Genomic DNA, 288358 nt, shown 5'->3' on the forward strand with positions numbered 1-288358 from the left:
GTAGGCCTACCACTGACTCGAGGAGCATGAAGGTTAGTGGCAGCGCGCTGCGATGTTTATCTTTCCACTTTATCATTGCACATGACCGATGTCATATTTCAAGTTCATTGTCGATTCTTCATGCAATTTTACCTTGGGTGTATTTTAAGGGGTGGCGTATATCGGCTCAAAAGATCTTGATTTAAAAGCTTGTACCTATGTAAAACTATTCCTAATGCACGGTAGGAGCCTTCCATCGTCCCACGTAATATATGAATGGGTGGGGTCGACGTCTGCTCACTAGACAAGGGAGTAAGACAGGCCATGGATCTGGCCTCCCATTCAACTTAAGGAAGCGCTACAGTTCTCACACGTACTTTTACGTAGCAGTTTTATATTAGCACTCTTTTGGATGATTCGGTTAATATTTCTACGGAAAAATTCTAAATCTTCAATATCGATAGTGTTGAAGGCTGTGTGGGTGGTTATGTAAAGGTTTATTTCTCGCTTTGTATAACATTCTTATTCAAAATAAAGAATGGTATTTTACTAATAGTTTCTGTATTATGAAGCATTCTGTTTTAAACGTATATGTTGTCTCTACAGGTATTCATAACTTGTCCGTTTATTGCTGTCTAATTACCCAGAGGACCAACAAATACTACTACCAAATTGTACATAGTGTTGAATCAAACCCTTCTTTTCAGTATTTAAATTTTCAACGTTTCGGCCCAATGTGGCAGTGGGCTCGTCAGTTGGATTGCCACATCTTTCCAATACGCTAGCGGCTAGTGTGCCATTGGGATGCTACTACTACTACTACTACTACTACAAGTTTTCATATCGTCCCTGAAGGGCCTCTTAGACAGTAGCGCCGTCTCTCAGACCATAGAGATCTGATTTGGTGAAGGAGATATTCGGAGAAAGTGAGGAGGTTGGTGGTCGTGGCATGTAGTAGTAACTAATGAAAACCATTCTCAAGAGACAGCCGGCGGTGGAGACCAACCCTTCTCCGTCTTCCGAATGCAAAGCTGTAAAGTCATGGGCGGGCCGTGGCAACCGGTAAGCCGAAGTTCACTCTACTCGGGTGGTCAGTCGGAATGCAGAGCTGTAGAGCCGCGGTAGAGCCGTGCCCACTAGTAAGCCGAAGTTCACTCTACTCGGTTGGTCAGTCGAAATGCAGAGCTGTAGAGCTGCGGTAGAGCCGTGCCCACTAGTAAGCCGAAGTTCACTCTACTCGGTTGGTCAGTCGGAATGCAGAGCTGCAGAGCCACGGTGGAGCCGTGGCCACCGGTAAGCCGAAGTTCACTCTGCTCGGTTGGTCGGTCGGAATGCAGAGCTGTAGAGCCACGGTGGAGCCGTGGCCACCGGTAAGCCGAAGTTCACTCTGCTCGGTTGGTCGGTCGGAATGCAGAGCTGTATACTCACGATAAAGCTGTGGCCACCGGTAAACCGAAGCTCACTCTGCTCGGTTGGTCGGTCGGAATGCAGAGCTCTATACTCATGGTAGAGCTGTGGCTACCGGTAAGCCGAAGCTCACTCTGCTCGGTTTGTCGGTCGGAATGCAGAGCTGTAGAGCCACGGTAGAGCCGTGCCCGCCGGTAAGCTGAAGTTCACTCTACTCGGTTGGCCAGTCGGAATGCAGAACTGTAGAGCCACGATAGAGCCGTGGCCACCGGTAAGCCGAAGCTCACTCTGCTCGGTTGGTCGGTCGGAATGCAGAGCTTTAGAGCCACGGTAGAGCCATGGCCACCGGTACGGCCGAAGCCGACTCTGCATCCACCGACCCCTTGAGACAGGGACACCACTGCAAGGACAAAGCAGTGACGGTGCACTAGGGGAGGTATGTACCTCCACTTGAATAAATGCCTGCCTTTGGCTTTAATATAAAAATTCCCAGAAGGCCATAATTTAATTTCATCAATTGCAAATGTTAAAAACATTCAAGCTCTAGACCTTCCGAAAATATTGATGATATTAAAGACTCTAATATAGTACACAATATTTCAGTCGCAGGAAAAGGAACACGTGATGAGTGAACATGTATTTTAACAGATAAGCAAAAGTTTGGAAGCAATCAAAGTTAAATTTGATAAATTTATGTTACCATGGAAACTTAAGGGATATTTCAAGTTCTGCATTAGCTATTCATTAGTCTTTAACCACATATCCTTTCAAGGGTCACACTATATTTTGTAATTTCAAAATCGATGGTTTATGAGTCATATTCCATCATACAGTATTTTTGTGTGTGTTCAGTGTCACGGAATTAGTTTCTGGCAACGAGTCCTAGGCAGCTCCCTGCCGCATAAGACACCGGAAACAAGAGCAAATAACTACCACAATACTAATTGTCGGAAAGCAAGAGAACTCTCCAATTACTACGCACATGTTACCACGCACTGTTAAGGGTACAAAGGTAGAGAATTAAGTTCTTTAGAATGGTGTCTACACGGCCTAGTTTAATAGACGTGACATATTTTGTATTATTGTCGCATGGAAAGGGCCAATTTTGAGGAATTTTGCGAAGACTTCGTTCAACGTTCTCAGAAGAGAAACACGGCAGCGACTGGTCTAATAATTATCAGATTATTAAATATTATCAGTATTAATTAATCTTGGCTGAAAGGTCAACTTATTAGCCTTCGGTTGAGAGGGCCGATGGTTCGATCCCTGGACGCGTCGGGGATTTTAACTGCGTTCGGTTAATTCATCTGGCTTGGGGAATGGGTGTTTGTGTTCGTCTTAATATACTTCTCTGCATTTACATCCAAAACGCCACACTCCCGGCCATAATAGAAACCGGCAATAGTGAATACATCTCTCCACACAGGATCGGCGCCAGGAAGGCCAACCTACCAAAAATATGGGAAAATTCACTCAAATGCTGAACCCAATATATTGGAAAATAGGCCAAGAAGAAAAAGAAGGAGAAGACATTGACAACTACATGTAAACCTAAGAAAAGAAGTATTAATAAAATTCATCTTTAATCAAATGGCCTTTGATGAGCGAGTTTCTTTTTTTTTTACATTTGAAAATTGGTGATATGTAGGTCATATTGTATTTTATACTTTTATTCAAGGCCAAGACTTTGTTTGTGGAAGCGAATTCGATACATATGGCTTAGAATCGGAAGGTCATCAGTGCTGTGCTGTGTGGAAATCACTGGACATAGCTGAGTCTAACTCAATGTACCCTGTTCTCCTAAGGTTCAACATTCAACACATCTTCTAAATGGCTTACCTATAATTAATTATCGCTACAGCGTAAACTGTAGTAATGATCTAGTCGCGAAAGTTAGGGCGCGTTGACGAAGAACAGTTTAGAGGGCTGTAAATTAATAAACTAGCTGCTTGTTTATCCTCAAGTACACATTAAGCCCAGCCGACAAATCCCATAATTCGTATTTAATGGAACACTTTTCTCTCGAACATAAATTAAAGCGTCCCGAAACTTCTGACAGTTTTATTACCACACCTCTTAGTTCCTCTCCTTGTTTTGTTCTGTCCTCGTAAGGCAATCGGATGGAAAGCGAGAGTGATATATATCACAGCACGCTTGATCAATGGAGCGTTCGCAACGAACAACATGTAACGAACTCATAAGAGTGTTGCTTGCGACTACCATATATAATTTATGTTACCGATTTCTTTAATTTTATCAATGCAGTGCTTCATACGATGCCACTAGAGACCTAGTTCAATTAATATAATTTATTAAAGTAATTCAATTCCCATTATATTAATGAACCATTCTTAACATCAACCACATTCAGAGTAGCCAATCCACTTATTACAAGTATGCGTAACTATCTTTCAACGTATACGAGTAGACTATATATTTTCTCCTCCTGATATGAGTCAGACACATTGTGCAAGGATAGAGTATCTACCTCTTTCTAGAGGCCCCGGGTGTGATTCCTTGCACGTCCCAGAATAATAATTTCGGAACGAGGCCTTTAACGGGGTTCAATCAGTGTCACTAGACAGGCAAGAAACTCAAGCAGTACGATTCAGAATGATGTCATGCTGATTAATATCAGGTAACACATTTAGTGTTTACCCGACAAAATTCATTAAGCTCAGCCGTAGACGTCCAAAAGAGATCCGGTTTACACTGCCTGCCATCTGGTAGGCCTAGAGTAAAATAGCACGTCGAAATTGACGAGCAGACAGCCAGATGGCGTCAAATTACAATGTGTGCACACGGTAGCTGAGGCCATACAACGTTCAATAAATTTTCAATTTCTTTGAAATCATTTAGGAAAAGGCTAGGAAAACAACAGATAGGGAATCTGCCACCTGGGCGACTGCCCTAAATGCAGATCAGTATTGATTGATTGATTGATTGATTGATTGATTGATTGATTGATTGATTGATTGATTGATTGATTATACTGGCGGAAAAACTATCCAAAACACCATGACATAAGAAATGTAGAATACGGAAATTTTAGCAATATATTTGTCGAGTTAACCTATTTAATTATTTAAAGGTACCAGACTACATGCCTTTGCTGGCAAGATGTAGTGTTTACAGTGCACTAAGTCTTCTGGTATGGGCTATATCAAATTTGTTACTTTCATTGACCTGTCTCAGTCTCATCTTTGGCTTTGACAATATGAAAGTGACTGAGGTATGAGTGATGCTAGTAATACCATTCCTTATGCAGCCAGTCCCTGTTATGAATGGTGTGAAAATATCGCTCATAGGGTCGGTTGTTGCATGCATTTCAGTGGGCTTGGCACACTGATATGTCATAGCAAGGGCTGGCTCGGTGAGGAAAGCAACGGGAAACTACCTCACTCCTCATTTCCCTAATACGCCTCTTCAGTGACGCCTAGGCCATTTATGACAGCTGTTGGCGGTGTTGCAGAGGATCAAACCAGCCTTCGGGCTGAATACCCAACATACATACAAGCCTACAGGTTAATATCAGCGCGAGAAAAGTCATCGCAAATGTACCATGCTGATCCATTAATAACCGGTGTAACCGCCTGATTGTTGAATGCAGGCATGCATACGTGCATGCATTGTGTCGTACAGCTTGTGAGATGGAGTTCCATGCCTCTTGCACTTCATCGGTCAAAACAGGGACGGTTAATGCTGGTTGTGGATGATGATAGAGTTGTCGTCCAATGATGTCCCATACGTGCTCGATTGGGGACAGATCTGGGGATCGAGCAGGCCAAGGCAACATATCGACACTCTGTAGAGCACGTTGGGTTACAACAGCGGCATGGGGGCGTGCATTATCCTGTAGGGAAACACTCCCGGAAATGCTGTTCATAAATAGCAGCACAACAGGTGGAATCACCAGATGGACGTACACATCTGTAGTCAGAGTGCGTAGATAACCACGAGAGTGCTCCTGCTGCCATAGGAAATTGCTCCCCAGACCAGAACTCCCGTTGTAGAACGCAGGCACTCACCTGGCCTCCTCTTAACCAACACACGGTCATCACTGGCACGAAGGCAGAACCGGCTTTCATCGGAAAACACAACGGACCTCCACTTGACACCACTGAAGTCGCAGACGGCGGTAGTTTGGGATAAGTGGAATGCACGCCGCTGGGTGTCTGGCTAGGAGCTCTCCTTCAAGTAATCAATTTCGAACAGTTCGTTGCGTCTCTGTGATGCTAACTGGCGCACGAATTGCTGCTGCAGACGCAGTCCGCTGCGCCAGAGCCATACGCCTAATACGGCGATCCTCCCTGTCGGTGGTGCCACGGGGACGTCCAGAGCCCGGTCTTCTTGCGAGCGTACCTTCTCGTGACCACTGCTGCCAGCACGCATGTACAGTGGAGACATTCCTGCCAAGTCGTTCTGCAATAGCGCGCAAGGAAAATCCACCTTCATGTAGCCGTATTATACGGCCACGTTCAACCGCATTGAGCTGTTGATACTGGCCTCTTCGTCATCGTAAAGGCATTCTTGACCTACTCACAGTCACTCCGTCCAGTCTCACAGGTAACTAACCTTCCCGCACAGTATTTAAAGCAAACCAGATGTGCATCGTCAAGTGCTGCTACTAACGCATGCTAATACGATTTGCGCGATATTTGAATCAACGTCATCTTTCAGATGTATACACACGCCCACAAACTTATGTTAATCTAGCACATCCCCTTCTTGGTGTATGGATATTTTTCCGCCAGTGTATTTAATACCAGTGGGCAGTAGTCGTCTTGAAAAACCAAGTCTCTTTGTAAGTTACATGCGACACAGAGTTTGTTTTTATGTAGATTACTTTTCTTCTGATATAAAGGTGCGACGCATATTGTTAAGATCACTGCGCTTTTTCTGTGTACTCGTAGTAAAAATCCTAGCATGAAAGCGGTTATGCAATCTACAGGAACATGCGACATTTATAAGTCATATAGTATTGCCATATTATTTGTCATTGCTAAACTTCGTAACAGAATATACTCTACGTACTTACAGCGCCAACTACCGATGTAAAATGATAAGATCACTTCGTAATGCCTTATAAATAAGCTTTTTTTCGCAACTATCTGAAACACATGGTCATGAATACACCTTCGCGAATAGACCATTACTATCCCTTACACGGTAGCGAAAATTAATGATAGGTAAACCATTTAGAAGAAATTATATATTTCTTCAGTTCCTTGACCTTATAATACAGCTTCCCTCCTTCGTATTGCACCCGCCCCTCCCTAGCCAAAGGTCCTTAGATCATGCCCCTGTCGGGTTCAATATAGAGTCCTACAAAGTTTTTAATAGGGTTAAGGTCTGGAGAAATGGCTGGCCACTCCATTGCATTAACACCTTTGCGCAGAAACCATTTCTTGATGAACTGGGCACGATGGACTGGAACTTTGTCTTGGCACATTTTCTTGCTATTTCCCGGGAAGGTAATTAATATAATATATTGAACCCATGACCTTTTGGCCCAAGAGTTCAATATAATTTTTTTTTTTTTGCTAGGGGCTTTACGTCGCACCGACACAGATAGGTCTTATGGCGACGATGGGATAGGAAAGGACAAGGAGTTGGAAGGAAGCGGCCGTGGCCTTAATTAAGGTGCAGCCCCAGCATTTGCCTGGTGTGACAATGGGAAACCACGGAAAACCATTTTCAGGGCTGCCGATAGTGGGATTCGAACCTACTATCTCCCGGATGCAAGCTCACAGCCGCCCGTCTCTACGCGCACGGCCAACTCGCCCGGTGTTCAATATAATACTTAAAAGGAAACACACTTTAGAAGTAGATATTGACCTTACTTCGGGTTACGAAAATATTCAACAAATAACCTCTACCAAAACGATGGTATTACAGTTAGATAATAATTTAACATGGACGGGACATATTAGTGAAATATGTAAGAAAATTAATAGAACTCTTTCATTTTAAAACAAATTTCTAACTACATAAACACTGAGCTTCAAAATACAATATTCGATGGTTTAATATAGGCCTATTCTAATTTATCGTATGGTATTGAAATATGGGGAGGTGCAACATATGGTCACATGGACAGGTTATTCAAATTCCAGAAAAGGGTAGTTCATATGTGGAGTAGGCTTGCATTCAACCAAAAATGATATTTGACACATTATTGGTTTGTACGTATTTAAATTTATCTTACTGGCAAGAAATAATACATATAAGATGGTAACAATCCGTGGTGTAGTAGTTAGCGTGATTAGCTGCCACCCGCGGAAGCCCGGATTCGATTCCCGGCTCTGCCACGAAATTTGAAAAGTGGTACGAGGGCTGGAATGGGGTCCACTCATCCTCGGGAGTCAACTGAGTAGAGGGGGTTCGATTCCCTCCTTAGCCATTCTCGAAGTGATTTTCCGTGATTTCCCACTTCTCCTCCACACAAATGCTGGGATGGTACCTAACTTAAGGCCACGGACGCTTCCTTCCTTCCTTTCTTCCTTCCTTCCTTCCTTCCTTCTTCCTAGTCTACCCCTTCCAATCTTCCCATCCCTCCACATGACCCCAGTTCAGTATAGCACCTGGGCGAGGTACTGGTCCTCCTCCCCATTTTTATCCCCCGACCCCAAGACTCATGCTACTGGACACTGCCATTGAGGCGGTAGAGGTGGGATCCCTCGCTTAGTTAAATCAACCCTGGAGGGTGAGAAGATGGTAACAAACTGTAACATGCATAATTATGAAACCAGAGGTCAACACAACTATTTTAGAGTAGGGATAAATAAACAATATGCTGAGCAGGATATTTTTAAAAAGGGACTAATATTTTACAATAAGCTCTCAAGGATATAAAATCGTTTTCAGGCTCTATATTAGAAAACTGTTAGAAAACTACTTAGCTAAGAAAGTATTGCAGGCCTACTATTTAGGTAAATTTTGACTAATTTCAAAATTATCATGTATGGAGGATTATGTTATACAAGTTTAAACATCTCACGAGGCGAGTTGGCCGTGCGCTTAGAGTCGCGCAGCTGCGAGCTTGCATCCGGGAGATAGTGGGTTCGAACCCCACTGTCGGCAGACCTGAAGTTGGCTTTCCGTGGTTTCCCATTTTCACACCACGCAAATGGTAGGACTGTGGCTTAATTAAGGCCACGGGCGTTTCCTTCCCACTCCTAGCCCTTTCTTATTTCATCGTCGCCATAAGGTCTATCAGTGTCGGTGCGACGTAAAGCCAATTGTAAAAAAAAGTTTAAACATCTGACATATATGTCTAATTTTGTGAATCCAATGCAGGTAACGGAAATGAAGTATTTATTGAATTTTGAATTGAACAGGGTTGCATAAATTATTAGTTTTGTATATATTGGTGAATTTTGACTAATTTCAAAAATATAATGTAGTCTACGTAATTTTACGTTATGTAAACAGAAATAGTATTCCTAAGAAGGATAATAGTCTACGTAATTTTACGTTATGTAAACAGAAATAGTATTCCTAAGAAGGATAATAGTCTACGTAATTTTACGTTATGTAAACAGAAATAGTATTCCTAAGAAGGGTAAGCCTCCATGTCTAAGATGGCAGTGCACTGGCCTCTCATCACTAGATACCGTGGTTCAAACTCCAGTCACTCCATCTGAGATTTGTACTGGACAAAGCGGAGGCGGAACAGCTTTTTTCCAGGCACTCCGGTTTTCCCTGTCATCTTTCATTCCAGCAACACTCTCTACTATCATTTCATTTCATCCGTCAGTCATGAATCATTGCCCCAGAGGAGTGAGAAAGGCTTCGGCAGCCGGCACAGTTCCTATCCTCGCCAGTAGATGGGGCTTCATTAATTCCATTCCTGACCCGGTTGAAACTGGAAATAGGATGTGGATTTTCATTCCTAAGAAGGAAAGGGGTGATCTTATCAATTTAGAACAGCAGTTGGCACGAATATGAATATTGTGTTTGTCAATAAAAGTAATGTGTCAAAGCTATATGTAAATGGCATGTATTGCGTTTACATTGCATGTTCCGGTTGCATGCTAAGTTTGTTTACTACGCATTACACCACAAAAACATACAGCAGTGGTCGTATCAATATGCAACTGAACTCCAAAATGTAACATGCAACAAAAGGTGTGAAATAATTTATATTAATTAGAAGAAAATCAAAAGTGAGGGATTCTTAAATGTAATCCGCTACAAAATGAAGTGAATGAAATTAACGTAAATGGAACGCAAATCATACGTAGAAAAAGACTGTGATTAGATACGTAGATTTACTGAAGGTTATGTTGGTATTACAGGTCGTCGTCTTCGTCTAGTACTCTTTCCCACACCCTGGTGTTTTGTGTTGTGTGTGTATTTGAAGAGGTATGTATTGAAACAAACACGAACACCTCGACCCCGAGCTAAAGGAAATAACCGGACAACAACTCTCCGACCCGATCCGATTCGGAATTGAACTCGGGCGGGCAATCTGAGATGTGGGCCGCAACGCAGACCATTCACTCAAGAAGCTCGACTTCCATCGATGAGCCATTATATTACGACCACCTAATACCCATCAGCGAGGCATCGATTCAACGAGGTGGTGAATGGTATGCTGGAGTACCTGGTACCACAAGTTGCAGGTCATCCAGTTGGCGTACACTGCTGAGCAATGGTAATGTAACATGAACGTCGTTCCCAAGTCGAATCACTTATGTTGAACGGAGTTCATATCGGGGTTATTTGGGGGCCACAGCATTAAAGCAAATTCACTATCATGTCTCTCGAACCACTTTTTCACAACTCTGGAAGTGTGGTATGGCGCATTGTCTTGCTGTCTTTAAAATTATGCAATGGATTTGTTATAACAACTTGAATAGCGCTTTATGGCAGTGTAAAAATGTAGAAATACCAAGATTTGCTTGTAAACCCACGATATAAATATTTTGTTTTAGTATTCTTCCATGGATAACTACAACATCGTAAGGTTTTTGACTTACCAACGGCAGACCAAAATTGTAAATGAAGATACGACTCACCTGAAAAAGAAAAGGAAACAGGGATAAGAATTTTAAACACAAATTGAATAGTCTATAAAATAAACTTCAATTTATGTGCGAATAAAAAGTAGAAAATAGGTAACATAATAAAATCCACAAGCATTTGAAAAGAACAAGTCTGTCAACATTCGTTTGTGAGTGAAATAACTGGAATGAATGTATGCAACATAATTACATTAACGAATAACTGCATAAAAATAAATAAATAAATAAATAAATAAATAAATAAATAAATAAATAAATAAATAAATAAATAAATAAATAAATAAATAAATAAATAAATAAGTGGCCAATAATCTATAACGTCCCCTTGAACTACTAACGATCTTGATAGGCACTAAGGTGCCAGAATGTTGTCCCACAGTAGATTTTCAACGTCCTGGAAGCCAGCCAACGACAGAGTTGTCGCATTTAAACACCATAAAATTTTCTCTTCTTCTCCGCTTTCTGATCGATTCACTTCATTGATGACGTCCTGGTTGTGGAGCTCCTGCTACTGCAGTTCCTCCAGGGTTAGCGGAACGGAGTTGCACTTTGTTGTTGTCACCTCATCTGTTGCGTCCAGCTGTTCTTAGACCTCCCTCTTCTTCGTACCCAGGGCCCTTTTGGATACATAGCTTTCGTTCTCTTCATTCACCTTCTCGAACAATGGCATCCACTCACGCCGAATCTTCTCCACGACTGTCTCCTTCACGTTTAACGGTTTTTTGATGAACCGATTTCGGATGAGATCTTTCTTCGAAACTCTTGCTGATATTATCAGCATCTTCGTCTTCGAACCGCTGCATAGTGTGCAATTCTCCCGATCAAACTGGACAAAATCATTTTTCGACTTCTTGGCTTGGACCGAAATGTGTATGACTTATGTTCTTGACTGTAGGTACAAGGAATGTTGGGATGAATGGCTTTTAAGTCTTCATCAGCTGTTTGTTTTGACTAGACAGCAGAAACAAATCCTAACCGCTTCGTTCGCTTGCTCGCTCGCTGTCATTTTTCAGTCGTAATGAAGTTGGCCTTGTTAACCGACCTGCAAGTTATGCTAAATAACTTATCTGTGTATGTGAATGTAAATAAATAATACAGGTATTTACTTTCACATGAGGTGAAAATCTTTTTTTTTTTTTTTTTTTGCTATTTGCTTTACGTCGCAACGACACAGATAGGTCTCATGGCGACGATGGGATAGGGAAGGCCTAGGAGTGGGAAGGAAGCGGCCGTGGCCTTAATTAGGGTACAGCCCCAGCATTTGCCTGGTGTGAAAATGGGAAAACACGGAAAACCATCTTCAGGGCTGCCGACAGTGGGATTCGAACCCACTATCTCCCTGATGCAAGCTCACAGCTGCGCGACTCTAACCACACCGCTAACTCGCTCGGTGAGGTGAAAATCAATGTTGTCGACAGTACCATTATTTGACCCCTATAAGAAGATTTCACTTTAAGATGTAAACGCAAGATTATTCTTTTCGTAATGCTAACTTAAATAGAGTTATAAAAATGACTCCATTTGATCCTACTAAAGCCTGATATGAATGTATCCGTGAATTTCTAAACTTTTGAACTATGCATTTATTTTTCGCTCTTATATGAACTAATAAGAAAAATAAATTTATTTCAGTGGTGCCACAAAGGTTATCCAAGCGGACTCTTTTTCAAGTATGGTAGGCTACCAGAGCAGCGTAGAGTCAAGGAAAGATAAAATGTTCAGACATATAGACAGCATTTAAGAATAATCAGATCTGGAGCAGAAAATTAAAGAAACACTCCGCGTGTTTTCGGGGTAAGTTCTTATGCAAGGGACAAAATGTCACAGGCATAAATATTCTGAATGACTGGGTGGAAATTGAATTTTCCCACAATAAATACGCAACACTTTCAAAGAGAGTTGTACCTGGGCCAAGCATGGGTAGAAGGGGACGGACCTAGGAAATGATTTAGTGATAACAGTAATAGAAGTGAAAGAAGGAAGGTGCAATTGTTGTTTCTTTTGCTTTTAGGACTGCTAATGTGCATGGACACCCCTTGATTCTAGAGATCACGAGACGCGAACATGACGTTTTTTTCTTTCTTTCTTCTTTTTTTTTTTTTTGCTAGCGGCTTTACGTTGCACCGACACAGATAGGACTTACGGCTACGATGGGATAGGAAAGGCCTAGGAGTTGGAAGGAAGCGGCCATGGCCTTAATTAAGGTACAGCCCCAGCATTTGCCTGGTGTGAACAAGGGAAACCACGGAAAACCATCTTCAGGGTTGCTGACAATGGGATTCGAACCCATTATCTCCCGGATGCAAGCTCACAACCGCGCGCGCCTAACCGCACGGCCAACTCGCCCGGGAAGAACATGAAGTAAAAATAAGATACAACTTCGTATTCATGAAGTAAATACAGGGCGCAACTTACATGTCCATGAAATAATTATACGTCGCAACTTACGTATCCATGAAGTAAACATAGGACGCAACACGCATCCATGAAGTAAACATAAGACGCAAATTACGTATCTGTGAATTAAACATACGACTCGAATTAACATATCCGTGAAGTAAACATAGGACGCAACTTTGCATCAATGACAATATCCAGTTTGGAAAATAAAAGTGATAAGTATAGTGAAAATAGCATATCGGTACTACTGACTGTTCGTTAGGTCGTCAGCCCAGAGGCTGGTTGGATCCTCAAATATCAAACCAAAGATTGTACGGTTATAAAGTAACCGCAAAAATTGATGGCGGCGCCAAAATGAGGCAAGCTAGGCATGTGAAGTAGTTTGCCATTGCACTACTCAGTACTACCCATACCCCAGCAGCTTCCATATTGTCACAGCCATGAGTGAGACTGGGCCTTCTGTGGAAGCTACACTTTGCTCTGGCCTGTGCCAAGAGACAGATGTAAAAGTGCTTTATCCATCAAGAACTGGCAGTAGGCGGATCGGCACTACTATTAAAAAAATTAACGACATAAATCTGGGAAGTCTAAAGTGGCTCCAGAAATAATATGTTTTTCAAATTAATTTGTGATGAATACCCTCAGTTCTGGTAATAATACCTTGGAGGAAGATGTTTATGACAGATATCAGCTGTCAACAGACTCTTATTCCTAAGTTATTAGGTTTCTCTCAAACATACCCTATTTAATTCATCTAAACCCCGCGCATAGGTATGGGAATGTATAGTTTTCTAAATTACCTACAGACGTTTCTTAAGGATAAATGGAGCGAGAAAACTGTGATGCATGAGAAAAAGTTAATACTGATAACAAACGATTATAGCGTAAAATTTCATTGGCCCACTGTCTTGTCCTAATAATAATAATAATAATAATAATAATAATAATAATAATAATAATAATAATGCTTGACCTGAAGATGGTTTTCCGTGGTTTCCCATTTTCACACCAGGAAAATTCTGGGGTTGTACCTTAAGTAAGGCCATGGCCGCTTCATTCCAACTCCTAGGCCTTTCCTATCCCATCGTCGCCGTAAGACCTATCTGTGTCGGTGCGACGTAAAGCAACTAGCAAAAAATAATGCTTGGTTCTCGCGGACAATTTAGAAGACCTTTAATTTCTTCCGAACAGCATTAACGAAGCAAGCAAGGAGTTTAGCTTAAAATAAACATTCAGAAAAAAATCGTGGTTATCAGAAAACGGAAAATCTCCAAATGCTATATCGCCCTGGTCGGAAACCACACTGAAATAGTGTCAAATTAAAGTACCTAGGATACCGGTTAACACAAGAATGGGATCCTGGTGTAGAAATCAAAACCAATATCGGCAGTCCAAGAAGTGTTTTTCTGAAATTAAAACATTTTGCGAGTAACCGTGACCTCCCATTCGAAACTCGTTGGCATGTCGTGAAGTGTTTTGTGTTACCGATGCTGTTTTAAGAATGATTGCCACTAAAGGCTTCGTCAATGAACCGACTACAGGCTTTTTGAAATGTAGGTGACCAGGCGAGTTGGCCGGGCTTGCATCCGGGAGGCAGTGGATTCGAGCCCCACTGTCGGCGGCCCTGAAGATTGTTTTCCGTGGTTTCCCATTTTCAGACCAGAAAGATCCTGGGGCTGTACGTTAATTAAGGCCACGGCCGCTTACTTCCCACTCCTAGTCCTTTCCTATCCCATCGTCGCCGTAAGACATCTGTGACCGGGCGAGTTGGCCGTGCGCGTAGAGGCGTGCGGCTGTCAGCTTGCATCCGGGAGATAGTAGGTTCGAATCCCACTATCGGCAGCCCTGAAAATGGTTTTCCGTGGTTTCCCATTTTCACACCAGGCAAATGCTGGGGCTGTACCCTAATTAAGGCCACGGCCGCTTCCTTCCAACTCCTAGGCCTTTCCTATCCCATCGTCGCCATAAGACCTATCTGTGTCGGTGCGACGCAAAGCCCATAGCAAAAAAAAAAAGACATCTGTGTCGGTCCGACATTAAGCCAATTGCAAGAAAAGAAAAAATGTAGGAGTATCGCAGAATGTTCGGGTAGACCATGTCACCAATGAAGTGTCGTTGTGCCGCGATATCATGTGAAGTAACCATCGAAAACTTCAGGAAAGCAGTCTATTTCGGACATATCTTCTAAAATGGCAAATACAGCCACATTCAACTCGTCATAGGAGGTAAACGTGACGTAGACGTGGAGCTTCCGATAGTGATTCGACACAGCATTACCAGATCATTCGAAATTTTGGAAGATCTTCCAATTTTAAACAGATTACAGGAAATACGAAATTAGGTAGAAATCTTCCGAATTATCCTCTGTTCTCATTTCATAGATAAAAGTAACCAGGTGGAAATATCTTGGATTGTGCTCGAATGCAGAGCTAGCCTATCAATCTCCACTTAAGGAATGATAGGCTAGTCTGTGTCTTTAATTTTCCTTCAGTTGCTATAGGTTTTTAAGAGAAATAATATTGCTTTTGAAACGGGTCATTTACCTGGCGGTTGTACAACTCTCTCACACGTAGGCAGTATTAAACGTCAGTTGCCTGCACTAACTGTAAGGTATAAATACAAGACAGACCATATCATTCCAAAGATCAGGGTATCTACGTCTAATGAAAAAATCATCTATAGAGCCAGGAAGAAGTATAGATTAATGAGTGATTATTGTCAAAATCTACCTGTCGATTTTGACCATTCAGTTTTAAAATAAACTTTTAGATTTTCAATTTCTCGAACAGGAATACAAATTTATAAAACATTATTACATACCTAGAATAAAACAGGCAGACAGGTACTAGTGTTTTATTATTTATATCTTGTGCTCGACAGACTGAAAAACTTGGGTTATTTTAACGAAGTTGACAGTGAAAACTATGGCTTCTATGTTTAAAAGAATATTTTACGTAACTTCATCAATATTGTTATATATGTATAAATATCTTCAGAAGTGTTGACCAAATCTCGGAAATTTTGGAGTTCTATCTTCCGAAATATTATTTTAGGATCTGGCAACACCCGTTCGGCATACACTATATGGCAACTCTGATACGGGAAACTTGGAAATAATATTGCGCCATAGTCGCCAACCTTACGTGAGGTGACTACATTAGGGTAATAATAATAATAATAATAATAATAATAATAATAATAATAATAATAATAATAATAATAATAATAATAATAATAATAATAATAATAATAATAAGTACTCTTTGTCTTAATTCTTTCTCAGCGATGATGCTGGTTCTACGGTCTGTAGAATGCGTTAATAGTGGCCAATAAAACAGGTACCTCGCACACGCACAATAGTGCTGTCAGCTAATTTAACTTCCCGTCCATTGACCACGTGATGCTGGAGTGTAGTTGGTATTTAATTAGCTCAGCCATAAAGTGATCCACTTATACCAGCTTACTAGTGCATTACAAGTGCAATCTTCATGAACTCCTACGACTAATGCATTGTACGTCGTAAAATTATGTTGCTATGGCTTGGCTCATAAATTCTACAAGGGTCATGGCATGAAACCTACGCTGAAGATTCCCAAACGCTGTGCGTGTATGAAGTCAGATCAATGAGAAGAAACAATGGATTAAAAGTCTAACGTTGGATCCAAATTCACAACAAATTCTACAACGTGGAGATGTTATCGAACGTGTTGGTTGCGCTGTGGCTGTTATCTCGCATTCACAAGATGGAGGATTCGGACCCTATTTCTGGGAACCCTGAAGATGGTTTTCCATGGGTTTCATTTTTACACCAGGCAAATGATGAGGCTGTAACTTTATTAACGCCATGGTCGATTCCTTTCCAATTCTGGCCCTTACCTATCCCATTGTGACCTAATGACCTGACTGCGACGATAAACCATTATGTATGTATGTATGTATGTATGTATGTATGTATGTATGTATGTATGTATGTATGTATGTATGTATGTATGTATGTATGTATGTATGTACACTGACTGACAGAGCAAATGCAACACCAAGAAGGAGTGGTTCGAAAGCGATGAAAGTTGGGGAAAAAACAGAGACGGCACGGACGAATAATTGATGTTTATTTCAAACCGATATGCAGGTTACACAATGCGCACGGCATTGACTCAGTAGGATGTAGGACCACCGCGAGCGGCGATGCACGCAGAAACACGTCGAGGTACAGAGTCAATAAGAGTGCGGATGGTGTCCTGAGGGATGGTTCTCCATTCTCTGTCAACAATTTGCCACAGTTGGTCGTCCGTACGAGGCTGGGGCAGAGTTTGCAAACGGCGTCCAATGAGATCCCACACGTGTTCGATTGGTGAGAGATCCGGAGAGTACGCTGGCCACGGAAGCATATGTACACCTCGTAGAGCCTGTTGGGAGATGCGAGCAGTGTGTGGGCGGGCATTATCCTGCTGAAACAGAGCATTGGGCAGCCCCTGAAGGTACGGGAGTGCCACCGGCCGCAGCACATGCTGCACGTAGCGGTGGGCATTTAACGTGCCTTGAATACGCACTAGAGGTGACGTGGAATCATACGCAATAGCGCCCCAAACCATGATGCCGCGTTGTCTAGCGGTAGGGCGCTCCACAGTTACTGCCGGATTTGACCTTTCTCCACGCCGACGCCACACTCGTCTGCGGTGACTATCACTGACAGAACAGAAGCGTGACGCATCGGAGAACACGACGTTCCGCCATTCCCTCATCCAAGTCCCTCTAGCCCGGCACCATGCCAGGCGTGCACGTCTATGCTGTGGAGTCAATGGTAGTCTTCTGAGCGGGCGCCGGGAGTGCAGGCCTCCTTCAACCAATCGACGGGAAATTGTTCTGGTCGATATTGGAACAGCCAGGGTGTCTTGCACATGCTGAAGAATGGCGGTTGACGTGGCGTGCGGGGCTGCCACCGCTTGGCGGCGGATGCGCCGATCCTCGCGTGCTGACGTCACTCGGGCTGCGCCTGGACCCCTCGCACGTGCCACATGTCCTGCGCCAACCATCTTCGCCACAGGCGCTGCACCGTGGACACATCCCTATGGGTATCGGCTGCGATTTGACGAAGCGACCAACCTGCCCTTCTCAGCCCGATCACCATACCCCTCGTAAAGTCGTCTGTCTGCTGGAAATGCCTCCGTTGACGGCGGCCTGGCATTCTTAGCTATACACGTGTCCTGTGGCACACGACAACACGTTCTACACTGACTGTCGGCTGAGAAATCACGGTACGAAGTGGGCCATTCGCCAACGCCGTGTCCCATTTATCGTTCGCTACGTGCGCAGCACAGCGGCGCATTTCACATCATGAGCATACCTCAGTGACGTCAGTCTACCCTGCAATTGGCATAAAGTTCTGACCACTCCTTCTTGGTGTTGCATTTGCTATGTCAGTCAGTGTATGTATGTATGTATGTATGCATGCATGCATGTATGTATACGTCTTAGCCCCGTATTCTGATACGGGGTCGGGATGAGATGAAATGAAATTATATGGTAAGTTCTTAGGACCAGATGCCCTTCCTGACGCCTACCTCAGTTGAGGAATAATAAAGATGAAATGAATAATGGTGAATTACATTGGGGAAGGGGATGGAAGGAATCTGCTATGGCCTACGCATAGAGCCTGTCCCGGCATTTTCCTGGAAGTGAAAATGGGAAAGGTGATAAACGAGTACCAAACATTTAAAAAAAATTCTTATACGTCCCTTCAATTGTTACAGGTTGTAAGTGACGCCAGTGTGCCTGAATTTTTCCCACATAAGGTAATTATGAAAACCATTGTCTAGGATGGACTTACATATGAAAGCGGAAGTTGCACAATGGGAAAATGTGGAAGTCAAATGTTGAAAACAGCTGAAATGTGAATGTGGAGTGGACCGAACCGAACAAGATGGACACAAAGGGAGACTAACTACCATATTCTCAGGAAAGATGGGTAAATAGGAATTCTGATCCATGAGACAAACACGAAAGACAAAATCTGCGGGGCACATCTTCAGACAAGTGACTTCCTTCGCAACGTCTTTGAAGCAAAAGTTGTTGGAAAGCGGGGAGAAGACGACTAAGAGAGTCTTATTTCAAAAACTTGGCTACTTCATACAGAGCTAAAAAGGACTGCTTATGATAGAGCTCTGTAGTTGCAGCGGCAAGCCTTACCCCTCAGAGCATGAAATGAAGTAGTTTCTTATCCATCCCCCTCGCCCCAATGGCACTACAGCCAGTGAAGGGCCTTGGCCTACCAAGCGTCCGCTGCTCAGCCCGAAGGCCTGCAGATTACAAGGTGTCGTGTGGTAGACGAATCCTCTCGGCCGTTATTCTTGGCTTTCTAGACCGGGGACGCTATCTCACCGTCAGATAGCTCCTCAATTCTAATCACGTAGGCTGAGTGGACCTCGAACCAGCCCTCAGGTCCAGGTAAAAATCCCTGACCGGCCAAAGAGGCATATACGCTACCCCTACACCACGGGACCGGCGAAGTAGTTCTTTAACGTACCAGAATCCAACAGTACTGAGTTGTTGCATTCAAACACCCTTACATGCAACCGACCTCAGCAGGGAATGAACCCGCTATCTTACGAAAAGAAGGACGACTAATGGGCGTGCCACTAAGAAGTCGAGGTAGGGCCATTTTATAATGTTCCTTGAAAAAAGAATATTACAGTTTTAAAATACTACGCCAAACTTGGTCTTTAATAACAAATGTATACTGTACAGAAACAAACGGGCAGCGCACCGTGAAAACAAACCACGAAAACAGGGAGTTTGTAACAAACATTGTGGCATCCTGTAAAACAAAAGTTTTTTTTGTTCGTGACTACTAATCTTATGTCATAATCCACGGGACTTCCATTCCGCATGAAATCCAAACTACCCGTTCTAAGAAGTAGCTTACAAGTTTGTATATTCTACTTGCACTGACCGAAATTCGAATCATGATTGCCTAAGTGAGATGCTAGTGACGAAGTCATTCGGCCATCACATTCGCATCATGAATCCATTACAGTGAATCCAGTGACTGGTCTAGCGTCAGTTAGGAGCTTTAATATATCTCTGTTCTTCATGACCATTTCGTTGCGACGCACCACACGAGCTTGCAATAATTGTTGACCTAGTTGGGTATCGATACGAACACTTTCGAAGCAAGTTGAACGAACGAAGGTGCGAACGCAAATGTGTCTACGATCGTTTGTGCTTGACAATGGCATTACTAGATTACTGTATTTAAATTGCCGAAACCAGGGCTGCATTCAAGGGTATAAGCTATATGTCCTCTGCTGAACCCCACTCACTAGAGTATGCCTTCTAATTTCTTGCGTATACCTTCTACTTTGGTTTATTTCCTTTTTAATTTCGCCATTCTGTCAGAGAAAAGAGCCTTGGTGGCTCAGGCGGCAGCGTGCCGACCTCTCACCTCTGGGTTCCATGGTTCAAATCCCGCTCACTTCATGTGATATTTGTGCTGGATAAAGCGGAGGTGGGACAGGTTTTTCTCCGGGTACTCCGGTTTTCCCTGTCATCTTTCATTCCAGCAACACTCTCCAATATCATTTCATTTCATTTCATCTGTCACTCATTAATTATTGCCCCAGAGGAGTGCGACAGGCTTCGGCATCCGGAACAATTTCTATCCTCGCCGCTAGATGGGGGCTGAAATTCCTGACCCGGTCGATTGACTAGAAACAGGCTGTGCAATTTCACGTTTTCATTCTGTCAGAGAGTTTTAATTCTCCAGCTACGCTCGCAATCGAAAACAACGAAGGTTCTGCTTGATGAATACCATAATCAGCTATCACTTATTTAAGGTGTCCGGCTCCATGGCTAAGTGGTTAGTGTGCTGGTCTTTGGTCACAGGGGTCCCGGGTTCGATTCCCGGCAGGGTCGGGAATGTTAACCATAATTGGTTAATTTCCCTGGCACAGGGGCTGGGTGTATGTGTTGTCTTCATCATCATTTCATCCTCATCATGACGTGCAGATCGCCTACGGGACTCAAATCAACAGACCTGCACCTGGCGAGCCGAACCCGTCCTGGGATCTCCCGGCACTAAAAGTCATACGCCATTTCATTTTCACTTATTTAAGATTTGTTGCTTACATCTCCTTATGTTCATTCATTTAAATGCCTCAGAGGTTGACCAATATAAGCCTGAGAAATATATGAAGACGCAGATGCAAAAGCACCGTACTGAAAATACACTAATTTTAGAGTTTGTTCCAGTGAAAAGCGTGATCGCAAATCAAGAGGAACCTTGGATAGTTTAGGCCAGCCCAGCTGGAAGCAGGTCAGGTAAAATACTACCGTGTAAATAAATTAAGATTTCAAACGAGTGCATTAAAACATGGAAACATAAAATGTCTTCTCTATGCCTGATTTACACAAAATTTAGGGAAGTTTTTGTAACTGGTTGTAACCCACTAATTTTACACGCCAGTGTGGTCTGGCATCCGGGATTTTTCATGCCCTGTTAGAGTATCTTGGGACTACAGCGTTGGCCATAACCTTTTTTTTTTACCACACATGTTGTTCATTACAAATTAATAAGCATGGCCAACATCATTTGTTAAAATATATTAATATGACAACTTCTAGCAACCCAATTAGTTTTCACTTTTTGATTCACATAAAAATAACACAAATATTTTCTGTATTTTCCCAGATGTAGAAACTTAAAATTCGGATTCGCCAGCACTATTCTTCCCACTGTTAAAATTTCACCTTTAGTTTTGCATATTTCCAGAAACAGAAGCATGTAGTGATAGGATCAGCGCACAAGGCCTAAGGGGATAAATGATATCTTCATTAGCGGTCTCACGCTTAGAGTTCACTTTATAGGTGCTCCAGTTCCTTTATTGCCGATCGTCCGGCGCTAGCATTTTTACAAGGGAACAATAAAATTCCAATTTGAACATGTTTCATGACCATAAAGTGTGACAGAGCTTGTTTCGTCGGCAGACCAAGGGCTGATTAACTTGCAATTTTGTACTTCGAACGTGTTTTTGTATTATTTATCATGGAGAGCTGTATAGCGTGGTCCAGTTCAATTGTACCGACAAGTAAACAACTGTAGATAAGGATCAGCGTTTCTTTAGCCCAGCGTAATTAAAAACGACAGACAACAGCTTTATTTCACTATCCCAAGAAAGGGTAATGACTGCAATGCATATCTTCAATCTTTGTCTGGCATTAGGTGTCAGTTCTAAGGCAGTGGAAATCAAGACAAACAGTCAAGTAATAGTAGTCGTATAATAATAATAATAATAATAATAATAATAATAATAATAATAATAATAATAATAATAATAATAATAATAATAATAATAATAATAAAAGGAGAAAGCACTGAACAGCCGCAGTGAAAGTGCGATTTACTAATATGACTAAAATGTCCTCGAAAATCTTTCCACTTACCTAATCAGCACAAATTTCAATCGACGGAGCGATATCGATTTTTGAACTTGGTAATTACCAACATAACCAAAACAATTCTGGTATTCTTTTATCACCATTGATGATCAAAAGGTTGAATTGAACCCATGGGTACAAAGCTTATGTATGGCACTGGGCCTGCTAAAACGACTGCTGCTCAACGACACAGAAATTAGAGTGCTGCGTGATCAAAGCGACAAAGGTATCCCTACATCACCGAGCGAGTTGGCTGTGTGTTTAGGGGCGCGCAGCTGTGAGCTTGCATTCAGGAAATAGTGGGTTCGAACCCCACTGTCGGCAGCCCTGAATATGGTTTTCTATGGTTTCCCATTTTCAATCCAGGCAAATGCTGGGTTTGTTCCTCAATTAAGGGCTTGGCCACTCCCTTCCTTCTACTAGCCCTTTCTTGCCCCATCGTTGCCATAAAACATATCTGTGTCAGTGCGACGTAAAGCCAATTATATGTTCATGTCTAGCACTACATCATAGGGCGGGCATTGAGTGACTGTTGAAGATAATGATTATGATAACAACGATAACATACATACATACATACATAAATACATACATACACACACATCTTAATTATTGATGTATATACCTTTCAGCGTTTAGTCCGCAAGCTTTTTTGAATTAACAAAGTAGGCTACTTACACAATTCTCTATTTGCCAAAAGCAGCTCCATGAGCTTGTTTAATTCCACACGTGGTAGTTTTAATAACAAAATGACCGTATAACCATCGTTACCTAGGTCTGCATCTGCTTCTTTTAACCTCTATGGCCAAGTCCATTGTCCTCCTAGGCAACCTATCCTCCTCCATTCGCGTCACATGAGTCCATCTCGAAAACAGGTTTATACGTGCAGTTTCATCCAAATAATAATAATAATAATAATAATAATAATAATAATAATAATAATAATAATATCCGTATTATTTATTTATTTATTTATTTATTTATTTATTTTTACGTCACATCGACACACACACGTCTTATGGTGACGATGGGGTATAAAAGGCTAGGACTAGGAAGGGAGCGACCGTGGTCTTAATTAAGATACACCCCAGAATTTGCCTGGTGTGAAAATGGGAAACCCCTGAAAAACCATCTTCAGGGCTGGGATTCGAATCCGCCGTCTGTCGAATGCAAGCTCACAGCTATGTGGCCCAAACCACATGGCCAGCTCGCTCGGTATAATAATACACTTCGCGTGGCTATTTTAGCCTGCCTCCTCGGGCAGACCTTCCGGGGAGGGTGGGCAGCGACTGCCGTGTGAGTTACTGTGTATAGTTGTAGTGAAGGAAAGTATTATATGTTGTAAGTTACAGTAGTGTAGATACAGTAAAAATACCCAACCCCGAGTCTTTGGAATTAACCATTCGCAATTAGAATCTCAGTTTGACTGAGGTTCAAAACCGTGGCCCGTCGGACTAAAGGCTAACCCGGTACCACTCAGCCAAGGAGGTGGGAATAATAATATAATAGTAATAATAATAATACAGTATATGCCAAAGCTAAATAGTCTTTCAGGCTCTCTCAGCTCAGACCCTTCTTCTGTTAGACATTCCTACGTGTGGTCCTTAATAAGGAGATGCACGTAAGACTGGCTATAAAGACTGGCGTTAGAATTTTTCTTATTCATCAACCTAATGGCATTATTGATTAGCTAGGCAAACATTTTAAATTTGAACGAACTTACGATGAAAGAAACCGCAGAACGTTTTATGACTGGCTGCATGGTGGAGTGACGTGAGGTGATTTCACTTCCCGCAGTGTCCTTACTGTATCTGCGAGCTAGTATTAGACTGGGGCTATCTACACAAGACCTGCATACCTAACGAAGACTTTCCAGACAGGGGCGTGCTCCTTATTAAGCACCTTTGTTAGGGCGGGCGAGCCGACAAAGCTCCAAGATAAATATCAAAACCTCGCATGCCATTGATCATCCTAACTCTGTTCACATCTTCACTAAAGATTTGAAAATTCCGAAGTAATGTATAGATTGGGGAAGATCAGTGAGAACTAACACAGGTTCGAGGTTTCATCCTATTTGTAAGTTGTCAGGAATTGAACAAGTTATGTCTCTTTTAGAGGATGCTTTAATTACAATATTTTACTAATGCTGTTCTTTTCCCTCCAACTGTTTGTTTAAAATCTGTGTGAATATTTTTCTTAAGTTTAGTAGATTACTGATTTTCCACATATTCAGAGTATTTTAAGATATATATAGCTGAATGTGCAGCACCATGCATATATTTATGTAAGGATAAAAATGTATCTCCTGAAGATAATTGCGCTTCAGGATACAACAAATTTATTACAAATACAGAGAAAGTTCCCCTAATGACCTTTACCAAGAGGACACCTCCTTATATGGACGTTATTTTTAAGAACCAATTTTTTTATGAGACGGAGGGGTTATTTTCTTTTTTGCTAGTTGCTTTACGTCGCACCGACACAGATAGGTCTTATGGCGACGATGGGACAAGGAAGGGCTAAGAGTGGGAAGGAAGCGGCCGTGGCCTTAATTAAGGTACAGCCCCAGCATTGGCCTGGTGTGAAAATGGGAAACCACGGAAAACCATTTTCAGGGCTGCCGACAGTGGGGTTCGAACCTACTATCTCCGGAATACGGAGGGGGTTAGTCGGGTGCAAATATAGTAAGCAGTTTGATCTAACGCCGACGACTTAATGGCACACTATACTGAAACCTGCAATATCATACCTTGGGAGCATGAAATGGAGTGCAGGGAATATCATTAGCATTTCCAAACCTGATGTTAGTTGGGAAGAAACCTACGAGGATTCAATGTTACGTAGGAAATACAAAACTGGAACTGGTGCATGATTTCAAGTATTTAGAATTTGTATTCTCCCAGTGTAGTAAAAGCTAATGCACTAGCGATCAATGGCATTGAGCAAATGAGAAATTTGCTCTCACACACAATTATTAGCACATCGGTCTGTTTGTAGTAAGCAGTTTGGTCTTAATGCCAGCCTGTACGGAAGTGAAAGCTGGATAAATTTAGGATACCATATTTGTGAGGTTGAAGTAACAGGCATGAAAGCAGTGAGAATTGTTGAAGGAACCGATAATACTGTACTTTGCACAAGGGAAGTGTGAACGAGTTCTCATTTAAAAGGACACCTCAAGCAGGGATTCACTGAAGGTTGTCCTTTATTTGCCTTAAGGGGACGTTTTACATATTTTTCATGTTTTACAGGTGAAAATAAACTGTTTTTAAATAATTTAAATGCCTTTCTGCTAACAACTGGAAATTCACATTGGATCTTCATTCCGCTTATGAGAAAAGGAAAGCAAAGGAATGAAATGCAGCACGTTGTGTGATTGTGCCTATTATTAGCTTATTTAATGTCTTGTCAAGACCTGTTTCAATCCATATCTATTGAACATGTTTGTTCAAAGAATGTTTGTTGCTTAATAAAGCAGGTGTATTTCTTCTTCACCGTTTTATTATTATTACTATTATTATTATTATTAGGGTCTATTCTTATTAGTATTATTAGTATTATTAGTATTATTAGTAGTATCATCATCATCTACAAAGAGTGATGTTCTAAACACAAATTTGCGAGTAATGGAGCTTTGAGCACGAGGAACATGTCCGATGACTAAGCTAATTTCCGGAAACAGTTCACAGACGTAGTTGGCACATTTCCCGAGTATACATGTGTTCTGTCACATGCGGCGCATACCCCACTTATTTTATGACACCTAGTGAGGCGATTGCGCAAATGGGACATTTGTTCCTTCGCTTGGACTGTAATAATTTAAGAGGTCTCTGCTTGGTTGCCGAGCGACCTCACATGAGAAACCGCTGTTCACAGTAGGAAACTACTTAAAGGGAAAGTAACAAACGAAAATCCTTCATTAATCAAACGTTACGTACTTTATTTTACGCTGCATGGTTGCATGCTTCTTTAAATATTTCATGTTTCAAAATCACTCGCATGTGTATTTCTTCTTCTTCTTCTTCTCTACGTGTCTGCGCTGTCTCTCGGACGTTGGTGATCAGTGTGGATAGTACCCATCGAATTTCAGCAACACGATGCTTCTTATGCCCGTCCAGTTTTGAATATTAGTAAGGCAAGATGTTCGCGTCTACTTACTCCTTTGCGCTCTTCATTCTGCCTTTCTGCATTCGGCTGTTCGACGTTGTAAAACGTATATAGATGATACTGCTGTATCGCTCAAGTTGCATTTACGTATAACATATTATGCTCATAAACGTATGAGGAAATATATAGCTACACTATGTACGATATGATAGAATACGTAAAGGGCAAGTTTTTGTTGTACTCATGTTAACTGGTGTGTTCTTGAAGATGTGATCCATACATCCTGGTCCTCGGGATATTGTGGCATTCCCTCATCCAGGTGTTACTATAATTATTATTATCGCATTTTCAGAGTAACTTTAGTTATTTCTCAGACGAAAACCACCAGTTCTTTTTGTGTGTGTGTCTCTAATTAGAATCACATCTTCCCCAACTGTATTTTGTCCAAGAAGAGTTAATAAAAGTAAACCTTTTTCATTTCAATAAATTTCAGTAAGCACATGCCTTTCATTTGAAGTAGTTATGCCTTCCTCTGAACCCTGTCGCCCGGCGAAGTGACAAGAAAAGACCCGTAACGACCCAGAGATTCAAAATTTGAATATTACTACCAGATCAACTGTGGAAGATGACCGACGCAGTTGGTTTTGCAGTATATCGCAATAATCATCTCGAGGTTCTTAGGTGTAAAGGATCGCCAGTTTTCAGACAGCATGTTGCGAAAAATCGAGAAACTTCTGTCGACATCAACGGATGTTAAGAGTTCAGATTTGAATCAAGTGGCATCTTCCTCTTCAAAAACACTCACATCAAAATTTTCTCCTTTCAATATTTTTTGATAGTGGTTTTACGTCGCACCGACACAAATAGGTCTTATGGCGACGATGGGATAGGAAAGGGCTAGGAATTGGAAGGAAACGGCCGTGGCCTTAATTAAGGTATAGCCTGGTGTGAAAATGGGAAACCACGGAAAACCATCTTCAGGGCTACCGACAGTGGGATTCGAACCCACTATCTCCTTGATGCAAGCAAGCTCACAGCTGGGCGGCCCTAACCGCACGGCCAACTCGCTCGGTACCCCTGGTTTTTTTGAAGCACTGGTTTCATTTTAAAAAAAATTCAATTCAATTAATGTTCTCTCTTTTTAGATATGGTTCAGATATATGTATTTACCAGAGAAAATATGTTTAAGAGCTGATAGATGAACTACAGTAACGATGATTCGAATTGAGAAAGGGTAGTAAAAGTATTCGATAGAAGGTGAAGTAGCAAAAAAGTCCGTTAAGATCTAAAAAGTAACAATAAGCCAGAAAACACCGAAAAAGGCAAGAAATACAAATAAGACTCACAATTTTCTGGCCTATAATGATCCAGAAAAAATATATATTATATTGGGTCTTGCCTTCGGACACTGGAGAAAAAAGGGATTTTTCTTCAACTTCTGAGCCCTAGTGATGACGAATGAGAACATGAAAGAACAACAGAAAAGTTATGAAATGAAACCTTCATAATTATTAACGATAAATGGGATTGTAAATAAAGGGTACCGATCTCTGCACATGGTTATGAGGGTGTTTAGGGGTTGTAGTAAGGATGTAAAGGAGAGTGCATATAAGTCTCTGGTAAGACCCCAACTAGAGTATGGTTCCAGTGTATGGGACGCTCACCAGGATTATCTGATTCAAGAACTGGAAAAGTCCGCCTCTGTGGTGTAGTGGTTAGCGTGATTAGCTGCCACCCCCGGAGGCCCGGGTTCGATTCCCGGCTCTGCCACGAAATTTGAAAAGTGGTACGAGGGCTGGAACGGGGTCCACTCAGCCTCGGGAGGTCAACTGAGTAGAGGTGGGTTCGATTCCCACCTCAGCCATCCTGGAAGTGGTTTTCCGTGGTTTCCCACTTCTCCTCCAGGCGAATGCCGCGATGGTACCTCACTTAAGGCCACGGCCGCTTCCTTCCCTCTTCCTTGCCTATCCCTTCCAATCTTCCCATCCCTCCACAAGGCCCCTGTTCAGCATAGCAGGTGAGGCCGCCTGGGCGAGGTACTGGTCATACTCCCCAGTTGTATCCCCCGACCAAGAGTCTGAAGCTCCAGGACACTGCCCTTGAGGCGGTAGAGGTGGGATCCCTCGCTAAGTCCGAGGGAAAAACCGAACCTGGAGGGTAAACAGATGATGATGATGATGATGAAGAACTGGAAAAAATCCAAAGAATCGATTTGTTCTGGGTGATTTCCGACAAAAGAGTAGCGTTACAAAAATGTTGCAATGTTTGGGTTGGGAAGAATTGAGAGAAAGAAGAAGAGCTGCTCGACTAAGTGGTATGTTCCGAGCTGTCAGCGGAGAGATGGCGTGGAATGACATTAGTAGACGAATAGGTTTGAATGGCGTCTATAAAAGTAGGAAAGATCACAATATGAAGATAAAGTTGGAATTCAAGAGGACAAACTGGGGCAAATATTCATTTATAGGAAGGGGAGTTAGGGATTGGAATAACTTACCAAGGGAGATGTTCAATAAATTTCCAATTTCTTTGAAATCATTTCGGAAAAGGCTAGAAAAGCAACAGATAGGGAATCTGCCACCTGGGCGACTGCCCTAAATGCAGATCGGTATTCATTGATTGATTGATTGATTGATTGATTGATTGATTGATTGATTGATTGATTGAACGACTTGTATTGTGTTTCTAATGAGGCGGGGAATATAGGCCTAGTCGCAATCAGCTCAAAACTGTTCTAGAAGTTTCACTTGGCTTAAATATAAATGAGTGCCATGCCTACTAGGTATGTATTTGTTCAAAGTAAGTATTACAGCATCGTTAATGGACGAGATGGTTTTAAATGTTGTCACTGGAGGACTTCGTTCTTAACCACGACAGTGGAAAGGATCGTAATTGGTAGAAAGAAATACAAACTGAAGAAAAGCAGTAGAGGAGGAGGTAAACGCAGAAAATGTGAATAGCTATTTCGATCTTAGTGTACGCATACCATTGTGCGGTTCACCATTGTAAATTATAAGGGGACCCTTAAACAGCTCCAAGAATACGGTAAATAAGCAAGCAGAGAATTTTCTGGGCAAATTGAAAGACATGTATGACCAGCAGTCTGTTTCCCTCGATAAGATTCCAAGGAAATCCATTCTTGCTCTCTATGGAATGGAATCCTTGGTAGCTCAGTACAATTTTTGTTAATGAATTCTTCTGACAATGCGTCTCTTAATCTACTGAATTATACTTCCTAATTACTTCCAAATATGGTTTTGTCAGATAGTACGAGTATGTGTCGCAAAAATTATTTATTTTAAAATTTTTAAGGAATAATTTGTTAATTTGACCGCTCTGTTGTCCTGAAAATTTTGAGATAAATACTCATGAACATATTATTTGTTCGTTACCCTACCACATCATAAGGCGGCAGTTATAAGCATAATGCAAGTAAGCTAAATTTAATGTCCATGAAATTGAAGTTTGTTTTAAGAATCCAATATAGCAACCTTCCACTCCACTGAGTTCTAAACTTTCTTTATATGTCATTGATATTGCCTCAATTATGAACTAGGGACCTCAAAGTCATCGGCTCAATCTATAAGGGTTGTTCAATTGAAACGCATATTGTGTCCAGAAATTTACACTGTACTGGTCAGTGTAAACTAAATTCCAACGACAACATACTGATGACAGTTCAAGAGAGTCTTCACCGTTCAGGCACCTGTCTCAAAGCTGAACTACAGTGGTTTCTCTATACCCTCAAAACAGAAGGCCGCTGGTTTCTGGTTGAAACTATTCCACAGCATCACGAGCCCCTTGACCGGTGGTGAAACTCTTATTCAGAGTACCAAAAAAGCTGTAGTTGGAAGGGAAGAGATCTTGGACCTGCAGATAAAACGGGTGACCCGTTAGACTCCAATGAAAGCGGCGCCAGGTACCCACTGTTGCGATGGCAGCGTGTGGGAGTACTGCCTCGGTGGATCAGCGGTAGTGTTCAACTCACGATCCCAATATTGCGGGTTCGATCCCGGGTAAAGGAGTTGATTTTTGAAGACGGTCGATATATTGCTCATCTTTCTCTTGTTCTTATTCTTTTGTATTATTATTATTATTATTATTATTATTATTATTAACTATAAACTTGACAACACGTAGAAATGTAATTGGTAGTATAGTAGGCCTAACTGCCATTTCATTACCTGCTGGAAACTGATGACCCATATTGGATTTCTAGCCATCTTCTTTTTCTTCTTCTATCGCTTTTTCCCCACAACTGTGGGGTCACGGGTGCGAACTGTGTCGCACAAGTGGATTTGGCCCGGATACCCTTACTGACGTGAACCCAATGGAGGGATGTAATCACTATTGCGTGTTTGTGTGGTGTATGGTAGTGTGGTGTGTTGTCTATATATAAAGAGGTAAGTGTTGGGACAAAACCTGTCCCCGAGCCAGAAGAATGAATCAGACGCGACTAAAATCCCCGAGCCGGTCGGGAATCGAAACCGCGACCCTCTAAACCGAAGGCCTCAATGCTAACCATTCAGCCAAAGGGTTGGGCTTCTAGGCACCATTAACATGTAAGTTTTATTATTGGAACAAGGTTGTCTCAGCCGCGTGAATGCCCCTGAAATGTCGAATGAATAAATCATATTACTGGTTTTACATCTCACTGCGTCTACGTTTTTCGGAGAAGCCAAATGTTAAATGACTTGAGATTACGGCTAAGTGGAGGTGTAGAATAGAATAGAATAGAATAGAATAGAATAGAATAGAATAGAATAGAATAGAATACTCCCATCTCCCAGTTCCGGATCGCCTGAAACTGGGGAGGGAGCATTCGTTTGTTGCAATTCATTAAATTTGATACATGACTTACATTGCCCTCTCACAATTATTTGACTATTACTATACTAAATGTGCCTTTGCTGGCAGGACCTAGTGTTTACAGTGCACTATGTCTTCTGGCATGGGCTAGAGCAATTTTGTTACTTACATTGACCTGTCTCTGTCTTATCCTTGGCTTTGACAATATGAAAGTGACTGAGGTATGAGCGATCCTAGTAATGCCATTCCTTGTACAGCCAGACCCTGCTATGAATGGTATGAAAATGTTGCTCATAGGGTCGTTTGATGTATGCATTTCAGTGGGCTTTTCAGACTGATATATAATAGCAACTTCTGGCTCGGCGAGGAAAGCAACGGGAAACTATCTCACTCCTCATTTCCCTAGTACGCCTCTTCAGTGATGCCAAGGCCATCTATGACAGCTGATGGCAGAGCTGTTGAGGATACAACCACCCTTATGACTGAAGACTGAACATACATACACTATAAACAAACCCCATAGCACTACAGCTCTTGAAGGGCCTTGGCCTACCAAGCGACCGCTGCTCAGTACGAAGACCTGCAGATTACGAGGTGTCCTGTGGTCAGCACCACGAATCCTCTCGGCCGTTATTCTTGGCTTTCTTGACCGGGGCCGCTATCTCACCGTCAGATAGCTCCTCAATTCTAATCACGTAGGCTGAGTAGACCTCGAACCAGCCCTCAGGTCCAGGTAAAATTCCCTGACCTGGCCGGGGTAAGAGGCAGGCACGCTACCCCTACACCACGGGGCCGGCATACATACACTATACTAAATATAATTTATTTTGTCCTAGACGTTAACAATATTATATAGTCTAGGACAACATGTACCTTCCCCTTCCTTAGCTTATTTAAAACAACAATTTCTGTATTCCTATAATACTGCATTTAATATCAATTAAACCTACTAGTGGTGCTAATCTTTTCATCTTCAAAGTCATCAGCTCAGTCTATAAAGGCTGTTCAATTGAAACACAGACTGGTGTCCAAAAATTTACACTATTTGTACTGGCCAGTGTAAACTTCTACTTTTTAAAATACTTCTTAAAATACAAAAAAACTTTGCTATTCGTCCTGGAGTGATCCATTCTTTATTTAACAATTTAGTTAATGCATAAAATTCCTTCTCTCTTTCTACTTTTAATATTTAATAGTTAGTTCTCAGTACATCAGTTCCCCTACATACTCTCAGTAGATGAACCTCTTCCATTACCTCTCCACGGAGTAAACAATGATTTTCATTGTGTTTCTCTCTCAGCCCCTTATTTTTATATGTCCACACACCACACATCTTAGTTCTCTATTTGGGAGTCTTTCTTTCCTTATTGCCATAATTTGAATAATTCCACAAAATTCTGATAGTGTTCTTTTGGTTTCACATTCTGCCCTAATCATCTTTTTCTCCTTGTCCCTCACTCAAATCTTTACATTTTTTATGAATCTCTTCTCTTTACTGTTCATCTCTTTATCCCAGTATTCTCCCATTCCTATTCTGTCTAGCATACTTTTCACTTTCGACACGCAATAATCATCATCTAAGTGTTTCTTCTGGTGTTGGTATGCTAGGTTCAATATTTCCCTCCCATCTGAGTGGAGGTGTAGTCTAGGCTATTGCCCTCGGTCATGAAGTTATGACGGCTCTCGTTCACAGAGGCTTACAGATTGAAATGTGAACGGTATACGAATTTAACATTTTGTAAACTTAACACTTTGTTTCTTTTGAGTACAGCTTCTTGCGATTGTGGACTTTTTGTTCGTTATTCGTGGCCCATCAGTAGTTGCCGACTGCGAGCCTATATCGTAGATACGGGCCAGATGCCTTTGGAATGGCTCCCTAACAGCCAGTTGTCTACAAACCGCAGTTGGCACAGTCATGTAATAAGGCAGGCTACGCAGATGTGCGACGCGAGAATTGGAGGAATACTGACCTCGTATATATGGAAATCTTCGCGCTGCGTTCTGCGCTATCTGAAGGTTCTTCTCTCCTCCTTTTGTGTTCCATGCTACGTCTTCGTTTTTATCTGCATTTCCCTTTGTTATTGTCGTCTAGTCTAAAGCCATCTTAAACTGTCGTTGACAAAATCGAGATTTTGTGCAATGTGGCTCGTAGAATGAGAGCGAACTTTTAGTGTTATCTTTCAAAGAAGTATTCTTATAAAGTAGACCATAGAAATAAATGCAGTGTGATTTCAAACCCACAAATGTTACCACATATTTTCTCTTCTTTCACGATAGACTTTCAGTAAGCACTAAGTTTTCAATCTGAGCTCGAGTGAAGAAAATGAAAATCCATTTGCCTGATGACAGGTTTCATTTCATTACAAACTTCTGTATCAGAAGGAAGTGATTCCATTAGCTCTCAGTGGAGTATAAAACCGAGACTTTGCTTTTCAAAGGTGATCTTCAACGCTGACGTAGGTTTCTATATTGTGAATAAATTTTAACTGTCAGTTGATGGAGATAATAAATGTGAAAGTTACGATTAATTCAAGAAAATAAGCAAACAAACTTTGATGGAAAAGAAGTTTCGATGCTCAGAACAACTTTAAAGATTAATACAAGGTTTCGCTTTCTTCATTTATTTATAATGCATTTATCGAATTCATTTATATATTTTTATGTTTTACATAGTGGTTAATAATAATAATAATAATAATAATAATAATAATAATAATAATAATAATAATAATAATAATAAAGGGAACACATTTAGGGAGGAAAGGACAGAACTTAGAAATTAAGTGTTCACTTAGAAGTGAAGCATGGGACTGTAAAAAGAACTGAGAAATTTAAATATCTAGGGGAATGGATAGAACGTAACGGACTGGATAAAGAGGCGAATAGGGCAAGAATTAGAAAACTACAATTGGCTTACAGATTAACCCAGAACAGATACAACAAAAGAGCAATATCTTACAAGACGAAACGTAGACACTACAGCACAGTGGTAAAGCCAGAGAGTATCTGCGCTTCAGAGAGCACGATAATGAATAAAAAGGGTGAGCTTCAAGATCTCGCAAAAAAGGAGCGGAGAAAAGGAAAATTTTATGACCACAGAAAAATACTGAAGGGGAGTGGAGGAATAGAAAAAAAGATGATCTCTACAAATACACCGAAAAATCACTGTCACTATGCGAAAGCGAAGACTAAAATTCTATAGGCATCTAGAAAGAATGAATGGGAAACGGCTAAGAAAATATTCAAGTACATCACTGGACTGAAAGCTTCGACGAAGTGGGTAGAAGAGGTAAAAAGAGATGCAATAGAAAGTGGACTTACAATGGGTATGATTCACAACAGAAAATAATGTAGAAGCATCAAAACATTCCAGGAGAAACCACCAAAATGTAGACCCAAACTGGTCATATCTGAGAAAGAAAGGAAGATCAGAAGTGAAAGGTTGAAGAGGTTCTGGAAGAAGAAGAAGAAGAAGAAGAAGAAGAAGAAGAAGAAGAAGATAAAGCCTTAAGTTCAATGCGGTCCACAGGCGGCCAAATTCGGGAATAATAATAATAATAATAATAATAATAATAATAATAATAATAATAATAATAATAATAATAATAATAATAATAGTTTGAAGTCCCACTAATTACATTTACGGAGACGCCGAGGTGCTCGAATGTTGTCCCACATGTGTTTTTTCTTTTTTAGGTGCTGGTAAATATAACAACACGAGCTGGGGTATATGATCACCTTCATATACCACCGGACAGAATCGAGATCAAACCCACTGAACATGGGCTCAGAAGGCCAGCGCTGTACCGTCTGACCCACTCAACTTTCGATCTGATAATGTGTTTCGATAGTGTCTATTCTTCTGTGGGTATTTCCAGTTGGAAAGGAATGGGCCGAGATGTTTTAAACACTACTATCACAGCATTTCTCTTGGGTTGAAATTAAACGACTGTACAAATTATGTTTCAGTGATGACCACACTAGAATTCGGGTCATTCTTTTTTCTTCTGGGTAGAGAAATATTCATCGGAGAGCTATATATTTAACACACTGGTTCGTATTTAAGAAATAAATGAATATAATAGCGAGCGAGTTGGCTACGCGGTTTGAGGCGTGTAGCTGTTAGTTTGCATTCGGGAGATAGTGGGTTCGAGCCGCACTGTTGGCAGCCCTGAAGATGGTTTTCTGTGGTTTCCCATATTCACATCAGGCAAATGCTGTAACTTAATAAAGGCCACGGTTGCTTCCTTCCCTCTCCGTGCTATCCCATCGTCGTCATGAGGCATCTCTGATTCGGTGCGACGTAAAACAAATAGAAGGAAAGATGAACATAGTCAATATTCGTGGAATACACATAAAAAATATTTAAAAAATAACTGGAGAACATGGATGAACCATCCAAGATATGGGATAGTTGTTTATGCAACAGACGCGTTGTACGTGATGAGTGAGATGTTTACGGCGAGGACGGAATTTCAAAATGAGTACAGTAAACTTTTCACTTTAGTGGTTGTTTTGTACAATAATTTATTCGATACTTAGGTGAATTTACTTATTTCAAATTAAATATTTAATTACAAATAATTCTGACACGTCGCCACGCAAATTATCCATGTTTGACATATGCAGTGGCTTTTGTTTTTGTTTTGTTGAGTGGAAGATGCAAGAGGGGGAGTTATGTGGTATTAAAACAAAATTAATGTTATTTGAAGCATGATGAGTCCACTATGCTACCACAGCCGTAAACATGGTCGTACGGTCGTAGATTAATGAAGGTAATGCGAACTTTATATGATATACAGTAATATATTCGATATTTATCTGTCAACATAGCGATGACGGTAGATTTCCTTCTTCTTGCAAGTTGCTTTACGTCGCACCGACACAGATAGTCTTACGGCGACGATGGGACAGGAGGGCTAGGAATGGGAAGGAAGCGGCCGTGGCCTTAATTAAGGTACAGCCCCAGCATTTGCCTGGTGTGAAAATGGGAAAACACGGAAAACCATCTTCAGGGCTGCCGACAGTGGGGCTCGAACCTACTGTTTCCCGAATACTGGATACTGGCCGCACTTAAGCGACTGCAGCTATCGAGCTCGGTAGATTTTCTGAGCCACAGCCATCTTGATACTACCTACCGCCTGAGCTGGGAATGTGTAGACAGGTATGGTGCTCTAATCAGGTGGGGAAACAATTCAAAAAGGTTAAGCTGGGTGTTCACTGATTCCTAATGTCTCTTACTATCAGTGTTTACATTACTGTGAAACGGAGTTCAACACTAAGAGACGATTTCTAAGAAAACAGTACAGTAGAATGTCATTTTCTGCACTCTCTTGAGTACAGTATGAAATAAAAATATTGTCTCACCCTGATAGGTGTCAATTTTTACTGGATGTCAGGTGTTTCATTATTCCTGTGAAATGAAATGACGTATGGCTTTTAGTGCCGGGAGTGGCCGAGGACAAGTTCGGCTCGCCAGATGCAGGTCTTTTGATTTGAGACCCGTAGGCGACCTGCGCGTCGTCATGAGGATGAATTTATAAAGACGACACATACACCCAGCCCCCGTGCCAGCGAAATTAACCGATTATGGTTAAAATTCTCGACATTGCCGGGAATCGAACCCAGGACCCCTGTGACCAAAGGCCAGCTATGGAGTCGGACAATCTTCCTGTAAAATAATGCCATAAAAAGGAACTGCAATGTCATCGTAGTCCGTAGGAGCTGTCACTGCAATGAGTGAGACCCAACCTCATTTTCTTGGAACTATTAAGAAATGATAGACATCGCAAGAATGGAGTAGCACTACTGAATTTACTAATTAACCCTACATGCAATTTGAAGGAGGCGTTGCATATGCAAGTAACTCGAACTCAAGTCTATAACAGATATTAGCACCATCATAATGTCCTGTGAATAATAATGATTGCGTGGGATTTAAATACTTCGAGTTTTCCAACTGTATTGAGAATTAAAGCAGCTCTATAATTTGTACGGTTATTTTTTTCAAAACAAAACAGGGGAGAGGGTGCCGTGATTAGCTCAGAGGCTTAGCAGCTACTGGCTTCCTACCCCGAAGGGTGAGGTTCGAATCCCGATCAACCCCGGTCGATCCTGCGTTGAGATTTTCATCTCAAAATTCATTGTGGTATCGGGAAGGGCATCCGATCTTTCACCCTTAACAAAACTAAAATGAGCCTAAGTGGCTCCAACTACCCCAGATATATCTGATAAAGCGGAAGAAAGTTGTTTTTAAACTTTGTAAAAGGAAACAGCTTGATAGCAGAGTTACTGTGGCACATTTCTAGTAGGTAAATTCGTTAAGTGTTTGCTTAAGGAGTTCAACAACTCTTGTTTGGAGAGTGTTATAAGCTTTAGTCCCCTTGTCCGCTACACTTCCTTCTTGTTCTCAACCAGCTGCTGATTCCCATGCTAACCTTCCTCAAACATCTTTTGATGTTCAATAAAATTACTGAAGATGTTGCTACTAGCCTTAACAAATAGAAAACGTCTACTTCGTCATTTTCATAAACATTAGGAAGTAAGTACTTATGATCTTGGGCGATGTTATAAATAAACAGAAGGTTACGGTGAGTCCGGCTAATTTAGCTCAGTATTCAGTGTTACGGCGTTTGGTTAGGAGGATCGTGGTTAGATTTCCGGCTGGAACAGGTATTTATCCGTATCTGGTTAATTCCTCTGACTTGGGGACGGGGTATTTGTGTTTATCTTCATATGCACACAAAACAACAGACTACCAGCCACCTCAGAAACAGGTTATATTGAATACATCCCATCACAAATGACTGATGTCAAGAAGGGCATCTGGACATAAAACATTTCAAAGTCCATGTGTACGATACACTCGCACCCGCGATCTTATAACGGCGTGGGAAAAGTGTCGGAAATGTCTGACAAAGAGCAATTCCTCCTAACTTTCCTTTTATCAGTTGGTGTTGTTAAATTTCTTCAAATAGCCTCATATAGACATGAAGCTACTTTGGCTCAGTTTCGGATGCTCTTCTTGACTCCAGGTGACGTTTCAGGTGAAAATTTTAACCCTGGGTCTACCGAGATGTGAAACTTGGCCATATGGGTTAAAAGCCATTAGCTAATGTCACTCTAATATCACAGCAAAATTCTGCTCATTTTGTTTTATTTCATGAGCTTCTTGCATTTTGGTCAACAGTCCGTAGCACATATTTAATCGGTGTGACACCTTGTAAGGATCCCACCTCAGTTCTAGTGCGAATCCACCGCCACGCCAGGTTATAGTTAGAGCCCTGCGCGGATATAAAAAATAATATCCGCCTCCGCTCCACATCCGCACCCGCATCTGCGAATAGTTATCCGCGGATATTGTAAATATTTAACTACAGTATATAACACCCAAGGTACTGAAACAGATAGATCTAATACAACAGGCCTGACACCTGGCACCAGAACCTTTACAGTCACATGTTTATGAGGGATTTTCTCTTGCGTCAACTACCGATGTATTGACTTTTGTTACTTCCTTCCATTAATTGGGGGTGGGAGCCAATTAGGATTAGGTCATATTTACGGCTTTATAGTCTCAAGGCTCTTTACATATCACTATTCTCCTATGCCACTGTCAAGGTTCGCCCAACCACAAGCAAAAATAGGAGTATACCTGACTGAAAATTAATAACTGTTATTATTTAGAAAGTATCAGCCAAATTATCCGCACTGGCATACGGTTTGTGTCCTCCAAAACACCCACTTCGCGGTTACCCGCGTCCGTACAGGGTTCTAGTTATGGTGGCCAACTCTTCTGTTTATCCTGGAAAAAGTGCTACCCCCTTGGTGTAAGGGTAGCGTGCCTGCCTTTTACCCGGAGGCCCCGGGTTCGAATCCCGGCCAGGTCAGGGATTTTACCTGTACCTGAGGGCTGGTTCGAGGTCCACTCAGCCTACGCAATTACAATTGAGGAGCTATCTGATGGTGAGACAGCGGCCCTGGTCTAGAAAACCAAGAATAACGGCCGAGAGGATTCGTTGTGCTGACCACACGACACCTCATAATCTGCAGGCCTTCGGGCTGAGCAGCGGTCGCTTGGTAGGACAAGGCCCTTCAAGGACTGTAGTGCCATGGGATTTGGTTATGCTTTTAAGTAAAATAATAAAATCCAAGCAATTAATGTTATATTTCATTCTGGAAATTCTCCTGAGCCTTCATTGCAGTTTTCCGTGTCACAATCAACTGTTTTCTGTTCGAGTGATACGATCTGGCCCGGAAAACGTATTTCATTGACGATCTACGAATCAACCTACCGCTGTCATCTACAGAGCCACTCCAAGCATTCCAGAAGAAACGTCTTTGGAAACACGCCGATATAGACCCTTGAGTTCTACTGCAGTGACGTTATGATCGAACGTAACTGGCCCAAAGAACTACAGGAACAAGCACATGTTATAATCAGATATGCGATACATGGCGTCCTTCACAAAATACTGTATGTACAAAGACAAAATACCACAACTCAACGAGTGACTGTTTGCACAGTGTGCAACGACGCCTGTGATCGTTACCACATCTTAAAGTATTAAAAAGAGACAAAAAACGCTGACTGAATATAGGAAAGAGTGAACCCACTAAACTCAATACTCATTCGAGTGCTCCTTATATTTATTATTCGTAGTACTCTTTTGACACAGATCTAGAAAGTACTCATTTTTCTATTCAGTAATGCACTGAAAATCGCGGCAAGCTAGAATTAGCTCTTAACTAGGGTTACTTTAATGTCGCTGACAAACTGTGCCTCTTGTTGATAGAACAAGAAATTCTGGTTCATCGTAGAGTACTTGAAAACGATTGTATAGGACTGCTAGCTTGCATAAATATGTTTTCAAGTCAGTATAGCAGTGCATTTGTGTGTACATTTTAGGCGTCTCTTTACGCACTCTGTCTAGAATCAGAGAGACGTAACAGCGTTCACGACGGTATTAATCCATCCCGTTATAACAATAATATAGACGAAACAGCTTTTACATATCTATGATCCTTAATTTTAATAATGAAATGTGGATATGTCTCTTTGAACCGTAATTTTAATAATGAAATGTGGATATGCTGGCAGATAATTCATGGAGTATAATGGGTGGATATACATTTTTGTTATTCAAAGATAGACATGCACTTCCTAATGAAAACTATGACAATATCTTCAAAAATCTAAAAATATATTTACATTTGCCTGAAACTAAGTAGTCGATAACTGATAAGTAACCTGAGGATATTTCCTATAGTCTAATGTCTATTTCTTTCTGTAACTGCTAAACATGCCGACTAAGTTAAAAATTCGTTTTAGATAAAATTACGACGAGTTAAAGGTATTTATTAATGTCTATAAATGCCTATTACGATCGTTAGCGCAAATATTGAGATAATAAATAATTAAGGGCTTAAACCGTTATTTTTACTTTTTACAGTTTTAATTTGCTTCATATTTCGTTGGTCGGTAAAGAGTATTGGCAGATCACATCCCATGAGAGTGAGAGGATATCCTGTAGATTCAGAGATATCCTGGCTGAAGCGAGCCATAAATTTACAGCAGACGTCTTTGAAAAATACACAATAATTAACTATAACATTGCTGGAGAGTGAGCTGTTACAGTACTTTCGGTACAGTTTCGTTGTCTTCTCAAAATTGAGATCAGTGTGGCAACAAACTGGCAGGTCCAAGTACAGTAAAACCACTATTTAGTATTGTTTATAGCATAATTTAAATTTTAATACAAAGTCCGGCTCCTTGGCTGATAGGTTAGTGTCGACGCCTTAGGTTCCATTCCTGGCTGAGTCAGGGATTTTAAACGCGTCTGTTTAATTTCTCTGACTCGTGGACGTGGTGTTATTGTTTGTCCCAACACGCTCAATTTTATATAAAGATAACACACCACACTACCAGCTACCACAGGAACACGCGAAGTACTGAATACAGTCCTAAGAGGGTTGGCGTCAGGAAAGGCAATCGGCTGTAAAACAGGTTCAAGTCCACATATGTGTCATAGTTTGGCACCCATGACTTCACCGATGCCAACGATCGTAGCCGTGCTGAAACACCGGATCCCGTGAGATCTCCGAAATTAAGCAACATTGGGCGTGGTCAAGATTTAGATGGGTTGCCACGCGCTGTTAGTGGGGGGGAAGGGGGTAAGGGACTGGAGGAGCGGAAAGGAACTGGCCACCCTACCGTACGTAAACTCCGGCTCAGACACACCTCTGCGGAGATTCGGACCTGCCTTCGGGCAGAATACACCCTTAACTTCACCGCGGTCTGAAATAAAGGAAGAAGAAGAAAACACATATTCACGTAAATTTTGATACTGCCTATTTTCAGCGCCTGTTTTAATTATTAAATGCCTGTTTAGGCTGCCTACAAACGACTTTAATTCCTAAAAGTTTACCGGTAACCTAAGAACATGATGTTTCAAGGTCCTAACAACAACAATATATTTAACGAAGGGGAGGAACTAGCTTCTTCGCCCATGTTAAGTATATTCCTAGACACAAAGAGTGATCGGCTGAAAGTTTCAAAGCTTCCATGAACAAGCACGACCGAGAAGATGAAGCACCATATCATATACTCTAAGATTACCTACTTGTAGGCCTATAGTGAATACACGGAGGTTTATCTACGCTCTCAGAACGGGTTTGAATTATAACATACGCTACAAATTGCCCTAGACGCTGTTTGTCACCTCCATAGGTTATCAGCAAAGTGTCTATTGGATAAATGTAGGTTCTGTAAACCGGCTCACTGTCGGGCGACCTATAACCGAATTTAATTATTGTTTTTTCGAGTGAACACCGAATGTGTCATCACCAGAGATCTTTACAAACCGACGTCGTGCCACATGGAGTGCTGAATGGAATTTTTTCCGCCCTTTCAACGCGCTATCTTAGGATCTGGATGCTGATACTTTTCTCACTGAGACACAGAGGGGAGCTGATTCTTCCGTACAAGTGTCTACTCAGATTTTGTATCACGAAGCGTTTGATAACCGGCTTTCTCACTTTAAGAGAACCTACCGTTTAGAAAACGTTGCTTAATCAAATGTAATAAATGAACTCGGACTAACAGAACAAGCTCAGCCAGGAAATTTCATGATTTCATGAGCATCTGGTAAAGTATATAAATACGAGTAATTTCACTTACTGAATATTTCTTTAATCAAACACGAACATTTGAAAAATACAAGTTAAAAACAATATGTATTCCCCGTAATATAAAATTCTTATTAGTGGTGAAATATAATGTGGCCGCTGAATTGAGGTTACGAAATTTTGGATTATCAACTACAGTAGAGCCTAAAGTTTACTGAATGTAGCATGTACTACTGTACATGTACTGTAGAATGACATTTTCATTTTACCTAAAAGCAATTTCCTACAATCCTTCTTAAAAACGTTGTCCTAAATTTATTCACTATACTTCGATTTTTCAGTATTCGTAACAGTGAGTTTTCCTCGCACACAAGACGAATAATGTGAATGAGAAGTGGCCTAATCTGTATAGCACTGTATGTGAACTTCACGAAGAACAGAGAGACAATGAATCCTTAGAAACGGCCTTTGCATTGGGAAAGGCGTTTCTAGCAAGACCAAAGAGGAATTGTCTGGCTCTGCATATGAGCCACTCTCCGTCACTATGGAATACGAAATGTAAAGCTGAAATCAGAAAACTTATTAAGAATAGGCCACAACATGAGTTTATAATAATCAACAACATTTGTGATTAATTCTAAATTGTTGAAAACTTGTTGACTTACTCCATAACAACATTTATGACCATTTTAAATTGTTGAATAAATTGAAGTATAGAATAACTGGCATGTTTTCATATTCTAATCTAATTTACTTGTTTCAGGAAACTATCATTATGGAATATGGGGTATTGAGAAAAATGAACTAGGACATTTCAACATTAGGAAAAAATGACTGTTAGGAGAACTGCACTTTAAGGACAAAGTTTTAGGAAAGGCGATAGGGAATCACAGTACTTATTAAAACGTGGGAGACAACATCCCATGCTCCTTCATGCGCCCCTTATAGTTATTCATCTAAGTGAAAACTATAGGGGCAAAACATCCACATGGGTCGACCCCCCGAACAAATAGCATTTAAAATAACAAAAAAAAGTGAAAACTACGTACTCGCTACCTTCAACTATACAGAAGGTATGCGAAGAGAACATTTTAGGTAGACGACGCATGTAACAAGAACAAAACAAGTATATAACACTTGGTATCAGACTAAAATTCAAATTACTGTTTCGTGAATGCAGTCCTAAAGGCTGTCCTCCTGAAGTTTCACGATTTCTTTAAAAGATGATGAGTCGGTATCGGTAGTGTTTACGGAGAATTCAATTTCTTTTCGCTTTGCACGTTGTCATCTCCTTTGCCATCAAATTAGCGTTCTATTTGCATCTGCTTCAGAATCAATATCTGTCGTAACTTGTAGGCGGTGTCTCCCTCGTAAATCTTCACCCTCCAGTTTTAAGTGTTCCTGCTGAGTTTCCTCTTCGGATACTGCAGAAACATCCCGCACGCTTTCGAAATGTAGACTTCATGAGAGAGACGCCGTCTCTTTAAAAGTAGGAAAGATCATAATATGAAGATAAAGTTGGAATTCAAGAGGACACATTGGGGCAAATATTCGTTTATAGGAAGGGGAGTTAGGGATTGGAATAACTTACCAAGGGAAATGTTCAATAATTTTCCAATTTCTTTGCGATCATTTAAGAAAAGGCTAGGAAAACAACAGATAGGAAATCTGCCACCTGGGCGACTAGCTGCCTCTGTGGATCCGTGGTAGAGTGTCGTCCTCCGGATCCCAAGATAGCGGGTTCAAACCCGGCAGAGGTAGTCGGATTTTTGAAGGGCGGAAAAAAGTCCAATCGACACTCCATGTCGTACGATGTCGGCATGTAAAAGATCTCTGGTGATACATTTGGTATTTACCCGACAAAATTAATTAAATCTCAGCCATAGACGCCCAAGAGCAGACAGACAGATGGTGTCAAATCGAAATGTCTGCAAACGGTAGCTGAGGCCATACGGTTATTATATTATTTTACCTGGGCGACTGCCCTAAATGCAGATCAGTAGAACTTTGAGAACTTCTAGTCTATTTCATACTCCGATGTGCAGCTCCGGCATTGCTGTAGACTCAGTTTGTGCGAGAATGCTACTCAGACAACTTACTTCATTAGGTTAGAAATGTTTACACATAGGCAGAGGGATATTATTGAATGGACAGTAAAAGTTAGAAAGAAAAAAATAGACAAATTCAAATAGTCATAATTAAAAAGTAGTCCATCTTCATATACTGTATATGTATCAACTCGCCCAGGATGATATGAATATATATACAGTACACGATGAACGTATTGGTTCGGATCCTTGCTGAATGGTCAGAGTCGAGGCCTACGGTTGAGAGGGTCCCGGATTCGATATTCGATTCCCGGCCGGGTCGGGAGTTTAATAGGCGTCTGGTTAATTTCTCTAACACGGGAACTAGGTGTTTGCTTTTGTGTTTGTACCAATACATTCCTCCTCACATACACACAACACACCACAGTTCCAACCACAACAGAAACAGACAACAGTGAATACATTCCTCCATATAGGGTTAGCGTCAGGAAGGGCATCCGGCCGTAAAACATGACCAAGTCCACATGCTACAGATTTCACACCCACAGCTACAGTGCGGTGTGAGGAAAGCGGTGGAAGAAGAAGAAGACAATTTAGAACTAAATGAATAAGTACAGTCGCTCAAAAAATAAATATTGCATGGTATTGTATGTTCCTCGCATTTAATATTTTATAAGACTTAAATTTAATTGCTATCAAAATACAGTTTACCTTCCATGTAAATACAAATCCTGTGGATAACCGTAACAAGCATAACTTACTCACTCACTCACTCACTCTCTCTGTCTCTCTGACCCACTCACTATCTGCATGTGGCAGTTTCGGGTTCCCTATTAACTCTGGCCATTGTTTCCAGTATCTTGTGCCAGACTTCTGTTGAATTGTTTCTGAGAGAAGTGTACCTGCGAGGAACATATTATAGTACAACTGTATACCATGCGCTCATCATCCTTTTGATCGCCTCTACTTGCTTTCGCCGGGCTGAGTGGTTCAGATGGCAGAAGCGCTAACTTTCTGACGACAAGTTGGTGGTTTCGATCCCGGCTAAGTCTGATGGTATTTGAAAGTGCTCAGATTATGTCAGTCTCGTATCGATAAACCTACCGTAAAATATCACCTGCGGGACAGAAAGTAGTTTGTGGGACGTTAAAAATGTATTATTATTATTATTATTATTATTATTATTATTATTATTATTATTATTATTATTATTATTATTATTATTATTATTATTATTATTATTATTGAGAGGAATGGCCGAGCATGTTAACGCGCTACGGGTATGGAGCCAAGCTCTGGATTCGGCAGATGCGTGGGTTCGAGCCACAGAAAACCATTCTGAAGACAGTAATTATTTTGCAGTATGGTGAACTTTGAGATGCACGTAATGTACTGTGTTTACCGATATGCTTCATAGAACAAATGTATTGCACTCACCTGAAACCGAGAGGAATTTTACAGCCTGGACATAAAGATATACAGTAGTTTGATTTCCAAACTCATGTACGTATGTACTGTATCCGTAAAACAAATAAAATAAACACATTTTGTATGACAGTTGGTTCAGGATACCTTAACGCATGCTAATCAGAATAAAGACGCTACATTTTCCGGGCATGATGATCAGGTGCTGCTCTGTGATACGCCGCTATGACTAGCAAGGTTTCATGTGGGGGAGCGACACGTCAGGGTGCTACGGTAGCGCACCTCCCAAGGTTATCAAGCAAGAGAGCTTGGCCGGTCACACGCTGCATAGGCTGGCAAAGATGTCACTCATGATTAAGCTTACATTTCTTTGTCGATTTCCTGCTGAGCTTTCACTAGGAGGAAATAAAATACGCTAGAGATCGATATTTGTTTTTGAACACTACTGTATGTCCTCTTAAAATTTCCCTAATTTATTTTCAGACAACCTGTATAACCAGGACAGCTTCAGGAAAACCGATAACATGATTCTAATCGAATTGATAGATAACGTGTTTCGCTTTTATTTTAGAGGCTTGAAATACCGTGGTCTGGAAATCGTGAGTATGAATTCAGTCTGACAATATGCTTTAGTGACGGATCTGTTCTGATTGTGAGTTCTTGTACTAGGTCTAGGACTTTGAAGGAGGCATCTTTGGCTGTAGTAAAAGTACCAATCAATCTGTTTCTAAGAAATGAAATGAAGAATTTTAGAAGCCATTGCTAAGATGCTTGACGGAAGTGTTTGATTCATCTATCCGTTGAGCCCACGTGTACTCGTCATACCGGCCAGAGTTTAATCGGATTGAAGGTGTTAGTCGTTTAAAATAAAGAATAGTGGAGGATTACAAATACTTTGAATCAAGAATTCCATAAAATATTTTGGATCGTTTGTTTAGAAACCTAGCTAGAGTTAATCCTCGTATATATTCAGCACCATCTTCCCCCGTTTATGTAATGTCAGCTGAACATTTAGACTCAATGTAAGATCTGGCGCGAATTTAAGCCCGGAATGCCCTTCCTGTCGTTATGAGAGTGTGCTACGAACAACCGATATCGTGGAAGTTCGATCCCGGGACATTCGAGTCGGGAGCCGAATGGCTAGACCATTATGCCTCAACACCCTCCCTTAAACTTTCTTCAGTTTATCCTAGGTATTTCGGGACTCACCGGGGTTAAAGTTTGGATGATTATTCGGGAGTACACTCCAATTCGGGATCCATCGGGATTCGAACCTTGGCTATTCCGATAGAAAGACAGCAGCAAAACCACTGTGTTAAACATTCCCTCCTTAGAGTTAACATCTTATAACACCATAAATCTCTCAACCTTACTATACGATTAAAAAGCAAACTCTACCCCGTACAGGGGATGAATACTCTCGGAGAACCGGAAGGTGGAGGTTTTCACTGTTCGTAACCTCGAACAACCCGAGTCCACGCCCTTTCAAGTGAACCAAGCACGCATTTACCGCCTCAGTGTAGCCGAGCAGTCGTAACCTCAAACAATCGAACCCATACACTTTCAAGTGAACCAAGTACCTCTACATATGAGAACTCTCCCGTAAACTTTCTTCATCAAAATTAACATATAAAATAACACATGAATTTCTGTTCCTGATGCTTGTACTTTTTGTGTTATTTAGCCTATGCGATTTTTCATATCTGTCATTTTAGTGTTGCCAAACGAGTTGGCTGCGTGATTTGGGTCATGTAACTGTGAGTTCGCCTTCTGGAGATGATGGATTCGATGCCCATTGTTGGCAGCCCTGAAGATGGTTTTCCATTTTCACACCAGGAAAATGCTAGGGCCTGTACCTTCATTAAGGTCACGGTCGCTTCCTACCTAGTCCTGACCTTTTCCTATCGCATGTTCCCCATAAGACCTGTCTGAGTCAGTGCGACGTAAAATCATTAGCATTTCAGTTTGACACTATTTGTCTTAACAATGAAAGTCAATAATGTTATGTTTTATTTCTATCAAGTGTTTTAAAAATTGATGCCCGCCCAAAATTGAAAATTGAAAAGTCCCAATAATTATAATAATTATTTAAGAAACGAAAATCTTTCAGAGTCTTCCATCGATGCAACAATCCTTCAGAGTGGTCAAGATGGTTTCGTTCGTAAGCGATCATTTTTGTCTTAAGGAGAACATAATCCTAGCCGCAGTCCACTGTTGTTGGAGACTGTACTTTGAAATTGGGTCAGCTTAATTGATGGGGCAGTTGACAAGTCTCTTGTATTGAACAAACACAGTTATTTTAAGAGCGGTTCTTTTGTGATATTATACTCATATTGCCAACAGCTAACTTCATTACTGGTCTTCATAATGAGTGGCGTGTATCACTCGTTTCAGGGAGCAATATTTTCTAGTCCATTGCTTTTGTAAATGAACTGTCATTCGAGGCTTTGTTAAATAGGTTTTGAATTTTATTTCGATAACATCTGTTTACTGATCGGCAATCAGTGAACAAAACTGCACTAAAATCCAGCAAGGCGTTAGGTTTTTATAATTTTTTTTTTATTTTACGATTGGGTTTACGTCGCACAGATAAGGTCTTATGGCAACGAGTTAGGTAATGTACTGACCGAGATTTCTTCTCAGATAAATTGCTACAATCGATTTTCGGTGAAGGATATTAAAATATGAACACACGCACAAAGAAATCATTTGGATTTGCATATAACGTTGATATGCTTTAAGGGTGGATTTAATGGTAGATTACATAGATGAAAATTAGCATTAAATATAAAAAGTTTTCCTCATTTTATACTTAATATAGCTTCATCGGCACCATGGTAGCTTACACACAAACTTCATTTATTCTAGTTGTTTTATTTATGAATCTGGGGCGTCTTTATATTTGCCTAGTGAATATACTGCGTGTCAGTAATACAGGGTAAAGCATCATTCGCGCACTCGGGCGTCGCAGCGCGACTCCTCACATGGCAGCAATAAAAAAATGTCTCACAAAAGTTCGTCCTGAGAGTATATCCAGGAGAAAAAGAACGTTGAAGAGTGACAATCTGGCAACACTGTAACCACATGTAGGGCAAATACCTCTGTCGGCACACACCAGTCGTGCTGTACAGTTGGAGCAGTGGGTAGAGTTTTGGGTTAGCATGCAGAAGGTTGAGGGTTCGATCCTGAATTGAGGCGCACTTTTTTATTTGCTAATTTCCATCGGACATTACATATTGTAATACAGTAAGACACGGGTTCTTAGGTCACATGTATCCTTCATTTACAAAATTTAGTAACACTGAACACGTTGTAACGCATCTAGTAGGTGAAGTGGTTCAAATAAATTCACGCCCACGACGTGGAAAGGGCATATTTCAAAGCTGACCAATGAAAACGAATGTTCGTGAATTTCTAGGATAGTAGTATGTAAGTGCAAATGGTTTCTAGAGGACGCGCTGCAATCGCTGTTGACGATTAAGATGCCAGATACCATACCACCTGGACTACATTTCTTCTTCTTCTTAATCTGTTTAGCCTCCAGGGTCGGTTTTTCCCTCGGTCTCAGCGAGAGATCCCACCTTTACCGCCTTAAGGGCAGTGTCCTGGAGCTTCAGACTTTGGGTCGGGGATACAACTGGGAGAATGACCAGTACCTCACCCAGGCGGCTTCACCTGCTATGCTGAACAGGGGCCTTGTGGAGGGATGGGAGGATTGGAAGGGACAGGCAAGGAGGAGGGAAGGAAGCGGCCGTGGCCTTAAGTTAGGTACCATCCCGGCATTTGCCTGGAGGTGAAGTGGGAAACTACGGAAAACCACTTCGAGGATGGCTGAGGTGGGAATCGAACCCACCTCTACTCAGTTGACCTCCCGAGGCTGAGTGGACCCCGTTCCAGCCCTCGTACCACTTTTCAAATTTCGTGGCAGAGCCGGGAATCGAACCCGGACCTTCGGGGGTGGCAGCTAATCACGCTAACTGGACTACATTTACGAAATAAAAAACATACGCCTCAAACCAGGATCGACCCCCCTCGACCTCCGGCATGCTAACCCAAAACTCTATCCACTGCACCAACTGTACAGCACGGGAAATACGTGCTGACAGAGGTAGTTATCCTACATGTGGTTACTAACTTTAGTTGGCTCCTATAATCGTACTTTTTTACCTCTCCTATTGACCTTTACTGGAATTGTTGCCAGATTGCCACTCTTCAACGTCCTTTTTCTCCCGGATATACTCGCAGGACGAACTTTTGTAAGAGATATTTTTTTATTGCTTGCATGTGAGGAGTCGCGCTGCGACGCCCGAGTGCGCGAATTTCGCTTCACTCTGTATATAAATGACGGGCTTACAATGAGAATAGCAAGCATAACCTTCCTACTTATTTATGTAATGTATGACGGTACCAACAATCAAATAGTTTCAACATTTTTTCATATTCGTGCCATTCCTCGCCGGCCTATGGTCTAGGGGTAGTGATCCTGCCTCTTACTTGGGGGTCCCGGGTCCGACTCTCTGTCAGATCAGGTGAGGATTTTTCCTTTTTTACGTCGCACCGACACAGATATGTCTTATGGCGACGATGGGATAGGAAAGGCCTAGGAATTGGAAGGAAGCGGCCGTGGCCAAGGTACAGCCCCGGCATTTGCCTGGTGTGAAAATGGGAAACCACGGGAAACTATCTTCAGGGCTGCGGACAGTGGGGCTCGAATCCACTATCTCCCGATTACTGGATACTGGGAGGAATTTTTACTTGGATCTGAGGGCTAGTTCGAGATTCTACGCGAGAACAATTGAAGAGCTGACGGTGAGATAGTAACCCTGGTCCAGAAAACAAAAAAAAGTAATAATAATAATAATAATAATAATAATAATAATAATAATAATAATAATAATAATAATAATAATAATGGCCGAGATGGCTAGGCATACTGACCATGCGTCAGATCGTACTTTGCAGCTCTCATGCTGAGCAGCAGTTGCCTGGTAGGGCATAGCTCCTTGGAGAATGGGGGTGGCATCCCTCAAATTACCCGTACTCCTTGGGTGGTGCTAAATGGTGACAAGGATTCGATGGTCTCGAACAGTCCTTCAATGCCACCTCATCGCGCTGGTCTAATGAAATGACCGAGCTCGGTAGTTGAAGTCACTTAAGTGCGGCCAGTGTCCAGTATTCGGGAGATAGTGGGTTCGAATCCCACAGTAGGCAGCCCTGGAGATGGTTTTCCGTGGTTTCCCATTTTCACACCAGGCAAATGCTGGGGCTGTACCTTAATTAAGGCCACGGCCGCTTCCTCCTCATTCCTAGCCCTTTCCTATCCCATCGTCACCATAAGACTTATCTGTGTCAGTGCGACGTAAAGCAACTTGCAAAAATGTCTAATGAAATGAATTACATTAATTACATTCCCAGGTGGATAAATTGCAATATCTTTAGTTAGTTAGCTAGTTAGTTAGTTAGTTATTTGACTGGCACGTTGATTCTAAGCTCGAAAACTAGTTGCATTCCCAAAAGCTATCATAGAAAGCCCAGGCGTTGCTTGAAGAGGTGAATTAAAGAAATGATGTAGTTTCACACGTGCCTCACTGAAGCCGATTATGCCGAAGTTCCCTGAAATATACACACTAACTGACCCTACGAGCAACACTTTTACACCATTCATCATAAAGTCTGACGGCATATTGAATAATATTATTATCATAATCCATACCACAGTCATTTTAACGTTATGAAAACAAATGATAATATTGACAGGATGTTGCAAGCAACACATTTGTAACAGTTCATACCAGAAAACACAGGTCAGGACTTCCTTCTCAATTAAAGAACACACACCTTATCTAATTATTGATGAAGTGATTTGGGGCCATTTTGAGTTTAAGCCTGGGTATTAAAACCGGGTACCCTTCCTGATGCCACGAAATTTTTAGGGTGAAGATTGTAATTAGGGACCTACTGAAATTCGAGTCTCGGCCTACCAGGGGGAAGCCAGCAGCTGAATCAACCTAAACAAAGATTATAAATCCATTAGAAATTAAAATATGTATTTTATTCTGTAATGAATTATCCCGGGCATGCATGAAATGAATCTTTCTGGGCAAACTGTAGATCTTCCCTAGTGTATCGAGAAACAGACTGGTATACTCACTATTCCTGGATGTCAGTGACGAATTTATTTTATTATGCGTATGCAAATGGTAAATATTCACTCCAAAAGATTCATGATGGTGCGAACTAACGACATTAGAGTAAAAACTGAAATATTGTATTCTCCAACGAAATACTGCGAATACTTCGCTTTGGTCTTGATTGAATGAGGAAAGGTTGGGAACTGAACCACTACAACGTCATAGAGGGTTGCAGTCCTTAATTACGCAGTGGTGGAAAATGCATGGAGCGATGGTGTAATTATGTCGTACTGCATATGATCAGAAGTATATTTTCCGTTTAATGTTACCACTGTCATCCTGGAGCCCTGACCACTTTCTTGACCTATCCTCTTTTGAGCTTCCCTCTCCGAACAATAACTTTCTTTACCCCCATTTTCATCTTTACGTCAAAAGATCCTCAATATGTTTTCTTTGAAAATCCTAAGTGTTCTTAATACGTCTTATTAAATAACTAGGTCTCACACTCATACATACTTATATCACGAATGCCTTAATAAGACTGATACAACATTCAGAATTTCCTTGTGTCCTATGGGATATAGAATATGCTAATTTGTAGCTTAACAATTATAAAAAAAAAATGTTTCAACTTTCAATGCCCTGAAATATCACAATATATATTCTTTATTTTTAACAGGAATAGCTACCAACGGAAACTGTTCAAGTTCTTCAAAGAATGTGAACATTTGTACATATAAAACCAAACCCCATGGCACTACAGCCCTTGAAGGGCCTTGGCCTGCCAAGCGACCGCTGCTCTTCCCTAAGGCCTGCAGATTACGAGGTGTCGTGTGGTCAGCACGACGAATCCTCTCGGCCGTTATTCTTGGCTTTCTAGACCGGGGCCGCTATCTCACCGTCAGATAGCTCCTCAATTCTAATCACGTAGGCTGAGTGGACCTCGAACTAGCCCTCAGGTGCAGGTAAAAATCCCTGACCTGGACGGGAATCGAACCCGGTGCTTCCGGGTAAGAGGCAGGCACGTTACCTCTACACCACAGGGCCGGCATCATTTGTACATATCCTGACAGCAAAATGAACGGCTGAAAATGCCAATGCCATGTGTATAAGCACGACCGAAAGAATCAATCAATCAATCAATCAATCAATCAATCAATCAATCAATCAATCAATCAATCAATCAATCAATCAATCAATCAATCAATCAATCAATCAATCAATCAATCAATCAATCAATCAATCAATCAATTCAACGAAGTTATTTCTATTCCTACCCCAATAGGGGTAGGCGGGCCGTCAGCTAAACGGGTAGCTCTGGAGCTTAGTCTGTTAATATAGAGCTTTCTACAGATTGCACTTTTCATAGAGCACTTTATCATAGAGCATTTTGGCGACTTAATTTAAAGTTTATCTACAGATTTCCAATGAAAGGAAAGAACATAATAAAGCGTTCTTGGCTAGTTTATTTACAGTTTATCTACATATTTCCAATGAAAGGAAGGAGCATAAACCACAGAACTTTCTTGGATAGTTAATTTACAGATTATCTGCAGACTGCCAATGAAAGGAGTGAGTATATTACCATAGAGCCTTTTGGTGACTTTAATTTTAAGTTTATCAACCGATTGCCAATGAAAGGAAGGAGCCTGTTATCATAGAGCTTTCTTGGCTAGTTAATTTACTGTTTATCTACATATTCCCAAAGTAAGGAATGAGCATATTGTCCTAGAGCTTTTAGCTGCGTTAATTTGCAGTTAGTTTACAGAGTGTCAATAAAAGAAAGGAGCACGTTATAATAGGAGCTTTGTTGGCGAATTAATTTACAGTTTATCGACAGATTGCCAAGGAAAGGAAGGAGTAGATCATCATATCGTTTTCTTGTAGAATTAATTCATAGTTTATATACAATTTTCAATTAAAGAAAGGAGTACGTTATCACAGTGATTTCTTGGCTAATTAATTTACAGTTTATTCACAGATTGCCAATGAACGGGCGCGCTTCTGTGCTTTCAGAACGAGATGAGATGATGACTTTTGCTGCAACTTGTCCTAAACGTTAATCTTCACTTTCTTGACATACTGGAAGAAAGCCACGTAACTGTATATTCAGCAAATGTATACAGTACGAAAAGCCATATACGAAAGACCACACCATGGATAAAGATATATAACGTTTGAAGCTGATTATTCCATACAAGAGCGCAGTCAATTCTTGTGTCAAGAAGTGTACAACTATGGCATATTATGTTGCCTAGTCATGGGACGCTGCCTCAAACATTTTCCTTGACAAAGAAAAACTGTAACGAGTGAATGGGTTTTAGTTATTAGTGGAGAAAGGTTATAAGAAAAATGAGGGTACCAAGTACTGCCCGCAGACAGAAATGGACAGAAATGACTTCAAACGCTCAGTCGAAAAGCATGGTCCATTCTAAGAAAGCTAGGAGGGGGCTGGGGGTAGATAGAATTAGTTCTCTAGCAACTCCTGATATTGTTGCAGCACAGATTGTGAACAATTCACAAGCTCCAGAAGATCGGGATCATACAACACGGATAAAACGTGAACTGAAAACATTGAGGACAACCATTCCAGAAGAGAGTACTTATTCCAAGCCATTCACTGCGCAAGATATATCAAATGCCTTACAAGGTATGAAGTCAGGCAAAGCCCCTGGGTTTGATGGCATTCACCCTGAATTCCTGTTACACTGTGGAAAATATGCTAGAATATGGCTTGCTAAATTCTGCTCTGACATCCTGCAGAGAGGGTCTATCCCTCGGCTTATGAAACGGACAAAGATCATTGCTATCCTAAAACCAGGAAAATCTAACGATCAACCCAAGAATTATCGTCCAATTGCTCTTCTGAGCATAGTATACAAACTTCTGGAAAGGCTAATCTATAACAGAATTAGTTCTGTCACTTTTCAGAATTTGCCTGTTGAATAAGCAGGGTTCCAACCAAACCGTAGCTGTACAGATCAGGTTTTGTCACTAACAACATTTATTGAGGCAGGCTTTCAAAAACAACTGAAAACCTCTGTGGCATTTATTGATTTGACTGCAGCTACGACACTGTGTGGAAACAAGGACTTATCTACAAACTATTACGTGTTTTGCCATGTAAGAAGATTGCACGACTTATTGATAGCATGCTCACCAAGAGGAAGTTTCGTGTAATACTGGGAAATGGCACTAGCAGTGAGAAAACACTAAACAATGGCCTTCCCCAAGGTTCTGTATTAGCTCCTCTGCTTTTCAACCTGTACATAGCTGATATACCTGAAACTAGCTCTAGGAAATTCGGATATGCTGATGATTGGGCTCTGGCAGTACAAGATAAATTCATGGAAAACACCGAAGAAACACTGACGGCTGATCTTACCACCTTCGGAGAGTACTTTCGCAAATGGAGATTACAACCGAATCCAAATAAAAGTGAAGTTACATTTTGTCATCTTAGCAACAAAATGGCCAATAGTGAACTGAAGGTTCAGTTTGAGAACACTTGTCTTGCCCACAACAGATATCCACAATATCTATGGATTACTCTTGACAGAACTCTGTCCTTCAAGAAACATCTTCAGAATACGGCTGCTAAGTTACGATCATGAAACAACATCTTACAGAAGCTGTGTGGAACCACCTGGGGATCATTAGCATCTACCCTACGGTCTTCAGCTCTTGGTCTTGTGTACTCTGCTGCAGAATACTGCTCATCAATATGGCTGAACAGCAGTCACACCAAATTAATTGACACTCCGCTGAATCACACTATGCGTATGATATCAGGGACAATTAGATCTACTCCCACTTTCTGGCTATCTGTTCTAATCCATATTCCACCACCTCACCTCCGTCGAGAAAATGCACTTCTACGAGATTATAAGAAAATAACTAACAACAGTCAGTTGCCAATCCATGGTGACATGAATGATGCTCTTATTAACAGGCTAAAATCTAGACACCCACCTGTTAGAACAGCCAGAAACCTAGCAGACGCTAACTTTAATCTGCTTCAGGCCTGGAAGCAAGTATGGATACCCAGTGCTTCATCAGAATATCACTATCTACCATGGCTGAAAAACAAACCAGAGGGTTTTGATCTTCCACGGAAGACCTGGACAACTATCAACAGGATTCGCACTGGCCATGACAGATGTGCTGACTCCCTCCATAAGTGGGGAATACTTAATTCGGCGGCGTGCAGTTGTGGTGCTGTAAAGCAAACAGTTCGGAACATTGTGGAGCAGTGTCCTCTCATTGCCTACCAGGGAAACCCAAGATATTTTCTGCTCTCACCCTTGTGTGTTGACTATGTAAATAATTTGAACCTGTAAATACTTCAAACTGTAAATAGTATGTATTACTATTGTATCTATAATGTGATGTGTTAGCCATACGCTAAATAAATAACTGCACATACTGTTCATAAATGTGGGAAGGTGGTATTGAAAATGATTAATCGTTAATTTAATATTTCTCCCAATTCTTATTAACGGACGGTTTGACTGAACAAAATATTATACGACGTTAAGTCCATAGTACGTTTCCCTAATGTTTTATAGGTAAACAGGTAAATCAGGTCAAGATAAAGAACAGTGCTTTATTTCGGCATTACTCTTGTAATCATCACAGTTACTCAAACCTTTGTTTTTTCCCCTGCTATTTATTTTACGTCGCACCGACACAGATAGGTCTTATGGCGACGATGGGATAGGAAACGCCTAGGAATGGGAAGGAAGCGGCTGTGGCCTTAATTAAGATACAGACTCTCCATTTTTCTGGTGTGAAAATGGGAAACCACGGAAAACCATCCTCAGGGCTACCGATAGTGCGGTTCGAACCCACTATCTCCCGGATGCACGCTCACAGCTGCACGCTCCTAACTGCACGGCCAACTCGCCCGGTCAAGCCTTTGTTACAGCGTCCAATGAATGTCTTCTTTCCTTGACGATAGGAAGTGGTGTCCTGTTCATTGAATACCTCTAACTAATATGGCCTTAGTCGCCTATTCTCTCGTTTCAGTTCATCAAAGGCATTTCTAATGTTGACGGACAGATAGCGCCTTTCACAGTCGTTCGAGCCTTCACGGCATCCCTTTTACACTTGTTGGACATATTTTACTTTTTCTCCGTATACATTCACAGTCCTCTTGAGAATGTTGACAGGTTCCATATGTTTGCTGCAGAAAACGGATAACGATGCAGATCTTCTCCTACGACCACTCGTTCAGTTACTTCGCTATTTTGCAACTATCACAGTGCCAAGTAGGCTATATGGTTTATCGACTTGTGCACCTGTGCGTAATCGACCGATGGACTAAAACCTATTGAGTTCATACGTTTGAATGAGCACTGTTCCTTTGTTCCTGAGCAATAAGACGGAGAAATTTACTTTTTGAGTTTAGAAAATAAAATGATTATTTTACGATCTTCGCATGCACCACATTAATTTCAAAGATTATTATTTGGAAATTTGATGCAAATACCCCAGATAAAAATAATATAATCAACTTCATGGATGTCATTAAGGTTCGAATTTTTTTCCTACCCTCTGTATCTGCTGTTACTGAACTGTTCGTCATGTGTAGGGACTACAGTGAGTCTATATCTGAATATTGACTTTTAAACTCCGACTTCCGTCTCCCCTCTAGTCTTAATGCGACCCCATCATCCCTCAGCTCTGCCTAATTCCATTTGGCCTGCAGCTAAGAAAACATCTTCTATTTCAAATTTTCTTGACGGTTACTTTGGCTTCTCGTAAACCCAAGTCCTTAAAGGCTCGCAATTCTGCAGAGAACCGATGGAGGAGATTGCAATCAGCAAACGCTTGTTAGTTCTCGCACATCTAATGCGGCTTATAACTTAACCAAGACTACTTCCGTCACAAAAGATCACGTAGCTTAAGCGAGAAGACGTTTTCATGTGGATTTTCTGGCGAAAATGTGGTTTAATAATACGACGGAGTCAATTTTCATAAAGTGGCAACAAACTGACGTTCTAATATTAACATTATATCCTAAGATATTGTACAGTACATTTTTTAAATAATATAGCGTTCTGTTCCCTTCATTTCGTTACATTAACCTTTTGCCTTCTAAATTTTATTGGTTACTTGGTAAGGCGCATTCGTTTTCCTCTTGATTCTTCAACTAGAACTCTCAAAACATTACAAATTGTTCGTTTTACTGAATATTTTTTTCATACTTTTTTTTATCCAGGATTATAATAAATTTTCCGGCTCCTTGGCTAAATGGTTCATAGGGTCCCATATTCGATTTCTAAAGGAGCCTAGGATTCTAGCTGCGTCTGGTTAATTCCTCTGACTCGGAGACTGGATGCTTGTGATTATCTTAATGCACACAGCACTACCAACCACCACGGGAATACAGTATAGTTGAATAAATCCCTTCACATAGCGCTGGCGTCTGGAAGGGTATCCGGATGAAAAATTCGGCCAAGTCCACTCAAACTCAAGTCGAACCCCAGAAATAAATAAATAAATAAATAAATAAATAAATAAATAAATAAATAAATAAATAAATAAATAAATAAATAAATAAATAAATAAATAAATAAATAAATAATGAATGAATGAATGAATGAAATAAAGCAGAAAGAAAATAACTAACAAGAGCTTCAATGAGATAATATTTTTAATAAAAAACAAGTAAAAATAAACTCATTAAGGGCCCTGGGCATGACAGAATGATTACTGTTCAGCCATATGACCTCCAGATATTGAAATGTCACGTGGTCACTACAATCTCAGTATTGCTACGTTTTCTGAATTGGATTCTCCTCCTCTCATCAATTGATTCAAGGTGGGCTACTTGAACAATGTTCCCAAACCCCAGATAAGGACTGAAATCCTTATCCGAGGGAACCAGAAACCTCCGAGTAAGAGATTGAGTCAACTTTGAACAGTTAACGGGCACCGCAAACAAGGGAGTGATTTTGTTTAAAATCAAATCAAATCAATACCGATCTGTATTTAGGACAGTCACCCACGTGGCAGATTCCCTATTTGTTGTTTTCCTAGCCTTATCTTAAATTATATAAAAGAAATTGGATATTTATTGAACTTCTCCCTTGGTAAGTTGTTCCAGTCCCTAACTCCCCTTCCTATAAAATAATATTTGCCCCACTTTTTCCTCTTGAATTCCAACTTCATCTTCATATTGTGATCTTACCTACTTTTAAAGACACCACTCAAACTTATTCGTCTACTAATGTAATTCCACGCCATCTCCACTGACAGTTCGGAACATACTACTTAGACGAGCAGCTCGTCTTCTTTCTCTCAATTCTTCCCAGCCCAAACTTTGTAATATTTTTTTAACGCTACTCTTTTGTCGGAAATCACCCAGAACAGATCGAGCTGCTTTTCTTTGGATTTTTTGCAGTTCTTGAATCAAGCAATCCTGGTGAGGGTCCCAAACAGTATAACCATAGTCTAGTTGGGGTCTTTCCAGAGACATATATGCCCTCTTCTTTACATCCTTACTACAACCCCTAAACACCCTCATAACCATGTGCAGAGATCTGTACCCTTTATTTACAATCCCATTTATGTGATTACCCCAATGAAGATCTTTCCTTATGTTAACACCTAGATACATACAATGATTCCCAAAAGGAACTTTCACCCCATCAACGCAGTAATTACAACTGAGATGACTTTTCCTATTTGTGAAACTCACAACCTGACTTTTAACGCCGTTTATCAACATACCATTGCCTGCTGTCCATCTCACAACATTATCAAGGTCATTTTGCAGTTGCTTACAATCTTGTAATTTATTACATCATCTGCGAAAAGCCTTATCTCTGATTTCATTTCTTTACTCATATCATCTATATATATAAAATAACTTGTCCTGACTGACTGACTGACTGACTGACTGACTGACTGACTGACTGATTCATCACCGCCGAGCCAAAACTACTGGACATAAAGAAATGAAACTTTGGGCATAGATTTATATTAAGATGTAGGTGCTCGCTAAGAGAGGATTTTTGGATATTCCTTTGCTAAGGGGGTGAAAAGGGGGGTGAAATTTTAAAATGAGTGTATCTATATCTCAAAACTTTGAAAGTTTACAGATGTAAAAATTGGTATTTAGAATCTCATTTAAAAATAAGGAAACACGTTTTTTTTTTTTGTTTTCAGCAAATCCCAATAGGAGGGGTGAAAAACGGTGAAAAAGGGGTTGAATGCCTTTAACCAGAATACCGGTACTTATATCTCAGAAACTGAAGATATTACAGACCTGAAAATTGGTACTTTTGATCTCTTTTAAAAATAAAGAAACATGTATTTTTTGTTTTTGAAAAATCCAATTAATGGGACGGTGAAAAGGGCGGTGAATTTTTAAAAACAGTGCATCTATATCTCAAAACTTTTAAAGTTTACAGATGTAAAAATAGGTATTTAGAATCTTCATTAAAAATAAAGAAACACGTATTTTTTGTTTTCGGAAAATCCCAATAGGAGGGGTGAAAAGGGGTGAAAAATGGGTTGAATGCCTTTAATGAGGATACTTATATCTCAGAAACTGACGATATTACAGACCTGAAAACTGGTGTTTGGAATCTACTTTAAAAATAAAGAAACACGTATTTTTTTTTGGAAAATCCAATTAATGGGGGGGGGGGGTGAAAAGAGGGTGAATTTTTAAAATGAGTACAGTATATCTATATCTCAAAACTTTTAAAGTTTATAGGTGTAAAAATTGGTATTTAGAATCTCCTTAAAAAAAAATAAAGAAACACTTATTTTTTGTTTTCTGAAAATTCTAATAGGAAGGGTGGAAAAGGGTGAAAATGGGTTGAATGACTTTAATGAGGCTACTTATATTTCAGAACCTGAAAATTGGTGTTTGGGATCTCCTTTAAAAATAATGAAAGATTATTTTTTTGTTTTAGACAAATCCAATTAATGGTGGGGGTGGGGTGAAAAAGGGATGAATTTTAAAAATGAGGGTATCTATATCTCAAAACTTTTAAAGTTTACAGATGTAAAAATTGGTATTTAGAATCTCCTTTAAAAATAAAGAAACACGTATGTTTTTGTTTTCTGTAAATCCCAATAGGAGGGGTTTTCGGAAATACCACTTGGGTGAAAGGGGGTGTGTGTGTAAAAGTGACTGAAAATGGTGTCGATTTCTTTTAATTAGGCTACTGATATCTCAAAAATGAAGATGTTACAGACGTGAAATTTGATATTTGGAATCTGCTTTAAAAGTAAAGAAACACGTATTTTCGGAAAATGCAATGAAGGGCGGGGGGGGGGGGGGGTGAAAGAATTGATAAATGAATTGACTTAATTGTATGAGAATACATCCATCTAATAAAAACTAAAGTTGTTACAGACGTGAAAATTGGTTTTTGGCTCTCTATAAACAAAGAAAAACGCGTTTTGAAGGGGAAACCATCTTGGGCGGCGGGAGTGAAAAGGAGTTGAATTCCTTTCATGAGGACACACAAATCAAAAACTGAAGAAGTTAAGAGTCGTGATAATTGGTATTTAGAAGATCATTTACTATTAAAGAAACAAGTATTTTTGCCGAAAATTCACCCGCACGGGGGGGGGGTGAAAGGAATTGCAAAAAGGTGAATTATTTTTACGGGGATACTTTTATCTCAAAACTGAAGATAATATACGTGAACATTGGTGTTTGGAATCTCCTTTAAACATAAAGAAACACGCCTTCTTCAATTTTTCTTTGGTGGGGGGGTTAATAAACTTAACGGCGGTGGGGTGTAAAAGGAGGTGAGACCAATTGATTTTACTGTTCATAATGTACTTATAAGGAGCCTCCGTTGCTCACTCGGCAGCGCGCCGGCTTCTCACAGCTGGGTTCCGTAGTTCAAATCCCGATCACTCCATGTGATATTCGTGCTGGACAAATCGGAGGCAGGACAGGTTTTCTCCGGATACTCCGGTTTTCCTTGTCATCATTCATTCCAGCAACACTGTCCAATATTTAATTTCATTTGTCATTCATCGCTTATTGCCCCAGAAGAGTGCTTCGGCAGCCGGCACAATTCCTATTGTCGCCGTTAGATGGGGCTATATTCATTCCATTCCTGACCCTGTCGAATGACTGGAAACATGCTGTAGTTTTTCGATGTACTTATTCTGATCATAAACCGATCATTTTTAATCTTTCCTGGGTTCGATTTCAACAGCCATCTTTTCCTTCGGAGAACATTCTTACATTACAGTAGACTCTCCTGGGGTTTAAATAAAAATTTAAACACATTTGAAATAAACGATAGGAATAAGATTGACCGTCAAATTATTCACCTCTATAATAAGGTCAATAATGCACGGAAGTATGTCATTCGTATCGCCAGAAATCCCGCAAACTTGCCTACGCGCGACAATGGTGCTGGTCACTATGTCAACAATGACAATGGTAGCAGATGTAATTTACCGCCAAGTAGCGGTCTTGCATCTTGCTGTGGGGTCCAGAACATCTAATAATAATAATAATAATAATAATAATAATAATAATAATAATAATAATAATAATAATAATAATAATAATAATAATAATAGTAATAATAATAATAATAATAATAATAATAATAATAATAATAATGTTCTGAACCGTCGTCAAATTGTGCGGACGCGCTGGAAACGGGTCCTGGCCTGGTAATGACTACGAATACAGTCAAGCCGCGGGTTCAGTACCGCCAAGGCACCCAAGACGACACCACGCCGGATCTCCTTCAGGATTTGATCCATACTAAAAATGCTTATAGGAAAAGATGGCAAAGATTTAGGGGCCGAACTGACCGCGTGGAATACCTGGACCTACCTCGGGAAGTACGAAATCGATTGCTGGAAAGAAAGATTGAAAAATGTGAGGAACTTTGCCGTAATCTCTCAGAAAACGAGTCAGATCGTGAATTTTGGTGGATTCTCTCAGAAAACGAGTCATTTCGGAGGATTATATATAAAATGTTAAGCATTTAATTATAAATTTCAGTATAATACCGTAGCGAAGCACGGGTATCTTGCTAGTTTATACATATAAGAAAACATAAAGGTCCAATAATACTGCCTTGAGAAATTCCCCTCTTAATTATTACAGGGTCAGGTAAAGCTTCGCCTAACGGTACTGTAGTTATGTGATAATTATTTTCTATAAATATAGCAACCCATTCAGTCACTCTTTTTGTCTAGTCCAATTGCACTCATTTTTTCCCATTAGTCTCCCATGATCCACCCTGTCAAATGCTTTAGGCAGGTCAATCGCGATACAGTCCATTTGATCTCCTGACTCCTAGATATCTGCTATATCTTCCTGGAATCCTACAAGTTGAGCTTCAGTGGGATAACCTTTCCTAAACCCAAACTGCTTTCTATCGAACCAGTTATTAATTTTGCAAACATGTCTAATATAATCAGAAAGATTGCCTTCCCAAAGCATACATGCAATGCATGTCAAACTGACTGGCCTGTAATTTTCGGCTTTATGTATATCACCCTTTCCTTTGTACACAGGGGCTACTATAGCAACTCTCCATTCATTCGGCATAACTCCTTCAAGCAAACAAGAATCAAGTAAATATTTCAGATGTGGTACTATATCCCAACCCACTGTCTTTAGTATATCCCCAGAAATCTTCCAGCCGCTCTCCTAGTTTTTCAACTGTGTATCTTATTATTATATGTACATTTTAATACTTCTTTAGCATTAGTCACTTCCTCTACCTGGACATTATCCTTGTTTAAGACATTTATCGGGAGAATCAACAGGAGGTTAAATCAATTTGTACTGATGAATGTACGAGGAGTGCCTAAAGCGTACGGTGACTGACACCATTAGACAAAGAAAACAGAAGTTACGAACAAAATACATTTAGTCACCTTCAAAGTAGCCAACTCTCCAATGGCCACGATACAATTTTGACAACAGCTGCTGGAAACTGGTAGCGAAGGCATCCTTTGGAATCCATGGAGTGACTGATATCACACTTCTTTCGATGTCCGGTATGACAGCACAATGTGTGCCTTTTGTGATTACCATGAGGCGGGGAATCAGCCGCCGGTTCCGGAGAATACGGTGAATGTTCGAGAACTAGTGAAAGGATTTTGAAGTGTACCACCTTTCCAATAGTATAGCTATTTTCGTACAGACAAGTCAATATATGTATTTGGGGACATGAAATGGAGCGTAATAAACACTATTAGTTGCCCTTTTTGCACCTTTGTTGTGAGAATACTACATTTTCCACATTCTCCCTTATATTTCTCGCTGCAGCAGCTTTTCTCCCCACCTTCATCTGCGTTTTTGAAAGATTATACAGAATATTTTTTCTCTTCTTGAACAGAAATTTAAAATTTCTTTTAATCAGAAGTCAACAACTGTCCATAAGTAGATATTAAAATATAATTTATGGCAACCACCAGTAATTAATATACCTGCAAAAATGGCCAACCTGTAGCTATGAAATCAAATTAAAATTTATAAAATGATGCTGCAACAGTTTAAACTATGTTCAGTTAGTACTGGCATGAATTTAACTGTTCCATCCATCGACTGAGTACGATATTCTTTTGTTGGCCGTGTTAACGTTTTACCTGTCCAAAACTGAGTATACACAAAATCATGCCGAAGGATACGAAGAAGTCGAAGTTGTGATTCAGAGTTTGGAAGAAGTTGATGAGTATTAGGGAGCACCTTGATGGATTTGTTAAAGAAAAATTTGAATTAAATTTGAAGAAGAGTCCAGATGTGGAAACTTTTGCAACTTTGACTGAACTCCCTTTGCGAGTGCTGACAAGATATGCTCGATTGATTTCTGTACATGTCGAGCGGAGTTTCTCTCTATATAAGGATCTATTGATCTCAAAGCACCAGCGACTTACTGTCATAAACATTGAAATGTTGTGTGTAATCCAATATAACATGTTCATTAATTTTAAAAAGCAGTAAATGGGATAAGGGAAGCTCATGTAACTGGTTTAAATTATAAGAATGTGATTTCATCACCTTTTTTGCACCTTTTTATATGTATTTTCAGAACCCCCCCCCCCCCCAACCCCATTTCTGGCCGTACTTTTCGCCTTTAAATACTTTCTCTAAGAACAGTTTAGCGCCGCTTTGCCAAAATGTTGCGCACAAGGATTGCAATTTGTGGGCGGGCGTTGTTCATGGAGGAGACTTCACTTTCAAGTCCTGTACAACTCTGGCCAAGTAATATAATATAATATAATATAATATAATATAATATAATATAATATAATATAATATAATATAATATAATATGATATAATATAATATAATATAATATAAGAGCCGATGACCTTCGATGTTGGGCCCCTTAAAACAACAAGCATCAATATAATAATATAAGCGTTTCTATGGTGGTTGGTACTGTGGTGTGTTGTGTGTGTGTATGAAGAGGAGAGTGTTGGGATAGACACAAACGCCCAGTCCCCGAGCCAGAATAATCAGAAGCGATTAAAATCCATGACCCGGTCGGGAATCGAACCCGGGACCCTTTGAACCAAATGGTAGTACGCTGACCATTCAGCCATTGATTATTATATTATAATGGTGTAGCTCCATTAGGAGGCCAAAACATGAAACGTCAAATTCCTCCTTAAATATCAGCTCTCTATAAAAAATGTTAGGGCCTACATGATGTAAAAGGTGTATAAAATAGGAGTTCCGATTTTTATGTTTAATGCACTTTTACCTTACGAATAATAATAATAATAATAATAATAATAATAATAATAATAATAATAATAATAATAATAATAATGATAACTACGGTGAAATGGAAGGCCTTATTTTATCTTTCGACTTAGTTAACATATAACCTTTAAATTTGTAATCTGTCGAAACTAATGTGAGATTTGAGAAAACACTAGAAATTACCTGAAAAGAAAAGAAATTTCTAACGCCCAGAAAAGAAAAAAGTTCAATTTTGCAAGCATTTCCTACTGGAATTTATTATCAATAAAAATTAAAAATAACTAAAAACATCTACAACAAGAAATGCATATCATGAAATACCAAACTAAGGCATAAAAACACTGTAATAAAAACAAAATGCCTGTATACCAGCGAATGCCTCTCGTGAATTACAAGTTGGAGAAGCTGGAGATCCTAGAAAGAAGAAAACTACGGAAAATCTTGGGCCCAATCCACACTGAAACTGGCTGTAAACTTCGGGAGAAGAATGAAGTCTACAAAAATGTGGAGAAAACTTCAGAGACCATGAAAAACCGGAGGTTATCATTTCTCGGACATTTGTACAGAATGGATAACCAATAAGTTATTCGTCTATCTGTGGAACAAGAAGACAATGAAGGCATGGATTAAGGGAGTTCGTAAAGTTCTAGAGAAATATAACATCCAGGAAGTTCAGATGTTAGACAGGAAAACATTACAGACCATGGCTCAACATTTGGAAGGGTTTGAAGTCGAAAGAACTGCAAAGAAGGGAAGAGCCTGGATGGATGACCAGAAGAAATAGCGAAGCGCCCATATGAAGGAGTACTGAAGGAAGAGGAAACTTCAGACAAAGAAAAAATGAAATTGGAGCGTGATCCCAAGTGGTCAATTCGCAATCTTTTTTTAAAAAATAGTTTTTATTTCCAGCGCTTTGAATATCATGAGAAAATGGCTGAACATAATTTCTTGAAACTTTATTTATCGCATGGCTTTTAGTGGCGGGGGTATCGGAGGACTTATTTGGCTAGTCTGGTGCAGGTCTTTATATTTGACACCCATGGGCGACATGCGCGTCTGTGTGTGTGTCACGATGATAATGAGGTAGCGAGAGGGCAAAAAACCGGTGGTGGCACATAGCCTATTCCTAACACCAAGCGGTCAGCTCAAAGTTTAACGTCTCCATCCGAAGCACCAATCACCAACACATTTACTCGTAAATACTTTTCCAACGAAGAATTAGTTTTGTTTGGTTTTGTGAAAAGATGATTCACAGCCAATTTTTGTAATCGGCTTCTAGACAATTTTTATAATCGGCCAAAGACAGGGTATTCCCTTTCCCGAATGTTGAAATGTTGAATGCCGGGACATTGCCGATCGTTCACTAACAAGTGGCACGGTCACTCACATTTGCTACACAGATGTTTGATTTCAAATTTGAAAGCTGAGAAACGACGTGGGACTACGCTTTTCTACAGATCACGAAAATTCTCCTCCTCAGAATATTTTCACCTTAAAATAAGAATTCGTGAAAAATGCTCAGAAAAGAAAATTACAAATTCCAGTAAACATTTTCGTGACCCGATATAACTAATTACAGGGCCCGGTGATTGAGAAATCCTGTTCTAGATGTTATTACCGCTGCGATTTGTATAAAATCTAACCCGTGAACGATACGTTCAATATCTTTTTTTTTTTTTTTGCTATTTTGCTTTACGTCGCACCGACACAGTTAGGTCTTATGGCGACGATGGGACAGGAAACGCCTAGGAATGGGAAGGAAGCGGCCGTGGCCTTAATTAAGGTACAGCCCCAGCATTTGCCTGGTGTTTAAAATGGGAAACCACGGAAAACCACCTTCAGGGCTGCTGACAGTGGGGTTCGAACCCACTATCTCCCGGATGCGAGCTCACAGCTACGAGCTCCTAACCGCACGGCCAACTCGCCCGGTCGTTCAATATCTTGTTATACATTTTATTATGTATCTGCGTCTTTTCATTGCCGCAAAAATACTTATGGTCTTCTTGTCTTTATTCTTTTTATTATTATTCTACCGCTTTTCCCACACCTGTAGGGCCGTGGGTGCGAACTGCGTCACACATGTGTATTTGGCCCTATTTTACGGCAGGATGCCCTTCCCGACGACAACCCTGTATGGAGGATTGTATTCACTAATGCGTGTTTCTGTGGTGGTTGTTAGTGTGGTGTGTTGTCTGAATATGAAGAGGAGTGTGTTGGGGCAGACACCACAAACATCCAGTCAACGAGCCAGAATAATTAATCAGAAATGATTGAAATCACTGACCTGGCCGGGAATCGAACCCGGGACCCTCTGAACCGAGCCAACGAGTCGCACCGTAAAATTACTTATGGTGTTGCTATGAAAACGATTTTGAAATGTTCTTTTATAGCCGGGTATGGAGAAGTACTGCACACGACTTTTGAAATCAAAATTAAAAAAGAGTTTTATTGGAGCAATGAATGCATGTTATGAATGAAATACCGTAAATGTCCTTGTTTAATTAACTTTGGCATGTGTTACTGAAAGGAGTTACTAAGCGATACTCGTCAGGCAGCAGCTGGTGTGTGGACAGCGCCGGATTCATTATGGCACGTGACTCAGCGCCCTCAAGACATAATGAAGAGAGCTGCCGCTTTATAGAGCACTTTGTGATCTTAATCAAGCTTCGTCACAGATTGAGGGTTCGAAACCCCGCTGGGCTCACACAATGGGATTAAACTGTAACGAGACAAACAAGTTATTGTTACATCGTGCTTGTACTTAGTCTTTGTACCACTGAAATTTCATTTGGACATGACGAACAGGAGATTAAACAAACAAGATAACATTTTTCTCGGAATGTTCTTTCTCTCTTTTTCCTGCTGCATTTACTTAACGAGAGGGATACGAATGAGGATGTGAGAAAGCAAAGGAATATACAAGCGATTTAGCTTCTTTCGCTATAGTTCGGTTAGGATCTCTGTCTTGAAATGCGTAGAATAGCCTAGTATTTTCGTTTGTAAGCTACGAGTGTTCAAATAATAATGCATATAAAATAAAAATTTACGGACACGATCTGATGAACTTATAAAAGGTTTTGAAGCAAACTAACTCCATTCCATCCTAGGTTCTATGCACCTGCTATTATTTCCAAGTTATCCGTAATATTACAAGTTTATTCATTTTAAGTAATACCTATGTAGCATTCTTTTGTACAAAATTGTTGACATTTGTTGTGCTTGAAAAGGCAAGTAAGGTACAAGTAAATAATTTTCTCTTCTCGTGGAGGGTACATTGTATCCGGATCAGTCAAAATAATCATTAAATTACTTTAATTATTATCTATATATTAAAAAAATGATGAAAACTAAAGTCAGTCAATACAGCCATTCTATCCGGTCGATTTCCTTCATTATTTTTAACTGAAAGGTATTCATGCACAGATTTGTCATCAGGCACTATAAATCACTTAACTTTCGCCTTCCTCAAATTATTTGATATTTTCAATTTTTTGTCTCTTTGAAGCTATCATATCTTTGGCTCTAATTGAGGTACGGAGTTCGTTTTGACCTAAGAACACTCAGTGGATCAAGATCTTTCATTTCAGCTCTTAATTATTCAAATTGGTTGATTCTGAGGAACGTTATGAGTGCACATTCAATTTGACGTCCCATTTCTTCAACATTTTGTTTTTCTCATTGAAGCAATTAAATCTTTCGTTCTAATTGAGGTACGCAGTTCGTTTTGGTCTAAAAACACTCAGTGGATCATGCGCTTTCTTAAATTGCTAAATTCTGAGCAAAGTTATGAGTACATTAGTCTCCATGACGAAGATCTTTCAAGGACTTTTCAACAATTCAGTGCGTAGTGTTGTTCCAGGGAACGTTTATTTCAATTTCTTTGTGTGATGTATTTTCAAGTGTTTTGTTGACATAATATTACATTCTATTACCGCAGCAGATTGTCCGACTCGTTGGCTGAACGGTCAGCGTACTGGCCTTCGGTTCAGAGGGTCCCGGGTTCGATTCCCGGCCGGGTCGGGAATTTTAACCTTAATTGGTTAATTCCAATGGCTCGGGGGGTGGGTGTATGTGTTGTCTTCATCATCATTTCATCCTCATCGCGATGCGCAGGTCGCCTACGGGAGTCAACTAGAAAGACCTGCACCTGGCGAGCCGAACCCGTCCTGGGATATCCCGGCACTAAAAGCCATACGACATTTCATTTCACCGCAGCAGATCATGTGCTTTATTTCATTAAGTCGGAACTTTGCAAATACATCCGCGAGGAGGGTAACGAATAACACCATACTTTGCACATTGCGGGCGGAGCCAGCGGGAAACTGCTAATCTATATATTAAAAAAAATTATGAAAACTAAAGTCAGTCAGTCCGGCCATTCTATCCGGTCGATTTCCTTCATTTTTGTTTTAACTTAAAGGTATTCATGCACAAATTTGTCATCAGGTACCATAAATCACTTAACTTCCACCTTCCTCAAATTATTTCATTTTTTCAATTTTTTGTATCTTTGAAGCAATCATATCTTTGGTTCTAATTGAGGTACGGAGTTCGTTTTAGCCTAAGAACACTCAGTGGATCAGGTTATTTCATTTCAGCTCTTAACTATTCAAATTGGTTCATTTTCAGCAAAGTTATGAATGCACATTAAATTTGACGTCTCATTTCTTCAACATTTTTTCTCATTGAACCAATCATATCTTTCGTTCTAATTGAGGTACGCAGTTCGTTTTGGTCTAAAAACGCTCAGTGGATCCAGCGCTTTCTTTTGAGGTAATAACTACTTACATTGGTAGATTATTAGAATAGTTATGAGTACATTTGTCTCCATGACGAAGATCTTTGAAGGACTTTTTAATAGTTCGGCGCGTAGTGTTGATCCAAGGAACGTTTAATTCAATTTCTTCGTGTAATGTATTTTCATGTGTTTTCTTGACACAATATTACATTCTGTCACCGCAGCAGATCATGTGCTTTATTTCATTAAGTCGGAACTTTGCAAATACATCCGTGAGGATAGTAACGAACAACACCATACATTGTACATTGCGGGCGGAGCCAGCGAGAAACTGTTAGTTGTTAATGTAATACATTTAGAAAAGATTTCAGTAAAGAATTATATTTGATATAGGCCTATACGTTATACAGAATATGCCAAACCTGAAAGTTTGTACAAATTATGATTAGTGCAACAGAAAATGAAGTAATAGGGATGGGCACAAACCGGGCGAGTTTGGTCGTGCGGTTAGGGTCGCGCAGCTGTGAGCTTGCATCCGGGAGATAGTGGGTTCGAACTCCACTGTCGGCAGCCCTGAATATGGTTTTCCGTCGTTTCCCATTTTCACACTAGTCAAATGCTGGGGCTGTTCCTTAATTAAGACCATGGACGCTACCCTTCCCACTCCTAGGCCTTTCCTATCCCATCGTCTCCATAAAATCTGTTTCGGTGCGACGGAAAGCAAATTGTAATATACAAATATAAAAGGAGGGGCACAAGAAGTTTCAAGAAGTCCAAAGAGACGGCGCTATATAATATGTTAATGGAGCAAAGCCATAGGCTCTGCTGGTTGGTGTTATAAGATCTTGTCACAATGTACACAGAATTTTGGTTAGATCTGCACGATGTAAAGCAAGTCTAGTTTCATTGTAGAAAAATAGACACACACGATGAACAGTGACAATTAGCCAGATCCTCGCACACAAATCAACAGAGTCAGTGACAGTCCAACAGTAGTGGTTACATTGTTATTTTGTTGGTTTACACTCCCTTGCTTCACACTGGATTGGAAACTCAAGCGTGTTTTTGTCTCTTCATGTGAGGCCTGCTGTCTCCATACAAGGGCTGGGCCCAGGTGAATGACCTGTCAACACAGGCGAGACGAAAGGTCTGACTTAAAACACATTCACTCTCTTTTTGTTTGTTTGTTTGTTTGTCTGTTTGTAACCAGTCCTCAAAGGAATGGTACATATAGCGTACAATTATCTTAGAAAAATGTACTATTAACTATACGTCCGCACATACCCATAAACTAGCACATCACACGTATTTCCATTACAGACTCTAATAGTTTAAACGCCTCATTGAACGATCTTAACAGTTCCATGGTACCGGTACTATGTTTGAGCCAAGGTTGTGGCAACGAATGTACTCACATTGCCATTTTATGGAATTCTGAAGTTCAAGCAGAACTGTAAACACATCTGGTATCGCCACTGAAATTTTGAATGAGCAAGACTTCATTTTACTTGAACTTGCCATTGAGATATTCAGTATAGAGGTAAAATGACATGGTACGTGAGACTTCTCTTTTGCCCTACACATTAATCTGACGACTGAACTACGGTGTGGAGTGTACTCAATTAACAATATAAACATTAGCAACTAAAAACCCTACTGTGAATTTATGTTGGTCGTGAAAGTCGAATATTCCAGAATGTTAGACCAGCTGGTAGCGACTTAGTTCAGAGAATTATTACACATGCAAAGCCCTGATCTGTTGTGTATTCTGATTTCGGCAGATAGTGTTTATAATAATTTACACACCTATAATCGATCAATCAAAATTAAGTCAACCCCCACCCCCGGGCTAAAGAGCCCCGAAGGGCCATGGCCTACCAAGCAACCGCTGTAGGAGGTGTCATGTGGTCGGTATGACGAATCCTCTCGGCCCTTATTCTTGGCTTTCTTGACCTGGACCGCTATCTCATTGTCAGATACCTCCTCAATTGCAATCACGTAGGCTGAGTGGACCTCGAACCAGCGCTCAGATCACGGTAAAAATCCCTGACCTGGCTGGGAATCGAATTCAGGGTCCCTGGATAAAGGGCACGGACGCTATCCTACACCGCGGGGCAGGTCAACAATAACTCAATACAGGCTTAAAGTAGAGAGGGTTTAATATTTTTCAAATCACATTCAGTAATAAAGTATTTCTTACTTGCGACTTTGGTCGGTGAATTTAAACTGCTAACACTAAGGGCGAAGTACGGCTCCATGACTAAATGGTTAGCGTGCTGGCCTTTGGTCACAGGGGCCCCGGGTTCGATTCCGGCCAGTGCCGGGAATTTTAACCATCATTGGTTAATTTAGCTGGCACGAGGGCTGAGGGGTGTCGTCTTCATCATCACGATGCGCAGATCGCCTACGGACATCAAATATAAAGACCTGCACCTGGTGAGCCGAACATGTCCTCGGACACTGATATGCAGTTTTCTTTCATTTCATTCCAAGCGAAATCGACGAGACTGGCTTTTTCTGTATTAACGTAATGAAAAAAAAAACAGCAAGTGAAGATAAAAATTATTATAGTTCGTAACGCTATCGTTGTTCTTATTTCAGAAGCATTGCTTTGTTTTCAAAGGAATGGGTTCTTTACATATCCTGACTTGTGACTGAAATTCACTCCCAGGACATATTCTAAAGACTATATTAGAAGGGGTTTCACTTTCCACTCGAAGTACCACTAGATGCAGTGAAATATAAAAGTAATCCCATAGTAGATAATATCAAAGGAAGAAAGCAGTCTATAGACAACGTCATTTCCAGCACCAAGATGGGGAGCTCGAGAGGGTATTGTCTCTGCGGCTGGGGTTTACCAATATACTTGAGAGGAGCTGAATGTTGATTCTTGAATCAAGAAGTTGATGTGATCTGCTTGACCTCGTTGAGCTGAGTGTTCTCGCTTAGAAGATTATTCTGAGCTACGGACTCAAGAATTCTGTGATAATGACTCTATCGAGGAGAGACGTTGGCAAAAATTCTTGAGCTTGAATTGCTGTCACTATCAAAAACATTTTGTTTCAAGCTTACTTTCACTGATATGCAATTTTTCTAATTTTTGCTCCTTAAGAGCTACTCATTCACCAAGCACGCTCAAAACATTTTTAGCAAGCCTCGGACCTATGGGAGTTACAGAGTCCCGCTTCCACTTGACAACTTGGCGAACGAAATAGAATTCGATAGGGAGCTATCAATATTAATATGGCTTATGGAAGAAAGAAAGTAGAATTTGCTGAGTCATCAAACAGGATGTGGCTGGATGTGTTAGGAGTTAATGATATTCGGGTAAGGGGGGATAACGAGGACGAGATAGGAAATTACAAACGTTCTTGACAGGTGTTAAAAAGGGAAGGACAGATTGTGGCGTAGGACTGTTCATCAGGAATACTAGACATGTAAATGAGCGAATGATGTGGGTAAATTTGGCTGCTGGAGGAATTAGGACGAGAACTGTGTCAGTGTATTCACCACATGAGAGTGACTTAGTCAGGATCAACATCGAGGATGGGATAGTGCTAATGAGAGATTTCAATATAAGTGAGGGATATGATAAGGTAATAGGTAAATGTGGGGAAGACATGGACGCTAGTAGGAATGTGAGGCATTTACAGACTTCTGTGCTAGTATGGGATTAGCAGTTACGAATACATTCTTCAAGCATAAGGCTATTCACCGCAACACATGGGAGGGTAGTGGCACCAGATCCATAACAGACTATATCACACATTGATTTGGCCGTGCGGTTAGGGGTACGCAGCTTTGAGCTTGCATTCGGGAGATAGTGGGTTCGTAGAATTGATTTTTCTTGGTCTTTCAGTTTAACTCCAGGTGAATAACGGGATCGTGTAGGCTCACTCCTTACCATTTCTACCATCAGTTAGTTACAGATATAAATACCAGTGTATTCGCCATATCTGCACATTTTACAAGACCACGATAACTCATGCCCTTACGAGCAACAACAAAACAACAACATTAAAAAATCAATCAGTCAGTCAATGAAATGAAATGAAATGGCGTGTGACTTTTAGTGTCGGGGTGTGTCCGAGGACCTGCCAGGAATCAAACCTGGGACCCCTGTGACCAAAGGCCAGCACGCTAAGCATTTAGCCATGGAGCCGGACAGAAAATCAATCATTCGTTGTAATTCACAATTATTTTCACAAATAAAAGGAAGCTAAAATTATCAGCCAACCAATATTTACTGTGAGGATTCATTAAAAGGTAATCAGTGTATCACGAAATTTTCATCCTGGGCGTTTATGTGATAAACTGACTACTGCGCTATTAAAGCTGTCTGGTATTCCTCTTCATAGGAATGCCGCTATCGCAACCTGTTCATTAAATCTGATTTTCACGCAAGTATATTTCATATACCTAATGCCTGTACTATTCCACTTTACTGCATTAAGAATAGTGCGACTCTCTCTTCGTCTTTGATTTACACTCTGGCTGCTGTAAGTGTTACAGCTATGCAAGGTAATCTATAACACTCGCGTAGAACACGCCGTGGAGGATAAAAGTTCATAGAATTGTTTCTTCTTCTTGCCTTAAGCTTGACTGAATTTACCACAATTCTAAATCGTAGCTGCTACTGAGAAATTCAACTTCCTTACGGTTCAGTGAAGGACGATATTTTTTTTCAATACTAATGGAAAACTGAACGTTGAGATGAGATCTTTATTTATTTAACAGCAAATGCCATTCAACTTCCTGTAGCCAGAGAGCCCCCAGTAGACAAATCATTCCAAACATACATGTCTTTATAAGCATAGAAAGTTTAGTTTTCCACCTATCGCTCATAATTGTTATACAAATGATTTCTTAAGAGTGCAACTGAACCCCTTAGAGCTACACAGGTCACTGTTCATAAATTTATCCAAACTGATCAGCTAAACAGAACTGTGAAACTCGGACTGTTATTGTGCCTCTTGCTCAAACCAAAGACCTACAACTTCTAAAGATGTTAACTCATACAATATGAGATTGTGGGTTCATATGCGTTACACTTTTCTTTATGAATAACTACTGGTAAGGCTTCAAGAGCCTTAGTTTTCATGGTAGTACAAATTATAAATTTATGGGCAAAGCCTGTTGGAATGTCTATTATATCTATCCAATGTGCTGACATACCCTCAAGGCACCTACGATCATCGTTCGGGTATGGTGGCCATTTCCAATATTTTCACCGTGTTTATAGGCGCTCAAGACGTCTGCAAAATTTTCTATTCTCACTGTGGCAACGGTGACACTTCTTCCCTACCGAGCAAATGGTTGCTCGGTTTGGGTCACGTAGCTTTCGACTTGCATTCAGGGGATAGTTGGTTCGAAACCCCTGTCGGCAGCCCATTTTCACACCACTAAAATGCTGGGGCTGTACCTTAATCAAGGCCACGGTTGCTTCCTCCCCCTCCTAGCCATTTCCTGACCCACTGTCGCCATATGAACTATCTGTGTATATATAATAATGAATATGAATATAATTGCTATGCACATAATAAGTACTGACAAAAAGACAAAGACACCTCCGTACAGGCCATGAAGGCCCATGGAGGAGTGGAAGGTAAAGGCTTCCGCCATTGTTAACCGCGGCACGTGATGGGGTAGAGTGGTTAGCTCTACACCCGGCCGCCTTTGCCCCCAGGAATTAACCTGGTACTCATTTTTGGTATAGGCTGAGTGAACCTCAGGGCCATATGCTCCTCCGGAAGTGGAAAACTCGTTTCTTAAATTTTACGACTTCCTGACGGGGATTCGAACCCACGTCCTTCCGGGAGAACCGAGCATGCCTTTACCGCCTCGGCCAGGATCCCGTAAAACCTAGAGAGTTAAGTAAAAGTACACGTAGTCAGGACGTAAAATCCATCTGAGAATCCTTCGAGTATCAGTTAACGAATAACTCATTGATGATTTAACAATACTGGTTGTTTGATTCATGGGTTAATGATATACTTTACCCTACGAGGTTATGAACCAATGACCTTTATTGTCACAGGGTCTGACTGCCACCCTCTGCTGTAGTTCTGGCAAGCTCAAATGCCGTGTAGGCGTTAAAGTTCATGGTAGAAGACGCAGCAAAATGTAATAGAGTAGTGAGTAGAGTGAAGGTAAAGCAGGGCGACCGTATGGCTGTTACCGAACACAGGAATAGTGTATAGAAGAAAAAGTGCAATTACTTCACCTGTTCCAGTGGTTCTGCCGCAGAACGGCACTAGCTGCACTACACGATCACAGTACTACGCTCTGCAATGTAAGATGCTACAAAATAGAAGTTATAATTGCGAGCAATTTTTGTACAAACATGCCACCTTTCTTATGCAACACCCTAGGTAATTTTCTTACCATTATAATACAATATATCGTCGTTGTCGGGACAAAACCTCCAATGTGATAATATTTTTGGAGATATATTAACCCGCAGCACATACATTATGAAGAGCGAGAATGCCTTGACCATATTCACACAATATTGCATCTTAGATGACAGAACCTTACCGGCCAAAGTTCTAAAGTAAAATATTTCACATAGGTTGTTTTGTCCCGGCAGCGACGATATACACATTCGAATAAGTTAAATTCAGCTCTGGACATAGAGAAAATAAAAATGCAGCGTACATACTATTATCTCGAAACGTTCATGGGCGGGCCAACAAGCGCAATTAAGTTTTCATACCATGGAAAACAACTTTCTTTTCCCAAACGACGACCTAGAGTTTTAATGCGGGAAATTTCCAAGGTATTCACTTCACTGCACGAACTTTAGATCCAGTTCTACTTCTATTCCAACTGCGTAGTTAAGATGGTTGTATACGCACTGTATTACTGTGGATTTATTCTAGATACTCACCCTCAACAGAAGCGGCTAGTTGTTGACATTTTATCGTGTTCCTCATCCCTATGGTCCATGACAGCCGTCTCAATCGCGTAAATTCCGTCTTTCTGCCGTTAATGACAAATTTATCAGCCTGAATCATGTGCTTGTCATGAAAATGAACATTACACACAGAACTTCCCAGTGATATTCCTGTCGTTCCGGGGAATAGCATTTGTCTACTTGTAAAATACGTCGCTCTCTCTTGGGTGGTATATATTGTAACGATTACATTCTTAGTAACTTTTACGAGTAGACTTGATGGGTTGCTTTAGAACGATCTACCGATTAAATCACGAAACAAGCGGTGGTACCTGAGAGTATTCTAACACATGATGAACATAGCGGTAGTAAGTGCTTGAATTATATGGAAACTAAGTGAAAAATCACAAATGGATCTACTGGAGTTCAGAAGTGCAGTTACAATGTCTCTGATATATTTGGGGCTGTCAGAGATGGAGAGAAATCCCGTTTGAAAAAAAGACCTCCAATACGGAAACGCTGTGTTGCAAAGGCCACGGTAGATTCGATGGTCTGGCCAACTACTGAAAGAAGTCAAACGAAATGCATCAAGATGCCACTATGCCAACTGAAATGAAATGGCGTATGGCTTTTAGTTCCGGGAGTGTCCGAGGACAAGTTCGGCTCGCTAGATGCAGGTCTTTTGATTTGACGGCGGCAGGCGACCTGCGCGTCGTGATGAGGATGAAATGATGATGAAGACGGCACATACACCCAGTACCCGTGCCAGCGAAATTAACCAATGTTGGTTAAAATTCCCGACCCCGGGACCCTTGTGACCAAAGGCCAGCATGCTAACCATTTAGCCATGGAGCCGGACACTGTGCCAACTGCAAGAGCAAAACACGTTATGAACCTTTGTGTCGAGAGTGCTTTCAATGTTTTCATACAAGGCATTGAACAAAAGTTTTACTCCGCCCATGTACTGATTGTGCAGTCTGATAACGCAGAGCATATCAACTCGAATGACTGATTTTTCCTTGGCACTCCACCGCTTTGCTTTGTCAACAGGTTCTATTCCAGCAAATGTTGAAGCCATATTGACATCTCCACTATCAACCTACTGAACCTCAGAAACGTTATCAGTTGAAGTGGTAACTGCTGAAGAGTTACGCTTTTTCACTAACACTATGAACATCTGTGTAAAATGGTGTCATTTTATCATATGTACTTGATGTAATGTTCATTTACTTTTATTAATTGAGTTTGATCAAACATTAAACATATGCTTCTGTATGTATACTTTAATAAAAGTCAGGATAATACAATAATGCACAATTAGAGAATTATAACCATCTCAATCGAAACCGACTTTCAACCTATTAGGTCGTGTTACGTACATTTAGTACGTGTTGAAGAGATGTTAGGTACAGAACAAAAATGGCCAACCGGACACCAGTGGGAGGTTGCGGATTCGGGTCCCATTTTGCATTTTGAACAGCTAAGACTATTAGGAACGCCAACTCACAACTTAAAAACCTCCATATATTTCAATAATAATTGTGATAATAAAATTTACCTCTACGGCCCTCCTCAAATGGCAAGATTTGATGATATACGCATCACTTTCACAATATTAGCCCTCTCAGGAACGAATTATGTTTAAGATACAATATGTTCTTTTTTGCTATTTTGCTTTACGTCGCACCAACACAGATAGATCTTATGGCGACGATGGGATAGGAAAGGCCTAGGAATGGGAAGGTACAACCCCAGCATTTGCCTGGTGCTAAAATGGGAAACCACGGAAAACTATCTTCAGGGCTGCCGACAGTGGGATTCGAACCGACTATCTCCCGGATGCAAGATCAAAGCGAAATATGTTTTTCTGCCAGTACAGTGTGAAGTTATTGTTTAGAAATGTCATGACGTATTAAAATCCAGGATTTCACGTATAATTACGAACACAAACACCCGTCCTCATATGTCCAACGACACAATGGCAATGTTTTTCTATCGTTATATCGCAATTTAGAAATCATGTTATCTTGAGAAATTATGGATGTCCGCGGCTACCTGTTACGAAGGATATGGAAAACGAAGTATAGTGAAAGCGCCTTTCCCTGGAAATAATAGCAGTAAAAATTTAACACGGTGAAGCAACAGTACGTCTTATGTTTTAGGATGTTTGAAGCACATAACGTTATAGTCATTAGAAATTCCTAAAAATGTAAATTAAAACTCCTAGGGGTGTTATATTGGTTAATTTTAAGGAATTCAGTATATATTATGGGCATTAAGAGTCTTAAAAGTAGAAAAGATATAAATTATTTACGTTTGTGATATGAAGTTTCATCCTAGCTGTGCCCTCCTCTGTAGTATATTTTAAGACGTTACTCAGATAAATTCGGCTGCAATTTTCACTTTTATCACGTTAATAATTACTGGACGAGTGTTAGCTAGAAAGGACAAGTTCTTATGAAGGAGGAACCACTTAACATGTTTGTGCTTATCGAGTATTCTTAGGATAATCATATTCTCTGCCAGTTTTAATGGAAAACTTATCATTTGAGGAGTCGAAATGGGGACATGGTCCATTAGCACGAAACATAATTCAGTGAGTGAGTAAGGCGACCGACAATTAAAATATGCAAATACAGGGTGTTCCCTTCTCCTTGCTTTCGATCAATCTCGTAATGCTTTGTACAACATGTCTGGTGTACAGTGTGTAGTTATAAATATTGTTATCTCTAGAATACTGTTTTTGATTGAAAATGGGAGCCTGAGAATTTGTCCCATCATATGGGAACATTTACTCAGACGACAGACCGAGTGACTCCGATGGTAGAGGCGATGGTCTTCTGAGCCCGAGTGTGCGTGTTCGATCCCGGCTCAGTCCAGTGAAATTTGAAAGAGCTCAAGCTAACTACCCTCGTGTATATAGATTTACCGCCACATAACCCTTTCGCTCCCTGCACTCACAATCGGGAGTGTAGATTTAACATTGCCTAGATACGAATTATTATTGTTGGCTTCGTTCACTCCGCTCTGGCATATGCGAAACCAGTGAAGTCTGGCGGTATACCTCAGTATCAAAGTTGAAAACAAAGAGTCTCATTGCATGCCCTGTGAGAAGATGGCACGAAGAGGTAATTATATTTCTATTTTAGTCAATTTGTACTTTTAGCAATAAATTATTAACATAATATCCTCTACATTTAAATTTAAATTAACTTATATATATGTTTATTTCCAATCTAAAAGTATTTGGGGTATTCAATTCACTATTTGTGAGTGTTGGGAGTGTACGTATACCTCTCGGGTTTGAGGTTAAGTTCGTCAGGCATGAATTTATTGCTATTAAAGTAGCTTTAGTTACCTATCTATTGTTCCTATTACTAATTACAATACAGTGTCGAATCGTATATTTACTTACTGGCACTATATTTTCACATAGTTGTAATTTTTTAATGTGCATTACACTCTGTATTATCTGTGCCAAATTTTGAGAAAATTGTAGTCCTACGTCTCTATAACTTTTCGGATAAACTACAGGCAATAGAAAACCTCCTAGATGCTCCAGAGGCAATTCAGGATTTATTAGACACATCAAATACTTTGATGACGGTAATGATCAGTCAGCATGGGAACCGGAACCTTGTGCAGATGGTTCTATTTCAGAACCTGGAATAGAAGTGCCAGTGAACCCACTTTTTTCGACAAGTTTCTCATGGTCTAAGAAAGCATTTAAATGTAAACCTGGTCCTGAAGTTATTTCTTTAGAAGAAGAAAATCCAGTTTCGGTGAGTCAAATTTACGGATTGCAAGTTGAATGGGAAGGGACCAAGAGAGATGATGGACCTACTAGCTTTCCGGTCGACCATTGGAGAGCACTTTCTAGGTGGACCTAAGAGAAAAAGGAATGACGATTTTAATGAGGAGAATGGGAACATATCTCCTCCACAAGAAAGACCAGCAGGTATGCCCAGACAAGACAAACGACTTGATGGTTTAGAACATTATCCAGTTGTAGATAATTTGAAAATGCCACTATGTTGCAGACTTCACGGCTGTTAACGGATATCTGGTACACGATGCATGAAATGCAACGTTTACCCCTGTTTAAATTAATTAATTAATTGTATCTATTTGTTCCTCACAGTAAAAAAGAGACACTAATGCACTGTAGAAATTCCGTCATGAAGATATATCGTAAAGTGATATTTAGCCTGCTGTAATCAGTATTTATGTTGTTATAATTTGTTTTATTTCTGGTTACAAGCTAATAAACATTTACTTCAATTATGGATATGATGGCAAGAATTGGTTTTTCAGTGGTGAAACACTTTTTAGAATGACAAATGCCAGATCTCAACTACCCTCATCGCCTTAAGGAACCTGATACTCACAATTGTGGTTATGGTTTACTACTGACCCTCACAATTGTGAGGGGTCAAAAATACCCGTAGTTCCGTTTATAAATTCGAAAATTTTCATTTTCAGTATTATGTAGACCATAATCACTTAGGAAACAGAAATTTCGTACCCGTATTCTCATAGCATATATGTCGGGAGTGAAAGGGATAAATGAACTCGAGCGGAACAAAATTCCGGCACCTTGGCGTTTCCGAATACCGTAGAAGTACTTAATAAGACGTTACCATTATTATTATTATTATTATTATTATTACTATTATTGTTATTATTATTATTAGTATTATTATTATTATTATTAGTCATCACTCAAACCTGAAGTTGCCCGTAACTGTACATTTCTGTTATGAATGTAGTAATGCAACGCGCCTGAGTGGCCTTCGTTACGAACATAGATGAAACTTGTTTTCCATAAATTATGTGTATTACTGGTTCGATTTCGAGGCCATCATAAATTTCAAGTCCACCATAACGTAAATGTTAGCGCTTATAGGTACCGCTCTTCGAGGTACGAGTTCGATTCCTGACACTGCCATAAGTTTAAGATTTGTAAGAGGGCTGGCATGTGGTTAAAAGGTACATGCATTTCAGCGCCAATGAGATAAGGCGGTTGGGGGGGGGGAGGAGAGTGTTGCCTCGAAAGATATGCACTACCTCGAGGAATACGAAGACACGAGTTTACAATTTATCGTTCTGAATGTATGGGATAAGGTTTCACAGTCTGAGGTACAAGTGAGAAAAGAAGTGGATTAAATTCCCACTATAAACCGTTGTATACTGTACTTGGTTTCCTGCGGATTTTAAACTTCAAATTCAGGTGAATGCAGCAGTAGTCCCCTGCACTTAGATGATAGCCCCATATCATCCAATAGCCATTCTGAGCACACTATGTTAAGCATCACATCCATGCAGTTAATCAGACATATTTCACACCAACTAAGTTCATGAGGCTGTTGATCACGATGTTCCGAAGTTTCCGTTACTTATCTTGTCATCACTGTGTAAGTGTTCTTCGTTACGCTCTCGAAGTTGGTATAGTTAGGTAAATTGAAAATAATCTAGCAGCAGATGGAATTACGTACGTTATGTGTAGCTTTACTTGTTTTTTCCATTTGCAAAAGTTCTATTGCATCCAGGTCACCACAGTTCCAATAGCAGTAAATGAATGGACTCTGGTAACAATGAATAGTCCAGTATTCGGTACTAGCTTGTTTTAGAATGTTTTGTCGAGTATACACATTAATGGAAAGCAACTGTCCCGAACACCACTTTTTTTCTAAGAAGACATCGGGCATCGGCACTATGTATATTTGTTGTAACACCAGTTTAAATGAAAAAACAGGATAGTACACACGCCACACTTGAATGAGCTATTGTGAATAACGCCTATGCATATTCAGTATTATATTTGTTACCGTGTTTTGGTGGTAGGTAGAGGGGTAAGAAGGTGCGGGCGTGAATGGGTCTCAAACTACGGAATCAAAGTTAACGTAAAATTTAACAAGGTTATATTTTCTTTTCAATATTAAGTAATAACAAAGAACAGGTACTTAGTAGCCGAAACACAATTTGAAATGTACAATTGCAGGGGTTACAGAGTTTGGGCTTCGAGCCCTGAGTTCACAATTTTTGAGCAACTAGCCCAACTTTCCGATATACAAATTTTAACAAAGGGGCAGAAGACCCCAATCAAACCCTGGAGCACTTGCTCCAAATTACACAGTAAAGCCTCCTCGAGGCACACAACACTCCGTTTCCAAAAGAGCCACTCGCTCTTTCATTTAAGCCTTTCCCAGGCCACACCAAACTCCACCTTCAAGTTGTCCGTCAACGGACATAAACACAGGGGTAAAATACCCAATCTACTGAGGTCTATTAAATGAAAAGCAGGTTAATTAAATGACCTCTAAAACAATTTGAGAGGAGGCGAACTTGCACTCCTAATACACTTTGATTTTAAGACCTACTTTGGCTCTTAGGCCACTGATGCAAGGGCTAATCCCATACTACAGAGGTGACTTAGAAAAGAACAATTGGTTTTACATTATCGAAGAATAGGTTGAGAAAAATAAGTTCACCTCAAAACAATATGAGTGGGAGCTCGAGAGGGTTAGCACTCTCTATCCCAGAATGTAGCTTTACAAGAGAATCGAAGAAAAGAGTAGTTACATTTTAGAAAGAGGTTACATGGTAGAACGCTTCGCACCCGCCCCGAGAGTTAAACTGCTGAGCAAGAAAAGAAAGAATTTATTAATCGGCCATTACCTTATTGTTGACCGCTGCAGAAGAAAGAGGCGCTACCCGCCTCCTGCGATGTACTTAATACACTGAAAGATGGAACAGAAGTGGCCCGGAGACCCAAAAATCAGCAGTTTATAACCTCTCGTGGAAGGTTCTAGGCGTTAGGGGAATGAAAACACCCGCCCACAACGTTTTTATTGGATAGGACCCCGCAATCGATACAAGTTGGGGGAAGATACATCTGATTGGATAGGAATTAATTTAAGAAATTCGGGATTGGCTACATGCAAAACAAGGGGAAAGAGAGGGGTATACAGCCAACTTAAACAATAACAGAAAGAAATTTAGCAAAGAACAAACATTTGAAATAAAAATTTCTTCAACAAAATAGTTCTTTGACTCCGCACTAGGTTGCACTATTGTTGATCTTCAGTAGTGTCCTCTAGAAGAGAAAGTTCACACTTCTTACTTCAAGCTAAACAAAAACACATCAAAAGTGACACAGTTCAAAAACTCAAAATTTTCCACGTGGTGACATCTTCTGAGAAAGTAGAGAATTAATAGAGTAGATAAAGTTCAACCTTCCTCCAGAAGAGGAGTTTCAACTGGCGCAACTTTTAAATAAACGGAGTGGAGGTGTACCGCCCGGTACAATATTTATTACCAGTTCATATTGTATGTTCAAAAGGAATAAAAGAAAAGTTGAGAAGTATGTGATCGGTACGCAATAAAATTTTCTGATTCACTAACATTATTATATGCAGAACTGTACGGAATGTAGCTACTAAACAACCGTAAGGAGACGTAGCCTACGTGGGAGCAGACCCTGGAGTGCTAGCAACCAATGCTCATTACTGCTGAATGGGATGCCTACTTTAATGATTGCAGGCGAACCCATTAGTTTCAGATACACTGTATTACTGTACCATGAAATTACTGTAAAATTACTGTGAACTACGAAGACAGCCATACTTATCAAAATTTCCCAGTATGTAGTGTTCACATATAAAATATGTTTTTTAATAATGAATTACGCTATAATCCCAATTATAGTCAATTCTTCCAGAACTCGAAGGCATTTGTGTTCTATGACCTTAACAGTACCACGGTTACAGGGCTAGTGATAGGGTGTAGAGCATCATTCTAAATAAGTTATACAACTTATGCGCAAATTTCGGTCTGAAGAAACAGTTAGGGTATGAAGTTACCTTATTGGCTCAGCTAGTGTGCTCTGGAAATCTCCCTTCAAATTCTACGATATCATTTATAAATGCCTGTTAAACTAAATTGGTTGAGGATCAATCTTGATGTGAATGTCAATTTATTATAATTTTTAACAGCAACAATTATGTATAAAAATACGGACAAAAAACATTTGTGGCATGTTTTGCCATAATGGCAACCCACAAATCGGGAAGCAATTAATTAAATAAATATCTATGTGTGGCAGACAGCAGCAGGACTTTCGTAGATGATGTGGACAGTGCAACTGCATACATAGTAATCAGAAAGGCACAGTACAAAATAAACTGAACTGACTTTTAAATATTGAAGGAAATTCTAAAATAAATACGAATTATCCTGCCTTTTAGAAGTTCAACATTGCCATTGGGCTTGGGTTATCATCACGGTAGAGGTTCATATCACCGAATCAGAACGCATTAAAATTGGATTTCCAATTCCAAAATTATTTCTTCATATTTCATGTACATTATTTTTTAAGAGAAGAAAACATCCTTCGTGACGAGTATTTATAACAGATTTTCTGGCGTTTCTTTCCGTTCAGCATTGTTGCATCTTTTGAAAGATGCTCTTATTCTACTTCAAGTTCAGACGGCTTAAAATGGTACTGATATAGGCCTACCGTACTTCACAGACATTACGACCTTATTTGCAATGCGTCTCTGCACCTTGGCTTTACACAAAGGTCTCAACCACACTGACCATCTAACGACTTGTAGTGGACTGAGGACCACTTATTCCTTCTGGAATAACATCACAATTAATTAAGGATTACTTACGTCCATATGATTATTTATATACCAAGACACCAGAATTTTGTCCCACAAGAGTTCTTTTTCCCTGCTAGTAAATCTACCAATATGAGGCTGGCGTATTTGAGCATTTTCAGATTTCACCGAAATGAGCCAGGATTGAACCTAATATAATAATAATAATAATATTAATAATAATAATAATAATAATAATAATAATAATAATAATAATAATAATAATAATAATAATAATAATATTTAAGGTTTTCGGGGAGGACGAGGCGCCAGAATTATCTCCCGCAGTTCTTTTACGTGTCACGAAATCTACCGAAACAAGGCTGGCTTATGTGAGCACCTTCAAATACCACCGAAATGATCCGGCTTAAACCCCAGCAACCTGAGCTCAGAAGGTGAGCGCTTCTACAATCTGTGTCACTCAGTCCTCTTATAAAAAGCAGCAGTTGATAATATTATTATTATTATTATTATTATTATTATTATTATTATCACCATTGCATGGCGGTGAGCTCTGTGGTGTAGGGTTAACGTGTCTGCCTCTCGTCTGGTGCCTTGAGTTCGATTCACGGTTCGTCTAGATATTTTACTTCCGAGCTGAGGGCTAGAACGGATTTCACTCAACCTCTCAGGATTAGGCCCATCTAAGGAGCTGCAGGGCTTTGATATGAAAGCAAGATGGCTCGGTCAAAAAAAGTAAAGCATTATTGCTGAGGATATTTTCACACAGGCCATTGGTTGGATAACAGTAATTTTGGCGGACTAAGGCTCACAATCAGATGTCCATGCCACAGGATTATTACATTATGGTTCAATGTCACAATCCATACCGTTAAGATGTTTCCTTACATATCACTGTATCGTATTGGAAAATTTAAGGACAACCTAAGATTAAGTATTCTGTAATCACTAACAATTTTTAATGTCCCCGGTGAAAAGTGGATAGGCTGTTTAGTAAACTCTTCTTTATCATCGTCATTTCTCTCATTCGCTACCTTATGAATCTTGATCTTCATTTATTTAAAATAACAACAACAACAACAACAACAACAACAACAACAACAACAATAATAATAATAATAATAATAATAATAATAATAATAATAATAATAATAATAATACCCTCCTAAGAGTCATTAATAATAATAATTTCGTGTGGCTATTTCTAGCCAAGTGCAGCCCTTGTAAGGCAGACCCTCCGATGAGGGTGGGCGGCATCTGCCATGTGTAGGTAACTGCGTGTTATTGTGGTGGAGGATAGTGTGGTGTGTAAGTTGCAGGGATGTTGGGGACAGCACAAACACCCAGTCCCCAAGCCAATGGAAGTAACCAATAAAGGTTAAAATCCCCGACCCGGCCGTGAATCGAACCCGGACCCTCTGAACCAAAGGCCAGCACGCTGGCCATTCAGCCAACGAGTCGGACCTAGGAGTTACTAAACAAATAGAGCTCGTCAAGAAACTACAGAAATATGAGATCAAGCTACTTGATGTACAGGAAACGAGAGTCCCCGCAAATGAAATACCTACGATGGGCAGCTACAGATAATGAAAGGGCACCCAGCAATCAGAAAAAATAAAACGATCACCATCAATTCTGGGAACAATATTCTTTGTCCATAATTCTGCTATTGATGCCATCGTTGACTTTTAGATCATAATCCTCAAGGTTATGAGTCTTAACCACGAAGAGTGGAAATCTTACGCGATCTTCAATGGACATGCCCCAATTAGCGAGGATAACAAGAAAAATTCAGACAAGATCGATGAATTCTGGCCTCTTGGAGAAATAGTTGTTAGAAACCACCGATCATATGGTTAAAATACTATTGGATGACTTGAAGTCACAGGTTGGGAAGGTACTGAAATATGTGATGCGTTCAGTCTCAAGTTGTTAACCATACGATTCAAGAGAGAAAGAAAAGTTATATAATTGGCACTCATCAAATCGCATGCTGGGAGTTTTTAAAATAGATAACGTAGCCGTTGGGAATCCTGAATGTTAAAGTAAAAATAAGGCTAATGTAGATTCTGACCAGAATCAAGGTAAAGTTTATTCTAAAGTCCATCAAGAAACCACCCCCAACCAGACGTAAGAAAACATTCAAGCCATTCAGGCACAACTACCTCACTAGAAACTTTGATGATTCTCTGAACTCCAAAATTAGTATTTAAACTATTTTTTCTTCGTTATTATTTCGTATTGAGCATAACACCTGGTGTTATGTAAACGTTCATGCAAACAGCGAATACACTGCTATTTTATTATCATTCCATAATACTTGATACAGACGGAACACTTAAAACTATTGTGACATGTATTTCATTTCACGATCCTGTTTTATTATTTCCGCTGTATATTATTTACAGTATTTGTCAAAACCATCCTTCGGGGAATTTATTTTACGGGGGTACAAGGAAAACTTAAAACGTTCAGTCATGAATGACGGGTGCATAAGAGTTTGAGAATCTCTCGACTGGTGGATGATAATGCTGGCGCCCATCGAGCCACACTGGTGTGGGTATGCGTAGGGTTTGTTTCTAAATTGAAGGTGAATTATATATTGATGATAATTACAGTTCAAATAAAATACTGAATGTGAGGAACATGCAGTACTATGCGCTCATGTTTTTGAGCGATTATTCGTACATTACACATTTCCTTCAGGCGCATGGGTTATATCAAATGGTGTGGCCAGCATATTCTACGGATATGAGCTGTATTGAACATGCATACTATGAACTGAAGAGAGCAGTTATCCACAGTCCTGATTCTTTTGCTAACATTCAGCAACTGACTGAGATGCTGTCCAAGATTGGGTTAATCTGCCTCAAAACAAGTTGGATTCTTTGGTGCTGAGTATGCCTCGTCGTGTTCAAGTGTGCCTCAGGGTCCGAGCTGACTATACAAAGCAGTGATCTGCCACACAATGAACAATAATTTTGTGTTCAAAATCCCACATTACCAACTTTGCGCTTTTGTTGCGTTTATGTTGCTTTTGCATAGCTGACTGCTTGTTGCTTCTTTCTTGTATATATCCTTCGTAATGTATAATGTACGAATATTCGCTCAAAAACATGACCGCATAGTACTGCATGTTCCTCACATTCAATATTTTATTAGAACTGTAATTACCATCAATATATAATTCACCTTCAATTTAGGAACAAACCCTATGCATCCCCACAACAAACACTATATTATCTAAGGTTCGATGAGAAAAGTGTATCCGCAAGGAACTTACAGAATACGATGCGATCATTATTTTCTTGAACGGCTGCACATACGTATAGAAAAATAAAAAGTGCACTGAACCAGATATTCAAAACATTTTTTCGAGCATTTGTCGGTATGTTTAGAAAGTCCATGAAACTACGAGTATGTAGACAAAATTTCCTTCTGATCTTTGTCTTAATTTTTAAGTTGAGCTATTTTTAACGAACGTTCAAGAGAACGGGCTCTTTAAATGAGTGAATAACTGCTGTATTTATTACCAGAGTCAAATTACTGCTGCCTTTTATTATCATGCCCATTTTTTCAATGTAATCTACATGTTATACGCGTTTGCAGGATTTATGAACAAAAGGGTCAGGGAAGTTGTGGTTGGGATAAGTTTATGTAGGAATACCTGTTGGAGGGAAGGTGGAATTTTTATAATAATTAGCCCCTCTGATACGCCTTTCTACAACAAAGGACATTCAAATTCTACCTCACTGAAACATAAGATTTAATAATACATGAAGCTGGATTACCTTCCGAACGATTGAAACCGAGTGGAATTTTCTTAGTACCATCAGTTGTCGTCCATGCTACTTACTTGATATACTATGTTGTTAAGAGGAACAGAGGGGCAGACGGTCTTAAATAATTCAGTTCCTAAAGATATCCTGAGGGTGGCAGGGGCCTGTAATTACCTGCCCTCTCCTTTGGGAATGACGAATGGCTCGCAGTGGAGTGAAACTGGATGTTCAAGGAGAAGGTAGCGCATTACATACCCACCTAAATGTTCTTGAAAGCATTTTTATCCAACATTCAATTATTTACAGTGTTTACAAATCTAAGAGAACACTAAAGAAGTCAAAAATAGCTCAAATGATTTAGGCCAGCAACGAAGACTTGAAATTCCAAAGAGGTTAAGTGCAAAAATCAACAGTTCGAGATATTAGTGAAAACACAAATTGATATCTTCCACGATAAATGAATATAATCTCATTGCTTTGAATTACAGAACCAGACAATGTGTTTTACAACTCAGATACTTTCACTGGATACGTACTGTAGTAGGCGCATGCCATGTAGTAACAAACGGAACTTAGGATAAATGTCAGCGAATATCTCCCTATATTCTATTAAGTGTTGTAACCGGTTCTTATTCTCTGCGGATAATTAAACGGTGGCGATGATTTCTAAACTACTACCCTCTCATAACATTAATGATTAAAAACCAAGAGATACGATCATTGCAAGAATGAACATTTTCTTGAAAGTGAGGAGATCAAGAAAGTCATGAAATATGGCTGAGAACGTCATCACGCTGATTATGCTATCTTTAGGCAGGCAGGCCAAGATAATAATGAGTTGCATATCTTCTTCTTAATTCTCAATCCTAAGATTAGTTGGCAGCAATTCGTGTTCTCCACTCTTCTCTGTAATCCGCTAATCTCTTCATTTCCACATATGAGCCTGTTCGTACGTCATCTCTGATCTGTTTTGAATATTGCAGTCTAGGTCTTCCTCTTCCTCTTTTACCTTGAATCTTTCCTTCTATGACATTAACTATGAATCCATTGTGCCTATAGAGATGGCCAATTAACTGGTCTCTTCTTTTTCTTATTGTTGCTAAAAAGGATCATTTTGCACTTATTCGTCGAAGAACTTCTTCATTGGTGAGTTTTTCTGTCCATGAGATCTTTTCCATCCTCCTCCAGCACCACATCTCAAATGCTTCCAAACGTTTCTTATCACGTGCACTAATAGTCCACGTTTCTGAACCATACAAGGCCACACTCCAGACACAGCACTTAATAAAACTCTTCTTGGTCTCCACATTTAAATTCCTTGATGTAAGTAGTATCCTTTTCTTGTAAAAAGCAATTTTTGCTTGGGAAATTCTGCTCTTTATGTCGACTGAACTTTTGCCATCTGGAGTGATTTTACTTCCTAAGTAGGTAAAGGCATTTACTTGCCTTTGTGGTATATCACTAATTCTGATGTCGACTGCAATATGCTGGCGGATCCTACGGGTTTATTTGTTTAGTTTCCTGTTTGTATCTCATGTTTTAATTTCACAAGTCACCGTGTCAACCCCTACCAAAGACCACGATCTAATTTACATTGCAAAATCTGGCAATGCTACGACAAAAAATAAAGCAGGCATCTGTTTTGTTATCAGGGACCAGGTGCTGTGAATGGCTTGTGGTCAGACATGGCTCACGAGCTTCAATTAGAACGGCCAGGCATATTGTTCCCTGCGATCGAAGAGCAAGTCCGAAAACATACTAGGCCTATTATAGGACAACTGGCTGATGTTCTAAACTGTCAGTTTGCAATTAGAGGCACTATTTTTGATATTCAAGTCTTCGTTGGCAATATTTTCAAACCATAATCTGGCTTTTATTTTAAAGAATGACGATAAAGAAGACCAAGATGATGATTCAGCAGAAATGGCTAAGACTCGCGACCACGTCCGGCTGGCGCTATCAAACCCCTACCCTCTTATCTATTTTTTTTTTGCTAGGGGCTTTACGTCGCACCGACACAGATAGGTCTTATGGCGACGATGGGACAGGAAAGGGCTAGGAATGTGAAGGAAGCGGCCGTGGCCTTAATTAAGGTACAGCCCCAGCATTTGCCTGGTGTGAAAATGGGAAACCACGGAAAACCATTTTCAGGGCTGCCGATAGTGGGATTCGAACCTACTATCTCCCGGATGCAAGCTCACAGCCGCGCGCCTCTACGCGCACGGCCAACTCGCCCGGTCCCTTTTATCTAAAGCCAAATAAATTTTTAAAAAAGGAACCCCTACCCCCACCCCGTGTGATATACGGCAAAAGAGTGTGTATGTGTGTGTGTGTGAGAGAGAGAGAGACGGTTGTATACTGACAGCTACGGTCGGCGAGGATAAGCGGAAGGTGTGTTTCTAGTGAATTCGGAGAGATGAAGCAAAATCGGTATTCACTGCTCTCGTAATCAAACACCATATGATGACAAAAGCTATATTATTTTTATAACAACACTTTGCATACAGGTAAAAGTATTCACTCTTTTCGGAAAAATAAAGAACATTGTGACATGAGATCGTGTGCTAGTTTATTTTTACCTTTGGACTGAACAAAGTTGTCTGTGTTTGGAGCAAATGTTCGCGGTCCAGTTACCCACTCGGAATTGCGTAGGATGAAGTCCCTTAAACCCGTACTTTACCAGGACTTGGTCGATTTGATAAAATAAAAGAAAAACGCTCACATACACAGATGGAACCGAACATGGGAAGAACTTTAGTAGCTTGCCTGTGCAGCCGGGGATATTGCTGTTGAGGAAGTATTTTATAGAAATCGTGCACATTTCTGGATATCAGAAATATGTCCTTGAGCCGGATGTTGCTCTGCAGATCTATCAGCTCAAGCTGGAAGTAAGGTGGGGGAGGGCAATATTCTAGGCCAAACGCAAGAAAGGCCTGATAAATAAACATCAGCCACTCTTGAGCACTTCAGAGTCTTGAAACTCTTCGAAAACAGACTGACTGGCAAGGCAACGTAACTGCTAACTTTTCCCTCCTCCTCGCCCCTCGAAACCTGGCATCCACCGTTACCATTACCGTTGCACTCGCGCCCTGTATTTGTAAAGAACTTGGGCTGCGATATCACGTAACGCTACAGTAAAGATGTAGAACTTGGTATGACAAAGGGATAATAATAATGACGTGTGACCTCCGAAGAGGTCCGGTGCAGGTCTTTCGAGTTGAGACCGTATCGGCGACCTGCGTGTCTGTAAGGATGGGGTCCTGCCAATGATGAAGACGGCACACACACCCAGCCCCAGGGCCAGCAGAATATACCAATGAATGTTAAAATCCCCGATCCTGCCGGTAATCGAACCCCTGACTTTCTGGAACAACGGCCAGCACACTAACTTAGCCTTAGAGCCGTACATCACAAAGGGATAAGGATATGAGATGGATTGAGATCCCACGTCGACTTTTTTCATCCTATCTGATACATTTCTCCTAGAATCTCACATCGACTTCCGAAATCCCATTCCATATTAACCTTTGAGCATTTCCAACCACTTTCTAACCCCCTCCGATAGATCTAAAAGGGTTCAGTACATCCCATTCCATACCACCACTTTGATACTCACATCGGCTATCGTGAATTCACTCCACTTTATATCGTCTGCTTGGAATATCCCATTGACGGGCTGGATAGCTCAGATGGTTGAAGTTCTGAGTCCAAGATAGCGGGTTCCATCCTGATACTGACTCACTCCGATGTTACTTGGGGGTGGTGATATACATCGGCCTCGTGTCTGTAGATTTACCGACATGTAATTTAAAAAACCACCACTTCGTGTGGGACAAAAGTTCTTGCACCTCGGCATCTCCGAAAACACCCAACGTAGCTAGCGGGACGTAAAATCGATAGCATTATTATTACGACGGTCTGATAATACAACTGATTGTTGTATTATTTATCACATAAATGTCAGATAACTCTATGTGTTCATTTTATAGCAAAAAAAACATCAAACTATTTAAACAAGAGATTCAAGGTGGTTTTCTCAAGTCTGTGTGCACGTATATTTGCTTATGTCTATGGATTAGGAGAAACTAAATTATCACATACATGAGAACAGTTAATGAATGGATCTGTCTCAACAAGAGAGGTGCAGATTGGTTCTAGTAACAAGACGCATACACACTTGAGGTTTGTTCATGAAAGAAACAAAAGCCAAATCCCATATATCAATGGTACAGTATGTGCGTACTCACAGAGGAAAACAAACATGGTCAAATACAAATGATAGATGCTACAATGGCCCAGATGGAGGTCTACAAATAACGAAGGTTATTCATAACCAGTGGTGTATTTGGGCCGATACAATGCTCCATTATTACCAATAATAACCGTCCGGCCTTGATACCACGTGCAGGTATTTCGATTCGACGCCATTAAGGCTATCTGAGTATCAGTGTAGAAGGTATGTTCATTTTAACAGGTGCTAAAAAACAGAACTCTTTTTGGGCACCCCACTGCTGAGTTTTTTGACGGCTAAACACGGAATGTGGCAACAGAGATCTTTTTGAATGCCGACACTGTACGACACGATACGATATAGTACTGCATAGATTTTCTTCCGCCCTTCAAAAGTCTAACAACTTCTGCTGGTTCTGAATTCATGGTATTCAAATTCAACAGCCAATTCTCTGTCATTGACCCACATATATAGTTTTTAAGAAAGATAATATTCTCGAATTACGAACATGTAAATAAGTTGAATTTCATGTTAGCGACGTCAGTTTCAGCGACACTTCGTGTATACCGTGAGGTATTGTCTCGCATCACCATGTTACTCATAAGGAAAGTGTTTTTAAGCCTTGCTTAAAACGACAAATATACAGGGTGGTCGGAAACAACGTCGACCGGGTATATGAGCGTTAGAAGGTTGGCCATATTGATAAATAATCTGAAAAAAAATTCGATTCTCACGCCATTGTGATTTTATCAGCTGCTGAACTTAGCCAATCAGGGCGCTTCGCGGACGGATTCAACTGGGCTTTGTGAGGCGGTGTTGTTAAATCTGAACGTGTCTTATTAGTTAGGCCTACTCATTGTCGTACATGAGTACGAATTCAGGGCCAACATTGTATGCAGCAACCAACACATGCTGTAGCAGTATCTGCTCGAAGTACCCTGCAGCGGTAAGATTACCACGGACGACGACAAGATCCGTACGGCCATCAATACTGATGCCACCCCACACCATCACAGAACCTTGTCCGAATCGGTCGCCTTCCTGGACAACATTTGGCATGTACTGCTTACCACGGCGTCTCCACACAAGTTGATGTCCATCACGCTGTGTCGGGAGAAATTTGGACTCGTCTGTGAACAACAGAGGTATCAATTGGCGAAGTTGCCAGTTGGGTCGTAAGGACACTTCTCTTAACCCGTTACTTACTGTCTGGTCAGACACCGTGACTCCAGTGAACCTCCTGAGGTCTTGTTGCAGTTCTCTGGCAGTTGCTGAACGACGCCGCAACGAACAGATGGTCAGATATTGGTCATCCTGTGGGGTTGTCATGCGTCCACGACCATGTCCAACCCTCCTTGTGAACTGGCCTCTCTCACTGTACCGATTCTACTGACGGAGAGACATTGAGATCCACAGCAACACGACGAAAAGTCCATCCTTCCTGGATCAAAGTGACGACCCTTGCGACTTGAACCTCGTTAAGATGTCTCATGGGATGTGATGGTTTACGTGCAACGTGCTCAAATGACCGCAGTAGTCTGTGTACCTCACAACGACGCACGGATCCACCCCTATTCACTTTGTTTTGAGGGATCACCTGACAGTTTAATGCATGCCTACGCCTACAGATGGAGTATAACTTCGATTTGACATACTCTGAGTAGCTAAGGTCTCAAGGTATGCTGTACGACCAGGGGAATCCCACCTAAAATATTAACGTCCACATACCAGACGTTACAAAACATGTTCCCCAATTTTTTTTAACTGTGTATTTTGTAGGGGTTGAAATATATCGTATTTTCTTTACGTTTTTTAAACATTACTTTACTCACAGTTCATTCTAAAGAAAATGGAGTGTACTTTCTGAGACGGAAAGGCATTAACGATTTCGGTTATATACATGGATGACACACGCGATGCTGAGGAGGCTTTCACAGAGTCTGTCTAGGGTCATAACATTTTGTCGTCAGTTTTTTATAAGTTTCAGTCTGGAAGATAATCGTTTTGCGGAAGAAACAGCAACAGGAATAATTAGTTTTAAAATCTGATATTTTGGGACCAATTTTCACTGTTTCTTTAATAATAACTTGGCGCAGATATTTGTGAGAGAGTTTGCCGCTCGCGCTACGATAGACAGCTGTCTTAGACTCTACACAATAACAATAATTCGCAGGCATGTGCAACCATCCAACAATTACTGTACATACGCACTGTAAAAAGAAACTTTTTCGGCCCATTCTATAAGCATAATGCCACATTTCCCGTGCAGAGTGGCACGCGGGTGAAGGTATTTTTTAATTTACTTTTTCTGGGGAAGTCTGCGGACCCTTTAAACCCCTAGACTGCCTGAGTTGCAGGCCTTGCAAGCCGTAACGTTACGCCTGTTGCGGGTAGAGGATAGTAGTATACCCTGATGGTCGTAAAATGTGACTGGAAAGAAATGGCTGCTGAGCGGCTCTTAACTTGAGAACGTGAGTTGGTGCCACGGGGTCCCTAGATCAGTCTAGTATTATAGCATCCTCTTGTACCAAGCTTTTAACTTTTATGAAATGATGTCTCAGAAACCCTTTTCGGTAACGGTTTTACGTCGCACTGACACGAAGTCTTACAGTAACGATGGGATTGGACAAGGCTAGGACTGGGAAGGGGACGACTGTGGTATTAATTAAGGTAACACGCCCTGCATTTTTCTGCTGTGAAGTGAGAAACCACAGAAAACCATATTCAGGGCTGCCGATAGTGGAGTTCGAACTCACTATCTCGCAAATAAAAGCTCACAACTACGTGAATCGAACTACATACCCAACTCGTTCGAAGAACAGAAACTTGAACCAAACAAAGAAGCCCGGCAGCAATATAGCCAGCTCAGAAAGTAAATACCTACGACGAGTTGTCAGCAAGACAAGAGAAATAGAGTACGAAACAAAACTGTAAGAAAAGAGTCTGGGGTAACATCTGCAGTGGATGACACTGATGAGAGGTCATTCAAATGGTCTGGCCACCTAGTCCTTATCGATGCTTAAAGAAAAGCTATAAACAAGTGTTTGATGCTAGACGCGAGGGAACCAAAGGAAAGGAACGTCCACGGATGGAATAGGATCGGATGGTCAGGGAAGTTGCAAAGAACCGAGGAAAATACTAAAACGGAGTAGGGCAACTGGTACAGGAGAGAACTGGGTACCAGAGCTCGTTGAAGATCTGACGCCGATAGGTATAATAATAATAATAATAATAATAATAATAATAATAATAATAATAATAATAATAATAATAATAATAATAATAATAATAATAACTTCAAATGACTATATTTAACTATTTGCTCTAGGAGCATGCAAAGAGAACGCGTTTTCTAGGCTGAGTGGATTACTGAATGCTCTGTGTGAGCTAAATTTGTGAGATCCTATCCGTACTTTCATTGTGTAAAAATACCGCATCCGTTGTGCAAATCTCATTTCGGAAATATTCTCAATGGAAGTTGTAGGTTGTTCACTCCATATAACATAATAATAAAGTCCGAGTATTCTTCTTCTTCTTCTTCTTATTCTTCTTCTTCTTGCGTTACGGCCTCTGTAGGACCACGGACAGCTCCTTCACGGATTGCATTTTCTTCTTCTCCTCCCAGAACCTCTTCATCCTTTCTCTTCTTCTCTCCCGCTCTTCTTCCGAGATATTCAGTATCCTCTTCTCTTGTCTACTCCACTGGTGACTCTCAATCCTTTTCCTGTATCCATCCCTATCATTGATCTCTGGCATATTAGTAGGTATGTACTTGCTTTTCCAATTTTCCTTTTCTTCCACCTTGATCCCCAATTCTGACCAATCTTTCCGGAGTTCAACTACCCACTTGGTTCCTGTCTTTCCTCGTGTCCTCGCTGTTGTTTCCCATACTCTTTTCGTCATTCTATCCATATTCATCCTGATTACATGTCCCGCAAACCGTGCTCTTTTCAGTCTGATTTCTTCTGAGAGTGTCCTCATGTTCCGGTATAGTTCTTCCCTGGGTCTCCTCATCCATCTCTCACCTCCTCTCTTAGGGCCTAGTATTTTCCGCAATATTTTTCTCTCTTCTTTCTCTAGTTGTTCCGCACCATTTCTTCCTAGTGCTATTGTCTCAGCAGCATATAATACAGCATTTCTCACCGTTGCCTTGTAATGTCTGATCTTTGCGTCTGTAGATATATTCTTTTTATTGTATATATCTCTGGTCATACAGAAGGCTGATCGCATCTTCTTTATCCTCTCTGTTATTCCCTCATTACTCCTATTCCTTCCTGTTATAAATTCTCCTAGGTACTTGAATTTGTCCACCTTTTGCACGGTGCCTTCCGGTGTTGTCCAATCCTCAGTGGTATTCAATGTCTTTGTCTTATACATTTGAAGTTTCGGAAATGCCATAGTATTTCCCAGAATATGATACAAACTCCTGGATGGTAGACAACCCACCTCAGAGTATACCTAATGCTACACTCCGTATTTTGACTGAAGGCGAGCCTCGTCCAAGGAGCTATTTCGTGGCCAGCACTGAGTTAGAACACCTTCTCACAAGATTCGTAAAATAATAATAATAATGATATTTGCTTTTTGTCCCACTAACTACTTTTACGGTTTTCGGAGACGTCGAGGTGTCGGAATTTAACCCCGCAAGGGTTCTACTACGTGCCAGTAAATTTACCGAAACGAGGCTGACGTATTCGAGCACCTTCAGATACCACGGAACTGAGCCAGGATCCACAAGATTCTTAAAATTCTGAGAACTTGAGCTACACTGTTAGTTATTACCTGCTTTATAAATATAAACAGATTCTTTGTCCCGAAAAGAGACAAACTGTCAGTCCAATATTCACTCCCTTCATAGGTTAACCGATGCTGTAGGATTGAAGAGTTGTGTGGTAAGGCATGATCTTCGTAAGTATGAGATGGTATGGTTAGACATATATTGCTTTGAATTTCTACGCAGAAACTTATTTAACGTCAAAAACTTCATAACTTGCTAGGGGCTTTACGTCGCACCGACACAGATAGGTCTTATGGCGACGATGGAATGGGAAAGGCCTAGGAGTTGGAAGGAAGCGGCCGTGGCCTTAATTAAGGCACAGCCCCAGCATTTGCCTGGTGTGAAAATGGGAAACCACGGAAAACCATCTTCAGAACTTCATAACTGGTCCGTATTGAAAAAAGATTTACATTCAAAGATAAAGGTATAGGATTTTCCACCTGTTCAATACAACTTCAAATGTCACATTTTATTATTAAGTTTTAGGTACCGGTTTCGGCATTTTTTGTGCCATCATCAGCCTAAGGTTAAGCAAACAAGGACATTGAGTAGATTATATACTAGAGACTATTACATCTGTAATAGTAGTTAAATGTGTAAATGGAGATATTTGTGTTGGGGTTGTTCACTCACCAGTTTGTCTCGTTTCATGGGCTAGGCATTTAATTTGATATCATTGTAATAAAATGGGGTGAGATTGTGTTCTTTTGTAGAATTACGTATTTTATGCTCATGACCTGTTTTATTTCGTTCGTTGCTTTTAATGTGTGTCATAAAGAAATTGCAATAACACCTTCACATTTGTTCACCTTTCGTGAGATGTCTTTGAACCGTATTGTTGTGCCAACAACGTTTATTACTGCTGGCTGCAGTAACTCTACAATTACAGCAGCTTTGCTGTAAATGGAGCTTTAGGCAGTATTTTTTTTTTTAAATCATGGCGCTCCCATTTCATAGCCACAAGAGGCGTGTATCATCAGGTTACAAAGTACCCTCATTTACCAGAAGATACAATTTAGTTCCGTCATTTGAACAATAGTTTCTCAGTATTGTGCTCACGATTTGACTTCTGGACGGTAGTTCAATGTGTTTTTAAAATCTTGATATTCTCAAGAAAATTATTAATGCCTTAAATAGGGCCATGAAGTTCTGATGTGGGTCTATGCAATTTCTGTGAATTGTATGTATCCAAAATTCTTTAAAGAAAGCTCGCAAGTTTTGCATGATTGTTGACATCGTGCCCACAGCCACAGAATATCTGGAGCCATGGCTGAGTGGTCAGCGTCTTGGCCTTCGGTCCTCGGCGTCTTGGGTTATATTTCCGGCCGAGTAGAGGCATTTTAATCTTAAATGGATGATTCCTTTCGTTCGGCTACTGGGTGTCTGTACTGTCCCCAACATCTATACAGCTCCTGCACCACACACAACACTACCCTTCACTGCAATAACACGCAATTTTCCGTATACGACAGATCACGCTTATCCTCATCGGAGGTTCTGCTTTTCGAGGGCTGCACGTGGCTAACTATAACCAGAAGAAATTATTATTAGCCAAATCCATATGTGGACGCAGTTTTCACCCGCGAACTTACAGGTGTGGGAAAAGCGGTCGGAAAAGAAGAAGAAGTTGATTTGTTTAGAAATGTTCCTTTTTTTCAATTGATGGCGCAGTCGTCTTTCTGCTCCGAAGGCAACGACTTCGATCTCGGCTGACGCCTGTGATAATTGCAATTGGGAACATGCATCATTTTCAAAAATATTTTTTTTGAAAAGTACACCAATGAAATAGTACGTAAACGTATTACATTGTGGTATGTTGCCTTGTTTTCTACCATTAAAAAATATTTAATAGTGCCTTTCCGCAAGGCGAGTGAAACGGCCTCTGACGTAAGCGGCGCGCTGTGACGTCACGATCCAGTACCGCATGGAGCTCTATCAGCCGTTGTGCATAGCCGTTGCTAAAAGCCGATTGTTTATTATTCACGATCGCGAATAACTTCGAAATGACAGAAGAAAGGTTCGAAACAGCACAGTCAGACAATCTACCATGTGTAGATGTCATCATTCTTGAAAAATGTGCAATGTACTGAAACCCATAGTATTAGGATAACAACGAACGTGGATAGATATCACATCACTTTCAACATTTCCTTCTAGACTGATTCCCCTATTAAAGAACAACATTACATTTTCGGGCTTTCAGCATTAGTAAAGTAAGAAATCGGATTTCAGCACTAACATAAACATATAGGTAGCATTATAGTACTAGTCCGCTTCTGTGGTGTAGTGGTTAATGTGTGCCACTCCCGGAGGCCCGGTTTCGATTCCCGGCTCTGCCATGAAAGTTGAAAACAAATAGTACGAGGACTGGAACGGGGTCTACTCAGCCTCGGGAGGTCAACTGAGTAGAAGGGTTTCGAATCCCACCTCAGCCATCCTCGAAGTGGTTTTTCGTATTTTCCTACTTCTCCTCCAGGCACCTAAGGCCACGGCCGTTTCCTTCCCTCTTCCTTGTCTATCCCTTCCGATCCTCCCATCCTCCAACAAGGCCCCTGTTGAGCATAACAGGTGAGGCCGCCTGGGCGAGGTAATGGCCCTCCTCACCAGTTCCATCCCATACTCAAAGTCTCACGTTCCAGGACACTGCCCTTGAAGTGGTAGAGGTGAAATCCCTCGCTGAGTCCGAGAGAAAACCAACCCTGAAGGATACGCTGATTAAGAAAGAAAGAAAGAAAGAAAGACAGAAAGAAAGAAGGAAAGAAAGATCATAGTACTATAGGGCTATAATCTATCATTCCCAAAAAAATATATATTTATGGTTGGGACAACTGGCCTACCCACTTCCAGGGCCCATGAAAGAGAATTAAATATCTTTGTGGAGGGAAAAAGTTAAACATGATAAAGATAAATATGACTTCATCTAGTTTTCACAAGTCGGGCTGAGTGGTTCAGACTGTTGAGGTGCTGGCCTTCTGACCCCAACTTGGCAGGTTCGATCCTGGTTCAGTCCGGTGGTAGTTGAAGGTGCTCAAATACGTCAGCCTCGTGTCGGTAGATTTACTGGCACGTAAAAGAACTCCTGCAGGACTGAATTCCTGCACATCGGCGTCTCCGAAAATCGTAGAAGTAGTTAGCGGGGCGTGAAGCCAATAACATTAATTACATTTGGCTTTTAACAAGCTGAGCATATCAGGAAAGAAAAGTGTCCCGGTGACATTTTAGTCGCTCAATACAGGAATGTCTTTGGGTGCTGTGACTTTTTTTTTTGCTTTACGTCACACCGTCACATATAGGTCTTATGGCGACGATGGGACAGGAAAGGCCTAGGAATGGGAACAAAGCGGCCGTGGCCGTAGGTACAGCCTCAGCACTTGCCTGGTGTGAAAATGGGAAACCACGGAAAACCATCTTCAGGGCTGCCGGGAGTGGGGTTCAAAACCCACTATCTCCTGGATGCGAGCTCACAGCTGCGCGCTCCTAACCGCACGGCCAACTCGCGCGGTATTTTTACCCTTCGGTTTATTGACTTTGCTTGTATAACCTAAAACTTAGGCTAAGTTGGATAATATTTTAAACACCTACATCACTGTTTTCACCTGTGTGCAATTATGTTATTTATTTCATTAATATTATGATAATTATTATAATTGAGCATTGTTAACTTATGAGACCCCAACAGACAAGCATTGGTTTTGTGTAGAGTTATACATTTGTTAAATTCACGTTGTTTCCTTTCATGATGTACACGCCTATTCTTTGTTACATTATAGAGTATTTAGATAGAGCCTAAATTTCTTTACCAATTAAGCTCTTCAATAAAGACATACATAACTGTCCCATGCCAAGATATATTGGTAGAATTAGAGCTGTCAAAATGGTTCATAACCCCTTTGATTTATTATCTTGACATGGATCACCCAAAACATAGGTTAGGTTTGGAGAATACTTTAATAATCAGCATTATTTAATGCACTGTTTTTTACTTTCATATTCCAAGATGTAATTGAAGCATTTAAATAAAGCATCATACATTAAAATTTAAAGTTTTACCACTAGAACAGCTGACATGGAAAAGTGATTTGAAAATTCAAACAAATTCATCTTACGTTAAAATCTTCAAAAAAAAATAAACTGTAGACTTTTCCGATATATCACCAGCATTTCTCCGGCTCGCCAAAATCCATTTCTCCCTAGTTTTAGCGTCTTTGGAACATTTATAAACAATTTGTTTGGTATGGTATGCGATGTGCTATTGCACATCGGAACTCTACACCATTTATAAGTTTTCTGCCTCACTGTCTGCGCAGGATTCATTTTAAGTCTAAAATATACCACTCAGATTATTATCCAATGTATAGACCTCGAATTTAACCATACTAGACACTAACGTAGAGTAGAAATACGCGAAGTGTATCCTGCTTCTCACAGCACACTATGTGTTACTTCGTCTGCTAATTCAGTCAACCTGTACGATGACGTCAGACCAATGAGATCGCGTGCTTGCGTGACGTGACATTTTCGTAGACTTTTATCACGTTTGGAGTTATTATTTGTACATTCTGATCACATTTTTGAATTCTGCATGAAATTTTGAATCAGATTAGCATATTTTTAATTAAAACCCCGGATCATGCATGTTCCCTATTATTAATGCAATTACTTCGTGGCTCCCGGCACCTTGAAGTACTTTCTTTCAACTCTTAGGTAAGGTTCAACATCTTAGGACTCGCTCAAAATCGAAACCAGGGCCTACAAGTATGTAGCTGAGGCGTTACTTCTACACCACGAAACTCTCTCAATCACAATCCTGACGTCTCTTAAAGCCTCAGGCAAATGAAGAGACATTAAACATAGCATCAGCATTGTTCAATTTTGTTTAAACAAATGGACCTGGGAGCTAACGATCAATTACAGGGTGGTCCACACTGTCCTCTTGAGTTCCATTATGTTCGCTAGCAGCTTCTTGAGGTTGGTCCTTTGATCACAGCTTGCAGCTTCGCACAAATAATGTTAGGCTCCCCACCATCTGGAGGCAATTAGCTTAATGAATCGAACAGACAAGACGCGTGGCAGACTGCCAGTGGGCGCGGCGCAATGTACAAGCCACAAACACAGGTCAGGTCCTAACTTCCCTCTCAGGTGGTAGCGAGTTTCTGATACCTTGGAGGTGCTATTAAGAATTGTATGGCTATTTGTATCCGCGGAATGAACAGATTTTCATATATCGACAAAGAAGACATTTGTAGGATATGTGCATTCAAATTCTTAAGGTAAATACTACATAACAGTGATCAGATGTAAGTACCGTACTGTACACCTAAATTAATGAAAAAAACCATTAAAACAAACTGACAGATACCTATTAATGGTACATAAAATTAAAATGTTAAAAAATATATATTTTACAAAGAGATCAAGTAAGCAGTCTTGTAGGTTTACGTAACTCTCGATTTCGTGATCATGGTCCAAATTTTACGCGGAATCCAGACGAAAGGGATATGAAATTTCATTTCAAAAATTCCACATGCATAAGCCAGGATTCGAACTGCAGCCACCTTGTTGAGAAGCCAGTGACGAGGCTATTCGGCTATCAAGCCGTCTTGCAAAGAGAACAAATTAGCCTACCAATGAAGAGAAATACCACAGGAAAAACAAAATTGAATAAAGAATGTAACTTCATGTCCTATCAAACAACAATGTAAGCTGGAGGAAATACTGCAGAAGACAATAAAGAACATGGCAGGAACTACAAAAGAGGTACAAATCGTATTCAGTGTGTAATGAGTAAAGCTAGGGATTGTAGATGTTTCACCTTAATTATTTTTCGCTATTAAAATGCCCAAATTAGCTTGTCTTGCAAAGAAGACATAACATGAACACCCCTAACTGTGTTTTAGTTGCACTTTTTTTATACCTGTTGTTAATGCTAGCACCTTTTTAGCACCTTTTCGTAATGTCAGTACCTTTTTCCACTTGTTTAATACACTTTTGGCTCCTTTGGCGCATTTTATTCCTAAGGAAATTAAATAAGGAAAGGCGAATATATCGTCTGTAAAGCTTGGTTCTATGTAGTTCCTCAGTTCGTCACTGGAATCGTAGGCTCCCTATTTTGCACTAATCTGGAACTTAAGTACGAACCTCGTGACTGTTGAACTATTACCTTACCGCCCTTCATCAGCTGCTTATCTGCCAGACTTGTTGTAAAATTACGTAGGTGACGGTTCAGAAAACGCTTTGACTGTGTGTGGTGTCTGCCAATGTCCTATTAGCAAATAGTTCAATATACGCTATTTGCTATTACTGTAGTATCAGTATCAAGCATGCTGAAAAAGAAAATGAGCTTGCATCCGGGAGATAGTAGGTTCGAATCCCACTATCGGCAGCCCTGAAGATGGTTTTCCGTGGTTTCCCATTTTCACACCAGGCAAATGCTGGGGCTGTACCTTCATTAAGGCCACGGCCGCTTCCTTCCAACTCCTAGGCCTTTCCCATCCTATCGTCGCCATAAGACCTATCTGTGTCGGTGCGACGTAAAGCCCCTAGCAAAAAAAAAGAAACAGAAAATGAACGCTGAGAAAGTAGGCTACCTGATAGTGCTGATGGTATTCAGAGCGAGGGGTCAGTTCTGAGGTGCAATGTTTGTGATACATCAATAACAACTGATAAGTAAATAAAAACAATAAAAAAACACCAACGGAATCATGTTATGCAATAAATAGCTAGGGAAAAACATGTGAAGAAGAAGGAGGCTATAGGTCTATGACATTTCTTAAATGGGCTGTTGTATTCGATGTGAAGGAAGTATTGGAGGGTATTGAAAAGTAGATACTAGAAGAGAGCTTAGCCAAAAACCCTGATGTTAAGGATGTTGCAATAAACAAGCATTTAATATTGACTGCAAACAAAATATGCACCACTTGTGTCCGTTGAAGCTGAACATTCCTTTTCTATGTATAAGTATTTACTTAGTGACCAGAGATGCAACCTCACTGAAAACAACGATGAAAAGTTAAATGTTATCTGTATTGACAGTTTTATAGGCATGAGATTTCAATAACACTGTGGTTTTTTTTCTAATTGCTTTACGTCGCACCGACACAGATAGGTCTTATGGCGACGATGGGATAGAAATGGCCTAGGAGTTGGAAGGAAGCGGCCGTGGCCTTAATTAAGGTACAGCCCCAGCATTTGCCTGGTGTGAAAATGGGAAACCATGGAAAACCATCTTCAGGGCTGCCGACAGTGGGATTCGAACCCGTTATCTCCCGGATGCAAGCTCACAGCCGCGCGCTCCTATCTGCACGGCCAACTCGCCCGGTGACATTGTGTTCTGGGATTTGTTTTAAGCAGATTTTTAATACATGATAACCTGAGTGAATTTTGTGTCCTTTTATATGATGTAAAATTGGTTTTGGTGATTATGTATGAATATTTACATTTAAAATTTGCACCTATTTAGACTACATTAAAACATATTTCTTGCACCTTATTAACCAAATTTTTCACCTAAAATTCCTAGCTTAGTAATGAGGTGCTCTCTTGACATAAAACTTTTGTTTAACTTTGTAGTTGATATCTATTCCTGGCCATCCACATGATGTATCAGTAGTTTCTCTCTTTCCTATCGGATGAACCAGGGTTATTAACCCTACAGAGCTACTACAGGCTGGCCGTAAAGTTTGTATTGAAGAGTGGCTAGTGGAATATCCCAAGCATTCGGGTCTATTAGAGCATGCTGTGTTTGTTACTGCCTGCTTCTGGTAACTTGGAACCTCGTGCACAATGGTAGGTTCAATTCATAACAGTACGGACAACTGAACGGAACGCCTGGTTCACCGTCAACTATAAGAATACCTTCTACTTGGAGAGTTACATGAAAAACTTTTATGAAGTCAACGGTAGCAGTTCATTTTGCATAATAACAATCAAGTGCTAATTTAACTGATCAGCAACCAAGACCATCGAGATAAATCACGGTTTAGTGAATCGTATATTCCTATATTTAGGGTACAGCGAACACATCCAAGCGGGAAAAGAGGTGTCTTAAAGCACAGCGTGGAGAGAAGTATCGTTGTAAATGTTGTGAAGCGCTGTTCGGAAGGCAAGGTGTACTTTCAAAGTGGTGACACATTGTCACAATTGAGGAGTGCCTGCTCAAAAGGTGCTATTTACACTTGGGAAAATTAAATCAGTATTTCTTCCACATGCATCACCGTAGTTGAATATTATCGACTGCCATGCGAAATCTGGACCAGGATTAAAAATTCTACCAAAATTGTACCAAACACGATCATGGGAACGTTCCATGTGCATTTTATTTTACGTTTCTTGCGCTTTTCCCACAACTTTCGTAAGATTTAAACAGCATATTTTGAGCAGACTCTCTGCAGTTGTTCATTTCAATCATTAACGTGCACTTAGGATTGAATGTGGAGTCTTTTGAGCCGAAAGTTCGTTTGCGGATCATACGCAAAGCTTCATACTGTTGCTGCTCTCGTTCCGACTCAGCATGGGCTACATGGACTCCACCTCGGAGTCACATGCTTGCTTCTACTTTAAAACATGAGCGGGAAGAATCCATGAACTCGCCAGCCAGATCAGAGTAAATGAGATCGTGCCTGATTGCAGTTTCAAGTCCAGGCTCCATTTGTTTAATGAGTGCGTATATTTAATAATATTAGATTGTTCTTTCACAAATGATGAAGATGCCACTCTAGTGTAGTCAACTCTGCGGTAATAGGGGTAGTAGATCTGCCATTTATTCAGTAGTTCCAGGTTCGAATTTCAGCTCATCCGGGCATCTTAATCAAATACTGAGAGATGGAACAGGGGTCACTTAGACTCACCTTAGGAGCTGCCTACACCAGAGACAATGGACCTAGTCAAGAAAGCCATGAAATGAGGCTGAGGAAGCACCAAAAATCATGTAAATAAACATAGACGTACAAATATAATAGATTTTGCATTATTCTTATAGGCCTAAATGAAAGAGCCTTCGTGGCTCAGGCGGCAGCGCTCCGGCCTCTCACCGCCAGCTTCCGTGGTTAAAAATCCCGCTCACTCCATGTGATATTTGTGCTGGACAAAACAGAGGCGGGACAGGTTTTTCTCCGGGTACTCCGCTTTTCCCTGTCACCTTTCATTCCATCAGCGCACTCCAGTATCATTTTATTTCACCGGACAGCCATTAATCAATACCCCAGAGGAGTGCGACAGGCTTCGGTAGCCGGCACAACTCCTATCTTCGTCGCTAGAGGGGGGTTTAATTCATTTAATTCCTGACCCGGTCGAATGACTGGAAATAGGCTGTTGATTTTCTTATCTATGAGCACAGTACCTGTCTGTTACAAACGCCGCGCACTGCCACGGCCACTGCCTTGGTTATACTCAGCCACCCAGCGTTGCAATTAAGGCAACTTCGTACCGCAAAAGCAAGCAATCTTAGGGTTTCATACTGTCCATATCATGAGAATAATCACGCGACTTCCAGTTTTACGTGGAATTGAACCACAGGGACTTGGATTTTCATTCCAAAAATCCCATATATACTGGTCAGGAATCAAACCGCATCCCCCGCATTAACTTAATGACGATAGCACTCGGCTATCGCCCTCCTTGCTTCGTACCTCGTAGTGGTTCAGAACATACAGCGAGAGCTGGACTTGTGTGCGTCTCTGTTCTAGATAACCTATGCTCAGAGGCATGATTTTTTCGCATTATGTTCGATTTCGCGAAAAGGAAGCAATTTTTTGCGTTATTTCGCGAAATAGGGCTGACCCCATCGCTTTAATTTTTTTCTAATGTTATTCATAAAAAGTTTAATTCAAGAGTTTTGTGAGTTATTTATGTGAAAGATAAATAAATAAATAAAATCAATGTTGATAATCATTCATTATTCCTTATGTAATCTTGATTAGAACTATAAAATAGCCCTAATGAAGATTCCATTACAAATTATCCTTTCACCCTACAAGGCCATAGCTTTCACCATATATGGCCATATAATCAAGAGATTTTATAGAATATTACCACGAAGAGATACTTCTGTCAGAATGAGAAATCCTTATTCTGTCTCTCTTTCCCTTCACTTACGTTGGAATAAAATTTCAACGTTATTTTCCATGAATTTCGCTGCATTTTTGCACTTATCGCAAAATAAGTAAATTTCGTTTTAAACTGGCCTGGTCGCTTTAATTCGCTGTAATTCGCGAAAACAAAATCACTAATTTCTTAACCAGAATCATATGATTCGTTAAGATATTTCGAGTTCGCTTCAACATATTTTTTGTCGCGTTTATCGTTAATGCGAAAAAAATCATGCCTCTACCTATGATCCTCGATTTGCCTCACATGACCCTTCAGCTGCAATCAACTCACGTGCACAGCTTCACGATTCCTTCCGTGCAGCGGCTGAATAATTATATAGTGAAGGAATTGACACACCATCTGTCATGTCGAAAATTCAGTTTTGTGCCTCACCATATCCGACACATTAATGTATTCTGATTGAAGTTCATTTATGCGTGGATGTAGGCTGCGGTATTATTTTCGTCATAACATTTTGATCCCTTTATTTTCGCTTCGATTGAATCCACTGCTATTGTTCCATCTGGAGCCCATTGAGCTAGAAAATCGCGGCATAAAAAAACAGTGCGATGTGCTTACAGCATCGACCAGTTGCCGTGTCCCATGCTAATTGGCCAGTTGTTTTTTCGTCAACAATCGTAGCGCCCATATGTTGCCATCACGTCAAGGTGGAATGTGCGACAGAAATCAAATAAGTGTTAACTCATGTTTATTTAATTTAAATTTACATTTAAAAAATACTGCTACACACAGTACCTCATAATATGCGCCCATCGTTTAGAACATAGGTTCTTAACTTACGTTGCCATGGCTTACAGGATGGGTAGCTGTGTGTGTATGTTCAGTCCTCAGACCTAAGGCTGGTTGGATCCTCAACAGCTCTGCCATCAGCTGTCATAGATGGCCCAGGCATCAATGAAGAGGCGTACTAGGGAAATGAGGAGTGAGGTAGTTTCCCGTTGCTTTCCTCACCGAGCCAGAAGTTGCTACTACTTATCAGTCTGCCAAACCCACTGAAATGCCTGCATCAACCGACCCTATGAGCAACATTTTCACACCATTCCTAGCAGGGACTGACTACCTAAGGAATGGTATTACTAGCATCACTCATACCTCAGTCACTTTCATATCGTCAAAGCCAAGGATGAGACTGAGACAGATCAACGTAAATAACAAAACATAGTGCACTGTAAACACTAGGTCCCGCCAGCAAAGGCATGGGTAGCTGTATATTCCTGAAAATTAAATTACATTTTACCTTTTCAGAACTGAAATAGAAAGTTCCGACATCCCATCTCAAATGAAGTGATTTCAGCCTATAGATCTCAGTGTCCTCTTTTAAAGACAATTTCTTAGACCACTTCTTAATCTGTTTACCCCTCCCCAGGGTTGTTTTTTTCCTCGGACTCAGTGAGAGATCCCACCTCTACCGTCTCAAGGGCAGTGTCCTGGAGCTTCAGATTCTGGGTCGGGGGATACAACTGGGGACAATGACCAGTAACTCTCTCAGGCGGCCTCACCTGCTATGCTGAACAGTAGCCTTGGTGTGGATGGGAAGAATGGAAGGGATAGACAAGGAGGGAAGGAAGCGGTCGTGGCCTTAAGTTAGGTACCATCCCGGCATTTGCCTGGAGGAAAAGTGGGAAATCACAGAAAACTACTTTCAGGGTGGCTGATGTGGGAATCGTACCCACCTCTACTCATTTGACCTCCGGAGGCTGAGTGGACCCCGTTCCAGCCCTCGTACCACTTTTCAAATTTCGTGGCAGAGCCGGGAATCGAACCCGGGACTCCGGGGGTGGCAGCTAATCACACTAACCACTACAAGTCAGAGGCGGACGTCTTAGACTTATCCAATGTTAAAGTTACCGTTAGTACGTTTACTGAAATAGTGTATCATATAACCTGAGATACTGTAGTGGTACTTTGATAGGACATATGTGTTTATCAGTACGAAGAATGATATTCATAATTTATTACTTATCAACTCTTCAACAGATTTAGCCTTTACAATGTCCTGGTACATAGCAGTTCCAGCAGCACTAATGTATTTGTTATTTTTGCATATACAATTGTCATATTTGTATAATTGTATATTTGCACATCATCTGTATAGTTTCCACTAACATTTCAATATATAGTAAAAATCCTTTGCTATTTAACGGGTTAAACAACTTCGTTATTAATTTTATTGATTTTACGTCTTACTAACTCTTCTTACGGCTTTTGGATACGCCGAAGCGTAATCATTTTGTATCTCAGGAGTTGTTATACGATCCAATAAATCTATGGACACGAGGTTGAGTCATTTCAGCACCTTCGAATACACCGGACTGAGCCAGAAACGCAACCAGCAACCTGAACTCTGAAGGCCAGTGGTTTATCGTCCGAGCCGCTCAGCCTGGCTAACTTAATAATAATAATAATAATAATAATAATAATAATAATAATAATAATAATAATAATAATAATAATAATAATAATAATAATAAGTGCGGAATCGGATTATTTCGATCTCGAAATTGATATTCACCGCAATAACCTTGATAATATGTTTCTTTGAATATTAACAGAGGATGCTCGAAACAAAACCTGTTCATTTCATGTTCTGTCAATCATAGCATATTCTGCGGATTCTCAGTTCAATTTTTAACTGATAAATGTTGAAAAAATGCATTTACCGATGTCAAACCTTCTCCTAATTTGTCTAGATATACACACCAATAAACAAGATCACCGGAAAATTCATATGTACATTCAATAAATGGAACTAATGACCACAATATTGAATCGTTTTTTAATGTGATATCTGAAGCCATCACTTTTCAGTTTAGACTCAGTTAATTTATAACTGTTAGAATCTTCAATTTGTCGAAACTAACTTTGAGTAATGAATTTATAATGTACATGAAAAAGAGAAAAGATATAGTAACAATATAGTTGAAGCAGAAGGTTTTTTTTTTTTTTTTTTTTTTTTTTTGCTACTTGCTTTACATCGCATCGTTTCTTTGGTCTATATTCCTTGATTAATTCTGGGTAGCACCATTTCATTTGAGACATCAGCACATTATCCGACGCACACGGCGGTGACACCATAGCTCGAAGGCATTCACTCGCCTAGTTGTCTCTTCGGCGAGAGCCCGTGTTTCTACTACGCAATAAGGGATAGAAAACATCATAACATCACAGCAGTCTACTTCCGAGGTATAGATGTAGATCTAAGTTGAACAAAATGTTCCTCAATTTTATTCATGACTGCCTAGCTTGGTTGATAAGGATGTTAATTTGTTTGACAGTTTCTCAATGTTCATGAAGTACACATCCTAGATACGAAACATTTGGAATTATTTGGAGTAACACTGGTCTACACAATATGTTTTTTTTTTCTTTCGAAGGAACTAAATGAACTGAATCTGTGGTTTTCATGCTGAGCTCAAATATGCGCTCAGATTATTTCCGTCGGGCTGGAGTTTTGTGGCACATGTTTAAAGTTTTGTTGAATTAGTACTAATTTAACACTAAATGATAAATAAACATCTAATCTGAGAGGTCTCCTAAAAAGTTGCATGTGATAATTTTCGGCCATTTTTTGCCTTTGGTGTATCTCTCTTCACTGTCCAGCGGTATTCGGTCAGCATACTGGGATCCCATTGTAGAAATCTCCTGATGAAAACGCTCGCTATGTTCATCACTATCAGCCTTTTTTCTTGGTGGGAGTCAAAGAAGTGAAGTTTTAAATACATGTTGCAACCCACAGCTTGGTATGATTTCGAAAAATCACTCAGAATTTCATGATAGTTTCATACTTCATGATTTCCAAGAAAACCAGAAGAGATATTTTTTAATGATTTCCAGGCTGCTTTTTCCAGAGGATTTAATAGTTTCTCAGAATTTTCATGATTCATTTTAAATATTATTTGTGGCCATATAAATTACCTTCCTGCAGTCTTGCATCACTAACTTCGGGATATTTAGGCTTCAAATGCATAAGTGCAACAGAGTATTTTTCAATGGTTATTTTTATAAGTACCAATTTCATAGGAGGAGGTAAATACACACCTTTTCAGGATTTACCAATTGAGTATTTGACACATTTGTGGTTTTTCTTGTGTTAAACAGAAATAGAAGGTCGTTGAATGATCCTAATGTTCCCTCCAAAGCATAGGAACTGCAAATGGCATATAATGTGTACCTTCTTTTCCTTTTCTTTCTTTTTCATTCAGTGAGAAGCCCAACGCATGGTATACAACAAGAATTTGGGGACCAGTATTTATCAGAATTCCCAACTGAAGTTCTTAATATTCTTATACAAGTGGCGAGAAATTTCGCCTCTGGGACTTGAAGGTTTTTCACCACGCACGTAGCAGAAATTGTCTGAATGATTTAAACACTTAAAATGTTTAAATTCTTCTAAAAACTAATAAAACATAAAAATAATAATAATAGGCCATATACTGCACATATATTACGGGTTAACTACAACTTCAATAATGGCTGTCTGTTAACCACATCAATGCAATATCTAAACATTACAAGATGTGTGACACACAAATAAGCCTGTACAGTGTTGCCAATCCATTCTTTCATATGTTAGCAAAACTTTCAAACATTTGACCAAATATTCGCACACTTATAACTTACAAAAATTATAAGAAAGGAAGCCTTATACATAGAGATATATTATACACAGAAAACATATAACGAAGAGAGCCTAATATATGCAAATATATTATACAAAAATGGCTTTCGCAGAAAAAAATTCTGATTAAATATTTGAATTCAGCATAAAGTCTGCATGAGAGTCAATATTCCGTTTTGTTGTAGAAAAAATCATGTTGTCCAGTGTATGTTAGCGCTTTTATTTATTACCATCATTTTTGTTTTGTTGCATTAATCGTCATGCCATATTCTTGACATACTGTGACTACGTGGTCTATTAATCTCTGCAGACCTTCGTCCGTGTTCGCTAGTAGGAGAAATATCCACGTAACTGAGATTGTAAGCGATACGACCATTGGTCACAAAAATAACAGTAACATATTGTAAATTTGCACTCTTTAGATTACGAGATCAGATCGTTTGCACCAATGATATCAAAACCCATCGGAGATTTTAATATTTTTTTTTTGCTAGTGGCTTTACGTCGCACCGACACAGATAGGTCTTAGGGCGACGATGGGATAGGAAATGCCTAGGAGTTGGAAGGAAATGGCCGTGGCCTTAATTAATGTACAGCTCCAGCATTTGCCTGGTGTGAAAATGGGAAACCATGGAAAAACATCTTCAGGGCTGCCGACAGTGGGATTCGAACCCACTATATCCTGGATGCAAGCTCACAGCCGTGCGCCCCTAACCGCAAGGCTAACTCGCCCGGTTTTTAACACTTTCTACCCTATCTTATGATCATGCTCCGTGAGCACTGCTAGCTTCACTTAATATATTAACCTATTCTCATATGAAGGCCATGGCTTACAATTCTTATATACGATTATTGCCTGATATATAAACACCTTTAAAGAGCAAGCCCAAAGTGAAAGACGGGTTTTGAAATGTTACATAGAAATAATCTTCAGTAGTTAATGCCACAGCGCATACCTTTGACACCGGTGTGTAATAACGCCCTAATCTTTGTAATAAAGAGACTCCATTGTCATGTGACCATCCACAGCTATAAATTATGAATGAATATGATCAACAGCTTCTGACACTGTGAAAACTCAGGACCATATTGGGACGAGTTAAATATACTCACATCACCCTGGGCGATTTGTAGTAATCCTTAGATATTATCAGTCACTTAAATGTGGTGAAAGCCGAACGAACGCAAGCCTTCGACCAAGAACATCTGTCACTTAGGAAACAGATAGTCTGGTATTGATAAAACTGACAAGAAAACGGGAAGTATTAACTTAAGTTACTCAGTCATAATATTTGTTCTCACAGCAAGAATTTCGACGAGAGTCCGGCTCCTTGCCTGAATGGTCAGCGTCGTGAGTGGCGGTTCGGAAGGACGTGGGTTTGATTCCTGGCCGGGATGAAGATTTTCACTGTTAGTCGGAACACGCAATATCGAATATAACCCTCTATGTAGGTTTAAGCGCCAGGAATGGCATCCGGCCGTAAAACTGGGCCAAATCTGTATCAGGTGCCGACTTCAGAAAATTGGGAAAAGGCCAGGATGAAGGAGAGGAGCAAGAATTTTCATGAGAACTGACTATTTCTGTAGGATGAATTTAATACTACTTAACAGGATCATGTTATACCTTAAGATAAATAAATAGTGGTTCTATTTAAAATTATATGATGTCAGTATGGCATCCCTATGTAGAAAGAAATGGGGTACAATAGATAACAAATAAGTTAAAGTAAGTTTACAAAATGTTTCTTCAGACTAGCGCAAATAATAACTCCTTCCACGAATTAGTCACCCTTTATATACAGTACCTCTAAAACATAACGAAGGTGAGGGTTTAATCATTTGCGCAGCAAAAACCTATGTATCGGTAGAGTTGGTCTGGCTTGAAGTATATTATTGACGTCCACATAAAAGCCTGAGATTACGTGACAAATTTTCCTCCCTGTCTTTATCAACAGCTTACACATTTCACTTTAAAGTTACTAGCTCAGTAAAATTGCGTATGCCCTCTCCCCCGAGAGGGCTGGTGCAAGTCATTCATACATGACCTGCACGTCTGTGGTAATGGGACCATAGGCCTACTAAGGACGTAATCTCATGCTAATAACGGCAAAAACCATCAGTCCCAGAGTCAAAGGAGTCAACAAAAAAACTTAAAATCCACACTGTGGGTGGGAGCGGTAGAATACGTACATGTATCCCCTGCCTGTATTTAGAGGCAGAGGAACCCCCCACGGGCTTTGAACTTTGGATCGTGGGTTGGCGACTACAAGCCATCCGAGATTCGCACAGCTTCCATTTACATGCACCAGCCTCCTCGCTTTCAACTATCCTATCTGATCTCCCTTGATCAATCCTTATTCATTTCTGACCCCAACGGTATAAGGTTTGCGAAGTCTAGGAAGTCTCAATCCTCCCCTCTCCAATTTCATAGCCCTTCCCTTTCTTTTACCGATATCTACATTCTTCGAAGTGTCGTACCTCTTCCATTTTCCTTCTGGTTGCGCTTCCTCTTAAAACAATACTCGCCGCCACCATCACCCAGATTAAAAATCCCCGACCCGACCGGGAATGGGACCGGCATCTTCTTGTACTACGAGCCGGCAGGATAATAAATTAGCCATCCCAGTGATGGAGGAGTCTATCTGCCACTTAGCGAGAGGATATGGCGTCAATTCCCGGCTCGCCCAATGATTTGAATCCTGAACTGAGGGCTGGAACGGACGATGTTTCCACACTTACAAATTAGTTGAGCTGTTTCATTATGGGCCCATTTCTAAGACTTCTGGATCATTTTTACAGTTTCATATGCTAGTTTTACCGTTATGGTGTAAAATTAGAATTCTGTCCTTACGTGCTACTGATTCTTAAGTGACAATGAAGATTATCCAGACGAATTTGCTCTAAGATTAATGTTATAACCAAGGCGATCTGTTCTTGTTCTAAGTAATATAAATTATTCCCCCCCCCCCCCCCAATGTTTTTCCACTGCATTCTCGTCACATTAACAAAAATAATCATGTTAGTTAATGACTAGTGCATAACAACTGAAAAATAAATTTGTCTAGCTCACAGAAGGAATTGAAACAGTCCAGCTCCTTGGATGAATGGTCAGCGTCCTGGCTTTCAGTTCAGAGAGCCCCGGATTCGATTCCTGGCCGAGCTGTGGATTTTAACCGCGTGTGGTTAATTCCTTTGGCTTGGTGACTGTGGTGAATTCGTTTAAACACGCTTCATCTCATCTACATACAACATACCACACTAATAATAATAATAATAATAATAATAATAATAATAATAATAATAATAATAATAATAATCGTATGGCCTCAGCTACCGTGTGCAGACATTTCAATTTGACGCCATCTGGCTGTCTGCTCGTCAATTTCGACGTTCCGTTTTATTCTAGGCCCCCACTAGATGGCAGACCGAGTAAACCGAAACTCTCTTGGGTGTCTATGGCTGAGATTTAATGAATTTTGTCGGTTAAAGACCAAATGTGTCACCAGAGATCTTTTACATGCCGACATCGTACGACATGGAGTGTCGAATGGACTTTTTCCGCCCTTCAAAAATCCGACTACCTCTGCCGGGTTTGAACCCGCTATCTTGGGATCTGGAGGCCGACACTCTACCGCTGGTCCACAGAGGCAGCTACACCACACTAATAACCACCAGAGTAACACGCAATAGTTAATATATCCCCTCGCGTAGAGTGACGTCATGAAAGGTATCAGGCCGTAAAACTAGACCAAATCTGCACCAAGGGCCAACCACAATCAAATTGGAATAAGAAGAAGAACGTGCATTAGAACAGAAAAATGACACCATACCACATGGCGATGTAGCTGCTGCTGCTGCTGCTGCTGCTGCTGCTGTTGCTGCTGAACATCAAGATATTGTACTCGGCCGAATTTTTCATTCTCGGTTATGACATACAGTTCCGGTTTAGAGAGCCAAGAACAAAGGCCGAGAGTTTTCGTCGTGCCGACCACACGGCACCTCGTAGTCTAATTTTCAGAACTTTGGGCTAAACAGCGGCCCTTGCGGGACGTTCTACCGTGGGTTTTGGTTTGTATAACATACAATACTGTTGCACACAACAGTTCCGCGGTTTGCTGATATTACCAGGTGTTAGACGATTTCATTTAAGGTATAGTCTGCATTCTCGGTCATGCAGGGCTCTACTTCTGACGTAAGAGGAAGCGACCCCGGATAATAATAATAATAATAATAATAATAATAATAATAATAATAATAATAATAATAATAATAATAATAAATACATGTCATGTGTGTGCCTTTAGTAATTTTTGTACGGTTATTTTTTATTCTTACGGCCCAACTCATTGGCTGAATAGTCAGCGTTGAGACCTTCAGTTCAGAGGGTCCCGGGTTCAATTCCCGGCCGGGTCGGGGATTTTAATCGTGTTTGATTAATTCTTCTGGCTCGGGGACTGGGTGCTTGTGTTTGTCGAAACACTTTCCTCTTCATATTCAGACAACACACTACACTACCAACCACCACAAAAACACGCAATATTGATTACATCCTTCCATATTAGGTTTGCGTCACAAAGGGCATCCGGCCGTAAAACAGGGCCAGATCCATATGTGCGACGAAGTTAGCACCCGCGACCCCACAGGTGTGGGAAAAGCGGTACAAGAAGAAGAAGATTATTTATTCTTATGAACCGGGCGAGTTGGCCGTGCGCGTTGAGGCGCGCGGCTGTGAGCTTGCATCCGGGAGATAGTAGGTTCGAATCCCACTATCGGCAGCCCTGAAGATGGTTTTCCGTGGTTTCCCATTTTCACACCAGGCAAATGCTGGGGCTGTACCTTAATTAAGGCCACGGCCGCTTCCTTCCAACTCCTAGGCCTTTCCCATCCCATCGTCGCCATAAGACCTATCTGTGTCGGAGCGACGTAAAGCCCCTAGCAAAAAAAAAAAATATATATTCTTATGAAACTACGGTTAGATAATGATGAAACTTTCCTGTTACTGAGCAGACACACTGCTGCGCTGTAAATGTGCTGGGCCCATTCAACTACCGAGCAGCCTTGCGTCTCTTGTCTGTAGGGCTGGGCCTGACTGCTCGATTTATAGCCGTGGCGCGAAGGGTTGGTATAATGGAGTCCACACTGCGGTCACACCCTGCCCACAGCTCGTGAGTATTTGATCCACAGGGCACGAACAGGACGTCAATTGTTCCAATATCCATTTTCCAGCAAATCAACTGAAATCGCAAAATTCACTTCGCCTTTGGTTAAATCTCTCCCTCACAGTGCTACAATTGGTAACGAACAAGTTAAATCTATATCATAAGTAATTAATAATGTAATCATCTTGTGACCTGAGGCTAGATTCACAACATCCTCAAATTCCTTTCGAAAAATTAACTGCTTCTTTCTAAGTACTGGGCGCTGCCTATCCGGGGTAGTAAAACGTTCTGTGGGTTAAATTCCTCGTTAGGAAGTCAAGACATTTACAAACGAGTCCTCCACTTATGGGGGTGCATATGAACTCCAAGTTCAATCAGCCTACTCCAGGAATGAGTACCAGGTTAAATCTGGAAGAGAAAGGCAAAGGCGTCTGAAACTTTGTGTCGAGGTTACGGAATGTATTTATTTTTGCTATTGGTTCTACGTCGCGCCGACCCAGACAAGTCATATGGCGACGATTTGATATGTCAGGGCCAGGAATGGGAAGGACGCGAACGTGGTCTTAATTAAGGTACAGCCCCAGCATTTGGCTGATGTGAAAATGAGATACTACGGAAAACCACTTCAGGGCTGCCAACGCGACGGTGGGATTTCGAACTCACCATCTCCCAAAACAGGCTCACAGCTACGCGACCCGAACAGCGTAGCCAGTTCGCTCGGTACGGAAGTGGAAACCTTTCTCCTTTCACTCCTCCAGTAGCTTCACGGATTGTATTGAGATTACTTTACTTCGCTTTCTACGTGCTACACAAAATCATTCTCCGTGGTTGACGATTTACAACTCTTTAGTATCTTAAATCGGACGGGGCTCATTATTTTTATTCCTACAAATTTTCCCACTTTCTTTGCTTACATAGGCAACTTAGCTCTGGAACTAAGTGTTTGAACTGTCCCTAATATTCCTTTAACTCATCCATCACACACAGCCCTGTCCTCCATCACAATGCCGCCCACTCTCGCCGGTAGGTCTGCGTTAATAGGGCTGCATCAGGTTACCAATAACCTATTATTATTATTATTATTATTATTATTATTAATTAATGTTATTTGCTTTACGTCCCACTAACTACTTTTTAAGGTCTTCGGAGACGCCGAGGTGCCGGAATTTAGTCCCGCAGGAGTTCTTTTACGTGCCAGTAAATCTACCGACACGGGGCTGTCGTATTTGAGCACCTTCAAATACCACCGGACTGAGCCAGGATCGAACCTGCCAAGTTGGGGTTAGAAGGCCAGCGCCTTAACCGTCTGAGCCACTCAGCCCGGCATTATTATTATTATTATTATTATTATTATTATTATTATTATCATCATCATCATTAAATTCAGACCACCCAGCTGCATACAACTTCACTGTAGACTTATGTCTATCATCGTTCTGTCTGCAAGCTACTAGGAATAAACTATGCGCCTCCACAATCCTCAACTTTCAAATATCTCTGTGGTCTCCTTTAACTCTACATCTCTTATCTTTCAATAATTAAAAACCGGGGCTAACCATATTCGTCTTTGTCTCCCTTTGCTTCTCTTACCGTCCATGGTCGAGTCCACTATCCTCGTCCATCCGTCTCAAATAACCTCATCACCGTTGCCAATGTCCCTATCAATTTGTACCAGCAATAATTCCCACTAACATCATGTCTCTTATTTCCAAGTTATGAAGATATCCTGCATAGAAAAGTCGGTCCTGAAGGACATTCATTTCTGGGATCTTAGTTCTTTCTTAAAGAATATCGTTAATCACAGGCGCAATCTCGCTGCATTAGCCTTGCTACACCTGGATTAGATTTCACTCGCTAGCCTACCTCCACAATCTACGTTCTTGAAACGGTACATATACACCTAATCTAATTCCGTTATCATTACCTGATAGTCAATCCTCTTGGGTTTCTTAACAAATGACATCAGATTAGTATTACTCAAAATCCGTGATGTTGGAATTCAAGCTGTCAACACACACTGCAATTAACAACAAGTTGTTAGCATAGGTCATGCCGGCCCCGCGGTGTAGGGGTAGCGTGTCTGCTTCTTACCGGGAGGCCCCGGGTTCGATTCCCAGCCAGGTCAGGGATTTTTACCTGGACCTGAGGGCTGGTTCGAGGTCCACTCAGCCTACGTGATTAGAATTGAGGAGCTATCTGACGGTGAGATAGCGGCCCCGGTCTAGAAAGCCAAGAATAACGGCCGGGAGGATTCGTCGTGCCGACCACACGACACCTCGTAATCTGCAGGCCTTCGGGCTTAGCATCGGTCGCTTGGTAGGCCAAGGCCCTTCAAGGGCTGTAGTGCCATGGGGTTTGGTTTGGTTCTTTTGTTAGCATAGGTCAATCTGCTTAATCATTTCCACTATGCTTGAATATTTTTGAATGGATTCTGGAGACGTTTCAATATCATAACTCTCAAAAGCTACGTTCTGGAATAATAATAATAATAATAATAATAATAATAATAATAATAATAATAATAATAATAATAATAATAATAATAATAATAATCATAATAATAATAATAATAATAATAATAATAATAAAAATCACCATCATGATCTTAATACAGTACACTATCTTTACAGTTTTCCTAGACGCCGAGGTACCGGAATTTTGTACTGCATAAGTTATTTTACGTGTTGGTAAATCGACTGATACGAGGCGGATGTATTTGAGCACCTCCAAATACTATTTGACTGATCCAAGATAAAACTCATCAACTAGAGCTCAGAAGGATAGCGCTCTGAGCTACCGAGCTCATTGAATCATGTATTAAAGGGTTGAAATGATTAGTTTTAACAGGAGAAGGCTGTACTTATTATAATGATGTTATTGGCTTTACATCCCAGTAACTAAATACACGGCTTTTGGAGAAGTTGTAGTGTTGGGAATTCTGTCCCCCAGGAGTTCTTTTAGGTGCTGATAAATCTACCGACAATAGGCTGACGTATTTGGCAAGTTGTGCTCTTTCCAGCAGCGCTGATGTGCTAATCCACTTGTTCCGCTATCTTCACGTTTACTTTCGACAATCTTACATTCATCCCAACTCCTCGCTTGAGAGCCGACGTGTCCCATTAAAGTTTTCGACTCATGAGCAGATCAACATATTCCTTGTGTCTTGTTCTACCCGACTAAATCCACTCTTCCAGTGCCCACAGCGAGGGAAGTTAAAGGGGTAAAAGGGGTATTAGTGACGTAGAGTACTCAGTTAATAATAATAATAATAATAATAATAATAATAATAATAATAATAATAATAATAATAATAATAAACCAAGAAGGAGAAGAAATTTCAAAAATTTGAACGACGAAGCTCTCATTGAGGACGCTCTGAGCACACCATGGCACACAATTCAGTATATAAAGGACATTGACGACAAAGTATCTCATTTTAACGAACTTAACTTTATACGACAGACATGCCCCATTACGTACTGCTCGAGTAAAGCGACCCTCTAACCCGTGGCTCAATCAAGAAATTCGTGATAAAATGAAAGATAGGGACTCAGCCTATAGCTACTACGTAAAACATCCAGCGCAGGAAAATTTTGAGAATTATAAAAAACTTCGAAATAAAACCACGCAGATGATAAGAAACGCTAAAATACGCTACTCGTACGAAATTTTAAATACACATGACTCTGCTGTTGCATGGAAGACTCTCCGAGATATGGGTCTAAGTAAAACGAAGACAAAGGACAGTAACTGTAATGTACCTTTGGATGATCTGAATGAGTATTTTAGCTCAAGAAACGTCCAGACGAACGGAAATACCAAGAGAGCCACTATTGACAGAATATTTTCAAAGGGAATGCATGGTGGTGAAACATTCTACTTCTCTCACGTGTGTGATGTAAAGAGCGCCCTTAATGACATAAAATCAAAGTCTACTGGACACGATGGAATAAACCTGTCCCTTTTAAGAAGAATTCTAGACATCATTCTTCCTACAATAACGCATATTATTAACACCTCTCTTATGACGGGAATCTTTCCTGGGAACTGGAAAAATGCCATCATCCGACCCTTGCAGAAAAACAGTACCCCCACAACCCTTGACGATTACCGCCCTATTAGTATTCTCCCTGTACTAGGAAAAGTACTGGAGAAACTAGTACACAAACAAATGACAGCCTATCTCTTACATCATAACTTACTCGACAGATATCAATCAGGGTTTAGATCGAACTACAGTACCAGCACAGCATTAGTAAAAGTAACTAACGACATTCAGCTAGCAATGGATAACGGACAAATGACAATTCTTACTCTTCTCGACCTCACAAAGGCATTTGATTGCGTAGATAAAGACATTTTACTAGCTAAATTAGAAATGATGAAATTTTCTAATAATGTATTATGCTGGGTACGTTCCTATCTCAGTGGACGTAAACAATGTGTGTCAGTGGGAGACAATGTGTCTAGGTGGCGAAATACTGAGATGGGGGTAGCACAGGGTGGGGTGTTATCACCACTTCTGTTCTCCCTATACATGAATGACCTATCAGAACAACTGACGAACTGTAAATATCACTTATACGCTGATGATATCCAATTGTTTATTCATACCAAGCCGAATGACATACAAGAAGCAACCATGAAATTAAACGAAGACTTATTTAACATTAACGAATGGACTAGTAGCCACTGCCTGAAAGTAAACCCATTAAAATCGCAAGCCATCATAATAGGATCTAGAAAAGCGCATGCCAAGTTAGAAAGCATCAACGTACCGGTTGTCAAGATCAATGAAACACCTATAGCACTGAAAGACTCCGTTAAGAACCTTGGAATAATTTTTGATAAGTATTTAAGTTGGTCAGAGCACGTAACAAAAATTTGTCAACGTGTATTCGGTTCATTACACTCACTATACAAACTGAGAGATTTTCTATCTGTCAAAACCAGGAAACTGCTCATTCAAGGACTAACACTACCAATATTTGATTATGGTGATGTAGTCTATAATAACATAAGTTGTTCACTTGGTTCTAAACTTCAACGGGCGCATAATGCCTGCATTCGATTCATTCTAAATGTTCCGCTCCATTCCCACATCAGCCCATTCCTCCATCAGCTGTCCTGGTTAAGATTATGTGATAGACGTAAATACCATGCTGTTTCTCTTCTTCACAAAATACTGCGAACAGGTAAACCACATTATCTGAGAATAGATTTCAACTACCTCTCTCCCTCAAGCAGAACACCCTCAAGGTCATCAGTACAAACCCTGCTGTCCATCCCCACTCATCACAGTAGTACGTTTAACAAGTCATTTGTACCGGGGACCATACGTTCCTGGAATTCTCTCCCGGCTGAAATTAGAGACATAAGCAACCTAAAGCTATTCAGAAGAATGTGCTGGAAATTTTACCTACACTCAGATTGATTTACTCTTAGAAGTACCCTTAAATTTTAGATTATTAAGTTAAATGAATAAAATATCAATGTAAGGTTAGAAACATTATAGTTTATATTTTTCGAGATATAGCTCTAATAATAGTAATTATTATAAATTAATTTTAAAATGTTAAAATGATTTTTATGATGCTTTACATTTCATACAAATTACATTTCACATTAACTTTAAATTATAATTAACTTATTTTTTAAGTAGTTATAATGTTCAGTATATTATGTTTATACAGGTGCATAATTATATGGTTTGGCATAATAGCAGGCTTCATAGCCTGAGCCCCGCCATGTACAGAAAGACATTAATAAAATAAATAAATACATATCATAGACCTACTTGATCTTTTGTTATATTTGTCAGTTTTTTATCATCAAAATTTACATTCGTTAATGCGTCAGTTGGAAGTAAAAGTGAGAAGTATTCAATGGTGGGTCTTGTGCATTATAACTAATTAAATGTTAAAAAAGTGCAATGTGCGCCTCATTAATCGCTATCAACTTTATTCGACGTCAGAGGGCAGGAAAATTGCCATGAAAGGGGATTACTTAACGAGCTTGCAAATCATTGGCTCGATAACGTGCTCTCAGTTGTCATTCTGTTACACTAGGATTCAAAAACTTTGTACATAAGATGATAGTATTTAACCAAACCGCAGGGAATCAATTAAGCTGTTAAAATAAAAACGTACCTAATTGTCTCTTCAATTCATTAAGTTGTGAAAATAAAAACGTACCCAAATGTCTCTTCAATTCATTAATACTGAATGTGATTATACAGCTCACAGTCGTTTTCTTTGAAGATATAATTTTCAGAATAAACTTGCAATAGGCCTACTACATTCCTTGGTTGAATATTCTATTTATAATAGCGAACGATATTGAGTTTAGGACAGAGAAGGGTATTCGTATATCATACGTGCATTAAATTTAATCACAGGGGTTAATGAGACTCCTGATACAGTGAACATATCCACGGGTTCAAATTTTACGGGGAAGCCTAACCACAAGAACGAGACACTTCATTTAAAAAATCGCACATGTATTGGCTGGGATTCTAACCGCGGACGCCTTCGTGAGAAACCTATGATTATGCCACTCAGCTATCACTCTTCTTGTCTATTTGAGCCTACCTCTCTAAGTAATGCCCGTATCCGGCGGTACAAAAGGAGAACATATATTCTTCATATGTAACAACCCATCTATTCTTCAAGTGTCAGAAAAAGGAAAAAAAAAAAAAAAAAAGAGTTCCAGACCGGCCACGTAGTATAAATGGTCAGGTGATCACGATCTGTGCTCGAGATCGCGGTGTGGAATCTCGGTGCAGTCGGCTTGCATTTAAGAGAGACACTTGTTAGCATATTTATTGGCATGTCAAGGAAACATTTTCCTTGCGAAAATCGGGCTCTTCAGAGTTCTTTAATATATATAGCAAGAGAAGGAATAGTAAACACATGGCATTATTATTTTTAAAAATGTTAAGATCAACGTATCTTCTATTATCTGCCTTGGCCTTCACGAAGTCCTGATCTTAACTCCATAGAGATGTTGTAGAACATTGTGGTAAAGTGGAAATACACGAATAAAGCAAAGTTGAGACGGACGCATCATTCTCTAAAGCAGCAAGTTTTTACTCTATATCCGAGGGAATGAAGACATGCTACAGGGCTACAGATACAGTACTATATTAGGTATTAGCATTATTCTATAGTATTATGATTTTATAATGATCGTCACCACCTCGGGTGGTCCGTAATGAAAGAGCTGCAACACCGTCTCATGTTACAGCCACACTGAATACAGTAGGTAGTAGATTCACAGCCAGTTCTACCATCAATGGGATATGAGAGCAGAGTACCCTTATTAACACTGCGATACTAAGCAGAGCACTTTACATGGGCTCGTGAGGATGCTAATTGGACTCTGGAACACAGGAAACCTTTGGCGATGTGAAGTGAGTCAAGATACAAGCTGTTTCGGGCAAATACCAGGTTCTGAATTGCCATATACTCTACGAGAGAATGAATTTAGTGCAAGATGGTCCCAGATCCGTTCTGATGCAGGGTATGGGTTGGATTTACTGGTCAGACAAATCATGTTATTGAATGGAATATTGTCCGCTGCAAATTCCTCGTTCTTGACCATTTGTAACTTTCCTTGAATTTCATTTCTGGAACACAATGGGATATTCCGACAGGATGTGTCGTCTCATTGAGCCGAGATTGTCCAGGACTGGCTCCAGATGCTTCCTGAAGAGTTTTAACAAGCTGAGTGGCCATCACGTTCGCCCAACATAAACCCAACTGAGCATGTATACGACATATTGGAATGGTCCATTCGCACCCGAGTTTCTGTATCTACAGATACCGGTGAGCTAGGCAAAGCTACCTATAAAACATGCCAACACAGCCAATTGAAAACAAATCTTCAGTCACTATCATTATTTGCATTCTGCACGTCATTCTTGAAGTGCGAAAGGAAAAATAAACAAAGAAGAAAACAGAAGTTTATTTCCAAGCGGACAATAATATTGTATAACAAAGATTGGAATGAGAGTTAATGAGATGATCCATATTGTTTTTGTTTGAAAATTACGGAAACTGTGAGGTTCTAATCCAAATCGGAGTAGCCTTTAGCATCCATCACAACTGTTAAATTTTTCCTTTATTTCTAGGAAATGATTAAAATGAAAATCCTCAGCCTGTTTCCAGTTTCAGCCGGGTCAGGAATGTAATGAATGAAGCCCCATCAAGCGGCAAGGATAGGAACTGTGTCGGCTGCCGAAGCCTGCCACACTCGTCTCGGGCAATGATTAATGACTGACAGACGAAATTAAATTATATTGGAGAGGGTTGGTGGAATGAAAGATGACAGGGAAAACCGGATTACCTGAAGAAAAATCTGTCTCACCTCCGTTTTGTCGAGCAGAAATCTCACATAGAGTGACTGAGATCTGAACCACAGAGCCCAGCGGTGAGAGGCCGACGCGCTAGCGCCTGAGCACGGAGTCTACTCAAGGAAATGGTACTCTCTCAAAATCTTGAGGCATTTTTATAAATCCTAGGAACAAACACACACTGTTGTGTTTGTTGTTGTGTGTGTTTGTTGTTTAAGTTCCATCCTAGGAGACAGGGACATGATACATGTGTAGTTTACCACGCAAAATGCAGCTTTAATATTTGTACTGCTTTGTCATATTAGTAAAAGAAAAAGTGGCACGTACTGCCCATTTTTGGGCATGGCTTACAAAGATGACTGCTGTTCAGCCAGATGTCCTGCAGGTACTGGTGTGCCACGTGATTAGTGTGACATCATCTACCTATTGTTGAGCTTTCGTGGCCAGGTCACTGCCTCTCGTATTATATTAGTACGTACATCAAAATAGCACTCAGGATGTTCATTCATGGTAGGTAAGTTGGGCCTCCTAACACAACATTCATGATAATTGTTATGGTAGGTAAATTCGTCTGAGGATTGCGTAACGCAGTTCTTCAAGCAGTTTTTTTTACCAGTGTGTGGTTAAAAGGAACATCTTCTTCTTCCGATACTTTCCCATACCCTTCTGTTTCACACATCTGCACTTGGCTTTGTTTTACGGCCTGAAGATCTTTCTCATGCCATATTTTCTTTTGCTAGTGGCTTTACGTCGCACCGACACAGATATGTCTTATGGCGACGATGGAATAGGAAAGACCTAGGAGTTGGAAGGAAGCGGCCGTGGCCTTAATTAAGATACAGCCCAAGAATTTACCTGGTGTGAAAATGGGAAACAAGGAAAACCATCTTCAAGGCTGCCGACAGTGGGATTCGACCACTATCTCCCGGATGCAAGCTCACAGCCGCGCGCTCCTAACCGTACAGCCAACTCGCCCGGTATCATGCCAACTCTATGTTGAGGTATGTATTCGCTATTGATTTTCTTCGATAGGTTAGTTGTATGTAGATGAAGAAGAGGTGTATTAGGACAAACACAAACAACCAATCCCTCTCGGAGGAATTAATCAGACACGGTTAAAATCATCGAACCTGGGACAACCGAAGCCTATTCAGTCAAGGAGACGGACGTGGTTTTAAGAGTAAAATAGCACAGTAATGTTGCTATGACAAATCCCAGAAATGAAGTTTAACAGTCAATAAACCGAGTGAGTTGCCCGTGCGGTTTGGGTCGCGTAGCTATGAGCATACATTCGGGAGATTGTGGGTTCGAATCCCACCGTCGGCATCCCTGAAGATGACTTTTCGTGGTTTCGAATTTTTACACCAGTGAGATACCGGCCGGGTCTATACCTCCATTAACGCCACGGTCGCTACCATCCCAATCCTATCACTTTTCCGCTCTTGCGTCGCCGAAATCCTTCCATATTTTAGTGGGACGTTAAGCCATTAGCATAAATAAATAAATAAATAAATAAATAAATAAATAAATAAATAAATAAATAAATAAATAAATAAATAAATAAATAAATAAATAAATAAATAAATCACTGAAGTCGTTGTGACTGTACAAGTGGAGGTGGGCTGCAATAGTTTACTGTGTGCACTGATCGGTAAGGAATCGTATTTCACGCTCTAAAGAATGTTTTGTTAATTATTTTAGTCATTATGCTACTCTTCGATATACGTTTCGCCACCTCCCACATGTGAACGCTTGAAACAGGGAAACATTCATTCTGTCTTGAATTGTATTCAATAAGGGAGGACACAAATTGGTCACGGGCATTAACCCTTGCTAATTTGTTCCGCAAACCTGACTGCATTACGAACAGTGTGCTTGCAGAAATAAACCTCGCTGAACGCGGTAAACACAAGGGCAACATAATTTGGGTTCATTTCTTTTATTTTACCACTTTACATCGTTGGTACTGGGCGTCATGGATAGTAACATACCCACATTCTTCTACGAATCTTTATTTTTTTAGCTTTAATGGCTGGAACCGTAATTAAGGGGCCAGCATAGTACAAATATCTTTCTCTGTGGGTCAGTGATTAATAATCGTCCCCCCGAATTCAAAGATCGGGGGGTTCAAATCCAGGAGAGGTAGTCGGATTTTTGAAGGCGGAAAGAAGTCCATTTGGCATGTCATGTCCAACAATATCGGCATGTGAAAGATATCTCGTGACACATTTCATGTTTACCCGACAAAATTAATTAAAACTCAGCCATAGATTGTCCAGCAAGATCAGTTTCTCTGCCATCTGATGGAGTGAAACGAAACGTCAAAATTGGCATGAAGACAGCCTAAATGGGATCAGATCAAAATACCTGCATACGCTAGCTGAGACCACACGATTTAAATAATAATAATAATAATAATAATAATAATAATAATAATAATAATAATAATAATAATAATAATAATAATAATAATAATAATAATAATAATAATAAGTCACAACAAGTCTCATTACCGTCTTTCTCAAACTTGAAAATGTTCTAAGTGAGCCTTGTGGTTACCTACCGAAAACTGGAGCAGCCCAAGCAGCAGCTACACCCATGAGAGCTGTAGAATGGGTTCTAGTCAAAATGGAGAATGGCCCTTGAATATTCAGTAAACTACATTAAAGTTCAGTGTTGTATTTCTAAGAGTGCTTTAAAACTAGTTTTAAAACATCAAGACATGTTGGTGCTATTTTGGCTAAAAAGGTAATTGTTTATGAGTAATGAGCATAGTATTCGTAATTTATTAATCGAATCAATAGTTTGGTATCTTTAAAATATTCTGCTTCATCTTCTAGGGACTGCCTTACCGAGGCCGTAAAGGCGTGTTTTGTTCATCCAGAATGACGTGGGTCTGATTCTCTGTCGCAAAGCGGAAAACATTAGAAACAAGATTTCCTCTTCTGGAGAGGCAATGATCCTGAGTTTCACCCAAGGCCCTCCGAAACCTGTTGGGAGATGACTTTGCTTTCTTTCATCTTCAATATTTTCTGCTCACAAATTCAGTTGTTGTTCTCACGCAATCTTCATAGCGTTCCCCTTTAATTTATCACATACATAATGTAATCTTTTTATTTGTATTCAAGATATTTAGGCCTTTTCAATCGCGATTTGTGCTTCGCAACGTGAACAATAATGGTCTCAAAACTGACATGTCACTGAAAGAAATTAGTACAGACTTCTGTAAAAAAAGTATTTCTATATCAGTATTGTCCGGCTCCATGGCTAAATGATTAGCGTGCTGGCCTTTGGTCACAGGGGTCCAGGGTTCGATTCCCGGCAGGGTCGGGAATTTTAACCATCATTGGTTAATTTCGCTGGCACGGGGGCTGGGTGTACGCGTTGTCTTCATCATCATTTCATCCTCATCACGACGCGCAGGTCGCCTACGGGAGTCAAATAGAAAACCTGCACCTGGCGAGTCGAACATGTCCTCAGACACTCCCGGCACTAAAAGCCATACGCCATTTCATTTCATATCAGTATTTTCCGTAAAAAAAGGAAATGCAATTTTTTAATGTTCCGTCATGTCTGTCTGTTTGTCTGTGCATGCATTACGAGAAAATAACTGAACAGACCTTAATCTAAATCGGTCTGTCAAGTCGGGGGAATAAGACGCTACAAACTAGGCTATGAATAATTTTATTCGCGCTAGGTGAAATGGTGGTTTAGGGTTAAGGAAGGTTTAAAATGTAATCTATATAAATAAAATTGTAGGGGGTCCGCTGTCTGTAATTTCTTTTGTTTTGCCAATTTTTCAGATATTTATCCGTTTTAGGTCAACTCAAGACCGAATCGATGGTTTTTACGTTTCGTGTCTGTCTGTTTGTCTGTTTGTCTGTTCCATCATCACGTCGAAACGGCTGGATAGATCTCAACCAAACTTCATATTTAGGGTATGCTCATCCCGGGGAAGGTTTCGATATGCATATCATTTTAAAATCTTTGAATACACGGGGGTTTATAGGAAAACCAGAATGTTTTTTCCACCATCACGTCGAAACGGCTGGATAGATCTCAACCAAGTTTCATATTTAGAGTATACTCATCCCGGGGAAGGTTTCGATATGCATATCATTTTAAAATCTTTGAATAGACGGGGGGTTTATAGGAAAACCAGAATAGTTTTTCCACCATCACGTCGAAACGGCTGGATAGATCTCAGCCAAACTTCATATTTAGAGTATACTTATCCCGGGGAAGGTTTCGATATGCATATCATTTTACAATCTTTGAATGGACGGGGGGTTTATAGGAAAACCATTCTGGTTTTCCTCCATTTTTTCTTATACTACTGATTTTCTGTAAACTTCGATTACCGTACGTGAAACGTCTCTTCATTATAAACAACTTTCGTTATGTTCATAATTTACCTTACTCTTCATATGACGGAGAAATTTACAATTTTCTGCTGGTATCATGCTCTGCATTTAGTGACCGACAGACCGACAACGAACCTACAGGTTACCATGGCAACGTCTCTGACTGCATGCCAGTAGGGAAGTAACGTATTTTCCTCATCATGCTTTTAAATTCGTGGTTGTTCATTGGGTAGATGGCAAGAGAGGCGTCAATCGGCCCATCTGCGGGATATTGGCGGAATATCGTTGAAGATTATAACCGCCCTCGAATAGATTAAGTAATAACACCATTAGTCATCTTCTTCTTATTTGTTTACCTAAGAATCACTGGACCTAAATTTCTCCTCTGTTACCGCTTTATTATATCCATAACTCACACTAGCATCATTTATTGAGGGGCATTTGATTTTCCAATACATTCACTTCGCATTTACATATTTGTCGTTATCCGGCTGTCCTCAGTTATAATCCATTTTCTATTAGTTTCAACTGTCTTAACTGTAGTATTTTCTTCCTTAATTACGCCGTATGTACGCGAGTGCTAGAAACTACTGGATGTATTTTCACCAAGATTCATATTTAGAATACACCTGTCTTTGATAGGTTTTAGGGCAAATATTGTTTCTAAATCCCTGAACTGACTGGAGGTTTATACGAAACCGAAACAGTGATTTTGCACTTCCGCAAAATATACACAACCAAACTTAATGGAAATCTACCTACCTTGGTAGAAATTAATTTCTAAACCTTTTTTCTCATGTGCATCATTTAGATACGAGGATTAATAAGGGAGATATCATTAACGGACCGTTTTTTTGTACAAGTCCCATCGGACTTAACTCACGAGCGGGTGCGAGTAAAGCGTATTCCTTACAACTTGAAAACTACTGAAGACATTCGAACCAAAATTTATAATTAGCATCCACACGTCCAAAGGTAGGTTTTAAACGTAAATAACATTTCATGTTCCGGGATGGACTGGCGGTCTATAGGGAACCGAAATGATGATTTTACTTTTCCACAATATATACAGAACAAGACCAACCTGACTGGAAATCGAACAAACATGATGGAATTCCACCTCTAAACCTTTTTTTCATGTGCATTTTTTCGTCAGGAGGATTAATAAGGGAGATATCATGAATGGTCAGTTTTGCAGGTTAAGTCCAGCGGACATAGCCCAAAAGGTGTTTTACATGGAGCAGATTCCTTATCTATATAAATCAAATCGTAACGACTGTGTGCCTCTACACTGACTATTTTGGCGAAATTTTCGTACAGCTTTCCGTTTAAGGGGTAATAATGACCATCTGCATAATTTTTTGGTTTAGTTTCCTGAAAGTCCTAATTTTTACCCGCCTCACCCAAAATCCAGACTGCGGCATAATCTGCCAGAAGAAAAAGAAGATAATTGAAAGTTGACAAAATTATACGTTTTAGCCTGTAATGAACGGAAAACATCCAAGATCATTAAATTTTTCACTTTTTATCCCCGAAGAATATTGAAATATGCAGGCAATTTTAATGATGGTACACACCTTCAGAAATTCCTATCACATAACAGATTGCACAATCTCCGTTCAATTTGGAATGATCTACAACCTTGGTCTTATGACTTTTTGCCGTATCTGTATCCCTTTTACGTTTTATTTTTCTCTATTCATCGATGTTAAGTCAATTTGGAATTTTCACATGCATAATTCATACTTTCAATTACTTATATGAAATACAGAATCATCAAACTCTTCACGAAAATTGGCCCACCCAGTAGCCATATATGAGCCAAATACTATGTACGTAGCTGTCACATACTTATCCGAAAGGTAATGTAATGTGAGATAATCTTACAAAAACTTTGCCCTGTTCCACGTTTCTAACTCAATCTGACCCAAGAATAGACGACATATCATAGGACCAGCTATTTAGGCCACTAAATCCGGCGTGTCTTATGGTATAATCCTTTGTCGATATGACGTACGTTTAGTAGCAGTTAATCTGTAAATGAAGATCTTTAATATTGTAAACACGCATATACTTTCGTATGTCGATCTATATATATTCACTGATGTCGATTTGTAGCGATCGAGAAAGGGTGGGTCTGCTATTGTATCAGTACTCCCCACACCGACTTTGACTGGCAGTAGGAAAGGGTTCCTTCTCCAACTCCTGTGTAACTGTCATTAGTAAGGAAGGTCTACAATTGTAATGAATAGTTCACTTCTCGATTTAACTTGCAGCAGGCAAGTGAGCATGCAGTTTTGTGTAAAACCCCCATACCCGATTGTTTTTAGCAGTAGGCAAGGGTGCCCGCCATTATAAAGAAATGTCCTCATCTAAAATGTGACTGGCATTAGGCATAGTGGCCTGCTATTTTGATGGAAACTCACCAACTTGGTGTGACTGGCAGTAGGAAAATGGGTCTGGCATTATAATGATAACTGCACAACTCAATTTCGAGTGATAGTACGGTAATTGCCTGCCATTATAATAAAAACTCCTCAACTGTAATCTGTCTGGAAGTAGGAATAGGGGGGCTGACATTTTAACGAAAACTCCCCATTCGATTCTCTCCGCGTAGTAGGCAATGGGGCCTGCAATTATAATGTAAACTTCCCAACTCGATTGTGTATGACAGTAGGCAAGTGAGCCTGCCGTTATATCACAAATCCGTAACAAACACTTTATATTGGAAACAACGTACGGGGACCTCCCAATGCTCTTTCTCGGATAACGCTAAGAGACATGCAATTTTAAAACAATCTTATTTACTGCATGTACACTATTTACTTCGATATTCGTATACAATGTAGAATACCGTGGCGAAGCACGGGTACATTCGCTAGTTCTCAAATAAATACGGTATTAGTGGTCTTATCGATAAATACTACATAACAAAAGTTATGGAGAATATAATGGTTGATCATTTATGTCTTATACAGTTTTACTGTACGAAGTATGTAACGTTTTTGCTGCTTAGACCATTTCAGCGCCGAGCCACGAGAAACTTGCTGAACAGAATTTAATGAAAAATCAATATGTAAAGTCAAGAAATAAAGGACTACAGTCTAGACTATAATTAATTTTATTCACACTGGGTGAAATGGTAGTTTACGCGAAAACCTAGTGTGTCTCAAATAACTATGTTATTTGTGGTCCTATCGATAAATACTACATAACAAAAGATATAGAGAACACAATTTCCGATCATTTATGTCCGATATAATTTTACCGTTCCGGCTCGGATAACAGAGAGATTCATAATTTAGACTTTTGTTACTAAATGAAATGAAATGGCGTATGGCTTGTAGTGCCGGGAGTGTCCGGGGACAAGTTCGGCTCGCCAGATGCAGGTCTTTTTTGATTTGACACCCGTAGGCGACTTGCACGTCGTGATGAGGATGAAATGATGATGAAGGACGACACATACAATCAGCCCCAGTGGCAGCGGAATTGACCAATTATGGTAAAAATTCCCGATCCTGCCAGGAATCGACCTCAGGACCCCTGTAACCAAAGGCCAGCACGCAAACCATTTAGCCACGGAGTCGGACACATTTGTTACTCAGTCCACGTCAATGCTCAGCATCGTTAACATGGAAACATTGTTCAGTCGAGTTAACTGGCGATGTGGTGGTTTTGTCTTAACGTAAAAAACCGCATGGTCATCAGCCCATACTGACAAATAAAATTGTCAAAATGAGAAAAAAAATCGCGAAGGAAAGATCACTTGAAAAATAAGACACGAGGGACTCATGAATGGAGGAAGATAAAGGCCGACAATATCGAAAGCCCATAAAAATGATAAACAACAATATTACATTGCTATTGTTTGTTGTGATGTGCTTTGTCTCTTCTGCTGCCAATCATCTCCGATAGATGATATTACTGCTACATGACACGTGAGCTAAGGGAGTTACCAACCCGAGTAGAACAGCCTGTCTGAATTTTAGCGAGAAGTAACTGGGGAATTAGGTAACTTTATTTTTTAACATACTATTCCTCTGGTTCATACAAGAACTGGTAAGTAATGGTTCATCAAAGTATTCCAGCTATTCAATCCCTGCTATGTGGCATTGATAGGAATGGGAAGTGTGCACACTTAGCGGAAAACGGCAGATCAGTATTCCCGTTGTCTGAGGACAGGTAATTCCAGCTCTTAGACTACAAGTAGTACTGTTCGGGAAAAGTGATAAACTGTGCTGTTTTCCATTTCATCGAGCATTTCATATCATAACATTGTCTTTAACCGTGACGTTCCATTTTGATAATGTTGTATTCTGACAAGAATACCGACGTCACTCTAATGACCTATGAACCTGTGTCGAGTTCAGTTAATATTTGTCTGTATCTGTTGCAGCTTCTTCTTTTTTCTATCGCTTTTCACACATCTTTGGAGTCACGGGTGCGAACTGTGTCGCACATATGGATTTGGCCCTGTTTTAGAGCTGGATGCCCTTCTTGACTCCAACCCTATATGGAGGGATGTAATTACTATTGCGTGTTTCTGTGGTAGTTGGTAGTGTAGCATGTTGGCTGAATATGAAGAGGGAAGTGTTGGGACCAACACAAACACCCAGTCCCCGGACCAGAAGAATAAATCAGAGGCGATTAAAATCCCCGACCCGGCCGGGAATCGAACCCGGGACCCTTTGGACCAAAGGACTCAACGCTGACCATTCAGCCAATGAGTCGAACTCTCTATCTGTTGCAGCATCACAGGAAAATGGATTGGTGGATTTTAACGAAACTTGGTAACTCAATTTAGAATAAGTTGGAGTAGGATCTTAGCTATAAGTTATTCGAAAAAAATCAGTGGGGTGATGGGCGGGGCCCTTCAGAATGGGCCTATAGTATAAAATTCGATGTATCTCTCTTACGATTGGTTTTACATGAAAATGACCTATGGCAATATTTGCTTAGAATGTTTCTTTCTAAACTTTTCCCGATACAGTGAAAAGTGAGCGAAATATCAGTGGCAATCTTGTGAAAGTTTAAGTCCAAGAGCCAGTAAGTAACTCTACAGGCTGTAAAGAGAGTTCCTATGGTGATCGTTATCGTTCCTGCAACGTTCCAAGGCTTTGTACATCTGTTAGTATTTTTGTATATTAACCCGATATTTGGCATTCTTTTACACCAGAAGGAGGAAATCAAATCAAGATCAGCAATAATGAAAAATAAAGTGAAACTGCCCAGGGCCACAGATGGCACGGAAGCCAGTAGTCACGACAAGTCGCTGACAGAGAGAGGCACGCCCACTTATATGCCTCACAATCAGAGGAATACGATGACGGGTGGAAAAAATGTACACAAACTAAGTGACTGTCCCATCAACGACGGGTACTACAACTAGTATATAATAAAATGCATCTTGCTCCTGTCTACAGGTTATATCGCCCGATCTAAGTACCGTAGACAGTGCGACGTGTTGGCTTCACTGACCGGGTTCGCTGCCTCTCATATTAAACAGTTCTTTAGTTGAGCGTATGAGATCAAGTCAGCAACGTTCTAATCTTCAACAGGATAAGAATCCTGGGACAAACCATGGACCAACGTAGTGCCTTTAGGTAATATTAGCAATATTAGTAGTGACACAGCAGTGAAAGGCATTTCAGCGAAAATCCCACTCACTTTCATTAGTGAGTGTCATCGATATGCCAGTTCGAATATTTATCAACAAAGTGACAGAAATTTCATTCCGCCCCATTTTGCGGTAAAAACTCGCTCTTTACCTGCTGATTTTTTAAAACTTTCGGAGGTCAATTTGATTTGCGGGACCATGTTTTACTGCATTACCTACCTCATCATTGGAAGGTGAAAGAAAATAATAAGGAACCGAGACGTTATTCTTCACGTGGAAATGAGAGTGCAGGCTAGTAGAGCTAGCCAGCAACTTGGCACTACTAAGAGCATGTTGCGACCGAATCGGCTGGAAACTACTGTAGGTACAAATTCAGTGAAAAGCCTCCTGAAACTGAAACGAAAAACCAATACAATAATTTTCTTTAAATGGCACAAATCAGCGGAAAATAATGACCAGTAATAACTGGTGTGAAGCCTCTAGGCAGCACGAGACACTTCGATGACCTACGACATAGGTTACCTTGGTCCTTTATTCCTCTCTTCAAATAAATCAGATTTCATAGGCACCGCTGACGTAACAGTTACTTTTCATAAATATATGTGTGCGCATTCGCCTTTAAAATCTTGTAATTTATGGCGACGTTTAACACCGGACATATCTCAGAGATCCGCAAAAATATGAGCAAACAGGCGGCCACTTCTTAGGTGTAAACTCTTTATATATTATCAGGACATATGCAAGATTACTGTCTATCTTGGTGAAATATTATCTAGATTCTCTTTCAAGTCTCTTTCTTTGGTCAACATCATGGCCACTTGTAATGTCTTGCTATATGTTTCACCTTTCACTTCTTTTTCCTTCTAAGGATTTGATTCATCACGTTAAAAACATCCGTGCAGAAGATATATCAAATCCCTGTTTGAAATGGAATGCAGAAATCAGATGAAACTGGCAACAGCCTTGGATTGTCAAGGGAGAGTTACATTACTGACGTTTACAAAATTACATTAAAAATGACGATGCTAAATTGGGTTAGTAAGGCATATGGTCAATATGATGTGACATCTAAATCCTCCACTTTCCACTGTGATACAATCCTTGTTAGTGCTGGAGTACAGTACCTACAGCCTAGAGGAGGCCTAGCTAGCAGCTATCAAGACAACTGCTACCCAGCAAGATGACCTGAAAATACTGGAGTACATGTAGACAGTGAGGCGTGTTGTCTTCACTGACCGGGTTCACTGCCTCTCATATTAAACAGTTCTTTAGTTGAGCTTATGAGATCGAGTGAGCAACGTTCTAAGCTTCTCAACAGGATAAGAATTCTGGGACAAACCATGGACCTACGTAGTGCCTTTAGGTAAGAGGTAGAGGCGGTACCCGTACAGCATAAGTCAGGCACATTACATTCCAGTCGAAAATTTGTAAAGCAACTAGATGTACGATTACCAACGCTGCCCAGATACTTAATTAAATGCTTATTTTTTAGGATTTATATTACTTGTTAATTAAGTGCAAAGTGATTTTTTTAGATTTCTTTATTTAGTTTTAGATTTTGTTTTGCGGTTATTAAAATGTTTCCTTGTCGCAGCCCGGATTGTTTGGGAAGTAGTTGATCCTTTCAAGTAAATAATAAAAGTAAGTGATAACTGTACGTATTTACGCATAGCTACAATGTACACGATTTCAACTGCCATTGAAACCGTCACCAATCAGTGTAGGGACCTCCGAAAAATGTAGATTTAACACTCATTTCGGTCAGCTTAGACATTTTCTTTTTTCACCCCTATTCACCCCCATGCCGAAGGAGACTGAACTTGGACTTAAACGACATTCAGTGTTACTCTTAATCTCAGCGACACCGGAAAGCACGGATTCAACACTATTTTCCATTATTTTTATATGTCACCCCCAACCCTAGGGATGCTAGAGGTTTCTTACCCCTCCCCCACCCACAGAATTTTTTTCAGTTAGTAAGTAATATGTGTTCTAAGTTTTGTTGTAATCGGTCCTGTGGTTTAGGAGAAGATGTGGAACAAACGCACATATATACATACGTACATACATATACAAATACATACATACACACACACACATACATACATACATACATACATACATACATACATACATACATACATACATACATACATACACACATACAATGACTTTTATTTTTTGTATGTTAAGATTATTCAGACGATAAAGTTATCAGTCAGGACATTGGCCAGAGGAAACTATGGGGGTAAACGAAGGTATACTTAAATTCCTAGTGAATCTAGTAGCATTTTTAGATTAGTACTATAATTTCCTTCAGCTCTAAAATAGTTGAAAATTGGCAAGATAGGCTATGACTATACATGATCAGTAATCAATAACAATATCCCTTCCTCAAATACATCCAGTAATATTTTGGAAGAAAATTCACGGTATGACATAAAAATACATATGTTTGTACATATGGTGACTTACACAAGAGATGGATGTAAACTTGGCATCAGCTTTATCAGGAAACACAGCTTACCTGAAACAGAAGAGAAAATCGTATTAAAACAACGAAAGATCGAACATCTCTAAATTGTAAATAGAACAATGTTTTTCTTAAATATATATAAATAAAAATATAGATTTCTGTATGTGCACCTCGCCTTTATCTGGAATTAGTTATACAAAATTCAAAAATAACTTCAGTATCAGTTCAAGTTTTGCCTATCTGTTTGTGGGTTTACTTGTTTAGTAAGGTATCATAGTAAAACAACTGAACATACACTTTGAAACGCATAATTTACATTGTACGATAAGTGGATTGTGCACTATGCTAAATGATATATGCTATTGAGTATAGAGAAGTATATTGGTGAGAGAACTTAAGGTGTATTTAAAAATTATACGAGTACATTATAAAATTTGCTCAAAATATATATGGATCATTTATATTTAATACGTTTTTACCTTACGATGAATAATAACGAAAATATTTGTGTTTAAAGGAGATATGTCATGAAATTTTCCGAAGAATCAAATTAAGATGGCAGGCATTTGGACGATATTCAACCGTCTTCAAATCCAGCATGTCGGTAAACCTAAAGAAGCAAGTTCATGACCAATGCATTCTCCCTGTCATGACCTATGCCTGTAGGACCTGGACAATGAATGAGTTCACTAAACGGAAACTAAGAACTGCCCAGAGAGGAACGGATGAACCAAGGTTGTTCTCGAATGGAGCTCAAGAGATAAACTGAGACCGCGAGGAGGGCCACCGAATCGCTGGGACAAAGACATCCGCAAAATCGCCGGAGTTAATTGGCAAAACATCGCTTAAAATCGCAGGCAGTGGAGGCAACTCCTAAATACTTACCTAAGTTTCAGACTTCTAGAGGCCACATCAGTTATTGAGAGAACTGGCTGATTGTGATTGTGATTTGTGTTTATTTCATCATTCACTAACTTCCAAATGTCTATGTAAATATTAAGGTAATTCCGGTAGAGTTGCGCACATTTTATCTCTTTTGTTATATCTCGGTAATTTACTTTAAAAATTATTGCAAATTCATAGAGCATAATTTGAAAACATGTGCATTTGATCAGATATGAGCAAACATTGGTAACTAAAAGTAAATGGGAGAGAGGAGAGAACAAAATAATTGTTGCATCAGCGGCGTCTCTCCCTAGAACCCGGTATAGATGCCGATTTTGCTCGGGAGAGATGCCGCAAGTAAAATAATTAATAATAAAATCATATTTAAGCTACTTTCTTCAACTTTAATATAACTGAACATTACAAAGTACTACAAGACAATTATATCTATATAATTTAATCATTCAATGATAAATGAATCTAACTTATAATTTACAACATTAAATGAATCATATTTTAATTTCGATTTGCTATGAATATTCATGTGCAATCGATTCTTCCCTTTTTTATATAAAGGAAAGATCAAAATAATCATGAATATAATTCTGTCTTAACGAAGTAATTTGAAAATATGCCGGAGATAGAATTCTTGAACAAAAACTGGTTAACCACTTATAAGTTACAAATTTATACAGATTGTTTCTGAGAACTTTGTTCTCTAGCAATTTTGCTGCCACAGTCAACACAGCTGGTTGCAACTCAAACACTAGACCTAGTCATCCTTTTTGAATATGAATTTGAGTTCGGTTATGATTGAAGTACCCAGTGAGACTTTTTCCAGATTTCCTGACTCCATTCTTAGATTGTGCCGGAATTCTATAGTATCATTTTGCCTCCATGATCAGTATTTCCTTTATTTTCAGTCGTTTAATAGCCTATATTAAATTTTCCTCTGTCGAATGAGGTCTGCTAACGGTGCCCTTATTTTTTTCTGAGTAGGCAGGTCATAATTTTTTATTTTTGAAAATAATTGTTACCAATGAAAGCAATAACAGTAAATTATGTAGACTATTTTAAGAATCGCGGGACGATAAAATATTTAAATAAAATACCAGTACACTCTGAACAGTATTCAATATTTCCATATCTCTTTTAGAATCTGATAGCAATGAGGCAACTCAGCCAGATTGTTGTGCGGCAACTCCCCCAACAATCAGGTAGAGACGCCGCACCCTGCTGTTGCCGGATCTCAAGGCTATCACGGCCCAAAATAAGCTTACTGTCATCTAGAGTTATGTTTCTGACTCGTACTGTAAACAAAACGGTTGATTTGAGCATCTGAAACTAAATTAATATACAATAAAATAAACAAGGATAAACTTTGTCAGGAGGAAACAGGTACTCGCCTCAAGATGTCGGCTATAATTGGCGTAATATACGAGCAACTTTAATCACACCCGCAGACAGTAGTTGTTCCTTAGAGACTGAAAAACCATATACACTGCAATCTAGCTGTAACGATGGGAACCATTGGCTACAGTATATGCGGCATCTGTACCGGATTTACCTCAGTTCTGAGTAAGAGCTGGACATTGCAAAATGCAATTTGCGACCTAATATGACTTATACATTTTCACTGTACGAAATACTCGTTACATACTGTACATACATACATACATACATACATACATACATACATACATACATACATACATACATACATACATACATACATACATACATACATACATACATACATACATACATACATTATCATTATAGACCGCTGTGCCTATCAGCGTTCAGTCTGCAAGCCTCTGTGAATTTACTAAACGTCGCCAAAATCCTCTGTTTGAAACCAGTGCAGTGGCCTCATTTAGTTCTATACCTTTTATATTTATATCGTTAGAAACCGAGTCTAACCATCGTCGTCTTAAACTCCCTCTACTTCTCTTACCCTCCATAACAGAGTCCATTATTCTCCTAGGTAACCTATCCTCCTCCATTCGCCTCACATGATCCCACCTCCGAAGCAGGTTCATGCGTACAGCTTCATCCATCGAGTTCATTCCCAAGTTAGCCTTAATCTCCTCATTTCGAGTACCCTCCTGCCATTGTTCCTACCTGTTTGACCCAGCAATCATTCTCACTACTTTCATGTCTGTTACTTCTAACTTATGAATAAGATATCCTGAGTCCACCCAACTTTCGCTCCCGGAAAGCAAAGTTGGTCTGAAAACAGACCGATGTAAAGATAATTTGGTCCGGGAGCTGACTTACTTCCTTGCAGAATACTGTTGATCGCAACTGCGAGCTCACTGCATTAGCTTTACTGCAGATTGATTCAATCTCACTTAATATATTACCATCCTGGGAGAACACAACCTAAATACTTGAAATTATCGACCTATTTTAGCTTTGTATCACCAATCTGACATTCAATTCTGTTGAATTTCTTACCTACTGACATCAATTTAGTCTTCGAGAGCTAATTTTCATACCATACTCATTGCACCTATTTTCAAGTTCCAAGATATTAGACTGCAGGCTTTCGGCACAGTCTGCCATTACGACCAAGTCGTCAGTATAGGCCAGACTGCTTACTACATTTCCACCTAACTGAATCCCTCCCTGCCACTTTGTACCTTTTAGCAGATGATCCATGTAAACTACGAACAGCAAATGTGAAATATTACAGCCTTTTCTAACCCCTGTAAGTACCCTAAACCAAGAACTCATTCTACCATCAGTAATAACTGAAGCCCAATTGTCAACATAAATGCCTTTGATTGATTTTAATAATCTAACCTTAATTCCATAGTCCCCCAGTATGGCGAATATCTTTTCCCTCGGTACTCTGACATATGCTTTCTCTAGATCTACGAAACACAACTGCCTATTCCTTTTGCAACATTTTTCAATTACCTGGTGCATACTGAAAATCTATCCTGACAGCCTCTCTGTGGTCTGAAACCACACTGGTTTTCATCCCAACTTCCTCTCAACCACTGATCGCACTCTCCCTTCCAAGATGCCATTAAATACTTTGCCTGGTATACTAATCAATTAGATACCTCGGTAGATGTTGTAATCCTTCCCGTTCCCTTGCTTATAGATAGGTGCAATTACTGCTTTTGTCCAATCTGAAGGTACCTTACCAACACTCCATGCTAATTCTACTACTCTATGAAGACATTTCATCCCTGCCTTCCGACTATACTTAACCACTTCAGGTCTAATTTCATCTATCTCTGCTGCTTTTTGAAAATGGAGTTTATTTACAATCCTTTCCACTTCCTCGAGCGTAATTTCGCCAACATCAGTTTCCTCTTCGCCATGAGCTTGGTTGTTCGCGACACCACTAGGAAAATTTCCTTTCACGTTGAGAATATTTTCAAAATATTCCCTCCACCTGTCCAGTGTTTTCCTGGGATCTACAATAAGTTCACCTGAATTACCCAAAACACTGTTCATTTCCGTTTTCCCTACCTTTCTAAGATTCTTTATTACTGTCCAGAAAGTTTTCCCTGCTGCTTGACCTAGCTTTTCCAGGTTATTACCAAAATCTTCCCAGGACTTGTTTTTGGATTCAACAACTGTTTGTTTCGCTCTCTTTCCTCTGCGTACAATTCCCTGTCTGCATAAGCCCTTGTTTGGAGCCACTTCTGATAAGCCTACTTTTCACGTTTTTTTTTTTTTTTGCTATGGGCTTTACGTCGCACCGACACAGATAGGTCTTATGGCGACGGTGGGATAGGAAAGGCCTAGGAGTTGGAAGGAAGCGGCCGTGGCCTTAATTAAGGTACAGCCCCAGCATTTGCCTGGTGTGAAAATGGGAAACCACGGAAAACCATTTTCAGGGCTGCCGATAGTGGGATTCGAACCTACTATCTCCCGGATGCAAGCTCACAGCCGCGCGCCTCTACGCGCACGGCCAACTCGCCCGGTACTTTTCACGTTTACAAGCTGCTCTCACTTCATCATTCCACCAAGATGTTCGCTTTTCCCTGTCTTTACACACAGTCGTTCGCAGGCATTCCCTCACTGTTTCTACTACAGCATCCCTGTATGCCACCCATTCACTTTCTATATCCTGAAACTGCTTACTGTCTACTGTTCGAAACTTCTCACTAATCATATGCATGTACTTCTCTATAATTTCCTCGTCCTAGAGATTTTCTACCCTTATTCGTCTGCAGACGGATTTCCCTTTCTCTACCCCAGGCCTAGAGATACTTAGTTCACTACAGATCAGATCTGTATCATCGAAACATCCCCGGAATACTCGTACATTCCTAACAGATTTCCTGAATTCGAAGTCGGTTAAGATATAGTCTATTATGGATCTGGTACCCCTAGCCTCCCACGTGTAGCGGGGAATAGCTTTATGCTTGAATAATGTATTCGTAACTGCTAAACCCATACCAGCACGGAAGTCCAGCAAACGCTTCCGATTCCCATTAGCTTCCATATCTTCCCCACATTTACCAATCACCCTTTCTTAACCATCAGTTCTGTTTCCTACTGTCGCATTGTAATCGCCCATTAGCACTATCCTATTCTTCATGTTGACCCTGACTACGATGTCACTCAATGTTTCATAAAACTAGTCGATTCATCCTCATCTGCACCGTCACATGGTGAATGCACTGAGACAATTCTCGTCCTAATTCCTCCAAGTTTTTATTTATTTAAATAAGTGCTCTTTTTCAGATCAGAACGGTTTTCTTACCTAAATTATTCCTCGAGTCCAATAAACGCTACTAATAATACGGTTGCTTGGTTTACTGGTATGCATTTTGAACCACATAGTCCCTTCAAATGAAAGTCGATTCCCACAGCTCAGCATCACACAGAAGTGAACTTGCTGCTAGAGACTAATGCAGTATCGACATCAGGTAAGTCTCTGGATGATTCCTACAGTATAATACAGTGCTATTGTCATGAATATTGCATGTCAAAATTTTGTCAGTGAAGCAGATATTGATTTCAACGGAACGCTAGGTAAACTGAACTTCTAAGGCGGAGAGGCAAAACCACAATTAGTTTCTAAGAAACGCCGGCAATTTAACACTCGTTTAATAACAAGAAAAAGAAGAAGAAGAATATCCCTGTGTATAATCTGTTTGTGACTTCAGGTATTGTCATTCCTATGTATGCTGTTATTTCTGTTTAGTCTAAATTTAAATATTTTATGTCTCGTTAAAATAAGGATACGTTCGAAACACAATGTCGGCAGCCCTGAAGATGGTTTCTATGGTTTCCTAGTTTACACCAGGGAAATTCTGGAGCTGTACCTTAATTTAAACCGTATCCTTGAATCGTAAAGTCCATGGTTCGAAGTTCTTCCATGGCTTAATACATATTCACCCGGGTGTAAGGAGATGTTACGGACCGTGGGTTCTTATATACTGACTGAAAAGAGCAGGCAGGAGTGGTGAACCATGTGGGCTATCGACAACGTACGAACGTCTCAGATGATATGATAGATGCACAGTATTAACATTCAAACTGCTATAGGCCTAGCTTAGGCAAACAGGTAGCAATTACGAATACCTAGTCTCAATTTCTTTGTCACGTATGATTCATTATTCTACAATTATGGTGTTACTGATAGGAAGCCATTGCATTAAAAAGTGAAATAGATATGGAATCCCAATAAAGTATTTCTGAGGGTAAAATGGCATACTATTCTCCACAAGATTAAAAGTTCCTGCATAATTATATCTGCACGTTCACCAGTTTCAAAGCAAGTAAAGGCAGACTTATATGATTAGTTTGAATTCAAATGTCCAATTTCAACCACTTTAATATGGGTGAAGCATCCAAAGCCAATGAGTTTTAAATAAGTTGATCTTGAATTATATTTTGCAATAAAAATTCACAACTCTATTTCTCACGTTGCTGACACGACAAATGACAGCTACGCTGTTGAAACAAAATTGTTGAAACAAACATACGTTTTACTTTTAAACATTAAATACTGTCAATGATCAGGAAGTATACCCAAGTATTATTAATGAACTTCCCTTTTGTCGTTACTGACCCTTCTTGAAGGACGTTAGGATAAACTAGGTTAATAAGATCGGTGCTGCCGCCTAAGCGTTTTGATATATTCAGCGCAAATGTTAACAGATATCTCTTGTGAATAGTGAGAGACAAAATGTGTTAAAGTGACTTCAGATAAACAGAACTATGTCTTACGTCATCAACATTGGCAGAAAACTGCTTCTGGCAACGGTGAAGCCATCTCAAGCGAGTTCGAGAGGGGTTAGGTCAGGAAGCTCGCTCTGTCTTCACGAGTAACCCATGAATATGAATGACTTGTCTGAAGGAGAACCATTAATCATTTGTCACATTTGGTAGGCCCACAATTAAAATGTCAGAAGTGGTACGATAACCAAGTAGAGTGCAACTCGCTTGTCACAAGCTGACATGATGTTAATTTGCCTCATTTCCATCAGCAGCTCAGAGCAGTTATTGAATATAGTCAGTGAGGCAGCCACCCTCAGAAATGTAATATGTCTCAACATGAACCCTAATGACTGCAGTATTCTCAAGATATATTTCCAGAAATACAGTAAAAACTTCCGATCACACAGTTCGCAGAAAGTCACATTCCCGTTTCTTGATACGGGGTCGGAAATGAGGTGCGAATTTAAACGGCATGTTTTTACGTCCATTAGTTTTTTTTTTTGCTAGGGGCTTTACGTCGCACCGACACAGATAGGTCTTATGGCGACGATGGGATAGGAAAGGCCTAGGAGTTGGAAGGAAGCGGCCGTGGCCTTAATTAAGGTACAGCCCCAGCATTTGCCTGGTGTGAAAATAGGAAACCACGGAAAACCATCTTCAGGGCTGCCGATAGTAGGATTCGAACCTACTATCTCCCGGATGCAAGCTCACAGCCGAGCGCCTCTACGCGCACAGCCAACTCGTCCATTAGTTTCGGACTACACATAAAACTGAAAGTGTACAAGCATGAAAGCATGTTTTATTTTACAGGTTTAATTTAAAGAAGATTACAATAAAACAAAGAACTTTTATATTACGCGACCTCCTATAGTACCAGTTTTCGAAGAGGAGCAATCAGTGAAATCAGAGCAGTCATGTGAAAAATACAATGCTTAGTTACCTATCTCCGGGAATTCTTTAATCGTTTCTGCCCCTGTATAACATAAGTCCTTGTCTAAAGTGAGTCTGTACCAGTACAGCCAGTGATAATATGAACTAATTTAAAGTTTGAAGCTCATTATATTTATTATTATAAATTATATAAATTTAGTAATGACACAAGTCTAAGCTAATATTATCTTATGAATGCAATTTTAATGGCACGTAACACATCAATAAATTCATTTCAGTTTCTTCTTCGTAGAACAATAAGGTAAGATGAGTTTCTTAGTCCTGAAATGTAGTACTGGTTTGAATTAAGTTCGTAAGACAGAAATTTCCTTTTTTCTCACTTTTTCCAAAGTCTGCATTCCGAGAAAATTTTATGGGAAGGAAACGGCCGTGGCCTGAATTAAGGTACAGCCCCAGCATTTGCCTGGTGTGAAAATGGGAAACAACGGAAAACCATTTTTAGGGCTGCCGACAGTGGGGTTCGAACCTACTAGCTCCCGAATACTAGATACTGGCCGCACTTAAGCGACTGTAGCTATCGAGCTCGGTCAAAAATGAAGATAGAAGAAAAAGAAGAAGACTCCAAGATTATTCCTAACGAAGAAAATAAGATCAATTATGTTAATGTTTTTACGTCCCACTAACGACTTTTTGAAAGGTTTTGGAGACGCCGTGGTGGCAGAATTTTGTCCCGCAGGAGTCTGACGTATTTGAGTACCTTCAAATACCACCGGACTTAGTCAGGATCGAACCTGCCAAATTGGGGTCAGAAGGCCAGCGCCTCAACCGTCTGAGCCACTCAGCTCGACGGAAAGAAGATCAAGACATTGTAAATGAGGAACGTTTTGGGGAGGAAATTAGAGACAGAAAGTATCCTTAGAAGGGGCGATGAAAGCGTGCCCGATTTGATTTAGAAAAGAGATTTCCACTCCTGAAAAGGTACAGGGTCTCTAGGTTTACTCAATCTACACCAAAATAAGTAGGCTACTCAATTTCTGGGGGCAAAGGCTGTCGGGCATATAACTGATCACTAGTTATCAACCTCCGGGAATTCTTTAATCATTTCCTCTCTCTGCCCCTGTATAATGTAAGTTACATATTTGAATAGGCCTATGCCATGGCTTTAACTATAAATTATTTATGTACTATGAAGCGCCAGACAAAATTCTCAGAGGAAAGTAACGAAGAAGCTTGCGATTTTTCGTAATCGTTTATTAATACGATTATTATGAACGGGACGTACAGTTCTACGGAGAATACTTACCACGAACACATGATGAAATGCTTTATGCCCGCTTCTATTCTTATTTTCATTCGAAAACTGTCCGTTGATACTTTAAACTTTCGTTGCTGCATAACGAAGAACAGTCCTGGGCAGAATGTAACCTCAAATCTTTACTTTAATAATACAAATATTACTCATTTTGTTCACCTTGAATTGGAACGTGATTTGAATCCTCTTTGTATGGGCCATTTAAACTTTCCTACTCAGTACTAAATCGACTGTTTGTACGAACAGTGGGTAACGCAGAAGTCGATTATTAGGTGCTGATTAACTGACTTATCAAAGAAAAATAAAATAAATTGAACGGCCAGTTTATCTCCAATGTTCTTCTGAAGATGTCCACTTCCATGGATGAAACACACCATCCTGTGTTTACCATTATTATTATTATTATTATTATTATTATTATTATTATTATTATTATTATTATTATTGTTACGGAGTTATCCGTGGAAGTCAGAGGTGCAAGAAGGTGCGGGCTAGAATGGGTCTAACTACAAGGCCAAAAGATTAAGTTAAAATTTAAATAATAAAGGTTACATTTTCAAAATATCAAAACTTAACAAGATTTAACAAAGAGCTTTAGACTTCAACAAAAACCAGCGAGTCAAACAATAACCAACTATCTGCTCCAAGACCAAGAAAACAATTTTCCACTAGGTGAAATAACAATGAAAGGCAGGTACAAATATAATTTTACCAGGACAGGGATTTTTTACAAGTTTTGGGCTTCGAGCCCCACTTTCACAATCCTTGAGCTATTAGCCCAACTTTACCAAGGTACAAATTTGAACTAAGGGGCAGAAAACCCCAACATACCAAGGAGCACTTGCTCCTAATTGCCATGTTAACCCTCCAAGGGGCACTCAGAGATCAAATAATGAAAGAGGAAACCGGCTCACAGTTACTCACGCCCTTTGAGGGCAGCCTCAGCTTTTACAATCACTTGCCATACAGACACGACTTACAAATTTAAACAGGGGTATCTCTTACCCAAGCTACTGGGCCTTAATGGAAAAATACTAGGTTAATAACAACGGCCCAAAACGCAAAAAGAATGGAGGCGTGAATTAGCACTCCTAAATACACATTTTAAAACCTAAGTGGCGCTAGGCCGATTACACAGGGGCTAATCCCAAGCTAGGGAGGTGACTCGTATGAGAAAACTTTAATACATTAAGGAAGAGAAGAAACGGTTATGAAAACGTAGTCACCTCAACTTCAAAATGAAGGGGAGCTCGAGAGGGTAAGGCACTCTCTATCCCCGCTTTACAGTTGAAGAAATTGTAGTTTTTACATAGACTGAAAAGTGATTTACATTTTAAAGAGATAGATTACATATTAAAGGTTTCGAACCTTCCCTGTGAGTTAAACTGCTGAGCGAGCAATAAATAAAGATGTTAAGAGGCCATTACCTTGTTGAAGAGCTGCTGCCTGAAGAACGAGGCGCTTCCCACCCCCCGCTATATATTCACACACTGGAAAGATGTAATACGAGTGGCCTGGAGGCAAGTAAATTAGCAGTTTTTATACCCTCGTGGAAAGTTCGAGACCTTTCATGAATGATAACAACCCGCCCTCAAACTTTTATTGGCTACAGTACACAGTTACATACAAAATTGAAGAAGAAGGCCCCGATTGGCCGAAAATTAATTACAGAAATTCCTGACTGGCTACCTTCAAAACAGGCGGAAAGAAAGGATTAATATTGCCAACCCACAAATGACAGAACAAAATTTAGTAAAGAGAAAACTTATGAATACAAAATTTCTCCAAGAAAGTACATTCCTTCACACCAGAGCGCATATCATAGTTTTTGGTAGAGACATTTGTTAGAGAATGTCCACTCTTCTTGATCAATAAAAAACAAAAGCAAATCAAAAACCCACAGTGACATCTTCTGATAAACAGTAGAGTTAGTTCAGTTGTTAAAGTTCAGGGTTTCTTCAGTAGAGAGGTAATTTAAGGCGGAACATTCAAATATGCGGCGTATAAGTGTACCAACCGGTACAATTATTATTATTGTGAGTCTTAACATTGCGTCTATATCATGCATTGTGTTCGCGAGCCCCTGGTATGGGGATAGCATGACTACGTCTAACCCGGAGACCTTGGTTTCGAGTAGTAATTACGTTATTGGCTTTTCGGGAACGTCGAGATCCCGGAATTTTGTTCCACGGACAACGTATAGGAGTACCATCATCTGACTGAACCGGGAACCTGGGCTCAGAATATCAGCCATTCCCAATGATATTAATTCCGGTATGAGGTCTAGAACAGGGTGAGACCAAATGAGGAGCTGTCTAATATGAGAGGCAGTGAATTGGGTCACGAAAACTAAGCAATATGGCTGAGGATATCATTGACCACGTGACACTCCAATATCCACAGGCCAACTGGCTAGGCAGCAGTCATCTATACTTCTAATAAAGATGAATTCTGACAGCTAGAGCTGGAGGGAGGAGCGTTGCACGTGCCATTTCACAATGTTGCCACATTCCAGCATTCCTTTCTCTTACCCCTCGCTTCCGGCTCACTTGTTCCCTCGTTCACTTGGACCGCTGTGATCTGTTGTAGACTACCTGGCCAGACTGACTGACTTGGTCTCATGTTCCGTTATCTGAACTGCTTGCGACAAGATCTAACTCAGAAGTGAGAGGGTTGGCTACTCCAAGCAAGACGAGCTGGCCAGAAGATTTATCTCCATGGCAACCGCAGTCGGCCCACCCTCGTTTCCATGGCAACCATGCCCCCACTCCCTCTATCCCGCCCCGGCAGGCAGTAAACGGACCTCCCTCTAAGAAATGTCAGAGTTCCACTCTAGATATTAGAGGAATAGGCCCGCTAATGCTCTTAATGGACTGTATACATCACGTTATTTAGTTCGTCTTCCGGGTTGATCCATGTTGTTGGTCTCTGTACATTCCGTACAGTTTGCTGACATTTCGAATACATTGCAGTATTCTTTGTCAAGGCGACTGAAATACCCCTACTCTATCTGAGGTAATCAGTCGGCAAACTGTACGGAATGTAAAGAAAACAACACGGTTCAACCCGGGAGAAGAACTGCATAACTCTACACACCGTGGAAGCTTCACTTTTATACACCACGTGTTTGGGTTTTAAAAATTATGTTCAACAGCCTGGAAAATTTTCTCACATTCTCACTCATATCCAGTTTACAATTTCCGTTATCATCAGAGCTTCATGGTAGGTTTTGAAACGGGAATGAGTTGGTTCGAGAAAGGGGAACGGTAAAGGCTCGTTTGCACGGGTAGAGTAGTGAGGCGAGTAGTGTAGATAGTAGAGCTACTTGCATCGCGTAAACGACTGGGATAGTAGCAAATAGAGTAGAGCAGAGTAGAGTATAGAGTGGGTTTTCGCTGTGATAAAGTAACTCTACCACTATTCTTCCCCCCCCCCCCCCACCGGAACCGAGCTCCGAAAGCTGGCGGAGAAGGCTGGGGACGCTCGATTTTTCAGTTAGCGAATCATTCGACTATTTCCATGGATGTACGGACGGTATTCCGTTGAGTAAACTGAGCATCTGTGCGTTTATTTGGCGGCGAAATGAAGTGGAAGGAAGAAAAAACATGCACATTTGTAGAACTTTACCGTGAAAAAGAATGTTTATGGAACATAAACAGCATTATTTGCAGAAACAAGAATATGAGACGGGCGGCGGAAGAGGACTTGATTTTCGTAATGGTGATAATGTACCTACAACCAAGAACTGATGAAAATTCGTAAATCCAAGAAGTCTGGAGATAGTGCCGCAGACATCTACACTCCCTCTCTTAAGTAGTTTAGTAAAGTATATTTTGCAAGGTAATACTAAAAGCTAAGTACATTAGGCCTATTTATCCACAACGTAGCGTTATAGCTAAGGGATATTAAGGAGAGGTACACCTTTGAAGGTCAAACAAATGCAGGTGTATTGTCCTATAATGAAGAACAGACTTCCCTCTTTTCGATGGAAGAAGGATTTTAAAAATGCCTGTAGTTATATTAGTTTCGAAGATGCAACATAAAATATAAACACGTGTCAGCTGGATTGTCCCTTTAAATGAAAGTTTATCAAGTTTCAGTGTTACACAGCGTGGTCATCATTTGTGTCTCGACGTGTTCATGTTAGGCAAGACAATAGTGAAGGACTGTGTACTTTAATCATATAAATAACATACATAGTGATCTTCTACATATCACTTGCCATTGCCATTAATTTTGAGCAATAACAGTAATTTCCCCAACAAACTGAATAATTTCCATATTTTGTTTGGAATATCCAAAATAGTTATTGTTTACACTACAATGTCAGATCTTGAAGCTTAAGCTCTACACCTGGGCCGTACAAGAAACGAACAAGAAAATTATATAAATATATCAATAATTTGGGTATTTATTGCGAAGAAGCTACTACAAATTAAGCCTACGCCAGTATGATTTACAGTGTACTGATGCCTATTACCAGTGGCCAAGAACTTCAGAGGCACCTCAAACTTAACTCTCGGTGTTATTGCATCTCTCATCACTGTGTCGTGTCTTTGAATTTGCGGTGTTATAGCATCTAACAATGTCCGAAAGTTATCAGGCGTCAACCTCATACAATTTCTGTATTCTTCTCTATACTCTGTCCCAAGTCCTCTCTGAATTAATGTTGAGGCCCCGAGTGAATCTCTCCTACTAAGCTAGCCTCTTACCCATTCCCTTCCTTCCTCATTTGCTTCTTCTTCTTCTTCTTCTTCTAACGCTTCACTAACCTCTTACATTAATATGTTTGCAAATGTCTTTAAACACTTCCTTATGATCTGCTTACGTCTGTACATGGTACTACTACTCTACTCTACTGTATGACTCTACTCCCGTATGAACGATGCGAGTGTCAACTCTACCAGACAGTGGTAGAGTAGAGTAACGTAGCTACTCTACTATCTACTCTACTCGCCTCGCTATTCTACCCTTGTAAACGAGCCTTAACAGACCGGAGAGCGGTGTATGCTTTAAGAGGAGGTCATTGTGCTCACACTTCACAGATACTGAAACTAGAGCAGTTGGTACAGTGGAGAATTGTCTGTTGCATCAAGTAATGAATGTTAACGGTGTGTTTCTTCGCCTCGGTCAAGATTTATATCCACTGGCCGGAAGGAACCTACCAGACGAAGTGGTTATAGCTAACCTTATCGTCTCAGATGACCGCAGCGCCTGTTATTAAGAGCTCACTCTATCCCTGCTTCTAATCGAATTTCATTAAAGGCCTTCCATCTCGCATAAATAACAGAGTGGCACAGCTGCTCTATAAAGGCAAGCTAGACCTGGATGTATTAAATTCTTTTTTTGTTGAATGTAACCCACGTCTTCCTTCTCAACACTATCCATTGTAAACATTACTCAGTATGCCTGCTCTCCCACACAAACTGTCGTCCACAAATTACACAGTTCAGATATTTTAATGTTCTATGGCATTGGTGATCTAATTCAACTCTTCTAAATTAAAACTTTCTTGCCGAATAACTGCGAGATAACTACGATTTCGAAATAACATTTTAATAATTTAATAATGTCATTCGTTGAACGTCAAAGTATGGTCCTTAGCGGAATGGTCAACATCGTCGCCTTCGGTTCAGAGGGTCTCGGGTTCGATTTTCGACCGGGTCGGAGATTTTAACTTCATATGGTTAACTGGGTGTTTGAGTTCGTATCAACACACATCTCTTCATCTACACACAATGCACCACAAAAAAAACACGACATAGGGAAAACATCCCTCCATATAAAATAAGCCATGCAACGGGCTGACTCAAAGAAATCAGAAAAAGACCAAGAAGAAGAATTCGTATAATGTCAGCTCCATGACGTAGGGATAGTGTGTCTGCTCTTACCCGGAGGTCCCTCATTCGATTCTCGTTTAGTCCAGGGACTTCAGTTCTAGTCTGAAGGCTGTAATGGAGTTCACTCAGGCTCGTGAAACTAACTATGGAGCTGTCTGATATGAGAGGCAGCAGGCCTAGTCACAAAAGTCAAGCAATACGGGTAAGAATTTCTCACTCTCACTCAGATCCAGCTTAGAATTTCCATTCCCATCAGAGGTCCATGGCAGATTTTGTAGAGAAAATGAGTTGGTTTGAGAAAGGAGAACAGTAATAACTAGGAGAACTTCAGTCGGAGCTTACAGTTTTACGGAAAATCTGAATCATGGGAAGGGATATTTTATTTCAAAATTACCACGTATATTGGCTGGGACTCGAACTATGGCCGCCCTGGTGAGATTCCAGTAACAATTCCACTTGCCGGTCTCACTTACTTAGGATGATCTGAACAGAATCCTTCATCTCATAATAATAATAATAATAATAATAATAATAATAATAATAATAATAATAATAATAATAATAATAATAATAATAATAATAATAATAATAATAATAATAATAATAATAATAATAATAATAATAATAATAATAATAATAATATTTTTATTAACCCCGTAGTGTAGAGGTAGATTATTTGTTTCTTACCTGGAGTCCTCAGTTTTGATGCGATCAGTCCAAGGACTTCAATTATGGACTAAGTGCTTAGACGGGATTCACATCGGTCTCATGAGTGAGACTGATTTGGAAACTGTCTGATACGACAGGCAGAGGATCCGGTCAAGAAAACCAAGTAATACGACCAAGGATGTCATCACGCTGTCCATATGGAATTCCAGTATCTGCAGGCTAGCTGACAGGGTAGCAGTTATGTTGACAGTCCACGGTCCTAACTGGCTATTGCGCCACGGATTATTATTATTATTATTATTATTATTATTATTATTATTATTATTATTATTATTATTATTAAAACAAGAGATAGGAGTTTGACGCTGCACTTATAATAAATTATTGAATATGAATAACGCGTTATGGAAGGTTAATTTACTGCGTCAACAGAAGCCGACTTGAAATGAAATGAATGGGAAAGAGAGTGGGATTTAATCAGAGAGATTAATGCCAGGGGCTAGTCTGGTCAAGACTTGATGAATGTTACCTCAAAGGAAGAAAGGCGAGTGCTTTTACATTTACTTCAGTGTAAACTCAAATTAAATTCTTGTAGTTGTTATAAAGGAGGGTCCCTTGGCGATTACAGTTTTAATTCTAGTAAATTATATCCTTCGATCGATGTTGTTATCTCCCCCATCCCTCATTCTACTTAATTGGGTCCTTTAGGAGATGTTTTCTCTGACACTCCCTCTGCAGCTTTGGACTTGATACCTAATAGCGAACAGAACAGAGGGGTGGACGAGTTCCCTAGAGCGAGGGTCCTGTGTCACAATCTACAGAAGCGGAAGTACTTTCTGGAGATCATTAAGTAAGTGTCTACTGATTATAATATTCTACGAACAAATACAGGGAAGATTGAATCATCACAATTATACTGCACGTACGAGCTGAGTGGTTCCAGTCTAGTCGTCAGGTTGAAATTTTGAAAGGAAAACGTTCGTGTGACAAAGTGATCAGATATGCTTTACTCTGGCGCGCGCGGTGTTATTTCCTATGGGCGAGCACCCGGCTCACTCGCCGCGCGCGGGAGGAAGATGGTGTTGTATGCCTTCACATGTTTCGTTCACTGACCGTGGTCTTTGTTATGTATGCTCATCCATCCCTGTTGGTTGAGCTTATACACGTGACGGAAGTCGCAGTCGTATTTCAACTGCTCCCAAGTGTGTGTGTTTTTGTTATTTTCTTAATTTTGAAATTCGTCATAACGGGCATTATGCCTCTTTGTTTTCAAAGGCATATCATTTCTTTATGTACGATTCATATTGTGTTAACTCAGTCAGCTCGTGAAGTTCAAAGACGGTTTCAAGAAAGATTCCCGGGTATAGACGTTCAAGATCGCAAAACAATCCATAATATCTATAATAAATGTCAGGAAACTGGTAGTATCCAGCCTAACAAAGCAAAATATCAGCATAGGATTCTCACTGAAGAAAAATTAGATGACATTGCTCATTATTCGGAAAACTCCCTTAAATATCCATATGGGCCTGTGCAAAGGGCTATTCAATTATTACACTTAAAGCCGTATAACATAACTATGTCATATGATCTTCAACCAGAAGTCAGAAAATGTTTGGAAACTGATTTCATTCTCAAACTCTTGAGTATTCATTACCTCCATCTTATAAAATTTTTATCCAACCACAATTATTCTGGTAGCTCAACAATAAAAATAAACGTCTTGTTTAATTTGATGTTAATTTTAGATAGTTCAGTTTTTTATTATTATTATTATTATTATTATTATTATTATTATTATTATTATTATTAAGTACCTCCCATGTGAACCATGTAACCTTACCGCGGTAGGAAGACCTGCGCGTTGCAATGAAGCAGATAGCTGAAACGTAAGTGTAACCATATCGGTGGGATATCTGTTGGGAGGTCCATGGCTAAATGGTTAACGTGCTGGCCTTTGGTCACCGGGGTCCCGAGTTCGATTAACCATCATTGGTTAATTGCTCTGGCACGGGGGCTGGGTGTAGGTTTTGTCTTCATCATTTTTTCATCCTCATCATAACTCGCAGGTCGCCTACGGGCGTATGGCTTTTAGTGCCGGGAGTGTCCGAGGACAAGTTCGGCTCGCCAGGTGCAGGTCTTTTGATATGACACCCGTGGGCGACCTGCGCGTCGTGATGAGGATGAAATGATGATGAAGACGACACATACACCCAGCCCTAGTGTCAGCGGAATTAACCAATTATGGTTAAAATTCCAGATCCTGTCGGGAATCGAATCCAGGACCCCTGTGGCCAAAGGCCAGCACGCTAACCATTTAGCCGTAGAGCCGGACATAGTTGGTATAAGGGAAGTACGTTGGCAGGAAGAACAGGGTTTTTGGTCAGGACACTACAGAATTATCAACACAAAATCAAACATGGGAAATGCAGAAGTTGGTTTAATAATGAATAAGAAAACAGGGCAACGAGAAAGCTAATATAACCAGCACAGTGAACGAATTTTTGTCGAGATAGACACTAAGCCACAACAGTGCGCGTCTACATACCTAATGGTTCAGCAGATGATGAAAAAATTGAAAGAATAGAAAGAGAGAGAAGACTGAATAGAATATGTAAAAGGAGACGAGAATCTCATTGTGATGGGAGAGTGGAATGCAGTGATAGGCCAAGGAAGAAAAGGTAAAGCCGTATTAGAATCAATTTGGACTGGGACGAAGGAATGAAAGAGGAAGTCGGCTAGTTGAATTCTGCAATGATCACAATTTAGTCCTTGCTAATACTTGGTTCAAACACCACAAACGACGACCGTACACGTGGAGAAGACCTGTAGACACAGGAAGGTATTAAATAGACTTCGTAATGATTAGGCAGAGATTCAGAAACCAGGTGTTCCCAGGAGCAGACGTGGACTCTGACCACAACTTGGTGGTCATGAAATGTCACACAAAGTTCAAGAAAGTGAAGAAAGGAAGGAACTCAAGAAGATGCGAACTAGATAAGTTGGAAAAAAGTAGCGTGAGGGATTTTTTTTCGAGGCATATCTTGTACAAGGACTAAATGAAAAGGCTGAACGAAACATAACAGATGAGTGGCCAATCGTGAAGAATTACCGAGCTCGATAGCTGCAGTCGCTTAAGTGCGGCTAGTATCCAGTATTCGGGAGATAGTAGGTTCGAACCCCACTGTCGGCAGCCCTGAAAGTGGTTTTCCGTGGTTTTCCATTTTCACACCAGGCAAATGCTGGGGCTGTACCTTAATTAAGGCCACGGCCGCTTCCTTCCCACTCCTAGACCTTTCCTGTCCCGTCGTCGCCATAAGACCTATCTGTGTCTGTGCGACGTAAAGCAACTAGCAAAAATCTTGAAGAATTAGATCGATAGGGCTGCTGCTGAAGAAACGTTAGGAAGAAGGGTAAGATCAAGTAAGACTCAGTGGATAAGTTGGGATTTATTAGACCTGATTGGTGAATAGGGAAAGTACAAGAATGTGAGGAGGGCAGAAAAGAATACAGGCGATTAAAGAATGAAGCAATTAGAAAGTGCAGGTCAGCCTAGGAAAAATGGGTGAAAGAGAAGTGCAAGGATGTTGAAAGTTGTTTGGTTGTAGGAAAGGTAGGTACTGGATGCAGGAAAATCAAGGAAACCTTTAGAAAAAAGAAAACTAGGTGTATGAATATTAAGAGTTCAGATGGAAGACCACTTGTACAGATAAAAGACAAGGCAGAAAGATGGCATGAACATATTAAACTCTTGTATCAAGGGAAAGAAGTAGATGACAAGATTCTGGAACAAGAAGAAACTGTTAATACTGATGAAATGGGAGACCCAATTTGAGGTCAGAATTCGACAAAGCCTTGAGAGACCTAAATAGTAACAAGGTACCTTGAATTGGTGATATACGTATACCGCCTTAGGAGAAGCAGCATGGCGAGGTTATTCTATTTGGTGTGTAAGATGTATGTCAAGAGAAGTGCCATCCGATTTTAGACAGAATGCTACTATACCTATTTCCAAGAAATCCGGTGCTGACAAGTGTGATAACTATCACACCGTTAGTTTAGTATCTCACGCATGCAAAATTTTAACACGTATTATTTACAGCAGAATGGAAAAACAAGTTGAAGCTGAGTTGAGAGAAGATCAATTTGGCTTCAGAAGAAATATGGGAACACGTAAAACAATTCTGACTTTACGTCTTATCTTACAGGATCGAATTAAGCAAGACAAGCCTACGTACATGTTATTCGTAGATCTAGAAAATACATTCGATAACAAACTATTTGAGAATCTGAAGGATAACGGGATTAGATACCAAGAAAGAAGAATTATCTACAATCTGTATAAAATCAGTCTGCAGTAATAAGAATCGAAGGCTATGAAGAAACATCAGCAATTAAGAAAAGAGTGAGGCAAGGCTGCAGTTCTTGCCCTCTCCTTTTTAATGCTTGTATGGAACAAGCGATAAAGGAAAACAGCGAGGAATTTGCAAATGGAATCACAATCCAAGGAGAGGAAATCAAAACTCTAAGATCTGCCGGTGAAATTGTTATTATATCTGGATCTGGAGGAATTGCTGAATGGGACGGATCGAGTCTTGGGAGTACAAGATAAAAATAAATCCAAAACAAAAGTAATGGAGTGCAGTCGAACAAAGTCAGGAGGTGCAGGAAATATTAGATTAGGAAATGAAGTCTTAAAGGAAGTAGATGAATTTTCTACTTGAGTAGCAGATTAACTAATGGCGACAGACGTAAAGAGGACATAAAATGCAGACTAGCACAAACAAGCTAGGCCTTTCTTAAGAAAAGAAATTTGTTCACTTCGAATATTGATATATTAATTAGTGTGAAGTTTTTGAAGACTTTCGTCTGGAGCACGGCATTGTATGGAAATGAAACATGTAAGATAATTTTTATTATTTTGGTATTGGCTTTACGTCGCACCGACACAGATAGGTCTTATGGCGACGATGGGTCAGGAAAGGGCTAGGGCTGGGAAGGAAGCGGCCGTGGCCTTAATTAAGGTACAGCCCAGCATTTGCCTGATGTGAAAATGGGAAACCACGGAAAACCATTTTCAGGGCTGCTGACAGTGGGGTTCGAACCCACCATCTCCCGAATACTGGATACTGGCCGCCCTTAAGCGACTGCAGCTATCGAGCTCGATGTGTAAGATAAATAGCCCAGAAAGAAAGAGAATAGAAACTTTTGAAATGATGTTTTACAGAAGAAGAATGGGTATATGGAATCACAAATGAAGAGATACTGAATTGAATTGGTGAGAGGAGAATGTTCCGGCAAAATTTAACCATAAAAGACAAAATGATACGACACCCAGGACTTGCTCAGTTAGTGTTTGAGGGAAGTGTGGGTGGTAAAAAAGCCAGGAGTAGACTTAGGTATAAATATGGAAAACAGATTAGAGTAGACGTAGAAGTAAAAAGGTTATCACAGGATAGTGTGACATTGAGATGGGCTGCCTGGCCGAGGCGGTAAAGGCGTGATCTGTGCGCCCGGAAGGACGTGGGTTCGAATCCCCGTCAGGAAGTCGTAAAATTTAAGAAACGAGATTTCCACTTTCGGAGGTGCATATGGCCCTGAGGTTCACTCAGCCTACACAAAAAATGAGTACCAGGTTAATTCCTGGGGGCAAAGGCGGCCGGGCGTAGAGCTAACCACTCTACCCCATCACGTGCCGAGGTTAACAATGGTGGAATCCTTTATCTTCCATTCCTCCAAGGGCCTTCATGGCCTGTACGGAGGTGTCTTTGTCTTTGTCTTTTAGTGTGACATTGAGGGCTGCATCAAATCAGTCTATTGACTGACGACCCAAACAAATCATTGTTAAACCCCATGGCGCAACAGCCCGGAAGGGCCATGGCCATGACCACTACTCCGCCCGAAGGCCTGCAGATTATGAGGTGTCGTGCGGTCAGCACGACGAATCCTCTCGGCCATTATTCTTGGCTTCCTAGACCGGGGCCGCCATCTCATCATCAGACAGCTCCTCAATTGTAATCACGTAGGCTGAGTGGACCTTGTACCAGTCCTCAGATGCAGGTAAAATCCCAGACATGGCCGAGAATCGAACCGGGGGCCTCCGGGTAAGAGGCAGGCATGCTACCCCTCCACCGCGGGGCCGGCTGAAAACATTGTTTGGTAAGTGACAATTTTATCCTGTCCTAAATAGCAAGTTTAAAGGTGAGTGAGGAATGGCCCCGTTCGGAACTTCCTGGTATCAGCTCCTTTATTCGATTTGCAAGGAGATTTTTCATAGGGGAGGGGTTGAGTATTGTTTTAAGGGGAAGTACAAAGAGATACTCTTCTTGTCCTTGGAAGAATGGATGGCTTCACATGGTTACGAGGGTATTTTGGGGGTTGTAGTAAGGATGTAGTCCACCTCTGTCTTGTAGTGGTTAGTGTGATTAACTGCCAGCACCGGAGGCCCGGGTTCGATTCCCGGCTCCAACACGAAATTTGAAAAGTGGTACGAGGGCTGGAACGGGGTCCACTCAGCCTCGGGAGGTCAACTGCGTAGAGGTGGGTTCTATTCCCACCTCAGCCATCCTCGAAGTGCTTTTCCGTGGTTTCCCACTTCTCCTCCAGCAAATGCCGGGATGATGCTTAACTTAAGGCCACGGCCGCTTCCTTCCTTCTTCCTTGTCTATCCCTCCCAATCTTCCCGTCTCCCCGCAGAGCCCCTGTTCAGCATAGCAGGTGAGGCCGCCTGGACGAGGTACTTGTCATCCTTCCCAGTTGTATCCCCCGACACAGAGTCTGAAGCTCCAGGACACTGCCCTTTAGGCGGTAGAAGTGGGATCCCTCGCTGAGCTCGAGGGAAAAACCGACCCTGGAGGTTAAACAGATAAAGTAGTGGAAGAAGAAGAAGTAAGGATGTAAAAGAGAAGTATAAATCTCTGATTCGACCCCGATTATAGTATGGTTCCAGTGTATGGGACCCACATCAGGACTACTTGATTCAAGAATTGGAAAAGATACGAAGGAAAGCAACACGATTTGTTCTGGGTGATTTCCGACAAAGGAGTAGTGTTACGAAAATCTTGCAAACTTGGGCTGGGAGTAAGGAGACGAGCTGCTCGTCTAAGTGATATGTTCCGAGCTGTCAGTGGAGACATGGCGTGGAATGACAGACGAATAATTGTGAGTAGTGTCTTTAAAAGTAGGAAGATAAAGTTGGAATTCAAGTGGACAAAGTGGGGCTAATATTCGTTTGTTAAAGGGGAGTTAGGAATTGGAATAACTTACCAAGGGAAATGTTCAATACATTTCCAATTTCCTTGCAATCATTTAAGAAAGGGCTAGGAAAACAACAGATAGGTGATCTGCCACCTGGGCGAATGCCCTAAATGCTGCAGATCAGTAGTGACTGAAAATAAAAAAGAAATCCTAGGTAAACAACTGATAAGGAATCTGCCACCTGGCTGACAGCCTTAAATTCAGATCACTGATTGATTGATTGATTGATTGATTGATTGATTGATTGATTGATTCATTGATTGATTGATTGATTGATTGATTGATTGAAGAATAGGAAAGGCAACGGAAAGGGTGGAAATGAGAGACTACCAAGATCTCACGAAACTCATACCACCGGGGTCGGAAGAAAGCGAGTGTTGACCAAGTAAAGTCGAACAGAAGCATGAAAATGAGCATTCCGGTACAAATAAGTGAAAACTATGTTAGGACTCATCTAGAGACCCCATGATTGCCAACGCACGTTCCCATGTTGAGGGCTTGCGGCGAACATTGCACTTGGATTCTCGATTCATTGAACACGTCCTACCATTCTTGAATTTTTATTTCTTTGCTTTCGAAGCCTGTTCGCGTGACGCTCAACATATTTCAACTTTTGTAAGGCCATACAAGTAATCTGATGTCGAATGTGACTGGCGTTTTATATATATACATTGGACTTCCTAAGGATTACATATTTATACTGGTTACTGAAACCTTTCAGTGATTAGAATCACTCCACATCACATTTTGCCATTGCCAGTTTATGCTAATAAGAGTTTTAACGAGTTTATATTCAAAGATTTGTTGTGACCGAAACAGAACCTCGTAAGTTAGACTCTCTTCCACATCGGACACTTTTCAGTAAACAAACTAAAGTTGCTTCGCCAGAAATTGCAAGTTGCCAGTTTGTTGTGAACCGGTACTCAGTTAATTATCACAAGTGGAAACTTTAAGAGCGTAGCTCCCATACTTATTATCAAGCGTCGAGGACCTATTTCAGGCCACAGAGGCTTACCGGACAGGAAATACAGTATATACCATAACACTCGTATGTGATGTGGTTTGCTATAATGGAATATGTATTGTAACAGGAACGCCCGTACTTCAGTTTATCGGAGAGCATGAGGAACGACAAGGCGTGTACGGCCCATGCTAAGAGAGTGAGAGAGAAGGGTAGTGAAAAAAAATTTCATGATTAAGTGGATCCTTCAGTTTATTCAATAGGTATGCAAAGAATTATGTCACCTTTTACAGCTGAATCGTGGAGTTATCCCTGAAGGCGTGGAGAGGACGTCGTCCTGCGGCGGCTGCGTCGTCTTGCGGTCGGCGTCGGTGTTGTCTTCCGTCGTTGGGGTTTTCTCTGTATTAGTGTTGATGACTCGAACCTGAGGCAGGAACGGGGAAATGTGGAGCTTCCACATTGGACGTCATGGGACACTGGTGTGACACTTCTCTAAGGCGAAGCACGCCGAAATAGTTCCCACAGTCAATGATGTTGAACGCACTTTAGCAGCGAGGATAAAGTTAGAGTTACAGTTCCACGAGGATAAGATGGAAGAAATTATCGTATTTGGAATAATAAACAAACGAAAACAATCTAGGACCTTCCGAGGTGCAATGATTAAGCGCTTCATAAAGAAAATTAAATTTACCGGGTACAGTCTCTGCACTGTACTCCATCAGCACAATACACTTGTTGAAATAAATGACAGTCCAAGTTCCATTACGTCGTAAATTTTAGAAGATTATCACTGGCACTTAAGATCATACGTGATTCTGGACAGGTTATGATGGGAATTGACATGGTTCCTCGGAAAGAAATCACGATACTGCATTCCACCGTCTTTAAGAGGGAATGTTGGCACAGTTTATGCGAGAACACAGTCTTTAAATGAAATCAAGGCTGGCTAGAAACACTACCGCTGTTTTCACACAGTCTTTAAATGAAATCAAGGCTGGCACAGTTTATGCGAGAACACAGTCTTTAAATGAAATCAAGGCTGGCTAGAAACACTACCGCTGTTTTCACACAGTCTTTAAATGAAATCAAGGCTGGCACAGTTTATGCGAGAACACAGTCTTTAAATGAAATCAAGGCTGGCTAGAAAGCTCTTAACACGAACGTTCTGAACTCAAGTATACAGCCGGACCGAGTGACGAATTATGTCGCGACGTGCTTGCTTGCACACACTCACTAAACTCACGGCTTACTGCCGACTCCATTCACTCACTGCCTACAGCACACTGCCGCTGCGTACCGCACACTCTCTCTGCTTTACCCCAGGCTGGCGACTCGCTTATATTGCCAAAGGCCGGTGGGCGTGGCTACACATGTGGGCCCCAAGAAATTTTTTTATCTTGGCCATCTTCACACCGATTGACACGAAATTTCGGCTAGCAGCGTTCATTATTCCTGCCTGCAAGGTGACGTTATTGAAACATTGATATTATATTTCGTTCATGCAGCAATGCTATGGAACACGAAGGAACCTTCTGCGTGACGTCGCTTGTCCTTGGCCGGTGTTCTAGAACATCGCGAGCTTGCAGCTCCCACTATGCCTGTGCGCTCGGCGCAAGTTTTAAATGCTTACGGCCGGGTGTTAGCGAGCTCCTCTTAATAAAAGAATGAAACGTGAATGCTCGTAGGGTGTTCCCGTTTCAGTATACAGGTTTTCGCGATTTTACGCTAATCTTTTAATATTCAAACACCGATCATTACTGCCTACTGGCCATGGATACAGTACGTATTGCAAGGCGCAAATATACTTGCACGACTGTAGGTCAGTAATGTCTTTGAGGGTGAGCCAGAGATAATCCTGAAGCCTGTGGTAATGTGATGGAAAGGACCCACGGAAAATAAACGGTGCTTGGTAGGCGTGGATGTTGATGGGGTGAAAGAAGTACCTTGTTTGTAGGGCTGTTTTTTCGTCTGCTATGTAAACAAAAACCAAGGCATCACTGGTATATGTGTTTGATTGACTGTACAGTTGAATGTGTACCTTAAAAATACCTCTGTCCACAGTCTGTATTCACTCACACAGATTAAAAGTGATATGTTGCCTCATGGCAACACTATGCAGTAATGGGTTAAGAACGAAGCTCCCATACTTATCACCAAGCTTCGGGAATCCTGTTTCAGGCCACCGAGGCTTAGTGTACAGGCGATGTAGTCAGAATTTACACTACCGGGCGAGTTAGCCGTGCTGTTAGGGGCGCGCAGCTGCGAGCTTGCATCCGGGAGATAGTGGGTTCGAACCCCACTGTCGGCAGCCCTGAAGATGGTTTTCCGTGTTTTCCCATTTCCAACCAGGCAAATGCTGGGGCTGTACCTTAATTAAGGTCACGGCCACTTCCTTCCCATTCCTAGGACTTTCTTGTCCCATCGTCGCCATAAGACCTATCTGTGTCGGTGCGACGTAAAGCAAATAGCAAAAAGAATTTACACTCTGAAGGTTGAGTGCGTATTTCATTCCCGCTCAGTCACTGCATGAACCAGAGTTAGACTCCCAAGGCCAGAAATCTTCATCCAGAAATATATTTTAAAATTTTTGACAGAAATCGAATCCTCTATCAGGACTCTATCACTGTACACCCTAATCTATGGATATGCAATGGATAATCGTCAAGTCAATGTAAAAATTGGGAGATAGTTCGTTAATTAATGGATAACTACAGTACATTACTATGAAGCGTCCTTACAGAAGTTAGAGAATCTCCATCAGACGTCTCGAAAACACGCCTGAAATGCAAACGACGGCCATTTTAACAACACTACGGACTTCAAGACCAAATCTTAAGAAGTGTCAGTGTTTTCAGGTCAGTCTGAGACGTGCCCCATGTTTAATTTTTTTTTTTTTTTTTTTTGCTAGTTACTTTACGTCGCACCGACACAGATAGGTCTTATGGCGACGATGGGATAGGAAAGGGCTAGGAGTGTGAAGGAAGCGGCCGTGGCCTTAACTAAGGTACAGCCTCAGCATTTGCCTGGTGTGAAAATGGGAAACCACGGAAAACCATTTTCAGGGCTGCCGACAGTGGGGTTCGAACCTACTATCTCCAGAATACTGGATACTGGTCGCACTTAAGCTACTGCAGCTGTCGAGATTGGTCCCATGTTTAAAAACCCACTGCCGTGTCTAAGGGTTAGCGTACTAGCTTCCTGCGAGGATGACCTAGATTTCATTCTAGAATTTCCCAAATATCACAACCTAAAGCTTTAAGACCGTAGCTTCCATATTTCTAATTCAGTTTTGGCCATCGCAGGAACTGATTTCTCTCATTAAGTCCAGGTAAAATCCGGCTGGTACCCTCATATATAACATGGCGAATTCCTTGCAATTCTTGTATCAGTTAATTCAGATAATCACACCATTGTAGAGATAGCAACAGCAGATGCAACAACAGCAACTTAATATGTACTGTAAGCTACAATGATTACTGTACTTCAATGAGTAATGTTTCTGAAGAACATTGCATTTCTATCGATTTCCAACAAGAACGTCTGGTGAACCACAGAGGACACGGAGGTAACCATGCAGATAAAGGTGAGAAAGGAAAATGACAGAAAGATCTTGGACTGGAACCCTCATGGGAGAAGAAGTGACAGAAATCAAGACAAATGTGGTGAATATCGGTCCCCAGTGAATAAATGAGATCAAGAACCAGCTTCAACGAAAGTGAGATATTTTCTTGAGACCCCTTGGTTCGCGAGGAAAAAATGAGTTTATTAAATAACTAAATAAGTGTGCCTGCTGTCATGAAGGTACTTGGGACCGAGGGATTGGTTGCGCGATTCGAGTTAGTTTGCGTTCGGGAAATGGTGAGTTCAAACCCCTCTGTTGGCAACCCTGAAGATGGTTTTCCGTAATTTCCCATTTTCACACTAGGAAAATGCTGAAACTGAACCTTAATGTTGACATGGTCGTCTGCTCCCCAGTCCTAGCCCTGTCCTACCCTATCGTCACCATAACCTGTCTGAGCCGGGGCGACGTAAAACGAATAGCAAAAAAGAAAAAGTACTTGCTCTGAGATAAAAAAGATATTTGAAGTTATTATTTATGCTTCAATAGAGACAAAATCTCCCGATGTCTGTTCAAGTACTGACTCACAAAATACAAATATACTAGTGCAAGGACGCAGTCTAAAGTGGAATATTTTATATTTAGATTTTGTCGTTCTTTTGAAACAGTTCGGGGTTTAGTTAGCATACTGTAGAAACTGAGAACGCAATTCGACGACTCCACACCAAATCATTGCGTAAGGAAAAAGTACATTTTGTAGTAGGCCTACGTATTTACTCATGCTACGGATCTCCGTTCAGAACTTACCTTTTCCTAAAAGGTTCATGACAGGCTGGGCGAGATACATGAAACCGACTGTTCTTGGAATACGCATGAATCACTGCGACCTATTTTGCGACATGCTATACGATGACGAACTTCAGGTGACTCAGTTCACAGATTAGTTACCATTGATACGCTCTATAGTCTACCTCACGCAAATACCTAGAAAGAGGAACGTTTAAGTAAAAAGCAAAGTATGTCGCAAACATTGAATGTACAGTAAAGGTCCAAAGTGGAAAGATGAAGGAAGTACTCAACTATCCGATGAATTGATAGAATTATTGATGAAGATCGGTGTTGTATTCGGACAAGCAGCTGACATGTAGAAAATCAGTGGACGTAGAATGTACCTTGGTATGGTCAACTGGGATAGAAGACATTCATTGTTGAGTATGAATAGCAGCACTAACCTTAACAACACATATTAATTCAGTTTGCTGAATAAATTCTCTTGTGGAAATGTGCCTAGAATAGGGCCACTCAAACTACGGTCCGAGAACCAAATCCAGCCCCCCAAAGCTTTCCCTGTGATCCATCTGATCTGAAGTTACGTAACTATCACACATTTTTAAAAGTTTTGTTCCTAGTGGTTATAATAAATCTCTTCAGTTTCAACTAAAATAATTAAAACTGAACGTATCATTAATACATTTCCTTTGCCTCGTAACACTGTATTCATATCATTCAAATATTAGTCATGTCAAGTAGAAATGTTGGGCAAGACAACCAGTCGGGGTCTCCTAACAATTCACACGCGTGACCTTTCTCCTCTAGAACTTTGTGGATTTTCTCTCACAAATTGAATAACCTTGTTAACGTTTGACCACGACTTAACGACCTTACTTCTGCATGGTAAGTTACGACAGCAGATTATAACATCTTATTAAATTCTTAATACCACTTCCGTTTCCACACTTTCCATTAGGTGAGTAACTATGCATGTGTTCTTACACAAATATCAGAACTGCTTAATACACCATATACATTCATTTAAATGCATTAATTAAAGCTTCTTGCCATTTTGAAATTACTTAAAATTTCATATTTATTTATTTATTTATTTATTTATTTATTTATTTATTTATTTATTTATTTATTTATTAAAATCCCTATTCTGTCTGTCATTCACAGCGATATTGAGAAAACGAGAATATTTCAACAGTTTAAATTGGTACCAGTTATAGGTTGGTACCACTTCTCTACAAGAAAAATACACTGAACCTCTCACGACCACGACATCCGTACTAAAAAAATTGTTTCCTTCAGCGAAGTGATATATTCACCATGATGACAGCTACAGTATATGCATCAATCGGTATGAGTTCGAACTACGTACTTCCTGAATTCTGTCTCATTCCAGAGATATATTGAGGAAACGAGAACGTCTAAGACACCAAAAATGTTACTAGATATAGGTTACAAAAACAATACAATGATGAGTTTGAGGATTTTTAAAAAATTACAATTTGTTTTACGTTGCACCGTCACGTAGCCTATAGGTATTATGGCGACGATGGGATACAAAAGGGCTAGGAGTGGGAAGGAAGTGACCGTGGCTTTAACTAAGATATAGCCCCCGCATTTGCTTTGTGTGAAAATGGGAAACAACAGATAACAATCTTCAGGGCTGCCGACAGTGGGATTCGAACCCACTGTATCCCGAATGTTTGTGGAATGACATCTTTAAAAAAGTTGATCGTGGATGATTCATTTTAGGTGTTTTCATGGTAGAGACATGATTAGGGTGAGATGGAATTTCGTATGCTTGGTTCTTTCTCGATAAAATGCTTCTCATTCTACGTCATATTGTCATTTTGTTGAGCGTAATAACATTAACGTCATCTACTGGCATAAGACTGAACCAAGTCCTACACTCTGTTTTGAAGTTTTTGCAACGCTGTTTGGTTTTCGTATACCCGAAAGCTATAATTGACAAAAGACAATCGTTAATTCTTCTCATTCATTGCAGCAAGGTTGTCATTTTGGAGCAAGTAGCAACATTAACATAATCTACTAGCGTCAGACTGAACCCAAGTCCTGCTGCCTGCTCTGATGTGTTCCTAGTACAAAGAGTGATATTACCAAACGACAATTACTCAATATTCAATGTATTCGTGTTCTGTGCATACCTAAGTGTCTGGGTAGTAGATATACAGTCTTACTAATAAAAAGTTGTTATACAGTTGTTTAACACTTGTATAGTTATACACTGAATAAACCCTGTATAAGCGATGCAGATTTTTCTTACTAATAAACGTTGTATAAGCACGGTATTACTATACCACACGTATACACAAGAGGCTTACACACGGTTTATTAGTAACACATTGTACATAAGCGGTGTATATACCTTGTATAAAAGTTAAGACGGTATGTCTCCATTTGCACACACTGTAATGGCAGATTTAACGAGTGAATTAGAATCGGACGATTATTTATAGGAAGATTATATTAATTATTTATTTTACAATGTTGTCTCAGAAGAACCAAATTTTAGGACAGAAAATTATTTTTCCTTCGTTTAATTGAATCTTGGAGCTCTGAATTTAGTTTAACCGGCTATACGTTCACACATACAGGTAATAAGAAGAAATGGCAAAAACAGTGATTATGTTACGCACTGTATGTGTTTATCACGATGGATTCAACATTAAATTTACGATAATTTAAACACTAATACTTTATTGCCAATGTTTATCACCGTGTAATCATTGGCCTAACCTGGTCGACCATGGAATTTACGCCACCGCTTTTGTCACATCTGTCATAATCAGCAGAAATAAGTTGGAAGAGTATTCCGTCCATGAAGGCACGAGGTCTCATTTGAAAATAATCTTTGATCGCCAAAGTAATGGCTTTAAATTCGCAGACCTCTACGTTTAACATAATTATATGAGACTATACAGAGGAAATGAGACAGGCTTAGTTAATCATAACCGGGCGAGTTGGCCGTGCGGTTAGGGTCGCGCAGCTGTGAGCTTGCATCCGGGAGATAGTGGGTTCGAATCCCACTGTCGGCAGCCTTGAAGATGGTTTTCCGTGGTTTCACATTTTCACACTGGGCGAATGCTGGGGCTGTACCTTAATTAAGGCCACGGCTGCTTCCTTCCCACGCCTAGGCCTTTACTGTCCCATCGTCGCCATAAGACCTATCTGTATCGGTGCGAAGTAAAAGCAGATAGCAAAACAAAACAAAAAAGTTAATCATATGGGACGAGGCAACCATGGATTCTCATTACGCACTTTCAGCAGTAGATTAGCTGCTCCTAATGAATAACAAATCAGCTTTCGCTAGAAAAGTGATGTTGCTTGATGCAGACTTCCGAGGCAAGTTTAAAATATTACTTTATGGCCCAAAATTAAAATATAACTTGAGTGAATGGCTTCTAAAACTCGGCAATGGAAAACTACTATCGAGATTCAACAAAATCAGGTCTCAACGGATATTGTACGAGATTCGCTTGGTTCTTTTTTTCATCCAAGTGGGAGTACAATGTTTTCCAAAGGTGACATTTCGTGCCCTAGAAACGAACAAGTTAACGTAATCATCCAATGGGTTCTGAATAGTTTAAGAGGTGAAACGTACACGGTATCGACTCCTTAGAGTGCGAATATGTTAATGAAGCTGGTTTTGAGCAATGAAACGAGATTGACTGTACTAAAGCTACAAAAAATATCGTTCATACTGAAATACTGACGGGAAGGAAGGAATTTTGTAGGTAAGTATAAGTGATCCGCGATCAGCCACTCAAATTCATTACTGGCCATGCATGCAAAGGAGTTTCGGTTAGTTACTCTGGCCTAGAACGTCGTAAGTTAAGTAATAAGTTAAAAATTGAGCATTTAAGTAAAGAGGGCGTGTGGAGTTCAATCCACTTTAATAGTTATATTTTAAATAGTTCGAAAGTAAATCAAGACATTGGTCATAAGAAGTTCTAATGTGCGTTGTGTGTAGTGTCGAAGTGTATGGCTAGTCGTCATAATCTCTCCTTACATATTGCGCCAGTCAGTCTCTTGGATGAAGCTATTTTGCTTTACGTCGCACCGACATACGTAGGTCTTATGGCGAGGATGTGATAGGAAAGGCCTAGGAGTGGGAAGGAAGCGGCCATGGCCTTAATTAAGGTACATCTCCAGCATTTGCCTGGTGTGAAAATGGGAAACCACGGAAAACCATCCTCAGGGCTGTCGGCAGTGGGGTTCGAACCCACTATCTCCCGGATACAAGCTCACAGCTGTGCGACCCTAACCGCACGGCCAACTCGTCCGGTCTTGCATGAAGCAGTCCTCTGCTGTACTAGGGTTCAATAGACAGTTCCTAACATTTTTCGGAGATGTTCTGAAAATGTATCGGAGTCATGATATGTTCTGTCATACAAAGGCATGAACTGCTATAAAAGAGTTTACAGTGTTTTAAATCTGTAAAGAACAAGGTAATTAAACCATCTTTGCAAATTAGATTACTTCTTGTATGTTCTCCGAAAAACAAAAGTCAGTAAAGGAGCCTGTAAACCCTCAGGGTGAAAGGAAGAGTAGCTTCCTGGAAGTCAGCGTATTAGGGGTAGGCCTATGTTTATAAACAAATCTACAGCACACTGCTAAACGGAAATTTTCGGAGACCACCCAGATTTCTCCTTCAGAAACAAAAGTCGTTCTTTATACGCTCTTCAGGCTGCAGTAGGTCTCTTTTAAAATTAAGTTATCTGAAAATATTTATTGTATCTTAGTTTCAATAATTTTAAAAATAGTTTTTTTTGAAATAACTGAAATTAATGTACACCTTGTGACCAAAAGAGAAGAACAATTTAGAAATTCGATACAACGACAGTACTTTGGCTTCCGAATACTTGGCATTTTGTTTTCTTTTCACGGTTGAACTTTTTACTGCTTTATTGTGTATTATCACGTAGGATTCATAACCTTTCTCTTCTTCCACTTTTTCCAAATCATGGTGGGGTTGCGGGTGCTAACTGTCATAGCATGTAGACTAGGCCCTGTTTTACGACCGGATGCCCCTCGTGACACTAACCCTATATGGAGGGATGTATTCACTGTTGTGTACTTTTATAGTGGTGGGCAGTGAGTAATGGTTGTGTTAATATGAAGAGGACGGTATTAAGATAAACACCCAATACCCGAGTGAGAGGAATTAACCAAATGAGATTAAAATCATCGGCTCGGGAATAGAACCCGGGACCCTCTAAAGGGAAGGCTTTAACGCTGACTATTCAGCCAAATAACCGGAAAATCATCTAAGATTCATAAACCTATTCAGGCAAGTAGGACTTTTCTTCCTTTTCAATAGGTAAGCTCTGTGAAAGCATTAAAATAGACCATGCCAAAATAAACCTCCTGCACTTAATACAGTTCAGATCCTAAACTGTTTTTATTCTTTTTCCCACTAGTATGAGTGTGGCCACTGGTCTAGTCACAATTGTTCCAGTCCCAATGCATCGGGCTTCAGTGCAAACGAATTGGGATGGAAACATCGCGTGACAGCAGAAAGAGCATCAGAGACATCAAATCCCCGGCCAAGAGGAAAGCTGAGCTAAACTACACGGCAGCCCCACAAATGAGGGATGGGGCTCGAGAAGACTGACGTGTAACCTTTGCTATCGAAGAAATGCTGCGTAATTACTCCGTATAAGGTATAATATTTTCAGTGTTGCGTAGTTATAAAAAAACAAAGTCACCTCCGTACAGACCATGAAGGCCCTTAGAGGAGTGGAAGGTAAAGGCTTGTGATGGGGTAGAGTGGTTAGCTCTACGCCCGGCCGCCTTTGCCCCCAGGAAATAACCTGGTACTCAATTTTGGTGTAGGCTGAGTGAACCTCAGGGCCATATGCACCTCTGTAAGTGGAAATCTCGTTTCTTACGACTTCCTGACGAGTGGCGTAGTTATAGTTGGGTTAAAAAAAGAGCTTTGGCTTTTCAGTTATGGATCATTCAGATTCCTGGGTTTTAAAATCGTTAGAGATGGACGGGTGTATTTTCATATCTGAGATCCTTGTGAGAAGTAAAATGGTAACTAGTTGATAAGCACTCCGTCAGTTCATGCATGTAACTGGCGGCAACACATTACCGTACACTGAGAAATGCATGCCGTTCCCACTTCCTGAATCATTATCCAACAAATGACCTGAAATGTGGTACAACACAATGCCATCAGTATATTTCATTCTGCTTTTACATTTGTACATAATGTTCATATTTCCTTCCTTCGTATAAGGACATCAATGGATCACATTTTCGTTATGTGCTAAATAAGATAACATACCGAAAGAATTTTATAACGGCATACTCTTACATAATATATTGTCCTCTCATTGTATTCAACGTTGCTGATACTTTTCAAGCTACATTGTATGTCTACGCCTTACAACCGTTTCTTGATACGGGGTCGGTGATGAGGTGAGATGAATTTATGTGGTATATTTTTACGACCGGATGCCCTTCCCGACGCAAAGCTTAACTAAGGAGCTAACTTTTCAAGTGACAATATTTACTAGAAATTGAAATACAAATATTTGGCTGTTAACCAAGAGCAGAAGAGGAAACTGGAATGAATTGAATTTATTGACCAATTGCCTGCCATTAAAATAAAAACAGGTGGGAATAATGGATGAAGCTGTACGCATAAACCGGCTTCGATGGGGTCATGTGAGGCGAATGGAGGAGGATAGGTTACCTAGGAGAATAATGGACTCTGTTATGGAGGGTAAGAGAAGTAGAGGGAGAGCAAGACGTTAATGGATATACTCAGTTTCTAACGATTTAAAGAGGTATAGAACTAAGTGCAGCCACATCACTAGTTGCAAATGGAGGATTGTGGCGACGTTTAGATATTCACAAATGCTCGCAGACTGAACGCTGAAAGGCATAACGGTCTATAATGATGTATGTATTGAACCCGACAGGGGCATGATCCAAGGACCTTAGGTTGATATCGATCTCCGTAATTACGCACGCAATGCTATTAAAGGGAAAGAACGCTGAAAATGATTAATATTCATATCATTAATAGAGGTCATACCGAAACTAATTAATATTCATACCACTGAGATAGATAAATTGTGTATTTTAAAATTATTCTACGAGATTTCTTTGTCTGCGACTTATTGCGCAGTATTATCCTTTGTGTAGCGGGGCCCCGGAGATGAAGCCAAGCCAACTTAGACCCGGGAGGGGTTATGAATGGGGATTCCCTGTGACATCACTCGAGAGAAGACATCCCTCCTCAAGGCTCACAGAATGAGGGGAAACTAATTTTTTCGAAACGGAATATAGGAGCCATCTTGGAATCGGACTGGCCAACTTAATTACCTACGATCCAGAAAATTAATAAAACTCATATTAGGGGGTCGTCTCCCGATTTAAAAGGGATAAATGTTACTGGGACATTTATTTAGAGTGTTTAATGTCCTCTTCCGTGATAACTTTCAGCCGAAGAAAGAATACTGTGTTGTTTCTGCGTGGAAAAGTACTGGGGCCATCTGGTTAGTCTCATGACACGTCCTCGACGGAGGGACTTCACCCCGTGTGGTAGGGGAAGCAGAACATATTTTAATTAATTTAAAGAGATTCACCGAAGGATAATTGAGTGGTTATGTCTCAATCGCACCAACTAGATACTGGTCACCGACTACCCGTACTATTATACCTCGAGTACGCCGGGAATAGGCGCTAAGCAAATTTGTGGAAGGGGTATCGCTCCCTAGTAAAAAACTACTGCAGGAAGGGACAAGAGTCAGTCGGGACTCGTGGCTTACAGACGGCGAAGCTATCTGCAGTCGAGCTTCCAGCGATCTTTTGTTTGAGTGAATTTAAATTTAATTTACAAGTGAAATCGTGTACTGTGCGTAAATACTGCAGAGATTGGATAGACGCGATGCTAGTGTCTAAACTTTAAAGATCAGGGACGTGTCGCGAACATTTAATATAATTTGTAATAATATTATTATTATTATTACGACGCTACTGTGTCGAGTAGTAACAAAGGTACGCGGAATCCGATACTGAACCACGGATTGCGGAGTGAGGTCCGATATCGTGGCTGGACGTTCACACTGAATGTAACTAAACAAATCTTGGAATAAATAGTGACGTATTGTGTGCCTCAGGAATACTGCCAGCGGTTTCGTCAACCTAGAACAATGGACTCCCGGTTGGAAAGAAGAATGGTGCCTCCAGTAACTGCTTTGGTGCCTATGGGTCAGCACTAAACCAGCAATGGACTTCCTGAGCTGACAACGGGTCATCAAGTGATGGAGATGAGTATTAATCATATTTAATATGACGTGATCAGATTGGGCGGGGAACAGTTATCATTACCTGACGCTATAATGTTAGAGATTGTAACTTCAGTAATGTAGATGTGCTACCATGATACACGTAGCTTCTATTTACTTTATTTAATTAGTAACACGTCTGAGCAATCAATTGTAAATAAAGGTGTAATACGATAAGTTTGCATGCAGTAGTAGATTGACTTAATCATTTTATTTGGGGAAACTTGTGATTATTGATGCGTCAGGAAACCAATTTTTAGTAATTCAGAGTAATTCAAGTTAGGCTGTAGTTAGTCCAGCGTTGATAATGCATGGCTGGTAAGTAGTGTAATTTTATTCCGTGAGCACCCAGAACTACGAGATATGACTTCGGAACTGACACCACAGGCCTCCACTGACATATATTTAGATAGGAATTGTACAATTTTAATTGGCAAGCTTATCACAATTTAAGTGCAAATTGAGGAATATTTAATTCATAATTGTATTACCGTGTGACGATTTTATCAGAAATCACAATTTAGATATGGATTAATTACACCGTTATTACGAGGAAGTTAATTATGATCACGCAGTATGGTCTAATTTCCAGGTAAGTCGTGTAGGGAGATAGTGTAATGATGAACCCAATAATAATAATAATAATAATAATAATAATAATAATAACAATAATAAATTGTAATTATGGTAATCATGCAAGTATTGGTATCATAGAAACCGGTGTCGTGTCGCGGGATCATGATATTGTAAACGAATGTGTGTGTTGAATTGAAGTGAAGTATCGAGAGCCGATGTAATTTGCTTAATGAACAATGAAGCTCAGTTTATTAGTGAACGATCCCCGAGATGGGGTGTTTTGTTAAGAAAGGGCGTTATGCCTCTGAAGGCCGAGGCCATTGACCACCCGCCGTGCAGGGGTTGGGGCAGTTGACCTAGTGAGGAGAAGTGTTGGTTTTTTTTGTATGCTCGTCCGCTCGTAGAAGGGGGAGCCTTGTGTTAAAGAGAACGAGGCCCGGAAGAGTCGCCTAATAATGGAAATATTCAACACGCCAGAATGATGTAGTCGCTAATAAATGACACGGCTATTGTTACCAGTACTTGTTAGTTTACTGTCATTACTCATTTGAGGATAATGTAGCTTAGGGTTTTCAGAGTCCCACTTCCATCCAAAGGGGTGTCAGTTCAGTTCCCGACAGCGGCATTGGTACCCCAATGCTCAACCGAAGGCTGGATGTCTCACGTGTTTAATGTATATAATTTGTGTTCTCTAAGTGTTTATGTATCTTGTTGTGATTATAATTGAGTTGCCGATGGTGCTGACCATCGGGGTGGTGAATTGTATACAAGTAAGGGTCGGTTCAAACCCGGGCGTTTGTTCCACATTTTTATGAGTTCCTTCTTGGTACTTTGTTGGGGAATAGTTGTGTGTTTAGCATAGGGATTGCTCAGACTCGTTGCATGCATGTTAATCCTATTGGTCAATGATATCACATAGCCTCAGTGTCTATGATAAGTGTTTTTCCGTTCGAATCTCGTCATAATGGATCGCTCTGCGATAGATAATACTCGGATCCATCACATACGATTAAAAGTCGATAAGAAACCACAACAATTGATAATAATCCATGTAGTTCATTTGTATATAAATGCGTCATTACCATCATCATCATTAAGGCCTAATAAACCACTTGTATTAATCTAAACTTTAACCCGAATGTGTTCTCATTGTAATTAGGTATGATCCGTCTCCTACCCTGTATGCCTTTAAGCTAAGTCTAGTTAAGCGCCTATTTTGTTTTATTCCAACCCGTTAACGCCCTGTAGATATCATGCCGGAGCCATTATGTGTAGGGACGGGTGCAGTATGTATGTATGTAAAATACCCTTTATCCAGCGCCTTCATAAGATAAAATTAGCTTAGACTTGTATCATTACTAAATTGATATAATTAAATAATATAATAAACTTTAGACTAAAAATAAGTTTATATTAGCCCTGTGTTTGTACTGGTACCACCTCAGTTTATAGAGCGTTCCAACCTTAAATTGCAGTACAGCGGCAATGGGATAATTCCGTCTCTTTCCTTCTCCCATGTTTTGCGGGTAGCGCTGTCCTACTCTAATGCAGCAGGTTTGCCAAATATCCGTAAATAAGAATGTTATCGTTTAAAATGGGTAAATATCGTGTTATGTACAGAATTTCAAGGCGCATTCGGTGCCGTTAACAAAAAAAATGTAAAAAAATAATTTAGTGTGAAAATGGTAATATAATGGAAAGTTTCGCCAAATGCAAAATCTTCATTTCATAGAACTTATCATGTCATAACTCCTATTTTATAACCATTACTTTCATAATTTTTTCACTACTGGTAAACAAACATTTCAGCTCGATGTAGATAAGTTTATTTTGAATTTTAAATGATAACAAAATGCAGTATATGCGTTTATTTTCAGTCATGTTCAGGGAATTTTATGTACAGGCACGAAAAAGTCAGTCGCTGGCCAGCGTCTTTCCTATTGAATTTGCATGGGGGGTCAAAGCGAGGCAAATGGTCTACATATATGGAAGTAATTTTCAAAACAATCCCGAAGTTCTTATCTTGCTTAGTTCTTAATTTGTGACAGGAAGAATATCTCCTTGAATTTTGGTTTCGCGCGTGACTCGGCTGGCTGGCTGCCTGGCTGGCTAAGTACCGGTAGTGATCTCGCAAACATGCGCTTTTAACATTTCCAGACAGTCGCATGCAGTGCAGTGCTCATTTTGTCAGTAGTATGTATAATAGTGATTAAATACATATCAGTGACGTATGTACACTTCTTGAGGGCAAGTGTATTTCGTTTGTGTGGTTCGTGAGTTCGTGCTCGTGCATGGGGATCTAATTTCGAAGAAAAAGTGCAGAAGGATCATGGCGTGGTTAAAGCAAAGCAAACGGTCGTCGGATATGGAAGTAGTAATTATTAAATCATACCTCAAGTCCTTATCTCGTTAACTCTTAATTTATGACAGGGAGAACGTCTCGTTTGTTTACGTTTCACGAGTGACTCTGCTGGCTGAGCTTTTAAATATACTGACAGCCGTGTGCAGTGGTGTTCATGTAATCAGTATTATAAGATTGATTAAATAGAGATCAGTGATATATATATATTTAATGGCGTGTGGCCTCCGAAGAGGACGAGTGCAGGTCTTTCGAGTTGACGCCGCATAGGCGACCTGCGCGTCTATAAGAATCGGGCCCTACCTGTGATGAATTATAATGCTGAAGACGGCACACACCCCAGCCCCCGAGTCATTGGAATCAACCAATGAAGGTTAAAATACCCGTCCCGGCCGGGAATCGAACCCGGGGCTCTGGACCAAATGCCAGTACGCTAACTATTTAGCCATGGAGCCGGACAAGATCAATGATAAATGTATAGTTCTTGAGGACAAGTGGATTGTTTTTTTTGTGTTTGTGTAGTCTGTGTAGTTGTCAGTTCATGCTCGTGCGGGGGGTTCTTAGTTCGAAGAAAAAGTGCAGAAGGATGTACAGTGGATCGTCAAATTAAAAAGAAACGTTCCGTAGGTAAACTCAGGGGAAAATAACGCAATATTTTAATGAGTGTCCTGGATTATTTTTTAAAGTCTATGAATATTAGCAGCGCAGTCAGTGAAACTGCTTAAGCTACAGGTTGTTCCGAAAGAACAATCTATACTATAAGGAAGGAACACACACATGGTCCTTTGCGAACTCCCGCAAAAAAAAAAAAGCAAAAAAAAAAAAACCCAGAAGGACGGCAGAAAAAGGAAAATTAAATATGATGAAATTGTGCGAAGTGGAGTACGTCGAGTGGTTCACTCTCTTTTATTTGCTAACATACCACCGAAATTGAACGTGATTTTGAGTCGGGTAAATGGAGAAGTTTCTTTGCCACGATTTTCCAAAACTACGTTGTATCGCTTCTTACATGATATAGGCTTCCGTTATTTAAGACGGGGTAATAAAGCAGCTTTCATTGAAACCGATGAAATTATTAATTGAAGGCACAGATATCTCAGGGAGATAAAACATTTGAGGGCACAAAATAAAGCTATAATTTACACAGATGAATCGTGGGTAAATATTGGGCAGACAGTGACAAAAGAATGGAAGGATACGACAGTGAAAAGTGCACGGCAGGACGGCATTGAAGGGGTGAGTTCGGGACTTAGGCCACCGGAAAGCCGAGGACCGTGATTTGCCTCAGTCCACGCGGGTAATGAACATGGTTTTGTTCCAAATGCTGAACTAACATTTTTATGCCATAAAAACATAAGACAATTGGGCAAATTACGTGAAGGAAGTAAAGAAAAATGAAGAGAGATTTGTGGAAAACAGACGAATTACAGGACGATGTGGACGATGAAATTTTTTTAATACGACTTTCTTCATCGTCCGGATCATCCTCAAGGTAATCTCCCGAACCTGGTTCATCCAAAGCGGGAAGATCAGGCCTTGCAGAAATGATAGAAGGTGTACGTCCAATGTCTGAGAGCAACGTCAATGATTAAGGTGTGTTGTATTTATTTTACCATCCTACAAATATTAATTCATGAGTGAATTTAAAATTACAAAATTACAAACGAAAAATGTGGAATTGTGACGTCCTGTTTGAGTCACACTCGAGCGTGATCTTCACGAGTCGATTTCGCAACAGCGCGCTCCATCTACGCTGTACTGCAATTTAAGGTTGGAACGCTCTATAGACAAGGACTTATATTATACAGAGTCAGAGAGAGGAAGCGATTAGAGAATCCCCGGAGATTGGTAACTAAGCGTTTAATTTTTCACATGATCAGTGATTGCTCCTCTTAGAAAACTGGTCGCTCAGTACGAAAGTTCCTCATTTTATTATAATCTTTAAATTAAAACCTGCAAAACATTATGCTTGTACACTTTTAGTTTTATCTGGAATCCAAACCTCATGGACGTGACTTTTTAATTCTATAATTCCGCATACATTTGTCGGGGTTCGAGTCTCGACCGCCTTGGTGAGAAGCCAGCCGCTGTATCACTTAGCTGTCAGGTTGCTCTTAATTAAAACAGCACGTCCCTACGAATTATAACAGGGGTTTAAGAAACCGAAACCTAAGTTTATACGGTATCTACGTCACTGTGAGGACTAGAGCTCTCTAAAGATTTGACTAAAATGAAATTCACTTCCTTTCATCCTTCCTACAACCTCCCCCTTTCATTCCAGATTTCATCATTCAACATCCGCTCGTTGAAAAACCTTATTCTCCGCCGTTCACAGGGATTCCGCGTTGGGGAACATGTAAGCAGCAGGGTCGTGCGAACTACCAAGATGAGGCGAGAGATTCGCCCCGAGTAATAACTGGGCAGCCGGGTGAGAGTAACGCTGTGTATTCTAAACAGTCGGCTTCCGGCGAGGTGGGTCCATTCTTTCCTAATTGCCCCTCCCCAATTAGTAGGACCACACACACCGATGACGAGGAGTGAGTCACGGCACCGTAATAACAGGTGTTTGCGGCTAATGGAGATTTCCACATCTCGTGACTGACAGCGCGCCGGGGCTGATAATGTCTTCTTAATCCAAGTCCTACCCGATCAGGGTGGTCCCGACCTTGCCCTCACAACCAAATGGGCATGGGTTTGGCTATGGCCGTGAGCAAGGACGTTCTGAGAATAATTAAGGCATTAAAGTCCATTGTCTTAATTTAAAGAAAGCGACTTAAATCTATTTTAAAAGTAACTTTACCGGACGAGTTGGCCGTGCTGTTAGGGGCGCGCAGCTGTGAGTTTGCATCCTGGAGATTGTGGGTTCGAGCCCCACTGTCGGCACCTCTGAAGATGGTTTTCCGTGCTTTCCCATTTTCAAACAAGCCAAATGCTGGGGCTGTACCTTAATTAAGACCACGGTCGCTTCCTTCCCACTCATAGGCCTTTCCTATCCCACTGTCGCCATAAGACCTCTCTGTGTCGGTGCGACGTAAAACGAATAATAATAATAATAATAATAATAATAATAATAATAATAATAATAATAATAATAATAATGATAAAAGTAACTTGAAGGTCTTCATTAATAGATTCGTTGCTTAATGTACAAAGTCAAATGTTTTGGTGCTAATTTGGCTAGAAGTTAGTTTGTGTATCGGTAATAAGCATGTAGTTCCTATTTTATTCGTCAGCTCATCAACAATTTGGCACCATTAAATATTCCATACTTTCAGCAGCGCAAATTCAGTTTTGTTCTCACATACACTTTCTAGTTTTATTGTTATTTTCCTGGCAGGACCTAGTGTGTTTTTTTTTTTTTTTTTTGCTAATGGCTTTACGTCGCACCGACACAGATAGGTCTTATGGCGACGATGGGATAGGAAAGGCCTAGGAGTTGGAAGGAAGCGGCCGTGGCCTTAATTAAGGTACAGCCCCAGCATTTGCCGGGTGTGAAAATGGGAAATCACGGAAAACCATTTTCAGGGCTGCCGATAGTGGGATTCGAACCTACTATCTCCCGGATGCAAGCTCACAGCCGCGCGCCTCTACGCGCACGGCCAACTCGCCCGGTGGACCTAGTGTTTACAGTGCACTATGTCTTCTGGTATGGGCTGAAGAAATTTTGTTACTTTCATTGATCTGTCTCTGTCTTATCCGTGACTTTGACAATATGAAAGTGACTGAGGTATGAGTGATGCTAGTAATGCCATTCCTTATGCATCCAGTCCATCTTATGAATTGTATGAAAACGTTGCTCATAGGGTCGGTCGGTGCATGCATTTCAGTGGGCTTGGAAGACTGATTTGTAATAGCAACTTCTGGCTCAGTGAGGAAAGCAACGGGAAACTACCTCACTCCTCATTTCCCTAGTACGCCTCTTCAGTGATGCCTAGGCCTTCTATGACAGCTGATGGCAGAGCTGTTGAGGATGCAACCAGCCTTAGGGCTGAAGACTGAACATACATTATTATTATTATTATTATTATTATTATTATTATTATTATTATTATTATTATTATTATTATTATTATTATAAATAACCCATTGCACTACAGCCTTGACGGGTCTTGACCTACCAAGCAACCGATACTCAGCCTGATGGTTAGCAGATTATGAGCTGAGGCATGGTCAGTATGACGAATCCTCTCAGCCATTATTCTTGGCTTTCTAGACCGGGATCGCTATCTCACATTCATATAGCTCCTCAACTGTAATCACGAAGACTAAGAGGACCTTCTCAGATGCAGATATAAAATCCCTGACCTGGCCGGGATTCGAACCTGGGGCCTCCGGGTGTTAGGCAAGCACGCTACGGATGTAATGGACTCTGCCATGAAGGGTTACGGCAGTAGACGGAAATCAATGCAACGATGGTTCGACTCAGTTTTTAATGATTTAAAGATACAAAGGGCACTAGGGTTGTTTTGCAATACGCAAGAACGGTTGGCTGGACACCCCTGTTATGGTGAGGGATGAAAAGAGGGGTGAAAACCGGTCTAGAAGAATGCAAGGCGCGACCTTCACACCAGTTGTTACCAAGCAGTGGGATTGAAAGCAAGTAAGATGCCAGTGTGGTTTAAAGGTGAATCGCGCAATCATCCGCTACAATTTTGCTCGTGGATTAACTGTTGACCAGTGCCTGGAGGAAATTACTCCTGTGCTGGGGAAAGACTGTCCACATCGGACAACCATTTTCCGCCGGTACAAAGAGTTCCAGAGGGGAAATTTTGCGGTTGAAGACGATCATCGTTCTGGGCGACCGTCTGAATCAGTGACTGAGGAAAACATTGAGGCTGCGAGGAAAATGTTGCAGCAAGAGAGGCGGTTGATATATCGGCAGGTAGAAGAGACCCTCCACATCGCTGCACCAGCTATTCATTCAATTCTACACGACCATCTCCATGTTAGAAAGGTTTGTTCCCTTTGTGTGCCCCATTCACTTTCAGAGGAACAAAGGGCACATCGAGTGAAATGGTGCCGAAAAATGCTAAAACAGCTTGAAAATGGGACTTCGCGTAAAGTCATTAGCATCGTTACAGGTGACGAAACTTAGCTTTATTATTACGATGTCCCAACAAAACCCCAGAACAAGGCGTGGCTGTTTGAAGATGAGGGTACTCCTGTGACTGTGCGAAATTCAAGGTCAGTGAAGAAAAGGATGATTGCAGTATTCTTCACTAAACGGGACATGCTGACTCGGGTGGTGCTAGAAACACAAAGGACAGTTACCGCGAAGTGATACAGTGCGAATGTGCTAATGTAAATTGTAGCCTGTTTTCTTGGCAGATCAGGGTTGACTGTGCTTGATCACCCAGGGTTGACTGTGCTTGATCACCCTCCATACAGTCCTGATCTTGCCCCATGTGACTTCGCACTCTTCCCAGAAGTGAAGATGAAGCTGAAAGGACGGCGTTTCGCATCCGACGAGCAGCTTCTGGCAGCATGGGATCAAGAGTGTGAAAATGTAACCGAAGAAAAGTGGCAGAGTTGGTTCAGTGACTGGTTTCGACGTATGGAGAAGTGTATTGAGTGCGGTGGAAATTATTTTGTAAAAGTCTAAAGCGTTCACTCACATTGCAAAACTTTCCTAATGCCCTTTGTAGATAAGAGGTTTGAAACTGAACGAGGCCACAAATCTAGTAGGAAATAAGAGGATTGTGGAGACGCATAGTTAATTCACAGAGGCTTGCAGACTGGAACGCTGAAAGGCATGGAAGTCTATAATGTATGTATGTATGTATGTTTCACATCACGAACCGTCCAGAAATCAAAATTATCTTAATGTTATTATAACGATTCAAGATATCGAGACGACTGAATTTGAACTACCTTTCTCGATACATATTGAATTCGTTTTCTTTTTCAGCTTATGAATGAGGGAATCGGGGTCACTGGTCCTTTTTTAATCCACCATATTGAATTGGTCTCTGGTGTTCAAATTCTAATTTTCGACTGGCGGGTTTTAGTTCGTATACAAGGGCTAATTGGCTAACACAAAGCAGGGCGTGGAACAAGACACGCTGAATTGAGTCGGTGCCAGGATACGAGAATCTCCCCTCTTTTACCAGTCACATGAATTACTCTACGGAAGCAAATAATGGTGTTACAACTTTTGAGACGAATATTTTAATGTTTTTATATTTCTGACGCAGATATATGTTTTGCATTACTTATTGATGTGATATCTCAATTTTCAGTTAGCCTCTGTTTAACTTTCGAAATAGTTTTGTGTTTCTTAACTGATCAGTATTTTAAAAGAGGACAGATCACCAGCTTTATAAAATGAAAAAAGAATGTAAATAAATAAATAAATAAATAAATAAATAAATAAATAAATAAATAAATAAATAAATAAATAAAATAAATAAACAACGCCGATATCAAGTGGTTAACCTGCAAAACATGTGTATTCATGTTTATGACGAAAAGAAAAGACTTCTCTGTCAGGTCATGAAGGCTATGAAGTAACTTCTACTCTGGGAGGGATAGAGTGGTTGCTCTATGCCCCCATGGAATTGACCTCGTTCTCTTTTCTAGTATATGCTATGTCAGAATGCCCAAAGATCTAGGGGTAGCGTGCTTGCCTTTCAGGATTTTGAATTCGTTTTCTTTTTCAACTTATGAATGAGGGAATCGGGGTCACTGGCCCTTTTTTAATTCACCATATTGAATTTGTCGCCGGTGTTCAGATTCTAGTTTGTTTCTATTATTTTCTATTTCCTAACCAGAAAACGAACTTCTGTCCTTTTGAGTGAATTGAACATACAGACGTTCTTTGGCCAGCAGCTTCAAGTGGCAATAGGTGTGCTTGCCTTTAATGCTGTCTATAAATTGTACTCTGGGTCTTCCTTTGCTCCTTGTACCTTCTATTTTCCCTTCAAACAGGGTGGTGCATCAGTCATAATGACGAAAGAAGTGGCAAACGAAACTTTCTTGTGTTCAAGGCGTGTCTAATTTGCTTTATCAGTAAAAGGTATTCTTAATAGTCGACACCAGCACCATATCTCAAATGCCTTGATTTTACGGACTTCCGCTTTTCGCATGGTCGTGTTTCTGACCCGTAACTTACAACACTTCATACAAAATTTCCACGAAGTGCTTTCTTGCCTCCATGCTGATGGTCTTACATGTTAGCAGACATGTCTTTGTTGAGAAAGTTTCCTTCGCCTGTGAAATCCGGGCGTTTAATTCTCTCGTGCATTTTCCGTCATATGTGATTAGTAGGACCCGGATCCATATGCACTAAAAACTTCGAAAAAATGTTGTAAATATGTTCGAAAATATGCTCTAAAAATAAAATAAAATACAATTACCAGACGCATTATTTAATTTTAACTCAGACTTAAATTGATAACCATGTTCAATTCCTTGCAAAATGATGCATGTCAGTAAGTTCCAACAGTTTTTCAATGTTATCAGGAGTCAATAACTTTCTGTTGTCGGCCAGAATTAATTTATACGTTGAATATGATCGTTCTACGTCGACGGACGGAAATGGCTAATACTTGAACACTGGCACTGACTGCTCGGAACATTCTTCTGGAAAAAAATTAGGCATTTTTACAGTTTAATCAGGTGAAACACTGCAGCAGACGAAGAGCAATTTAACAGATGAACGCACTTGTTTAAACAAATCTCGGGAGGCTACTGTAAGGAGAAGGAAAGAGTAGTGTCAGAAAGAAGGAAATAGCTATTGAGAAAAGCGTCATTATCCGTCTACCTGATTGTATAACGACACTGAAAGCTTTTTCCTTGATCAGGGAAGGCTTCTCATGTTGCAAAAGAATGTACAACATACAAAGTTCATTACATTTTTCTATTTCGTTCAGAAATCTTTGATAATCGAGCACACATAAGAGAAAAATATGTCCGTATGTGCACTAACGCACACAACATGCAGTAACGTTCAAAATATGCATTTCCTTATGCGCATATGCATTTTTAAAATATCCGGGCCCTAGTGATTAGACTTCCTAGATATCCGTATTCCTTTACTTGATCTAGTTTTTCTCCATCCATCAACACATTGGCAATTTGGTCATCATCCCTTGTATAGGTCTTCTTGTTTACTCCCATACCGCACCTCTCGTTTAACAATCTGTTCATGAGATTTAGTTCCTTATCCATATCATTTTCATTTCCGTTTGTCAGTCCTATATCATCTGAAAATCGTAAGCCATGAAGGCCCTTGGAGGGGTGGAAGCTAAAGGCTTCCACTATCCGTAACCTCAGCACTTGATGGGGTAGAGTGGTTAACTCTACGCCCGGCCTAGTACTCATTTTTGGTGTAGGGGAAATCTCGTTTCTTAAATTTTACGACTTCCTGACGGGGATTCGAACCCACGTCCTTCCGGGCGAACCGAGCACGCCATTACCGCTTCGGCCAAGCAGGCCCTATGACACTGTACAGTTTGCCATTAACTTGGATGCAATGATTATTAGTAGCTAAAAATTCCGTTATGGCTTATTCTGTATAGATGATAAATAATAATAGTGATAGTTAACAAGGCCATTTCAAAATTTGCTTCTACTCTTTGTTTGCCTATTAATGCTGCCGGGTTCTTATAAAGGTGGTATAGTATTCTTCTGTCCCTGTAGTATATTTTTACCTTTCTTAGGTTATCAAAGAGGATGTTCCAGTTTACGTGTCATCAAAGGCTTCCTCAGTATCAATGACCGTAATTAGCAATGGTCAGCCTATTTCTATGGATTTTTACAGGTAAGGACCCTGGGACAGGATGGCTTCGCGTACTCACCTTACCTTCATAAATCCAAAGTGTTCTTACGAAATATTACGTACCGGGCGAGTTGGCCGTGAGGTTAAGGGCGCGCGGCTGTGAGCTGCATCCGGGAGATAGTGGGTTTGAATTCCACTGTCGGCAGCCCTGAAGATGGTTTTCCATGGATTCCCATTTTCACACCAGGCAAATGCTGGTACTGTACCTTAATTCGGGCCACGGCCGCTTCCAACTCCCAGGCCTTTCCTATCCCATCGTCGCCATAAGACCTATCTATGTCGGTCTGACGTAAAGCCACTAGCAACAAAAACTTCCTCTCTATGCGGTGGTAGATCATTCGAGTTATGATTTCAGAGGCATGGGGGAGGAGGCTTACAGTTTTATGATCTTTAGACAGTTGTACTAACCGAGCTCGATAGTGCGGCCAGTGACCAGTATTCGGGAGATAGTAGGTTCGAACCCCACTGTCGGCAGCCCTGAAAATGGTTTCCCATTTTCACACCAGGCAATTAATGGGGCTGTACCTTAATTAAGACCACGGCCGCTTCCTTCCCACTCCTAGCCCTCTCCTGCCCCACCGTCGCCATAAAACCTATCTGTGTCGGTGCGACGTAAAGCAAGTAGCAAAAAAATAAAAAAATAAAAAATAAACAGTTGTACTATATGCCTTCTTAGGGAGAGGAATAGTTTGCTCAAAATCTTTTGGGATTCCTCGTGTTATGTATTTTCATTTATTAGCTTGTATATATTGTCTTTGACATTATCTCCTAGGGCCTGTAAGATCTCTGAAGGGATTTCATCCGGTGCTGAAGCCTTTCAGTGTATTATTCCCTTGAGAATCTTAATCTTCTCTGAGTATTAGTGGACATGGCTCATCCATCAACATCCACTTAGTCTTCAATTTCTAGGACATCTGCATCCAGAATTCCTTGGTAGATTTCTTCAGTGTACTTCTTCCAACAGAGCGCTAATTCATTTTCTTCAATTAGGGCTTCGCCATTCTTACTCCGCAGTCTTGACTATTCTTCCTGGTTTTCTCTCGCTTTATACTTCCAACGTTCTTCGATTAACTTCAGTATATTCTAAATGGCAAAAGTGGTTTGTTTCAGGTCTGGCTAGGCCAGCTTTCGTCAGATGTAATAAATATGGCTTTTCCTCAGGAAATTCGCACTCACTCTAGGCAGGAAACCACAATTTCCAAAGTAACGAGGTCAATCCAAGCCCTAAACAATTAGGCTTAAACACAGTTGCATTTATTAGGTTTCAGAACATTGCGGGGTGCCGTGTAACTTTAACAACTGTGTAGCTAACCTCGACCTAAAATGAAGCAACTGCAACATATCATTCTTCATTTCTGTCCCAATATAGGAAGAGATTCACGAATCCCTAACATATGTCTACGATGTGTGTATGTGACATGAATACTGGAGTCCTTGGTTCTTAACCGGAACATGTACTGGAGATCGTGACGGAATTTCCATAAGCAACTCCCGGTAACTGGTCATCAGTAACCAGGGGGACTGAGCAGACAGGAGGACATGAGCCATGAATGATAACGTGGCTCACAGAATTACAGGCTCGAGCGGATGTGCACAGTGGTGATCGATATCAGCTACAGCCATCCAAACTATGTATTGAAGAAATGTTACATCACAAAAATATTTTATCAAAGCTATGATGAATTAAGACCTATAAGTACCCAAATCCGTATAGAGGATTCTACTTTTACAGAACAGAGACGAGAGACTAGTGCCTATTGATTTGTATTTATTTTTATTTCTGTACATGGTGGGGCTCAGGCTATGAAGCCTACTATTAAAACAAACCATATAATTATACATCTACATAAACTGAATATGCTGTGCACTATAACTTTTTAAAATTAAAGCTAAACTTTTAAATTTCATTTAACATCAATTGAAAATGTTATTTAATTGAAATGTTAATTAACATAAAAACTAACACTGATGATGATGCCAATCTTTAAAGGGGCCTAACATCTAGGTTATCGGCCCGTAATTGTACGAAATGAGACGAAATGTAATGACAATTTAAAAGTCCAAAATCCATCCACTGACCAGAATTCAAAACGTGATGATGAAGAATGAATGGATGAATATGAATTTAAAATAATCAGCGGATCCAACTCATAATAGTGAAAGTTAAAAATAATTCCGAAATCGTTCCACTGACTAGAATTCAAAAAGACGAAGGTGAACAATGATTATGAACTTTAAACAATCAGTGAATTCGACCCGCAATGTCCCACCTTCCCAGAAACGATCTTAAAACAATAGTATTACTGACCAAGCGACTGCTTCTAAAGCACAATTCTGAATCGATGATGCTTGTTGTCTAAAGGGGTCCCAAATCCAGGTCAATGGCCCCTCATAATGGTACTTATTGGTAGTATAGTAGAATAATGGTATTTCTCATGTTGCGGTACTAATCAAAAGTAGCGTAGACTTACGGTGTTCCACATATTATGGTACTACTCACAAGTATTGTACGTTGCACAGGTAGCACAGACCTATGGTGTTCATGTCCTCGAACACTCCCGGCATTAAAAACCATACGCCATTTCATTTCATTTCACATATAATGGCGCCACTCATAGGCAACGCAAACCCATGGTGTTCCTCACACGTGTACTAATCACGGGCGCCGGTATTCCTGTGGTGTTCCTCACATAGTGGGTACTAATCACAGGCAACGTAAACCCGTGGTGTTCTGCATATAGTAGTACTTATCACAGGTACCGTAAACCCACAGTGAACCTCTTTCTGCTGCTACTAATAACAAACCTATTGTGTACCAAACTTAATGGTACTACTCGCAAGTAAAGGCGACCACTGGTGTTTCCGCGTGATGGTACTAATCACAAGTAGTTTCATGGTTCTAATTCAATCATCCCTTGGTCGCCCCTTTTAGTCGACTTTTACGACATACAGGGTATACCGTGGGTGTATTCTTCGTCTACATCCCCCACCCACAGAGGTAACTAACACTGAAATTATTAAAATGCTTCTAGTTACTATGATTAGAAATTAATTTTAGACAATTTTAAATTGTATCATTACTAAACCTTACATTCACACAATATTTATCTTTTTTTTATATTTTACAATTTGCTTTACGTCGCACCGACACAGATAGGTGTTATGGCAACGATAGGACAGGAAATGCCTAGGAGTAGGAAGGTAGCGGCCGTGGCGTTAATTGAGGTACAGTCCCAGCATTCGCTTGGTGCGAAAATGGGGAAACCACGGAAAATCATCTTCAGGGCTGCCGGCAGTGGGGTTCGAACACACTATCCTCCGGATGCAAGCTCACAGCTTCACGGCCCTAACCGCACGGCCAGCTCGCCCGGTAATATTTATCTAATAATCTATCTTTTGATGATGTCGTAGCTTCTTTTGGCTCAATTGAGGTTTAACTTCCAGCAATATTTTTTGAATAGCTCTAAGTAACCCACGTCCCTAATTTCATCCCGGATAGAATTATAGGAATGAACGATCCCCGGGGCCATCACTTTATTACAATCACTCAAAAAATAATGAGTGCATATAATGAATATGTTCCTCACAGGTACATTTTTCTCAGAAACAACTTAACCTATAGACATAATGTTCGTTGTGGGTACCCACAGGGTTTGTATGTACAAGGTGGAGAATGATATGATAATTTAAATTTTCTGATGATATGTTAAATGTGAGGAACATACAATACCATGCTCTCATTATTTTTCTTGACTGACAGTACATACTACTGTAATGAGTGAGGATGGACAACAAGGGACGTGTTGATGACCTCGAGGGTGCTCAGCGTGAAGGGAAAAGGTGGTTTAAATCTATTCTGAGGTAATCTGCTATGTATGTTTGAAGTATTTTATGAAGGAGAAGGAAGAAGCAACATGATACTTACCTTTAACAACGTATCTTATCTATGATATGACGGAGGAATGGGCTGATGAACTACTCGAATCTTCGGGATGCGGCTAGAGAAGGAACATTCTCGTTTTACCCCGGGGAAACCAGACGAAACCATGAGGTACTTCCACCCTCTGCTATGGTACAAAGCCCATTAACAGCTGTGTTCTGCCAAGACGACACAAATGTGTCGCTCGCTCTTTCATCTTCCAACCATACATTTAGAAGGAATCGACCGCATGTATTGGGGACCGTTGAAGTCTAGAGCTAAGTGAATAACTTCATAGACTAAACATCATGATAATATATTGGGAGTATTAATCCTCGATGGAGCAATTCCCTGATTAATTTCTAGAAGTCTAATTTTGCATACCGGTAGAAAGTGTAATGAACCGAATACACATTGACACATTTTTATTACGTGTTATGACCAACTTACAAACTTATAAGTGCTCAAGCGACCCTCAGCCCTCAAGTGGCCCCCTTCGGAATTTCCTTCAAGGGATGAGGCCGGTGACCTCCAATTGTGGTTTCGGAGGCGCTGGAGATACTGCTTATTCTCCTTTAAGTAATATTCTGGGGTTGACAATCTTTTTGATATTTCTCCTTCTTTAATACAGCAGTCACTTCGTGTGCTGTCATAATTTATAATAAGCTATTCAAAAATACGTATTTTTACGCTCTTTCTAGTTCGAGAATATATTCGCATTTTCAAACTGTTAACATGTTTCTTTCCTCGCAATGTACAATTTAATAAGCACTTACGCAACGATTAAGAAACCATGAACCCAACAAAAACTAATGTTAATGTTAATGTGGTTTGGACACCCTTCATATTTACTTGCCTAAAATGTCTATAATTAAATTCAAAATGAGAACGAGTTGAAAACATGGATGACCTCAGAACTCGGACTTTAATCCATCCATTTCTTTAGACAGCCACGCAGTCATTTAATCAGAACGACTACTGCTCAAGGCATTCACCTTTTTTAACATAATTATGATTAACGACCGATTGGTGATACAGTTCAGCGAATATTAACATCGAGGCAGTCAATTAGCTCTACGACTGAAAAAGTAGGAAGAGGTTTACTTTATTTTAGGGATTGAAAAGACATAACGGGTATAGAAAGTGAAAATTAAAGAAAATTGAGCAAATGATAAATACTCTAAGCCCCACGAACTCAGTTCATTTGGGATTAATATAGAACAAGGGTTCACCAGGAAGAATAGACAGTAGCGATGAGAAAAGGTACTTGTATCCTGAAAAACAGGCTCATGACAGACTAAGCTGGATTCTCATGTTTGCAAACAAGCTATGTTCCCGTAAAGGGTTTTCATAATTAGCTATGAGAAGCCTTAATTAAATGTTAACACATTTCTGAGTCGCAAATGCAGATACTACGGTGATAATATACTGGCCCAATTAATTGTGGCTCTTCATGCAGGATTTCACTTGAGGAACCATGCAACATAATATAAAAACATTATAGACTTATGCCTGTTAGCGTTCAGTGGGCAAGTCTTTGTGAATTTACTAAATGTCTGACCATCGTCGTCTCTCTCTACTTCTGTTACCCTCTGTGACCGAGTCCATTATTCTCCTAGGTGACTTATCCGCATCCATTCGCCTCACATGACCCCACCACGTTTTATACGTACAGCTTCATCAATCGAATTCATTCCATGTACCCTCCTGCCATTGTTCCAACTTCCTTGTACCAGCGATAATTCTCTCTACATTCATGTCTGTTACTTCTAATTTATGAATAAGATATCCCATGTCCAGCCAGCTGTAACTCCCGTAAAGCAAAGTTGGTCTGAAGGCAGATAATTTCGTCCGGCAGCTGACTTTTTTTCTAACAGAATACTGTAGATCTCAACTGAGAGCTCACTGCATTAGCTTTTCCGCACTTGATTTAATCTCACTTACTATACTACCACGCTAAAAGAATACACATCCCAGATACTTGAAGTGATCGGCCTGTTCCAGTTATATGATTTCAAAAATACTTCACCAAGTAGATCGGCTGCGTGGCACGAGCCACGTAGCTGTGGGTTCGAGCTTCACCATCCGTAGCCCTGAGTATGGTCCTCTGTGGTTTCCTCATTTTCACACCAGGCAAATTCTGGACTTTACCGTAATTAACTGCCTGCTGTCATTTCTTGATGGATACAGTACTTTTGTCTCCATCTCTTGGCACAGGCCAGAGTAAAGTGTAGCTTCCACCGAAGCCCCAGTGGAAGTTGCTGGGGTATGGGTAGTGCTGAGTAATGCCATTCAGAGCATGACTAGTGCATCTGAGTGTTATGAAAGGTGCTGCTCATAGGGTCAGCCGTGCTACAATAGTACTTTCTGACCCAGCGAGGAAAGCAATGGCAAACTACCTCACTCCTCATCTTGCCTAGTACGCCTCATTTTGGTGCTGCCATTGGTTTTTGGGGTTTCCTTAAAACCGCGTAACCTTTTGGTTGGTGCTATTTGAGGTTCCAACCAGCCTCTGGGCTGATGACCTAACAGACAGACCTTAATTAAGGCCATGCCGTTTCCTTCCCTTCCTTCACTGAAATCTTGTCTGAGTTAATGCGACATTATATTACTAGGTAAAGAAAGCTTATTTCTTCTCTCTCAAGAAAATAATAGATCCGTAATCATACTGAAGATGCATAATGAAAATCGTCCTCTATACAAGATTTTTTATAAAATTCTAATGGTTTCACAGTTCACAGCATTGTGTTAAAAACTAATCAAGGTCAGACTTATATGCTAAATACATGAGCAAGCCTTCATATAAGTATATACTAAACAGTTTCAGCTTATCGGTGTAATAAATCAGTATCTAAGAACGTAAACGTATATTTCTCATATCATCTTTCAATGTGGCGTATATGGACTGGAAACACAAAACACACACATGAAACGTAATTTTTTTTTTTGCTACGGGCTTTACGTCGCACCGACACAGATAGGTCTTATGGCGACGATGGGATAGGAAAGGCCTAGGAGGTGGAAGGAAGCGGCCGTGGCCTTAATTAAGGTACAGCCCCAGCACTTGCCTGGTGTGAAAATGGGAAACCACGGAAAACCATTTTCACGGCTGCCGATAGTGGGATTCGAACCTACTATCTCCCGGATGCAAGCTCACAGCCGCGCGCCTCTACGCGCACGGCAAACTCGCCCGGTATGAAACGTAATAGTAGAATTTTATTCATCCCTCCACATAGAGCATCTGGTCGTAAAACTGGGCTGAGTTCAAATGTGCGATATCACCGGAACGTAGGAGGTGCAGTGAAGAGATGATAATAATGAAACTATGGTAAAACATCTGATTAAGTAAGAATGTGCGCATACCCGCAGTAATTTTTTGGGCCGATGACCTTCGACGTTAGGCCCCTTTAAACAACAATAACAATCATCATCATCATCATCATCTTCTTCATCATCACAATAATTTTTAGTTACTTTGGAAATAAACAGCATAATATCCAGGTCAAAATTGTTTCTATTGGTAGATATAACTCAACAAAGAAGAAACAGAATCTTGATCACTTGAGCCAGAGTAGATTGATGACCTGACCGGCCTAATGGGCTGTTAACGTCGCAAGTCGGGACAACCTGACGAGACGGGATGCGCCTCTTGGAGCGTGCGGAGGTCTGACGAATGCCGCGTCGCTTGGCTAGTGCAATAAACTAACAAGACAGTTACAGTGGGTAAGAGCCAAACCTTGAAACAAATAGTCAATCAGCCACTGTCACCGCAAATAATTCATTAACGCTCATAGTTTTCCCTTCGTTATTCATCTTGACGGATCTGCGAGAGGCTAATGTAATGAAGCCAAATTCCTTACCAAAGGATTGTTCTTGCGTAGAAATTTAGAACTGACCGTAAAGATTCTGTATTCCTGGGGTAAGAAATTATTTTAATAAATGCAGGTTACAACAAAGTAATTTGACTCAAACCCAAAAGTCTCATGAGTATTTTTTCAGAGTAAAATGGTTTCTTTATTTTTATTGCAGTGTTCATAAATAAATGAATAACAATTAATATAACTGCAGTTTAAATTACACCATCTTAGGAATATATAGCCTGCTACGGTTACCCAATGCAAATATCAGGAATAAATAAATAAATAAATAAATAAATAAATAAATAAATAAATAAATAAATAAATAAATAAATAAATAAATTGCTGTTTAAACAACACAGGAATATAGAGTCCGCTGCGGCTAACCAATGCAAACGTCATATTATAATTGTCTACACTTAGTGACTACTTCTCATTTTGGAGGCGATTAGTGCAGTGGCTAATTCGTCATGTGTTTTTCCTTCGATGTATGAATACTATGTACGATGTTCACTTTTTCCCTCGCACTTCCTGAACTTACTGACAAGCTGCCAATCAACAGTCTTCTCTGAAGTTTGAATTAATGGAAAACACTTAGATTTAACTAAGCCTATTTGTTATATATTCAGAATCATTATATACTGGCAGTTGACCCAAGTTCTACCACATACTTTCATAAAATATAACCATTAAGTCCATTAATTCTTTGGCAATGATATCCAGAACACGTCAATCCATGTACACTGATAATGTCGTGTTCTCTTTGACGAGACGTCAAAATAATAATAATAATAATAATAATAATAATAATAATAAGAATAATAATAATAATAATAAGCCGTGCCCGGTCAGCTTACGTGGGGGTTTAGCTCTGAATTTAGTAAGAGCTAGGCATAACCCTGCGTAAGACACTGGGGTGGGGGCCCTCAACCCCGACACGGCGCGTCCCAATGGCTGATAGGGGAAGCTCCTGTAGATATGCAGGACAGGTGCGAATAAGGCTTCGCCAAATAAGCACCCGCGGATCAACTGAGGTGTCAGGAAAAATGGTCAACGGCTTCAACGGCTGAAGAGGACATATCCCAATGGCAGAGAAGGCGGAAGAACCGACCCAAATCCACTTTGCGTCTGACTTGCAGCAAGCGGCAAAGTGGTCAGCGTCTGTCTCCAATGGAGCGGCTGAACATCACATCACCTGGCTGTAGGTTATAAAAAGCAAAAATCAACTATGAAGAGTTCTAAAACTGTGCCTCGGAAAATGCCGCTGCCTGGGGTACGCCAGGGCATCTCTGGAGCCACCGCTAGAGATGACAGCATGCGAGCCGGTGGTGGTGGGAGCGTAAGCTGCTGGCCTCCCATCGGGTCACCCGAACAAGCTACAGTAGCTCAAGACGATCATGGCGGAACACAAGAACCTGATTATCATACCGCACCTGGTGCGAGTGCTTTTGTGCCAAGTACGACCTCTCGTATCAGTAAGCCCAAAAAACGCATTAAATGGAACAATGATATGAATGAATTTATCATGCGGGCATATCTTCGAATAACTCGTCTTGAAACTGAAACTGCAGGATATAGGCAACAACTACACACAGCCTTTACAAATCAGTACCCAACAATGAAAGTTACTGAACAGCGCATTGCAGATCAACGAAGATCAATCATCAAGAACAATTTGATCCCGGGTCCTGTTCTTAGTAGAATCAGACAAGAAGTAACACAAGAACTCTTTCCACATCTTGAAAGTACCGAGTCTGACTCAACGGTTAACAGTCCACCTGATACTGATATAACAGTACATACAAGTAATCCTGAAGTGATACTTTCAGATAACTCTAACCTCCATGACAAGACACATGTTGAATTCTACAAGGCCCTTCTAGAATATTCTGGTACCGATCCTACACAACGACCCATACTGCCAAGGCAGCAATCATCCAAAAAGTTTGGAGAAATCATTGAAGATCTTAATTCGAAAGTCTTGCCAGAATATCTGAAAGAGCATCAGACGTTCCCTGAAGTACATACTGCTATATACTGTGCAGCACTTGCCGCAGTACGACTGAACAATGGAAAGCCATTTTTGCCTAAGAATAAGTCTGTCAAGAAAAAATTGAGAGAATCACCTTGGGCAAAACGCCTGAAAGAACGCATCATTCAAATCCGCCAGGACGTGAATCGCCTGCAGCAATACAAGAATGGAGTAAGAGGGAAACGCCTAAATAACAAAATTATTCGAATTCTGAAAATGAATTCAAGGCAGAGTCTGGAGGAACCTGGAAGCACAGTACTACAAGAAACCCTCGAAACCATGAAACAAAAGTTGGCCGCATTATCCAAGCGCCTCAAAAGGTACCAAAACACCACAGAGAGAAAATCACAGAACGCAATGTTCGAAAGAAATGAGAAACAGTTCTACAACAATCTGAACGAGAGAACACAAGATGCAGCACAAGATGGAAATACGCCCAGCGAAGAAAAAATTCACAGCTATTGGTCGGGAGTATGGTCGAACCCAATAGAGCACAATGCGGAAGCCCATTGGATCAGTGAACTGCAAGATAGAACTAATGAAGTGAAGCATATGGCAACCAAGGCTGTTGAGATCGGAGAAATACAACAGAGCATCAAGAAACTACAGAACTGGAAGGCCCCAGGCATTGACCGTATACACAATTATTACTACAAGAAATTTACATGTACTCATTTCCTTCTGACTCAACATTTCCAGAAATTTTTAGACAACCCGGCAACATTCCCAGCTTTCCTGTGCACTGGCATCACATATCTGAAACCAAAGGATGAAAATCTACAAAATCCAGCGAAGTATCGGCCTATAACATGTCTATCTACTCTATATAAGATATTTACATCTATAATAGCCAACAGAATTCTGAAACACTGCGAGGAAAACCGTATCATTGCCGAGGAGCAAAAGGGTTGCAAGAAGAATACCAAGGGGTGCAAGGAGCAACTGATTATCGACACTGTGGTCCTGGAACAAGCACACCATAAATCCAGGAACCTATACACGTGCTTCATTGACTACCAAAAGGCCTTTGATTCAGTACCACACACTTGGCTCATACATGTTCTGGAACTATATAAAGTTGACCCCTCAATCATTCACTTCCTGAAGACGGTAATGGCAGACTGGAACACCTCACTTCACGTTTCTCTAAGAAACTGCAGTGTTGCAACAAGACCCATACCAATACGACGAGGGATCTTCCAAGGGGACTCACTGAGTCCATTATGGTTCTGCATGGCATTAAATCCACTATCCTACCTACTGAACACAAGTGGGTATGGATTTAGCATTAAGAATAAGCGAGAAGAGCTATTCAAAATCAGCCACCTACTCTATATGGATGACATTAAGCTGTATGCCTCTACCAAACCCCATCTCCAACATCTCTTCTCAATTACCAAGACGTTTTCTTCAGATATAGGCATGCGGTTTGGATTGGACAAATGCAGAACCCAAACTGTCATCAGAGGATCCTACTCAGCACAAGGGACACCTTCGAGTTTAAGCGACGAATCCATACAACAGCTGGAGGAAGAAGAAATGTACAAATACCTCGGTTTTCATCAGAGCACTCGTATGAAACATGCCGACATCAAGAGAAATGTCACGCAGCAATATATAACACGTCTCAACAAGGTACTATCATCAAAACTGACAGCTAAACATCTTACCAAAGCAGTCAATACGTACGCCGTACCACTGCTCACATACTCCTTTGGTATCATAAAATGGACCCAAACAGAACTCCAGCAGTTACAAACGAAAACAGCAGTTTCACTCACCCGGTACCATATGCACCATCCTAAATCTGCAACCGAACGTCTTACACTCCCGAGATCAGAAGGTGGTAGGGGCTTCTTATCCATTGTCAATTTACATAGCAATCTGATATCAAGTCTAAGAGAATATTTCCACTCGAGAGCTGATACATCGTGTCTTCATCATGCTGTTTGCAGAGCTGATATAAACTATACACCTCTCAATCTGTCGTCACCAGAAATGCCTGTTTCTACCCCACCTACAAAAGAAATGAATATGGCCATGTGGAAGCAAAAACCTCTTCACGGGAAATACCCCCATGAATTGGATCAGCCTCATATCGACAAACCTGCGTCGCACGCTTGGCTGACCTACTCCGGTCTTTTCCCAGAAACAGAAGGATTTGTTCTGGCCATCCAAGATCAAGTAATTGCTACACGGAACTACCGTAGATTTATCATGAAGGATCCAACAGTTGTCTCAGACAACTGCCGCCGCTGTTCCAGAACTACAGAGAACATACAGCATATCATCTCTGGTTGCCCACACTTGGCCAACACCGATTATAAGCACCGACATGATCAGGTAGCAAAAATCATTCACCTGAAACTTTCCGTAAAATGTGGATTTCTTCAGTCATCAACTGCATATTGGAAATATACACCTCCACCCATTCTCGAAAACTCTTCATATAAACTACTATGGGACCGAGAAGTCATAACTGATGTCACGCTCAGCAACAATAGGCCAGATATTATTCTAATCGATAAATCAAAAAGATCCGCATCCCTTATAGAAATTGCTTGTCCAAATACCTCCAATCTGCAAACAACAATAGCCACAAAGATATCAAAATACACAGAACTGGCAATAGAAATACAACGCCTGTGGAAACTAGAATCAGTCACCACAGTTCCAATAGTAATATCATGTACCGGTGTTATTCCAAAATGCTTGCACAGCTCTCTGGCCGCATTAAACCTGCATCATCACACATACGTAGAACTACAGAAAGCCACCCTCCTGAGCACTTGCCACATTGTGAGGAAGTTCCTAGGAACGACTTTTCTTCTGACTCACACCAAACAGCATGAAGATCCAGGCCGCAGTTCCAGTAATACTGAAGAACAGATTCCCGAAACGGGGACATAAGAAGTCTGAAGTTGTTTGTATTTATTGTATAAATGTATATGTTGTAATTATTTCTATTGTAAATATTTGTACATATATGTACCTGTAGTTTCATAATCAAGAGGGTGACTCCTTGCATAGGCCGAGTCAGCCCATTATGTTACCGGCACAAGCCGAGCCTTCCTAAATTGATACAAATAATAATAATAATAATAATAATAATAATAATAATAGTTGAAAGTCAGACTAACTACTTTACGGTTTTCAGAGACTCCAGGAAATTGGAATTGTTCCGGTAGACGTTCCTTTAGGTCTTTTTTTTTTGCTAGGGGCTTTACGTCGTACCGACACAGATAGGTCTTATGGCGACGATGGGATAGGAAAGACCTAGGAGTTGGAAGGAAGTGGCCGTGGCCTTAATTAAGGTACAGCCCCAGCATTTGCCTGGTGTGAAAATGGGAAACCACGGAAAACTATTTTCAGGGCTGTCGATAGTGGGATTCGAACCTACTATCTCCCGGATGCAAGCTCACAGCCGCGCGCCTCTACACGCACGGCAAACTCGCCCGGTCCTTTAGGTCTCGATGGACCTACTGATACGACGGTGGCGTATTTGAGCATCTTCAAATATCACTGGACTGAGCCGGGTTTGAACCCCTCAACTTGGTCTCAGAAGCCCATCGCTTCTACCATCAAAGCCACTCAGCTCAGCACTAATCCCAGTTACTTCTTCAGTCCTTGTTTATATCCTGGGTCATTATTGGTTCTGGTCGGAATTTTAAGACGATGCCCTTCCTGACCTCGTGATTATTCAGAGAGAAATTCCATTGTAGGATTCGACCCTGGGCTGTTTGTGCGGAAATCAGGAGCTAGGGCACTGCGCGTACCATGCCGCTCCCCAAACCTCCGAAATGAATCGAAACTATATTAATAATCACTTTCAGTGCATTGACTCGTATTTTCAATGAGAAGGATTGAAGTTAGCTAAGAAAATCTAATTACCTGCTGTTCTTTTCACACTTATTCTAGTCTTGTATGGTAATATCTTTGAGGTGATGCATCTTAAATTTACTTCAATGCGACTGAAAGCTGATAGGAAAAAGTAACTGTACAGATTAAACCTAGGCTCTTTAAATCGTCGTGGTGATCACAATGCACACTCACTTACATTGAAATTGTTGTTTTGACCCATAAACCAATAATCATCATAAAACATTACAATTAAAAACAACAGGTATGGTGATTTATCGCCGAAAGTATAGATTAACATGTAAGTTACTTTTGACTGGCTAATTGTAAAGCATTACACAACCTAGTGCAACGTTAGGGCACGTCACCGGGTTTATTATTATTATTATTATTATTATTATTATTATTATTATTATTATTATTATTATTATTATTATTTAATCCGTTTGCCCACCAGGGTAGGCTTCACCGCCCCCCCACCCCCCGGACTCTGCGAGGGATCCCACCTCTACCGCCCAAGGACAATATCCTGAAGCGTGAGACATTTGGTCAAGGGATACAACTGGGAAGAGGGACTGGTACCTCGCCCAGGCTCCTCACTTGCTATGCTAAATAGGACCCTTATGGGGGATGGGAAGATTGGAAGGTATGGGAGAGGAAACGGGAAGGAAGCGGCCGTGGCCTTAAGTTAGGTACCATCCTGGCATTTGCCTGGAGGAAAAGTGGGAAACCACGGAAAACCACTTCGTGGATGGCTGAGGAGGGAATTGAATCTCCCTCTACTCAGTTGACCTCCCGATGCTGAGTGGACCCCATTCTAGCCCTCGACCACTTTGCAAATTTCGTGGCAGAGCCGGGAATCGAACCCGGGTCTCCGCGGGTGGCAGCTAATCCCACTAACCACTACACCACAGAGGCGGACCACCGGGTACATACTCCTTAATATTAAAAATAAAAAGTATTGGTGACTTATTGTTTTTTCTGTCTTATTAACTGGAAAACATAAATCTGCCTAGACCTATAGCAACCTGAGGTAAGAAAGTGTGTTCCACCCAGAATTCCGACTACTATACTTAAAACTGCCGGGCTGAGTGGCTCAGACGGTTAAGGCGCTGGCCTTCTAACCCCAACTTGGCAGGTTCGATCCTGGCTCAGTCCGGTGGTATTTGAAGGTGCTCAAATACGACAGCCCCGTGTCGGTAGATTTACTGGCACGTTAAAAAACTCCTGCGGGACTAAATTCCGGCACCTCGGCGTCTCCGAAGACCTTAAAAGTAGTTAGTGGGACGTAAAGCAAATAACATTATTATTATTATGCTTAAAACTCTGACGCTTCGACGATAAGAATCATTCTTAAGTAGGGGATGAGGAAAACCATCGTTTGACAGTGTTAGGCTCGAATCCCACAGCAACAGCAAAGGCAAGGCATGCTGCAGAGAGAACAGCTGCTACTGTGTCAATAACGTGATTTTTTTTTTTGCGTATCCAGTATCTTCGAAACCTGGGCTCTTAGTAAACTTCAATCCCTAGTAGTTAGCTTTCGAATGGGTGCAGTCAAATGGAAAGGATTGAGTTTCAGAATGACAGACAGGGGGAAGTTTAAAAAGGAAGGGGCTGGAGGTACTAAAAGACTACACAAAATAAATGCATTTACAGTCTAATCATTTATTTTTCATTGACTACAATAGACTTCTGTGTAGAAAGCCATCAACTACAACGGAATCCTTGATATTGCCGTCGATCTCTCATAGGAGGTTGATTGAGACCATTTTGTATGTCAACCAGGAGCTTGTTGAATATTATATCTGCACGATAAAATGAATCGCAGTGCAATGGGAAGTATCGTAACCCACGTGCCTTTTAAAAATGGATTTCACTCATACCTATGGCCTGTGTGTATGCTTATTGGTGGTAATACAGCAGAAACCTCAAGTATATTCTCACTAGAAAAAAGTACCGATTGGCCTGTGAATTCTTGAAGCAATGATTATCCAACGTATTAAAAAAAACTATTCCTCTACGACTTCTTTCTATATGTTTTCAGCATAAATATGATAAGAAAGGTAGCAGCCGTGTCTTTAATTAAGGTGCAACCCACGGCATTTGTCTGGTGAGAAAATTGGAAACAATGGAAACCATCTTCAGGATTGACAACGGTGGGGTTATAACTGAGAACCTTTCGAATGCAACGTTATTGTTACACGACAGATATCGCGCTGCAAAATTGCTCAGATTCTGTTTTTATTTTCATGGTCTGAATAAGAGTAACAATACCCAAACTCCGTCCAATATAGGATCGAGTTCCTAGTCGGTCAACATGCTATTTGTTTTACGTCGCACCGATACAGATAGGTCTTACGGCGACGATGGGATAGGAAAGGCCTAGGAATGGGAAGGAAGCATCCGTGGCCTTCATTAAGGTACAGCCCCAGCATTTGCCTGGTGTGAAAATGGGAAACCACGGAAAACCATCTTCAGGGCTGCCGACAATGGGGTTCGAACCCACTATCTCCCGGATGCAAGCTCACAGCTGTGCGCTCTTAACCGCTCGGCCAACTCGCCCGGTCGGTCAACATGTTATGTTAAAATGAGCGAATACGAGGCCCTACATGAGTATCATACATAGATGCAGTACAAGGCAAAACGTACAAATTCAGGTATAAAAACACAGTTAATTGTATTTAAATAACATGCATCTGCCTTCATTATAGATTGTTATGTTTGTCAGTATTCAGTCCTCAAGTCTCTGTGAATTAACTTCAGGTGGAGCGTGAGACTTTGGGTCGGTGGATACAACTGTAAGGAGGACCAGTACCTCGTCCAGGCAGCCTCACCTGCTATACTGAACAGGGGCCTTCTGGACGGATGGGGAGATTGGAAGGAACTGGCAAGGAAGAGGAAAGGAAGTGACCGTGGCCTTAAGTTAGGTACCAACCTGGTATTTGCCTGGAGGAGAAGTGGGAAACCACGGATTCGAGGATGGCTGAGGTGGGAATCGAACACCCCTCTTCTCAATCGACTTTCCAAGGGTGAGTGGACCCCGTTCCAGCGCTCGTATCACTTTTAAAATTTCGTGGCAGAGCCGCGAATCGAACCCGGGCCTCCGGGGGTGGCAGCTAATCACACTAACCACTACACCACAGAGATGGACGAGGAATAATTTTATGAAACTCAGGGGTGACATTGGGATGATATTTATAACATAGGCTATATCGCTTTATTCCCAGTTCCTATCTATTAAATATGCATGCACACCGGAACAGACAAAATGACAGATTACCTGGCAGATTTCACGTGAATAAAATGCGGATCGTTGTCGACTGCAATGTTTGAAGTCCTTAAAATAAAGCAACAATAGGCCTAAGTTAATTATAAACAGCAGTTCTATCAGGGCCGAGCCGATAATCACATTTAGTCATCATGAAACAGCGTTAATAATAATAATAATAATAATAATAATAATAATATTAATAATAATCTTATGTGCGAAGTTAAGTCAACACAGGAAGGCAAGCTCGTAAGGGTATCGGCGGTAAAAGACACCGGCGCTCGACGGCGTGGATGTGACCTGTGACCTGCTGATGGTGTCAAGGGACAGATCACTCCGAGACCGCTGTCGTCTGCATAGCTGTGGAAGGAGAGCTCTATCAGGCGAGAATGAGCTGACCGAACTCATCCATCCACCAAAGAAACAAAAGATTGATGGCGCAAGTAATCAAGAGTAGTCGTCCTCTTCTTAGTGAAGGCAATAAACGAGAGAGAAAAAGTCCAACTTGGAATTGAATAACATCGCAAGTCCATTAGGTGTCATTCTGAGAAAAGGATAAAAGTGATTCTTTAATATGTAACTAAAGTCTCACTGTGGTATGAACATACCGACCAAGGAGCTGTTACTTCCAAATTTGACAGCAATTCTACTGCCTTCTCCATTCACTCTAGGCCAGGATACATTTTCCCATCGGGCCACTTCAATAAGTTACTTTATAACAATAGACGGGCCACACTTCTTGATTACAAATACATTGTTTACATATTCACATACAGATTATTTTTATTAGGTGCTAATGACTTGTAATAACTTGCAATTTTATTGTACTTAGCCTTAAGAAATTACGCAAATTGCATAATTACCAAATATGCATATAAATGGCATCTTCAAACTAAAGTGGAATTTTCTCTGTTAATACCTTGGCAATTATGTTTTTAAAAAAAAGCATCTTTGGATAAGTAGCGCATAATATTAACTAAACTATGCATGATTTTGCCCTGGGAGCCAGTCTTAGAGGCCGCATGTGGCCCAAGGGCTGCCAATTGAATAAGCCGAATCTAGGTAAATGCTCAGAAGTCACCACATCCCTAGGCTAAGACAGTTTTGTGAATACTTTCCTCGATTACGTGCAGATAGGGTTGCCAACCAATCGGTACTTCGTTGGAGATCTGGAATGTTTACCGGCCAGTGGCCAGTAACGTTCCTACCATGTCCACATATGTGATTGGAATTTAACTAGGTTATATTAAAAGATTTTCTGGCAAATATTCGCTACTTAATGTACTGCGGGAATATTACATTCACTTAAGGCCACGTCTGTTCCCCCTTATTACATATAATGGCAATATTGCATCGTTTCCACTGGCCTCCATTTCTGAATGACTCTTTCAGTACAAATAAGAATTCAAATAGTTTTCAACCTATAAATACATCAGTTGATTTCTAAGATGATACCGCATTAATGAAGAAAAAAGGTTATTTATTATCCATCTACATATATAGAGATTCCATAATAATAGTTTTAATTATTAATTATTTGCCTGGTGTGAGAATAGAAAACCATGGCAAAGCCATCTCCAGGGCTCCTGAGCTGACGATGGAGCATTCCTCATTCCCGATTATTATTATTATTATTATTATTATTATTATTATTATTATTATTATTATTATTATTATTATTATGTTCTTAGAACTCAGACTTACCTGCTTCTCTTACAAATAATTGTACTGATAAATAATTGTCAAGTTCAGTTAAGTTAAATCTAGCACTAACCTATTTGCTAATTAGCGTTTAACTTTATTAAGGAATTTGGACATGATTCTGCAGGTGCTGAGAATTACAAAGTTCTGGATGTTTCACCATTCGGATAGCTGGACAGATGAAGCTTCCTCAAGACTGTTTCAGATTATTATCCACCTTTTCTTTTGTTCCCATCACAACCGGCACGATGGTCTCTTGATCCCCTCACCACTGATCTTTAACACACGTTACAGTTCTACATTTTCATATTCGTAAAACAGATTTGACATTGAGGTAGCACAGAGTTGTATCAAGACGGTTAGTCATGATGTCATGATGTTTCTGTCCCAATATTAGCTTACATCTGTCTTCCATTTATTATTATTATTATTATTATTATTATTATTATTATTATTATTATTCCTGATGTATTTGCACGGAAATTCAACTTTAGCAACGTGAATTTCCTGTAATAAGAGAGAAGACTGGACCAAAATACCTACTTCACAAGAGTCAGACGCACTGCCCGGACCAACAGTAAAACATAACTTGTTTTCTATGTTAATGTTCCTAAAGCTGAATAATATGGCTTGCAGTAACCTTGCTCGATAAATGGCTTGTTCTAAAGGACCATTCAGATATTTGATCATATTTCGTGGACTAATTTCATGACTACATTTAAAGCGTGTTGCCATATGAAGTCAGAAATGAATTTGATGAATGGGTATTGGCGTAATGTCGTGTATTGGTAGACAAAGTGATGGACAGCCAGTTTTGGCAGCAGTTAATATTGGGTATTGCCCTGGAGATGAGACTAGATACGAATATATTGGAGTGGACAGTACTCCATTACTTGTCCGTAAAGGGTCATGTATTGTACATAACGAGAAATACGGGATGTACTCATATCCACACTCATTTATTGCTGTCCTCCGTTCCATTATTGTTGTTTCCAACGAACGACCGTTTTAAACAACGGTCTGCACTCGTAGTCCAGGACATAACATGGTACCTTTTCGGTTAACAAGAGTACAGTTCTGCCAGCCTGCCTCTTACTAGAAGGCCCAGGGTTCGATTCCCAGCCAGATCCGGGAAGTTCTTTTAGCTTGGGTCAGAGGGGAGGTTCGAGGCCCGTTCAGTCTGCGTACGAACAATTGAGGAGATTTACGACGTTGAAATAGTTGCCCCGGTCTAGAAAGCCAATAATAACGGCCGAGAAGGATCGTCGCGTTGACCACGCGTCATTTCATAAATTGCAGGCCACCGAGCGCAATTTCGGGTCATGGAGCTGTGAGTTGACTTTCGGAAGATCATGGGTTCGAACCCCACTATCGACAGTCCTGAAGATGATTTTCAGTGGTTTCGCATTTTTACAATACGGAAATACTGGAGCTGTACCTTGATTACGGTAGCGGGCACTTCCTTCACAGTCCTACTTCTTTCCTATCGTATCCCATTATTACCATAAGACCTGTCCGAATAGTTGGCTGAATGGTCAGCGTACTGGCCTTCGGTTCAGAGGGTCCCGGGTTCGATTCCCGGCCGAGTCAGGGGTTTTAACCTTCATTGGATAATTCCAATGGCCCGGGGGCTGGGTGTTTGTGCTGTCCCCAACATTACTTCAACTCACACACCACACGTAACACTATCCTCCACCACAATAACACGCAGTTACCTACACATGGCAGATGCCGCCCACCCTCAAAGGGCGGTCTGCCTTACAAGGGCTGCTTTCGGCTAGAAATAGCCACACGAAATTATTATTAACATAAGACCTGTCTGTGTCCATGCAAGTAAAACTGCAGGCGTTTGGGCTGAGCAGTAGTCGCTTTGTAATCCAAGATCCATTAGGTATGTAAGCAGCATGGAGTTTATGAATATTGAATTTTCACGACCGCATTGCAGTCGAAATCGACTTTCAGCCTATTAGGTCGTGTTCCGTACATTTAGTACGTGCTGAAGAGATGTTAAGTACAGAACAAAAATGGCCAACCGGACACCAGTGGGATCCGAACCCACAACCTCCCGATTTCGCGTCGGTTGCTCTACCAATTGAGCTATGGTGGCCTAGGCCATCTTTGTTCTGTTGGAAAGGATCTAAGCTACAGGTATGGTACTAATACCATCACACTTTAGAGAGCGTTTAAGTCGCCCGTTGAGGGCCAAGTCAATGAATATTGAATTTTCACGACCGCATTGTAATCGAAATCGACTTTCAACCTATTAGGCCATGTTCCGTACATTTAGTACGTGCTGAAGAGATGTTAAGTACAGAACAAAAATGGCCAACCGGACACCAGTGGGATCCGAACCCACATAGGAACAATTGGTAGAGCAACCGACGCGAAATCGGGGGTTGACTGGTGTCTGGTTGGCCATTTTTGTTCTGTACTTAACATCTCTTCTTCGTCCGCCTCTGTGGTGTAGTGGTTAGCGTGATTAGCTGCCACCCTCGGAGGTCCGGGTTCGATTCCCGGCTCTGCCACGAAATTTGAAAAGTGGTACGAGGGCTGGAACGGGGTCCACTCAGCCTCGGGAGGTCAACTGAGTAGAGGTGGGTTCGATTCCCACCTCAGCCATCCTCGAAGTGGTTTTCCGTGGTTTCCCACTTCTCCTCCAGGCGAATGCCGGGATGGTACCTAACTTAAGGCCACGGCCGCTTCCTTCCCTCTTCCTTGTCTATCCCATCCGATCTTCCCATCCCTCCACAAGGCCCCTGTTCAGCATAGCAGGTGAGCCCGCCTGGGCGAGGTACTGGTCATTCTCCCCAGTTGTATCCCACGACCAAGAGTCTGAAGCTCCAGGACACTGCCCTTGAGGCGGTAGAGGTGTGATCCCTCGCTGAGTCCGAGGGAAAAACCGAACCTGAAGGGTAAACAGATGATGATGATGATGATGACTTAACATCTCTTCAGCACGGAATACGGAATGTACGGAATACGACCTAATAGGTTGAAAGTTTTAAAGTACAGTTCCCGAGTAGTTTCTTCTATATATTTCAGTATATATATCAGTAGCGGCGATAAAGTGGTGCGAGAGGGTGCAGTCTCCCCCTCCCCACCAATCTGTGAAGAAAACATATTTTTATTCCATTTCAACCTGCTGGAATTATAGGAACTGTTAGAAGAAGCTATTTGTCTTATCACCTAACTATTTCCTTTATTTTCTTTTAATTATTAACAAAACTGTTAGTGGAAATACGCACAAAATGCCGTTCGTTGCGGCTAACCGATTTGTGTAGCGCCACAGTAAGTAGTGGAGACTGCATGTACTGTGAGGAAAGGTAGTAGTTTCTTTCTTTAATGGACAATGTAGTATGGTTCACCCGCTTGCCGCGCTTGTTCGCAGTCTGGCTGTCTCTTTAGTGTCTGTTACTTTCTTAGTGTGTAGTCAAACACTAAATGATTTTTAATTTTATAATCACACTGTACTTCTATTTAATTGTAATACAGGTGTAATATTGTTCCCATGGTGAATGTTTAACTGTATAATATTGAATCAAAATCTCAAAGAACTATTATTACTGCACTTAGCTGGTAAAATGTCAACCTTCAACTCTGTCGAAATTCGCTCAGAGAGCATCAACAAACCATTTTATATATTTTTTTTCATTTTCATATTTGATGTATATACACCGCCGCCCCCCACCCCACCCCACCCTACCCACTATATCCCACAAACCCGGGTACTTTTTGTTGTCTGTATATTTGTCCCCCCCCCCCCAACTTCTAATTCCCTATCGTCGCTACTGTCCCATGTTCGAGGTCCATTCAGCCTACGTGATTACAATTGAGAAGCTATCTGACGATGAGATAGCGGCTCCGGTCTAGAAAGCTAAGAATAACGGCCAAGAGAATCCGTCGTGCTGACCACACGACACCTCGTAATATGTAAGCCTTCGGGCTGGGCAGCGGTCGCTTGGTAGGCCATGGTTCTTCGGGCCTGTTGCGCCATGGTGTTTGGTTTGGTACTGTCCCATATTCCCTTAAAGAAACTGCGCCACTTTAGTTTAACAATACATCCAAAGTTATTCATTAAACAGCTTTTCTCAGAAGGCCATCTGATGATAACAGACCACGCGACCAATGCTATACTAACGCCGTGGTGTGAAACTAAGAGCTTGTTGCAAACCTCTGTAAGCAGTAACACGTACAACTTCCCATGGATGGCCCATTAGGCCTTTCTCATGCTCTACTTCATTCTGTTGATGAGAGACCCACCAACAATTATTGTGGGATTATTCTCTCGTTTAGAATAACGCTGATTGCAAACTGTCAGAAAGGTTTCGATTTCCTTCGCCTCGGGTACGTTCTCGACGAATTCATTTTATCACGAAAGAAATCAGTCACGCTGCAATATCAGACCGTTTGCATGTTTTAATCGGGACGCACCAGCTAATGAGTTGCAGAAGAACGTGGAAAGAGTCTAATAGACTACAAGGGAAGATCTTCTCGCTACTGATCACAAGGTCTTTCAACAAGTTCTGAGAAAAAATATTAGTACATAAACGCTCCTCATTAAATAAATAATTTCCAGTTTGTGTATTTTGCATTCGAAAATAAAAATGTTTTTATAAAAAGCACCTGACTTCTTGAACATGTTTAATAGTTGTAAATACCGAGCTCGATAGCTGCAGTCGCTTAAGTGCGGCCAGTATCCAGTAATCGGGAGATCGTGGGTTCGAGCCCCACTGTCGGCAGCCCTGAAGATGGTTTTCCGTGGTTTCCCATTTTCACACCAGGCAAATGCCGGGGCTGTACCTTAATTAAGGCCACGGCCGCTTCCTTCCACTTCCTAGGCCTTTCCCATCCCATCGTCGCCATAAGACCTATCCGTGTCGGTGCGACGTAAAGCAAATAGCAAAAAAAAAAAAAAAAAAAAAAAAAAAAAAAAAAAAATAGTTGTAAAATTAGGTAAGGGGGGAAATTTCTGACTAACAATTCTGAGATACAGTAATAACGAATTCTTGGAGAGCATTTTCTTTATCAACTGTTTATCATGTACAGGATAAGCCATTTTTTCCTCCTCTTATCATCAATCTACAAAGTAATTACGTATCCAGACTTCGCGTAAACTCGATGCTTACTGGGAATATTTTACGATATCTGCTGTTTCGCCAAGGATAAATTATTGACATTTTAATCGTAAGACACTGTAACATTCAAAATAATGAACAGATAATAATTGACTTAAATAATTACGGCTCGCATAAATGTCTGGCCTGAAACAAAAAAGAAAAAATCGAAGTTAATTTTAATGAGAGACTGACGAAGAAATAAAACACCTTACCAGTATAAGAGTGTCGAGAGCGTATCATCCGGAATGACGGAACACACCCGACTTTTTCTGGCACACTGCCAGCGTTAATTGCATGCTCTCCGGTCAGAAATCATTAAGAGGGGATGACATAAAACTTTTACTGGCGAGAAACAGTTCAATTTCTCATTTAGGTCAGAAATAGGACCATTAAGTGAATAAAAAGCCTCACGATATAGAAAGCAGTAAAAACCGTGTGTAAAAAGACATTCTGGTAATAAAATAATGTTTGTTTCACGTTCAAATTAGGAGTTAGAAATGATTAAGTGATTATAAATTCGTAGGCCTCGCAATAAAAGTCAACTTGGGAACAAAATACAATAGGCCTCGAGTGATGGACTGTGTCGGGAAGTTTAAAGACGTAAATTTTGGGCAATATCATTATCTTGGCGACCATGAGGAACATAAAGAAAGTTTTAAGTTATTTGTACATACTCGAGCATGCTGTAAGCCAGTAAAAGAGACAGTAAAAGATGGGGCAATATTGGAACTGATAACTATGAAATAACGAAGTAACGACCACTACGACCAAAGTAGGGAGAAACTAATTTATTTTTTCACGGGCTCATTAGTGCTTAGGACATTTGAGTGACCTCTCGCTGTGGATAGGATCCTTCCTATTTACTCTATTTGTGTCAGGCTCTCCTAAGTCATATTAAGTATTCCGCTTCCATTGATCAGCTGTTGTTCCTACTCCATCTCGAACGCCAGTAGGATAAAGGAGTATCGAGCTGTTTTTTCAATAATAATACAGTAATAATAATAATAATAATAATAATAATAATAATAATAATAATAATAATAATAGTAGTAGTACAGAGCTCGATAGCTGCAATCGATTAAGTGCGGCCACTATCCAGTATTCGGGAGATAGTTGGTTCGAAACCCCATTGTCGGCAGCCCTGAAGATGGTTTTCAGTGCTTTCCCATTTTCACACCAGGCAAATGCTTAACCTTAATTAAGGCCACGGCTGCTTCCTTCCCACTCCTCGCCCTTTCCTGTCCCATCGTCGCCATAAGACCTATCTGTGTCGGTGCGACGTAAAGCAATTTGTAAAAAAATGTAGCCCACCCTGTGCACTATGTGGTCTTGCCGCGGTGGGGAGGCGTGCAACCATATCCGAGGGGTATCCGCCGAGAGACCAGACTAACGACTTTTCGGAAGTGGCAAGGGCGGCGGCACTTTGGATGATTGACTGATATGGCCTTGTAATAATACTTAACATGGCTAGCTACCCGGCTGAAAGCAACGGAAAACTACAGACGTAACTAACTCCCGAGGACATGCATCTCTCTGTACGAATGAACGGTGTACTGATGATGACCTTCTCCCGGGTAAAATATTCCGGAGGTAAAACAGTCCCCCAATCGGATCTCCGGGAGGGGACAACACAGAAGGGGGCAATCGTCAGGAAGATGAATACTGGCATTCTGCGAGTCGGGGCGTGGAATTCTAGGAGTTTGAATCGTTGTGGTAGGTTGGAGAATCTGAAGAGATAAATGATAATGATAATAATAATAATAATAATAATAATAATAATAATAATAATAATAATAATAATGTTATTCGATTTTCGTAGCACTAACTACTTTTTTACGGTTTTTAGATACGACGAGGTGCCGGAATTTTGTCTCGAAGGAGTTCTTTTACGTGCCAGCAAATCTACCAACACGAGGCTGAGGTATTTGAGCACCTTCAAATACCACCGGACTGAGCCAGGATCGACTCTGCCAAGTTGGGGTCAGAAGGCCAGCGCCTCAACCGTCTGAGCCACTCAGCCCGACCAAGAGGGAAATGGATATACTAAGATTAGCTGTAGTTGGTAGACGAGAAGCACATTGGCAAGAAGAGAAGGATTTTTGGTCAGCCAACTGCAGAATTGCCAACACAAAATCAAACATGGGAAATGCAGGAGTTGGTTTAATAATGAATAAGAAAATAAGGTAGCGGGTAAGCTAATGCGACCAGCATAGTTAACGAATTATTCTTGTCAAGATAGGCACTAAGCCAATGCCCACCACAATAGTGCAGGTCTATTTGCCTACTAGTTCAGCAGATGATGAAGAAATAGAAAGAATATATGAAAAGATAGCAAATTTAACACAATATGTAAAAGGAGACGAGAACCGAATTGTGATGGGAGACTGGAATGCAGTGGTAGGCCCAGGAAGAGAAGGTAATGCCAAAGCAGAATAAATTCGGCCTGGGACGAAGGAATGAAAGAGGAAGTGGGCTGGTTGAATTCTGCACTGATCATAATTTAGTCCTTGCTAACACTTGGTTCAAACACCGTAAACGATGGCTGTACACGCATACAAGACCTGGAGACACAGGAAGGTATCAAATAGACTTCATTATTATTAGGCAGAGATTCGGAAACCAGTTGTTGGATTGCAAGACGTTCACAGAAGCAGACGTGGGCTCTGACCACAACGTGATGGTCATGAAATGTCAACTGAAGTTGAAGAAATTGAGGAAAAGAATGCAAGAAAATGCGATCTAGATAAGTTGAAAGACAAACGTGTGAGATATTGTTTCAAGGATCATGTTGCACAAGGACTTAATGAAAAGGCTGAACGAAACACAACAGATGAGTAGACAATCGTGAAGAATCAGATCAGTAAGTCTGCTGAAGAAAAGTTAGGAAGAAAGGTAAGATCAAGTAAGAATCAGTGGAAAACTCGGGAGTTATTAGACCTGATTGATGAAAGGGGAAAATACAAGTATGCAAAAAAAAAAGAATGAGGGGGGAGAAAAGAATACAAGCGATTAAATAATGTAGATAGAATGTGCAGGTCAGCTAAGGAAGAATGGATGAAAGAGAAGTGCAAGGATGTTGAAGTTTGGATGGTTGTAGGAAAGGTAGATGTTGCATACAGGAAAATCAAGGAAACTTCAGAGAAAGGAAAACTAGGTGTATGAATATTAAGAGCTAAGATGGAAAACCACTTCTAGGGAAAGAAGACAAGGCAAAAAGATGGCAGGAATATATTAAACAGATGATAAGGTTCTAGAACAAGAAGAAACTGTTAAAACTGATGAAATGGAAGACCCAGTTTTGAGGTCAGAATTCGACAAACAAGGCACCTGGAATTGAAACATACCCTCAGAATTACTGATCGCCTTAGAAGAAACCAGCATGGCGAGGTTATTCCATTATAGTGTAAGATGCATGATACCGAAGAAGTGCCATCCGATTTTACACAGAAGGTTGTTATACCTATTCCCAAGAAATCAGGTGCTGACAAGTGTGAAAACTTCCACATCATTCATTTGCAAAACATTAACACCTATTATATACAGAAGAATGGAAAGACAAGTTTAAGGTGAATTGGGACAAGATCAGTTTGGCTTCAGAAGAAATGCAGGAACACGTAAAAGAATCCTGACTTTACGTCTGCTCTTAGAGGATCAAGTTAAAAAAGCCAAGCCAACGTACATGGGATTCGTAGATCCAGAAAAGGCATTTGATATTATTGATTGGACAAAGCTATTTGAGATTCTGAAGGCGATCGGGATCAGGTACTGCAAAAGAAGAATTATCTGCAATTTGTACAAAAATCAGCCTGCAGTGATAAGAATTGAGGGCTAGGAAGAAAGCAGCAGCAATCAAAAAAGGAGTAAAGCAAGGCTGCAGCTTGTTTCCTCTCCTTTTCAGTATTTACAATAGAACAGGCAGTAAAGGAAAGACAAACAGGAATTTGGAAAAGGAGTCACAATGCAAGGAGAAGAAATCAAAACTCTGAAAATGGCGCTGGTAATGTTATTCTATCTCAATCTGCATAAGATCTGGAGAAATTGCTGAACGGTATGAAAACAGTCTTGGAGAAGTAGTACAAGTTGAAAATAAATAAATCCAAAACAACAGTAATGGAGTGCAGTTGAATCAAGTCTGTTGATGCAGTAAATATTACATTAGGAAATGAAGTCTTAAAGAAGTACATGAATATACTTGGGTAGTAGAAATACTAATGATTTGCAGAAGTAAGGAGGACATAAAATGCAAACTAGCACAAGCAAAGATGCACAAGAAAATAAATTTGCTAACTTCGAACATTGATATAGGAATTAGAAAAACGTGTTTGAAGAATTTCGCGTGGAGCGTGGCATTGTATAGAAGTGAAACATGGACGATTACTAGCTCAGCTTTTGAAATGTGATGAGGTTACAAAAGAATGCTGAAAGTGAGATTGATAGATCGAATCACGAGAGATACTGAATTTGGTGAGAGAAGAAGGATTTGGCGTAATTTGACTAGAAGAAGAGACAAAATGATAGGGCACATCTGAAGACACCCAGATCTTGTTTAGATAGTTTTTGAGGGCGGTGTAGGCGATGAAACCAGCAGGGGTAGGCCAAGGTATGAATATGACAAACAGATTAGATTAGATGTAGGTTGCAGTAGTACCGTAGAAATGAAAAGTTTAGGACCCGCATGGAAGGATGCATCAAATCCGTCTATGGACTGATGACCCAAATAACAGCAATAATAATAGTTACGGTATGAGGGTTTTATGTCCCGCTAATATCTTTTACGGCTTTCAGAGACGCGGAGGTGCCAGAATTTTCCCCGCAGAAGTTCTTTTATGTGTCAATAAACCTACTGGTACCAGGCTGGCTTATTTGAGCGCCTTCAAATACCACTGGACTGAGTGGGATAGATCTTGAGCTTAGAAGACTACGTCTCTACCGTCTGATTGTCACGCAGCATGGTAGTATCTTTCACTTCATTGTCCGCCTTGTGCGCCTGATACGGTTAGCTCTCTCTATGGATCAGTGGTAGACCGGCGGCCTTTGAATCTCAAGATCGCGGCTTTAAACCCGGAATATAAGTCAGATTTTTGAACAGCGGGAAAAAGGGCATTCAGCAATCTTTCGTGTCGGCTATGTCGGCATGTAAAACATCTCTGCTGACATATTCTGCATTTACCCGACAACATCAAATAAAACTCTTGGAATAGGTTGGCCAATACAGTTCCAGTTGTCTCTGCCACCTGGTAAACTAGAACGTCGAAATTGACACTGCGGAAGCCGAAATGATGTGAAATAAAATTTCTAGCACGCGGTAGCTGGATGCTCCCGGTTCGATTCTCGAACAGTTCAGGGAGTTTTACCTGGATCCTAGGGCTGGTTCGTAGTCTACTCAGCCTACGTGATTACAATAATAGAGGAACTATAGAGAACTATTAGACGGTTAGGCAGTGTCGCCGGTCTAGAAATCCGTGAGTAACGGCCTGGGGGATTCGTTGTGCTGACCACATGTCATCTCACAATCAGCAGGGCTTCGGACTGAGCAGCTGTGGCTTGGTAGGCCAAGGTCCATCCAGGTTTGTTTGTTTGTTTCATTTTTACCTAACTTACAGCCGTGGACTTTGATAACAGCGCACCTTTAAAATGTTCAATGTAATAGGTAGGCTATCATGTAATGTACCCTTGGTAACTATCTGATTAGTAGAGACTGAAGACCGATAAACGGTGGTAGTGTGAAAAAAGGAGTATGATAAGGTCTTGTGAAATTAGGAATGATGCATTACAATAAGGCCGTCAACGACGATATTGCTTATATATAAATATCTAGACTAAAATTCTCCGGCCACCTGCGACAGACGACTACTGTTTATTTCATTGGTAACTCCCTTGGAAGTAATTTGCATCAGTCTGGGCTCATTTATTTGCAGCCTGTGAAACTCTTAATTGGCAGAGTTAACCTTGAGGTGAACACGTTGTGAGAACTAATCTTGTTAAGTGATAAACTGTCATCTTCACACTGAGTAATCGGTAAAAGAAATATAGGGTAATCTCGTATCCTATGTTATTATATTGTCACTATTAAAAGTATTGATTGAGAAGATCCCTTGCGTGAATAGACGAGTTTCCATATACGGAGCTTAGTAATAAAACAGAAAGACAGAGATCGACTTTAGCTTTTAGTAATGAGATAAATAAAGTTCTGGGCGGGAAGATCTAGACATGAAACGGAAAGCGAGAACAGTGGATTTTCTCGACACTACATTAACACACTTCGAAAAAATATTAATACATTAGCCCGAAGACCAGGGAAATCTACGATGCTTATTCAATAAATTGTTATTTCATGTGGTTATTACTTGTAATATATGCAGTTGCATGTTAGAGTGCTGTGTGAGTTACGGCATTGTTGAGGACACCTGCTAGAGCCAATATAGAGATGGATTTGAATTTTGGATCTGGTGGTGAGGCAAAATGCTGACATCTAACCGTTTGAACTACAGAGAAGTCTTCACTCTTTGTTAATACATAATATATTACTTTCCTGACAGATGGAAACATGACATGAAGAAATAACTGCAATTCACAAACCTCGAAAAACTTTCTCGGTACTAACAAGCTGCCGACCAATAAGTTTATTACCAAGGTTATCCAAATTATATGAGAAAATCATCAACAAAAGCCGAAATATCTTCTTAGAGGAAACATATCTTCTTCCACATCATCAGTTTGGCTCCCGTCAGAGACATTCGACTACTCACTAGCTACTAACGTATTGCAGAACATACTGCATGAGGTTTCGAGCTCAAGCATCACGTTATTGCAGCATTCTTAGATTCAAGAAAGGCATTTACAAGGTTTGATACAAAGGACTTCCATAAAACTGGAATCCCCTACTACATATACAAAATCATGCACAGCCTCTTAAGTCAGCGTACCTTTAGCGTACGCATCTACTCCATGAATTCAGCACCTCGGCTCATCGAAGCCAGAGCCCCTCAAGGTTCTATTCTTCGTCCAGCACTCTTCAACATTTAAACATACGATATTACATCGCCTCCATTCATCAACATCACATGTATGCAGATGATGCCGCTGTTGCTATTTGCGCATCACACCGTGACATATTAACTGTCACTTGCCGCCTACAATATTCCCTACAAATCATATCCATGTTAGAGGTCTGGAGAATTTCACTGAACATACCGAAATGTGACACCATGATTTCCACTATTCGACACCCACCACTTCCACCACCAACAATTCTAAATGGAACAGGCATACCACGGACTCCTAATCACAAGACAGTGAAGTACCTGGGAGTATTCCTTGATCATCGTTTAATATTAAAATACCACGTAAATCAGGAATTAAATCTAAGTTATGCAAGACATATAAACTAAATCCACTCGCAAACAGGAAATTGCTTGCGTACAAATCACTGCTACGTTCTCTATTCATCTACGCTTGCCCAGTCTGCGGAGGGGCGGCTTGAGTAAATGTCTTCGTATCTTCACCAATGCTCCTTGGCACGTTTAAAACAAACAATTACCTCGTGAACTTCACTTAGACTGGAACACGTGATCTCAACGCAATCCAAGATGTTCTTCAAGAAGCTACAAAAAGTGCCTGGCGCTCTGTTCATCGCCCTTGGGAAACGATCATCAATTCCACGCCGGATTAAAAGTAGTCTTCCTAAAGATATTTTACTTCACCAAGAGAAGAATCTGAAGATTATTAGTTGATGTTCCTGTAAATCAGTTTATTAGTTTCCACTCGTGTGCTATTGTTCAGTGATTTTCTTAATCAGGTGCCAAGTTAATTGTTAATAGTTTATTCCGCTCTACGCCCGTCCACCTTTTCCCCCAGGAATTAACGTGGTACATATTTTTGTTGTAGGCTGAGTGAACCTCAGGACCATGTGCACCTCCGGAAGTGGAAAGCTCGTTTCTTAAATTTTACGACTTCCTGACGGGGATACGAACCCATGTCCTTCCGGGTGAACCAAGCACGCCTTTACCGCCTCCACCAGGCAGCCCCTAGGAAACATCGTGACAGAAAATAATTTAACTTTGATATATCCTAGATTTAAGTATACCAGTGAAATCTGAATACAAGAAAAAACTCACGCTAATGATATCTGTGTGAATACACTTGAACTGATTGGTAACTCTGTAAGCTGTTTCTTATCCAGCTTCTTCTTCTTCTTCTTTATCTGTTTACCCACCAGGGTCAGTTTTTCCTTCGGATTCAGCGAGGGATCCCACCTCTACTGCCTCAAGGGCAGTGCCCTGGAGCTTCAGGCTCTGGGTCGGGAGATACAACTTGGGAGAATGACCAGTTCCTCGCCCAGGCGGCCTCACCTGCTATGCTGAACAGGTAACTCGTTGGGGGATCGGAAGATTGGAAGGGATAGACAAGGAAGAGAGAAGGAAGCGGCTGTGGCCTTAAGTTAGGTACCATCCCGGCATTTGCCTGGAAGAGAAGTGGGAAACCACGGAAAACCACTTCCAGGATGGCTGAGGTGGGAATCGAACCCACCTCTACTCATTTGACCTTCCGAGGCTGAGTGGACCCCGTTCCAGCCCTCGTACGACTTTTCAAATTTCGTGTCAGAGCCGGGAATCGAACCCGGGCCTCCGGGGGTGGCAGCTAATTACACTAACCACTACCACACAGAGGCGGACACCCATATTCTACTAAAGATAATTTTAACTACACGTTTTTCATTTCACCTTGAATTATTATTGGATCTTACAATCCGATTTCGAGTGAAACTGAGTAAGCAGGGTAAACATTTAAAAACATATTTATGGTAAAGAGCCCCTTGATATTCATGCGTACTTTAGATGCAGCTTACCCAACGTACACTTTGAAGTGTACAGAGAAGTGCGCTGGTTGTTGGAAAAATACAAAAGAACAGACTAATGATACCAAGACTCTTCGAGTGAATCCTGCGAGAAACAATGAAAACCCAACTACCGCAGGAAATAACCATAATCTAAGATGACTGCGATAAACATCCACTGAAGACACCATAATTCCACAAAAGCAATCCCGGGCAATGAGCTCTGTTCATTCTACATAGCACGTCAGATTCCACTGTACAAGAATGTTCCCTCGGTTAACGATACAGAGAGTTATAAAGGTAGATTATTTATGAAGCATTACCGTTACAAAGGATCTGTCGATTACCTTCCTCCTAAAGGAAGGAAGGAAGGAAGGAAGGAAGGAAGGAAGGAAGGAAGGAAGGAGGGAGGGAGGGAAGGAATAGGTTCTAAATGGCATATTTCAGAATAACGTGAGATATTTTCGTGATCACATATCATAACTTAGAAACATGCAGCTCTGAATGGAGAACGCTGTTTGAAGATTATCATATTACAGTATATCAGGTGTTTATTTTTCCATTCGATACTTTCCCTTGAGGAAGTTCAATAGGTATATAGTAATATTCCTCATTATCTCCACGTACGTAACCCATAGGCCTAAATCTCAGGTTACGAGTTTTGTATCTCTTAAAACTAAACTCCATGGTGCAACAGCCCCGAAGGGTCTTGGCCTTCCAAACGACCACTGCTCAGAGCAATACAAAACAAACAAACCCGTGTCACAACACCCCGTTATGGGTCTTGGCTTGCCAAGTTGACTACTGCCCGGTCATATAGCCTGCAGATGTTGGAATGTCATGTGGTCAGTGTGACGACATATTCAGCCATATTATTTGGCTTTCACGACCGCGTCCGAAGTCTCTCATACGAAAAAACTCCTCAATTGGTCTCACGAGATTGAGTGGAGCCCGTCCCAGCCTCATTACGAATTCCGGGAATCGAATCCGGGGCCTCCAGATTAGAGAGATGCGCGCTACCGGTACACGGTGTTGGCAAATCCCGCAATGATCTGAGATCTATGGCAGCTAAGGTCAAGAAAAAATAATGTGATAGCTTTAGTTTTTAATAATAATAATAATAATAATAATAATAATAATAATAATAATAATAATAATAAATAAAATTTCGTGTGGCTATTTCTAGCCGAGTGCAGCCCTTGTCAGGCAGACCCTCCGATGAGGGTGGGTGGCATCTGCCATGTGTAGCTAACTGCGTGTTATTGTGGTGGAGGATAGTGTTATGTGTGGGGAATAATAATAATAATAATAATAATAATAATAATAATAATTCGAACCACATCACTCACTTATTACATTCATAGGTTGTTTCAACCTTGACCATTTGACTTCTGCTAACTTGTCCATCTTTGCATACTACCTTCCCCAGTAAAAGACTAGGACGCCTATCCAAGTACCACCACATACAGACACGGTCAATATGTGTTATTGGCTGGTGGAAGTACGGAGAAGGACTGCTTGGTTTATCTGCGGACGTTGATAAATTGATTTATTCCTGCACCTATTACTAAGAAACTGAATTCTTACTTGCTAATAAATATAAATTGAAAGTCTTTCAATTTGTTGAAATACTATATGCAACACTTAGTACACTAGAACATACCTCCAAAAATAACAATTATAAGAGAAATGACATGTTTCGTTCTACAAGAACATCGTCAGAGCCTATTAAATCACTTTTAAACCATGCATGTTTATGTACAAATTTGTTTACGTTAAGTAAACGTGTCAAAGATTGTGAGTTGGTGGTAATGAAACAAGTGATACAATTTATGAATGTAGAAGTCCGCCGTTGGCACTTTTGTAACTTCAAGAAAGTTTTCTGTAGGTGCTTATCTTAACCAGCTTCTGTCGTGCCAACTGTTGGACTGAGTCCAGTTACATTTTTTCTGGTTTGCTACCACACTTGTCTGTTTGCTGTGAGGTGGAAAGGAAACCGCTTTGTTCAGCGGAGACAACGGGATTGCAAATTGGCTGTAGTTTACTTTTCTTGACGTGTATTGGAATTAATGCATGCAATGACTTGGGAAGTAATAAGTATGTAGTCGTAAATTATAGATTACCTCGTATGACTTTACTTTAATCATAAATAATAACCTGTATAACGGTCTCATTTCTCGCGCCGCTGTCTAAATTCATACAATTTAGTACAGATCAACAGTTCACAATCTCTGACAGGTTTGCCCAACGTAAACAAATCTGTACATAATACATATTGTATGCATGGTTTAAACATGATTTAATAGGATTTGTTGATGTTCTGTAGATGTAGAATGAAGCATGTCGTTCCGCTTAAAATAAATTGTGACCGGGCGAGTTGGCCGTGCGCGTAGAGGCGCGCGGCTGTGAGCTTGCATCCGGGAGATAGTAGGTTCGAATCCCACTATCGGCAGCCCTGAAAATGGTTTTCCGTGGTTTCCCCATTTTCACACCAGGCAAATGCTGGGGCTGTACCTTAATTAAGGCCACGGCCGCTTCCTTCCAACTCCTAGGCCTTTCCTATCCCATCGTCGCCATAAGACCTATCTGTGTCGGTGCGACGTAAAGCCCCTAGCAAAAAAAAAAAAAAATTGTCATTTTTACAGGTATGCTAGAGTGCACTGACTCTTTCAGTGTTTCAACAGACTAAAACACTTATATTGACTAAGTCGACACTGAAAGAGAATGGTTTCCAACTTAAGAAATTTCTAATGAATGTAAATACCGTTGAAGAAAAAAAATTCATAACAATCACCAACGCTGTTATCGCCCTGGATGGAAATACCATTGAAAGGGTGTTGCAATTCAAGAACCTAGGATGCTGGCTAATGTAAGAATGAGATCCAGATGTCGAAATCAAAATCAGAATCTAGTGCAAGAAGTAGCTTTATTAAATTAAAACTTCTTGTGTGCAACCGTGACTTCCGGTTCGAAACTCGTTGACAGGATTTTGCTTTTAGATGTCAAATGATGGACACTACAGGCTTCGTCAGTGCAACGATTCCTGGCCTTTGAGATGTGGATCTAGCGCAGAACGTTCGAGATCCCATGTGTAGACCAATGTCGCCAATGAAGAGGTACTTTATCGTGTCGGGAAATCATAAGAAGTCATAACCCTCACGGGAAAGCAGCCTATCTCGGTCACCGAAATTATAAATACAGCCTGATCTTAGCAGGCAAGATGAAAAGGAAACGTGGACATGGGCGGAGAACATTATCCTTCCGACAGGAGTTCGACACTCACGATACTGCAAAGTTTAACACTATACCTACTACCAAGAAAATTGTGGTGATTAGTAACGATTATTATTTTTAAGTCGAAATTAAAAACTCATACCCTCTTAAATCTTATCAGAGGAAAAGGGGTAAGAGTTCCGACAAATGGAAGAAAGAAGGAAACAGTAAAAAGACTTAGTCTATTTACTTTTTACATCACATCAGCTCAGGTTTCTGGCAACAATAGGTTAAGAAAGGTAAAGGGTTAAGAAGGAAGTGGTCATGGCCTTAATTTTTTTCCTTTCTTTAAATTGACTTTTGCGTCGCACCGACACCGATAGGTCTTATGCCAACTATAGGATAGCGAAGGCCTAGGAGTAGGAACGAAGTGGCCGTGGCCTTAATTAAGGTACAGCCCCACCATTTGCCTGGTATGAAAAATGGGAAACCACGAAAAGTTACCTTTAGGGCTGCCGACAGTGGGGTTCCAACCCACTATCTCCCGGATGCAAGCTCGCAGCTGCGCGCCCCCAACCGCACGACCAACTCGCCCGGTATGGCCCTAAGTTACTGACAGTCCTAGCATTTGTCTGGTGTGTAAATCGGAAACCACGGGAAACCATGCCGGTGGTATGGTTCAGACCTATCACTTCCCAACTTCGAGTTAATAGTTACACGGCTCAAATTGTACAGCCAATACGCACAGCAGACTGGTAACTAAAGAGAAGAGCAAGAATGACGCACAAATTAAGAGCCACAAATCCTTGCAAATCTAACCACAGAGGTAGGAGAGGAACATAAGTTGACTTAGAGAAGCCGCGTAGCAAAGATAAAACTGAGGAGCCTGGCAGAAGTAAATGTAATCAATGACAGATTCCCCTAGAGACACCGTGTATCTACTCAATATTCCCAAGCTGTGAGTTCATGATGAAAATGAAAACTCACAGCCTGCTTCCAGTTATGCGACCCGGTCAGGAATGGAATTAATGAAGCCCCATCTAGCGGCGAGGACGGGAAATGTGCCGGCTGCCGAAGCCTGTCGCACTCCTCTGGGGCAATGATTAATGAATGACAGATTGGAATGAAATGATAGTGGAGAGTGTAGCTGGAATGAAAGATGACACGGAAAACCGGAGTACCCGGAGAAAAACCTGTCCCGCGTCCGCTTTGTCCAACACAAATCTCACATGGAGTGACTGGGATTTGATCCACGGGACCCAGCGGTGAGAGGCCGACGCGCTGCCACCTGAGCCACGGAGGCTCCCTGAGTTCATGATAATGCAGGTTATTTGGGATATTCCAACCACGTGAAAGACATCTCCGGTTTCGAGAATAACCATAATCAACGATTCAACATGTGATGCAAAATACCTCATCAGTCACGCGAGATATCGGATGTTGTTTCATGAGCATCCTGCAGTCCAGCGCGCCATAATTGAACAGTTAAAATACACACGTTTCACCAATGAGTGCAGAAGCGGTGTAATTGACAGACCTGCACGGAATGGCAATACAAGATTCAAATCACAGTAAGCACATGGCTGGAATGTTAATGAAACATTTTTATGTGATTTCAAGCTCTTTCTGTTTGTAAAATTAAAATCGCACACACGCACAACAAAGGCATTACATTTTAATTTTGAGAATAAAAGGAGAATTCATTTTTTACTCAGTTGAGAAGATAGGGATTTAGGGTAGTGGCTCTTAGCCGAACAACAAAGGCGGTTTTAAAATGTTAAATAGGGTGCGTGTAGATGAGGCGGTACAGCACTGGGCTTGTGGGCTTGTTCTTATTGCAGCTGTTATTAAAAGCTACCAAACGGTTGGGCAAGTAAGATATGACAAAAGAACTGTGAAATGAAAATGAATCAAGCACCGGATGCTCACGTTTTTCACCTTTTTCTTCCAAAGTTTAGTAGGAGCTGGAAAGATTTTCTGCTAGCAAGTCCAAATATTTGAGTGTAGGTTAAAACAGATAATAATATGTATATTTGTATATTTGTTTTTGGGCCCAGGATTAATTTCATACTAGAAAAATAGTCACCTACTGAAGACTTAACCACTTGCTATTCGCCTACAGAAGTTACAACACCACCACTTATGAAATCCATTGGTAAACATCAACAGCAGTTCCCCACATCCATACGACTCTCTTTGCTTTACAGAATAATAATAATCATAATGTTATTAGCTTTACGTCCCATTAACTACTTCGTGCGGTTTTCGGAGACATGGAGGTGCCGGAATTTAGTCCACAGGAGTTATTTTACGTGTCAGTAAATCTGCCAACATGAACCTGACGTATTTGAGCACCTTTAAATACCACCGGATTGAGCCAAGATCGAACCTGCCAAGTTAGCGTCAGAAGGAAAGCAGCGCCTCAACCGTCTGAGCCACACCTGGAAAGACGATATCGATTTTGATCCGCTGATCGCAGATGCCACTTGCGGGATAGTAGATGTACTGGTAATGGTTTCATCGTTGTCCGCCAACAGATAGCGTAGTGACATAACTGTCAGAGCGCCATCTGCGTGTACCCTTTGCTAGGGAATGTTTACAGCGAGAAGGCTCAGTGTGATGTAAACGTGTGAAGTAAACAGGCGTCATGCCACACGGAGACGCACTCGTGCTTCCTACAGCCAACTGAGCGAGTTTGACAGGGGTCAAATTGTGGCCTTCCGAGTGGCGGGGTGATCCTTTCGGAGAATTGCCACACAGGTTGGACGTGCTGCGTCAGTTGTACAAACGATACTGGTTGCAATGGTCACGTGCACATTCTCGTACCCATAGACGAGGTCCTGGACGTCCACGCAGCATAGACGTCCGCCAAGATCGTCGTATTTTAAGGGCAGCAGTGGCAGATCGTACAGCTACCACAGCAGAGATAAGAGGGTTTGTGAACACAGAAGGGACAACACGAACTGTTGCCAACCAGTTACTAGCAGTGGGACTAGTACGGACAAGCACACCTCTAGCCCGTCTTCCACTCACGCCACAGCATCGACGTGCACGGCTCGACTGGTGGCGTCAGAGGATCACTTGCAAGATGGAATGGCGGCCGTGGTCTTCAGCAATAAAAGCAGATTCTGCCTGCATGCAAGTGATGGCCGTTTGCGCGTACGACGTAGACCTGGCGAGCGCTGTCTCGTAGAGTGCATTCGTCCAAGACACGCTGGCCCCACCTCAGGCCTTCTGGTCTGGGGTGCGATAAGCTACAACTCTCGATCACCTTTGGTGTTTGTGGAGGGAACGCTGACCAGCGCTCGGTACATGCAGAATGTTGTAAGACCCGTTCTTTTGCCATTCTTGCAACAGGAAGGTGATGTGTTGTTGCAACAGGATAATACTCGCCCACACACACTGCGCGGTAAACTCAACGTGCTCTGCAAGACGTGCAGTAACTTTCCTGGCCATCACGATCTCCGGACTTGTCTCCCATCGAGCACGTGTGGGATATGATGGGACGACAACTGACACGTGCGACTCGTCAACCCACAACTCTTGCAGAACTACGTGAACAGGTCGAACAGGAGTGAAATAATGTATCCCGAGACAGTATTCGCCATCTGAATGTTCGAATGGATGCCAGAATCAGCGTCTGCATTGCCGCCCGTGGAGAATACACCATGCACTAATATGGGTGTTTCAGCATGGATCGACACATGGTACCTCAGTACCGCTTGAGCTATTGATCTGTAAATGTAATCATTTCATGTACTCTATATGCACTGTTTCAACTATAATTAATCTTGAGTGTATTGGAAAACTAAGAGGGTGTACTATTTTGTTTTTCGGCAATGTATATACCTAGCAACCACTGAATATGTCAGAGATGCTTGCTTTGAAATTTAATTTACTGTATTAGAAATTTCATTTTTGAGAATATTCGAGGGGACCTTTTATAGGCACAAGTCAATTTATTGCTTGTTTTTAATTGTCTCATTCTACAAGTTAAAATAACAATTTATGTTTCAATAAATAGATTTAGAAATATAATTTTCAATAAATATAGCTCACTGTATCATCTTAAAGTTAATAGCTAAATGAAAAAAACGTACCCATGGTTCATATATTCTTGAAAGGACCATAGGCCTTTCGAGTCCAGTCAAATAGCATGCACTGATTGGAGTACGACATGGCCAACATGACCGTTCCCACTTGTTTCAAAATCAGGAGAATCGCCTAGATTCTCAAGGATTATTATTATTATTATTATTATTATTATTATTATTATTATTATTATTATTATTATTATTATTATTACTCGCACTTACTCATCGACTATTTTCGACAGTGGAATATTGGGAAAGGGCTAGGGTTGGGAAGGTGATTTCCGTGGCCTTAATTAAGGTACAGCCGCAACATTTCCCTAGTATGAAAATGGGGAACCACGGATAAACATTTTTAGTGCTGCCGATGGCGGGTTCGCTCTCGACTGCAAGCCCACAGCTACGCAATCCTAATCGCAGGGCCAACTAAGCTCGATTTATTATTTTTTATTATTATTACTTTTAAAATATTAAGTGAAAACTAAATGTTAACAAAATCTCCCTCGTTAGCTCGCGAAAGTAAATATGTTCGAACACCACGGAATAAAGGATGATATGTTGCTTAGATTTTGTGAAATATACATCTGTCAATCTGCAGAAAATCCCATCCTCGCAGCATATTGTATGCCGGAAAGAGAAATCTGCTGGTTGCCACCTACAGTCTCGGGAATGTTTCTTCTCGAAATAACTGTGTATGTTTTATGCGTTGCGGTCTGCAGTGACAAGGAGACACTCGGCGATTTACGACCCGAGGTTATGACTTCGTTTCTTAAGCGAAGCGTGAGCTCATCTTCTTCTTTACGACTCCAACTTTCTGTTACTAATCTCATGTGCTCAGCCGTGCAATTGTCCTAAATCTTGTCTATGTTATAGAGTTGAGCTGATGCAAACTGCTGATGAAGCTGGAAGTTCCCTGCCGTGGTTTAGCATAACATTTTTTAATGTTCTCCGTCACTTGACACAGCGGTGCTTAACCTCAGATACTAATGAATGGTAATTGGAAGGTACAGGATTCACACGAATCACTGTGGTTACGATTTGGCCCAAAAATCACTTGCATAGGCAGCACCTGACCCAGCTTTTACTTGCAGTGGGAATTCAGACATGTAGGACTTTCTTATTCACTTAGGTAACATTTTATGTCAAGTAACTTCAAATCTTAAATCTTTGTCATTCTGGGGATCGAAACACGATGTTTCCTATTGGTGCATTTACACTTAGAGACAATATGGCTTAAAAAGATCATGCACAGCCTAAGAGAATAAAGTTATCTCTATTTGAATACCAAATCTGAAATGTATTGCAACTTATTACTGCTTCATCTGGGGGAATGTGAACATCATCATCCCTCTCCACCTATGACTAACAACCCGTCTTATTGCGCTGTCGGCTGTAGCATGTAAAATTTTGACGCATGTTTAAGACTAAATGCCAGGAAAACTACAACCAGGTTAGCTGGCTACGGTTAACGTTTTCTGGAATTTTGGATATCAGAACCTTCTCCGTTTCTCATCTTAGAACGAAACTTTGTTTAGAAGCTTGGTTAGGTACATTATAACGTTCTAATTTATATAAAGGAAAATGCATTTTAGGCCACTTTAATCTTTAAAATCATTTCGCTAGCTGTTTCACGTCACACTAACACATACAGGACTCGCCGATGTGGGGATAGGAAAGGGTTAGATGTGGGTTTAACGTACAGCCCAAATACCACGAAAGGTCATCTACAAGGTTGCCAAAGATGATTTTTGAGCTCATCATCTCCCGAATGTAAGCTTACAGCAGCTCGCTCAGTAACCTACGTTTACAGTCTCTCTATAATTCTGAAGGGTACAGTATGTGCTGTACTTTGAACATACATAAATAAGTTCAAAACAGAAAATATAGTTAAACCTAATCTACTGTAATCTTAAAACTGCCCGGGTGAATAACTCAGACGGTACAGCGCGGGCATTCTGAGTCCGAATATTTAGGTCTAGGTGGATACTCTCAATAATCTGTGTAACTGTATTAGTTGTCTGGCCCAGGATTATTAACATACTAAAAATCACCTACTGAAGACATTAAACACTTGTTCTTTGCCTGCAGAAGATACCAACGACAACAAGAGGCTTTTATGAAATCCATTGGTAAACATCAAGAGCAGTTCTCGGCATCCAAAGTCTTTTGCCGTTCTTGGATCTAGAAAAACGTTTGACCGAGTCCCACATTATCTAATCTGGCACGCGCTCAGTTTACATGCTGTAAGCCTACCTGAAATTTACTTTCATTAGATTCACCTACGGAAACGTCCCCAGCTCTGTCCGATACGCCCACGTTAGTGTCCATCAAGGCGCAGCCTTGCCTCCTCTACGGTTTATTCTTTATTTGGATACCAACACTGATGAGTTGCAGACTCCGCATTCCTGGACACTGATGATATGATCGCCGGTGAATCTCACCAAGGTCTTCCGACAGCTGGTGCAACGCTGGAAAACACTTTTGGTTGAGTATGAGCTGCGACTTAACGTGCGTAAATGCAAGAACTTTTAATGCGATGAAGAATCTTGAACCAATTAAAACTGATAGCACGTAAGAGAACTGAATAAATCAACTGAGTTAAAGCATTTGGGATCGCCCGACCCTTCAGATTGTAGCAGACTGCCTGACACACGACACAGGGTGACTACAGCCTGAAAAGGAAACGCTGAAGTTACGGGAGCCCTCTTTCATCAAAATCTACCTGGAATCCAAGATCTTTAAAACGATAGTTCGTCCAGCAGTGCTATAGGGATGGGGTGTTGGCCAGCCACAAAGAAACATGAAGAAACATTATATATTATGGAAATTAAGATGCGCCGATTGCCACTGGGACTCAGCAGGTCGGATCACTTCCCTAGTCAAATTGTTTGGAGGTCATTTTGGGTAGCGTAGATGGCCGACAAAATGCTTGACTACGGTGGTACGAGCACGTCTCGCGCGGTGACGATTGAGAAGACGGCATTGGATCTGAGATTCCCAGGTTGCCGATCACAAGGAAGATCCACGAAGCGATGACTTGGTACACTACGAGAATACATGAAGACAAACAGCACGAGCGAAGAAATGAAGCGGTCCCTGCATTAAGGCGGGATCGGAGCTAAGATGCCTGGTATCAGAGGGAATATCCCACATTGTTTGAGAACATTTTCAAACAGTTTTCTAACAGGTTGTGGAAGGCCTTCATGATGGACATTGAAAAAATTGTACTGACTCTGTTGGAATACTGAAACACCACAACTGTGCGCTGCAATATTGTCACTTAGTTTCTGGATTACAAAACTTTGACCAAACTTCACTGTTGACCTGTGACTCTTATGTACGGTAATCATCTCTTGTCACGAAACGCTTTACCTGCACGGCAGCCTTCATTTTATGTAGTAAGAATTCAAAATAATAATTACACCAGCTGAAAGCCATGAAGTAACATTATTCTCTTAGTAACCAGATTATTTAAGTAACTACTACCACTTGATAAGAAGAGTTCCACATCAACCTTGTAGTGTCTATGAGATGAAACTCGAAATGGTCTTTTGATGAGAGTTCCATTTACAGCTGGGATAGCAAACGTGTACCAACAGGCGACAAGTGAAGGGAATTCGACACGCACGCAGTTAGACAGTTGCAGTACACTAAATAGTTAATATTATCAGGTTATTTTGTAACAACGCTGACACTTCCATCATTGTTCCGTAATCAATCATCACGGGGAATGTCACATGCGATCACCATTACTTAATACTTTTGTGAACACAGAGCTCTATAATTATTTCAACTTCCCATTTCTCATTTTTTCTTTTTTTAAATGTATATTCAGGCAGTATCATTCATGTAACATTAACCCAGTTCCAAATTCAGCCAATTTTGATGCGTTTTAACAACGCAACTCTCAAACTAGGTATACTTGCCTTGTTCTCTTCCTTCCCAACTTACTTTCACCCCATCAACACAGTAATTAAAACTGAGAGGACTTTTCCTATTTGTGAAACTCACAACCTGACTTTTAACCCCGTTTATCAACATACCATTGCCTGCTGTCCATCTCACATTTTCGAGGTCACTCTGCAGTTGCTCACAATCTTGTAACTTATTTATTACTCTACAGAGTAAAAAAGCCTTACCTCCGATTTCACTCCTTTACTCATATCATTTTTATATATAAGAAAACATAAAGGTCCGATAATACTGCCTTGGGGAATTCCCCTCTTAATTATTACAGGGTCAGATAAAGCTTCACCTACTCTAATTCTCTGAGATCTATTTTCTAGGAATATATCAACCCATTCAGTCACTCTTTTGTCTAGTCCAATTGCACTCATTTTTGCCAGTAGTCTCCCATGATCCACTATATCAAATGCTTTAGACAGGTCAATCGCAATACAGTCCATTTGACCTCCAGAATCCAAGATATCTGCTATATCTTGCTGGAATCCTACAAGTTCAGCTTCAGTGGAATAACCTTTCCTAAAACTGAACCAGTTAATAATTTCACAAACATGTTTAATATAATCAGAAAGAATGCCTTCCCTAAGCTTACATACAATGCATGTCAAACTTACTGGCCTGTAATTTTCAGCTTTATGTCTATCACCCTTTCCTTTATACACAGGGGCTACTATAGCAACTATCCATTCGTTTGGTATAACTTCTCTGACTAAACAATAATAAAATAAGTACTTCAGATATGGTACTATATCCCAACCCATTGCCTTTAGTATATCCCCAGAAATCTGATCAATTCCAGCCGTTTTTCTAGTTTTCAACTTTTGTATCTTATTGTGAATGTCATTGTTATCATATGTAAATTTTAATACTTCTTTGGCCTTCGTCTCCTCCTCTATCTGGACATTATCCTTGTAACCAACAATCTTTACATACAGCTGACTGAATACTTCTGCCTTTTGAAGATCCTCATATACACACTCCCCTTGTTCATTAATTATTCCTGGAATGTCCTTCTTGGAACCTGTTTCTGCCTTAAAATACCTATACATACCCTCCCATTTTTCACTAAAATTTGTATGACTGCCAATTATGCTTGCCATCATGTTATCCTTAGCTGCCTTCTTTGCTAGATTCAATGTTCTAGTACGTTCCTTCAATTTCTCCTTACTTCCACAGCCATTTCTAACTCTATTACTTTCCAGTCTGCACCTCCTTCTTAGTCTCTTTATTTCTCTATTATAATAAGGTGGGTCTTTACCATTCCTTACCACCCTTAAATGTACAAACCTGTTTTCGCATTCCTCAACAATTTCTTTAAACCCATCCCAGAGTCTGTTTACATATTTATTTACCGTTTTCCACCGATCTTAGTTATTTTAGAAACTGCCTCATGCCTGCTTTATCAGCCATATGGTACTGCTTAATAGTCCTACTTTTAAGACCTTCCTTCCTATCACATTTATTTTTAACTACGACAAAAACACAGCTTCATGATCACTAATACCATCTATTACTTCAGTTTCCCTATAGAGCTCATCTGGTTTTATCAGCACCACATCCAGGATATTTTTCCCTCTGGTTGGTTCCATCACTTTCTGAATCAGCTGTCCTTCCCATATTAACTTATTTGCCATTTGTTGGTCATGCTTCCTGTCGTTCTCATTTCCTTCCCAATTGACATCTGGCAAATTCAGATCTCCTGCTACAATCACATTTCTTTCCGTGTCGTTTCCCACATAGCCGACTATCCTATCAAATAATTCCGAATCCGCGTAAGTGCTACCCTAGCTGTACCTAATTAAGACCATGGCCGCGTCCTTCCTTCCTTCTTTCCTTCCTTCCTGTTCCTAGGCCTTTCATGTCCCATCGTCACCATAAGACCTATCTGTGCCTGTGCGATATAAAGCGAATTGTAAAAAAACAAAAGTCGAGCGTCGAGTGGACATAACCTACATATTTATGTACCGGATGACAAAGTCGTAAATATTGTCTACAAGAGGGTGTTGTAAGGCACGTAGGCTACATCCTTGCGGGGCACCCACTGGTACAATTGTCCTCCTCCCCTTGAGCATGGTTGCTCGCAACGTGAACAGAAATATTTCCTTTTAAGTTGAGAAGATTTTCAGAAATTTTATTTATGGATAAGAAGATTACCACGTCACGCCATTTAGACTTTTATTGTGTACAGGAAATTAATATTTGTCATTCTCGTGACTTTATTTGAATCGAACAAAACTAGCAAGATAAATTACGTTCTTAAAAATTCATTCATCGCGTGTGTAAAATAGTGATCTTAGTTATAGTTAAGCTTCAGACGGCGACTCCTGCGAGCTAAATCGGGAAATATCTTTAGACACGTGTTTCTTACAAGAGCAACACGTGAAACGAATTCCATGGAGCGAGATCACTCTAGAATGTGCCTCCTTTCTTGACGCCTTTTTGCTGTAGTGATTAATGACTGCTGATGATTTCTAATTGTTATTTTGTTTTCAGTTGGCTTTACTTCGCATCGACTCAGGTAGGTCTTATGGAGAAGATGGGATAGGAAAGGGTTAGGAGTGGGAAGGAAGCGGCCGAGACCTTAATTAAGGTAGAACCCCTAATATTTGCCTGAGGTGAAAATCGGAAACCACGGAAAACCTTCAGGACTGCCGACAGAGGGGTTCGAATCTCCCAAATGCAACCTCACTGCTGCGCGCCCCTAATCGCGCGTCCAGCTCGCTCGGTTATTATTAACTTCATGTATAACAAATAGTTCGTTGTTGCTATATTTGCAGCCATTTCTTTTCAGATTCGACTCAGTTATTTACCAAGAGAGATATTCGGTAAATTTTCAATTTCTTTAACATAGAGAATCTGCCACCTGGACGTCTTCCCAAAATGCAGTTCTGTGATGTCTGACTGACTGACATTCGACAGCCATCTTCTGTGTGACGTACACTAGAGCCTTCCCCGTGGGGATAGTATCTTAAAGAGCTACGTATATGTCGGAGGCACGTAGAGTACGCCTTTCTGGCAGAAATGAAGTAGATCCAATTATATGTGGTCCGGCTTCGCAGTGTAGGGGGCAACGCGTTTGCCTGTCACCCGGCGGCCCCGGGTTCGATTCCCGGCTTTGTCAGGGGTTTTTGATTGTAAATGATTAATATCCCGGGCCTGGGGACTGGCTGTTTGTGTCGTCCTTAATGTTCCTTTCCTCACATTCAAAACTCTACAATTCCTCCATTCCAATTACACGCAGGTTCATATCGCATGGTGCAAGTAGGGGCAAAAGTCTGTAAGTCGACGCCCCGAACAAAAAGCATTAAAAAATTCAGATGTAACAACAATTTTTATTGAAACCGATCTTTTTTAAATTACAATGACTACAATGATTAGAGAATAATCTTACATTGAGTAAGGAATGTTGGAGGACGGTCCACAGGCTCCATAAGGATGGTAGAAGTACCGATGAATTGGCCGCGGTTAGGGGCACGCAGCTGTGAGCTTGCATTCGGGAGATAGTGGGTTCGAACCCCTCTGTCAGCAGCCCTGAAGATGGTTGTATAAAGGTAAGTCATTTACCAGAAACATAAAGCGCACTAAATATTTCAGTACTTATTTTTTACAATTTGCTTTACGTTGCACCAATACAGATAGGTCATATGACAACGATGGGATAGGAAAGAGTTAGAAGTGGGAAGGAAGCGAGCGTGGCCTTAATTAAGAAACAACACTATCAATTACCTGGTGTGAAAATGGGAACTACGGGAATCAATCTTCAGGGTGTTGCAATACAATTTCAGTATATTCACTCAATTTGACACGGTAAGATGCACTCTCGTACGTGACTGCGAATCTTCCCTTCCGTCGCTCTGCTGACGGGCCGGGTCCGGGGTCGAGACAAACACAGCTGCTCAGCGTCATGAACGATAGCAGAAGATTAGCTCATCGCTAGTCCACAGGCTCCACAAGGACGGCAGAAATAACGGAAGTACTGCGATGCTGACAATTCGGCGAAAGAACAAGACGTCGAGGATGATACATTAAAGGGGAAAATAAATTATTTCAACTAGCTAAGAGTTCGAGTCCAAAATTGCGAAGAAAGAAGACTCGCCTCTGCTGTATGTAGGAGTTACTCATTCACAGACTGACCAATCGTGAGCTTTCATAATGGCTCTTAGTTTTGAAAAGTTGGTTACAGCAAACTACATCTATGGTCGAAATTAATTCGAAGGTGAAAGAACAGAAAAAGATAGCTCAAATTCCCAGCTGTGTTGATGGGTTCCTTAAAAGATCTAGCAAGAACGGTGGACTATGAAAGTATCATATTAAACTAGTTAATATGGAAATACAGAGGAATATGAAGCTCAACATTCGTTTTCAGAAATGTGGCTTGACATCACAACGCCGAATGCGAATTATTTATGTTAATATTTATTTGTTTAACATAGAATGGACAACGTAATCAGCGACGACATCAAGAGCGATAAAATACTGTTCTGAAATCTGATATAAAGTGCCTACTCGATATCGATAACTGGGAAGGTGTAGCACCTCATCAGCCGATGTGATGAGGTATTGTACATAAGGGCCTATAACAATTTAAACAGTGACGAAGGCATATGTCCGATAAAAGAGACCGCAGAAAAGAACAAGACAATCAGGAAAGACCACCATATTCTATAATAACACAGAGTTTTGGCAGTTTTGATTTTCCAGCATTGCGGCAGGGCTGTGGTTCTACGAGGGTCTTAAAATAACACGCACACACGCACAGTTTTGGATATACTGTAGTCGCCCGGGCGGAACTTTCTACCAAATGTTCAATTCCTGACGTTATTAATCCGCTATGTTGTCGTGGAACCATCGAATTACAGCTATTTGAACTTCTTCACCGTTGACAAATATTGTTCCACGAAAATATTTTTTCAGCTTACCAACACATGGAAATCGCATGGTACAGGATCTGGACTGTATGCTGGATGTTACAATACCTCCCATCGAAATCGCTGAAGCACAGCTTGTGTTATGTGCGCCTTGTGTTGTGTTGCATTGTCGAGAAAGAAAACGAGGCTGTTGCCTAATTTCGTGCGACGACCTCAATATATGGCAATAACAGACGGTATTAATGGTTGCGCCTCACTGCGTAAACTCTGTGTAAACAACTCCTTCATAGATGAAGAAAGCAGTTGTCGTTACCTCTCCTGCTCATGGCGCAACTTTGAATTTCTTCCGGACACGTGAGGATGTCCGTCTCCACTCCCCAGACGTTCTCCTTGTTCCCGGTGTCGAATGACGCATCTATGTCTCGTAACTCGTAATAATGTGGTTTAGAAACTCATTTGCTGAAGGAAGTGCAGATGAACCATAACCCTTATTGCTTTGTTTTCAGGTGTCAATGATCGCGATATCGCGTAACCCAACGCGAGTATAATTTCCGGTAATCCAGCTGGTGTCGGATGATGGCATACGCACTGACTATTGAGATGTTCATCTCTTGTGCGATCTTTCCGGTACGCAGAACGTCGATTTAACAGAACACTGTCTTCCGTGGTAAACGCTGATGGACTTTCAGTTAGATCAGCACCACCCAGGTCTGTGCAGCCTTGTTCGAATTATTTTCACTATTTCACAATAGATTGACGTGACAATGAATCTCAGTGTCTGTTAAGACTTTTAACTCGTTTACCGTTCCGTTTACTTCTTTGGAATACGCTTCCAGCTGACGCGCGATTTCACTTGCTTACTATGATACACTTGTTAACAGTACTATTGCACAAGCGTCGCTGCAATTAGCTGTGGACATGATTATATTCTGTTCGGATGTGCCACGCTTGTTGCGCAATATTCTCTGGGTGACGTGTGCCTTTCGCAGAATAGTTTTAATCAGCTAAGAACCTAAAATTAACGATTTTGATGCACTCTAATGACATTAATTATACTCGCCTCCATTGAATGCCTATGATGATGATGATGAGTATGAAGACGATGTTAAACGTCCTTTAAATCGTTATACATTTTTTGAGATGTTAGAGTGTCGTAATTTGTCCAGAATGAGCTCTTTAATAAGCCGGAGGATAACGACACAGAGTTGTGGCAATTAAACACTAACAACTAACCGACTGCGCCACTGAGGTCAGCCGCCGAAGAGATGTTAAGTATAGTTGTGCTGGGAGTAGACCTGTAACTCAGAATTCGGTTCCTACTGGCGCCCGGTTGGCCATCTTTATTCCGTACATACCTTCGGCATGGTATGTGTACTCAGTACGACCTCATGAGGTGAACGTCTATTTCAAGTGCAATGTAATCGTGAAAGCTAAATAAATATAAGTTTAGTATTCACTTAAGTTGTTATTATCCGGAAACCTTAAGAAATTCAGAAATTATATGATACTATAACTATAATTTCGTGTGGCTATTTCTAGCCGAGTGCAGCCCTTCTAAGGCAGACCCTCCGATGAGGGTGGGCGGCTTCTGCCATGTGTAGGTAACTGCGTGTTATTGTGGTGGACGATAGTGTTATGTGTGGTGTTTGAGTTGCACGGATGTTGGGGACAGCACAAACACCCAGCCCCCGGGCCATTGGAATTAACCAATGAAGGTTAAAATCCCCGACCCGGCCGGGAATCGAACCCGGGTCCTGTACCGAAGGCCAGTACGCTGACCATTCAGCCAACGAGTCGGACTTTAATGATAATGGAATCACATGATATAGTATGATACTTTATAATATGATACTTTTTTTTCTCCAGATCTACAGTAACAAATACCCATTTGATCCGTAAAATGAGAAAAATAACAATGTCCAGCCTAAGGCAAAATTCACTCTTTCAAACTCCACATACTGTACAGAAAAAAGAAAAATAATACACGCAATAAACAGAAATGAACGAAACAAAATAATAATAATTAGAATAGGAATAATCAAACCTACTCCTTGGACATGCCATGAAAACCCTCGGATACTCCGGAAACGTGACCCCCAAAATGAGGGTCACCACGGCAGTCATCTTAGGCCCCTTCATGCCACGTCCAACGTCTCCCCTGAATGAAATCACATGATACATAAAAGATAGCCTTCATATGCCACTGCTTGTCACTTGCTTAAAACTTAAATTTGAAAAAATTATAAATATATCTCTTAGAAATTTAAAATACGCTTCTTCATTTTCTAGTTCTAAATGCTTTCTTATTTGACATAAAGTGAATTTTGAAATTACGTAGTAAGTTCGTGTTTTAAATACAGGGAACTATTCATAGAATGCATCCTGGATATACGAGGCTTCTTTTTTTCATATAACTGCTTGCTCCTTGAGTTGAACAAGCACATTTCAATGCGTGTGGTGTTACACTCTGCCTGGCTGCTCGTAGTGGAAGAACGGAAGCAAAAGTTTCAGTGGAGAAACGAACCTGTAATCTTCTGCATAGGAATGAGCTTCATTATCGTCCGCAGACGGATACTGCATATTAATGGTACGAGATGGAAACTAACAGCTATTGAATTGGTTCATTAATTTTAAAGGTACAGATCATGAGAAAATTCGAGCATAGTCTGGTTAAGAATAGAAGTTAGGTTGGAAAATCTTGGATAAAGAAATTTCCACATCGCAGTTGAAAGGAAGTTGCTATGGTCGCTTCCTTCCCACCCCTAGCCCTTTCCTACCCTATCATCGCCAGAAGGCCTTATCTGTGTCGGTGCTATGTAGAGCAGATTGTAAATATAAAAAAAAATACTATCAAAAGTTTCTTCACAATCCGCTGAGAAGCAAATGAGTTTAAAATAGATATTGAAAAATAATAGGTCTACTACCATCCCCATAGCGTAGCGTGCATGCCTCTTACCGCGAGGTCCCGACTTCGAATCCCGACAGTCCAGGGATTTTAATTCTGAATTGGGGGTTGGAACAATTTCACTTATGCTCAGGGAACCAAATGAGGAGATGTCTGATAAAAGAGGCAACAGATCTGGCCACGGAAGCCCATCAATACCGCTGTGGAAGACGTCACGCTCGTCAGTAAACTACAGGTCGCCTGAACGGGCAGCAGTCGTCTTGGCAGATCAAGGATCTTAATTACCTGTGTGTGTCACATGTTTATTAACGTGACTACGTCTTATAAATCGACGAAATGCCAGTTTGGAGAAAATGAGCAAGATTAAAGTTATAAAATTATAAAATATAAATCTCGGTCTCTACAGTTGAGTTGCGCACTCATTTACGTACCAGGGGGGTGGGGAGTTGACGCGTCCGCCAATAAGGACAGTTGTCGATAATGCTTAAGGTCAGCACGAGGAATCGGCATATTTCTTGAGCGTTCGGTCTCTCTACTTTGAGAGTGCGTAGCGAACACACGCGTTAAACGATGAAATGAATGTTTTTGTGTATATGTGGGATAAAGCGAAAAATTTAAAAGTGTTACACAATAGTGAATGAGGGAAACTTTGTGTAAAAATTGATATAAATACAATATTTTTAAAATTATTTACAATTTGGTTTACATCGCACCGACACAGATAGGTCTTATGGCGACAGCAGGGCGGGAGGGAGGAAGGAAGGAAGGAAGTGACCATGGCCTTAATTAAGGTACAGCCTGATGTAAAATAGGGCAACCACGGAAAATCTTCAGGGCTACCGACAGTGGGGTTCGAACCCGCTATCTCCCGAATGCATGCTGAGAGCTACGCAACTCAAACCCCGTAGCCACTCGCTCGGTCATAAATATACTACATTATGTTTTAAAACAAATAACAAATACGTATTAAAATTGGAACAAAAGTAATATTGTGATACTGAAATTATAGACTATACAGGGTTATTCACCTAACATGTTACACGGAAATAACTTCTAAACCATTAAAGATATCAGCATTCTGTTTTAATATTCGTAAATGGGACGCAGGGTCTTGTAAAATAACATGCTACTTAGGCTCATCGGGTGATTAACAACCGAGATATTAATACTAACTCCATATTTTTAAATGGAATGGCACGAATTCATACAGCTGATTTCAAAGTTCATCTGCGTGCAAGTTCAAATATGTAAGTATTTTCAAAATCGGGCAATTAATTTTTGAGATATAAGTAAGAACAGCATGCGCTGTTTTGCATGCCGCATCAGACGGCGTGAAGTCGGGCAAGAACATATTGAGGCGCAAGCAGTTTCCTGGGAGTGAGTTCAGCCATAGAATGGATACCAGGCATGTAAGCACCTCGTACACATGTGATGGGTTTGCAAAGTGTGTATGACACACGAACACATGACAGGACAGAAAGGGTTGATGTGTTTAAAAGGAATAAAATAAGTACTTTACCTTGAAAGGAACATAACGAAAGCTGTAATTGTCACTGGTTTTAGTATACAGTTCATACTACTCTATGAGTTGAGAAATAAACATAACACAAAACACCGGAAGACCTCCTTCTAGAAAAGCAAATATTCAGAGCTGATCGTGGTGAGGTGGCAGCAACACTATTATTTATGTTTCATTTTACACGCATTAATCTCCGCAGAGCTCCAGCGCGACTGTTGTAGCGTGCATTCGGGAGAGCGTAGGTTCGAGTCCTGCCTCGCCCAACCTGAAAGTGGTTTTCATGGTGTCCCATGTTCAACACCAGGCAAATACCGGATAGGTACATTTGTGACAGGCCACGACCGACTTCCTTTCCAAATCCTTCCCATTTCCATCCGTGAGAAAAAACGCTCAACTGAGCGCAATCTATTACATGTCAAAACAAAACAATACAACTTTAATCTCCCTTCCCCGTTGTGTGTTCGCCACTCATACAATAACGTTGCACACCCAGGGTATGTTACGGCACACCACATTATGTTTACAGGACATGCCTGGTATCCGTTCTGTGGCTGGAATCAAGGCCAGGAAGCAGCTTGCGCCTCAATATATCCTTGCCCGACTTCACGCCGTCTGATGCGGCAGCAAAACCGCGCATGCTGTTCTTATTTATATCTCAAAAAGCAATTGTCCGATTTTGAAAATACTTACATATTTGAACTTGTACGCAGTTGATCCTTTAAGCCAGCTCTATGAATTTGTGCCGTTCCATTTAAAATATGGAGTTAGTATCAATATCTCGCTTATTAATCACCCCATGAGACTAAGTAGCATGTCAATTTACAAGGCCCTGGGTTCCATTTACGAATATGAAAACAGAATGCCGATATCTTTAATGGTTTAGAAGTTATTTCTGTGTAACATGTTAGGTGAATAACCCGTATATACTTTCCTGTGGCTATTTCTAGCCGAGTGCAGTCCTTGTAAGGCAGACCCTCCGATGAGGGTGGGCGGCATTTGCCATGTGTAGGTATGTGCGTGTTATGTGTGGTGTGTGAGTTGCAGGGATGTTGGGGACAGCACAGACACCCAGCCCCCGGGCGATTGGAATTAACCACTGGAGGTTAAAATCCCCAACCCGGCCGGGAATCGAACCCTGGACCCTCTGAACCAAAGGCCAGTACGCCAGTACGCCAACGAGTCGAACGATACTAAAATTATACACAGTTGTTGGAAACTACCATCTTTATTTGAACTACGGTATCTCAATTCAGGTCAAATAGAATTTGCAGCCGCGTCTCGATATGTTTGATATGTTCGATTTGTTTGTTTGTTTCTTGTTTGCTAATAGGTCAATTAACGTTTTACACAAATGGAATGAGGCACTGTTACTGTGTATCATACTATACTTGGACCAAGCAAAGCGAGGTCATGTTGGTTTAGTGTGTCCTCTTTCTTAGTACAAGAATATTGGGGTACAGGTTTGGTTTTAACACTTCTAAAAGTGTCAGATTGTCAACAGGTCGGTGATTTAAGACGTATTCAAAGTGTTCTGTACAACAAGACAGAGGAGGGGCTGGTTCGCTCTAAGGTCAAGGTGCTGTGGTAACTCGTACCTTGCTAAGCTTTCACTTTAACAGTACGGCAATTACTAAAATGAGAAGGAGCAAATACATCATGTCAGACTGCACAATGCACTTGAAGCCATGCTGTCAGCAGGGAGCCAGTAATAGCCATTAATTTGACACAGCCGGGACGTCGTAATTTGATTGTGCTCTTGAACAAATTTGTAGCGCATTAAAAATCAAAGATAAGAAGACCTTTGGAGATGCCTGTTATTATAAAAGAGCTATGTAGAACCTTTGACTGATTTTTCCAGATAAAGATCTATGAGAGAGAGAGAGAGAGAAAGAAAGATGAAGTGATAAACAGTATCGCTAGTATTACCGTCAAGGCAATTCACGGCAATGACATGAAGTCTCATCTTCCATAAATAAGTGGATCAATTCCTAACATACTTCACTGCTGCACAACATAACTCGTTGAGTAAATTGTTAAAACTTAATATTATAAGACGTCTAATAAATACAACTCATAATTTGATTAATTCCGAATGAAAAATATACGTAATTAAACCACATTACGGTAGCAAGTTGGTTACACTTGTGAGTTCTATTAACACATTAAATAAATTCTGTTAATAACGTAATTGTAATAAATTAATTTTACCAATTAATGGATTCAAGTTTTCCTTTCTTGCCACTTATCAGCAGTGATGGTTCCATTACGAACTTCAGTCAGCATCACTGTCAATTTCAGAACTACCATAGTTGTCACACATGAACACTTCGATATGTTTCTGCTATTTGAAAATCTCCGTGATAAGTTATCCCACAGAAAGAGCAACATATCCAATTCGCTCCATTCCTTTTCCGAATATCAGCGGTGTATGATCCCTTGCAGACTCCGCACACCAAGTTATCATCCCGTGCTGAATATACTGTCATCAAATCTGGTAGATTTATACTTAAACATTAACGTGAAGAAAACAAAAATATTAGTTGTAAGTAAAAATCCTGAGCTAAATCACACCAGCATCAGGCTTGTTAACAAAGTAGTGGAACAAGTTACCAGTTTCCCTTACCTCGGAAGGCTAATCACAAATGATAACCTTTGCAGCAAAGGGATAAGAAGAAGATTAGCGCTTGCCAAACAAGCATTCAGCAACAAAATATATCTTCTGACCAATATACATCTAGATATTGGTATTAGGAAAAGTTTTGTGATGTCATTTGTGTGGAGCGTACTCTCATATGGCCGGCCCCGTGGTGTAGGGGTAGCGTGCCTGCCTCTTACCCGGAGGCCCCGGGTTCGATTCCCGGCCAGGTCAGGGATTTTTACCTGGACCTGAGGGCTGGTTCGAGGTCCACTCAGCCTACGTGATTAGAATTGAGGAGCTATCTGACGGTGAGATAGCGGCCCCGGTCTCGAAAGCCAAGAATAACGGCCGAGAGGCTTCGTCGTGCTGACCACACGATACCTCGTAATCTGCAGGCCTTCAGGTTGAGCAGCGGTCGCTTGGCAGGCCAAGGCCCTTCAAGGGCTGTAGTGCCATGTGGTTTGGTTTGGTACTCTCATATGGATGTGAATGTTGGAAAATCCAAGAATAGGATAGGAAACGGCTTGAAGCATTTGAGATGTGGGTCTGGAGGTGAATGCTAAAAGTCAGTTGGACTGAAGAAAGAACCAACGAAAGTATCCTGCGAGCAATACAGGAGAAGTATTAGCTGATGATAACAATACATAGAAGAGCAGATAAATTCATTGGACACACAGTGCGTCATAATACCTTTCTGACCAGTCTAATAGAAGGAAAGGTCTTAGGAAAGAAGGGAAGAGGTCGACCTAACAAACAATTCCTTCAAGTATTGATGCAAAACTTTGGATGTAATTCCTACTGTGAGATGAAACGACAAGCTGAAGACAGAAGACAACGGTTGAATCAACAAGGCACTGCCTTTAGACATTGATTATTATTATTATTATTATTATTATTATTATTATTATTATTATTATTATTATTATTATTATTATTACCTTCGACATTAGACATGACTTTATAACAATTGGATGATAAAATAACCCAGTTCTGGACCACTTCGCATGGACATGTCCAACCCTTGTCCCGTTTATCTACGAGGTCGAGTATGAGGTGAGGTGAATTTGCCGTGGCGGGTTTTTACGACCGGATGCCCTTCCTAACGTCAACCTCATCAGAAAAGTTAATGAGATGAAATTAATGACGTGATATATGATAGTAGGAAGGGAGAGGATGAAGCCCTGTGCCGGCACATAGCCTACTCCTGTCGAATAGCACCAAGGGGGTCTGCTCAAGGCTTAACGTACCCATCCGACGAACGAATCACCACCAACAGCGTCATATGCCCTCACTCCATACGAGCACTGAGGAGAGGTTTGGAATTTAACTCTGGCTTTTTGGCACGCAATCTAGTGATTAGAAATTGTATACCATCACCTCCCCTACCTTACATTCTGATGGTGAAAATTTTTTCGACCAACGGGACTCGAACCGGCTAACCACGGCGTCAGACCGTTTAGATTCAACGCCTTAACGATCATGGCCACCAGGCGAGCTACAAAGAAATACTAATCTACACATTAAAAACTGCATGACCCTACCAAGAGAAAACTCGTGGTACTTAAAGTTATCTTATCACTTATAACAAAACAAGTACAGTGAATCTTTACATTAATGAAAAGAAACAATTTATGTACACTGTAAAATATAAATTGTTGTCGACAAACTTATATTACAGCCAATCCAGCGCCCTTCTCAGCCAACCTGCATTCTCTACGTTTAGCAAGCCATAGCGCTAAAAGTAATTACCGCAGATTTATCTATCGTCTTAATGTTTGGCAGCATTTTTAACTCTTCGAAAATGTTCATACGCTTCACTTCCCACGTAGAAATATTTTACTATATGGATTTTACAAACAAAATGCCCTTCTTATAACTAACATGAAATAACCAAATAATACACTTGGGTTCGTCAGTACTCTCGTTCCTCGTTTTATCGACTTCTCATTCTCTGTCTTCAGCTTATCGGGAAACACGGCTCCATGGCTGAATGGTTAGCGTGATGGCCGCTGGTCCATAAGGGTCCCGGGTTCGATTCCAGGCCGAGTCGGGGATTTTAACCTTGATAGGTTAAATTCAATGGCTCGAGGGCTGGGTGAATGCCGTATTCAGCATTATAAATCATCATAGGTAGGGCCCCATTCTCACAGACGCGCAGGTCGCCTGTACGGCGTCAACTTGAAAGACCTGGACCAGGCCTCTTCGGAGGCCACAGGCCAAATATATAGGCTATATATATCTGGAAACAAAACAACCTGAAGCTGCAGACAGCCGGCCTAACTCTTCTACAAGATGTAAGAGCTTGCCCCCTTCAAACAGTTGATATGAAAAATGTTCTAACACAAGTTATAAGCCTTTAGCGTTGACTATGCAAATTTTACTAAGCTTCCAAATCTCTTAAAATAAAACTAACTCCAGTCCAACTCTGTACATTAATTTCACTTCGCGAAAAGCGATACCGTGAACCATCAAGAACACTGACAACAACAAAAATGACAAATGCTTAATAATAAAAAGTGACGCTTCGAGTTGACTTGTACACACGGGGAATATCTTCATTTTACCACCAAAATCTAATCCGCAGAGCTCGTAATTCTTGAACTATAGAGACTCAACTTCTCTCCAGTCACATATCGTAGATAAATATAAGGCTACAACAACCTTAGTAATTATTTCACCACAAGCGCCCCCAAAACTATGATGTTGCAGATGTTCGACACATGGCGTCTTAGTTGTGAAGTTCCCCGCTCAGTGTCGTCGTCCTTTTACACAGTCCGCGGAAGTTTAATATCTCATCTCCATAGGTAAGGGTTATTCTGCCCGAAGGCAGGTCCGAACCTCCGCAGAGGTGTTCCTGAGCCGGAGTTTACGTGCGGTAGGGTGGCCAGTTCCTTTCCGCTCCTCCAGTCCCTTACCCCCCACCAACAGCGCGTGGCAACCCATCCAACTCCTGACCACGCCCAATGTTGCTTAACTTCGGAGATCTGGCGGATCCGGTGTTTCAACACGGCTACGGCCGTTGGCTAATCTCCATAAATTATTATAAAAAATATTCTTGAATTTCTGACAAACTTTGTTAAATTTCTGTTAAATAGTGCTCTTTCCGAGGAAAAGCAGTGTTCTTATGCGAACAAAAGCGTACCAAGACTGCTGCTATTGGCTAATCGACTGTTCTTTAACGTTGTTCTAACACATACCGATTTTCGGTGATTATAGAATAGGAAGGAGCTAAGATAGGGAAGATAGCAGCCATAGTGTATGGTGCGAAAATGGGAAGTCACGGAAACCATATGCCAGACTGTCGACGATTGATTCGAATCCCAAAGCTACATTATCGCATATCGTAGGTAACTCGCTCAGTCATACAGTAGTAGAGACGAAATCGGGAGGAACCACGATGAGCAATTAATTGGAACTACGATTGAGATAGAAATGTATCTGGCTTGCGGATTGTTAGACACTAACAAACGTTCTCTTGGAGTTAAAATGTAAAGCCCAAAAAACAAGTAGGGATTAGACTCCGTTTGCAATTAATTTACCTGAGGCTAATTGCACTCCGATACAGTCCCTCAAACAAGGTAAATCCTGGATGCGAACCCAGGTCTATAGTTCGTGGACGACTATTTTATCCTAGCAATGGTGGAATTTCGACTAGATCAGTGAACGAAAGTACTGTTGAGAATAAAGTTGGCTATGTATGAAAATTGTGTCTGGTGTTTAATACGTATTACTGCACACCGGTGGATGACTTTCTGTTTACTCCGGTTTATATGCTGGACAGGTCCTACTTGTGGAGCACTGCGGGAGTGTGTCGGAGGCGTAATTCAGGGGCGTAATTCAATGTCTGACTGTCAAACACTCTTCACATATCGTAACGAGTATCACTATGTACGTGACAGAAATGATATCAGACCCAGATGAATGAGTATGTTTCTGTCTAGGTTGATGTGATAATCTTGACAGATTGGCTTACGCAAGCAACCTACAATATATACAGGATGTTTCAAAAATGGGGGGCATAATTTCAGGTATGTATTTCTTACATGTAGACAATCAAAATAGTTCATTACAACATGTGTCCGAAAATGCTTCATTTCCGAGTTATGGCCTTCACAACACTGAATTTCACCGGAAGGTTCTTCTTCCGCAGGTCATTGTCATTACAGAAGATGTTCAAAATGTCCACCTCATGCTTCAATACAGACCTCACATCGATGTCTCATTGACATGTATCGAATGTTTCCTGATCGATGGATAGGTAGAGGTGGCCCGATTGCTTGGTCTGCACGCTCATCTGATCTGAACCCTCTCCATTTTCTACTTGTGGGGCCATTTAAAATCATCAATGTATTCGTCTCCGGTGCCTGATGTGGAAACCCTTCGGAATCGAATTGTGGCATCGTATGAGGACATACGCAATACTCCTGAAGTTTGGGATCGTGTTCGCAGATCAATGAGACATCGATGTGAGGTCTGTATTCAAGCAGGAGGTGGACATTTTGAACTTCTTCTGTAATGACAATGACCTGCGGAAGAAAAACGTCCCGGTGGAGTTCGGTGTTGTGAACGCCATAACTCGGAAATGAAGCATTTCCGGACATATGTTGTAATGCACTATTTTGATTATCTACATGTAACAAATACATACCTGAAATTATGCCCCCTATTTTTGAAACACTCTGTATATATCTGTAGCTCTCGTTCGTTTACTTTCTTGGTAACAATAAGACAGTTACGCTGTATGTGAACCAAGAAACTTGCTAGTAGGATCATGTTTCTTTAGTACCTGCTTCTACACTTTTGTGCTCTATTAAAATGATATTTGATATTACATATCCGTAGAATTGAGTTATAATAAGTAGTATAAGATGAAAGTAAATTAATTTGAAACAAAACGTAATGCCATGCAAACGAATAAAGGCAGGTGATGGAATAAATAACATATTAGAAAAAGAAATCTTAATTGGCAGTAAATAAATATTGTTACTTGTGTAATATAATAACCAATGATGGCAACAGGAGGGCATCATGAAATGTACACTAGCACTAGCAAGTAAAAACCTTCCCCAAGAAAATACATTTGATCATTTCGCATATATACTTGTGCATATTAGAAGACTTTTCCGAACACTTAAGTGTGGAGCGTGACATTAGAAAGCAAGCAAGCAAGCAAGCAAGCAAGGAAAGAAAGAAAGAAAGAAAGAAAGAAAGAAAGAAATAGAATAGAATAGAATAGAATAGAATAGAATAGAATAGAATAGAATGTTTTGAAATGTGATTTTACAGAAGAGTGCTCAAGGTTAGACGATAGTTCGGTTAACAAGTGGAGAGATACTGAATCAAGTTTTAAATGAAGTGAATTATTTGGTGAAAAGAATGGAAGGATGAGACCAAGACATGTTTATGATAGACAGATTAAAGCAGATGTAGGATGTAGGACTGTAGTATGTAGAAATATAGGAGTCAGCAAATGATAGAGTAACATGGAGAACTGCATAAAACCAGTCTATGGACTGATGGCCCAAACGTCTTTTGGGTTTTTCAGTCTGTTGATACATGATACAATTCTAATTGATTCTAAGTTGGTGATCATTTTAAACCGGAAACATTTTATTCAGCTTATTCCGATTATTTCTGGGGTCGCTGAAGCCACCTAAAACGAACACCGCAGTTAAATAGATGATCAGCCAGAGTTTACAGTCACAAAGAATAACAGACTTTTGACCACGATGTCCCTAGTCCCTTACATTAATACACATTAACGACAAACTACCTACCTTCGAAAATTGTGGTTATTAACTTACAACGTCTAAATGGTACCCTTTGTGACAGTAGCTGTGGCGATTATTAGAACACCTACCGAGTTGGCTGCGCGGATCGGGCTGTGTAGCTGTTAGCTTGCATTCGGGAGATGGTGGGTTTGAATCCCACTATCGATGGCCCTGAATATGATTTTCCGTTGTTACCCATTTTCAAACAAGGCAAATGCTGGGACTATGGTCGCTTCCTTCCCAGTCCTAGCCTGTTCCCGTCTTATCGTCGAAAAGAAAGATCCTGTCGAAACTGGACCGAAGTTCATCCTCTGGCGAAAAAATATAAATAATGAAAACACTAGAATAGTTTTGGTTCACTTGTGAGGAAGCGGAACTATAAAATAACCTAGTCATTTGTTCTTTTCACACGGCATAAACCCAAAATATCCACCCGCGTAGTGCAACTGTTGGAGACCCGGCTGGGCTAAGGATTTTAACCACATCTGATTAATACCTCTGGCTTGAGGACTGAGTGTTGCATTTGCTTTAAAACACACACCTCTTCATCACACTGTCAACCACTATAGGAACACGTAATGGTCAAATACATCTTGCCATATAGGGCTGGCATTAAAAAGGACATTCGGCTGTAGAACTGGGCGAAATCTATACGTGTAACGCAGGTACAACTCGCGATCTCACAAGGATGAGAAACAGGCGACAGAGAAACATCAATAATAATAATAATAATAATAATAAGAAGAAGAAGAAGAAGAAGAAGAAGGTCGTGATATTCGTAATGAGCATCAGCCCAAATTTTTCGTGTAATTAAGGTCAAGATGAAATAGATTTCAAGAGGATCATTAACTACACTGTTAAAAATAATAAAGGTGAAGGTTTGTATGTTAATAAACGTATGTCCGACTCTCTTATATAAAACATAAAAAAAGAACTTAACTGGTTGAACTAAACAACAAAATGTGTGCAATATATGGTGTGTGTACTGAGGTTTCTATAGTCATGCCCTAGTTCGTGGACCATGGACAACGGCCGAGTGACGTATAAGTGGTCCTGAGAGTCGGAATACCAATAGCTATTTAATAGGAGTGGGTATCTCGGAGTATTGCTCTTCTTGTGTTCAGACGGCTAAGACTAAACAATCCACCGGTGGTCCCTAAACCACCTCACTAGGACTACGTGTAAATAAAGCCGGTACCGAGCAAACTCTCGACGTCTTTAGCAGGTCTTGGACTTATGGGTGTGACAGCGTCTCACTCCAATCAAACAGGTCAAGGACTCCTAGGACAATACTCGGCAAAATATTATATGTACTGTATATATTTCCTATGAGTTGGTGGCTTTGGTAAAGAATATTGCAGTGTATTCGAAATGTTTATAAACGATAGTCTACAGAATGTACAGTACATAGAACAACATGGTCTAACCCAAATGAAGAACATAATAATAATAATAATAATAATAATAATAATAATAATAATAATAATAATAATAATAATAAAATAAATAAATAAATAAATAAATAAATACATACATACATACATACATACATACATACATACATTATCATTATAGACTGTTATGCCTTTCAGTGTTCAGTCTGCAAGCCTCTGTGAATTTACTATACGTCGCCAATATCCCCTATTTCCAACTAATGCTGTGGTCTCATTTAGTTCTATACTTTTTATCTTTAAATCGTTAAAAACTGAGTCTAAATTGGTCTCCCTGTAGCTCTCTTACCCTCCATAACAGAGTCCATTATTCTCCTAGGTAACCTATCCTCCTCCATTCGCCCCACATGACCCCTCCACCGAAGCCGGTTTATACGTACAGCTTCATCCATCGAGTTCATTCCTAAATTAGCCTTTATCTCCTCATTCCGAGTACCTTCCTGCCATTGTTCCCACCTGTTTGTACCAGCATACATTCTCGCTACTTTCATGTCTGTTACTTCTAACTTATGAATAATATATCCTGAGTCCACCCAGCTTTCTCTCCCGTAAAGCAAAGTTGGTCTGAAAACAGACCGATGTAAAGATAGTTTCGTCTGGGAGCTGACTTCCTTCTTACAGAATACTGCTGACCGCAACTGCGAGCTCACTGCATTAGCTTTACTACACCTTAATTCAATCTCACTTACTATATTACCATCCTAGGAGAACACACAACCTAAATACTTGAAATTATCTACCTGTTCTAGCTAATAATAATAATAATAATAATAATAATAATAATAATAATAATAATCAACTTGTGAAAATTTGAATTATATAATTCCACCTTTACAATACTGCAAGTGTCTTTATTAAAAAGACTACATTAAATAACATTCATGATACATGTTTCGTCCCCTTATGGGACATCTTCAGTCACAAATACAAAACATTAAAAATAAGGCGAGGACACGTTGATACTTTGACAATACGGGCTCTAATATGAAGTTTATTACGTGTAATAATAATAATAATAATAATAATAATAATAATAATAATAATAATAATAATAATAATAATAATAATAATAAATAATTTTAGGCACCAATTACTACCTCTTTTATGGTTCTCGACGACGCCAAGGTGCCGGAATACTGTTCCGCAGGAGTTCTTTTACGTACCAACAAATATACCAATGCCAGACCGACGTATTTCAGCACCTTGAAATGCCAGTGGACTGAGCCTTCATAGAACTCGCCATGTTAGCTGAGAAGGCCAGCGCTGTACCATCTGAGCTACTCTGCCTGGCAATTTTCGTTCTTCTTGTGTAAACTAATAGCTCTAGAATGAATCTCGAGGAAGTCAAAACGAGAAAATAACTGTGGTACAAACCTCGTAGGAACAAATGGCACAAAACTATAACGTTGCAACTAGACACTAGTTACGTTTTGTGTGAAATAGGTGTCTGGGGACTGTGGCATGACTTTCAGTACGTCTGTCCTGAATCACTTTGTGCTCTCAGAATAAGGCCAGAGGTGGATTTATACCCTAGTATGCGCCCAATAGGCACGTGGCTAGGGACAGAAACATTAGCAGACAGCAAATTTTGGCTAATACTATTTTTGTTAATTCCTACAATAGTATTTTTGTATGCTTTGAAGCTTTTTTTTTTTTTTTGCTAGGGGCTTTACGTCGCACGATGGGATAGGAAAGGCCTAGGAGTTGGAAGGAAGCGGCCGTGGCCTTAATTAAGGTACAGCCTCAGCATTTGCCTGGTGTGAAAATGGGAAACCACGGAAAACCATCTTCAGGGCTGCCGATAGTGGGATTCGAACCTACTATCTCCCGGATGCAAGCTCACAGCCGCGTGCCTCTACGCGCGCGGCCAACTCGCCCGGTAAGCCAAGAAGCGTACGATTAATACCTGTCACTCTCAACTCCTTACAACATGACTTTTTTACCTCTCGAGATATCTCTGTTTGCTAACGATATGTTGATGTCCCCTAATTTTTAACCAGCCATTGAAGAGGAGCATCTTGTCTGACATCTCAAGTTGTACATTTGCCTATAAAGATCGGGGACCTTGCTTGTGACTAAGGAATTGTTTCATGTCTTGCATTGTTTGACTGACGGCTAAAGATGAAAAATCTGACCGGCGAGTTTATTTTCATCTTTAAGACATCAGATTATGAATATTGTGATTTTGTGTTAGTTTTATTATGGTGATATTCGGTAGGTATTTCAAGTGCTTCACTATTTTCATCTCTGGGGGCGGAGTGGAGGGAAATGTTAACTCCACCACTGAATAAGGAGACCGAAGCACAGTCTGTTTTCACACGAAGAGTTGAACCGCGGCATACGAGTTAGTATTTGTCTTGCACCTCCTTTCCTCCTTATGCCATGGCTCAATATGAAGGAGGGGAGGAGGCACTTGGCTGTGCCGCGGAATGCGCCTCCAGAGGGTCGTTCCAACCAGATTGGCGCGCTTCTCGGCGCTGCCTTACGCGTTTCGTCTCCCTCCAGTCCTAATGTCATTTACACTACATTTAGGAGCTCCGCCTGATGAGTCCACAGTTTCCGGGCTGTTGGCTGCGAGGGAGGTAGATTCCTCCTGTCTCCTGTAATTAAGTCCCACGTCTATGAACGTTGTTTAACAGGTTTTTCATTTTACAAACGGCTTTCATCAGATATCTCCCTAAAATACAGCCACGTGCACATTCATTCGTCCATGGTTGAAAAAAAAAAGATTATGAAATGTAAATTAGTGTCCGGCTGAGTAGGTAGAAATGTTTATACTTCACCAGGAAGGACGTGGTTCGGTTCTCCATCCTCTCTGAAATGGAATTGTCGTTTCTAAATTGAGGAACACATATGGGATAGAACAGAGACATAACTTTACAAATAATAATAATAATAATAATAATAATAATAATAATAATAATAATACCCGTGTGGATATTTACCGGTTACCTCCATCGGGCGCGTCCCATTGGAATTGGGGAAGCTCGCTGGCTCTGCCGCCAGCAAAGTCAGAGGGTAGTAGGGAAATAAAATACCATCGTGAAAAAAACTGGTCCCTTGCCAGGGTTACGGCGAAGAATGGTAAATGACCAGAAGCCAGAAAACATCTTGAGGCAACCTCTAGGGCTAACAACCCTAGTTGTAAAAGGATGGGTACCCGTCCAAAGCAAAGTCAAGTCAAAAAGCATGATGGCACAACATTTCAAGAAACATACCCCAGAGGGTAAATCTTCGGATAAATCCCTCGTCGTGAACGCCACGGCGCACGAGTCTCGTTCGGATTCTGAGGGAGACTCGACATCATGCAAGAGACGAGTCGGAGCGTCTCGGTGTACCCGGAAGAGTCAAAAACTCAGGCCAAAATCTAAAACCTTTCTAGCAACTTTCAACATAAATTCACTTACACAAACCGACTAGCTGAAAACCCTCACCAAAGCTCTTCACGAAAATCAGATATCCATAATGGCCCTACAGGAAACAAGGTACCCAGATGAAGAGATTTTTGAATCCGAAGGCTACCGATTTTTCAAGAGCAAAGCGCAAACAGGAATCCTCAATGGAGCTGTGATGCGTGGAACTGCGTTTGCTGTTAGAACCAAGATCCTTAAATCGGTTGCAAATTTCGAACCTTTGAATGACAGATTGTCTATACTCAATTAAATGCGCGAACAAAACCTACGCCCTAGTTAACGCACATGCTCCTACAAACGATAAGAACAAGTCTGATCCAGACGAAGTTGATAATTTCTGGGACCTAATGGATAAAAAATTAAACAAAATCCCCAAACACCATGTCAAGCTTCTTTTGGGTGACTTCAATGCCCAACTAGGTCGTGAACAGAAGTACAAGAAAGTTATATGAAATTACGCTGCTCACAAAAGAACCAATCCCAATGGCAAAATACTGGTGTCCATTTGCGAAAATCACAACCTGCAGGTCATGTCGACACACTTTCGCCATCTACCCAGAAAGCAAATGACTTGGCGTTCTTTCGTCCAAGCTCTCGGAGAGTTCCAAATTGATCATGTTGCAATCTCCAGGAGAAACAGCCCTGAGATTATGAATGTCAAGGTAAAGAAAGGCATCAATGTGGCCTCAGATCATTATATGTCTCTTATCAAATTCAAACCAATTCCCGCAAACACAAGGAAGACAACCAAACAGATCACACGCTTCGACAATGATAAACTTCGGCAAAGGGTCGAGGAGTTCCAGGAGAAGGCTAGACCAAATGACTGTGACTTTAACAACGCCAAAAGTCTCCTTGTTGAGGCCGCCAAAGACGTTGCAGAAATCAAAAGAAGCAAAAAGCATGCCAGGTGGAATAATACCTGCGAATCAGTCCTCCAAGAAAGACTCAATGCGTGGAAATAGTACTACTCTACGAAATCAGAAAATGATTGGGAAACCTACAAAACCCAACGTGCTCAAGCAGCTAGGGTGTTCAGAACTGAGAAACGTAAATACGAAAAATCTCTCATTGAAAAGATAGAAAAAAACTTTAGGAAGAATGAAAGCAGAGAGTACTACAGAGCCTTCAAACGCAAACTCACTGGCTATAAACCACCATCTCTATGCTTTGAGCGAAAAGACGGCACACTGACGACGTCAAATGAAGAAAATTGCAGCATTCTGGCAGATTACTTCAAGAATTTACTTAATTGCTCTAAACCGCAAAGCGCCATTGAGACCAAGGAACCCTTACTCAGGTACCCAGATTCCAGACCACCCGACAGAGATGAAATCAAGCGTCACATTGCCCGCCTCGAAAATAACAAAGCGCCGGGGGAAGACTCAGTAGTAGCAGAACTATGGAAATATGCCCCAGAAGAATCACTTGATATCTTGCAAAAGCAAATAGAAGAAATTTGGAACAAGGAGACCCTACCCGAAGATTGGAAAATAGCTTTGATCCATCCATTACACAAAAAAGGCAGCATGAAGAACATCAACAACTACAGAGGAATATCTTTGATACCCGTGACTTACAAAATTCTATCACTTGCCATCCTGGAGCGTTTGGAAGCACAAGTCGAACATCAAATAGGTGAATACCAAGGAGGGTTCAGAAAAGGTCGCTCAACAGCTGAACAGATCCAAAATCTGAAAACGATCATCAGATATTGTACACTAAGGTCCAAGCAGTATGTGTCTGTCTTTGTGGACTTTAAGAAAGCGTACGACTCCATTGACCGGAAAGTCCTGCTAAACATCTTAAATGAATTTGGAGTTGATTTGAAACTGCTGGCATTAATTAGAGCCAACCTGACCGATACAAAATCCAAGGTGAAGTTCCACGGATGTCTCTCGCATTCCTTTGACATCAAAACAGGAGGCCGACAAGGTGATGGGCTATCCCCGGTATTCTTCAACTGTGTTCTTGAAAAGATCATCAGAACCTGGCGGGTGAGATTACAGGAAACCAACTACAGTCCATTGAGAATAGGAACCAAATCCAAGGGGATCGCAACAGACTGATTAGCATTTGCCGATGATATTTCTGTTCTCTCAAACGACATAGAAACCGCTAGAGCTCAAGTTGAAATTTTAAAGGAAATTGCTGAACAAGCTGGTTTGCAGATATCGTTTGAGAAAACAGAAGTAATGACTAACATCAAAGAGGCTCCACCAAAACTCCATACAAAATACGGGGACATCACCCGAGTAAACAAATTCAAATACCTGGGTGAGATCATCATGAAAAATGGACTGGACAAGGAGCACTTCAGGAGCGAGTACGCAAACTGGAAATAGCCTACCAAACATCCCGCACAATCTACAACAAAAAATGCCTTTCCCAAAACACCAAGATACGTCACTATGAAACAGTTCTGAAGCCAGTAGTTCTATATGCAGCCGAAACCCTGTCTCTAAATGCCAACAAAGGACTCCTTGAAGAACTGGAGAAAAGAGAACGCAAAATTGTGAGATGGATCTTGGGATCAAAGTACAGAAATGGAATCCATCAAATGAGATCCAACAAGGAAGTCTACAGCAAAATAGAGAAAATTACCGACACAATCAGAAAAAGACGGGCACGATTTTACGGTCATCTGGAAAGAATGGACGGAAGAAAGTTAACTAAAGAAATCTTTCACTTTTTTGATTCAAACCCCAAAACCACAATTCCCTGGTTTAGAAATACCAAAGAAGACCTGCAAATGCTACAAATCTCAGCTGAAGACGCCCTTAACAGAGATCTCTTCCGCAAGAAAATATTGACGAACGGGCTAAACCGAGACGAGCAACCGAAGAGAAGACACGGTGCCCCTTGGACAGAGGAGCGTAAGCAGGCCCACTCACAAAGAATGAGGGAAATTTGGGCTCTAAAAAAGGCCAAGTTCAGTGTCAAATGCAACAAGACTTAACGTGGTCCTTGATGGCCCCAGAGAATTATATAATAATAATAATAATAATAATAATAATAATAATAATAATAATAATAATAATAATAATAATAATAATAATTGTTACCGTATTTTTGTGGTAGGTAGAGGTGAAAGAAGGTGCGGGTGTGAACGGGTCTCAAACTACGAAATTAAAGTTAATGTAAAATTTAACAAGGTTATATTTTCTTAGCAAAAAACAAGAAATAACAATAAGGGCAGGTACAGAGTAGCAAAACCACTAGTCGAGAATGTACAATTATAGGATTTGGGCTCCGAGAGCCAGACACACAATTCTGAGCAATTAGCCCAACTTTACGATATACAAAATTCAACAAAGGGGCAGAAGACCCCAATCAAGTCCAGGAGCACTTGCTCCAAATTACACAGTAAAGCCTCCTCGAGGCATACAACACTCAGTTTTCGAAAAAGAGCCACTCGCTCTCAAACTTAAGCCTATCAAAGGCCACACCAAACTCCACCTTCAAGTTGTCCTCTAAGGACATATACTCAGGGGTAACATACCCAACCTACTGAGGTCTGTTAAGTGAGAAAAAGGTTAATTATTTGACCTCTAAAATAACAATAGAGAGGAGGCGATCAGCACTCCTAATACACTTGTTTAAAACCCTAATCTGGCACTAGGCCGCTAATGCAAGGGCTAATCCCATACTACAGAGGTGACTTTAGAAAAGAACAATTTACTTTACATTAATGAAGAATCGGTTGTGAGAAATAAGTTCACCTCAAAACAAAATGAGTGGGAGCTCGAGAGGGTTAAGCACTCTCTATCCCAATATGTAGCCTTAAAATATAATAGATGCTAAGAGTAGTTACATTTTAGGAAAAGGTTACATGGTAGAAACGCTTCGGACCCGCCCCGAGAGTTAAACTGCTGAGCTAGCAAGAAAAGAAGATATTAAAAGGCCATTACCTTGGTGTAGAACTGCTCCCCGAAGAAAGAGGCGCTTCCCGCCCCCTGCTATGTACTTTACACACTGAACGATGGTATTGAAGTGGCGCAGAGACCCTAAAATCAGCAGTTTATATACTCTCGCGGAAAGTTCGAGGCGTTTCAGGAAGGAAAACACCCGCCCACAATCATTTTCTTGGTGGATAAAGAAAACCCCTACACAATATGAAGAAGAAACACATTATTGGTCGAAAATTAATTAAAGAAATTCGGGATTGGCTAGATTCAAAACAAGGGGAAAGAAAGGGTTAATATTGCCAACTTAAACAATGACTGAAAGAAATTTAGCAAAGAACACACTTTTGAAATTAAATTTTCTCCAAAAGAACAGTTCTTTCACTTCGCACTAGGGTGCACCGTTGTAGTTCTTCAATAGTGTCCTCTAGAAGAGAAAGTTCAAACTTCTTACTACAACCAAAACAAAATACATCGAAAACAACACAGTTCAGAAACTTCAAAATTTCCAAGTAGTGGCATCTTCAGGGTAACTTGAAAATTAACACATAAGACAAAGTTCAGACTTCTCCCAGTAGGGGAGTTTCAACTGGCGCAAAGTTTAAATAAGCGGCGTGGAGGTGTGCCGCCCGGTACATTAATAATAATAATAATAATAATAATAATAATAATAATAATAATAATAATAATAATAATAATAATAATAATAATAATAATAATAATGTATTTAAAACGCAAGGCGTTTAAGATCTAACTGGTGGTGGTCTTAAGTGACATCATAACACCGTTGTTTGCTGTTGCTGTGTTGTTGTTTATGTTGTAATTGTTGTCGTTATTTGGTGACTTCTGTCGGGACATCGTATTCAAGAGTCTCCAAATACATACTTAGTACACCAGCTAGTACACGATACGTTTCGATGCCTTCAGGCCTAAATGCCAATAAAATGAATCTAAATTTGATTTTTATGTTTCTGAGTTCCGGAAATGACATTTAGTAAACTGCGCTACGCAGTTGAACCGCTAATGAAAGAAGTCGTTATTCTAAAAAAATTCTTAGGTTTTGCTGCTACTGTTTCGAGCTCATTGATCTACCTTTTGAATTGTTTTATTAGTTTATAATTAAAATTTCAATCAGGAAAGGAATCTTCCCCTTCCTAATTGATATTTTAGATTCTCCAGCTAGTTATATTGTAAGAGCACTCTTCTTTCTTTGGGCCGGATGCTTTGAAGTCTGAGTGTTGACTTAACAATAATTCCTTTTTTTCCCTCTGATGATGTTTTGACTTGTGTCAGAATAAAGATCCTCACTTAAAATGTCCGTCCTTTCCCTTTATGAAGAAGTTTTTATGTATATATTTTAGTCCCTCTTTACCCTCAGTAAAATACAAATTAAAGCGAGAATCAGATAACTTTTGCCCTTGTAACATTTTTATGGCGCGTCCCTTTGTAATGTCACGGCTCCACGCAGGGATGAGGCGGGGATATTCTTTATGAACCTCAAACAGAGACTCACTGACACTTAAAAGAGGCCATTAAAAGTTAAGAGTGTTTCTGTCGTTACTTTGAAGGCACCAAATATTCTAAGGGAAGCCACCACAACTAGTTAAAGAAAATCTGAACAGGTGAATTTTGATCGGCGTGTTCCGTATTTAATAGTTGGGCCTCGTGGACAGAACTGTTTACTACTTAAGTCCCGATTTGTGAAAAACAATGAAATGGCATAGGGCTTGTAGTCCCGGGTGTGTCCGAGGACATGTTCGGCTCGCCAGGTGCAGGTCTTTCGATTTAACGTCCGTAGGCGACCTGCGCGTCGTGATGAGGATGAAATGACGATGAAGACGACACATACCCCCAGACCCCGTGCCGGCGAAATTATCCAATGGTGATTAAAATTCCCGACCCTGCCGGGAGTCGAACCCAGGACCCCTGTGACCAAATGGCTATGTAAGTTACTTAGCCATGGAGCCGGACTCCGATATGAGAAGTGAGCAGCGGTAGATGGGTCCTTGGTTGGTAATTACGTCCGATACATATCACACCGGGCGAGTTGGCCGTGCTCGTAGAGGCGCGCGGCTGTGAGCTTGCATCCGGGAGATAGTAGGTTCGAATCCCGCTGTCGGCAGCCCTGAAAATGGTTTTCCGTGGTTTCCCATTTTCACACCAGGCAAATGCTGGAACTGTACCTTAATTAAGGCCACGGCCGCTTCCTTTCAACTCCTAGGCCTATCCTATCCTATCCCATCGTCGCCATAAGACCTATCCGTGTCGGTGCGACGTAAAGCCCCTAGCAAAAAAAAAAAAAAAAAAAAAAAAAAAAAAAAAGATACATATCACATAACAATATTGCACGTTACACGCAATATAAACCACAACATACACTGAAATTATGTGAGAATTATCAACGTTCTCCTTCTCATTCTATGCATGGCGTTCAGCAATTTTATATTTTCTGTTAATTTTGAGAAATGTCCTGCAAGGTCGTTAAACACACCACCATCCCTGAATGTCATTGGCTGAATATTTATGGAAAGAAAAATTTAAAACCGTGTATAACGAAAAGTGGCTTTCCTTTCTCGTTATACTCTACGGCAGGGTTTCCGAACGAAACATGTTATCTCTGAGGCCCCCTGAGCATATCGCCTGCATGTCCTTAACCACAGAATAATACTGCATTCAGGAAACAAAACAAACAAAAACAGAATTTTGTAATTATACCATGTTCGATTTTATTTGTATAAGTTAGGAAATATTTACTTTAATTTAATTAGTTTAATTTGTCTTCATTTACATACATTATCATTAGAGACCGTTATTCCTTTCAGCTTTCAGTCTGCAAGCCCCTCTGAATTTACTAAACGTCGCCGCAATCCTCTATTTGCAACTAGTGCTGTGGCCTCATTGAGTTCTATACCTCTTATCTTTAAATCATGCGCCTCCGTAGCGTAACGGTTAGTGTTATTAGCTGCCGTCCTCGGGGACCCGGGTTCGATTCCCGGTACTGTCAGAAATTTAAGAATGGCAGGAGGGCTGGTGTGTGGTTGAAAAGGTACATGCAGCTCACCTCCAATGGGGGTGTGCTTGAAAAGAGCTGCACCACCTTAGGATGAGGACACGAGTTTTTTAAAAAAATCTTTAAATCGTCAGAAACTGAGTTTAACCATCGTCGTCTTGGTCTCCCTCTACTTCTCTTACCCTGCATAGCAGAGTCCATTATTCTCCTAGGTAACTTATCCTCCTCCATTCGCCTCACATGACCACAACATCGAAGGCGGTTTATGCGTACAGCTTCATCCATTGAGTTCATTCCTAACTTATCCATTATCTCCTCATTCCTAGTACCCTCCTGGCATTGTTCCCACCTGTTAGTACCAGCAATCATTCTCGCTACTTTCATGTCTGTTACTTCTAACTTATGAATAATATATCCTGAGTGCACCAAGCTTTCGCTCCCGTAAAGCAAAGTTGGTCTGAAAACAGACCGATGTAAAGATAGTTTCGTCCGGGAGCTGACTTCCTTCTTACAGAATACTGTTGATCGCAACTGCGAGCTCACTGCATTAGCTATACTACACCTTGATTCAATCTCACTTACTATATTTTCATCCTGGGAGAACACACAACCTAAATATTTAAAATTATTTATCTGTTCCAGCTTTTTATCACCAATCTGACATTTAGATAAAATATTTAAAAATGTACAGAAATTATAACACATTGTGCGGAGGACTAGCTCAATTGGTAGAGCAACCGACGCGAAATCGGGAGGTTGTGGGTTCGGATCCCACTGGCGTCTGGTTGGCCAATTTTGTTCTGTACTTAACATCTCTTCAACACGTACTAAATGTACGTAACACGACCTAATAGGTTGAAAGTCGGTTTCGATTACAATGTCGTGAAAATTCAATATTCATAAATCTGGAACTCTACTTGTTGAAGGTCAGATTTTCCACGGATTGTGTGGATTAATTCTGTTATCGTTTGGATCAATAGGTGCCCGATTTTCAGGTTTTATTTTCGTTTTTCTAGTTTTCGCTGTCCACTAATCTGTGATATTTCTACCTTTTCTCCGAAGAAAGTTTTTCGATAAATGTAACTGATAAAACTCACGCAATGCAATGTGACTGCATTGAAACGTTAAATGATTAAAATTTTCTGGATGAATGATTTTATAACCTTTTTTTTTCATTTTCATAATTCAATAAAAGTTAGTAAGCACATATTCGCTCCTCATTTCAAGTAGTTAGGCTCTCTTCTGAACCCCATCGTTTGTTCAAGATCGTGACCGAAATATTCCCGCTACGACCCCAAGATTTAAGAGTTCGATTTTGCTCTACTGCAGCAGCTGTGACCGACCAATGATGGAATGGTAAGTTCAAGGGTTCAATATTATGGCTATTTAGAACACGATATGTCTAGTAGTTTTCTAAGTGACCTGATTTTTAAATGAGATATTATAATTCACGATATTTCAAGTTCACACATTCTAGGCAAGTGTAGGCCGAACTGTTATACTGTGCATTTCACGCCTGCTTCTATTCCTAGCAGATAAAAACCACTCACGTGGTTTACTTACATTTGATTTTAATACATAACTTCATATAGGACAATGCATCACACGCCACACTGTTAAAAAAAAGTGAAATGGCGTAGTCCTATGGCTTTTAGTGCCGGGAGTGTCCGAGGACAAGTTCGGCTCTCCAGGTGCAGGTCTTTTGACTTGACTCCCGTAGGCGACCTGCGCGTCGTGATGAGGATGAAATAATGAAGTCGACACATACACCCAGCCCCCCTGCCAGTGAAATTAACCAATTAAAGTTAAAATTCCCGACCCTGCCGGGAATCCAACCCGGGACCCCTGCGACCAAAGGTCAGCATGCTAACCATTTAGCAATGGAGCCGGACACAATGATACAAATGCATGACACTACTATATAATGCAAATTATTTGTGACATAGTATTATTGTATTTTTAAAATTTTCTTATTCATGTCGGATATGCTTTGAACTGAATAATCTTTTCTTTTGTCGGTTTTCCCACACCCTGGTGAGTCGCGGGTGTGAACTGTGTCATATGCAGACCTCACCCTGTTTTAGTGCCAGATTCCCTTCCTGACGTCAAACCTGTTCTCTATTATATGTCTATGTGGTGGTTGGTAGCGTGATCCATTGTGTGTGTAGAAGAGAAATGTGCTGGAACGAACAGAAACACCCCAGTCTCCTAGTCATAAGAATTAAGCAGATGCGATTGAAATCCCCGAACCGGTCGGGAATTGAACCCGGGACCGTCTGAACCGAAGGCCTCGACAATGACCATTCGAGTAAGGAGGTGGACTTAAGAAGAATATAACTGCTTCGTAATATTCACTGTACAGATCCTAAATGTCCTTTAATGAATACTGGTATATCGGTTATGTATCCCTGTGAGATTTATAACCCTTCCATTATTTATTCTGATTTGAAGACATTTTAACTGTGTTTAAAATTGCGAAATTATCTGAGTCAGTCCTCGACCAAGAAAATATGCAGCTACATACTTCCACTGACGTACAGTACCAGAGGCAGTTCTTATTTTCGCATGAAGCTACAATAATAATAATAATACCGGGCGAGTTGGCCGTGAGCGTAGAGGCGCGCGGCTGTGAGCTCGCATCCGGGAGATAGGGGGTTCGAATCCCACTGTCGGCAGCCCTGAAGATGGTTTTCCATGGTTTCCCATTTTCACACCAGGCAAATGCTGGGGCTGTACCTTAATTAAGGCCACAGCCGCTTCCTTCCAACTCCTAGGCCTTTCCTATCACATCGTCGCCATAAGACCTATTGTGTCGGTGCGACGTAAAGCCCCTAGGAAAAAAACAATAATAATAATAATAATAATAATCTCCTTTCTGCGTATTTGCCTGGCGACTTGTCTGATTGATTGCGATTATTTTTCATTTTCACGTGTACGACAACAGGATTATCGCTGTCTAGCCTATTCGTGCTTCCAAGATCTATTTACGAAGATTTAGCCCCCGTAACACAGGAACAAGACAGGTTCTGCAGTGGCTGAACGTACATCGTGCCAGGCATCGCAGCTACTGCTCACGACTAGCTCCGCGCTCATTTAATTGCCGTTCCGCACACCTGGTTTGTTTATTCCTCTCAGCAGCGTGCTATCGTACTTGCAAGGTCGTCCCGGCTATACGCAGACACATACACACACCCAGGAATGCGACGATACCACATTATCTTGGCATCATTTGCATTTCACAAAAGGCAGGGAGCAGCATTCGCATTCTAGCGCCATGACTTTATATCACTGTATCAGAGAGTTCTGTTATTTAGTTAGAGCATAGGCCTACATATTTAGAACTGAGCCATCTTTCTAAAGTGATAGCGTTCCCTCTAAACTTCGCAGAGTGAATAACCGAGAGAACATAGACTATAGCCTGTTATCGAGTACTAGTATAGGGTAAAAGATAATATCTAATCTGAAAATTATTTCCACTTGATATGGTCTGTATACTGTAATAATAATAATAATAATAATAATAATAATAATAATAATAATAATAATAATAATAATAATAATAATAATAATAATAATAATAATAATAATAATAATAATAATGTTATATGTGGTACGTCCCACTAACTACCTTTATGATCTTCGGAGACGGCGAGGTGCCAGAATTTTGTTCCTCAGGAGCTCTCTATGTGGTGCTAAATCTACCAACACAGGCACCCTGAAACACCACCGGGTATATGTCGAAGAACATAAGAAATTGGAGACTGTGAATAATAAACAGCCAATCCTGCGGTCTAGAGGTAGCCATTTACTCGGAGGCTCTGGGTTCGATTGCCGGCAAGGTCAAGGATGTCTTTTACCTGGATCTGGGGGCTGATTTGAAGTCCACTGAGCCTACATGAGAACAATTTTGGAGCTATGCGAGGGTGAGTTAACGTCCCTGGTCCAAAAAGCGGGAGGATCCGTTACGCTGACCACGCATCATCTCATAATCTATAGGTCTGGGTACGGTCGCCCTGTAGGGCAAAGCCCGCCAATGTCTAGGGTTTTGATTTCCTTGGTTCAAATATCATGGGACTGAGAAGGGATCGAACCTACAATCCCATATTCGGAAAGAGCTGCCTCTGTGGATCAGTGGTAGAGTGTCGGCCTCCGGATCCCAAGATAGCGGGTTCAAACTCGGCAGAGGTAGTCGGATTTTTGAAGGGCGGAAAAAAGTCCATTCGACACTCCATGTCGTACGATGTCGGCATGTAAAAGATCTCCGGTGACACATTTGGTGTTTACCCGACAAAATTCATTAAATCTCAGCCATAGACACCCAAGAGAGTTTGGGTTTACTCGGTCTGCCATCTAGTGGGCCTGTAGTAAAACGGAACGTCGAAATTGACGAGCAGACAGCCAGATGGCGTCAAATTGAAATGTCTGCACACGGTAGCTGAGGCCATACGATTATTATTTATTATTATTATATTCGGAAAGCCAGCGCTATGACGAAGGTTGTGAGATCGAATATTAACACTAAAATATGGCATACGAGAACGCTTAAATGATCAATACGCGTGTCAGTAAATTTACTGGTGCCTTAAAGAACTCGTTACTTCAGGTTAAAATTTGAGCAATCTGGCTTTTCTTATGATCGATAATAGTAGAAAGGACATTAAATAAATAAAATAAATAAATAAATAAATAAATAAATAACTTAGTTATTTGTATTGTCTCTACAATTACAATAGATTTTAAAATGCAGCAGACCGGGCGAGTTGGCCGTGCGCGTAGAGGCGCGCGGCTGTGAGCTTGCATCCGGGAGATAGTAGGTTCGAATCCCACTATCGGCAGCCCTGAAGATGGTTTTCCGTGGTTTCCCATTTTCACACCAGGCAAATGCTGGGGCTGTACCTGAATTAAGGCCACGGCCGCTTCCTTCCAACTCCTAGGCCTTTCCCATCCCATCGTCGCCATAAGACCTATCTGTGTCGGTGCGACGTAAAGCCCCTAGCAAAAAAAAAAATGCAGCAGAGTACATGAATTTTTTCCTACGTGAATTTTTTAACGTATGCCTCTGTGGTGTAGTGGTTAGTGTGATTAGCTGCAACCCCCGGAGGCCCGGGTTCGATTCCCGGCTCTGCCACGAAATTTGAAAAGTGGTATGAGGGATAGAACGGGGTCCACTCAGCCTCGGGAGGTCAAATGAGTAGAGGTGGTTTCGATTCCCACCTCAGCCATCCTGGAAGTGGTTTTCCGTGGTTTCCCACTTCTCCTCCAGGCAAATGCCGGATGGTACCTAAGTTACGGCCACGGCCGCTTCCTTCCCTCTTCCTTGTCTTTCCCAACCAATCTTCCCATCCCCCACCAAGGTCCCTGTTCAGCATAGCAGGCGAGGCCACCTGGGCGAGGTACTGGTCATCCTCCCCAGTTGTATCCCCCTCCCAATGTCTCACGTTCCAGGACCCTACCCTTGGAGTGGTAGAGGTGGGATCCCTCGTTGAGTCCGCGGGAAGAACCGACCCTGGAGGGTGAGCAGATTAGGAAAGAAAGAAAGAAAGAAAGACAGAAAGAAAGAAAGAAAGAAAGAAAGAAAGAAAGAAAGAAAGAAAGAAAGAGTTCTTTAACATGTATTGTCGGAAACTAAGTCATAGAGTTACGGCATTTAAATGCCCTCAAATGCTACTAACTACGGCTAGGATCGACCGCACTGACTTGGGTAGACAATAATAATAATAATAATAATAATAATAATAATAATAATAATAATAATAATAATAATAATGAACATACATTTTTATTACAGACTGTTATGGCTTTCAGCGTTCAGTATGCAAGGCTCTGTGAATTAACTAACCAGTCCACCACGAGTACTGAAACGTATACAGCGGCTGACCTTAATAGCCATCTTTCCACAGAATTCGTCACAGGGTCGTGTCTTGGTCACTCCCAAAGCCAAAGATAAGAATGGGACGTGGTGTTGAAACTAACAGACTTGTTCTACCTCAGATCAAAAGACATTGTGCACTGTATAAGTTATATCTCCCCTGAGATGTATCGGATATAATAATAATAATAATAATAATAGGTCTAATAATAATAATAATAATAATAATAATAATAATAATAATAATAATAATAATAATAATTGTTTTCTAACGTCGTCTGTTGTAACTGCTTGCGGTCTCAACATACGTCGAGATACCAGAGTTTTGTCCGACAGGAACCCAGAATCTTCGCATTAAAAAAGGCCTCAACTCGTTATCTTGCGAGCAGATTGTTAACGACTAACTGATTGCACCAATTTATTGTAATCAGAGCTTACATAATCGTTCTTTTTTCTCTTATGACTCCAGTTCCATTGGACATCTTAATATAATTATAATTTGAATCTAATTTCAAGATTTAGGCCTACTACGAGTGCACTAATATATCACCAGGATAAATTTATTGGTTGTAAACATTTTGGAAACCTTATTATCGAGCCATAAGTTTTACAAATCCCAATTAGTTAATTTCATAAAGTGAATTTTATTTCATGTTAGGTTATTTTGTTGGATGAGCTGTAGATAAGTACTTTCGTTGTCTTCATTCGCTCATTTAACAGTGTTTTTTCTCCTAAAATGGTTGCATACTTCGTACTAGCTGATGACGGAGCCATTGGCCCTGAAATAAACAACACAGTTTTTATGTTCACAATTAATTTTAAAACAACTATTTCATTCTAAACTATTGTAATAAGACTAACGTAGGCCTCTCACGACCCCCAAAAATAATTTGTGATGGGCCTATACTTTCCTTTAAAGCAATACGTATTTGCTTTAATTGGATCTATTAAAATTACGATACTGATTCAGTGGTTCATTGTCCGACTCGTTGGCTGAATGGTCAGCGTAGTGGCCTTCGGTTCAGAGGGTCCCGGGTTCGATTCCCGGCCGGGTCGAGGATTTTAACCTTCATTGGTTGATTCCAATGGCTCGGGGCCTGGGGGTTTGTGCTGTCCCCAACATTCCTGCAACTCACACACCACACATAACACTATCCTCCACCACAATAATACGCAGTTACCTACACATGACAGATGCCGCCCAGCCTCATCGGAGGGTCTGCCTTACAAGGGCTGCACTCGGCTAGAAATAGCCACACGAAATTATTATTAGTGGTTCATTTAAAGGCAGGACGTTGCTCCCTTGAAGCTTGAAGGACAGGCCCGTGTAGGAGAACAACTCTAGCCTATACGATAGTACAGTACAATCAGCTGATGGCTCCGGGAATATTCATTTTCACTACCAAGTGAGTGCGATGGGTTGAAGTCGGAGCCAGTTTAAACCCTGATTGAGAATCTCCCTGTGGTAGCGAGTGATTTACTCGAAGATGATCTGTCTGGGAGAGGTAGCGAGTGTGGCCAAGGAGGTCTGGGGATTGACGGTGGGCGGGAAGAGAAGGTCCCCATTTGTCTTCCTCCCTAACACGCGGTAAGACGTTCACCACCCGCCCTTTCCTAGTCGAGGGGTGCTTTGTCTCCGACCGCTAAATGCTGCTTTCACGCAGAGACATTGACCGAACCGAACCGCGGAATTAAAATGAAGCCGTCATCATTTACCGGCAGCCTCTTGTATCATACATCTTACATCTGGTTGGGATTTCCGCCATCTGGTTTAGCATCACAGAAATTTTGTTGAGGTTTAGGAATCCCACTTAACAGCTTGTTGGCTCGAAGAGTGTCCAAAACTGAGCTCTAATTTATTAAAATGTACTTTTCCTTTTGAGACCGGTAATTAATTCTCCCTGTGTATTTGTCATGTCTGTAATACTGTATATACTTTTGGTGATGTTGAAGATTATTATTTGAAATGCCGTATGGCTTTTAGTTCCGGGAATGTCCGAGGACATGTTCGGCTCGCCAGGTGCGAGTCGTGATGAGGATGAAATGATGATAAAGACAACACATACACCCAGCCCCCGTGCCAGCAAAATTAACCAACGATGGTTAAAATTCCTAACCCTGCTGAAACGAACCCCGGACCCCAGTGACCAAAGGCCGGCACGCTAACCATTCAGCCATAGAGTCGGACAATAATAATAATAATAATAATAATAATAATAATAATAATAATAATAATAATAATAATAATAATAACATTATTGGTTTCATGTTCCAGTAATTACTTTTACGGTTTATGAGGCTGCCGAGGTCCCACAATTTAGTCCTGAGGGATTCTTTCTACGTGCCGGTAAATCTACTGACACAAGGCTGGCGTATTTAAGCACTTTAAAAATATCACTGAACAGGGTTGGAATCGAACCCCCCAACTTGAGATCAGGAATACAGAATTCCACCGTGTGAGCCACTCAGCTCGGCTTGAAAATTCATTTAAGGGGAGTTGAAATACCTCATTTCACAAATGAACCAAGAACCAGCCACGACGTTTAATTTTTTATATAAATCTATTATTATTTTTATTATTGTTATTATTATTTATATTATTTATTTACATTTTTTCCAGTGGTTTAACTTCGCACCAACACATTGAAGGTTTTCGGCGACACAAGGATGAGGAAGTGCTAGAATTGGGAAGGTACGGGCCGTGACCTTAATTGATGTACAGCTCCATTTGCCTGGAGTGAAAGTGGGAAATCATGGAAAACCATGTTTAGGACTTTCGACGGTGCGATTCAAACCCCCATCTCCCGAATGCAAGCAGACGGGTAAGCGACACTAACCGCACGGCTAACTCGTTCGGTATAATAATAATGCACGTTTTTGCTCAAACCCGAACGTTCACGACCAATGCAATGCCTTTAGCTATAGATGCCACGGTAACTGTATCCTCAGCTGGCATCAGAGCGAACGGAAGGTCTTCGAAGCACGATCATACCCACTATCCAATCTTGCAAATCCACCCTCTAAGTGTCACAGGCGGGGTTTCTCGAAGCATGCGAAGCTGCCAAATATACAGTATATCCTAGTATTTAAAGCATTATGCGCGTGTTAGTTCCTTTTAGTCCTTCTTATTTAGGTTTTCACGTAACTGTGTCTGAGAATTTTGGAGTTGTCCGGTTCTTTAAAATGCATCTATCAATAAACGTATTTCTGCAGAAGAGAGTGTCAAGGACCAGCTTGATCACAACCCGCTTCTAGAAACACAGACATGTGAGGTTAATAGCTTTTACAAGTGTTAAGGGACAAAAGCAAGTGTTCCGCTAGTACCCAAAGGCTTCCAGATCGAGATCGAATCGCCGCGGTTGCAATTTGTTGAAGGTCACTAATCGGGCATCGTACGTTGGAATTTACTTGTGGTAGGTGTATGGCCAGCACCTTTCCACTCCTTATCTAGCCAACAACACGTGGCTATGAATCCAAACTGACCAAAGTTTCTTAACTTTGAAGATCTGACACATTCGAGTGCTTCAACATGGCTACACCGTTAAAATATAATAATAATAATAATAATAATAATAATAATAATAATAATAATAATAATAATAATAATAATAATAATAATAATAATAGGGTGGTACACCTCTACGCCGCACATTTAAGTTTTCCGCCTTAAAGTACTCCTCTACAGGAGAAACAGTGAACTTAAAACGGGACCTACTTAAATTTTTCCTCTGAAGATGTCATTGTGTGCATTTCGACTTGTTTTGTTTACTAATTATCTAGAACTGTGGACATTCTCTCATAGATGCCTCGGCAAAAAACTATGATCATGCATCCTGGTGCAAAGTGAAGGAACTTTATTTGAGAGAAATTTTGTATTCGCAAGTTTGTTCTTTACTAAATTTAGTGCATTCATTTTTGGGTTGGCAATATTTATCCTGTCTTTCCGCCTGTTTTGATTTTAACCAATCAAGAATTTCTGTAATTAATTTTCTACCAATCACGGGTTTCTTCTTCGATGTTGGTGTGTAACTTTAAGCGACCCAATAAAATTAAGTGGGTGTGGCTGTTTTATTCATGAAAGGTCTCGAACTTTCCCCGAGGGTATAAAAAACTGCCGATTTTCACGTCTCCTGGCCACTTCATCAACATATAACTAAGAGTGTGGACGTGACGCAGGAGGCGGGAAGCGCCTCTTTCATCTGGGAGCAGGTCTTCAATAAGGTAATGGCCATTTAACATCCTTATTTCTTGCTAGCTCAGCAGTTTAACCCGCGGGAAAGGTTCGAAGCTTTTGCCATGTAACCTACCTTTCTGTAATGTAAATTTCTGCCGGCTTATGTAAATATCTTTAATTGTAAATCGGAGATAGAGAGTGCTTTACCCTCTCGAGCTCCCCTTCGGTTTGGTTTGAGGTGACTACGTTTTGGTAACTGATTTTCTTCTTTTCCTTAATGTTTTAAATTTCTTTCTTATACGGGTCACCTCCATAGTTTGGAAATAGCCCCTGTATCATCCGCCTAGTGCCTTTTAGGTTTTAAGAAGTTACATGTAGGAGTGCAAATTCTCGCCTCCATCCCTTTGTATTTCGGGCCATTTACTTAACCTGTTCTTTTCTGCTAAGGCCCAGTAGGTTGGGTACAAGATACCCCAGTTTCATTTTGTAAGTTGTGCCTTGAGGGCAATTAATGGTAAAGCCTGGGATGGCCTTCAATAGGCTCGAAAAATTGAGAACGGGTCAGCTCTTTTATGTATTGTAAACGTGCCTCTGGGAGGCCTGAAATTGTAATGAGGAGCAAGGGCTCCGCGTATTAGGGTATTTCTGCTCTTGAAACAAAATTTTGGGTTTTGAGCTACCACTCAAAAATTGTAAAACTAAGGGCTTGAAGGCGAAATGTGTTAAAGTTTTAAAATCTGAAGTTTTTTTTTTCTGAATCTTGTTTTTAATTTGCTATGTAATTGTTATCTCACGAAATGAGGATTTGTTAACTTGTTGCTGTTCAAAGAATATAACCTTCGATTTCTGTTTAAATTCTTTCTTGACAAAGTAGTTAGACCCATTCACCCCAGCACCTTTTTTCACCTCTGCTGATCCACCACCACGGTAATAATAATAATAATAATAATAATAATAATAATAATAATAATAATAATAATAATAATAATAATAATAATAATAATAATAATAATAGACTAATAATAACAACTCACGAAGTGAATGTCAGTCTCCTTATCGAGTGACGCTGCTGCATGATATTCACGTTGAAGTCTCAAAGAATGGGAAGCGATGTAATTTCTATTCACCGTGTACTCAATTGACCCACTGATGACTTTTACTTCCTGTGTAGTACTTAACGTTGCTCCTGGAGTCCTAATAGATGCTCTCTTTATTGCCCGAGGTGAATGTAAGTTTAATTCCTGAGAGCTGCTCCACTCCCAGCGCATTCAAGGAAGGTCCCTCGGGAACTAAGATAGCCAGCTCTTCTTCAAATGCTGGTTCAGGAGCGACTACTTTCACTTCTACTTCCAGGTTCAAATCATTCAGGACCCGCACAGAGTTAACTGGTTTATTTGAACTTAAGGGATGGAGGAAACCAATGCATGTTTCGCAGCAACAACTAAAGCAATGGAAATTAACGTATCGTTACCTTTTTCTTTAGTGTCTCGTTTTTAATGCACAGAGCAGGCGAGACACTCAGATACTCACACGGTTATCTGAGATACATTTATATATGTCTACCCCTTAGTCCTGTTTCCTCATACACGGTCAGTGATCAGGTGGGATGAAATTATATGGGACATTCTTACGGCCTGATGCCCCTCCTGACGCCAACCTCACTTGAGGAGCTAATGAAGATGAAATGAAATGAAATGAAATGAAACGGTGTATGTCTTTTAGTGCCGGGAGTGCCCGAAGACATGTTCGACTCGCCAGGTGAAAGTCTTTTGATTTGACACCCGTAGGTGACCTGCGCGTCGTGATGAGGATGAAATGATGATGAAGACGACACGTACACCCAGCCCCCGTGCCAGCGAAATTAACCAATGATGGTTAAAACTCCCGACCCAGCCGGGAATCGAACCCGGGACTCCTGTGACCAAAGGCCAGCCCGCTAACCAGTTAGCCATGGAGCCGGACAAGATGAAATGAATGATGGAAAATGGAATTGGGTAACGAGGTAGAAGGAAATGGCTGTAGGCGATGAATAGGAGCTGTCCCGCATTTGTCTGGAGATGAAAGTGGGAAACTACAGAAAACCATTCTCAGGACAGCCCACGGTGGGTTTCGAACCCACTCGTCTCCCGAATACATAGCTTGGCTCCATAGCCGTAGCGCGTTAACACGCGTGGCCAGTTATCTGAGATGAGCTACATGATTTATGATTATTTATTAATATTTCCTACATCCATTTTTTGTACATGGTCAGTAAAATGAAATCATGATTAAAAGTAGAATGGTCAGACGAGGCTGTAAACATTCCCCAATATTGTTTTCCGTTTATAAGGACCATACACCGGAAATAATATAACAAATGGAAATGCAGTATGCAGTCCAGTCTATTCCCGCGATTTCAGAATGTGCTGAAAACTTGTAGTTTAATTTTCTGGAGCATGAAAAAAAATACATTGAGTGTTAAAACATGAGCTGTTCCAAGACTTCAACGGCAGCCCGCCGGTAAGGGAAATTCGTAAGAGGATTGAATTCGAAGAAGAGGAATGATCCCTATTCTGAAGATGAAGGTAAAGGGCATGGAAGTAGCAAGAATGATTGCCAATACAAGCAGGTGGGCACTCGGAATGATGAGATAGAGGCATGCTAGGAATGAACTTGGTGAATGAATGAATGAATGAATGAATGAATGAATGAATGAATGAATGAATGAATGAATCGGGCCGATGGCCTTAGATGTTAAGCTCGTTTAAACAATAAGCATCATCAACATCAGAACTTGGTGAATGAAGCTGGGCGTATCAAGCAGCTTTGATAAGATCGTATCTGGCGAATGGGGGAGTATGGAATGACTGGGAGAAACAAACATCAAACCAAGACAAGAAACTGATGTTCAAGTGGGATTATTTGTATAGTATTTCATACCATCAGTGTACTGTAGATCATCTGTTCGTGGACCATGGAGGATATGAGAAGCAGGAGAAGACCAAGGAAACGATAGTTAGATTTTTTCCAAGTTGCTTTACGTCGCACGGACACAGATAGGTCTTATGGCGGGGATGGTATAGGGAAGGGCTAGAAGTGGGAAGGAACCGGCCGTTAATACAGGTACAACCCAGAATTTGTCTCGTATGAAAATGGGAAAGCACGGAAAACCATCGAACCCACTATCTACCGAATGCAAGCTCTCAGCTGCGCGCCCCTAACCGCAAGGCCAACTCGCCCGGTATGTATGTATGTAATAAATGAACATCAAATCTAGCACGGGTAGAGTAGAACGGAACGTCTAAATTGACGATCAGGCAGCCAGATGTTGTCCAATTAAAATGACTGCACACGGTACCTAGGGCCATGCGATTCTTCTTCTTATTATTATTATTATTACATCAAGACAAAATGACGTCAAGTTGTAATATGTGTAGTAGGCTAGGCTACATAGTAGGCTAGGCTACATAGTAGCCTATTTAACATCATAGGCCAAAAACACCTTTTGTCTCACGCTTCGTGAAGTAGAAGGAGAATAAGAAGAAGGAAAAAGTCACTGCATCATACACTATATTATGACACAAAGACCAAACCAAGACAAGAAACTGATGTTCAAGTTGGATTATTTGTATAGTATTTCATACCATAAGTATAATATGTTCGTGGACAGATCCGTAAAAGGTAATGTATCACATTATATTTTCGCATAGGAATAGAGACCTCTTATCTGCAGTTTTTTTCAGAATATTGTTTCAGTATTTCATTGTGGGAATACGAAGCCTCCGGATAGTCCCTTAGAGACCACGTAATAAAATATCCAGTAAAATTGATTAAAATGAACCAACACCGCTATCTCGTATCTAGTATAGTACGTCACTTTTCTAAAGATGCCTCGTAAGTGAAAAAAGAAAGTCTTAAAGAACAGAGAATTATTATCAAATTTAATTCATAGTTTTTATTGGCACAATCCAGTTTTCCACTTTCGATCACAGGACTGTTTTCTTCGCACTCCTATAAATACGAGGTCTACATTCTTAAGCGACGATGTCTAAGAAATGGAGAGGGTATTAACAGAGAACATATGTATCCACCTCTGAACTTCTGTACTGATCCTGCTCAAAATGATAACCACACTTGGCAGTTACTGTTCTCACAAGATGCCAGTTGACCTATAGCTAATTTCTCCCGAGCCGCCCCGCGGTGGGTGGATGTTATTACGAACTCATTTGAACATAATTATGGCTGAAGGTCTTCCCGTCTCGGCCCCCCTACAAGGCTCAGCCTTAGATGAACCGGCCGAACTCGTGACAGCTCAATTTAAAAATACACCACCCACCGGTAAATTAGCTTGTTTTGGAAATCCGGAAACATCCCCATTACTTAAGGCATCCCTTACTTCTCCTCTCTTAGATTTTATCTCAGCCTTGTTTCGCATTCCTTCCTCGTGATTTAAAAAGGAACAGCAAGGAGACTGCAGACATTGAATACGCAATGCACAAGTGATTCAATCTTCCAATTTCTTGTAAAATGAAGGGGCTTCACAACCGTTATTTATGAGATTCGGTGAAGTCTTTGCTCGGAATCTGGTTATTATGAATTCATAATATCATAAAATATTGAAAGCTGAGTTTTCTCTCTAAAAGCGAATCTTAAGACTAAACTACAGCATCCCTGTGACGAAGCGTTCAGCTTCCTTTGACGGCCAATTTTTACTTAATTTATTTTTAATTTTTACTTTCCTACCTACAGCATAGCATTATAGGTAGTTAAGCACAAGAAACAAAAATTAAATCTATGAAATAGTTTGTATAAGTCGTCCATGAACGCATGTACTAACATACATATCATAAAGCTGAGTAACTCAGATGGTAAAGCGCTGGCTTCCTGAGTCCAAGTTCGTGGGTTCGATTTTAATTCAGACCTGTAATGTTTAAAGTTGCACACATACGCTAGCCTCATTACAGTAGATTTACTGAAGTGTATAGGAACGGCGAGCCAAGATATTTCGCAACTTGAAGTCTCCGGAAACCATAAACGTGGTTTGTGGGACGTTAAACCTATAACATTCTTCTCCTTCTTTCATTATTATTATTATTATTATTATTATTATTATTATTATTATTATGATTATTTTGGTGCTGACTCCTCAAGGAATGTTGGCGGAGGGCTTTTCTCCCTCTTTTGTGTTTTGCCAATCATAGTTGCCATATTGTGGGAGTCGAACCACCGTCGAAGATTCAGTGCCAGAAATTTTATCCGCCCCAGAGGATGATAAATTATTATTACACATGTAAACATACATACATAATGACATACATAATGACTGCTTCGATGTGTAAGTCAATAAAAAACACTATTTTTGTTAGTTGCTGAAAGTCGCATCTGACATACTGTAGATGTCCGACGACGCTAGAAAGGAAAAAGGACAAGACTGCGAAATTAGCGGCTTTGGCCTTAATTAAGGAGGTAAGGTACGGATGTACTCTGCCCGAAGGCAGGTCCGAACTTCCGCAGAGGCGTGCCTGAGCCGGAGTTTACGTACGGTAGAATGGCTAGTTCCTTTCCGCTCCTCCATTCCCTTATCCCCCCACCAACTGCGCGTGGCAACCCATTAAAATCTTGACCACGCCTAATGTTGCTTAACTTCGGAGATCTCACGGGATCCGATGTATCAACACGGCTATGGCCGTTGGCTTAATTAAGGAAGAGTTCTGGAATGTTTCTGATAAAATGGGAAGCCACGAAAAATCATCTTTAAGGGTTCGAACCAACCGTCTCCCGAATTAAAATTTTCTTTTGCACGATCCGTACCATGTAGGCAACTCACAGTTTGTGTATACTTAAGCCCACACTGTAGTGATCCATGGACTCCGCATTTCTCAATATCTCATAGAGCTCACTTCTGTTGCTTCATCTTCAATTGCGCCGACCTGGTGGCAATCTTCGTTAAGGCGTCAAATTTATTTGGTCTGGCACCGTGGTTTGCTGGTTCGAGGCCCATTGGTGAAAAGATATCCATCATCAGAATGTTGGCCGGCAGGGTAGGGAAGAGGTGTTACACAATTTCTAATCACTAGATTGCGTGCCAAAGAGTTGGATTCAATTCCCAACCTCTCCACAGTGTCCATACGGAGTGAGGGCATATGACGCTGTTGATGATGATTCGTCAATCGGATGGAGACGTAAAGCCTAGAACAGACACCCTCAGCGTTATTCGACAGGAGGAGGCTACATGCTGACAAAAGGTTTCACCCGCTCTTTACCTCTTGCCACATTCAGGCACGCACGTTCCCCATTGGTGTGAAATAGAAAGACCTGCACCAGGCGAGCCGAACGCATCCTCGGACACTCCCGACACTAAAAGCCATAAGATACATAAATATAACCAGAAATTGCTATGCGGGTTCCCGTGGGAGAAGGAGTAATGAGTATCAACATACCGCCTCTACCTAACTGATTTCAAATATGCCTTATAAATGTGATTTTATTTTTCCTAGGTCCTTAAACATAAGCAAGGATGTGAAAAAGGATGAGGTTGCCTTCAAAGTTGAAATTTCTAGGCCGCTCGGTCATGGATTGTGCAGTTACCAGAGTACGAAACCTTTTACATCAATCACATTTCCTGCGCTAATTTCTTTATTACGTACTCAACGATTATGTCATAAAGTTGTCCGGACTATTTGGAATGAACTTAATGATTCAGAACTACTTAAAGTCTAAGTTTGGTACTAAACAGAGAGCGTCTTCTAGAGCAGTCCAACATGAATATTCTTAATATTAAGGAAGTCATACGGTCTGATGGATTGCATTCAACGATATTTTATTACCTTGGTTCAGAGCGGGTATATGTATCAAATTTGGGATCAGTTTACGGAACCTCGTCATTTGTAAAATATGAATGAAATGATGCGAGCAAGCTATCAACATAATCTAGGAGAAAAATTCTCAGGGTTTAGTCTTCATGTTTTCAGTGCTGTTGCTTCACTTTAAGAACGTTGAACTTCGTAGCAGTCAGTCACGTGTAACGACTCCACTTTATAAACAGGTAGTGAAAACGCAATTTTAATTAATCGTTAGATCATAGTGGGTGAATTCCACTAACAAGAGAAAAACTACGACCCAAATGCTAAATCCAGATTTTGTATGTGTCCAATTTAAGCTTCAGTGATCAAAGGGATTTTTAACGGAATGTTATTCTTCTGACCTTCATCAATAACAACCAGACATTTATGTTCTGAATTATTAACACTGTACATGAATAAAGAATTCATAAGAAAATATTATATTGACTTGTCTTAATAGGGATAAAGATAGATTTTACCACACTTCCTAACACATGTGTCTATTCAGTCCTTTTATGTCCCGCGGTCGACCATAGCCCAAGTATTACATCACTGTTAGGCCAAGAACTCGTTCTCCACAACGTGTTTCCACTAATAGTCTTGAATATATCAGGAATTCTGACATGTTCCGCTCAGGTACGCTGTCGGCTAAATACGAGCATCTGGAGTCATTTGTACGTTTGTTGCTTCAAGAAAAGTTTCGATCAATTTGAGCACCCAGGCTGGAAGGTCCTTAGGCGAACATATATCTCTCTAAATGGAAATGACGAGCTAATATGTTAAATTACTCAGATTTTAAGGTTTCCATGACAGATTAATGCAAATCTTCTCCATATTTTGTCATGTGTTTGGGGAAACAACTGCAGGCGAGAACACTAGTAATAAGAACAGTGATATCTGAGCCATAACCCCACAGATGCATGATAAATATTTTATTTATTCATTTTATTACGGACTGTAGCGCCTCTCCGTCCCTCTATGAGCAAAGTTTACGATTGCATGGCTAGCGATTTCTCGAAATGATATGTGTCTACCCACGGTGCTAGGCTGAGTGACAGATGATACAGAGTTGAATTTCTGAGGCCAAGGTGGTGTGTTCGATCCCGGCTGAAATACACCTGGGGGAAAACCTTTCCGGCACCCCGGCGTCTCTGAAAACCTCATAGGTAGTCAGCAGGACGTAAAGCCAATAACATTATTATTAGAATTTCCCTGGTATCCTAGGTCCACTCCCTCTTCATGTCAGTCCGTTGAAGGTATAATATTACTCTGGCTCTCCTGTGTTGTCAGGGTAGTGTCTTCGCTTCTTATCTGGATGCTCATCATTCTATTGACGACTGGAACAAGTATCATTCTGATTTGAAATTGAATTATTTCGTTGCTGGTTTCACACCACAGTAGTTTCAGTTCGAATCCCGATCAACGCATGTGGGACTGATTTTACACTGAAATCTCAAATTTTCCTAGTTCGGATTTCATGTACAAACTGGAGATCCCATGACCAAATTCGCGATATAAATAGTCACGAAAATACAACCATTCTTGCTTTGAATCTTACGGATGCTACTGACTAGATACGCGTATTAAGCATACAATTCGATTATCCAAACATCTGAAACTCTATGTTTAATTCAATTTTATTTGTAGTCGGTTTAACATAGCATTAATTTAGTGACGACAGAATATGAAAGGGATAGAACTGGAAATGTTAAAATACAGCTCCGTTATGGCGTGAAAATGAAAAAAATTCATCTTAGGAGCTGTTGACGATGGGGTTCGAACTCACTACTATCGGAATACAAGTTCACAGCTGCATTACTCGTACCGTGGTGCAACGTGATTGGAAATTCAAATTGTTTTTAAGCTGATTTTACATCAAAAGATGAAAAAATAAAATAAAAACATTTTATGTTAAGTAGAATGCTGTGTTCGAACGTTGAAGTTTGAGTTTTAGCTGTCACAAACAAAGGAACTAACGATAAGCTCATATCAAAACTGACAATACAATTTCGACGAGAGGAAAAAATTAAGCTACCATGTCGAACTGGAAGGTGTTGAAATCTTGATTCAAAATCCATGCGACAATGCAGCTACTGGACAACCCTTGCATCTTGCTGGCTGGCGCGGCGCACAGTGGAGTGCACTTGCAGTTGTGCTAGAGAGAGAGAGAGAGAGAGAGAGAGAGAACGAACTGGCAGGTTATCGCTCGCTAAGATCATTTTATTGTTAGGGAACGAATGTGAAACGTAAATGGGATGAATTTATCGCATGATAAAAACACAAATATTTTTGACACCACGCACAACGAATTTGCACTTTCAGGCCACATTGTTCTTTACAGTTTTCTTTACATGTTTGAAGGTAATATTTCGCAGACATTTCGAACTCGGGAGGTCTCTGCGTTGTGTAATTGGTTGCGGACCACGAATATTTAACCATGTCCTTGAACCATGGGGAATAAAACTGAAAATGAATGAAAGATTGCATTTTAAACATGCTGTTTCTCTGACAAATTTCACACTGAAAGTCTTCGCAAGCCTGCACAATGTCTGTTAAACGGCGATACACAGCCTTCCATTACCGGAAGAAAACCTTATCCAAGGACTGTCATTTTTTCTGTAATGCCAGGACGAATATGGAGAATTCCTTTACTGTTGGCTGGAGGAATGTCTTCAAGACAACTTTTGTCGCTATAAGTAGGCCAGAAATATAATAGTAGCAAACAATCGTCTTCCGCGAATGGGAAGAGGGCTTCCTTAAACCAATACTTTAATTTATTTAATTCCCTTTTCTCCATATTTCTCTGATTTAGTGGCTGTTATAATTACATTTTAGGCATGAAACATTTCTTTGGAAACTCTCGGACTGAAAGTTCCAGTTACTTCCTGTAGTACAATGAATAACCGGCCATACTAACTGTAGGCATAATTGTGTGCGAATGGGTGAGTGCAGTAACTGATTGAGCAACTGCCCCTGTATATTTCTCACCAACAAACGACAGTCCTGTTGGCTTTAATTTCGCGCAGGGAACTGCTCTGATTATATTGTATATTGAAAAAAGTGTATATTCTAAACATCTCTCTATACTGCTTCCACAGATTTCTTTGTAACTTTTTTCCTCTTCTTCTTGCAGATACGCACGGTAATACAAATTTCGTGATTTTTCTGATTTGGTTATGTACTTTTCTGGAAGTGACCAACCAGCAGATACGTTGCAATTAGTTTGTCCCATTGAAATCTCTCTTTAAAGTTCCAAGGTCCACAGTTGCAGGTTTTCATCGCAAACATTCCGCTTGGACCTGCTTGCTTCTTTAAAGAGAGAAATTAATTGTTTGTACATCAATTCCCTGTGTTCAATGAGACTGACGTGGATTTTAATCGGTTCTTACACATGTACAGTTGTCGTAGTTATGTTAACATACGACGTCTTTTACGAACAGTGGTTGATGAGAGCCGCTACTTACCACAATTATTGAACCGTAAACTTACAGCTTTCCTCCTTGTACACAAGACCTACAGTGTGTTCAGCTTTCTTCTGTGGACTGTAAGCATAGCTTGAAACGGTAGATTTGTCAGATGACAGCGGTGCCGCATCGTTGGATTGACGGGAATCAGACTCGAGGCTCAAACTCGGATCCGTAACACCTCTTGTACCTCGCAATGGTGTGCTGCCTCCTCTTTCAGGTGATGCAGATGAGGTGTCGCTGCTTGTTGCTTCTTCCACTATCACTTTCGCTATCACTATTTCTCTCCAGATACGACTCTGGGACAATATTGACACCCATGGGATGATTTACATGTCGTTACATGTCGACCCATCTCCCTTTCTTCCGAAGTTATTTCACGAGAAAAAGAGAAAGCTGTTTCACGGAAAAACTTAATGCATACTCTAGAACATTAGCCGGATTCATGACTGCTCTCTCAAAGGAACATGATAGCGTTAAATGCCTGGAACAGAAAGCTCAGTATAACGCGCTCGCTTCAGCTGGTCACCATAGCTGTCCACGTCCAGCTACAGTAGCCTATATGTTAACGCGTCCAATTTTATTAGAAATATCCGTGTCGATTTCAGGACCTTAAAGCTCGGAAATGGCAGCTAACTATTTATACATTACTTTCTTAAGGCACCCTCATCATCTTTACGAAATGTTATTGCCAGTTTTGACATGAACTTACGATATTTCACTTGTAAGGCATCATTTTTCAAAGACCGGTTAAATCATAATTACACTGACTGACAGAGCAAATGCAACACCAAGGAGGAGTGGTTCGAAAGGGATGAAAGTTGGGGAAAAACAGAGACGGCACGGACGAATAATCGATGTTTATTTCAAACCGATATGCAGGTTACACAATGCGCACGGCATCGACTCAGTAGGATGTAGGACCACCGCGAGCGGCGATGCACGCAGAAACACGTCGAGGTACAGAGTCAATAAGAGTGCGGATGGTGTCCTGAGGGATGGTTCTCCATTCTCTGTCAACCATTTGCCACAGTTGGTCGTCCGTACGAGGCTGGGGCAGAGTTTGCAAACGGCGTCCAATGAGATCCCACACGTGTTCGATTGGTGAGAGATCCGGAGAGTACGCTGGCCACGGAAGCATCTGTACACCTCGTAGAGCCTGTTGGGAGATGCGAGCAGTGTGTGGGCGGGCATTATCCTGCTGAAACAGAGCATTGGGCAGCCCCTGAAGGTACGGGAGTGCCACCGGCTGCAGCACATGCTGCACGTAGCGGTGGGCATTTAACGTGCCTTGAATACGCACTAGAGGTGACGTGGAATCATACGCAATAGCGCCCCAAACCATGATACCGCGTTGTCTAGCGGTAGGGCGCTCCACAGTTATTGCCGGATTTGACCTTTCTCCACGCCGACGCCACACTCGTCTGCGGTGACTATCACTGACAGAACAGAAGCAGAAGCGTGACTCATCGGAGAACACGACGTTCCGCCATTCCCTCATCCAAGTCGCTCTAGCCCGGCACCATGCCAGGCGTGCACGTCTATGCTGTGGAGTCAATGGTAGTCTTCTGAGCGGACGCCGGGAGTGCAGGCCTCTTTCAACCAATCGACGGGAAATTGTTCTGGTCGATATTGGAACAGCCAGGGTGTCTTGCACATGCTGAAGAATGGCGGCTGACGTGGCGTGCGGGGCTGCCACCGCTTGGCGGCGGATGCGCCGATCCTCGCGTGCTGACGTCACTCGGGCTGCGCCTGGACCCCTCGCACGTGCCACATGTCCCTGCGCCAACCATCTTCGCCACAGGCGCTGCACCGTGGACACATCCCTATGGGTATCGGCTGCGATTTGACGAAGCGACCAACCTGCCCTTCTCAGCCCGATCACCATACCCCTCGTAAAGTCGTCTGTCTGCTGGAAATGCCTCCGTTGACGGCGGCCTGGCATTCTTAGCTATACACGTGTCCTGTGGCACATGACAACACGTTCTACAATGACTGTCGGCTGAGAAATCACGGTACGAAGTGGGCCATTCGCCAACGCCGTGTCCCATTTATCGTTCGCTACGTGCGCAGCACAGCGGCGCATTTCACATCATGAGCATACCTCAGTGACGTCAGTCTACCCTGCAATTGGCATAAAGTTCTGACCACTCCTTCTTGGTGTTGCATTTGCTCTGTCAGTCAGTGTAAAATAAACAATCTTGAAAGTAATAAACCTATGAAAAACCCTCAATGTAGATTTCTGCATTAAGCGATCAAATTATCCATAAATGTTAACCATACTGTGTTTCAAGACAGCATTGGTGATTTTTGTATTAAAAATATATCACTCAAAATATCTAAAAAGCGAAGACCACAAGTAATGAAGGTGAAAGATTGAAAGAAGACACGGATGAGCATAGAAAATACATACACACGTTGAATGACATACAGAATGAAATACAGAACAAGGTGAAAATAATCTCTTTCCATATTCAAGAGCTTAGCTAATTTGAAAGCTTATAACGTAACATTACTTTGAGTGAAATTGAATGCAAACAAAAGGCGGATAATACAGCGCACTTTTTGTAAATCAGATGAAAAAATATGAGAAATTATTGTAACAAGCTAAAATTCATTTCTAATATTTTAATGCAATTCATTTCATTGACATGCAAGACTATTTTAACAGTTCATTTTTAAATACTGAAAAGAAGCGTCTTCTACTTTATCTCCCACCTTGGATGGGTGTTACCACGCTCAGTGGTGGTAGATGCATGAAAAATAGTGTTTTAAATTCAGACAACATTTAAACAATTATGTTTCTTAAACAATGCACAGTTATAGTGTTATGATAACTAATTGAAATAATGGTGTAAAAAGAATCATAAAAGAATGTATATATCGTCCCTTAAATGGACTAAAAACATCAAACTCAATTTTAGATGACGAGAATGTATCAGATACTATGACAACACATTATCAGAATGCTGCATGCTGGCATGAAGTTTGAATTAGTATGAAGATGCTATCAGACGCCCTTTAGCAAAAAAAAAAAATATTGATATTGTTGTCAACTACAAACTTTATGTCTATGAATGAATGATCACTTCTCAGCTAAGTGGAAATATTCCTGTTATCTCGGATGTACTTAAACTATGCTTAGAAGGAAAAACAAAAGTCTATATTCGTAGTGGACAGAAACAAGCTTTGGTAGTCTACTGTCGGGTTAACATCTGTTTTTGTTTATTGATTGGGTGTGTTGGCACCGTTCAACTCCATTATACCACTTGCTTTTGATACTGAGATTAACCTTAGGAACAAGTCTGTCAATTATATTGATGTGTTCATCATGGATACCACTACATGCATCTGACATCTGCTATGAATTACTAGGCTTTAATTCAATTGGGAAGAAATGCCTTGTAGAAATATTTCAATTTGACTTTCGACTCCTACAGACGATTTATAAAGGCTCTAAAGCTTTATTCTTTTTTGTTCTTGAGGAAGGGTGTCACATATGTGATAGTGTAGGAGACTTCGTATCTTAGTGGCTGATATATTGGAACTATTGGCTTGTTCAACAGATATATTACAGGGGTACGACAAGCGGCGAGAGAAAAAAGGAGTCTGGATTTAGTTGACTTTTTTATCGTATAAAGTTGGGGAGAAGTAGGTGACACGTCTGAAAGAAGTCATTTCTTGTCTGTGAAGAAAAATAAAACTACCCAATAATTTATTATTCACAAACATCGAAATATATGTCTGCATGTCATTTTCATGTCTTGGAACGTTAACAAGATGTGTTCGGAGACATTCAGGGCCGTATCAGATAAAATACCGAACCCTTCCCAACCAAATTATTAAAAAAGCCAAATGTTTTATAGGGAGAGCGAAGACCAGGATCATCATATGTAATTGGAGCCAGATGAGCCTGCGAATTCTTGTTATCATCTCAAACTGCTCCTTGGTTGGACGATCAGCATCAGCTAAAATTAACTAGACGCCGCTAAAATCTCCGACCCGGCACCTAAGGTTACTAAGCCGACCAAGAACATGGCATGATTATTATTATTATTATTATTATTATTATTATTATTATTATTATTATTATTATTATTATTATTACAATGACCTCAGATGAGTAAATCAGTCAGTACAGCAGTTCTCTATCTGAAGGTTGCCTACTTGTATATTATTTGCAATACACTGAATATATTATTATGTCATCCCCACGATATATTATTAAAGTGCTTGCAAATTACCCGGAGACCCTGCATTCGAATACCGTACACTCCAAGGATTTTAATTATGTACTGAGATTTGGAACGGTTTTCACTCAACCTCATGAGACCAGCCGAGGAGCTGTCTGATACGTGAGGTACCGGGCACGGTTAAGAAAACCAAGCAATACAGCTGAGGATATTGACACGTTGACCACGTGGCACTTCATTATCTGCAGGCCATCTGTCTGGGTAGCAGTTGTCGTGGCACGTTGTTACTCAACGGAATAGTAATAGTTTTACGTCCCTCGAAGTTTTTTATGGTTTTCGGATTTACCGAGTTGCCGAAATTTTGTTTTACAGAACTTGTTTTATGGATCGGTAAATCTAAGGCTGGCACCTTTGAGCTGGAATTCAACCCACGATCTTGGACTCAGACTCAGCAACATTAAAGTTATAGGGCCTCGACAACCTTACTGTTGTAATTGAAAGCGTGAAGTGGAATGGATCTTAAAACTCGTGAATTACAAATTCCACCCTTGCTATGGTAGGCAGATGCCGGATTCCGTATGATTGTTGATGTAAATCACATTAATGGCACCCATGTTTCAAACACCGCAAGAAAATTCTTGTAGCCTATCTCAGCGGGCGAAGAAGATATTACTGTCCTCTCTCAGACTGTTGTTTGACAAACGAAATCACCGTCATCGGCCCCCATTGAGTCTTCTCGATGTTAACAAAAGACAGTGGGAGGAATGCACGAAGAAGTTATGTCCGTAGGGACGAGAGCAGGTGTTCGGCCGTCTCAAAAACAAACAAGGTGAACTATCTTACGTTATGTTATGAGTCTTCTTGGAAAATGTAATACGGCTAACATTACTGCGCTCTTTATCACGGCTGATGGCAGATACGAGTCGCGTTGTATTACACTACATTAACGGGATAAAATATTGCAGTGGAAATAAACTCATACGTCTTCAGCACTTGCGTCATTTTTGATTATATTCACAATGTACTGCACATGATTATTATTATTATTATTATTATTATTATTATTATTATTATTATTATTTATTCGTTATGCCCAAATAAGGAGCGCGTTTGAACTTAATAGTACTTTTTGTTTCTTCTTATTATTATTCTTCTCATCTTCACAGTACCTCTTCGGAATCTCCCTGTGTTCCTTTTTACGTTGAAAAGTCCCTCCTGTATTCAGTCGGGTGGGCTTCACAGAAAATTTGTGTTTGGGAATTAAGGTTATGAATGTTATTATATCTTGAGTGGTTTCTTCATTATTGCCAATTTAATTTAGGTCTTCATTGCTTTCTTTTAGCCAATTATTTGATTTTTCATTGATAAGGCTAAGTTTAACATTTTCTTTGTGAGCCTGTTGTTATCCATTCTATATAAGCGATCATAAATTTGTAATCGCCAATTCCTGATGATATCTGTGGCTTTTTCTGAAACTATAGATTTCTCGCAAGCGCTTCATAGGAACTTTAAATATCAGAAAACTCAAAATTGGAAAACTGTAGCTATTATTATTATTATTATTATTATTATTATTATTATTATTATTATTATTATTATTATTATTATTATTATTATTAATTGGGAAGGAAACCTATAGGAATGAAAGTCAGGTAGGGAATACGAGACTGAAACCTGTGGATAATTTCAGGTATTTCAGATGCGTATTCTTCCAGAATTAAGTCTAAATCTAATGCGGTGAGCTCGCAGTTGTGATGAAGGGTATTCTTTGAGAAGGAAGTGAACTGTCGGGTTAAGTTATCTTTAGATTGGTCTGTTTACAGACCGACTTTGCTTGCAAGAGTGGAAGTTTGGTGGACTCAGGACATCATATTCACAAGATGGAAGTAACATATGAAAGTAGAGAGAATGCTTACTAGTACAAGCTAGTGGGAACAATGGCAGAAGGACACGCCATGCTTATCGAGGATATAAGCGGAAAATTAGGGAAGTACTCGATGGATAAAGCCGTGCTTGTGGGGAATAAGGGTTTCGTAGGTAAATCATGGACTTAGCCACGGACGATAAGAGAAGCATAGGGAAACGAAGGCGAGGGTGGTTAGACTCTATTCTTAATGATTTAGAGGTAAGAAGCGTGGAGTTCAAAGAAGCCACAGAGCTACTTACTTACTTACTTACTAATAGAGGATTCTGTAGGTGCTTGGTTCATTCACAGAGGCCTGGAGATGGAGGGTGGAAATGCTTAGCGGTCTAGGCCCCGGGTTATCTCCGTTCAATTCAGAGATTTTCATTCTTGACTGAGGGCTGGAACGGGACTCACCTTACCTCGTGAGAGCAACTGAGGAGCAGTGTGATACGAGAAATTCGAGAAACAGAGCGGAGGATGTCTTAATACTGATCACGTTGTACTGTAATGCCTTATGGCCACCTAGTAGGCGAAGGCACTTATGGGCTATTACACAGTAGTAGTAGTGGTAGTATTACGAATATATTTACTTCGGGATAGTAGTAGTAGTAGTAGTAGTATTAGTTTTTTGTGGCAGGCGAAAATCTTTTAAAGACATCACTCTGTGTGGGAGTTGGATTTCCACCAACTAAAATCCCCTGCCCTCTTCACTCAGCCCATTCTGGAACTGCTTAACGGCATGACATCAGAATGGAGTGATTTATATTATTATGCTCTTTCTTTCTCTTCTTTCTCCTTCGTCCCCATAATCCATGTCGCCATTGCGGGCTCTCCAACATGATCTGAACCAGATT

Source organism: Anabrus simplex, chromosome 1 (genome assembly GCF_040414725.1).
Source record: "Anabrus simplex isolate iqAnaSimp1 chromosome 1, ASM4041472v1, whole genome shotgun sequence".
In the NCBI taxonomy this organism is placed as follows: Eukaryota; Metazoa; Arthropoda; class Insecta; order Orthoptera; family Tettigoniidae; genus Anabrus; species Anabrus simplex.